General features: G+C 36.1%; 11 protein-coding genes and 3 long non-coding RNA genes across 26 annotated transcripts in view; 4 read left to right on the top strand and 10 right to left on the bottom strand.

Moving 5' to 3' along the window:
• Nucleotides 1–24,149, top strand: part of mybpc2b (myosin binding protein Cb) — a 27,957-nt gene extending 3,808 nt beyond the window's left edge. Inside the window, exons 2-29 of one of the 2 annotated variants that reach the window (XM_051882154.1) lie at nucleotides 6,018–6,032; nucleotides 6,148–6,165; nucleotides 6,727–6,786; nucleotides 6,895–7,043; nucleotides 8,446–8,563; nucleotides 8,680–8,728; nucleotides 9,092–9,151; nucleotides 9,232–9,398; nucleotides 9,483–9,615; nucleotides 9,914–10,038; nucleotides 10,641–10,746; nucleotides 10,994–11,163; nucleotides 11,275–11,440; nucleotides 11,531–11,637; nucleotides 11,728–11,757; nucleotides 11,843–11,985; nucleotides 13,501–13,660; nucleotides 13,961–14,065; nucleotides 14,264–14,452; nucleotides 14,536–14,670; nucleotides 15,973–16,140; nucleotides 16,226–16,314; nucleotides 16,388–16,583; nucleotides 17,560–17,699; nucleotides 17,961–18,120; nucleotides 19,189–19,325; nucleotides 21,534–21,723; nucleotides 23,570–24,149. In XM_051882154.1, coding sequence (XP_051738114.1) covers nucleotides 6,018–6,032; nucleotides 6,148–6,165; nucleotides 6,727–6,786; nucleotides 6,895–7,043; nucleotides 8,446–8,563; nucleotides 8,680–8,728; nucleotides 9,092–9,151; nucleotides 9,232–9,398; nucleotides 9,483–9,615; nucleotides 9,914–10,038; nucleotides 10,641–10,746; nucleotides 10,994–11,163; nucleotides 11,275–11,440; nucleotides 11,531–11,637; nucleotides 11,728–11,757; nucleotides 11,843–11,985; nucleotides 13,501–13,660; nucleotides 13,961–14,065; nucleotides 14,264–14,452; nucleotides 14,536–14,670; nucleotides 15,973–16,140; nucleotides 16,226–16,314; nucleotides 16,388–16,583; nucleotides 17,560–17,699; nucleotides 17,961–18,120; nucleotides 19,189–19,325; nucleotides 21,534–21,723; nucleotides 23,570–23,595 — 3,311 coding nt within the window. In that variant the 3' untranslated portion in view covers nucleotides 23,596–24,149. The remainder of the gene's footprint in view (nucleotides 1–6,017; nucleotides 6,033–6,147; nucleotides 6,166–6,726; nucleotides 6,787–6,894; nucleotides 7,044–8,445; nucleotides 8,564–8,679; nucleotides 8,729–9,091; nucleotides 9,152–9,231; nucleotides 9,399–9,482; nucleotides 9,616–9,913; nucleotides 10,039–10,640; nucleotides 10,747–10,993; nucleotides 11,164–11,274; nucleotides 11,441–11,530; nucleotides 11,638–11,727; nucleotides 11,758–11,842; nucleotides 11,986–13,500; nucleotides 13,661–13,960; nucleotides 14,066–14,263; nucleotides 14,453–14,535; nucleotides 14,671–15,972; nucleotides 16,141–16,225; nucleotides 16,315–16,387; nucleotides 16,584–17,559; nucleotides 17,700–17,960; nucleotides 18,121–19,188; nucleotides 19,326–21,533; nucleotides 21,724–23,569) is intronic. The other variant, XM_051882155.1, reaches the window with a different exon arrangement.
• A 5,561-nt stretch (nucleotides 24,150–29,710) lies between these two features.
• On the bottom strand, nucleotides 29,711–37,422 carry lrrc4bb (leucine rich repeat containing 4Bb). Of its 3 annotated transcripts, none has more exons than XM_051882160.1 (5): nucleotides 37,017–37,422; nucleotides 36,843–36,913; nucleotides 34,556–34,679; nucleotides 34,124–34,394; nucleotides 29,711–33,372 (listed from the first exon to the last, which is right to left on the bottom strand). In XM_051882160.1, exons 4-5 carry the CDS (start codon nucleotides 34,364–34,366, stop codon nucleotides 31,441–31,443), a joined length of 2,175 nt encoding a protein of 724 aa, XP_051738120.1. In that variant the 5' UTR covers nucleotides 34,367–34,394; nucleotides 34,556–34,679; nucleotides 36,843–36,913; nucleotides 37,017–37,422; the 3' UTR covers nucleotides 29,711–31,440. The 3 variants fall into 3 exon arrangements, with proteins under 3 accessions (XP_051738120.1, XP_051738119.1, XP_051738118.1); XM_051882159.1 differs by having other exon boundaries at nucleotides 34,540–34,679; nucleotides 37,017–37,421; XM_051882158.1 differs by having other exon boundaries at nucleotides 34,549–34,679; nucleotides 37,017–37,420.
• Nucleotides 37,423–44,333: 6,911 nt separating this feature from the next.
• Nucleotides 44,334–58,957, bottom strand: zgc:91999 (uncharacterized protein LOC445104 homolog). The gene is made up of 10 exons (XM_051882194.1): nucleotides 58,786–58,957; nucleotides 54,949–55,017; nucleotides 52,966–53,122; nucleotides 52,339–52,574; nucleotides 50,887–51,042; nucleotides 50,622–50,797; nucleotides 50,304–50,424; nucleotides 50,049–50,122; nucleotides 46,003–46,082; nucleotides 44,334–44,826 (listed from the first exon to the last, which is right to left on the bottom strand). Exons 2-10 carry the CDS (start codon nucleotides 55,003–55,005, stop codon nucleotides 44,714–44,716), a joined length of 1,170 nt encoding a protein of 389 aa, XP_051738154.1. The 5' UTR covers nucleotides 55,006–55,017; nucleotides 58,786–58,957; the 3' UTR covers nucleotides 44,334–44,713.
• Nucleotides 58,958–60,446: 1,489 nt separating this feature from the next.
• LOC127506041 (SH3 and multiple ankyrin repeat domains protein 1-like) lies at nucleotides 60,447–65,514 on the bottom strand. Its single transcript, XM_051882157.1, has 3 exons — nucleotides 64,201–65,514; nucleotides 62,716–63,819; nucleotides 60,447–61,751 (listed from the first exon to the last, which is right to left on the bottom strand). The coding sequence occupies exons 1-3, from the start codon at nucleotides 65,295–65,297 to the stop codon at nucleotides 61,670–61,672; spliced, it is 2,283 nt and encodes a 760-aa protein (XP_051738117.1). The 5' UTR covers nucleotides 65,298–65,514; the 3' UTR covers nucleotides 60,447–61,669.
• Nucleotides 65,515–69,997: 4,483 nt separating this feature from the next.
• LOC127506040 (SH3 and multiple ankyrin repeat domains protein 1) lies at nucleotides 69,998–117,215 on the bottom strand. Its single transcript, XM_051882156.1, has 21 exons — nucleotides 116,965–117,215; nucleotides 112,599–113,239; nucleotides 98,831–99,346; nucleotides 96,562–96,765; nucleotides 95,324–95,395; nucleotides 95,057–95,165; nucleotides 94,265–94,416; nucleotides 93,293–93,460; nucleotides 89,000–89,116; nucleotides 88,331–88,408; nucleotides 88,029–88,095; nucleotides 86,788–86,969; nucleotides 86,568–86,698; nucleotides 82,333–82,457; nucleotides 82,037–82,150; nucleotides 81,022–81,100; nucleotides 72,543–72,625; nucleotides 72,320–72,444; nucleotides 71,137–71,272; nucleotides 70,953–71,033; nucleotides 69,998–70,794 (listed from the first exon to the last, which is right to left on the bottom strand). The coding sequence occupies exons 3-21, from the start codon at nucleotides 99,257–99,259 to the stop codon at nucleotides 70,760–70,762; spliced, it is 2,487 nt and encodes an 828-aa protein (XP_051738116.1). The 5' UTR covers nucleotides 99,260–99,346; nucleotides 112,599–113,239; nucleotides 116,965–117,215; the 3' UTR covers nucleotides 69,998–70,759.
• Nucleotides 117,216–120,532: 3,317 nt separating this feature from the next.
• LOC127506047 (uncharacterized) lies at nucleotides 120,533–131,428 on the top strand. Its single transcript, XM_051882174.1, has 7 exons — nucleotides 120,533–120,713; nucleotides 121,606–121,650; nucleotides 122,492–122,710; nucleotides 122,796–123,068; nucleotides 124,474–124,755; nucleotides 127,505–127,747; nucleotides 128,786–131,428. The coding sequence occupies exons 1-7, from the start codon at nucleotides 120,683–120,685 to the stop codon at nucleotides 129,322–129,324; spliced, it is 1,632 nt and encodes a 543-aa protein (XP_051738134.1). The 5' UTR covers nucleotides 120,533–120,682; the 3' UTR covers nucleotides 129,325–131,428.
• LOC127506100 (uncharacterized) lies at nucleotides 126,681–141,016 on the bottom strand. The gene is made up of 2 exons (XR_007927909.1): nucleotides 140,880–141,016; nucleotides 126,681–127,410 (listed from the first exon to the last, which is right to left on the bottom strand). It is a non-coding gene; the product is annotated as an uncharacterized LOC127506100 (long non-coding RNA).
• LOC127506052 (uncharacterized) lies at nucleotides 132,030–144,448 on the top strand. 4 transcript variants are annotated; one of them, XM_051882184.1, is made up of 8 exons: nucleotides 132,030–132,411; nucleotides 134,193–134,241; nucleotides 135,461–135,505; nucleotides 136,680–136,898; nucleotides 136,986–137,258; nucleotides 138,658–138,939; nucleotides 140,974–141,216; nucleotides 142,123–144,448. In XM_051882184.1, the coding sequence occupies exons 2-8, from the start codon at nucleotides 134,208–134,210 to the stop codon at nucleotides 142,581–142,583; spliced, it is 1,557 nt and encodes a 518-aa protein (XP_051738144.1). In that variant the 5' UTR covers nucleotides 132,030–132,411; nucleotides 134,193–134,207; the 3' UTR covers nucleotides 142,584–144,448. The 4 variants fall into 4 exon arrangements, with proteins under 4 accessions (XP_051738144.1, XP_051738147.1, XP_051738146.1 ...); XM_051882187.1 differs by lacking the exon at nucleotides 132,030–132,411 and adding an exon at nucleotides 132,531–132,546; XM_051882186.1 differs by lacking the exon at nucleotides 132,030–132,411 and adding an exon at nucleotides 133,019–133,482.
• A 5,308-nt stretch (nucleotides 144,449–149,756) lies between these two features.
• On the bottom strand, nucleotides 149,757–157,687 carry LOC127506099 (uncharacterized). 2 transcript variants are annotated; one of them, XR_007927907.1, is made up of 6 exons: nucleotides 157,210–157,687; nucleotides 156,899–157,004; nucleotides 154,826–154,951; nucleotides 150,335–150,466; nucleotides 150,000–150,068; nucleotides 149,757–149,909 (listed from the first exon to the last, which is right to left on the bottom strand). It is a non-coding gene; the product is annotated as an uncharacterized LOC127506099 (long non-coding RNA). The 2 variants fall into 2 exon arrangements; XR_007927908.1 differs by having other exon boundaries at nucleotides 157,506–157,687.
• Nucleotides 157,688–160,573: 2,886 nt separating this feature from the next.
• Nucleotides 160,574–177,435, bottom strand: slc17a7b (solute carrier family 17 member 7b). Of its 2 annotated transcripts, XM_051882175.1 has the most exons (13): nucleotides 177,093–177,435; nucleotides 170,794–171,046; nucleotides 168,446–168,564; nucleotides 168,253–168,367; nucleotides 167,923–168,010; nucleotides 166,683–166,769; nucleotides 166,410–166,552; nucleotides 166,181–166,330; nucleotides 165,079–165,211; nucleotides 164,822–164,932; nucleotides 164,255–164,382; nucleotides 163,779–163,848; nucleotides 160,574–163,014 (listed from the first exon to the last, which is right to left on the bottom strand). In XM_051882175.1, exons 1-13 carry the CDS (start codon nucleotides 177,152–177,154, stop codon nucleotides 162,710–162,712), a joined length of 1,764 nt encoding a protein of 587 aa, XP_051738135.1. In that variant the 5' UTR covers nucleotides 177,155–177,435; the 3' UTR covers nucleotides 160,574–162,709. The 2 variants fall into 2 exon arrangements, with proteins under 2 accessions (XP_051738135.1, XP_051738136.1); XM_051882176.1 differs by lacking the exon at nucleotides 163,779–163,848 and having other exon boundaries at nucleotides 162,835–163,014.
• Nucleotides 177,436–179,276: 1,841 nt separating this feature from the next.
• On the bottom strand, nucleotides 179,277–183,802 carry LOC127506069 (uncharacterized). Its single transcript, XM_051882208.1, has 4 exons — nucleotides 183,530–183,802; nucleotides 182,128–182,258; nucleotides 181,028–181,174; nucleotides 179,277–180,583 (listed from the first exon to the last, which is right to left on the bottom strand). The coding sequence occupies exons 1-4, from the start codon at nucleotides 183,706–183,708 to the stop codon at nucleotides 180,333–180,335; spliced, it is 708 nt and encodes a 235-aa protein (XP_051738168.1). The 5' UTR covers nucleotides 183,709–183,802; the 3' UTR covers nucleotides 179,277–180,332.
• Nucleotides 183,803–184,132: 330 nt separating this feature from the next.
• slc6a16b (solute carrier family 6 member 16b) lies at nucleotides 184,133–195,542 on the bottom strand. Of its 2 annotated transcripts, none has more exons than XM_051882162.1 (12): nucleotides 195,270–195,542; nucleotides 193,065–193,269; nucleotides 192,817–192,974; nucleotides 191,336–191,456; nucleotides 191,022–191,203; nucleotides 190,419–190,529; nucleotides 189,645–189,886; nucleotides 189,244–189,415; nucleotides 188,157–188,358; nucleotides 187,875–188,034; nucleotides 187,628–187,790; nucleotides 184,133–186,210 (listed from the first exon to the last, which is right to left on the bottom strand). In XM_051882162.1, exons 2-12 carry the CDS (start codon nucleotides 193,267–193,269, stop codon nucleotides 185,932–185,934), a joined length of 1,995 nt encoding a protein of 664 aa, XP_051738122.1. In that variant the 5' UTR covers nucleotides 195,270–195,542; the 3' UTR covers nucleotides 184,133–185,931. The 2 variants fall into 2 exon arrangements, with proteins under 2 accessions (XP_051738122.1, XP_051738121.1); XM_051882161.1 differs by lacking the exon at nucleotides 195,270–195,542 and adding an exon at nucleotides 194,334–194,613.
• A 1,083-nt stretch (nucleotides 195,543–196,625) lies between these two features.
• On the top strand, nucleotides 196,626–212,646 carry eps8l1b (eps8 like 1b). Of its 4 annotated transcripts, none has more exons than XM_051882165.1 (20): nucleotides 196,626–196,756; nucleotides 198,179–198,299; nucleotides 199,215–199,267; nucleotides 200,906–201,064; nucleotides 201,480–201,629; nucleotides 201,746–201,807; nucleotides 202,785–202,891; nucleotides 202,966–203,024; nucleotides 204,206–204,335; nucleotides 204,739–204,827; nucleotides 206,200–206,274; nucleotides 206,460–206,608; nucleotides 206,690–206,822; nucleotides 207,543–207,601; nucleotides 208,075–208,183; nucleotides 210,427–210,552; nucleotides 210,627–210,747; nucleotides 210,918–211,080; nucleotides 211,517–211,649; nucleotides 212,298–212,646. In XM_051882165.1, the coding sequence occupies exons 3-20, from the start codon at nucleotides 199,238–199,240 to the stop codon at nucleotides 212,382–212,384; spliced, it is 1,941 nt and encodes a 646-aa protein (XP_051738125.1). In that variant the 5' UTR covers nucleotides 196,626–196,756; nucleotides 198,179–198,299; nucleotides 199,215–199,237; the 3' UTR covers nucleotides 212,385–212,646. The 4 variants fall into 4 exon arrangements, with proteins under 4 accessions (XP_051738125.1, XP_051738127.1, XP_051738126.1 ...); XM_051882167.1 differs by having other exon boundaries at nucleotides 196,627–196,756; nucleotides 208,075–208,171; XM_051882166.1 differs by having other exon boundaries at nucleotides 196,627–196,756; nucleotides 206,690–206,828; nucleotides 208,075–208,171.
• On the bottom strand, nucleotides 200,637–206,773 carry LOC127506098 (uncharacterized). The gene is made up of 4 exons (XR_007927906.1): nucleotides 206,629–206,773; nucleotides 206,438–206,549; nucleotides 201,470–201,613; nucleotides 200,637–201,043 (listed from the first exon to the last, which is right to left on the bottom strand). It is a non-coding gene; the product is annotated as an uncharacterized LOC127506098 (long non-coding RNA).
• Nucleotides 212,647–214,672: the final 2,026 nt, after the last annotated feature.

The raw sequence follows: 214,672 nt of genomic DNA, 5'->3' as shown, positions 1-214,672 counted from the left end.
TTTAAGATATAAATCAACAAAATGCAAATAAAAAGTACTTGACGCTTGCTAGAAACATTAGAACAGTTTGCATTTGCCAACAGTCTAAGACTGAGATACTGTATCACCTATTCAGTTATTTATTATGACCCTGCAGCTGCCAAAACATGATACAATCTGCCTTACACATCAAAGTCCATTGCATAAAGAAGCACCTCATAAGCATTTTATATCATGTAAGATCTTGTAAAGGTCTAATGTAAGGAAACTTGTAATGGACAGCTGTGAAAAAAAACAATGCTAAGTGCAAATAATAAAATGCATGCAAAATGGTAGCAAAATCAAATTTAAAGTGGGATAATTATGTCTAATCAATCCAAATTTTATCATAAATTAAACTGAACTAAAAAATATGTTCCATAAATGTTTTGCTAACATTCCCATTAAGTTATATAAAAAAACTTATTTCTGAACATTTTTCTTGCTTATATGAACGTTAAGGGAAGATTCCATTTTGTCATTTTGCAAATATTAGGCCTATGGAAACGTTACTTTTGAATGTTCTGAAACAAGTAGTAACATTTAAAAAACGTGTGACAAATGTCCTAAAACATTTCACCAAAAAAATCATTCCATTAATGATGTAAAATAATGTTTTTGTGCTAACATGATTAAAAACTAGATAACTTTGAACGAACATTATATTAACACTACTGCAGGAATGTTTGTTCATAACTTTGAAAGAACCTTGCCAGAAAGTTCTGAGAACGTTCCCTGTTTGCTGGGAATCTGTTACTTGATAGAAGATAATCATTGCGACGACGTGCTCTCTTAAAAGTAAACAGTTAACCTTGCTACTTGATATCCACATAAAAAGTCTGATAAATGCATATAAATATGAATTTGTCCTGAAGTATAATCAGTTGTGAACCAGCACACTTATTGCATTCCCATAGAGTAACCTGGGATCAAGTGCTTTGCTCAGGGGCACAATGCTGACAGATTGTGCCTCAGACCTGGAAACTGAGCTCACAACGCCACATCAGCTGTCTACGTGCACAAATATAGACAGCCGACCTCGGAACCATTTCATTACGTGGTGCATTATTTGCCACCCAGATTTGTTGATTTGGTAAAGTGTGACCAGATGCTTTTATAACATAATTTGAATAACATCTCAATTGGCCTAGTGATAGATAGAGCTTTAGCAGCTCTACTGGGAGCAGCCATTTGTGTGCTTGTGTGTGGAATTGTGCTAAGACAGGAGCTTACCGTCCTATGTGCTAAATCCACTGTAGTACACTGTGTTGAGTATCTACTCAATCCTTCTGAAACACAAACATTCATTTGAGGTCAATCATGAAGACCAAGTTTCTTACTAGTGAGGTGTTTATACTTAAAATAAAGTATAAACCACAAACACAGTAAATATAAAACACTTCTCTATGGAGTTATTTACTTATATTTGTAGTGGCTAATGCACCCAAAGGTGATACAGAATGAAGTGTACTTGGTCAAATCAGTACATGAATCAATTATGGCAAATACTGAAAATTATTATATGATATTACAATTTATAGTGAAGGTGAAATGTGTAATTTGTGTGGCACTAGTGGCTTAAATTGGAATTGCAGCCTGTCTTTTTTGATTTGGAGCAGGATTAGAAGATTGGATTATTTTAATTCGGATCTTTTAATCTCATTAACTTTTTTATTTAAGTCATTTGGACAATAAACCCTGCCCCTGAGAATATGCAACACAGGAGGCCATGTTGGGCTGCTTTAGAGAAGAGGAAGAGTTGTTGTAGTAGAGTGTTGTTGCCGTCATTTTACGCCGGACTGCTTCACAAACGAGGGTCGATTCAATGCTGGATTTGCACAAAAGATTAACATGACGGCACATGCTAGTCGATGAGTTGAATCAACTCCACAGCAACTACATAAATTTATCCACTAACCGTTCAGAAACGTCTAAAAGTTGTAACTTCTTCCTGAGTCTCTCCATCAGTGTCCGACTCCGGTTTGAACAATGTAAGGCTGAACACCGTTACTGACAATCCTCATTTTGGCTGCGTGAGATTCTGCAGCTTTGTTGTTGTTGAGCAACTGAAGCGCGAGCTGTTAAAGCTCCGCCCTCTTCTGGAAAGGGTGCCGGGAGCAGCAGCTCATTTGCATTTAAAGGGACACACACAAAAACTGCGTGTTTTTGCTCACACCCAAATAGCGGCAAATTTGACAAGCTATAATAAATGAACTGTGGGGTATTGTGAGCTGAAACTTTCTGGGGACATCAGAGAGGCATTATAGGTCCCCTTTAAACACAATAAATCCAAGCAGCATACATTTAAATAAATAAATAAAATAAATGCTTATAAATACTGAAATATATAAAAGCAAATTATAACATAAATTAAACTTAAGGGTGGGTTAATCAATATATATATATATATATATATATATATTGCAAGTAATTTAGAGAGTTTTAAGGAAAGCAACTTCAACAAATCTACATTTACGTGACTGTGTTTCTGCATTTAAGGTGTTACAGTTTAAAGTTATAGTTTGTGAGCACTTACAACTTTACTATTTTAACTTGTATGTGGTTTGAAATGTGATACGGTGCTTTAAAAAAGAGGCCGGGGAAGACAGACAAATGACTTCATGGGTTGGGGTTCATATTTTATCGAGACCTAAAAGTGTAACAACATCCATCCAAAGGAAGCAGGGCTGTACTGATCCATCCTACTTTCTTTTTAAAAGATTGTGGGCAGTGAACGAATTTAATTGAGCTGGAATGAGTCGCCTAGTTTTTGTAAAATCAATTAAATGTGGAAACGTAAACATCCTGTGTGGCACATCCTCTTAGTTAACATAAAATAAATTACTGCATATCTGTGGTTACAGTTCATTATACTTTGAGGTCAGTAATTTTTGACAGTTATTTGCCTGACCATAAGAGTCTGACCGCGCTATTTGATACCGGCGTGGTCGCTCGTTAGATTCCTGGCCTGACATAAGAGAGGTTAAGTGTTATCATGGCCTTTTAACAAGCGCCATGGCAACAACTTGCCCTCCTGAGAATGAGGCGGGTGGATGTTAGGCATGCGGCTATTTCAGACCACATGATCACAGAGAGTTTCTCATCATCAGAAACATCTTGATGAAGTTGCATCAACACCTCAATCGCCAAAACAAGAAATTAGCAGTAGCACTCGATATGTTTTTTTTCAACCGCAGATGCTGAGATATGGTAACACTTCACAATAAGGTTCATTAGTTACATTAGTTAACTATATTAGTTAACATGAACTAATAATGAACTGCACTTCTACAACATTTATTAATTTTTGTTAATGTTAATTTCAACATTTACTAATACATTATTAAAATCTTGTTAACATTAGTTAATGCACTGTGAACTAACATGAACAAACAATGAACAATTGTATTTTCATTAACTAATGTTAAGAAAGATTAGTAAATACAGTAACAAATGTATTGCTCATGGTTAGTTCATTTTAGTTAATACATTAACTAATGTTTAACTAATGAACCTTATCGTAAAGTGTTACCAGCTCATTTTTTAGATATCAACTTGTAGCATAACTTGTTTAGATTTATGGCTTTGATTTTCTCAAAGTTTTAGACTAAAACATGTTTTGGAAAATATAGGTTTCATATAAAATGTTTCATAATAATACATTTAAACTTCTATAAAAAAAGTTTCCCTTTTTTAACTTCAGCAACAATCTGTCAAGTATCGACTTTAAAAAGAGACCAAACTTAATGTGCTCCAAAGCATTCAAGATTTATGAGAGTTTAAGTTTTCATATTCAGCTCAAAAACGTGGTTAACAGGTAATAAATGGATCATAAATATTCCATAAATATAATTTAGTATCATAAAATCCCCTAGAAATACAAAATATAAGTGCGTGTAAAAATATACAGAAGAAGGTCGGTTTATTCCACCTATTTTTCTTGTGTCATATTTATAGGATTGTAGAGCTTCCATGTGGCCGACTGCCTGAGGATTCCTAAAACATATCAGCTTACTAGAGGTCTGGAATATATTTATCATCAGGACAGATGATGTCAGAATGGTTACATAGTAACTTAGCTGGTGGTCATCAGTCATGATTCACTAAAGCATTTGGTCATCAGGTCCAAAGATTGAACATTTGATTGAATTAATTTATTGCAGGAATATATTTAAAAACATGCCTTTTGTCGGGTCATTGAAACATTAATATAAATATATTGCTATACACTGTAAAACAAGTTCACGTTTAATTCAATGAGTTATTTAGGATTGAGCAGGACCAAATGTATAGGCTAATAATTTAAGAATTAAAGGGTTAGTTCACCCAAAAATGAAAATAATGTCATTTATTACTCACCCATTTCACACCCGTAAGACCTTCGTTCATCTTCGGAACACAAATTAAGATATTTTTGATGAAATCTGATGGCTCAGTGAGGCCTGCATAGCCAGAAATGACATTTCCTCTCTCAAGATCCATTAATGTACTAAAAACATATTTAAATCAGTTCATGTGAGTACAGTGGTTCAATATTAATATTACAAAGCTACGAGAATATTTTTGGTGCGCCAAAAAAAAACAAAATAACGTGTAGTGATGACCGATTTCAAAACACTGCTTCAGGAAGCTTCGGAGCGTTATGAATCTTTTGTGTTGAATCATGATTCGGATCGCGTGTCAAACCGCCAAACTGCTGAAATCACGTGAATTTGGCGCTCCGAACCGCTGATTCGACACAAAAGATTATTAACACTCCGAAGCTTCATGAAGCAGTGTTTTGAAATCGGCCATAACTATATAAGTCGTTATTTTGTTTTTTTGGTGCACCAAAAATATTCTCATCGCTTTATAATATTAATATTGAATCACTGTACTCACATGAACTGATTTAAATATGTTTTTAGTACATTAATGGATCTTGAGAGAGGAAATGTCATTGCTGGCTATGCAGGCCTCACTGAGCCATCGGATTTCAACAAAAATATCTTAATTTGCATTCTGAAGATTAAAGAAGGTCTTACGGGTGTGGAACGGCATGAGGGTGAGTAACATTATTTTTATTTTTGGGTGAACTAACTCTTTAACCATTAAAAAAAACATATCAATCAACCATTAATCCTAATAGTGGGGCACTCATTTGTGCATATACGCGCACAGAACTCACTGAGCTTGCATTTATGTAGGCTATATCAAAGTCTATAGTCTTTGGCTATATTATACTACCAAATAAATGTGAAATGACCAAAATAGTTTAAATATTTTTATTTCTAATTTGAATACATTTGAACTTTATAGGCTACCCGGTTTACAGATTAATACATGAAAATGTCACTTAGTTACAATATTTATTTTACCAACGTTTGTGTGACCTTATTAATATTCATGAGTTAAGTCACGAGGTCACATAATACGTAACTAGTCAAAAGTCGCAAAAAGCTGTTGTGGAGAAACGAGATAATAATCAAAAGCATTAATTTTAAGAACGTTTAAAAGAACGTCTCAGCTTTCAAATTATGTTAATGTTATTACGAAATTCAAACAATAAATGGCGCTTTGAAGCCAGTGTGGCGAGACAGATCGCTTTAACCGCCTCGTCAGTTCAAAATGGCTGCGTGGAGCGCGAGTGAATCAATCTTCCTCAATATTAATTATAGCACGAATTAAATATGAATTAACATCAGAAGGTATGTTGAAATATAAAGTACTAAACTTACTGAAATGTATCATGTCTCATGTAATCACAAGATCGGTATTTCGACAGCTGAAAGACGTCAATAAATCAGCGCTTACAAACAACATGTCACGTGACGTTACATTTACCTCAGAAAAGTCGATGTTCACCCATCGCTAGTTAGTTAGCTAGAAATGAGAATTTTACAGAAGAGTACATCGGTAAAACCGTACATAGTTGAAAATGTATAATATATAAACTATATCATTAATTATATTTTTACTTAACCCTGTCTAATGTCACTTTTTTTCATTTCTTCCAACAGAGGTAAATACTCAGGGTAAGTGACAACATTAGCTTGCATTCCAAATGAGAAGAGTATTTAACCATTTAAAAAATACAACGCTATGCATACAGTAGGTTTCTTTAGTTTAATGTTGTTCTTTCGTCTGCAGAAGCTTCAGGAGAGTATGGTAATAAATCTGAATGGTTATAAAAACCCCTAGCAGCTTCCTTATATTGTATAATCCTTATTTAAACCACATACTAACTATATAAATGAGTCACTTAGAACTTCTTTTAGAGTTCTAAGCCAGTTTGCATGACATGACTCTGTATAATTTGCAACAATTCCAATTATATTTACGTTGAGGTGTATGTATTGTAATTATAATTGGCTTGCCCTAATATGGAAATACATTTTAAATTAAAATGAATGCAAAAAATGTGAGAAGAGGAAAGAATTGTTGACTCTTACCTTGTGCATGAAGCTCACCCAGAATTAAGTTATTTCAGTGATACTATCATTAACGTAGTTGATTGTTAATTTTAGACCACAACCAATTGTATAATTGTTTTATGTTTGAAATTAATATATGTTTTAAATATTTGCAAGAAATATTTAAAATGGAAACAGAGTGTGCTTCTTGTTGCCAGGACTTATTTACAGGATCCCTACTTGTGAATATCCAAGTCTGTCTGCATGTGTGTGTATATTTTTGTATTTATATAACAAACTTGTTCCATACTTGCAGAACGAACCGAGCTGACAGGACTTTTTGTGGAGAAGCCAGAAAGTGTGGTAGCCATCGCAGGTATAAAAACACAGACACACACACATTATTAAAGCATCATAACAAAGCAACCATCACTGGGCATTACAGGATGAATGTTGTGTTAAGATATTGATGTTTTCTACACAGGTAAAGATGTATCATTTGTGGTTAAGGTGGACTCCACCAACCTCACACGTAAACCCACCATGAAGTGGTTAAAGGGGAAGTGGATGGACCTCGGCAGCAAAGCAGGAAAACACATCCAGTTAAAAGAGACCTATGACAGAAACACTAAGGTGTGTAAGGGAGTGTGTTGTCACTTATAATATTAATATTCCATATAATATAAAAAATATGCACCATGACAGGATTTCTAAATTCAGTTGTATAAACATAACCGCTAAATCAAGACTGTGCGGGAACGCACCAAGCCGACAGTCCGGCAGTCTGTGAGCGTCAGTCGGGATAGTTTTTGTGGTGTGTTCCGCACGTCGGCTTTGAACAGGTGTCCTGACATTTTATCCTATCCGTCAGATTGTCCTACCGGGGCTTACTGCGCATGCGCACATCAATATTGCGTCATTTTTGTCACACTCAATAAGGTATTTTGCACTGTAAAATCATCTTACCTGTTTATTTTATACCGGTAGGACAATCTGATAAGGTATTTTTGCGCATATATTTGGATTACTAGTTCACGTTCCCTTTTTTGAATCAGAAGTATACTACTGTCTCTGCATTTGTGGACAGTTATCTCTCACACAGGCACCGAACATACATGCTAGTTGACCGTCAGCTATAGATTTCCGGTGTGTTGAACGTTTTTGCCCAGACGCAGCCGACGTGAGCCAACACCACCAGCGGCTTTTATCGCCGCTAGTTCTTTGACGTCAGTTTAGTGTACTAGCCTTTAAGAATTAGTCTGACCAGCTAGCACTTAGTTAGTGTCATACTTTTCAGATTCAAATGAGACCAATCTACCTTTTTATGTAGCTGATTTAAAAAAGACATGACCGGCTTAAAGAAAAAATATGACGACTAACTTGTAGGACAATTCTAAGCAGTTTATGCAACAGGCCACTTATTTGATAAATAAGTGGTGTATTGATCTTAGTAGAGCATTTGTTTATTTTTTAAAGTCAAAACTGTAATGTTAACTTTGTGATTAGTAACCTTAAAGGTGCATTGTGAAATTTTAGGAGGATCTATTGACAGAAATGCAATATAATATACATAACTATGTTTTCAGTGTATAAACCCTTACATAATGAACCGTTATGTTTTTATTTCCTTAGAATGAGCCATTTCTATCTACATACACCGCGGGTCCCCTTACACGTTAAGTCGCCATTTTGCGCCAGCATGTTTCTACAGTAGCCCTAAATGGACAAACTGCTCTATAAAGCGTGTTTGATTGACTAGTTACTCTCTGCTGTCTCAGACGACAACATATTTGTCCTGTGTTGGCCACTGTAGCTTCTCTATAATGCAATTCACAACCTCACTGCTAGATGCCGCTAAAATTTATACACTGCACCTTTAAATTCTTTAAATAATTTTAATAGTACTATACATTGAATGGCCTTTTGTCAACACAATAGAATATAGACTGATCAAATTAAATGGATTCATGACGTGATTTATTAGACATCATCCTTAAATGTGGCACATTTCTTTCACTCGCACGTTCTCTCCCAGATCTACACATACGAGATGAAGATCGTCAAGGTGGTCCCAGGAGACGCAGGTGGATACAGGTGTGAAGTGACTGCCAAAGACAAATGTGACAGCTGCACCTTTGAGATCAGTGTGGAGGGTTAGTGTGTCTTTCACACGCAATCAAACTCAACAAAAATAACACTTACACGCTTTATCTCTTAGTATAAATCTGTAAATGACTGTTCTATATTTATCATTCTTCCTTTTCTGTAGCTGCTGAACAAGAGGAGCAAGCAGATATTTTGTCTGCCTTCAAAAGAGCGTAAGTCTGTGTAGACAGACAGATGTGACAGAATATATTTCTCACAAATTATGAGTGAACAGGAGGAAATGCAATAATTGAATCAACTATTAAAGAACATATTGGTTAACAGTTAATCTAAGTCTAATTTAAATGTGCGTATATGATAACAACGACTGATGAAAATTGTTCTTTTCCCTCAAATCGGGTGCACAAATGAATGCACACTTGTGAATCACACAATATACATACATAGTATGTATGTATATTGTGTTTTATATACATGTATATACATTAAACTCATAAATTGTTCTTTTTACAAGTACGTACAGCATATTGCGCAAAATTGCTTGTTTTGTAAATTCAACACGTGCTCTTGTACAGTGATGCTGGGGAGGACGAAGGAGAGCTGGACTTCAGTGCTCTTCTCAAAGCTGCTAAAAAGTAAGTGTTTACACTGTCCTTTAAAACCACACTCCATCTCCTCTAACCGCTAACTTTTATTGTTCACGTCACATTCACAGGAAGAAGAAGCCAGAGCCTGAGCTGGAGATCGACGTTTGGGAGCTTCTGAAAAACGCTCATCCCAGCGAGTATGAGAAGATTGCATTTAAGTACGGCATCACTGACCTGCGTGGAATGTTGAAACGACTCAAGAAGATGAAGGTTGTGGAGCCCAAAGCTAGCGAGGGTACGAGAAAGAGAGATCAATAAAAAATCAAATCTCTGAGCTGCTGTTTGTGATTGTGTGATCGTGTGTGGGTTGTTTCCGCAGCATTCCTTAGACGACTGGAGTCGGCGTACTCCGTTAATAAGGGAAAGAAGATTGTTCTGTCTGTGGAGGTGACTGACCCTAATGCTGAGATCAAATGGCTCAAGAACGGCCAAGAGATCAAAACTTCTGCCAAGTGAGAAGCCAGAAAATAAACAGACATACATTCAATTTTAATTTTTCATCCTTATTTTAACTAAAGCATTGCTAAGATTATTTAAGGTCATGATCCAGTTTTTAATATTTTGAACTTTAAAAGTGAACGGTGTCATTCATGCACCAAACAAAATGGCAAGATATTTATCCAGATAAAGAGGCCATGAGAAGCCTGGAGATCCCAACTTATTTTATGGCCTCTGTCAGCTTCTGTCATGTTTAAAATTATAAGGAGTTGTCACATATTTATGTGATTTAACCATCTCTTTGTGTGGCAGATACATCATAGAGGCCGATGGAAACATTCGAACCCTCACGATTAACAAATGCAGTCTGGCAGATGATGCAGCGTATGAATGTGTGGTCGGGACTGATAAATGCTTCACTGAAGTCTTTGTTAAAGGTGTGTGCAAATCAATTACACAAAAATAAATAAATAAATTCCAGTAACTTATCAGTAACAATTTACTTTTTAATATTAATATTAAAACTTGCCTGCTTTTGGCCTGTTCCCACCTTTTTATATAAAAAAGCCATTTATTTTTTTTAGCTTTTAGTTAAAAATATTACTACAAAGACTAGGATTATGCATCAACCCTATTACCATAATAGTTTTCCCTTTTTAAAATATTTAACTATTTAATAAAATAAAAAAAACATGGTAATAATGGTCAAATTATCCTTTAAAGAAGTCAAGAAAATGCAGAGTCTCTTCTGTTCTATCAGTTAATCTCATATTTTGTCAGTAGGGGGCGACCTTAAAATATCAGCTCAGATAATTGTGAAGTGAAATCTAATTAGAATAAAATTCTCCTTCTAAGAAGCACATTGCAGTTCCATGACATGAACTAATGTCAAAGTAAACTAAAACTGTCCACCTTTTTAGCATTCTGAATTCTTATATTTAAATGTATTTTATCTTGAGATAGTACAAGGCAATGTAATAACACTTTCTTTATCTGGTACAATGTTTAAACGTCACCGTATCAAATTTGTGCATTGCAGAGCCACCGATCACCATCACTAAACTGCTGGACGACTATCAAGTTGTGGTTGGAGAAAGAGTGGAGTTTGAGATAGAAGTGTCTGAGGAGGGAGCACACGTCATTTGGTAAAAACACACATAATCAGACTTCAAACAGGCAGTAGTTTGCAACATTTTTTAAGATGGTTAAATGTCAAAAATGATTGCTTTCAATTGTACTATAAAGTCGAATTGCTCAACATTTAAAGATTTAAATGGCTCATTGTTTGCTGTAAGCTAAGAGAGTTGTCATGATTGAAATTACATATAAATTGTATAATATGATATATTAACTATGTAATATGTGTTGCATTAAATGTTCGTGTAATTGTAGGATGTTTGAAGATGTGGAGCTGTCTCGAGATGATAAAAGTCCGAAGTATCGATTTAAAAAGGATGGGAAACGCCACTGTCTTATTATTCAAGAGGCGACACTAGAGGACAATGGAATGTACTATGTTTACACCAATGGAGGCCAATCGAAGGGAGAGCTCATCGTTGAGGGTAACATCTGATCTCTCCGTACAACCATCCTTTTATTTACAGACCGTGGTTTTGCAGACCGAAGTTGAAAACTCAATCTTTTTTTCTTGTCTTTGTCAAATTCAACCCCAGAGAAGGAACTGGAGGTGTTGCAAAGTATTGCAGATCTTACAGTCAAATCGGCAGAGCAAGCTATGTTCAAGTGTGAGGTGTCTGACGAGAAGGTCACAGGGAAATGGTTTAAGGATGGTGTGGAAGTTAAGCCCAGCGACCGTATCAAGATTGCCCATATCGGCAGGTCAGCATTCAGACTCATGCACATGTGTTCGCTTCACTCTTAGGTGTAATTATACATGTTTTAAGTATGGTGCATGTTCATCAATTCCAGGATTCATCGTTTAACAATTGATGACGTCAAGCCAGGGGATGCTGGAGATTACACGTTTATCCCAGATGGTTATGCGCTCTCACTCTCCGCTAAACTCAACTTCCTGGGTGAGAAGGAAACTCTATAGTGAGCAAAACTATCTCAGATTTGTTGATCTGTTGTGACAGTACATAATCAGATCATGCTTTTTCTTACAGAAATCAAGATCGACTATGTTCCCAGACAAGGTAGGACCTGTGTTATTTTAGTTTTATTATAGTTTTATTTAGCGCACTTGCTTGCATCCGTTTACTTTGTCTTGCTCCTTTTAAGATCCCCCTAAGATCCATTTGGATGTGGCTGGTAATCTGGTTTCTCAAAACACCATCATTGTTGTTGCTGGTAACAAGCTGCGTCTGGATGTGGAGATCACAGGAGAGCCCGCTCCCACCGTCTGCTGGATGAAGGGAGAGAAGGTACACATACACTCACATAACTTTTATGACAATTACTACATGTGTAAATAATTAATAAATACTCTAATACAGTGATTGGCAACCTTATGGTTTGTTGGATCTGTTTGCTAGCACAGGTTAAAATCTCACACTCAAACTTGCAAACAGAGGTGCTATAAATACTATAAGGCCCGGTTTCACAGACAAGGCTTAAGCTAGTCCCAGACTAAAATGCATGTTTAAGCTGTTTTAACTGAAAGTAACTTGCACTAACATGTCTTAAAATATGTCAGTGCCATTGTTTTGTCTCAAGATGAACACCAATAATGTTTTTTTAAAGGCATGTTTATAAAAGCTACTTAAATGTCCTAATTGTACTAAGGCCTAATTCTCGCTTAGTCTAAGCCCTGTCTGTGAAACCAGGCCTTAGTAGTATTTATAGCACCTCTGTATGCAAGTTCAAGGGACTTTATTTAAATTAAATACACACACCTCTTTAGCTATTGTCACGTGCCATTGATTATACTTCCATAGGTTGCTGACTCTCTATTATATTACATAATTTTAAATAATTCATAAAATATTTGTTATTTATTTGTTACTTAATAAGTTACTTATTTGAGACATGGCCTAGTGGTTAATGAACATGCTTCAACTAGGGATACACTGATACTAGGGATACACTGATATCAAGGACAACTGCAGAAAAAAAATAAGTAGGCAGACTGTGAACTATTGGAATACAGAAATTACACATGCTTATTGCCAGGTTTTATATATATAAGTTAAATGGTATGGATCCCCACACATGACATACAGACAAAAATATAAATATCTTGGCTATGAAATAAGAATTAGTTTTGTCATTTTAGTAAATCGTGGTGACAATTTACTAATTTGTACACTTGTTTTAATTAAATTGTGGCCACAAATTAAGAATTTGTTCCCACGTTTTATTAATTTGTTCATTTTAGTAAATCATGGCCATGTTGAACTGATTTGTTCTTTTGTTTTGATTTAACTTAAACAACGGAACAAATTATTATATCGTGCACATGATTTATTTAAAACAAGGGAACGAATTAGCAAAAAGTCATGGGAACTAAGTATAAATTCGTGGCCAAGATATACATATTTTATGCACAGGGCTCCGTAAAAAATTGAAATATAATTTGTTATTATCAATATTGTTATTAAAAAATGTGTGTGCACATGAAAAAAAACAGAAAATAATAGGTCTCATGCTATAATTTTCATATAAATTAAATTTATGTATAGGAGCAGCAAATCAGCATATTAGAATGATTGACACTGATCATGTGACACTAAAGACTACAGTAATGATGCTAAAATTCAGCTTTGAATCACAGGAATAAATTACATTTGAATATATAGGCACATAGAACATTTTTTTAAATTGTAATAATATTTCTGTTTTTACTGATCAAAAAAATGTAGTGAACATAAGAGACAATGCAAAATAATGTTTAATATTTTGCTAAACAAATAAATAAAACTGCTGTCTGTGTATTACAGACGTTGACAGAATCAGAGGGACGTGTGCGCGTGGAAACCAGGAAAGATCTAAGCTCTTTGGTCATTGAAGGAGCAGAGCGAGAAGATGAAGGGAACTACACCATCACTGTCACCAACCCTGCAGGCGAGGACAAAGCCACCCTCTTCATCAAAATCGTAGGTGCGTTTCTGGGACTGCCTCTTTCTCCCTGCAGATGGCACTGTGATTATGGTACACTGAAGCAAATTTCAAGTAGTTTAACATCTACTAGCTACAAACACTACACAGCCTCTAATGATTGAATCATTGTTAGTGTGCATGCACTTTTAGGGTCTAAATGATAATTTATGCATTTGGCAAATGCCTTTATCCAAAGCAACTTACTTTGTGTTCAAGGTAAGCATCTTGTCAGTTCATGCATTCCCTGAGAATCAAACCCATGCCATTGTAGATGTTCCTAAAGTCTCTCCACTTTTGCAGATGTTCCTGATCCTCCTGAAAACGTGAAGTGTACTGGAGTAGGAGAAGATTGTGCCACTATTATCTGGGAGCCTCCAAAGTATGATGGAGGAGCACCTTTAAAGGGTAACACACACTTGTAATTACCTGTTACAGGTAATTCAGCCCTACCTACTTAGATACCAAGACATTATGGCCACATTCACACAGCAGAAGAATACAGTTGTCAGTCCTGTATTTAAATACAGTTAACAGTGTACGTAGCCTATTTAACTCACTTGGAAGAAGTCACAACAGGAAACTATTCTGCTTCTGTTTTCCTAGGCTATCTGATGGAGAGGAAGAAGAAAGGATCTTCTAGATGGACGAAACTTAACTTTGATGTTTATGAGAAAACAACATACGAGGCCAAGCGCATGATTGAAGGCATTCTGTATGAGATGAGAGTTTTCGCGGTCAATGGAATTGGAATCTCGGCTCCCAGTCTCAACTCCAAACCATTCATGCCAATCGGTGAGAACATTTTGCTATTTTCTTGTTGTGTAATTTTGACGTCTTCTGTTTTAACTCTTGTTTTTCCTTTCTCTTTCTCTCAGCCCCCACCAGTGAGCCCACAAAGTTGACCGTTGAGGACGTCACGGACACTACGTGCTCACTGAAGTGGTTGGCTCCGGAGAAGATCGGAGCTGGAGGGCTGGATGGGTACCTCATCGAATACTGCAAGGAAGGAGGTGAGTCATCATACACAGGGCTAGTGGAAGCATAGTAGAACCAAGTTCACTACTGTGCACTTGGGCAAGGTTTCTACAAGAATATTATCACACTATACATGGATAAATAGATACTGTAACACCTGCTAAATAATAGGGCTGGGTGATATAACAAAATATATATTTTATTTTCAGCCTGTTGATTCAGGGTTATCATCATTAAATAAAGCGAAATTATATATATATAATTAGATAATTTGCAAGGCAACATTTCCCATTTTGTTTAATTTAATTTGAAGTACTAAAATAACTAAAACTAAAACAAAAATTAATAAAAAACATATAGACATATTTTAAACAAAAACAAGTAAAAATGACAAAAAACTTTTTCAGCTATTTTCCAAGGCAACATTTCTCATTTTTGTTTAATTTAATATGAAGTACTAAAATAACTAAAATTAATAAAATAAATATATATAATATATATTTGTCAAAAAAAAAAAAACTAATAAAAATGACAAAAACGCTCAACAAATGTACTAAAAATGTAACTAAAATTAAAATAAAAAAATGAATAAAAACTATAATAGTATTTCAATTATATTAAAACAAGACTTTTTGAGTATATTTAATATGTCTTGATATTTATGCTCTAAAATGGTTTAAAAGGTTATTTAAATTGTTACTTACAATATGATTTAAATTTTAATCATAGGAATCATCATTTGTATCTGCTAGCTGTTGTTTGCAAGTAGATTTAAAATGTTTAATGCAGTAAGTATAACAATAAAAATCTATTGTTTTTCACTAAATGAACACTTCATTAATACTGTATTAAATATGCCATCATTTTCATATAACTACATAAAAGGATCTAGTAATAAACAGCAATATTTACCTATATATATTTTAACTAAAACATTAAAATGCCACAGAAGTCCTTCTGAGTGATAATGTGAGCAAATCATTGAATCATTCAGTGTCATTGAATCAGACTTAGTGTTCTTGCTTAGTGCTTAATTTTCTTTTGCATGTGAAATCATTGCAAATATATGCTGAATATTCAATATATCATCCAGCCCAATCATGTGTCCCAATCCTTTTTCAATTAAATTAATGATAAAATGTATTTATTTTAACAATAAAATATTTCAACTTTTTTCAAAATGTTTTTTATTTTAGTTCTCATTTTACAATTATTTTAATTATTTTAATTTGACATCTATATGATTTAATTATTGTTAATTCAGTTTCGTATTTTACATTTTGCATTTAACTACTATTAATAATCCTTTTTTTCTCTTCATTGTCTCTCTGTGTCAGAAACGGAGTGGCATCCTGCTAACACGGATCTCGTTGGGCGTCAGAGTTTCACGGTGAAAAACCTTCCCACTGGAGAGAAGGTGAATTTCCGTGTGGTTGCAGTAAACATTGCAGGCCAGAGCCCTCCTGCATTGCTCGAGCAACCAGTCACTGTCAGAGAGATTATGGGTAAGGACAAAGTAAGATTCATGAAACATGAGGTGTGTCTCTAGCAAACCTGTTCCTTCACAGTGATGTTCTCTACTCGCTTCAGAGCATCCTAAGATCCGTCTGCCTCGTGAACTCAGAACTAAATACATCAGGAAAGTTGGAGAGAAAATCAACCTTGTCATCCCCTTCCAGGTGTGTATGTTATAAAACAAATAAACCAAATCCACGTCGTTTCACAAATTAACAAGTATACGTGTGATTTTAGGGCAAACCTCGTCCTGCTGCTACATGGCTGAAGGACGGGCAGCCAGTGGATGAAAAGAAAGTGAATATCAGGAACTCAAACGTGGACTCCATCCTTTTCATTCGTTCTGCTGAGAGAGATCACTCTGGAAAATACACACTTGTCTTGAAAATTGAAAACATGGAGGACACAGCCACCATAGACATCCGAATTGTAGGTAAGACAAAAAAGACGTGTAGATACTGTTTTATCCAACATGCATTACTTACTTATGAATATCATTAAAACTAATGGTCGACCAATGAAGATTTTTCAGAGGTTGACACCGATACTAATATATAAAGAGCATGGTGGTGAAATAATAGCCATATAATGCAATTTAATAATAACAAATAACTAATAAAGTTATTTTTTAACACAATATTTACAGTTTTTTTTTTTTATTCAGTACTCTTTTAAAATAAAATATTAACTTACCCCTGAGATTTTAAGTTAATATTTTAATTTAATAACAGATTTGCATGTTCACGGTTCTCTGATTTCGGTTACATGATATGCAGGTAATCAAATAAATATATTTATTTTAAATGGTTTTATTTTAAAATAATTTTTTATTGTAATTTGACATTTTAATGATTTAATTATTATTAATTAATATATGTAATTAGCTATGTAAATAAAATAAATTATAGAAGAATTTACATGTAATATTTGGATTGAATTATTAGTAATTTAATTATTAAATAATTAATAATAAGTTTTTTAATTAATTTATTATGTATGTAAATATAAATAATTTTAAAGTTATTTTAATTAGATATTTTATAATTTAATTACTACTAATGTAATTATGTACATATAAATAATTTTAAAATTATATATTTATTATTTATTTGATTTATTTTTTTTAATTTTATCATTTATCAACTGATTAAATTATTTATGTAAATACAATCATTTTAAAATTGTTTAATTTTACACTTTATAATTTATTTATTTATTTATTTATGATTAATTATTAGCTCCCAACTCCCAAACCCTCTCCATTTCCCTCACGAAAAAAAGGGAAATTCTGTTTTAAACTGACAGCCCTAAAATCTCTCTCTGTCTTATCACTCACACTGAGCGCCGATTTTTTTTACTCCAGAGACACTCATCAAGTTTAGTCCCTGACACTCCAACTCTTTTCCCAGATAAACCCGGCCCTCCGACTCAAGTGCATGTGACCGATGTCTGGGGTTTCAATGCAGCGCTGGAGTGGAAACCACCCAAAGATGACGGCAACTGTGAGATCACTGGGTACACGATCCAGAAAGCAGACAAGAAAACCAAGGTGAGAGATCTGGTTTCCATTTATCCACCAATACACTCATTAAAGGTATCGTTCATCCAAAAATGAACATTCTGTCATCATTTACTCACCTTCATGTCTTTCCAAACCTTAATTTCTTCCATGGAACATTTGGGTCAAGTCATGGGCTACTGTTATGGTGATACATGAGGGCGAAGAATTGATGGCAGAACTTTTATTTTTGGGTGAACGACTCCCTTTATCGATCAATCCATCATTTGTAATCCTCTTCTCACTCTCTAGGAGTGGTTTACGGTGTATGAGCACAATCGCCGCGCCAACTGCACCGTCTCTGACCTCGTCATCGGGAACGAGTACTTGTTCCGCGTCTACAGCGAGAACCTCTGCGGTCTCAGTGAAGATCCCTGTCTGAGCAAGAACACCGCCGTCATTGCCAAGACTGGTCAGTGTGGGGATTGGAATAAATGTCAGGAAAGTTTCACAATAAAAATGAAGCTTAGTTATTTGACTGCAAAAACTGGTCACTCTTGTGGATCAGCTAGCTAATTAGGGCTGCAGGATTCAGGGAAAAAATGTTTTTGATTAACAAAAAATGTGATTGTGCTTTAAAAATCCAGATTTACTGGGCTTGTTTGTAGGGCTGCACAATTTGGCCACATTTTTGTGATTATATATCAATATAATAATAAAAATAAAGCTATTTTATATGATTAATTTATTACTATTATTACCACAACTAAATAAAAATATAAAAATAAAAATAAAATATTACTCTTCATTGAAAAATAAAAAATCAAGTATTTAAGAAATATAATAATTTATGAAAAATAATTTTATTTTACATTACAACTGTAAAATTTCAATACTAATATTTATGGATGTCTGACTTTCTTGATGTGTGCCGTGCTTCAAATTTAAATCACAGTCTTTGTGATTTGAAAATAGACCTTGTATTTATAAATAAATAAATATATTATAAATAAATGTATTTATAATTCAGAATGCACATTTGGAAGGGAACATTTCAGCAGGTTGAAGATATGAGATGTAAAAAATCAGTTTGGAAATGCATAGGCCTACTACACACAAACATACTCCCACGTCCACGTATTTTAAAAGAAGGACCTTCATCCTGCCGTATCAGTCTCACCCTTGCTTTCCTCAATTCTTGTTGTGTCGGGAAATCATGAAATCTAAGGTAAGGGTGTCATTGTTTAAAATTAGAGCCGCCGGATCGCTGCCGTAACACCGACGAGAGGATTCAGCCATTAGTTTTGAATGCGTTGCAATGGGACCAGAAGTAGCGATATAGGAAGTGTGATAAAGGTCTATTGCAAAGTCATATTGCAATTTCAGTTTTATTTCCACTAATCGTGCAGCCCTTTAACTAATACAGTAATATATTCAAACGAACATGTTACTTTGTCAGAATTGTGTAATTTTAGCGCACCAATAGATTTTGTGGAGTTCATAGATTTTGATGTCAATTTTCTCAATGTCACTCTGTCAGATTTGGCAAGTAAACATCCTCCTTACAAGGAAAAGGATATGACATCTCCTCCCAAGTTCACCGCACCCCTCGTCAATAGATCTGTAACTATAGGCTACAGCACCGCCATCAGCTGCGCAGTCAGGGGCTTCCCTAAGGTAAGACACAATGCTTATCAATAACATACATACTGTCAACATACTCCAGTGCTTCCCACAGGTTCGAAATATACTTGCGGTGGTAGCCGGGTGGAAAATCCTCCTGTTATCCATGGCACAAAAATGGTCTACTACATGTGACAAACAACAAATACTGTGTGATTTTTAACAATATTTAATATTTATTGAAATGAATTTTAATTACATAGGGTACTATTACATTTATTTAAATACTAATATTATGCATTGTAAATTATGCAAAAATACAGCATTTAAATGGTAGAGTTCTCCTTGCTTTGTCATATAGTGTCTCTCTCAATGAATGGGACACAGATCTTACTGATACTAGTAAAATGTATATATTAAATAAAATGTGTCAAATAATATTATTTTCTTCCTGTGAGCATCCCATCTAGAGACTACAATAGTTTACTATGAATTAAATGGAAATCAAATTAAATACAATTTATTTTGTAACCAAAATAATAAATAATGCCCAGAAGAAGAAAAAGACACTTAGCATGTGACTTAATTATAAACAAGCCCAAAATACACCAGGACTCTTATTTTGAAATGCCTATACTGATACTACGGGCTGATCCGTCAGAGGAGAGAGATAAAATATGCATTCTTACGACCGACTAAAACATATTATATAAAGGCCATAACGTAGACATTGTCATAATTCATCAGCTCTAGTTCATTAGCAATCGCTTGGCATAAACGTGCGCTATTCATTGATTGAGAATGCGCAACAGCGCCGCCTTGTGACTTTGCATTTAAATGAAATAATAGCCTTTTGAAGTTTAATAATCAATAGGCTGTATTGTGATTTATGTTTTTCCATCTCCAAAATATGAGACGTCTTAAAAGGATCATTAAGACGTTTTTTTTACCATTTAATGTATTGAAGAACTTTTATGACATTAAATTTAAGAAAATTCACCCGGAGGGATTTTGCTTTATTCGGACACGTGCTCCTAAATACATTTTACAGTTCGCACACAGTTAAGGTACTTTCACGCTGAATGTGAAATTCGGCGCGAAAGTTCGCCACGATGACGTTCTTGAATCGAAACAATAGATCCCTATGAGGCTATTCACACCGGCTGCGAACATTCGCAACACGAAAAAGCGAGGATTTTTTTTTTCGACCTGTGTGTCGATTTTTTTCCCCCCGTCGCTCCGCGATGAAACGGGCCGTCCAATTAGAGTTGCACCTTAGATCACGTGCCGGAGCAGCTGCTGTTGCACAGAAGGGCCAGAGTGGTGGCGCTGTTTCGAAAACTAGTGTAAACAAACACCAAAAAGAATATCCAGGAGGAGATTATCATTGGTATCTGAGAGCAGATTTATTATTACATGTTCTTTATACAGAATATAATTTATATTCCATTTTCCACTGTATTATGTAATCACTGTCCATTTTCTTCCATGTGCACGAGTGTTATGATAATGAGAGCGTGTTTTAGATCAGTCAGTCATGTAATCATATCTATTGCTCTTCCGTATATAAAAAATGAAACATTTTTCTACAGAAAAAATATAAGGCAAGTAGACATGTGATTATGACGATATGTTTTCTTTGTGTTTTTATGCAGCTAATGGTATTTTTATAACAATAAAGGATATTTATGACAAATGATAAGCAGATGTAGCATTCAATCCATTATAAAACGTACAAAGAATGCATGTCTGCCCATTATCGAATCAAAACCCACTTTAGGTCATATCAGAAGTTATTACAATAACTCGATGATGGTTTGAAGTGAGATTTGAGCAAAGATTCTTGTAAGCATTATAGATAGTTTGTGTTTCTAATGTAGTACCAAACTTTATTCATCTTAATTTAACGCTGTATATTATGCAGCGGACGATGTTAAAGCAATAAATGAGACACATACATGAGGACAAATGCATTGTTGATCGACGCCACCTTGCATGAATTAGCAGAAGATGATCAGTTGTTTCGCGTTCAGTGTTAAAGGTCCGTTCTTCCGCGATTCGCCTCGCTTTTTTGCGTTGTGTTCAGTGTGAAAGGTCGATCGCAGATGGTTTCATTATCTCGGGCGGTTACAGTATAAGAGGCCTGCCCAAGTAAAGTCTGTGTGTGGGAAGCACTGTACTCAATTATTTAGTTAATAAATAATTATTAAACTTCAATTCTGAGTATATATTAGAGCTTGACCTCTTTGTGTTTCTGTCCAGCCCAAGATTATCTGGATGAAGAACAAGATGATAATAGGTGACGATCCAAAGTACCTGATGCAGAATAACCAGGGAGTTTTGACACTCAACATCCGCAAACCCAGCACCTTTGATAGTGGAAAGTATTCTTGCAAGGCTGTAAATGAGCTCGGAGAAGATGAGGTGGAGTGCAAATTGGAGGTGGTCAGAGGTAATATACGTATTGTTGTCTTAGAATAAACAAATAAACATACTAAATAATGCCTTAATAGAAATATAAAAGGTTTATAGGTAGGGTAAGGTGCTAGAAAATATTATTAGCTCAGTATAAAACCCATATAATTCAATGAAAAGTCCCCAGCATGATAAACAGACCTGTGATTGTTTTAAAAGCAGTACCTCAGAATTTCACTAGAGGGCGCATGTAGTATGGGGAGCCTTCAATGCTTCCTTAATTAAACTGCTGTGTCATGTTTTCTGACATGCTTGTGTCACCAGTTAAACACTATTACTGGGAAAACCTCTGTAAAACATCAGAATATGTCATCAGACAACATTCAGCTGGAAAGTTACATGACACAGACAAAGAATATAAACAAACAATGAAGCTACGCAAGCTAACGTCTCTCAGGCAATTCAGATTTCAAGTCATTGCCGGAGGATGATGAATACATTTAAGGTGATTTAATGCATATGTGTCATACTGACTGCACACAGGATTCAAACAAGCTGCAGGAAACAACTGGATGCTTTTTGGATTTCCTCCTGCGCAACATGTTACAGAAAGATAATTAAAGCGGGAAAGTCATACTTAATTTCACATGTCTCTTTTTAGTAATGCCACTGGCTGGCGTAATGTGGAACATTCAAAACAGCACATTATCATAGTGCAACATTTGAATTCAGTATGCAGAACACATAAACAAGATATTATGCACATTTCCTGCTCATTCCATCCACTAATCATCACAATTTACAGTTAGATGATAATTCATAGGCCGTTAACTTATTCATATTTTCCACAATATTCTAGATCCGTTAAGCAGTTTATAATATAAATAGTATACCCAAATTAAAAAAGGGCAATTAATAGCATTAATTAGATAAATTAAAATACATTAATTTACCTGCTTTAAGACGTGTATTAAAATGTGATGGGAAAATGAGAATTTTGTCACTTAGTATTAATTGGAATGTTTTTTTTTTTGTTTTTTTTTTGACAGATATTGTTGAGGTCCAGGTCATATTTATTCTCCAAAATAAAAGGAAAATATATATTCAAAAAATACAAAAATATATAAAAATGTATATTATTAATAATATTAATATTATTTTCATGACAATTAAATAAATTTAAGTTTAAATGTATGAAAAATATAAAAAATTTCATTTAAATATATTCAGTATTCAATTTCTCATTACTGTAATGCAAAAACAAAAAATCATTACATTCTTATTCTAATTAGTCTATAAAATCAGACACATTTGTTTTCTTAAAATCAGCATAAATTAAATTCAGTGTAACAGATGATGTATACTTTTGATTTACACTCAGTTTAAATAGTATATCATTGTTTTATGAGTGTTAAAAATGAGATTTCTTCCGTATAATTGGTTGAGAGGTATATTAATAGGAAGAATAAATTTTTGTATATATATATATATATAAAACAGTTTTTAATGTTTTTGTAATATATATGTATAAATAATTTAAAAAATATAAAAAGTAAGTTATATAAACTTAATTACAGTGTATATATATACATTTTTTTATAATTAAGTTTATATATATATATATATATGTAACTGTTTTTAATGCTTTTATCATTTTATATATATATATATATATATATATATATATGCATAAGTATAAATAATTACAAAAAATATAAAAAGTTTTTTATATAAAATACATTACAAAAAATTATATATGTAACATTATAATAGAGATTTTAATGTTTTTGTTGCAAGGTTTTGGGTGACGGCATATCATATATCTTCTCACACAAATACTTTCTCTCTCTCTCTCTCTCTCTCTCTCTTTCTCTCTCTCTCAGCCACACCGACAGAGAAGAAGGACTAGGACAAACAGAAGCAGCATCAACAACAGAGATTAAATGGATTGGAGATGACATCGACTGAGTATGATCGGCCCTAAACTTATGTTTTAAAGTCATTCGTGTTTGCCAGGCTCCCCGTGTGAATGGAATGACTAACGGCGGCTCACGTGTTCTTAAACTCTCGCTCTGGTTTTGTAGCTTTGAATAAACGCTCGGTTGACTGCATTAAGCCCCAGTGAGAAGTATTTTTATCAAAACTATAGCAACCGGTGACGTTGTGCAATTATGCATGTTCAAAAACTATGGCTTTAATAGGGACTGAAAACACAGAACCTTCCTTTCAACATGTATCCTCTTGAATGATTTTAGGTTAAAACAGGTGATCGATTAGCCTGGTCTTGCAGATCTAAGTTATTATTGAGAGCGGTTACATACCTTAATGCTGTCTGAAATGAATTACATCTAATGGAATTGTGCTTTCATTTTGCTACAATATCTGCACTCAAAACTCACTGTTACGTGTATCTGCATTTGTTGTGTTGCAGAAGAGAAAATAAACTGTTTTATGACAACTGCACCATCACCGATTTCACAACACGTCTGCAGAGTAAGATCAAGCACACACCCAAACATATCAAGTACATATTATGCACATATTTTTAAAGCTTGTTCATATTTTTCACAGTATTATAGAGCCATTCATCAGTTTATGTTATAAATAGTTTACCCAAATTTAAAAAAAGGCCATTAATGGCACTGAATATATAAATTACAAAACATAAATTGACATGTTTTGATGGCCAAGACAACATGTTAAAATGCAAACAGGATTTTATCACCCAGTGTTGATTGGGATGTTTTTCAAATAATGTTGAATCTCAAAGTTATATATATTTAAATAATTAAACATTTTAAATAAAATATATATATAACAGTTTTAATGTTTTTGTAATTATATACATACATACATATATATATATATATATATATAAAATTAAGTACAAAACATATATATATATAATTGTGTGTGTGTATATATATATATATATATATATATATATATATATATTATAGATGACTTTTATATGTATAAATACAGAAAAATATAAAAAGTTGTTTATATAAAATTAATTACAAAAATGATGTAACATTTATACATAAAAAATATATAAAAATAGATGAATTTTTAATGTTTTTGTGTGTGTATATAATTATATATATGTATATGTCTAATTACAAGAAATTAAAAAAAATATCTATATAAAATTACAAAAATTATATATGTATTTATATATATATATAAAACAGTTTTTAATGTTATTGTTATTATATATATATATATATATATATATATATATATATATATATATATATATAATAAATATGACCATTGATATATATCAACTATTAATTGTAACCAAATATTGACAACAAAAATAACCATAATGCAAACAACACATTGTCATTTTAGTTTGACTTGGGCAATTTACTGTATTAATTTGCATAAATCATTGCATGCAGTTGTGCTCAGCCACTTGGTGCTGCTGAAGCAATGCTGTAAGACCCGTCACCATAGTTTCTACAGGTTTCCATGGCAACTGAGCCACTATATATCTGCCGAGATGGAGGGGAGAACAGCGGAGGAGAGGAGGGGAGCAGAGAGGTGAGCTTTGGAAAGCAAAGGGGAGGGGAAAGCCAATGAGGGGAGCGGAGGGGAGAGTCAGACAGCAGGGAAAAGGAGGGAAAAAAAACACTGGCATGTCTTCAGAGACAATAAATACATGCATGTTAGAAAGAGAGAGAGAGCGGGCTATTTTCAGCCCGTGGTTGTCATGGAAACAGAGGCCTCGCTACTGATGCAGACGTTCAGTGCTCACAGATGCTCGGCACTTGAATCTGATTAACAACAACTGGCGATAACTATCCGATATATATCAAATATAACAAGCCAACATAAACCCTGTGACCTTAACCAGCACAGACCTTTAGAAACCAATGACAGCTGCTCAACTGCAGTCACCCAAACATCTCAGGTTGAATAAAGCATATCAGAGATGCATTTTGCACTGATGTAGACGTAGTCAAAAAGCATCTGTCTCTTGGAAATACGACAGTGGAGAAATACAGTAAAGCGTACAGTCAGTCAGCGAGCGAGCGGCATCGCTGCAGATGATTTCCACGAGTGAAAACACTATATGCTGATGCTCCATCACTGTTTTCAGTCTCTTGATTACCAGCACCCCCTCACTCCTCTCTGAAGGACAGAGGGTTTCCCACATTTCACAGTTGCTATGGAAACACTGCAACGAGAGCAGGGAGTGTATGCAGGAAGTGTGTGGCGTATAGGTGAGGCCGCGGGAAGACTGGGGCGAACGGCAGCGACGTGGATACTGATCCAGTTCTCAGGAATATTCAGTAGCTTTTCTGGTCAAAAGTTTGGAATAATTACGAAGACTCTTCGAATATGATGATTTGATGCTCAAAAAACATTTCTGAAAAACAGTCAAATTTATTATGCATTAAATTGATCAAAGGGACATTAAAGACATTTATAATGTTACAAAAGATTTCTATGCTGTTTTTTTTTAACTTTTTATTCATTATAGAATCCTGAAAACCAAAAAGTTTCACAGTTTCCACAAAAATATGAAGCAGCACAACAGTTTTCAATACTGATAATAATAAGAAATTGAGCAGCAAATCATCATATTAGAATGATTTCTGAAGGATCATGTGACACTGAAGACTGGAGTAATGATGCTGAAAATTCAGCTTTGCATGATAGAAATAAATTGTTACAGAAATTGTTAAAATATATTCAAATAAAAAAAAAAAGGTTATTTTAAAATGTAAAAATATTTCACATTTTTACTGTATTTTCGATCAAATAAATGCAGCGTTGGTGAGCATAAAATAATCATAATTATTTCAAACTTTCTAAATGTCATATTCTAAATTTCTTGGTTTTTTTTTTTTGGTTTTTTTTTATCAATCAGCATTCTGCTGTCAAATATTCTTGTATAATGATGCTACATTACACTTATCAGTAGTTCATATAGATTTATTTAGTAGCCGTGTAATAAGTGGGATCATTTTTGCAGTGTTTTTTGTGATCTTTTATGTTTTATGTAACATACGATGTGTGTGATGTGGTTCCCAACTGGTGGGTCGCAAGGTCAAGGTAACATTTGTTAAATGCAAATAATAAAATGCAACTAACTATAAACATGCATAGTTGGGATAGCAAAATAAGCATAATGCAATGAGGTTAAACATGGTTTGTACACAATGTGTTTTGTGCTGGCCAAAGCATGAAACTGTTGAAATTCAAGAGAAGCCAGACACAATAAAGACATAATAAAGTCAATTTTGTTATTCAGCCTGTGCTTAACAATTTTTCCAATATTATTAGGCCTGTGCATTTCATGGAAATATTAATACATTTCAGATTTTGGTTTTAACCACATTTTTGTATGATACATAATTGTCCTGTGTTGGGTCTTGAATAAAAACCAGTTGAGAACCACTGATTTAATCATCTAGAAAGAAATAATTAAAGAAAGAACTAGTGCTGTAAGCAATCTGACCATGTCTCTAACGTACACCAGACTGCTGTTGAATCAGACCACGCCCTCTCTCCAAAACCCCGCCCTCCAAAGACATGAGTCACATCCAGACAGCATTGCTGATTGGCTAAAAAAAAAAAGAAGCACAAGCCACTCCCCTTTCTTTTGCTGTAGGCAACACTTTCAAAAATGTCTCTGTTTATGGATTGTTTACAGCACCTTTAATCAAAGTTGAGCATAAAGACACACAGTCAGAGATCTAAAGCCAAAATGTCCATGTTTTATTGGTAAAGAGCGTCTGTGTAGCGGATGGCATAGTGCAGAGGCTCACACGCACAGTTAAGCATTTGCCACAACCTTTGACCCGGAACTGATGGCCAATCAACTATAGCTCTCCACAGCCGAACCACACAGCATCAACATAGAGAAGAAACCAAATGAACTAAAAATACTCAGTACAAATAAATAGGTAAACAGATGAAGAACAGAGCTAAATGGAACACAGCCGATATCAGCGGAATTGTATTTTTTTTAAATGCAAAAAAGATTAATTTTAAGTTTTTTTTTTTCTTTTTTCTTGAGGAGTGTGTTGTTCTAAAGACAGAATAAGAGAGAAATATATGAGTGAATCTCACAAAACCTGCTAAGAACTGGTTTCGGGTCAAATTTCACCCCAAAAACTTGTTTAATATTAGTAAAAATAAAACTCATTATTAGTTTTTTGCAATGTGACATTTTCATAACAAAAAAAAAAAAAAATCAATTCTGCAACAATTTCTCAGAAAACAAATCTCAACATTGCTAAAAAGGTTGTAGTAATTTATATTTTTAATTTTTTTAAAAATTTTTATGTATTACATTAATGAGAACACAGAGGAAATTAGGAATTAACAAACAAAATATCCAGATGTTACAGCAGTAATAATTTGAGATAAAATGAGTTTAGAAATGTCACAAAGCAAAAAACAGCGTAATTTTTCTGTAAGCACCATCTAATTTTGCTCATTTGATACTGTGGTGAAATATGACCTGTTTTCATGAGATTCACCCATAAATAGGAGAGAGAAATGCAGATAGTTTCCAAAAAGCTTCATTCTGTTTCAAATCCTGAAGAACGCATGTTCTGCTAATGGTAAGTCAAAAAATAGAGAATATTTACATCTTTAGGTTATATACATGGCATTATATGAACACATGGTCAGTGTGAGAACGTGAGAGACGGAGAGAGAGAAAGACCCACCACATCAAGAGTCTACAGTGATGAAACTGCTTCATAATACAATCTTTCTGTGCTGATTCAGAAACAGCTTCCGTGCCTTGTCTTAAAATACACTGCAACATGGGTCTCAGCCTCAGTGTCTTCATCTCACAGCCAGTCAAATCAGCTTAGAGCAGCTTTCTGAAATGGGGAAAGGTTTATAGATGAATTGTCTCTCAGTAGCCGTAAGGGTAATGTGATTTTGCTGGCCGCAGAGAGGATGCATAGAGGAGAAGAACAACCTGCTACAGGACAACACACACATCTGAACTCTGACACACTGGTCTGGGGCAGGTGAGGGTTTAGCCGTTTTGCATTTCACAAGTTTGTGTGATAAAATAGAGGTATGGAAAGGTTAAAGGTGAGGTTTGCTGGCTGTAACGCCTGTCTGTGACTCTTGACTTGAGCAAAGACACTTTTAGTTGATGTATGTTCGCTATATGCTGGTGTACTCCTAAAAAATCTCCAAAATGATCATATGCATTTAAAATGTACAGACTATGACTTGATGACTCATCTTGCACTCAATTTTATGACCAAAAATGCTTCCTAGAATTAGAATCTTTCTCACCCAGTATGGCTAAAGGTTCAATTGTGAAACTGGCTGTTTATGTTGCGCTTGGAATCTTTCAATAGGCTAAAAAAGTTTAAATCTGATATACAAATGTTGGATCCGTGATAAACGCAAACACGCCGGCCTCAAACTGCACGTGTATGAGATCCTCTTATATCTTTCCGAGCTCAATGTGCACGTTTCAATTTCATCTGGCAGATTTTTGTTTGTTTTTTTTGGTGTCAAGGACACACAGCGAGGCAGAGCCCACACGTTCCTCACATTAACTAACCTTTTACTTATGTGATACTGACGTAATTCTGATCTACCTATGTTCTGCATCAGCCGACGAGGGTCAGGTGCTACAATAAGCTTTTAAGAGCATTTCCTGGCAATGATGTTGTTGCTAAGCAACCCCACTGGATATTCAAACACAATCAGCTTTCATACTGTAGGGAGAAATATGGAAAGCAATAAAAGAAACAGAAAAAAAAATAGAGTTTGTCCTATAATTCCATTATGAAGAATAGCAGGGAGACATTTGAGAGACCGGTGGGTTAATATCGAGGGATATAATGTCCTCAGGTTGCTGAGCTATGTATAGCACTTCAACAAAAATTAAATATGTCGAACTAGATTCAGTGGAGAAAACAATTGCCCAATTTGTCAAATTAAGTCCAGCTTGATTAATAAAAGTTCCCAGCATTTGCAAAAAGGATGAATCAGTTTTAACAACAACAATTTGATAAAAAGATGATGAATTGGAAATTAAAAACCGAATAAAGTTTAATGCAGCAATTACAATAATACACGCATGTGTACTCTACTCCAGTTAATGGCACATTGCACATTGTTATTATACAACTTCAAAGCCATTCAAGAATGAGGAACTTGATCAATAGATCGCTTCATGTAGTCAGCAGTTGTCGTATGGCTCCCACGAAGGACTGGTCAAATCCCTTCAAAGAAAATACTCTCTGAAAGTGAGGCATACAAGTTTCGCCAACTGGATGGCTAACGTTTAATCTGAAGTGGCCCAAGAGCAGTTTTCCCATTCCCTGAACCCTGACGCTTAACCAGCCCCTTGAACCCAAACCCACTGATTTGGTCTATAAACAGTATACTTGAAAATCTTTACATTAGATTACATGTCATATTGCAAAATCTTTCATCAGAAAAATCTGGACATTTTCACAATGTCTTTCATTCTCTCTCTGTTAAAAATCTAAAATTTTCAAGTCGGTGAAATTCTTCTGTGCTGCGTATCCCAGTATATTTCAAAGCTTTAATACAGCTTGTTTTAAAGTCAACGTGAACTCAAAATGGACACTATTTACTTTCCTAACACACATTCCTGGCCTTATTGTGCACGATTCAACTGTGCACGTTATGCCAAGTCAAAAAAAAAAAAAAAAAATCTTCAGAATCTTTTATCAAAATGTAACCTGCTCCGCCTCTGAAACGACTTTCCATCCCTCCTGGCTCCATTCTGGTACACCCACTTTTCACGATCCAATCAATTCCTGATGAATAAAGTCAAGTCCCGCCCTGCATCCATGAAACACTACAGAAGTTAAATGGGTTGCAAATGGCGTTTCATGTCGGCCTTAAGTCCAGATACGTTCTGCGCACATCAAAAACAACCAATGCCAGTGAAATAGCCCTTACACACTGCTGTTACTCTTCATTTCAGCGCTGACAGGCGAAAAGACAAACATATGACACTCAAGATCTCTTCAAACGTAGAAATGCACAGAGAGTTTGCACTATGGCGGCTTGATGGGAGGTACTATGGTACCTTTGCTGAGGACAGCAGCCAAGTACTCTTATTGTTCACATGGAAAGGCTTCTTCTCTCTGCCCTCTCCTCTAGGTATGACGTATGTCACCCTGAAACTGGTGTCTTTTAGAGTTCAGATTTCTGAGCTTATGAACTGATCCTCACTTGTGCTAGATTCAGAATGTCATCATGAAGCAGAGTTCTGGATCACAGCAGTTTAAGTCTTTATTTCTGAATTAGTCTCAGTTAATACTGTCCCTTACACACACACACACATACACACACACACACACACACACACAGGTACACTACCTACCGAGGTGAGTACGATGAATAATGATGTCAACCTCCGGGAAGTGTAAATGTGTGTATGCTTTTATACAGGTCTGTTAGCTGCTGTACATCGGTGTGTGTACTCGGTGTCGCTGGACTGTGGCAAACCAACACTTAAGTAATTACACTACTTTAATATAGACTATATTTTTTATACGCGGACACAACTCAAAAAGAACTGCAAAAAAGACGCTTGCTTTGGCACATGTGTACTCAATAGCGCCATGTCCAGTAAAAGCCTGTCTCTGTTCACTGAACGGAATATTCCATAGAATCTGTCGGAAAGGGATGGAGTTCCATAATGTCAAAGACTTGACAGTCGCACTGGTGTAAAAACCAGTCTACTTCCCTTCCTGCATGTGCACGTGTATGTAAGTAATCAGATCTGGGTCTCCTGAACGCTCTCCTTGGAGCCATTCGATAGCAACAGTGGCTCAGTCTGCACATTGGGAACGTGACTAAGGCCTTTCAGAGTTCCGTGGAAAGTCATCGACATTGGGATGGGAATTGGCAGGGGAGGTGAGGTCGAGCCAGGGTTGGAGGGGTCACCGGAAGTCCCTATTTTCATGGTCGAAGCCTGGTTTTGGGAGGAAGGATTGGGTTTGTTGTTGAGCATTCCAGTGGCCATGTTTAAGCTTAGCACGTTGTTGTTATAGTGGTGCGCTTTGTAGTAGTGGTTCAGGTGATCCGCTTGCCCAACGCTTGGCAGGGTCATGATCTCAGGGTCATGAATCCTTGGACTCTGCCCGCTTCCTCCACCAGATCCTGCTCCGGTGTGGACAGTGCCCCCTCCTGTGATGCCACTAGCTCCTCCCGCAGATCCAATCTCATCTTCCACATTGATGATCTCAATGGCACGTGCCGGGCCGTGGTGTTTGTGCAGTTGGTGCTGCTTGCGAAGCTTGTAGAAGACGACCAGCATCACGGCCGCCATGAAGGTGATGGCCACAAAGCAGCCGATGATAATCTTGGTCGTCTTCATTACGTCCTCAAGACCCGACAGGTTGGCGACGTCCGTGATGGAGACCGTGAACGGGCGATCGGGTGCACGCGTAGCTCGTGGTGACAAGGAGGACAGCATCGAACCAGTGGGACCTGCTGGTGCAGATGCAGCCGTCGGTCCTGGAAAGCTAATAAACGTCTCGTTGACGAACTGCCGAGCTGAATCGTGTCCATCTTGCCCCGTCTCTACAGTTTCGACAGTAACAGTTGTGAAGTAGCTGTATCCATTGCCTGGGTCGGGTGCAGAGACGTTCAACACAGCAGTTGCTGTGGTGTTGCCAGCAGAGTTGGTGACCATACAGGTGTATGGTCCAGTGTCTTGCATGGTCACGTTGGTGAAATTCAAGGTTCCATCATGCAGGACAGAGATCCGGACCTTGTACGCTCCATGTGTCATCAAGGTCCCATTGGGGGTCAACCAATTAACAGAAGTCATGGATGTCCCGGTGCGGCATTTCAGCTCCGCTGCCATTCCCTCTGTCACGTTCAGGTCCGTTGGTGGCTCCACAATCACAGGCGCGTAGCAGGTGAAGTCTCTCTGGTCAAGGTCACCAATGTACCTGCCCTTAGTACCTGGTGGGGCATGGCAACGTGCACAACAAGTGGAGTTATCAGGAACGGTTTCTTTAAGCCACCAGCTCAACCACAGAACGTCACAGTTGCAAACCCAAGGATTGTGGTTCAGATGGACACGCTCTAACTGCTGCAGTGGAGTGAAGAGATCATGGGGCAATGAATGCAGAGAGTTATGGGACAGATTGAGCTCCTCCAGGTTCTTGAGGTCATCAAAGGCATTCCTCTCAATGACAGAGATCCGAGAGTGCATGAGCCACAGTTTGTGTAGAGACACCAGGCCTTGGAACGATCCAGGACGCACCACGCCCAGCTGGTTTCCTGACAGCTCCAGTTCCTCTAGTCGCACGAGAGGCGTCAAGTTGGGTACATCCTTAAGCCCGCACATGCCCAGATTCAGGAAACGAAGGTTCAGCAGCCCTTCGAATGCGGCCTCCGAGATGAAACTGAGTTTGCGCAACTCGCCGAGGTCTAACCGCCGCAGTGACGGCACGCGGTGGAAGGCGTACGCTGGGAGTGTCTCTATGGGGTTGTTCCTTAGCCAGAGTTCACGCAGCTTACTCAGGTACTCAAATGCCTGTGATGGTACCAGTGGGAGTCTGTTGTCAAAAAGCTCCAGAGTGATAAGATTGGGAAGGCCATTGAACGCTCCCACTTCTATCTGACGAATCTGGTTCTTAGACAACTGTAAAATTTCCAGATGATTTAGGTGCTTGAAGGTGTCTGACCTGATCACCTGCAAAATAAGAACAGAGGACAAGAATATAGTTAGTTATAACAGCCGAAATATTGGGAACTGGGTTACTGCATCTTCTGAATCTATGTTGTTAAAGTTTAGCCTGTTCTGCAGAAGTTTGAGTGACAGATCAACGTATGCATTTGTGTTAGTATGCATACCCACGAAAGTGGGATCTTTATTATTTTGTTCTATTTCAGTATGTGCGTATGCGTGACCATCTGTCACTCTGTGACTGGAGATGACTGATTTCCAATGCCTGCCGGTTGTAGCATTGGAAGGTCTAACTAACAGAGCTTGTAAACAAATTCTAACCAAGTATCTTTAGCACTAAGGCTCAGCAAGAAATCCATCAATTTCTCCAAAAATTCATGTGCCTGTGCATGTTATTTGTGTTTCATTTTGAATGGAATCAGCAATATGGCTTTAATTACATTCAGTTCAATGAATATCTTCGATATTTGGGTACTTGCACAATCCCCACTGGTTGATTTTGCTTGATAGATAAGTTTTAGGAGCAGCACATCAATGAAAGTGTTAATGTTCTGCAGTAACTTCTGAGCAACAAGTGTTTTTTGGGACACCTGAAATAAACTGACCCTATCATTGATTCTTATTTGATTAGAATCTTGACCATTTCTCCCTTTTCTAACAATTAAGTGCTGGTGAGGTCCGATATAGCATGGTTGTTTTCATTTCGGCATGCAGATCTCATGGTGAAAACGTACATTTAGGGTATCAAGGAGGTTACCTGTATGGAGTTCTCCTGGAGGTTGAGGTATCGTGTATTGGAGGAGATACTCTGTGGAACTTCATTTAAGCCTTTTCTGGTACAGATCACTCGACTGGCTTGATTGGAACAGCTACAAGGAGCAGGACAGGCAGGACTGGCTTCAGCCAATCTAGGTCCAAGGAGGTGTGGCCACAACAACAGTTGGACCAACCAGATAAGGGGGGAGGGGCTGAAAAGGCCTGTTACGATAGCAGCCTGCATGGCAACTGAATCATGTCCTGCCCCTTTCCTAAAAAAAAAAAAAAAGGCAAAAAGTGAGCACCAAAAACCCTCAAAACTTCTTAAACGTTCATTTGATGAAAAATAATAAAAAATAATAAATATGGAAGTGTATTTCGAATAACAACATCCACAAAACAAGAAGGAGAATTAACTTTTTTTACGATTAACTTGTGGAATCAGGTATCTTGTGGCATCAAAGTGTAATCCACACAGTTGTCAACAGCACTGGATGCTGCTACGGGAGTCTTTTGCTTGCCATCACAATCATCACAGTCAGCACTGGCCTTGCTTACTGGAAGAAAAAACACGGGACGGGGAACGAGAGAGAGGACAAGGTCAAAAACTGCATATATGTACAGCTTATCGTATTTCATATAGCTAAGGGTGTGAGGGTCAGTACATCAGCAAATAAAAACTGTGACCTGTGCAACTAAATGCTTTGACCTCTAGACCAGCCAAAGCAGAATTGTAATTTCAATTATTTTCCAATTATTCTTTCAATATTTTTAAATATTGAGCTGCCACAACTGTAGCCAATAACACAAAGTCTTTCTTTTTCAACCTTCCAGACTTGGATGGTGTGGCCTTGACTGAAAAATTTTGAGGTTTAAAATTTAATTTGACTGGTCGAACGCAACAGGTTGTCCGGTCAGAACGATGTCTAGCTCTAAAATTATATTTGCAAATTAGTATTCTTTTTTAAATGTGCATAGACGTGTGGTTCTGTAAACATAAATAGAATAAAGAGAAACAAGTACAATAATACAATATTCACATGATTACTTATGTAAATGAAAACACAGACATCACTGTACAAAGAAATGTGTGTGTGCATACGAGCTCTACAACTGAAGAGGTAAACAACTCATGTCTGAACACTGATGTTTACAATGAATAAATAGAGAATAATGCTGATATTAAATGACCCATGACGAATGTTGGATGACAGTAATGCAATAGCAGCGTGTTTGTATATGTCTGTATAGACAGCTTTACAACTAAACATTTAGGCAGCAGAATGGTGAAAAAACACTGAAAATATGCAAGAATGTCTGCTTATATTTAAACAAATTCTTCTCACTTTTTTATTCAATTCTAAAAAAAAGTTCAAAAACAGTATTAATTTAGCTTTAAGATGTAAGATGGAGTGTTGAAAGTCATTGACACCAGCAAGTTTACATGATATTTGAAATTACTGACAGACAATTTTTGAAACACCAGTAAAAGCTTTTAAATGCAAAGCAAAATTGGGTTAATATGGGCAACAAAAATAATCACTTTAAACTGTGACATTTACCCAATAAAACACAACATTTTAAGGTGCTTACATGAACTTACACATTTATTAGAGACATAATCAGTGTAAGATCATGCATTTATTAAAAACTATCAAAAATCATCCAGTACAAACCCAAGGCACAAGAAAAACATGTTTGCGTGAGATTTGAAATGATCAAGTTTTTATCCAATTTGACATCAGACATGCGCAGAACACATGCGCACATTGAGTAAGCGCCAAAGCACCGGTGAGGGTATTTACATGTAGAGCAAAATTAGAAACTAATGGCAATCGGGGGTGTTTCGAAAGTCTGATAACTGATAACAGAACATGTTTGTGAATTTTTAAATAAAAAAAAAGAGTAAGATTGTGCATATAAACACACTCATTGTCTTACATCAGGAATAACACTTTAAATTCATCCAAAGACTCTTACAAAATGCGAAATACAATATAACATTTTGTTCTAATATGCCTCTAACATCTTTGTCCATCACACGCAGGCGCATCTCTTCTGTGCGTGCGTGCGTGTGTGTGTGTGTGTGTGTGTGTGTGTCACAGGTGCGGTGGTGCAGCTTCACTGTAACCATGACAACGCTAAATTGATTTGCAGATGCTGGATGTCGGAATCCGGTTGGGTGGCGGCGCTCTGTTTGCACTACGGCTTCGTTAAAACCAGCCACAGGCCAAAAAACGAGTCGAATACATAAATTAAACATCTATTTCATAAGCCATTATATTGATCATTAATTAACCTTCATAAGACATCAGATGCAGTGATCTGCATCATGACAGAGACTGCAGTGGGTCTGATGCTCTTATGTGAGAGAAAATCGGTGCATCTGAATGCGTTAGTGACTGCGGCGTCTTAACGGAGACCGCCGTACGCGCGTGAAATACACAAGTGAGGCCCCGACACACACGCGCGCGCGCCCGCGCGCTCCCTCGCTCGCTCGAAGACGCGCAACAAAATGGCACACGGGTGTCTGTGTAATTCACGGATAATGAGAAAGAAAAATGCAAATCAAGCCAAGCCATCATTTACATCGCCAACGGCGAAATCATCACAACTCCAATGGTCACATTCAGTCCTATAAATAAATATTTAAATAAATAAACTGAATAGCTAAATAAATAAATAAATTTAAAAAACGAATGCTGAATGAAAGATCTTACCGTTCTCCTCTCATACATCCATCACATCCTCCGGATCCTCGTCTAAAGAATCATGGTAACCATGAGGAAACCTATTAAATCAAATCAGTTCCCGTCAATCCCACAGCATGAATCATACCCAAACCTACAGATCAGTTATTCGAGATCATTCATCTGATCAAATGCATGTTGTACCTTTTCCTTTCTCCTCGCGCCGACTCGACGAATCTTCTTCTAATGATTTTCCCCCCGTTGATTCGGTGTCTCTCACAGATCCGGAGCGCGCCAGTGCGCGCGGACACGGTGAATAACGGTGAATATATAGTTAACAGATCATACCACCGCTGAAGAAAAAAAAACGACGCAATCGCTCGCTGTAAAGTGTAAAAATCGAATGTAATTTGATTATCCGGGGTATGAGGCGTACAAACCTACTGGCGCATTTTTGTAAGTGTATGCAGGCAGCTCGTGCGCGTCGTGGCCGTACAGAGGGACGGATGCTGCACCCAGCGCAACATCTTACGTAAAGTCCGTAGCGACGGTCCTGAATACAGCGACCAACTGAAGAACGGACCACTGAGACATGCACAAAACACACCTGCTGTAGCCTGTTTCCATACATCCATGCATGCACACATCATTCTATGCATTCATGCATCCATCCACTGTTTAATATGCAGGGACGAATGTGTAGGATGAATGTCAGGTCATTTCAGCTCTGAGATTGTAATTATATACATCTACTGCTTAAAATAGATATTTAAAATGGCAAAGCTGTTTTGTCTAAAGCTGTGGTTCTGAGCTGCCTTTGCTTCAGTTCAAATACATAAAATCTCTCTTGCAAAAGGAAATAAAACATTGAAATGTGTTAGTATTACCTTGAACTGCATAAGCCCAAAAATATGCAAAATTAGTAACATGATAGGAAAACTGACAATATTGTTTTTTGGATTTTGTTGGTTTATGCTCACAGCTAGTGAACTTCTATTTAATGTCATCTGGGTCATATTGTCTTGTTCCTTGAGTAGTTTTGTTGATGCTTTCTGAGGATGAAGGTGTCACAAATCTTGACATCAAACGTGACTCGCTTCTACCAAATGACAGATAAATCTTCACCAATATAGAGTTGGATTGGATACACGACAAGTGTTTTCTCTTCTTATGCACGTTTACTGGTTTATATTTACTGATTATATAGGGGTGAGTTTAGGTTGATTGCATAAATGTAAAGTACAAAAAAAAATAAAAAAAATGCTGGGTTAAAAACAACCCAAGTTGGGTTGAAAATAGACAAACCCAGCGACAGGGTTGTTTTAACCCAGCGGTTGGGTTAAATGTTTGCCCAGCGTGCTGGGCAGTTTTATTTAACTCAACTATTGTTTAAAAATGACTATATGTCTGGCTTAAAATGAACCGAAAATATGTTGGAAATTAAAAATCAGATACATAATTACTAGAGGCAACAATAATGTTCAAAAGGTGAACATTTATTAATAAGCAATTTAACATAAATGTAATGTTTATAATAAACATTAATAAATGTTCATTTCCAACATATTTTGGCTTCATTTTAAGCAAGCAATACAGTCATTTTTAAACAATAGTTGAGTTAAATAAAACTACCCAGCAGGTTGGGCAAACATTTAACCCAATCGCTGGGCTAAAACAACCCAATTGCTGGGGTTGTCCATATTCAACCTAACTAGGGTTGTTTTTAACCCAGCATATTTTAGTGTAAAATGTAACATAACCATAGTGTCGCGGACATGAATGTAAAAACAGTTCTAACTACGAAAGTAAACAGGGGGTATGCTTTTCCCCCGTCATCTCATTGGCAAAAAGCATACCCCCTATTTACTTTCGTAGTTAGAATCGTTTTTACATTCATGTCCGCGACACTATCAGAACATTACATTTCACTTTACATTTATGCATTTGGCAGATGCTTTTATCCAAAGCCACTTACATTGCATTTTGAGGGATTTTTCACACATTCCCTGGGAGTCGAACCCATGACGCTACTGTTTGTTAGAACAGCCATGCAATCTATTAATGGGGTGCCAAGTGTGACCTGGCTATTTAATGGACAAAATTAGTTTCATGATTGTTGGCGAAATAAATATCACATTCACAGAATTAATATTTTGTTCACAAAATGGCTTTTGTCTTTCTTGTGAATTATAGTTTTGGCATGAAAATTCAAATTAATTTTGTCCACAAAATCAATCAGGTCACACTCGGCACCTCGATCCACCATTTGAAAAGCTCTTATCTGAATGATGTTTGTATTGTAACTTGAGGTATATATATATATATATATATATAAACTAAATGTATATTTGGTATATTTGTTAACTGTCACCATTGTTGAGGGTTGATATCTGTGTATGTAACAGATAACTCACACTAAATGTTTTCCAGAGATGACAATCATGAAGCAATAAGACATTTAAGTTCTTCCACATTGTAAAAAATTATTTCCATGATTTGTTATCACAGCATTTTTTCTTTTCTCAAATCAACTTAGATAATTAACGTGGTTCAGATAATATAATATTTTGAGTTTCTGTTGATTAAACCAATCGCCTTCATTGTATTAAAGGATTAGTCCACTTTCAAATAAAAATTTTCTGATAATTTACTCACCCCCATGTCATCCAAGATGTCCATATCCTTCTATCTTCAGTCGAAAAGAAATTGAAGGTTTTTGATGAAAACATTCCAGGATTTTTCTCCTTATAGTGGACTTCAATTGGCCCCAAACGGCTGAAGGTCAAAATTAGAGTTTTTAGTGCAGCTTCAAAGGGCTTTAAATGATACCAGACGAGGAATAAGGGTCTTATCGGTCATTTTCTAAAAACAAATAAAAAATTATATATGTTTTAACCATAGACGCTCATCTTGAACTAGCTCTCTTCTTCTTCTTCTCTATTAGAATTCCGGCAGTGTAGATGCTGCTGGAATTCTAATAGAGAAGAAGAAGAAGAGAGCTAGTTCAAGACGAGCGTCTATGGTTAAAACGTATATAATTTTTTATTTGTTTTTAGAAAATGGCCGATTGTTTTGCTAGATAAGACCCTTATTCCTCGTCTGGGATTGTGTAGAGCCATTTGAAGCTGCACTGAAACTGTAATTTTGACCTTCAACTGTTTGGGGTCTATTAAAGTATACTATATGGAGAAAAATCCTGGAATGTTTTCATCAAAAACCTTAATTTCTTTTCGACTGAAGAAAGAAGGACATGGACATCTTGGATGACATGGGGGTGAGTGAATTATCAGGACATTTTTATTTGAAAGTGGACTAATCCTTTAACTCCAATTTTTAATTTTAATGAACTCAATTTTAATGTTTTTGAAGTTAAACCAACATTTTTTTTTACAGCGTAGTTTCAGCTTCATGGTTTGGTCCATGAAGATCCTGCCTGTGGACAGTCATAAAAACATTTTTTTTTTTTTTGTCCTATATATTTATATAGGACATGTATATACAAAATGTATTTCTAAACATGCCACATTAAACACTTGCACTCTTTAAAATAAATATTCCAAAAGCAGGTTTTCGAAGTGATGCCATAGAAGATGTTCCCCAAAGAACCTTTCAGTGAATCTCTTCATAAAAGAAAAATTTTTCCTAGTATAATGAACATTATAATAATCTGAAGAACTTCTTTTCACTATAAAGAACATTTTGTGCAATCTTTGTGGAACCATCGATGGCAATAATGAACCTTTATTTTTAAGAGCACAATATATGTTCAACTTATTTTTAAAATATAACCAGGAAAGCAGTTCTCGCCATTTTTGTGTGCAAAATGCATCAGATGAATTCACAGGCGGGCCCAAAACATACACTCTGATAAATGCAGGGTTAAAAACAACCCAAGTTGGGTTGAAAATGGACAAACCCAGCGGTTGCGTTAAATGTTTGTCCAACCTGCTGGGTAGTTTTATTTAACTCAACTATTGTTTAAAAATGACTGTATTGCTTGCTTAAAATGAACCCAAAATATGTGGGAAATGAACATTTATTAAGTTTAATGAATGAAAATTAAACTATAAACATTTATTAAATTGCTCATTAATAAATGTTCACCTTTTGATTATTATTGTTGCCTTATGTGTCTGATTTTTAATTTCCAACCTATTTTGGGTTAATTTTAAGCCAGCCATATAGTCATTTTTAAACAATAGCAGGGTTAAATAAAACTGCCCAGCACATGGGTAAACATTTAACCCAACCGCTGGGTTAAAACAACCCAATCACTGTCCATTTTCAACCCAACTTGGGTTGTTTTTAACCCAGCATTTTGAGTGTACTTTTACGCTGATGCTTAGCTATGCAAGCTCGGTTTCAGTGGCAATTTTATTTCATAATTTGTCAACATGCAATTTCAGCTTAAACATTTTTTCTTTTTTATTATATTCGCAGGCCCTGGTAAATGCTGATGGCCACTAAAAATGCTGATTCTCTCTGTAAAAGGAATAAATGAATAAACAGGGCGTCTTGACCAGATCTAGCTGTCGTAATGGTGCTTGGCCTGCATGTTGAACATGCTTGTGGTAGTTAGTTCACATTAGCGGCCCTGTTTGATCTCTCCTGTGGTTCTGTGTTGAACTCTGTCTGCGTCCCACACACTTGTGTCCTCCAGTATGTATTATGACTTAATGATAAGCCATCTACCTCCCTCTCTCTCTCTCTTTCTCCATCCCCCCTCCCATTAAGAATCCAGTCACACAGTGGTGCAGTGGATATTCTGCCTCCCCTCACCTCACTCCGTTCCGTACAACACGCACAGACGCGAGCGCACACAAATATAAACAAACAAACAATAAACAACTCCCCGGTTTGGCGGCATCTATATCACTCCCTCTCGTTTAAGCTCGAGCTGTGTCATCAGTTTTGTTGATGTCTTGAACGCAGCTGTCGTGCGGTAGGTTTCTGCCCTCACAATGTCACGGTGCACGGCTGCGCGTATATGATCAGTCTTCCTGCGCGTTCATTTTTCTTCCAGTGCATATGTGCCTCAACATCTTGTGGCGTATTATTGTGTATGTAAGGGTTTTCATGTATGTATGTGTGTGTGAGCGTGCATGTGGAGGACTGTGTTTGTGTGTGAATGAGTTCTCTGTATCTGCCTCACTGACACGCTATGTGCTTCTGTTACTAATACTGACGCTATGGCCTGCTACATATGGACTGGACACTTTATATGCAAGATATTGATACTATTAACCATTATAATCTCAAAAATTGCGCTGTATCCCGTTTCAGTTGCTACATGTCCTAAATAGTAGCCTATGCAAGATTGGAATATGTTGAAAATAATATATCTAAATGTACTATTTCTGGTTTTAAATGGTTCTGAAGAAATTTAATCGCATGAATTAATTGTAATGTAATGGATTTAGCTATAGATGCTTATGCTGACATCCAAACGAAAACTGTGCATGACGAGGGGGGGTTGAAAATGGACAGTGATTGGGTTGTTTTAACCCAGCGGTTGGGTTAAATGTTTGATCAATGTGCTGAACAGCTTTATTAAACTCAAATGTTGTTTAAAAATGACTATATGGCTGACTTAAAATGAACTCAAAATAGGTTGGAAATTAAAAATCAGACACATAATTACTAGAGGCAACAATAATAATCAAAAGATGAACATTTATCAATAAGGAATTTGATAAATGTTTATTGTTTAATTATTATTCATTAAGCTTATTAATAAATGCTCATTTCCAACATACTTTGGGTTCATTTTAAGCGAGCAATACAGTCATTTTTAAACAATAGTTGAGTTAAATAAAACTGTTCAGCACGTTGGGCAAACATTTAAACCAACTGCTGGGTTAAAATAACCCAATCACTGTCCATTTTCAACCCAACTTGGGTTGTTTTTATCCCAGCATTTTTTAGAGTGTAGTTAGATTATGAACTTTTAGGCTGTAGTATAAGGCCAGACACATAATCGTATGTAAGCGCAGACACGAATGCTGGGTGTTAGAAAGGATGTGTTTTGCTTTCTTTTCCTGTTTTTAAGTTCTCTTTTTCTGTTTTTAATCTGTTGTAGTCACACGCACCTGTGATAAATGTCTTATTTCCTATAGGAGCCACACTGTTCCATTTAACGCTCCAGACTTTGCTATAGAAGTTACAGTGAGCTCAAACTTTGGCTTTGAATAAACAGCACTTCCTGTGTTTGTGTCATTCTTCGCCAGCCTTCTACTCAACATTTGACTTTATTGCTGAGGTCCATAATTTTATCTAACAATTGGTCAGTTTATTGTTGTGTTTGTGGGCAGTTCTGGGCCTGAATAAATTAAAAAGTGGCACCAACTTGCTACACAAGAGACTAATAAATGATTTGCAATTAAAAACAGTTTGTCTGTTAGTGAACTAAAGATGCTTCAAAATTGTGGATTTTTTTAAGTTTGTGTTCACAGATTTAATTATTTATTTATATGCTAAGAAAAGGCAGGCACAAATTGATGCGGTTATGAAATAACATTTTCAAACAAAAATTTGGGGTCAGTAAATTTTTTTTTTTTTAAATAATTCAATACTTTTATTCAGCATTGACGCATTAAAGCGACAGTGAATACATTTATAATGTTAAAAAGAATTTCTGAATGTTTCCACAAAAATTTTATGCAACTGTTTTCAACAATGTTTTTTTTTTTTGAGCAGCAAATTAGAATGATTTCTGAAGGATCATGTGACACTGAAGACTGGAGTAATGATGCTGAAAATTCAGCTTTGATCACAGGAATAAATTACATTTTAAAATATATTCAAATAGAAAACAGTTATTTTAAATCATAAAAATATATATTAATATTACTGTATTTTTGATCAAATAAATGCAACCTTACAAGAGCATAAGAGACTTCTTTCAAAAACATTTAAACTGCATTTATAATGATTCATATGCACAAAATAATACTCAGATTAACACTCCATACAAACAGTAAAACAGACAAGCTTTGAACCTTAACTTCTCTCCTGGCTGTGGAAACAACATTAAAACAGATGGAGAAATGTGATTTCAGATCGACCACCAGAGGTCCCTGTCATTCCAGGATTAATGACTGGTTGCTATAGTTACGCACCTGTGCCTTGATGTTTATCCAGATACCTGTTAAAATCCCTCCTTTGCTCGTTCGGTCCTGGAGTGTGTCAGAGCTGATAGTCAAGCGTTCAGTGCACAGAAATGTTAGTTTTATTCCTTCCACTTTGTCAGGTGTGAATGCCTGTAGGTGAAATATAATATGGATTTGGCTCTGATGATAATGGAGGCTTTTTCTCCAGTGCACCGTAATCTTTCTAACAAGCTCCTACTGGTTTTTGTACAACCCCTCATTAAGCAATATATAAATTACAAAGAGGCCGTTTCTTGACTCTGCTTGAATCGTTTGCAGGTCTCTGGCACTCTTGGAGGTTTTCCAAAAGCAGAAATGTGTTAATTAAAATTAATGACATCCCATATTATTAAATAAAGAGGTAAAGGTTCCATTCATGAAAGAGAATTAATATTTTATTTTCATTTTGGTCTGTAGAGAAACACTGGTTGTAGTTGTTTTCCGATGAACACACAACTTAATTCTTTGCCATTCAAACGGTGGAAGTATTTGGACACTTAAAAATATCTGAATGTCACTGCATTAGATGAAACATCAAACTAAGTAGCAGTTCATTTACAGAAAAAAAAAATCTCAAAGACTTTAAGACGGTTTTACATGACAAAACAATAGATATAGTGTTAAAAAAGTCTAAAAGAAAAGTTAGTTGTAATGTAATGATATTCAGACATTTATATACTTTTTGATGGCCACCATATCAATGTGTTCTGTAACTAAATAAGCATAGTTGTGCCTCAGCTATGATTCCTGTAGTCATTTCACAGGCAACACGTAATTGGCCGGATAAAATCCTTCGACTCCGCCCTCCTTCACCCCCCAGCACCAGCCCTGATCATCCTCTTCCTCAACCTTGAGGAACTCTTCACCTGTGAGACAGAGCGACAGCAGTCACACCGACAGCACCTCAAGCCCTGTTCACACCTGGTATTAAGATCACAAGTAGATGAGAGAGGACACATTCCCGTTCACACCTGGTGTTTTAATCCATCTCTTTTGTCCAATTTCAAGCACTTCGGTCCTGATTTCTTCGAGGGGAGGGTCTATGGGCGGGTAAATGTATGTGGCTTTTTCAGATCTTTCCATCTAACTGACAAAATACGCTTGTGCAATTTACATATGAATGTGATCGGAGATGAAGGAAACATACAGTTTCTGCTCTGACAGCCGCAAGACCACACCGAACGCGGTGAGTGTGTGTTAGATATCAGGAATGGTGAGAGAACAAACCAAACTTAGGTCTAAATTCCGACAAAAAGTTTAAATCCCGTCTGGCTAGCGCGCTTCCCATTATGCATTAGGTCAGTAGGCGGAGAGCAGGCGGTCTATAGTGGCTGTTCGAACACAATCCGGTCGAATGCGTTTTCGACTACCTCTGGAAGTGGTCGAAAGTGGACAAGCTCAAAACGTTTTAAGGTACGTTTACACAACAATGATGTATTAAAAATGGAAAAGTTTTTTCTTTGTACAGATGAAAACGTTATCAAAACTATCCCTGTTCATACGGATCCGCGAAAATGACTAAAAACGCTGTATTATGCATGCCAGACAAGTAGTTGGCGATGTCACTTTGTAAAGAAAGAATGCGCATACGCATTTTTACAGTTTACTGGACTGTGATATTCCCCTATAGCGGATAATAAATCGGAAGTCTCGCTCATTCACAGAAAACACCTTACCTTTGCGTTGAAAAATAAGGTGGATAGACTAAACTCATAATACACGTGCATGCCATCATCGTTTTCACAGATTCACGTTTTTGCAGTTTACAAGGAGATGACAAAGGTATCGTTTTAAAAAACTTGCACTTTGAAGCCCGTTTTCAAAAGTTTGCGTTTTCAGGCCACCAAAACGCCGCTGTCGTGTAAATGAACGGCCAAAATGCATAAAAAAAGTTTCCGTTTTTAGTTGAAAATGTTGGTAAACATTCCCATTTACACCTGTATTTAGTGTCCTCAACTTGTGATCTGATTGACCAAAACGCATCTTAATACCAGGGCCTAAGTGAGATTCACAGTTTAACTGCAGAAGGGTCAGAGGATCACCTGCTCTGAAGGACAGTTCATCAGGTTCCTCTCCGGTGTAGTTGTACAGCGCTCGCACACGCACGCCTCCGATCATGACCCTGCGGGAGAAGATGGGAGAGAGATCTGAGCAGTTTCAATTTCACTTCAACTCCTGAGGCGTCCCAAACGATTTGGAAGCTACAGTGCTATTTCAGTATTATATTTAGTGTATACTATTATATTATATGCAGTGTGATCCAAACAGATGGAAATGTTATATGCAATTCAAATGCATGAATCTTACTTGCTTCTAAATGCCTCGAAACAACACTAAATGCCTCCTCGCCAACACTGATTAGTTCTTCCCCAAAAACATCCATTCAAGCCACTAAACACAACTTACAGCCATTAACATTGAATATACCTTAAAGCACACTGAACACCATCATTAAAAAGGTGACATTCACAAGTGTGAATCTGCCCAGGACTGGCTGCCCTCCAAAGCAATGTGTCCGCAGCAAAAGAGAGGCTGTTTTAAGGGAGACAATTATGCCTAAAGGAGTTACAGTCCTCATGGTAGAAAAAATGCACCAGACAACCGTTCACAAAAATAAGAGCTCAGCCAAAAGCACACCGGAGGAAGATGACAAAACCAACTTTTGAGCCTTCATGCTTAAGTGCTACAGATTGTCAGCATATCACAACGAACACACAGCGTCCCTACAGTCAAACATTAGTGACAGCAGCATGTTTTATAGATGCGTTTCTGAGGAAGGGACTACAAAACTCATAAAGGAGCGGAACACACACAAAGTCTTGGAGGAAAAGTCACATTGCAATACACAAAGCACCTGATTGACTGCCCCTATTACGTTTTTTTCGAATATTACATTTCATGCAGTGTATAATATAGCTGTTTGAGAATGTAAAATGCCTACAAATTTGCATAATGCCAGCCTATGGTCTTCATTGGCTGCCTTCGAACAACATCTCCTTTGCCCCGCCCTCAAACGCTGTAGCAGGGGTTTAAAGAGACTGAACGTTCGGACAAACTTTGATGCTGCAATGTATATGATGAGAAAATTATAATGTTTTCTGACCTTTGATGCTTGTAAAACTATTGTAGGACACTCCAAAACAAAATTAGTAACATTTTAAATAGCATAATAGGGACACTTTAAAATATTATGTCCTGCAGCAGGACAATGACCTGATACCTGATACACAATACAGAAAGTAAATTATAGAGGTTTGAAATCAAAACATGGTGTGATAACAAAGGTAATGTTACCTTAAAGAGCTATTTCTACCTGATTTAACCCATAAAAATGAGTTTTGTTGGTATAAATGTATGTATTTAGGTCGATTCGGTGATGTTCAATAATATTTTTGACTTGAATAAAACCAGGCAATTTAAATGTTACCATTTTCAGGTTACTATTTAGAAATTCTATGACATTCCATTCTATATACATCATTATTTTTGAACATCTTAAAAGAAAAAAGAATGGAATGTTCACAGACTGTTTACTGCATATTGCATGCACTACATACTATTTTTAAAAGTATTTAAGTATGCATTGTGCAACAATGAGCATTTTTAAAAGTAGTATGCTACACTGGTGTCACATGACCTCATGTTTAATTTGGTGAATGCCGCCCCAATATCATGCTAGAAACAAAAAATTGCATTTTTAATGCATTTTGTGTAAAAAGTAAAAACATTACTTCACTCTTTTGAAGGCTGATCGGATGATCAGATGAAATCAGCTCCAGTTCATTCATCAAGGTGAAGCTGAGCGCCCTGCATCACACACCACAGTAATGCACACAGTATACTGCACATTTTGGCAAATGACACACTTCACCTTTGTGACTGCAGTTCACAATCAGTCCTCATCCAGCCCGAATCAGTTTAGCCCGGAAGGATTTGAAACGCTGACAGAAGGAAACCCAAAGAGACTCGCCGCTCTAATTGCTGCGCTGCTCAATACTCACGCATTTCATTTCGTAATCTGATTCATTTTCTAATTAACTTGATTTAATTAATATTACCTTTGACATTATAATGGAGCATGTTGCGTGCAAAAACTCTCAGTTAAGGCAAGAGCTTACAGGTAAATGTAGACTAATAAATATCACCATACTTTCCCTAGTTGATTAATCACACTACATCAAGAAAACTGTTATTTATTACAAGTTTTTTTGAAATATTATGTTTAAATATTTAAATAAAGCATTATCTAATTAAATATGCACTAATTTGCATGTATTTCCAGAACACAAATGTGAACACTGGATAAAGCCAGGTTGCTTCATTTTGTTGACATATTAGAGCTAAAGTTTTTTACAGAGAGCATTTTGAATATCTCTTTTTATCACTCCATGAATCAGAAAACACTGTCAACAGCCAGAAAAACGTTTGGTGTATGTAAGTGATACTGAAGTTTATTCCAAATGTCAGTTTCAGTGCAGCTTCAAAGGGCTCTACATGATCCCAGACGAGGAATAACACCGGTTTCACACCGCAAGCGTGAGCAGATTTAAATTATGAGTGAGTATTCACACTGGAAGCGTTTGCACAGCGTCACAGCAGCGGCTCCAAGCTACATTTAAGTGAGCATTTCTTTACAAAGTTGGTCATTTATAAACTTCATAGTCTTGAAAGTTTGTTAACATGGGGAGGTGTACAACAGTCTCATGTAAACGTAAATAACAAATAAACGAACAAGCAAGAAGCCTCGTGTCTGCACATGAATGAGGTAAACTTTGTTTTTACATCATCTGCCGTGTGTACATGTTTACAAGACAGCAATCTCTTCAAAAAAAGACCACAAACTCGGGTTTGATTCGGGTATTGCTGCCTATATACCCTACCTGTCCCTGTAATAACTAAAACAATGTTTATATATCATATTTTCTGGCTAGTTTACTTTAGTTGTTTATAATACACCATACTTTCAGCCAAACTGAATAATTAAAAACAAGTTAAATGGGTAAACCTTCTATAAGTATTTTTTAATCTTAATTTTCTTTTCTGACATACTCCAAATTCTTGTTAAAACACGCCAGATATGCTTATTCTGTGCATTTTGAGCACTTTTTCTGTGAAATCATACTTATTTTGACCATCAAAAGTGTTATTTCACTTAAAATGAGCGTTAGCAGTGCAGCAAAAATAGGCCCAGCGCCGAAATGATCGCGGCACTGCTGCTTCTGCTCCTTCTACGTGTTGCCGCGCAGCCTCTGCGTGCGGTGTGAATGCTCTCATCTGTTACCATGGGCGCCGAAAAAAAATACGCGCTGCTTACGCTCTGCTGACACGTGCGGTGTGAAACCGGCCTGAGGGTCTTATCTAGCGAAACGATCGTCATTTTCTAAAAAAGTAAAAATTTATATACTTTTTAACCACAAACGCTCATCTTACACTGCTCTGCGATGCGCCACGCATTACGTAATCACGTTGGAAAGGTCACGAGTGACGTAGGCACAAGTACCATGCAAAGCGAATGTGCAAAGACTAAGTCAAACGGCCTTTACAAAAAAAGGCAAAACAACGAAGTCGGACGATTTTGAAGTTGGAGAAAAAAATGAGATGAAGTTTTTCACCCTACCGCAGTACTTCTGCCTACATCACGCGTGACCTTTCCAACGTGATTACGTAACGCGTGGTGCAAAACAAGCAGTTGTGGTTAAAAAGTGTATACATTTTTACTTTTTTAGAAAATGACCGATTGTTTCTCTAGATAAGACTCTTATTCCTCGTCTGGGATCCTGTAGAGCTCTTTGAAGCTGCACTGAAACTGACATTTGGACCTTCAACCCGTTGAACCCCAGTGAAGTCCATTATATGGAGAAAAATCCTGGAATGTTTTCCTCAAAAACCTTCATTTCTTTTTGACTGAAGAAAGAAAGACACAAACATCTTGGATGACATGGGGGTGAGTAAATTATCAGGAAATTTTAATTCTGAAGTGAATTGATTCTTTAAATATACACTTATAGACATTTTCTTTTGTGTGTGTGTGTGTGTGTGGTGTGTGTGTGTGTGTGTGTGTGTGTGTGTGTGTGTGTAGTGAGCTTACGCTTTCTCCTCAGTTCCTCTGTGTACTTTTGGTTTCTTTCCTGGTTTTTGCTTTTTAATCGGAGGATTCCATTCCTGCACCCAAAACACACAGAAAAAACAACAACACAAAGCCAACAATAAGAAAGTAGAATCATATGGGTCCTGTAGTCATTTTAAAACTCAGAGAGCCGTGAAACACTAGATTACAAGTGTTTTTGACATAAGAATAAATATTTAATAGTTTCCCTCATAATATGCACATGACGACACACACCTCTAGTTTGGGCCAGTCAGTAGGCATGCCCGGCCCATGGTTGTTCTTCCACCAGCGGAGATCATCAGGTTCACTGATGGACATGAGCGAGTGATGTAGTTCACCATACACTGCTTTTATACTGAAACACACCCAATACACATATAAAAACTCTCAGGCTTTATGACATGACAATGAACATCACTGCAGCCAACAGGTTTTATATTTAATGAAGCACATACAAAAGACATGAACGGGAAGCAATGCAACCTGTTTTACAGAATACGGAAACCAAACCCTTCTTAACATTTTAACCAAATGCGTGTTGCCGTTTTAAACCTCTCATTGTTGGTAATGTCGAGGTGTCTGTGAATGGACAGGAAGGTTTGTTTCAGGAAGCTGATCCTCTTCCTCTCCTCCTCCTGTGATTGGTCGAACACAGACTCCATTTCCTCCATGTATCGTGGTGCAAAGCCAGTGACATCCTCTAGAACCTTCTCATAATGATCACGTGCCTGCCAAAACAGCCGTAAATGATTCATACATAATAGTTTTTAACTGCAATATTGCAATATTTGTGTAGAAAGTCTCATTGCTCAGTGACCTTGCTGCGTTCCTGTGTGGCTTTCTCTCTCGTCTGCTGAATCTTGGACAGTTTGCTCTCGCTCAGGTTGGTGTTGTGTTTGGCTTGATTCTCTTTTTCCTGAGCGATCTGCTCCCTCTGACATGACTTATGATACGCCGCACGGGCCTTTTCCAGCTAATGGATACACAAAAACTTATTATTAGCATCATGTAGTGCTTTTCAAGTTATATTAAGCTCTAACTTATGCTATTAAATGCATTGGGAATACAACTATCTCATCTTCTCTCTCTAACTGTGATGTTTTCAATGACAAGTAATATTTTTTTCCTCACTAAAAGCTGAATATAAAAGGAAATAAATACAGACAATATATATATAAAATATATATCATTACACTTTCCTTAGTTAATTAATCACATTACATTAAGACAATTGTTTTGAATGACAAGTTTCTTGTAATGTTATGTTTAAATATGCTGTGAGGCATTATCTAATTAAATGTGCACATACATTTCCAGAACTGAAATCTGAAAAATTAATTTTATTGATATATTAGAGTTTTTACAGAGGGGATTTTGGATATCTATTTTTATCACTCCATGAACTAAAAAATACTGTCAACAGACAGAAAAAAAAATATTTATAGAAATAAATTATTGTATAAAATCAGGCAAATAATATATGAACAAACCTCTCTATAAAAACCTTCAGAATATAGATAGGAATAAAACTGTAAAATTTGGTGTATGTAATTAATACTGAAGTGGAGAAAAAACTCCTTTAATGATATGTATTGTAATTGAAATCTAAGCAAATAGATAAAGTGTAATAAATGTGTATTTTGGATGTTTTGCTTCCACTAGTCTGAAAGAAGACATGTTATTGAAGCAAAATAGCCTGAAATCTCCAAACTGACCCTGGTTTTTCTTGTACTATCTTGCTTTAATACACTGAAATACTGAGTGGGATTTTGAACCAAAAGGTTCAGTTGGTTAACACATGAGTTAGTTCACCCAAAAATGAAAATTTTGTCATTAATTACTCACCCTCATGTTGTTCCAAACCTATAAGACCTTCGTTCATCTTCAGAACACAAATTAAGATATTTTTGATGAAATACGAGAGGTTTGTTTTGTTTTTGTGCACAAAAAGTATTCTCGTCTCTTCATAACATTAATGTTGAACCACTGTAGTCACGTTGACTATTTTAACAATGTCTTTACTACTTTTCTGGATCTTGAATGTGGTAATTTCGTTGCTTTCTGTGGGGGATAAAAAAACCTCTCGGATTTCATCAAAAATATCTCAATTTGTGTTCTGAACATGAACAAAGGTCTTACAGGTGTGGAACAACATGAGAGTGAGTAATTAATGACAGAAATTTCATTTTTGGGTGAACTAACCCTTTAATTTGAAATAGTTGGCGACCTCCCGCGATTATATCATCGTCAGTACATGTCGTATTATCACCTTCTTTAATCTTTTCACCCAGGGTTTCTGAGCACGTGAGAAAGCCGTCCCAAGGTCATGTGACTCCCTGAAGCCGCAAAACATTTTCCGCGGGAACGTCTCCTTCTGCCACGAACGAATGCGCTCTCCATCTTCTGAAACCAGAGACTGGGAGATTGACGTGTGAAGGGCAGACAGACGCTCGGTGGACGAGAAAAAGCACTGCCATGCCCGCAAGAGGGACCCGTACAGCGGCCCTGAGTGAGAGAGAGAGAGCGACACACATCAGCTCAAGTAATGGAAAAGTTTTTTAAATGGTTTTAGTTAACTATAATAACCCTGATATGTACAAGAGCAACAAAATAAGGGTGCGTAGATAATCTTCAGATTAAAGCAAATAATAAGGGTGTAAACTGTCTGACAAAGATATCAAATACAAAAACTCATAAATTCCATTAAAAACATTACAAAAGTTTGTGCAAAGATTCCCTAAGGCTACGGCAGTTTCAGTGGGTGTGACGCTTCTGAAAATAGTGCAATGTGGAGCAGGATTTTGGACCAATGAGATTTCACTGTGACCGGAGCTACTCTGTGTTAAAAACCAATGACTTATTGACGATAAGTGACAGGTCAGACCGTAGCACTCACGAGTCTCAGTGATTGATTTCCATTTGCTGCTCCATTCAGTCAGCTGACGGGCGTACTGTCGCTCTACATGAGCCCGGTCCTTCATACATGCTATGATGTCTTTACAAGCTTGGTACGACTCTGGTGTCCTCTGCACTGTCCGCACATAATTTCCTGGCTAAGAGACGAGAACAGAAGGAAATAGATGATGTATTTTTGTAGGCCGAAACCCAGAAACAAGTTAGCATTTTAGCACTTCCGGTTCCATCATCCAAAAGTCAACGGGTGTTTTTTTTAATGGGTTTTTGTTAAATGCCCGAAATAAGGTCTGTGGTGAAAGCTCAAGACACTTTTGTTTTATTCTGTGACAAAATACAGCAGTAAAATCCCCTTGTGATTTTTCAAAGCTTTTACTTTTCTTGAAAAGGTGGTCGCTAGCAACAGAGGCATTAAAGGTGAGGGTGAGTAAATGATGACAAAATTTAAATTTTGAGGTGAACTACCCCCTTTAAATGTCATCACACTGAACAGGAAAACTCATCTACTCAAGTAATGAAAATGTTTTTATTAATGGTCTATCTATAATAATCTTAGCATGTAAAAGAGCAATGTTTACAAAATAAGGGAGGGTAGATGACAGTATCTTCAGATTAAAGCAAATGATCTTGATTGGACTGACCAAATTTAGATATGTTAACTCTTTCCCCACCATTGACTCGAATTTTTGGGCTTTCAGTGTTTTCACTGTTATACAGTAGGGGGCGCTATTATGCATCTTCTGAAAGAGTACTGAATCTCCTGATCAAAACACATGCGAAAAAGAAGCAGAAACAAGCATATGTAATCAGATGCATATGTAAAATAACGCGATCCTCAACATTAAACAGCATATATCGAAACTGCTTAACATTACTGAATGAAATGTCGACACAGGACAAGCTATGACTGCAAGCTTTAGGGGGGTTGACGGACTCGATCTTCTCCATCCGTGTTTTGATCATCGTTGTGAATCCGATCCAGATGTAGTCTTTGACAAAAACACAATTTTCTCAGCTTTTTAATAAAACTTACCCACATTCAAATGTTGATAAAAAAAATTAAAAAAAAATGCATGAAGCTAGAATAAAACTTTTTTTTTTTAATCAGAGGGACTGTTCTTTCTTTTGATATATTGCATGTTCAGACATTCATACAACAAAATATTCTGGGAGCCATTAAACTTTTGTGAAAATAATAAAAAAAAATGCTGGAGCTGGCTGGCTACTTTTTTCAAAAATGCTGGCAGGGAAAGGGTTAATGAGTGATTTTTGCCCTAAAATATTTGTGCAAATTAGGTGACAAAGACACAAAGATATTAAATACAAATAAATCATTTCCCAAATGGGGGTTTGGGAACGCAATGTGCGCAAGGTTTACTTTAACACATTTGCATAATATCCAACAATAAAACTAGCAATAGGTTTTTTTTAGATGAATTAGGGAGAATATATTGAATTAATATTTAATAGTAAAAATTGGGATTTTTTTCTTCTTCAATATTTGTGTGCTACACTTTTAAAAATAAAGGTTCCAAAAGTTTGGTTCCCCAAATAAGCTTTCAGTAAACAGTTTTTATAAGAACCAGTTTTTTTTTCTTAGTAAGAAGAATATTTTAATAATCTGAAGAACCTTTTTAACTCTTTTTAACTCTTTCCACTATAAACAACTTTTTGTGCAATTTAAAGGTTACATTGATGTTGAAGGTTCTTCATAGAAAGATAGATGGTGAATAAAAAAATCTTTATTTTAAGAGTAAATGTGTATTTAGAGATATTAGAGTATTGCATTGTTAGCTTAGAAACATCTGAATCAATTATGAATTGAGTCTCTCATGAGAAGCGCTATTTTGTGAGGCACATCCTATGTAGTGTGATCCAAATCAGTCACTTCTGAGGTTCCGTCCCAGCTATAATGCTACCCATGTAGGGACTAGACAGCAAGGCAGCTCACTAACGTTTTTCTTACCATCCAGAAGCTGATTTTGTTGAGATCCTCAGGTGGGCCTGCTGGAGGGTCTGCCATGGTCGCAGCTGGCTGCAAGACACAGTTAAATGATTACATGCGTGAATCTGCATGCTTCATGTTATGGAGTTTAAATGCAGTACACCAATATTAGTCCTAAGTTGTCTTTTTACAGTTTCCTGCTTGTTGCACCAGCCTCAAAGCGGCTGTTGCCCTACTTTTGCTGTTACCCCTGAACTATCAGAACCCGCCTTGACAAATCAGGTGGTATTTATTCAGGGGCATCTGGGTTTGTTTACCCATTTGTTTCCACAATCCTCCAACAGGCTTCATTGCAAACAGACGGCCGCTCGGCTGCAGCGTCTCAGAAGCGTTTGAACCTTCGGCACATTTGCATTCCCCGGGCCTGCTGTTTCATCGGATGTTTTCATCTTCATGTTTTGACATATTGCAAAATGAGTTACATGCAGCAGTTTAAAAGTGTTTGTTCAGAACACTATGAGTAATAGTAATAGTGATGCTTGACTTGCAAACGTCACTAACTAATACAGATGCACTTGAAAAAATAAAACGTCACCTTTGCACGGTCAGGTTGTTCCTTTTACATTATGCAATATAACAATAGCCAACATTTTAGTCATGTTAATAAGAAAGGAGTCTAAACAGATACATATTGTTATGATATACATTTAAAATATACTAAATTGTAACTTTAATAACTTTAAAATACCGAACAACACACTAAAATTATAATCAAGTACTTTGTGCTTTAGTATGTATGTTAGTCAACACATGTACTTTAAAGCACAGCAAATTATCATTAAAACATAATTTAAATGAACTTTAAAGTAAAAGTTAATCTGACATTATTATAAAATGCACTTTAAAGGTGTTAAGAAATGGTCATGAAAGTCTACTCTCTTTAAATGGCCTTTTATTTCATTAATATCATATTATCTGCAAGTAAAGCTTTTTAAAAATATACTTTTAAGATTTGAAGTACACTACAAGTGCATATTAAATACAATTAAGTGCACTTCTTTTTCACAAGAGTAACAAAGACTAAAATTACATCCGCTGTGGTTTAGGGTCTAAAAACACACAGCAACAAGACGCAAAATAGTAAATTACAAGAGCAAAAAGTCCTGCGGCCTGCTTGATAAAAATACTTCATGGTCTGTAGAGCAGTGGCTCTCAATCTGTTGTCTACAAATCATTGTGACTTGATTGGATAATTAAAATAAAAAAAGATCTGAATAGTCTTGCAAATTTATGCACTGGTAAAAGTGAGGCCATTTCAAATGAAAAAAGTGTGAGATCCACTGCTACAGAACACTAATGAAGATTTATGGGTGAAACTTTACAATAAGCTTTCATTTGTTAAAAATTAAAAATGAACTAAAAATGAACAATACTTCTACAGTAATCATCTTTCAACATTTAATAATGCATTTTTTGAATTAAAAGTTGTATCTGTTAACATTACTTGATGCACTGTGAACTACATGAACAAAAAATTAACGTTATTGATTTGTATTTTTATTAAAGGATAAGTTAGAATTCAAATTTCCTGACAATTTACTCACCCCCATGTCATCCAAGGTGTTTATGTCTTTCTTTCTTCAGTTGAAAATAAATTAAGGTTTTTGAGGAAAACATTCCAGGATTTTTTCTCTATATAGTGGACACGCAATTAAGTTGGAAAGGTCACACATGACGTAGACAGAAGTACCGATCCAGTGTTTACAAAGCGAACGTGCAAAGACTAAGTCAAACGGCCTTTACAAAAAAAGGTAAAACAACGATGTCGGACAATTTTGAAGTTGGAGGAGAAAATGAGATGGAGTTTTTCTCCCTAACGCGGTACTTCCACCTACGTCAAGCGTGACCTTTCCAACGTGATTACGTAATGTGTGGCGCGTCGCAGAGCACTGCAAGACGAGCGTTTGTGGTTAAAAAGTATATAATGGTTTATTTTTTTTAGAAAATGACAGATCGTTTCGCTAGATAAGACCCTTATTCCTTTTCTGGGATTGTGTAGAGCTCTTTGAAGCTGAACTGAAACTGACATTTGGACCTTCAATTCGTTGAACCCCAGTGAAGTCCATTATATGGATCCTGGAATGTTTTCCTCAAAAACCTTCATTTCTTTTCAACTGAAGAAAGAAAGACATAAACATCTTGGATGACATGGGGGTGATTAAATTCTGAAGTAAACTAATCCTTTAACTAACATTAACAAAGATGAATAAATGCTGTAAAAAAAAAATTGCACTGCTCATTATTAGTAAATGTGAGGTAATGTTAACAAATGAGACCTTATTGTAAAGTGTCAGCAATGCATGTATTTGCACTGCTCAATAAAGTCCATCTGTTAAAAAATGTCCTGGGTGAGTTTCTGGCCGTCATCCAGAGCATGCAACTGTCCATGTGAATCACTCTGGGGACTCGCTGCATACGAGACTGCAACTGGATACATTTGTGATGATAAACATCTCTGAAATGTGCGGTCAATTTAACATGATTAAAACTGACAAGATAAAATCACAAAATCACACAAACTAGCCAAATTAAAGAACGGCAAAATAATTAATGGACATAACTGCATCTGCATGTATTAATACATGTGTTTATGAGCATGGGCGTGTGTGTGTGTGTGTGTGTGTGTGTTGCTATTGGAATCTGGGATCAGAAATAGAATTCTCCCCCACCCTGGAATTCCATCCACCAGCCGAGTGAACTCCAAATAAACAAGAGCTGGTAGGTCATCTTACACACGCTTCATAACACACACACACACACACACACACACACACACACACACACACACACACACACACACACACACACACACACACAAACACACTGCAAAATACATTGATAACAGAGTCACAAAAAGGGGCAATATTTGCCCCCCTGGAGGTGATTTTCTGTTCTAACACAATGCACATTGTGTCAAATACATTAAATAATTTAATTAAAATGATCACTACAGAGACTACACCCATAATTAGAACCTAGAATAAAATATTGTCAAATATTTCCATTATTAGATAACAGTAACATAATAAAATGCCCCCAAATTGAGGGATTTCCCTAAAGCCATGTCTAATTTCTGACCGTGATGGTCAAATGCAAACTCTATAAACTGTTGCTGTCATTTATACTCATGCAGAACAGTTTAAACTTCAATCTGTTACTGTACATACATAAACAGGGAGATCACAATCATATCTCTAATATGAAAGAATTGCATGGGAAAAAACACTTGTATACGTAAGTACACATATAGAAGAAAAGCATCATATCAAAATTAAATCACATCTTCAAATAAACTCATAAAGCCCAAAAAACTAGCATTTTTGTTATTGCACATAAAAATCAATGGTTAATAAAGTATGAAAACATAACAGAAGCATTTCAACAGGCTATTTCAGCACTGATCTATTGATCAAGCTCTGTGTGTGAGCTAAATATACACACTTCAACACTATCAAAAGCTATTTTTTGCAGTAATTCACATGCAACACTATTCAATAAATCAGTGTGTTTAACACTCTTTTTACACTATATGGGTAGTTGTGACATGCACCTGAACAGATTTTGTATGATTATTATGCATGCAGATTTTGAGCTCATATTAACTGAGAGAATGAGCTAAGTGTACTTAAAAAAAGAGGTGCACAAAGATTTTATCAGTTGCAGCACCTAAAATAAAAGCTTTCATGTCAATTTTAGCTTAAAATCTTAATGTTGAAAAAACAAAAAACATGCACGTATAATTTGTCAACTACCCATAAACTTAAGTCAAACTGAATAGAAAAAAAGAGCAAATCTGACCTCTCACTTCAAGGCTTTTTACTTCCAGTCGTTGGCTTGTTCTGCCCTCCTTCACTTTCCTTCACTTCTCTCCCATGTCTGTCTGTCTGTCTGTCGTTCACTCCAGTGTCTGCGCAGTCAGTCAGCTGTCTCCGAGGTGCATATGTACATGCAAGTGTATGTTCTCCTCCTCTCTCTCTCTCTCTCTCTCACACACACACACACACACACACGCACACACACATAGACTGACACACACATTCTCTCTCATCTCAGTGTAAATGAGTTGTCAGGTGTGAAATTTAAGTGTGTTGTAGAATGTGAGAGTTATTCCAGCTCTCTGCCAACCACAGCTCAGAGCGAAAAACCGCCAACATGTGAAGCAATTAGTATGTATCAGTGTGTTTACAGAGGAAGTTCATGAGTTCAAAAGCAAAGAACACAGTACATTTCATATAATGCAATTTCTATATCAAAGCATTTAAAGTTATAAAGTGCTTAGCATAGTAACACTGGTCGAGTGAATGTTGATGATTGTTTATTATCAGAGTTCATCACCTCGGCAACAGGAACGGTAGAACCTGCAGTGGTCATGTGATCTCTACTGCATCATACACAGTCAATCGTGGCCTGTGGGAAGTTAAATAAAACTACCAAGTCGTTGGGCAAACATTTAACCCAACCGCTGGGTTAAAACAACCCATTCCTGGGTTAAAACAACCCATTCCTGGGTTGAAAATGGACAAACCCAACAACTGAGTTGCTTTAACCCAGTGGTTGGGTTAAACGTGCTGAGCAGTTTTATTTAACCCAATTATTGTTTAAAAATGACTATATGGCTGGCTTAAAATTAACCCAAAATATGTTGGAAATTAAAAATCAGACACATAATTACTAGAGGCAACAATAACAACAATAATCATCATTTATTAATAAGCAATTTAATAAATGTTCATTTATTAAACATATTAATAAATGTTCATTTCCAACATATTTGGGTTCATTTTAAGCAAGCAATACAGTCATTTTTAAACAATAGTTGATTTAAATAAAACTACCCAGCAGGTTGGGCAAACATTTAACCCAACTGCTGGGTTAAAACACTGGGTTTGTCCCTTTTCAACTGAACTTGGGTTCTTTTTAACCCAGCATATTTTAGAGTGTAATATAAAAAATGACATTTTTATTTACTCACCCTTATGGTTGTGTCTTCCATGGATCAATGTTCAAGCATACCGTTAATAAAGAACACAGCAAAAATAGGCTGTTAAAGGGATAGTTCACCCAAAAATTAAAATTTTGTCACCACTTACTCAACCTCAAGTTGTTCCAAACCTGTATGAGTTTCTTTCTTCTATTGAACGCAAAAGAAGATATTTTAAAGAATGTTGGTAATCAAAAAGTTGACGGTAGCCATTAACTTCCATAGTAGGAAAAAAAAATACTATGGAAGTCAATGGCTACCATCAACTGTCTGGTTACCAACATTCTTTAAAATATCTTCTTTTGTGTTCAGAAAGGGTTAGAATGAAGAAAGAAACTCATACGGGTTTGGAACAACTTGAGGGTGAGTAAGGGTGAGTAGGGTGAGTATCGTTTTAAGCTGCAAAAAAAAACAAAATGGCTAAAAAGTGGAATCACTTATGTTTTGCGTACAATTATTTGTCAAGAAGAGATGAGAATAAATTCAACGAGAATAATTTATTCAAACCTCTTAAGCAGAGCTTATGTATCATCATATTCATCAATTATTGTACAGAACAATAGAAATATCTGATATTTATATATATATATATATATATATATATATATAGATATATATATATATACTTTAATTCTGCATACATTTCCATACACACACGCACACATACATATATATATTTCCTTTGTTCCTATTTCCTTAAATATATTTTCAAATGAAATGGAGTTATGCTTTACTCCTATAAAACAACCACAACCGCTATCACAAAAAACACACACATACACACACAGTCCGTGTTAGTGTGCATGTGTGTGTGTTTGTGTAGGTTAAGAAGAGCGCACTTAAGCAATATAAACGATGGGTTCTTTCATTGTGTTCTGATCTTTGGAAGACTGATTCTGCTTATGGTATTAAAACGCTAACATACTTAATCCTTATATGGTTATTATTGGCATTATGATGACTTTTTTTTAGAGCTTTTACTGCTTAAAGTCAACACGAAACAGTTTGCAACCCATTTTTCTTTCATAATCCAACATATTTTCCAATTTAAAAAAGGACTCAATGATAATAATGTAAGGCAAAGCTTGATTTTATCTATCGCAAACTGATTGGATGGTGAAAAGTGACTCTACATAACTGATGGTTAAAAATAAGAGAGCCTGATGATCAGCCAAAAAAGAAAATTACATTTGATACAGTAGGCATTTTTTGTTTTCTTTGGAATAATGTGCACTGGAAATGTGTATTAAAAAAGTAAATGGGGTCCATTCTGATTTCATGTTGACCTTAATCATCATATTATCAGATGAATCAAAGCCTGTACGTAATGATGCTAAAATATATGCACAGTAGCCTCTTTTTTATCAATATAATAATATCATATTACTAAAATTCATTACACCTTTTGATATCTTCATCCCAAAAAACAATGAAAGAAGTACATTCTCTGTGTGTCTCTGATTGGCTGAAGAAGTTTGCCCATCTGGCTTCAGCTGGGATGACAAACATTTGCTCAGAACGACGGAGATGATGACTTTAGCTTTCACTCTGCGAGAGTGTTCGAGTATTTCATAGCGCTTCTCCTTTGCAATCATCCCCATCTCTGTCCTTCAGTAGAAGTCTTTCCCTTTCATCCCAAGTGCTTTTTGTCTAACCACAATCTTTCTTTCTATCCTCTAACTAGTTCTCTCTAATTCTCCTCTAGCTCTGAGTCGCCTCATCTCTCATGCGTTCGTTCTGCCCTTCAGAAGAAACAGTGGAGACAGAGAAAGCAGAGGAGAGCCTAGAAAACATGGAAGGGGGAAAGGAAAAGAAAGGAGGCAGAGCATGAGGTAAGAAACGAAAGTGCTTGATCATCTATAGACTAAGATGAAGAATTTGGCATTCAAAAAGCAATTAAAGTTACATAAGTGTGCCGTATGTAATTATAGGGCATGTGTCAGTTGTGCAATTTCAAATAAATGCCATCTTTAACAAAAGGAATGATATAATTCTATTGATTGGATGTTTTTTTTTTTTTTGTGTGTGGACTTAAATGGAATATGAAAAATCATAACTCAATGCATTTATAATATACACTCCCAGTCAAAGGTTTAGAGACACTTGACTGAATTTATGTTTATAATGACCTTTTGATCAAAGGCTTCTGTCTATGTTTAAATAAAAAAATAAATAAATATAAACTGCACATTTAGTTTTAGTGCATGAAAATATACACATGAAAACTTCAATAGTGTTTAAAAAGCATCCCAGGATTCACCTTATTAAATTGTCTGGGATTTAACATTATTTAGTCACTATATTAAAGAAATATTTCCATTTGTATTATTTCATAGTTTTCATACTTTCCTATAACTCTAAAATTAGGAAAATGTACATAATGAAGAATGAGGAGATGTGCAAACCTTTGACTGGTAGTGCAAAATAAAACATGTATACATGAAGGTCACAGTCTTAAGAAATGGGTCTTCCTTACTTAACTAAACTTCATCTTAAGCATACAAAAACATTGAGGGCAGACTATTTATTTATTGTCGAGTAAAGCTGCAGGCAGAATTATCCATGCAGAGCTAAGTTTTATGAAATGGTGGACCATTTTTAGAAAAACAAATGTAAAAGGCTTTTTTTTCCAGTTTCGAAAAAACTAAATATTTTTCCCCTCACTACTTCTGTCTAATGTTCTTTTGCTTGTTCATCAGGTCCTCATCTAAAACTACCCTTCATTTCCTCTCATCTTCCTATCTCACCTGTCCGTAAGTCTCTTAAGCGCACGCTCAATGTTCATGCGATGTCCGACCCGACTCACACCCAGATCCAGGAAGTCCTCTTTTGTCAGAGATGGCAGGTGGGATCCATCAATCTCGTTGTCAAGAAAACGTTCCCGGTGCTCTGCCAGATTCAGGTAAGTCAGCCAATCAGCAACATCATATTTGCTCCAGTAGGGGAGGGGCTTAGACACAAATGGCTGATTGGGTGGAGGCGGTGTTAAGGGTGGGTAGCCCATACAAGATGGGGAGGAGCCTCCAGACAGGAAGTTGGTAGGGGAGAGAGAGCTAGAGACCAGCGCAGGGTTAGGAGGAGCAACAGAAGATGGGAGCGGGAAGAGAGGAGAAGTTTGGGGGAAAAACTGGTCTGAATATTGATGGGCGACTCCCAGTGGGGGTGTTAAAGGGGGCTGCATTTCATACAGAGAGCTGTAAAGTGGCGCAGATGGAAAGAGAGGGAGCGAGGACGGACGTGGAGGTCCAGGTTGAGGGTGGTCCGAGCAGGAGATGAGGGGACTGGGTGCTCGGCGACGTTGAGCATACGAATGAGATTCGGAACGCCGCAGCTCTGGCCCGGAGAATTGAAACTCGGAAACTTTCCCACGATACTTAGAGCGATGTTTTGGAGACAAGGGATAGGGGGAATAGGATGGAGAGAGTGGTGGATGAGAGACAGAAGAAGGAGAAAGAGGCGCATGAGAGAGAGATATTGGAGAAATGGGAGGATGAGGTAATGATGGAGGAGAGAGGGGTGCATGAGCCAGGGAAAGAGGAGAGAGGGGGGCATGGGGCAGCGACGGAGGGGACAAAATACCGTGAGGAAAAGAAATAGGAGAATTAGATGGTGTCCAGTCTTTGAGAGGGGCTGGAGCTGGGGTTGGGGTTAGAGGTAATGGGGTAGGGGTTAAGGCTGGGGTTAAAGCTGTTACAGGAAGAGGAGACGAAGGTACAGGGTTAGGGTTCAGAGCCACAGTGGGGCAGTTAGATGCTAAAGAGTTAGGGGGCAGGTTTGGAGAGAAGGAGCGTTGGAGAGACTGCACAGAACCTGGGAGGAGAGGGGCACAGCCAGAGGGATCACCTGGAAACCTGAGAAAGAGAAAATAAAAGTGTGTGGACCAGAAAAACAGCAGTATGCCAATTTAGTTCAGACAAAGTTAGCAATAAAATGCATGCAAGTGGAAAAAATGCACCACAACAATGTTAAGGTGTTGTGGGTGGTTGCCAAAGATTGCAATATGGTTGCTAAAGAGTACTGAGAGTTTTTACCTTGTTGGGTTACTATGATTTATCATTCATGTCTATAGCACAAACAGGATAAGTTCTGGGATTTGTTCAAATTGTTTATTTGAAAAATACAACTGGTTGTATTTGTCTATAATTGGGATTTCATTAACAATGCAGAAATTCAGGTAATTTCAAATGTAAGAATGTGTGTTTTTGTGTGATTGTTTTCACAGGATGTCTCACCTATGATTTGGTGGTTGTTCCTGACCCTGCCAGCCACCAAGCTGTTGTAGTTTACTGCTGAGTTCATTTATGATGCTGGCCTTAACATTGGAGAGAGGAGAGTTCAGACGACGATCCATAAATGCTGGAATCTTCACTGCAGCATCACCTCCTCTTCCCAGTTCGTGCTCTTCCTCTTCCCTTGACCTGTACATGTTGGGAGCAGTGCTAGCCTGCCGCTGTAGCGGTGGTCCGGTTCGCCCATTCTGTGTGTGTACGTGGTATTTTGACATATTTTGAGTGTGTGTTTTTGCTAGTGGCTGGTTTGGAGGTTTGGATTTATGTATGTGCGGTTTATGTGGTTTTTGAGCAAATTTATCGGTTTGAGAAAGAGACGAATCCAGGGACACTCTTCGGTCTCCTTTGAAACCATCCCCTACTATCCCGCTCTCCATGCTTTCTCTCCGTCTTCCTTCGCTCTCCTTCTCTCGGCCTCCTTCTTGCTCCCTTCTTTCTGTGAAGTTTTCCAAGTGGTGATCACTGCTGCTGTGACTATCCAGTTCCTCAATCCCAGAATCAACCACAGCCTCCGACCAATCACGCCCCTTAAGTGCCTGAGGAACTGATGTACTTTCCAAAGGCATTGCTGTGGTGACAGTCATTACAGTTGCAGTTGCAGCCATGGTGGAATACGACAGAGAAACATTAGTGTGGCCTTGGTGCGGGTAGAAAAGTGGAAGAGGTCGATGCAATGACAGAGGGTCAGATGAGGAGCCTGGGGCGGAAGGGGAACTCGAAGGAGGAAAAATCTGAGGAGAAGGAAGAGATGGGGAGAGAGCTGACTGAGTCAGATTGGCCACCTCACTGTCATAGGATGTAAGACTAGAAGTGGCAGAGTCTCCTGCTTGTGGCGAGGGTAAAGGTTGGGGTTGGCCGGTGTTTGGGTGCTGGGAATAACCAGAGGGTTGAGATTGGGGAGGGTTTGCGGGAGGTATTTTAGGACACAGTTGTGGAGGGGGGATTAGAGGAGATGGTGGGAAAAGATATGGATGTACCACAGCAGAAGGATGGACGGGTGTCTGCTGTGAGTCAGCATTCATGTTGTCTGGTAGGGACATGGCATCTTGCGGGGGATTGGAAAGCGTTTGCAGGGACTGTTGGTCTTTGAGTGGCTGAGATCCTGACAGCTCCTTCTGTTGTTGTTGCTGTTGATTATATTCTGTTGTTCCATGGGTGTCTATTTCTATTCCGTTTGCAAACTGTATAGGGGGAGGTAGGGGCTCTGCAAACACAAACTCATCATCCACATCCACAGATGGAGCAGGAGGTGGAAGCATCATCACATCACCACCCTCTCCAACCCCTAGGTTTCCCCCTCTCTTTACATCCTTCTCTCCCTCCTTTTCCATCCCACTCTCTCCCATCTTCTGTCCTCCCCTGTCATCCTGGGAATTACTGGTGGGACTTTTGCCAGCTGTGCCGAGTTCACTCTCCTTATCTATGTAGGATAGCCTGCGGGGAGGAGGCTTGGGCGGTATCCTCTTGTGCCCTTCTCTCTCTCTTTCCCGCAGGTAAGTGTGGTACTGATTGGCTCTGTTGTCTCTATCCTGAAGGTGAGACTGGTACTGACTGGCTTGATTATCTGTAAACCGCACCTTTGGTGCCCCTCTTTCCTCTCTATCCATAAGGTTCTGTTCATTCCATTCCAAGCTCCCCGTCCCACCACCTGTCAATCGCAGCATCCGAGGAGACTGGGGGCGACTCTGTGGGACTGGCCCACCTGTTGTTGGAGAGGCACCACTAAGGTAGAGTGAGGTGTGTGATTGGTAGATGTAGAACGGAGGAACAGGCTTTTGGTTTGGAGGGGAGACCGCAGGAGGAAAAGCTCCAGTGCTGGACAGCTGGCGTCCGAAGTGCCTTTCCTCTCTACGTGTACGGTGGTCGTCTTTCAGCGCTCGCTCACGTGCTGCCAGTGCGAGCCCAAGAGGGCTTGTTGGGTCTAGAACTTTCCCTGTCAATGGGTGGATGAAGGTGGTGGCTTGATGAGGTGTAGCTGATGCGTACTGCGGCAACCCAAACGCAGGCGGCATGCTTAAGGCATCACCAGAGATCAATCCCTCATCGATAGATTTGGAAGGGCGCAGACGAGTGGAGGTGCTGCCCTCCAGTGGAGTTTGAGCAGACTCATGTTCATCTAACATGTCCTCCTCAGAGGAGTAGTAGAATGAGGCGCTTCTCCGGCGGGAATCACGGAAGCGTTCACGTTCCCTCTGTGCTGTGCTCTTTCCCAGTGTTTCCATTTTTGATGGGATATTAGGTGGCGGAGGTGGAGTGGGCGTAGGAGCCATGACTGGATTTTGAGGCTTTCCCTCTTCCTGCTCTTCATTAATCTCAGGAGACGGTTCTGTATCCTCACTGCTCGCACGGCTACTGTGCCCAGAGCTGCTGGTAGATGGCGCTTTAACAATAATTGTTGGGATTGAAATGGAACTTTTCTCCAATTTTTCTCTGCCTGATGTCTCCTCCACCTTGCGCTGCTTCACCAACAGCCCCTTCCCCCCTTGCCGACCTGCAATCTTGGCCACCGCTGGCGCTTGGTTCCGCTGTGTGGTGGACTGTTTGCCGCCCACATCAGAGGGAGGTGTGGCGTTGCTATAGCCACGCCTCAGTCCACCCATTCTTGCTCCTCCCATCTTGCTGGTATCAGTTTCAGCCTGTAAAACACAATATTTATAAGATTTAATACTCTTTATTGTGGAAATATATGTCCAGGAAAAGACAAGAAAGAACAAAGCATATGACCAATGCCACTTCTTGGGACCTTTGACCTATGATATCAAACTCTTACCCTACGGTTGGGCGGGACCCTGTGCTGTGTCTGGCTGTGAGGCAAGTGGTGTGATGGAGGCAGAGGAGGGACAGCAAAAAAATGTGTTGGTGCTGCTCTCCTGTCTGTGTGGCCACCGGCAGACAGGGGCGGCTCAGGCGCTGAGGTGTCGGGTGGAGGGGGAATGTCCTCTGGTCCAGGCACAGAAAGACTACGAGACAGCTTCATAGTAGGAGGATGGAGATGTACCCTCTCCTCCTCTGTAACACCTTTAGACAGAAGACATGCAGAACACAGTTAAATAAAGTGCACTAAGAATTACAGTGCAATTGGACAATTGGACCTGCTGCATTTAAACTTACCCATGGATTTCTGACGCATCATCATAGCACGCTGAGTTGAATGGCCTGATGAAAACTGGGCTTGGTTATAACCATACCCAGAGCCTGATGACATCATGCCAACACCTGATTGTTCAAAAGTTTGCTGTAAAGGGAAGAGACTGATGGGATTGAATATTTAGCACATTTCCTTGCTGTCTCAGTGAAATACGGATTACAGCACTATATCCACACATTGGACCTCATTTATCAAATGATCGTACGCAAGAAAACTGTGCGTACGCTCGTTTCCACGCAAAATTTGGCATTTATCAATATGAACGTGAGCGGTGGCTACAATCAAATCTCACGTCAGGTCTACGCACGTGTACGCATGTTTTTGAGTCAGCGGGAACTTGCGTGCAGCATAGTAAATCTGGTAGAGAATTGTTATGAGAACATGTAGATTATTTTCCTCACTAATCGATCATTAACCATTAAACGACACAATTAAAATGTCAAATTAAAATTAGAATAGATGCATGTCTTCTTTCCAGGGATTTCGCTTTGAATGCGCAAATGGCAACATCAACAGAACATTAGGATTCACACATCTCGCACCTGCAATCCAGAGAAAAACAGAATAATATAGCCTACAAGGAATAAAAAAAATAGGACTACATGAAATATATTTCACTGAAATAATTAACAGATTAGCAAAGCAAAAGAGAAAAACTGTGCATCAAGTAGGGCTTAGTACAGCCTATGCTCGCTTTGTATTCGTTTTCTTTATTTTATTAAAATATTTATCTTTATTTTATTAAATCCAATTGATCGCGCAGGCGCCTCACTCACACACGCAGACGCAACATATCAGTTCTAGCGTTGCTAACTTTACATTTTAGCCATTTATCAGCAAACTAAATGCAGAGCAAGTTAACACTGCTCAGTTTAAATGGTCCGCTATCCATCTGTTCCAGTCGGCGTGCGCAACGCCCAACCAAACACATTTTTGCGCATGTGAAGGATGTTTTACGTGGATATTGAAACAAGAGTGAAATAGAACGCAACAGTAGATCAGCAAGCAATAAATGTTACATCGCGGATGTTGAAACGTTTGGATTCTTCCCGAATGAGAGAGGTAGGCCATGTGAGCCCAATTCAGTTTTGCTTTAAATAAATGCATTTCTGCTTTATAATGAATGCCACTATAGCCTAATTTGTGCAACGGAATTGGCCGCATACGAAAGTTTAATGAATCACATGTGAGCGTTGTCGTAAGCTGATTTTTTCATTTGGATGTACGCTGGTTTCTACGTTCATTTGATAAATGAGGGCCATTAACTGCTTGTAAATGTACTTTTTTTCAGCACCTGCAGTACAGAAGTTGTTGCACTCTTACACTTATTACCAGGTGAAAAGCCTTACTAACACAGCTGTGCAACACCTAAGATCAGGCTAGCAAACGTAAATGGTCGTTTGTAGCAATATACTACAAAGAACCCCTTTCTTCAACCAAAACTACCAAGTTTCAAAGCTGTGTTTATAACTCTTTTGAAGCTTTTCTTGTAGCTGCTTTTTCCAACGAGTAGTGATGGTTTTTGATGTCATATGTTACTGTGCACACAACTCTACAGCAGAGTGAACTGATGCAATAATCAAACATGCTTTCTCAAACATCTCTCTCATGTGTAATGTTAGAAAAACCTATTCATTCTAGTGAATTGTTTTGTTCAGATGGCTCACAGATTTGTGTCTCTGCACAGCATTTTAGCTCTTCTTTTTAATGCCAAAATATGCTGCTGTTCATTACAATGTTTTTAAAGTTGTTTGTTAAAGTTTATGCTGGTGATAAATGACAAAATATATCATCAGTAGCTTTACCTTTAAGTAGCTTGACTGTAGTTTAAATTATGAGCTTGTAACTTGACAAACTAGCTTCAAAAGTAGCTTCCTCAACACTGTCGAATCACTGTTAATCAGTACAGAGATAATGAAACAAAGATGTTACCTCATTAGCGTTAAAGCCCTTGTTTCGTTCCTTCTTGCCCCCATGACCTCTGTGACCCTGAGAGTCTGATGTGCTAATTGTCTGCTGAGCAGCAGCTAAAATCTCGTCCAGCTTATCTGGAAAACGAAAGGATGCTATAAATCATGAAAACATATTCATTGCCTTTTGGTCTTTTTATTTAAACAGACTGTCAGACTGGAGGTGAAGCCATGTACATATCATAATATACATTAAAATGTGATATTTAAAAAGAAATGTATAGCAGGAGATGTCAAAGATGTCATAATGAAAAGGAAGGTTTCTTACTAAGGGCCATTTGATAGACGCTCTTCTTCTTTTCTGGAGCTTGAGAGCTCTCTGTGTGGTCTGAGCATAGAGAAAAATCACATACAAAAAATTTGCAACTGTACACACAAATACACAGACATGTTCCTAATAAACAGCTTTCAATGCACATTCATACATACCAGAGAAGCTTGTGGGATTTCATGAATTGCTCTTAAGTGCCTCAAATATGATAATCGTACTAACTGGAGGCAGTCACAGTACACATTTCATCACCGCCATGCATTTGATAACTGACATCCACATACCCATAAATGCGAAAACAAAAGAAAAATCAAATCACCTGGTTTCTTCCATGGTGAGGCAGCTGTAACAGAAAGTGAATAATGTTACATATGCAATAACTTTTCACAAGTGCACATTTTACTGGACACTATGGTGACAATGTAATATTTTCATATTTAGTTATTTTTGTATCATTATTTTAAATGATTCCCTTGTAACAGTATTAACACTCATTAACCAGCATTTTCCTCAAGTTTGCAATCTATTTTGAGTTGTCATGAGAAGACTGACAGCCAACAAACATTATAACATGTTTTCATTGTCGCTGACAAGAAACATTTTATAACTAATAAATGTAAATCACATACTGCTGTTCATTGTTGAATATCTAAGATATAATTCATCCTTAAATCAGAAGAAATAATAAATTATATTTTGCTTAATAAAAATGAAGCCTGTTTTAAGTTTTTGTTTTGTTTTTTCATTGTGACACCATTTTCAAGGCAAAAATATGTATAATTTATTTTTTAATAGTAAAGTATTTATACATTATAGTTGTGAAATACAAATATTGTAAAAAAAAAAAAAAAAAAACATTAATGAGAATCTAATGAATCTAATGAAAGTAACTGATGAGAATAGCATTGAGAAACATTGTGAATGAATGAAATTTCCAAAAAAACAAATGAGCTTGATTGCCACAAAAAAATACATATATACACATACATACATATACAGAATATATATATATATATATATATATATATATATATATATATATACACATACACACACACATACAAAAGTCATTGGATAGCTTTTAGTTCACTCATTCTAAAATAACATAATAGTTTAAAAATAACAAGAGATAGACAGACCTTTCTCCACTGTGTGCAAAGAAGAGAGAAAAACAAGCACATTATCAGTCAAAAAAGATGACTGAATGCGTGATATGTAAGTTTTAGGATAAAACTGCTTAATATACTAACGTATTTCATGCGTGTATATGTATGTAAGGTGAGTATATGAGTTTGTAAGATTGTACCCATCTCCTCCAGTTCTGAAGTCATGGATTTGGAGCGCAGAGCTATAGCCGGAGGGGTCAGCCGCTTACTTTGCTGAGGAACTAAAGGTAAGGAGAGAGTGCTGGTAAATCAAATCAAAAACTGGCTGCAATGCCATCCATTCATACTCCCACAGACAAATCCACAGTAAAAACAGACCCTGACCTTTCTTCTTAGGCATTTCCTCCATCTCAGGATTTCGCGCAACCATGACGACCTTCACCATCAGGCTGTTCCCGCCCTGGCGAATCATGTTCACCACCTGCCTGTGACCCACCTTCACCACATTGATTCCATTCACCTATGAGAAAACAGCGATAATGACTGTCACTGTGCTTTGAATCAATAGTAACTCAAGATATATTGCAAGATATACAACTGTTCGTAAGTTTGGGGTCGGTAAGTTGTTTTTTTAAAGAAATTAATACTTTTATTCAGCAAGGATGCTTTAAAACAATAAAAAAAAAACTGTAAAGACATTTATAATGTTTATATTTATATTTATCAAAGAATCCTGTCACGGTTTCCACAAAAATATAATTGATAATACAATTATAATATAGCATTGATAAAAATCAGAAATATTTCTTGAGCAGCAAATCAGCATATTAGAATGATTTCTGAAGGATCATGTGACACTGAAGACTGGAGTAATGATGCTGAAAATTCAGCTTTGATCACAGGAATAAATTATATTTTAAAATATATTCAAATAGAAAACTGTTAATTTTAATATTTCTGTTTTTGCTGTATTTTTGATCAAATAAATATAGCCTCGGTGAGCATAAGAGATTTCTTTTAAAAAACATTAAAAAAATCTTACCGACCCCAAACTTTCTAATACATTATTCAGTTCAAGTGACTTTCAATGTACATATAGTTTTACAAAGATTGTTTTTAAATAAAATTATATTTGAAAATTATATAAGAAAGGAAATTTGATTTGCAGTTTAGAGAGAGAGAAACACAAGTGGGCGTCTTAAGCATTATCATCAGACTTGTTTCAAAATGATTCAACATGATTCACACTTCAAATTAACCAGCCGGGAACCGTGAGGTGAAGGTGTTTGCTAACAGGCCGAAGCGTCTGGAGATGCATCAATAAAAATATATCTTTTGCAATACCAAACAGTCAAGATGGCATATACAGAGAACACAAGATGCACGTCACCTTCTCTTGCAGAATCAAATTTAAGTCAGTAACACAAGTATCACAGTGAGGCTTATCACCTCAGTGTAGGTGTTAAGATTTGTTCAATGTAGGGTTTAACACCTCACAGACAGGAGACTATACAGCTAAACCAGTTTTCAGTCTGGTTGCATCTAAGGACACAACCTCTTTGCTAACCTCGATCAGGAAGTCGCCCATCCGCAGGCCGGACCGCCACGCGACGCCCCCCTCATCGACAGACTCGAGGTACTGCAGAGCAGGAAAGGCTGGAGTCGGGCTGAACTCCTCGACAGGAGTCTGGGCTAGAGATCATAGATCACAATCACAGATGAGATCCGTCTATGTCATGCTGTGCTCTGTTATCAAACCAGAAAAGAGCTCGCTGATGTCCACCACTCACCTTTGGCCCCTCTGAGCACAAAACCGAAGCCCTCATTGTCTTTTTTCTGCAGAAGTACAGTTTTCTCCTTTATGATGTAGTCACTGTCAGAGAGGAAAGACAGAGGTGTTTTGAAGCTCATATGAAAGACGTGCAGAAGCTCATTTTATCAAAATGATGGGTTGTTTCAACCCAAATTTGGACAAACACAACCATCGGGTTAAATTTTTAAAGTAAAATTTTAACCCAACGGTTGGTTTTGTCCATATTTGACCCAATTTTGGGTTGAAACAACCCAGCATTTTTTAGTGTATATGCAAAATTTGAGAATATCACTCAGAGTCTGGGTTATGATCGTTAACTAAAACTGAAACCAAAAGCATAAAAAAACTAGTGCTGTCAACGTTAACGTGTTAATGCATGCGATTCATTTTTTTTTCAGTTTATCGCATTATTGGCTAGCGTTACATTATATGATCACGCTCTTATTCATGCAAATGCGCACCAATATCGAGTTCTCTTTCGCACTTGAATGAACAATAACACACACAATTATGCCAAAATGTCAATTTTGTCCAGTATACTCACAAAAGCAGTCTTATATGAGTTACATAAAGTCTTAAATGAATATAAAGAGGTGAGAAAATAATGCGTCATTTGCAGCAGCGGCAGATCTTAAAGTGACAGCAGCCACTAATGTTGTGATGTTAATCAAAGAACAAAGGTAACAGAGAAAATTACTCACTGCTCTTGACTAAAGTACTAGCTTTAATAAGGATTAATGTATATTTAATTTATAATTTATGCAGTGATAACTTTATTCAATTTCTGTAGTATATTTCCTAACTGTTAGACAGGGTTTATGTGAAGTTGTTACATTTTTAGAAGCCTAATAAATGTTCAAATTAATAGCTTTCAATTACATTTTAATGTTGAATGGCTATAATTAATGTTTAAAATTGAAAAAAATGAGACATCAGTATTATTAGCATCAGTGATGCTGGCCTTCATTCATAAAAAGATGCCATTAAACAAGTATATAAAATATACTGTCGTTATGTTGTTTCTACATTAATTTGGAGCTTCACTGTGAAATTATTACATTATCAAATTAAAAACAAAAAAACGTATATTAAAAAATTTAACGTGATTAATCACAGAAAAAAATGTGTGATTAATTAGTTATCGATTGACAGCACTAAAAAACATTTGTTACTTGACATAAAAAAATGTTACTGAAATAAAATGAAATTTAAAACATATTTTAATTCAGCAACATTACTAATTTTTGTACTGAAATAAAATTAATAAAAATTACTAAATTAATTTACTTAAATTACCAAAACTTTAAAAAAAAAAAATTGAATCATTTAAAAAATTAAAATGTAATTAATTTTAAAACTTAATGAAAATAGAATATATAACAATAAAAACAATAATAACGATAAAAAAAATCAAAATATTATTAATACAAACTACACTAGCATATTAATGATACAAAAAAACACTGTTCTGAATTCACAGGAAAATGTAGCTGTTTTGGAACATAATATCCAAGTTTTTAACTATTTCAAGCATGTAGATGATCTTGGATCAGCAGCAAACGAGCTACAGCATACAGCAGTGGTCAAGCTGTGGCTGGTAAACCAGTTAAAATCCAGCTTTCGTTAGCTATTGACCAGCTTGGACCAGTTAGAAACCAGCTACCATGTTCCAAAACACAGCTACTAGACTAAGCTCAAAAATAGAAATGACAAAGATTCTGAAATGTCATATATGTTGGATTTACAGTAGCAACGATAACGTTAGTAACTATGGTATTTTGGCGGACACTTTGGTTACCATGGTGAACGTATGGGGGTTTGTAGAAGTGTGCAGTTAGTTCAGAGCAAAGACAATGACAGTTACAGACTAGCATTGTGTTTTGTCAGCTCAGCTCTATTATTTGGACATTGTATGTTCTGACTGCGATATCAATGCAAAATATCTTTGTTCCGATGCTTAAATGCAGCTAGCTGAATTAACACTACAAAGGCAGGCGCAACGTAAAGCCAGTGAAACAATTAACACATGGATCAGCTGCAACAAATTTAGATTCTAAAAATGTTTCCCAAACATTCCATTTTGTTTGTGAGAATGTTACAATGTACAGTTTGCCTAATGCAAGTAGAATGTCATTTAAGGTCAGGATGTTAGACTAGGAACGTTTTCTCCTAACATTGTTAGAACATTTATCAAACATCAACTTTACATAATGTTATCCATGTGAAACATTCTCCATTATTAGCTTTACGTCAGCCTGTGTTGATTAAAATGGTTCTCAATTTACTAAATCAACAAAAAAGGACTTTATTGTGCCTGTAAGCGCTTTCCATTAGCTAAAACTGTAGTGATATTACAGTCTCCTTTATCTTCTTCCACAAGCATATAGATAAGATCCCCATAATCCTGGAGATCCATTATGGATACAGCACAGTTTGTGTCAAATTTAGCAATTTAAAATCCGCATGTTTATCCCACCTTTGTTCAATCAAGGAGCATCACAACATGCAAACTAATTAATATGCAGATTATCAGTGTTGGAAAACTAAAAGTTCAGTTTCTGTAACTGAGTAAAATGACAATTTAACACCTTTATCTTGAGCAGAACATTTTTTTATTACTGAAATCATGATTTTCAATTACAAAATGCTCTCTACTCATTTTTTAGAAGTTGACAGCAGCATTTTCCAACTTTAACATCGTTCTGAATGGTATCATCCATCATGGATCCAGCACACGACCCACAGAATTGGCAAACACAAGGTTTATCACCATCTAACAACAAACATATCAGATGCACCTGAACGACAGCGATATGTTAACAAGAGTTTGGACAGAGCAACCATCCATTTAAATGCATGCATACGCATCACTATACTGTACTGAGGTAACACATGGTTACACACTTTAGACTTCTTATATATATTCTTATATAAAGATAATTATAAACACTAATGACGAACCCAAGCCAAAACCCTACTACAAATGGAAAACCGTACAATTTTAGATTTAAAAATCAGATTTTTCCAACCAACGACAATCCCAACATTTTTAAATCCACATATTTATGCCACACTTGTTAAATCCAGGAGCATCACAAGATGCAAATGAAATAACATCCAGATTATCAGCATTGGAAAACTAAAATAAGTTCAGTTTCTGTAACTGAAGCAGATTACAATTTAACGTTTTTTATTATTATTGAAATTGTGATTTTCAAATACAAAATCCTCTCACGTGACAAGTTCACTCATATTCTAGAAGTTGATCCGCCTCGAATTTTAGCATCATTTTCCTACGTTAACACCGTTCTGAACAGCATCATCATATCGCATCTGTGTAGGAATGACAGCGGGAAAGATTGTGATGCATAGATGACGATACGCCAGCGAGACTCACACACATTTGATCGACCCCGAAGGATCGCAACTTTCTATGATGCACACTTTCACAAATATATACACCCATAGTGACTCATACCCTTTTAAGTGATTCAAAAACACACATACATGTCACATGAACTCATTTACAACACACAAACAGCAGGAAAACGTTTTCTGACGTGTTCTTCCTCCATCGCATGTACAATGACAGCCACATTCACGACTCGTATGCACACGTATAAACACATACACACAGCGAAAGAGGGATCTGATTACGATAAACGACCAGACACACACACACACAGATGATATATACTGTATATGAAAACATTGATTCTGCTCAACAGTCTGTCTGCTACCTCTTCAGAGCATCCATCTGCCTCTCTCGCTTTCTCCTGCTCTACCTCTCTCTCCGCAGCGACAATAAAAGAATGGAGCAGCCGATACCTGTAAATGAACCAGACGCTGCGGTTCTGGGGACCGAGCGAGGGCCATGAGGATGAGAGGGAGAGAGGGAGAGACAGGTCTTTCTCTCCGTATCCCCCCATTGCCATGTCCCCCCCTCCTCTGAGTCCTCCTCCTCCTCTCCGGCCCCTCGTCTCTCAGTGCGCACACAGCCAGAGGAGGAGAGAGAGAGAGAGAGAGAGAGAGAGAGAGAGAGAGAGAGAGACAGAGCAACCTACATGCTTAAGAACGAGAGAGGAGGAGGGAGAGAAAGGGAGGGTTTAACAGAGCTCACATTCAGTCACTGCGACATTCAGAGAGAGACAGAACGAGGAGGGGTTGTGTGAAAAAAGAGGAGGGAGAGAACGAAAGAAACCAGTGTGGGAGAGAAACATGCTTTAAAGGAATAGTTCACTCAAAAACTAAAATCCTGCACTCGTTTCTAACCTGTTTGATTCTCTTTCTGTCGTGTTACGTGAAAGGAGATGTTTAGCTGAGCGTTCACGCTGCTCTTTTTCATATAATGAAAGCATATAGTGAGATCTCAAAGTGTCTCACATGACAAATACTGTGGCCTCCTGAAGTCATAAGATTGCACTTTTGCATGAGAAACAGATGGAAATGTAATATTTACATTTATGCACTTAGCAGATGCTTTCACCCAAATTGACTTACTTTGCATTCATGGTACAGATTTTTATACTGACTATATAAAATATAGTCAATATAAAAGATACTTTCATGGTGCATGGCAAAAACAGACCAAAAAACATAAAAGTAGTGCAAATGCTGTTGAATGTAGTGCATTTTTCACTAGCTGCGTTTACATGGACCATAATAGCACAGTCTAGGGATGTCAATTTACACAAATTCCCATGATCGATTGTCTTTAAATTAACAATCAATTAACTGATTAATCGTTAGCCTTAATACTGCAATATGCGTCTACTGCAGTGGCTTATAGTCAACAGCATGACCAGATGTGCAAATGCTGCTCAAAACGCCATGTTCCTCACCAAATGAATGAGAAGGGTTTTAATCTAAATAAAGGGCTAGTAGGATTGTAAAATGAGTTGATGTGATTGATCATTTATTAAATTACTTATTTAATAATCAATTATAACGACTAACACGTGTCACCAACGCCGCCTCAGATGCGTGCTTGTCAGAATGTGTACTCCTATTGTAGACGCACTCTTCCTGGAACAACTCAACTAAACCCTATGAATCCACAACGATTTATTAAAATAGTGTTCTCATTGATGTTATGACAGTCCCAATCATAGTTATTATTAGTCGTGCATTGCTATTTGAATGAATGAACACCGGTAAACTGGAGCACTTTGCTAGCGCGTTATTTAACTCAAAGAAACGCATCGTATATGAGATTAATCAGATATATACAAAATAAACATAGTATTACAAATTATATCTGCACAAAATGATGCAAATGTACAAGTGCTATTTAGTGCTATTCAGAATGAATCATGTTGTGGACGCGCTCTTCCTGGAGCAATGCGATGAAACAACTAAACGGCAACTAAACCCAAATAATTCACAATGTTTTATTACAATATTGTTCTTTATAAAGTTACATAATATGACAGTCCCAATCACAGTCATTATTAGTTGTGCATTGCTGTTTGAGCTGCATGCGCTGAAACTGCAGCGTTTATTCTTAACCAAATGCATCCTATATGAGATAAATCAGATATAGTTAGGCCTACACTAAATAAACACAATATTACAACTTACATTTGCACTAAACAAAAGGCTGCAAATGCACACGCTAACTTAGTCATGATGAAGATGTAAAATGGTCCCTAACGTAACTGCGGCACGCTCGCTTAATTTTTCTGCTTCACGTTTCGCGGTTGAGCAACACATGCTTAATGGATGACCGATAAGTTTTAACGATTAAATGTATTATTGACAATTATTTGATTGTCGATTAATCGTTAACATCCCTAGCACAGTCGGAATAAAAAAGTCACATGTAACCACGTTAATCGGAATGAACTGGCTAAATCAGATTAAAATTTCTTTTGGATTGTAAGGGGTGGTTTAAACCATTTCTAATACGAGTGAGAGGACTGATTATGTTTACTTAAAACCGAAACTGACAAGTACTGCGCATGTGCAATGACGTAGAAATGGCGTATGACGTGTGGAACAAGCTGTTGTTGTTGAATGAAGTGTCATAAATGACTGTTGTGTCATTCTAAAAAAAATTTTCTACTCATCGACTGAAGTGGAGCAGGACAACGTCCCACCAGTCCTCGTTTCGGACTCGCATCCACAGTTGTTTTGGATGCAGGAAGGGCCGTTTTTAATGCTTGATAAATATTAAGCAGCACGACAACAACAGTTCATGTCCTCGTCATCACCTTAATTAGGACCCGAAATGTTTCTTGAGCAGCAAATCATCATATTAGAATGATTTCTGAAGGATCATGTGACACTGAAGACTGGAGTAATGATGCTGAAAATTCAGCTTTGATCACAGGAATAAATTATATTTTACAATATTTTGAAAGAGAAAACAGTTATTTTAAATTATAATAATATTTCACAATATTAATGTTACTGTTTGATCAAATAAATGCAGCCTTGGTGAGTAAAAGAGATTTTTTTCAAAAACATTAAAAAAACTTTCTTAAAATTTCTTTGGGTTACTAAGAGCTGCATTGAGATTCTTCACAAATTGTCCTGTTTGGGCAAATAAAAAATAACAGCGTACCAGTTTGGAACGACATTAGAGTGAGTAAATAATGACAGATTTTTCATTTTTGGGTGAGCTATTCCTTTCATACAGTACTGGAGATAAATTGTGGGATTTTGATGAGTGGGTGAGAGAGATGCGAGCGGATACTGGTATTCATCACACACGGCCTGCATGGCAACAGATGATCAAGACAGCTTATATGTGCACGGACACGCACACACACACACACCCAGGCATACATACACAATCAGTTGCATATAACAAACTATGCACACAATTTTACATATTCACTGGAAACCAGCCCTTTTCAGCTGATGCACCGAGAGAGAGAGAGAGACAGATCTGAGCAGAGAGACAGCAGCGGCTCACACCGCATGTGTTAATATTCCACATGAGAGCCACAGATCCAAACATTGTTGTGTAATTTTTTGAAAGTGGCTGTGACATTTGCATACCCGTCTAGTGGAGGCAGAGACTCGCTTTTTGCACCTGCCAGCAAACGTTTAAAACAGGAAGCAGCCGCTAATCTTTCTTATGGTGAATCCATTTGACAATAACCCATCAACAGATTTTACTGGATCAGCATCTACAGTTTAGTTTATACTTGCACACACACACAAACACACACACACGTTTGTTTCACTACAGTATATTAGTGAGGACATTGCATAGATTTCATATCAGGTTAATGATAGTTTCTGTGGACTAACCCAACCACAGGAAGTGTCCTCATAAACTATGTTAATGTTGTAATACCCATGTCATTATACATTTGTGTCCTCATAAACCATGTATACATGAAGACACACACACACACACACACACACACACACACAAAGTAAAACCACATTAGGTTTAACATGATTTTAGTTCAGTTTTTAACTTGTATATTATATTAACAAGGATTGATCACTGTACCTACAGTATTAGAAATGATGAAACATTAACTAATATAAGTTTGGGGTCAGTAATTTTTATTTTGAAAAAAAGAAATTAATACTCTTATTCAGTGAGGATGCATTAAATTGATCAAACGTGTCAGAAAAAGTGGTTTACTATTATTGTAATATTAAATGTAAATAATATTTAATAATATTATATTTAATATTTTAAAATAATTATATTTAAATTAAATAATTTGTTATATATATATATATATTTTATATAAATATTTTAAATGGTGTATGTATATATATATATATATATATATATATATATATATATATATATATATATCAGGTTAATGATAGTTTCTGTGGACTAACCCAACCACAGGAAGTGTCCTCATAAACTATATATAGTCAAACCAAAAGTTATTCAAACACTAGATATAATTTTTTATATATTTTTACTAGTGTGTGCAGGACACTATAGTTCATTTATGTAAGTGAGGATAGCAAAATAAAGTAAACTGTGACATATTATACCCAAAAATTCTTCATACAGTGGACTACCAGTAAAACTGATAAAAATTTGGGACCAAAAATTATTCAGACACTTTGACCTGACCATGTTTTGATGAAGTGTTATCTGACATAATTAAATTAATACATTTTTTCTGACACAGTTTAACTCTGAGATCTTGTCATATTTTATTACCATTTTTTTAACTATAGTGAATAAACTGTATTAATGAATGAAATGTTCAGAATGTCTGAATACATTTTGGTTTGACTGTATATATATATATATATATGTGTGTGTATATATATATATATATATAACAAATTATTTAATTTAAATATAATTTTTAAAATATTAAATATAATATTATTAAATATTATTCACATTTAATATTACAATAATAGTAAACCAGATAAATGTCTATTTAATTCAAACAGGAAAATTCATATTCAATTGCTCTTAACATTGGAACAAGTGAATTCAGATTTTGTTCTGTTCCCACCTGGGCACTTCGAGGCCATCGTACGTTCCTACTGTGTAATGACGAAACAGTTTCCTCTTCGCCTTCTCACTGCGGCTCTCTGAAACACACACACACACACACACACTCCGACTGTTAGCACATGTAGGCGTGTACATCTCTGTGAGTGGAAGTGTGATGTATTCAAATTGATGTGATTTTGCATATTCGTGTGCTGCGTGCATGAAGATTATGTGAGTAGGCAAATCACCACAGGGAAAAGCTCTTGGGGACGTCCTCAAAAAAGAGTGTTTTAGGATTACGGTTACAAAGTCACTCCAGCGGGAGTTACTCTCTATATCAGTGTCTCTGTTTCTGAACTCCCTGAAACGCCTACATTGTAGTCTTGAGTTTTCTTCCGGGTACGAACACGTCACAATATTCCTCATTTAAATAATTCCCGCCCAAAGCATATGCAAAATAAAGGGACGGGGCCTGGTTGAGTTAGTAGTGTGCGGTTATGGTAAGGAACAGGAACTAAACTATAGAGACAGGAACTAAACAGAGTGTTACTGACAGACTGGAAAGAAAGGAGCTGCAACAATGGAGAATATGAGGAAAATAATGTGTTTAGCATGAAAACCTGTTCTAGTAGAGCTCAAACACAAAATCAAGATGTTGTAAAAGGACATAATATGGCCTGTGTACTTCAAGTACAACAGAAGTCAAAATTTAGATAGGTAAGCAGAGGAATATTATTGCTCAGATGTTTATTTTTCATAGGACAGGAGAACTAGCGTTCACAGTTTTGCTTCAACTTTGTCTCAGATGTTTCTCCTACTCCTTCTGTTTGTCTTGAGAGAATTTGATGAGAAACGTTTGAGCTCATATTGAGATCTTTTCATTCTAGACTATGTCACCTCTATAAACCTGTGCAATGTTTGAGACCCTGTTGAGACCCCAAAGAAAAGTCTAATTTATTTCCACTTTATCTCTTTGTTGTCTAGACACAATTGAGATATTAAAGAGAGCTCAGGTGTGTGTTTGTATACACTACCTGTGTGCTGCTCCTGGTTTTGGGGCAGCACCTCTTCTACACATTCAGATGGAAACCAGCCTGTGCGGCCCTTCACTGTGCCTTCCCAGAATCCTCCTTCACCTACACTCAACACTGAGAGTGAGAAGAGTTCAACATCACTTTAGTAGACTTACATATTCAAAGTTAACATTAATTGGCATTCGCAACTTGCAGTTGAAACTGAATATTCAACAATTAGAAAATTGATTTTGTCATTTTTTATTTTATTTTATATTGACTTGAAGAGAATGACATAATGAGAAAGATCATCTGACCTTTGACCTTGTCTCCTTTGCTGAGGCTGATCTCACGCTCACCGTGAGCCGAGTGAGAGCGTGTTGCCACAAACACGCGGCCTGGAACGGCGCTGTAGAGCCTTTTCCTCTGACCTCCGCCCCCTCTACAACAGACACACAAATACACAGACAGATAACAGCTCTGATATTGTTAACTAAATCTTAAAACTATTAACTTGTTAACCGTCATCTCCCTTTTTCAACACGGATCTGAACTTAAATGGTTGTAGTTCATGAATGCTTTGGAATACAGACCTAAGGTCAGTCTCTTTTTAAAGAAGAAACTTAGCAGATTATTGCAGAAGTGAAAGCAGTTTCAAAAAAAGAAAGTGTAAAAATGTTATTGAAATTTAATTTTACTGTAAAGCAAATAAACTAAAACATTGCTAGAAAATCAAATCCAATTGTCTTACCCAGTTGTGTTACAAATTAGAAGTTGATATGACAAAAATTGAGGCCACTAAAAGGTTTTAAAGTACTGTTTTCGTTAGTAATGTTTCTCCCTTTGCATACCGCTGTAATAGTATAAAAAAGGACAACATATACTGCACATTTGTGGTCTGTTCTCCCGATATAATTTACAATATATCCCATTAATAATTCACTGGAATGCACGAAGAATCTCTTGTTTTTCTCCTCAAAGCCTCACGTCTCTTTCCATGTTTGTTTTCACAGGTAAATACAATTCAGCCTATTATCTGTAAAAATGATGGAAATCACTTTGAAATAGTATCACGCAATGCTGAAGTTCATGAACATTTTTTATTAAGTCAACGTATATTATAATACAGATATATATCACTATAGTTATTTTACCCGTCCGTTATTGCTGTGGAAAGAATCACGCTTTTTCATGGCTTGTTTAAAGTACGTTGTTGATGCTTTTACACTTTTAAATGTCCTTTTAATGTTCGATTGTTGAAGGGTGAGTAGAATAATGTCGTCTCATTGTACCCAGTTAAAAAAAAAAACGTATTATTGTGTTCATAGAGCGAGCCTTTCACTGACTGTTTACAGCTTAACGGAAGTTACACCCATAATTCGCGCAAAGCGTCATGGGGCGCAGGAATAAGGTGGATATAGAAATATAAAAAAATGAATAAAAATGACAAAAATACAAACTTAAACTTAAAAACTTAAACGCTAATTAAAAATGTCACCTTGCCAACACAGTTGAAAGAATGAAAATGAAATAAAATGAATCTGATATAATTGATAATATATAATTAATAGTTAATTAATCTGATAAAATCGACAAAAACATAAAAGGGTAACACTTTACAATAAGATTCATTAGTTAACATTAGCTAACATGAACTAATAATGAACTGCACTTCTACAGCATTTATTAATCATTGTTAATGTTAATTTCAACATTTACTAATACATTATTAAAATCTTGTTAACATTAGTTAATGCACCGTGAACTAACATGAACAAACAATGAACAATTGTATTTTCATTAACTAACATTAACGAAGATTAGTAAATACAGTAACAAATGTATTGCTCATGGTTAGTTCATGTTAGTTAATACATTAACTAATGTTTGACTAATGAACCTTATTGTAAAGTGTTACCAAAAACTACTAAAACTAAAATTAAAATGAGTCTGGAAATATAAAAATAAAAGTTAACAATACAATAGTAAACAATACTAAAACAACACTGGACAGATAGAGGAATACAGAACACAATAATGTGAACACACAGGGATAAAGTTGTATCCTATCCAAAGTAATAAAAATTGTTGTAGGCGGGTGACTTTGTGCATTAAAGCCAATGAATAATGTTGGCTTGGCTTTATTTTATAGAGTAAGTTTCCAAGGATTTGGTGCAGGAATGTGATTGTAAGAACTCCTTAATATTTGGATCTCATCCATTATTGAACACCGTGGGACCAAACCCCCATACAAAAAGATTATTATTTTTTTAGGATGGAACCAAATATTCAAGACTGGCTGGACCAAATGTAAAAGTATCCTAGTCTAGTCTGAATATATTCTAGGTGTTCTACTGTACAGACTCCATAGCCTGATGATTGATTCTTTTACACAGTAGATAGTGTTTGTTTCTAACCCACTGAGTAAGAATTAACTCAGTATGGCAGCGGAGCTTTGGCCAGAAGCCTAACAGTGCAAAATAGTGAGTCAGAGCTTCTGTAATGGTACCAACAGAAATCAATGCTGACAGTTAACATGTAAAAGAAAACACACACAATGATAGAGGTAAGGGTTTAAACATGTATTAACACTTGAAATGTGATGTTTATGCACTACTGAACAGCAAATGTTGAGTGAAACCATCTCAAATGCTATAAACTCAGCTCTTAATCTATGGGTGAATATAAATGGACAGGTCACATTTCAGCAAGAAATAAGAAATGACAATTTGCTTAAAATAACATGGGGGAAAAAATGAAAATGAAGCTATTTTTAGGTCCATTAAAAATTTCATAACAATTAAGCCCATTTTCCCTTCTCATTACTGTAATGCATCCAGACGTTTTACTTTTTCATTATTATTATTTTTTTTTTTTTCCTGTAATTTCCATTATTCTCAATGGTGATTATTTTTAAATCATCATTATCATGTTTCGTTTTGTTAAAAAAAAACATAAATCAGCATAAATTAAAGCCAATTAAAGGGCCTAAAGGTTGATTAAAAGCTAATAATTAAATGTAAAATAAAAAAGTGAACATGCAAATATGTTGTTAAATTATTGAATTTATTGAATTATTTAAATATTACATTAAAATCTCAGTGGGTTTGGGAATCCCTACATTACAGTAAGAAAACTGGGAGCAAAAATGTGCTCATGAATATAATGTTGTGATGTAAAACAAATATTAAAACTGGACTTAATTTGCTTAAAGTAAAATATATATTTTTTTGATTTTGGTTTGAAATATGACCCGGAAGAGTTCTTGACAGGCTGAGATTGTTTAGTCACCAAAGGGACGTTTACCAGCATGGAAATCAAACGACGGGGTAAATTGAGAGAAAACAAATGTAATTACAACCCAGAGGCATCCTGGGAAATTCATTTATTAATTTATGATGCCCTAAGGTGATTCTCATTTCCATCGTTTTGAACTTGGCTTAAAAAACAGCTCATCCTAGCAGGAGTCACTCTTGTTATGTGTGCTTCAGGCCTGCTGAGAGGCTGATGATTGATTTTGCGGCACAGGCTGAAGCTGAAATGTTCTTCCCAGTCAGAAAGATTTGAGCTGTTTGTCATGATTTACAGTGAGTTTTACACAGCGCTGGTAAGTAACTAACTAGCGGCGCTACTAGTGTTTACATTTTTTACTGTAGCTTTTCCAGAAATGAGCAACTATAATCAAACTTCACTAAAAAGACTCTCGTCAAGCATTACAAAATCTGATTAACTGAAAAGAATCTGAATAAAAATAAATAAATAAAAAAAATATTAGATGAAAAACTTAAACTAAATTAAAAAAAAAAATAACAAATACATTTAAGCTGAAGCACTAAAATTACTAACTGGAAATAAATAAAAACTAAAACTGAACTGAACTGAAATAAAAAAAAAAATAAACCTAAATAGTAATATTTTTATTAAAAAAAAAAAAAACTAATAAAATGACAAAAGCACACAACAAAATTACAAAAAAATTAAATGAAAATGAAAAGAGAAAATATAAAAATTAAAGTTAAATCAAAACATTAATAAAAACTATAATAGTAAAATATTACTTGGAAAATATTAAATTAGAAAAATATTATTTTTCTACTCACTAGTCACTATAGTATTGCACTGTTAGCAGTTTTATTTTATTTATTTAAATCTTTTTTTTAATTTTTTTTGTCACTTGTATTTATTTATTTTAAATATTATTTTAATTAAAATAATTGTATTAAAATTAATTTTAATCTATTTTATTTTTTTCTATTTTTATTTATTTATTTATTTATTTTATATTATATATAATATTACCCACTGATCCATTTCAATTATTTATTGAGACTCAATTATATATATATATATATATATAGCTGTATTTAGTGTACTTTTATTTAGTGTTGTTGGATGAATAAGATGCACCAACAAACCCAGGGAACCTGCCAAATCTGGCCAAAAAAAAAAACCTCTTCACAGGAATTTAACAGGATCAGCTTTTGAAAATCATTGCTGCAATGGCCAAAAACAACCACCATAGACATTTTTTATGTATCTACAGTATACTCACCCCTGCCTCCCTCGCTGTTTTTGCTGCTTTTCCTCCTTCTCTCCTCCCTCTCTCCCACGAGACGGGGAACGGGTTCGGGCTCCACGGGGACTGCTGGAGCTCCTCAAAGCGAAAGAGGCCCTGCGTTGTGTCTGATTGAAACGAGAGAAAACGAATGATTTAGCGACTGATGTCTCTGCTCGTGTGTTCCCTTGATGGCCAGCAGGAGGTTAAGGGCTACCTGAGCAGGTGGCATGCTGGCAGCAGCGGTGGGCATCACTACGGGATCCATGAGCGTCGTCACTGTGTTCTCACTCTTGGCGCGGAGCAGCGGGTAAGGATGCTGAAGGCCAGCTGAGATGGGTTGATTCAACATACCATCCATAAAGTGAGGAACATATTTTGGAGTTTCCAAAAAAGGAACTGATGGGAAAGAATAGAAGATTAAAGAAGAAGAGATTACATAGAGATGGGCTCTGTTCCAAAACTCAGTGAGCTGCCTTGATGTCTACTGTCTACATAGGAAGCTGCCTTCTAAGGAACTTCAAAAGCAAGCAATTTGGAAAGAGTACATCGACAGAAACTCTGAAAATGAAGTACATGCAAAACAACTCATAATTAATTCAAACAGAGCTTGACTTTAGCATGTTCCCAACAGTGTTATTTTAGTTTTTTATTATATACTATTATAGTATATTTTCATTTTAAAATGTAGTAATTTTGTTATGTGCTTTTGTTTTTTGTTTTTGTAAATTTCTATTTAACCTTAATTAATTAAGTTTTAGCTTTAGTAATTTTAGTTTAGTAATTTTAACTTATATCAGTTAATTCATTTCTCATTTTTGTTCAAGATTTTTATTGTTTTTCATCTAATATTTATGTTATTTTATTTAACAATTAAAAAAAGTTTTAGCTAATGATAACAGTGGTTCCTAAACTAATGATGCAATACTCTAAGAATAAAAATGAATTAAAAATACACAACAAGTTGAGTAAAAATATTGAGTAAAATGGCCCATTTTAAAGGTGCAGTGTGTAAATTTTAGCGGCATCTAGCAGTGAGGTTGCGAATTGCAATATAGAGAAGCTACGGTGGCCAACACAGGACAAAGATGTAGTCATCTGAGACGGCAGAGAGTAGCCAGACAAGCAAACGCGCTCTGTAGAGTGTTTGTCCGTTTAGGGCTACTGTAGAAACATGCCGCCGCAAAATGGCGACTTAACATGTAAGGGGACCCATGGTGTATGAGATAGAAATGGATCATTCTAAGGTAATAAAAACATTAGAGCTTTGTCACAATGCATTATGAGTTTTGGCTTCTCTGTAAAGAATACATGAAACTCTGCCTTAGAATTTGACCAAAACAAGGTACCGTTGTAGAAAACAAAATCACACCATGAGTAGCCTACATATAGGCTAAATTTTGGAAGATCGCTATGGTATACTTATCATTTCTTTCTGTCATAAAGATGCACACTCACCAACATCTGCATCATTGTGATTTTTGATGATTTCTCCAAGTTCAAAATGGCCCGACATCACAGCAACCTGTGAAAACAGCATTTCAATGTACTTTGCAACAATGCAGTCTCTAATTTGAGGATATGAGGACAACCATCGCAATCTACATTCTAAGAAAAATTCGCTTGCACATGTTTATTTGCGCACTTAATGTTGGGACTTGCGACTTTAATGTCGCAACTTTAATGTTTAGTACAGAGGAGAAACACCCCACATGCATTTATAGTAAATCATGTGATTAGGACTGATAACACACAGTTACCTGGAAGGGGGTTTGACCGTGTTTGTTCTTTATCTCCTTATTGGCTCCTCGGTAAAGAAGGACCCGGACACAACTCTCCTGAATGGACAGAGGAGATGTCAATCATTAGTCATTAAACTAAACTAAAACCATTTAAACATGTTATTAATTGAAATAAAATAAAATAAATACTGGATAAAGAACTTCAGAAGAAATTAGAAATGTTGCATTGACAACTAATGAACTAAAACTGAAATAAAAATAAATTAAGCCTAAAATGTAATCTATTAAATAAATAAATAAATAAAAATTACATAAGCACCTAACAAAATTACAAAAAAATAAAATAAAAATAAACTCAAAATATAAAAATTAAAGCTAATTCAAAATATTAATAACAACAATTAAACATTTTGTTAATTGAAAAAAAAATATATATAAACAAAATAAAACAACTAAAATGAAATAAAATAAATTAAACCTAAATTGTAATATTTTTTAAAAAATAACAAAATTACTAAAAATTAAACTGAAATTAAAATAAACAGAAAATATAAAAATTAAAGCTTATTCAAAATATGAAAAGTAGATACATAAAACTACAATAACACTAAACTAAACCATGATAAATAAGATAAAACCAGCAGTGTCACGTCTGCAATGGTGGATTACTGCCAGATTGTTGATTACCTTGTTGTAAAGGGCACATATGTGGAGGGCAGTGTTTCCTGATGCATTCTGGGAAGTGGTGTCTGCACCATAGAACAGAAGGTGTTCTAAGTGTTGGGCAAATCCATGCTGGCACGCCTACAGTTGAGTGAACAAAACACAGAGGTTAAAGAAATAAGAGGACATCTGACCTATAATTGGGAAAAAGTCTGAAGAACAGGGAAAAACTAGAGGAACAACCTAAAGAGGGTAGTAAAGACAGCATAGTGTTACAGTCATTGCTAGATTAGAAGCTGGGACATCTCAAGAAACAGGGTTGGATGTCTTCCTTTTGTGGTTTATTATTGAAAGTAATATGGCATCTTCTTGTTATACCTATTATTGTACTCTCAAATGAACTGCTTAAAAATTTAACATTTTGATATGATTACTTAATTAGGTTAATGTGATGCATCCTGTATAATTTAAAAGACAATAACTGGCATTTAAATGGTTAAAACTCCTATCATCATAATGTGCATACAATACACAAAACAACTTCTTTCAGCCAATGCAAGTGCTTTGGGGTCTAAGTGAAGGTCCGACTGAATCTTGCACGACACTGTAAATGTTAGAGCGAGTGACAAATCTTGGCCAGTTAACAGACGTGGCAGTTCCTCCTTGAGTATAATTTGTAAAAAAAGATCTAAATATATGAATAAAGTGTGCCACACGCATCCTGAAAAGAAGCCAAAGCATTGCCCTCTCCATGTAATCAACTAAAAAATCCAATTTCACTTCAGATCATTTTTTTCCAAAGATGGTTTCTGTCATTTCAGGTAGTTTTCGTCAAGCAGACGTATCTAGTTTGGTTTTAGTTAGTTATTTGATGCTATTCGGTTGTTAAGTCTGACGTCATGCGGCAGCGCTTCCAGGTCCAAACGCCGGGTCTCATACCACAAGAAAACAACAAACAGTGCTAATATACACACACGATGTGGTGTAATACTACCAAAAAATACTCTATCTCTATATTAAAATCCCAGATGGACAGACAGCGATTCATCTTTTATAAATCATTAAAATATTAATGTCTGTGACGCTGTGAGCACGGAGAGGGTTGTGTAGACTGTAAGTATTTTAAATGTTTAACTTTTTAAAATGTTAAATGTTTAATATGAATAAATAGCGCTCATAAACCGCCGTCGAGACGGCATTCTCAAGTGAAACGAGTCGAGGCTTGGACCCAGAAACGGCGTTCCTTACGTCACGGATAAAAAAGGGGTGTAACATCATGATTGACAGCTGTGCTACTGAATGTGGGCGGGACTTTGATATCCACCTCTGGATCACTACTGTGCAAACTAGAGCTCCAAATGACATCATCAGGAAAGACCATTTCTGGAATATTTTGGCTTCATTTTTGTACAGTGGAAGGAAGCGGAGACGCATCGGCCATCTTTTTTTACAGTCTATGATCTGAATTATATCCACTACTCTGCCTCAATGTTATTTTAGTATCATCAAGTTATAGTTTTTATTACTATTTTGACTTAGCCTTTTAATTTGATATTTTCCATTATCATTACAATCATTTAAATATTTTTTTATATGCGTCTATTTCGTTTTTATTCATTTTTAAGTTATAGTTATACATTTATATGTATGTGTGTGTGTGTGTGTGTGTATATATATATATATATATATATATATATATATTTATAGTCAACATTTATTATATTTCAAGTAACATTTTTTTATATATATATATATATATATATATATATATATATATACACATATATAATGGTTTTAGTTTACCACAATAACCCTGCTCTGCTCTCTAGATATTCAGTACTGGTCATTAAAAAGCCCATATTGTTTGTTTGAACTTCATTCAATTTCTTCTTATGGGCCAGAAGCTCAGAATTAAATCTCTGCCTTAATTCAAGAGATATATATAATCACTGGGCTCTCAGGGTGTTGTGGGAGTCGTATCATGGTGTGTGGGTAACTGGCAGGTAGGTGGTTGTGAATTGGGGAAAAGAAACTGTATTCGTATATTTGTGCACAAAGAGGTTCAGAAAAGAGAGGAGAGAATTAAAAAGGGAACCTTCTGTTTAATATCAAGCAAGGACAGACATTAGAAGACGATGAATGAAATGAGAGATGAGAGATGGGTACCTGTGAACTTCAACCTCTCCAAACGTCTCTTCATGTCTGATCTATGGAGAGAGACACAAAGAGAGAGAGACAGGGGAAGACTATGGACAGTGTCTGATAGCTGATTCAAAAGCACCTAGACATTGTTCTCCATTTGTTGAAGGCTTAACCATGATTGAGTGGTGGAGATTCATGTAATTTCAGGTGCACATTGCATAGAAACATCTGTGAGTCTCATGACATTGGTGGTGTAGTGGTTATATCTCAGGGATGATGCGCTAGAAGGTTGCTAGCAGTGAACTATCACTGTTGTGCCTTGAAGCAAAGCACTTAACTCCAGGTTGCTCCAGGGGGACACGAACTGTACTGTAGTAAGTACTGGAAGATGTTTCGGATAAAAACATCTGCTAAATCAGAGGTTCTCACAGGATTTTACATTATACAGTATGTACAACCTGACACAACATATTTTCACACTACATTCGGCAGCAGTGTTGTTTTAGTATTATTCATGTACTATTATAGATGTTTTGAATTAGCTCTTATTTTTATATTTTCAGTTTTCATTTTAATTTGAGTTTGCTTTAGTAATTTTGTTGTTTGCCTATGTCATTTCTCTCTCTATTTTTTAAAGGGGTTAATTTTTGTATATGTTCCTTGAGGTTCTGCATAATGTTAATAAAGTATTTTTGCACAAATATATGCAGAAAAATGATTAATATCAACCTACATTCTGACCCTCTGTCTGAAATAATTGTAATGTCAGTAAACGGCCTCTGTTATGATTGGTTAATGTCATTGCCTAGGAAACAATATCAATGCCCACTCGCTATTGCATGTGAGTAAGTGTTTTGAAAACAATATCCATATAAAACCATCATTTACAGGCCAGTGTGGACATCATCAGTGATTATAATGGCTTCTATTTGCTTTTAGATGCTCACATCCAGTGTAGGCAAATGTCAGTTGTTAAGTGACTGAACGCCAATGGGCGGGGCCTATGGTGTGATGATGCATAACTATTCATCAAAGTCTTGCTCTGTAGGTGGTCATATGCAAATGTATTTGCAAGTGTGATGTCACAGATCCCACAATATCAAAACGAGCCGTTTTTGGAGCTTGATAAAATAAATGCTTTGTTATTAATGAGAAGGACGTTTGAAGCTATGAAACTTGCAGGATGTTTTAATGGTACAAAGACTTTATATGTCAAAAGATCAAGGCACAACCCCTTTAATATTCCTAATTAACTTTAATTTATTTTAATTGTCTAGGTGCTTTTTTGTACTTTAACTTAGTTAGCTGCCAAGTTAACATTTCAATTACCAAAAATGATTTTTTTAATAGTTTTAGTATACAAAAACGACTCTTCTTGGCGGCCGATAATTCACTAGTACTTTGCTACTGTACTGTACTGAGTTTATACTGTAGATTTTGATCAGAAGCATGTCAACAACAAACAATAGCAAGAAGCATTTCTCCAGTATTTCAAAAACTGACAAAAGCCTAATTAATTTCATACGTTTAGTTGCATTTTACTGTTGGCATTTAGCATTATTTCCCTCATTTTAGTTTTGACATTTTGGTGTGTAATAAGGTTAAAGGATAAAGGTTGAGGAATCCCACCATTTGACACCTGATGATTGGGGAAAAACATCTTCAACACAGGATAAACAGAGTTTAGCTGCTTATGAATACAGACACTCAGTGATGACCAGGATGAAACGCACAAGTATGTGCAGGTGTTTAGAATCACAAGGGCAAAGAGCACGAGAGACTGATGGGAAATAGCTCAAATGTCATTATTCAAGCACTATTTGAATTTTTAAAAATTCAAACATTTAAAAATTCCACATTTGAATGCTTAAGGCTACTATTTCTAGTCATCTAAAGTAGCAAAACACATTTTTCTATTATAAATTTTAATGTGGGCCATCAAAGATGTGCAACAGGCCTTGGAAACAGAAATGCAGGGATGCTGACTGATTTAAAGTGGAAATTTAGCAGCCACATAGAGAGATGAAAAGAAAACCAAAAAAAGAGAGAATGATGTGTGAATATAAACCAAAACCAACTGAAACGGACACATGCATGCACACATATACACAAAGAATCCATAATCTTAGATATTCATTATTCCCTTGTGTTTAAGACTGTAAACGTGACGCACACCTGGTGTGACTCGTCCCAGCCGTTCTCATCTCTGACTCCTAGTCGTGCTCCATAGTACAGCAGAGTTTCACAACAGGACGTGTCGCCCCCTGTCAGCACCGAGTGGTACAGCGGCGTCAGACCACAGCGGTCTCGATAATCCGGAGAAGCACCCAAAGTCAGCAGAGCCTGAAAGATGGGATGGAATGGAAATGAAGAGTTATGCACATTAAGATTTACAAACAAACCCCATTACAGATGCACAAATCAATATTTTGCATTTGTCACCATACATTTCTTCTGCAAATGAAAGGTTATGGAGATAAAACCAAGTATTTAGCTGGTCATGATCTTGAACCTATGTATTTTTGTGATAAATCTGCATAATGCCAGCCTATGGTCTTAATTGGCTGCCCACGAACAACGTCTACTTTGCCCCGCCCTCAAACACTGTAGCTGTAGTTGAGAAGAGTTTGGTTCGTGTTGTTGACATGTTGAGAAGATGCTGTTTTCTCCACTATGAAAGAAAATCCACTTTGATGCACTTCCAAAGGATGAGGACTCACGCTGGAATTGATACGGTAAAACCGACGCCATCGTTACTGTTAATATCACTGTGTATCAAGTGCTGAGGAAGAGCTGAAATTCAGATATGGTAATGAGCGTTTGGTTTCCAACATGCGCTTTAAGCGGTTGACCAGTCACAACAGACTGTGACAACTGACCAATCAGAGCAGAGCAGACTCTAGGAAAGGAGGGGTTTAGAGACCAAATCCTTGATCAAACTGATTTAGACACTGTGGCAAAAAAATATTATGAGAAAATTAAAGTGTTTTTGACCTTGGATGCATGTAAACCTATTGTAGGAGACTCCAAAACAAAATTAGGAACTTTAAAATAGCATAATAGGGGCATTTTAAGAGAGAAAAAACTACTTGGTGCACCTCAAAATATTGAAATGCATTTTGTTCAATGAACTGCACGTGTTTGTACCATCAGTGCGGATTGGTTGTGCGCTCTGACTGCTTTGTGGAGGGGTGTGAGTCCATCTCTGGATCTGAAATCCACATGAGCGCCGTTCAGCACCAGAACACGAATCCCTTCCACAGTCAGACTCCCCTGAACCGCCAGAGTCAGAGGCGTCTCTGAGAGACAGATGAAAACATTACACAGCAACAGAACAACAGCATTATTTAAGAATAACAGACATACTAAATGTTAAAATGGCAAACATGAAAGGATTGTCTCGGTTAGAAGTGGCCAATGAGCTGCAGCGTTACTGTGACATCATACCGCCTGTGAGCGAGATACTGAACTCTTGCTTATTCTAAGCGTCAGTGCAATTAGTGCGCTGAACGTCACATCAAATAAAAAGCATCCGTTCAATGAAAAAGCACGACAGATGATGAAAATAGACTCAGAGGAGCATAATGAGTGTTGAGTTTAAGGTCAATGAAATGAGACGATTCTGACACAATGATGCTCATCAGAACTGAAAATGTCAAAGCTTTAAACATTCTCCATGTAATCTACATCTACTACATCATATATGCAATCTGGATCAAAAACAGATCTAACCTCCAGGATCACATTGACTGTCCAAATAAAATTATTGCACTTTTTTTTCTCATTTGAAATTTCATACTCAGGAGTTTATATAATTAAAGCACTACAAAAAAATCTGCAAGCTGCATTTAAGGGTTTGTTTTGGCATATTTTCAAAATGACCATTTGGAGACTCCTAAAGGATTCATGACCCTTCACATAGTTTAAGTTGCGTCTCACCTCCACTCTCAGTGTCGTGGTAGTTCGGATCCAGTCCTTTATCCAGAGCTTTACTCAATTTCTCCACAGCTCCACCGTGAACATAATCCAGGAACTTCTTCAGATTGGCCTGTAGAGGGAGACACACACAGACACTTCACCTCCTTCCTTTAGTGTGTTCATCCACAACACATCCGTCTCTACTGGACATTTCATTTTTGCTGGCCGTTTCTACAATTACACAAGATGTGTTTTTGGTGGATGTTAATATTTTCGTCCTGTATTTACCTTGGTGTGCAGCTTCGCTAGTTGTTTCTCATCCAGGTTTGTCTGTTTGTAGACCCGTGTCTTATATCTGAACTGTGAGTTAAAGAGACCAGGAAGAGAGGGAGGAATAGAGAGAAACTGGTTAAAGCTTGTTCAGTTTACTGAAGTGATTTATGAGAAACAAGAACTAAATGAGCCATAAATAGATGGTCGGTCCGAACTGTGCACAACAAACAAATGCTCCACTTCTGGAGTCTTGAATTTTCAATTTCACAGCCAAATGTACAAAATAAAATAATAAAATAAAATAATTGTTTGTTTTTTTTGTTAAAAATGACATAAAAAATATAAAATAAAAGACAGGAAAAATAAAATACAAATAAACAAAAACTAATAATTAATGAACTTCTTCCTAATACATCTAAAAAAGTCTGATTAACAAAGAATAAATAATTAAAATCTAAAAACTATAATAAAAATTGCCATATTAAGACAAGAGTCAACTATATAATGTAGATTTTAATCATTTGAAAGATTAAACCATTTTCTCTAGATGTGAATTTTTCATAAATGTGAAAAAAGTGTTTTACCTTAATATGTGTTTTTTATATTTTATATTCATTAAACTTTAATGTATTGTTTCTGACAGTCATAACAAAAGTTTGATAGTTTAGTCCATTTTTTATACTGTAACTATTTTAATATTTAAATTGTGCTGAAATGCCATTAAAAAAAACCTTTAATATAGTTTAAAAACAATTAATTATCTTTTTTTATCATTTCATTATTTTTCATAAAGGTGTTCCATCACACTTTACAATAAGTTCCCAGTAGTTAATGTTAATTAATGCATTAACTAATATTAACTATAAATGAGCAATACATTTGTTACATTATTCATTAAGCTTAGTAACATTAATTAAAATAGCATTAATCAAAATACAATTATTCATTGATGGTTTGTATTAGCTCAACTCCATGAAATAATATTAATATATACAGCTTTTGAATTTTAATAATTTATTAGTAAATGCTGAAATGAATATGCTTTTAAAGTATTGTTAGTTTATGTTAACAGCAGATTACTGTTGTGACAACTTGCCCCTATAGGCTCAACATGAGTTAAATGACCTGTACCATTTTTTACAGGCCATTAACGATTGAAATGTTCCAGCTTTTTTGCAGCCAAGACATTAAGGTTATTCTGGGTGATGTTGTCTAGTGTTTGTGAGCCTGTGATCTAATATTCGCTACAGCACCTCCAGGTAGGGCACTCCCTTCTCCAGGGACTGGGAAAACTCTCGAAGCAAGCGCTCCTCCTCCAGGAACTTGGCATCTCGTCCGTCTCCAGCTGGCTGGAAGAGGCCGTAATTGTAAACGTCCCACAACGACTCGCTGAGAGAACAAATAATCTGCTGCTTCGCACTCCAAACGCTTGAGTCGGGATCAAACCGCAAACACTTCTACAGACGGCGAGAGAGAAAACAGGTTTGAGAGAGAGTAAGAACAACAGATTGAACTGGATTTAAGGTTCAAAACAACTTCAGATTTATCGACAGCATCTGTGACGTGCTGTGGTTCACCACAGACCTTCATTTCAACACCTCATACAAAAGTCATGTTTACAGTAATGCACTTACAATGGATGTCTATGGGAAAGACATTTTGGAGGGTTTACATGCAAAGTGTGCAACCTGAAGGACAAGCTGCAATCATTTTCTGTGGTACACAACAAAGATTGAGGATTTTGTATGCTTTAAAATACTGACACCTGTTGAAAATGAATTTAAAACGACACAAAAGAGCTCATGTTTTGTTTGCATTTGACAAGCCCTTTTTGTACAAGCCCTTTCAAAAGCTTTAAAACAAACATCTGACATACTGCAAACAATGAACCATCCTGCATATTAAAATCCAACAGCAAAACTTCAGCACTGTGAAGAGTGAGTGCTAGCATGCTGCTTTATCTGGGGATTGTTAATGTGCCGCGATTGAGCATGTTAAGTGAGCTGCTAATTGAGTCAGGAGTTTAGATGAGAGTGATTTTGACATTAAATCAGGTCGGAGCTCCCACACAAATCATGAGAGGAAACTCAAGCTCAGTGTGTGTGTGTGTTTATTTAAAATTTCCCCAGAATAGCTTCACACACACTAATATACAAATGCACTAAATATTCTTTCATTAAGGATTCCCATGTTCCCCCTTTTCTCCCCATGAATTAACTTATTTTTTTAATTTTCTTTTAATGTCTCAATCCCTCCCACGATAACCTTGGGAGACACAATAGATCCAGAGTATATTAAAGTGTGTGTGTGTGTGTGTGTTTCTTTGACACTCATTAGGAACATTTACTGTTGTACAGTTTGTGTGTGTGTGTTTATGACTGAAAAGTGAACATCAGACATTAATTTAGCAAAGGAGACAGCAACATTTCATAAATATTTATAATGAGATCTTTGAATTTTGATTACAGATTTTAGCGTCTGAGACATTATTTCTGAAACTCTAGAGGAGACATGTGAGATTACTGGAGTATTACATAATAATAATAATAAAACTGATGACAATAATAACTAGAAAAATCATATACCACTATAAAAATAAAATATTATCATTATTATTAATAATAGAATTTTATATTGTATTTTTATAATAATAATAATAATAATAATACATATTTATAAGAATAATAACCTTAATAACAAAAACAACAAAAATCTACATTACAGCTATAAAAATAAAATATTAATTATGAATATGTATATTAACTATAATAATAAAAATAATAATAATACTGATAAAAACTAAAAAATCATATATAAACACAACTATACAAATAAAAAATATAAAATAAAATATTATTATTATCATTATTATTAATAATATAATTTTATATTATATTTTTTATAATAATAATACATATTAATAAGAATAATAACCTTAATAATAACAAAAATGACAAAAATCTACATTACAGCTATAAAAATAAAACATTAATTATGAATATGTATAATAACCGTAATAATAATAATGCTAATGATAATAATAACTAAACAAACATATACAACTATAAAAATAAAATATTATTATCATTATTATTAAAAATAGAATTTTATATTAGATTTTTATAATATAAACATAATTAAAATATAATTTATATTACACTATTATTTTATAATAGAATTTTAAATTATTTTATTTTACTTTATTTGACAACAATAACTAAAAAACAAATATAAAAATAAAATAATTGTGAATATTTATATTATTATTAACAACAAAAATAGACATTACACAGCAATAAAATGAAATATTAATTATAAATAATATTATGAATAATAATAAGTCATATTTGCAGTATTATTATTATTATTATTATTATTGGTAGACATGAATCTCTGTACGCAAAATTGAATACGTCGAAAAGTAGTCAAAATGATTATCGGCCACTCTCTAGTAGAGTTTGTATGTCTGAATGTGTGTGAATGTGTGTATGTCTGAATGTGTGTGAACAGAAATGCACAGACCGTTTGTTTGATATCAGGTATGCCGATGCGGAAGACGATCACAGCGAGGTGCGAGTCTTCTACAGGCGTGACCGTGGTCATGCTCCGCTCCATCATACGCCGCCGGGCCTGCTGATTGGTCAAGACCGGGTGATACAGCGGCTGATTGGTTGTCTGATGATAAAGCGTCGGCTGACTGGGCAAATGTGGGATTCCTCTTTGGCCCGAATTGCCAGCCCTCGGTTGTCTCTCTCCTCTCTGCCATCCAATCACAACGGCTGCCGGTTTGGATCCGTCCGCCTTGCGTCCACCCCGGGTCTGGTGTTCTTTGTCTACCATTTCGATCATCCCATTTTGTTTCGCTCTCTTCAATCTCTCCTCCTCATCCTCCTCATCCTCACCCTCTTTGTCCTCGGCGCTGCCAAAAAAACGCTTGGTATTTCCTAGCATCCTTTGCAGCACCGTGTCAGCAAGAAGTGTTGATGTTATGCTGTTGGGTCATGGTGCTTATCGACGTCCACCTTAATGTTAGACAGACTAAAGAGGAAAAGAATAATCATTAGAGGGGTGATGCATTTAATTTTTTCATCTTAAAATAAATTCCAGGTTAATATACAGAGTCAATATAATGCCACACCTAGAAATCAGGATATCTTTTAACTTAGACCAGTAATAAACCAGCTTAGCTAATGTGTAGCAACACCCTGGAAACAACACTGCTGTATAGCCTGCAAATCTATAATAAATAACAGTACGTTTAAGTAAAAAAAGCTTTGGAACCTTTTATTTAACAAAGATCTGCAAGCTAATACAGTATGTGGATCTTTCTCCACATCTTATTTCTAAAAATAACTAACTCCAGCTCTATCTCCAGGGCTAACAGACTGGATTCAATTTGCGGAAGACTGAAAGTTGAATTTGGGTTAAATTACAGTATGATTTAGTTATTCTCTGTGAATCTCTATGTGCTGGTGGCATCCATGTGCATCTCCAAGATGATGTTATTGCTCTTAGCTTGTTACTGTTATCAGGGTTCCCACTCTAAGCCATATGTCAAATTCCATGACTTTTCCCTGACTAAAAAGCTGAATTTCCATGACCTGTAATGAACGGAAAAACAGGCCGCTGTTGTGCTGAGCACTGAGCAAAAATCAGCCACAGACAGTATTTTAAATACATCCATTTGCAAGCTTTATTTACTTGTTCACAGACGTTTTTAGTACAAAACTAAGTTAAACACTCATACACACTACTTTTTTGCGCTTTTACCCGTTAAATGCACTTTGATATTTTTCTGTACTATTTCTACAGAAATTAATTTATAGTTTTTATGCTTTCAGGGGTTAAACGCTTTACAGGATTTTCTGTTTCTCATCAAGTTCATCATTCAGTCTTTTGATTTCTACACATTTAGTTTTTGCAGACCGTATAAGACTGTTCATTTTTATTTATTCTACCATGGCGAAATGTGAAAATCGTGCAGTGAAAAGGCGGCTTACCGCGTCCTTTTTTTTCTTTAGCTTACCGTGTCCTAACCAGACTTGACAAAGCTACAAGACGACAAAATCAATCATAAATCACAGCCAATCATAACAGCGTGTTGGCGGGCAGCTAAACACGAAAACCAAATTAAATTAAACTAAACAAAATTAAACCATAAAACATTATTCAAAATACATACTCAGTGACTGATACAATCTTTGTCATGAAATACACTTGTTTGAGCTTTGCTTAATATTAAAATGGTTTGAGCTTGAATATCATTTTGCATGACTTTAATAGCCACTATGAGAGCAACAATGGATAATTTACCTCAGAGTTTGAGATAAAAGAGATAAAAGGAAACAAGAACGTTCAAACTGTAAGTATTAAGTAATAAATACTTTTCTTTGTGCATTTATGTCCTTGTTCCCTCTCTATGACCTGAACTATTAGCTGCAAATTCCAAGAAATACAGAAACCATTTCAAAAATAGAATCCTTTGTCGTGTCGCGGCTGGTTAGGTCTTTGAAGTGGTCATTTTGTAGCCATAGCTCTTGAAATTTACATTTTCCTGGCATGTCTGCCTTAGTTAACAGGTACAGGTGACTGCATTTGACTTAAGTTGACGAGTAGGAAGGGAATAAAATGCCACTGAAAAACAGCTTAACAATACACAAAACACGCGAAACAACGCAATAAAAAAATGCGGTATAGAAAAATTACATTTTGATAAATGGAAACTAAAATTTAAAGCGACAAACAAAAATCCCTGATATTCCATGACTTCGACAAAAAAAAAAAAAAAAAAAAAAAAAAAATAGAATTCCCTGACTTTCAATGTCTGGAATAGACCTTTTAAAATTCCATGATATTCCAGAAATTCCATGACCCGTGGGAACCCTGTGTTACTCTTCACCACCCATTTGTGTGCCTGAAAAGATTATCAATATAAAATAGAAGCATAACTCCTTTGCGCTACTGGAATAACTATGGTTCTCTTGTGAAAGAAGATACGTGAGGAAGAAAAATAGTTAGAAAGTTATGACGCTCAAAGTTCAATGCAAAGGGAGATATTTTCTTTTACAGAATTCTCTGTTTAAGGACTACAACAAACGGATGGTAGGGACTACAACGAGCTTCTTCCCGGGTTAGTGACATCACTAACCCTAAAATTTACATAACCCCCCCCCCCCCTCAACTCCACAGCAACTACATAAATTTATCCACTAACCATTCAGAAACGTCTAAAAGTTGTAACTTCTTCCTGAGTCTCTCCATCAGTGTCCGACTCCGGTTTGAACAATGTAAGGCTGAACACCGTTACTGACAATCCTCATTTTGGCTGCGTGAGATTCTCCAGCTCTGTTGTTGTTGAGCAACCGAAGCGTGAGCTGTTAAAGCTCTGCCCTCTTCTGGAAAGGACGCCGGGAGCAGCAGCTCATTTGCATTTAAAGGGACACACACAAAAACAGTGTGTTTTTGCTCACACCCAAATAAGGGCAAATTTGACAAGCTATAATAAATGATCTGTGGGGTATTTTGAGCTGAAACTTCACAGACACATTCTGGAGACACCAGAGACTTATATTACATCTTGTAAAAAGGGGCATTATAGGTCTCCTTTAAAGCAAAACTTTGAGTGGGACCTACATTATAATTATATAAAATAGGTTAATTCCTGTTCCCCAATAATATATTGATCAGCAATGAAAAACAGTCCTAGATACATCAGTGAAATAATGTTCTTAAAGTCTCAATTTTTCAATTTAATCAGCTTTTATTTCTTAAATGTTGCAACTGCTCCAATCTCATGGCCATTGTAAAATCTTTTGTGTCATATGGTCTGTCATGCATATTAACTTTTACCCACAAACACTTTTTTTTTTTTATCTTAAATTTAAATTCAAACACGCCAAAACTTTAGACAGCAAAAAAGTAAACTACTGGACATTCAAAAAAATTATGATTTGGTTAAACTTGTTTTTCTTTACCGAGCATGTGCTGAATAAGTGTCATCAGTGATGGAAGACATGTAGCACTTTGTAAAATGTGCTATACAAATAAATTGACTTGACTTACAGATTACATTGGTTGCATTAAGCGTGTGATTGGGGTCATTGTCCTGTAGCTGTGAAGCATCAGCCCGCAGTATTTCTGCTGATTATACTGTTGTTTAATTGCACACAAGAGGGAAACTGACTCGCTGAATTTATTTATTAGCTTTCAGTCAGCATGATTTATCTCCGCTTTATTTTACACACTTAAAGAACATAACTGCACAGACACAAGACATCTGCACCTCTCCTCAATGCCTGTCATCTGTACATTAAATACTGTAAATGACGTCCACATTAAGAAACTGTCCTGTAAACCTCCAGAGATCTTCGTCACCTCATTACTGACGGCTCGTGGTGACTGATTCACCTGTTCACAGCTTTAGATGGTTATTTACCTTAAATATCACAACCTGTTTGTGGTTCATCAAGTGCACATTCCCCCACTGTAAATACTGCAGTAACTCCCATTATTATTGGAATACTATTTATAAATCATATGACCTTTCTATTTGCAATGAGCATTTTACCAATGCTTTAATTATTACTGTATTTGGGTTTTTAATAATTTGGTTTTGGACTGTTTGATTAATCTATAATATTTTATTGATCGTTTCTGGCTATGAAAATCTATCTCTGTATTCAAAGATGATAAACACACCACATGCTTCCTTCTTTGTAAATGCATGAGTTTTCAGTTCCCTCATGATAAAGTAAAATAGATTTTTAATGTGTGATTTATCTGAAATAGACAACCACAATAATAGACTGGTTTGGAACCATAAATTATGCCTTGGCAGTTTCTGTGAACAGAATACAAAAAAACACTACAAAATAAACAATAAGCTGAATATCTTATAAAGATTTGATGCCACTAACCAGGTAAAATTTGGCAAATCCAGTGATAATTCATCCTCAAAAGCACCCATTGAATCAACCCAGGAACTTGTAAACACAACTTTGTTTCTGATGGGAAAAAAAAGCCCAATCAGATTGATTAAGAAAGTTTACCTCCCATCTTTATATGCAATATACATCAGACAGTCAGCAAGAGATTGTGGCGTCTGACTTTGAGTCTTATCAACTGTTTAAAACAGGCTGTTAGGAAACCTGACTGGTTACACGGGTGCCAATTCAAGGGTGAATCAGGCCAATTAGACACAGATGGTCTCGTTCACAAACCATCCAAATCAATTGCGCATTCCATTTATAAAAATACACTGATGTCAAAATAGAGTTTCTAATACAGGCTTCCATTGGGGTGGATGGATGGATAGATGGATATACAGTCAAACCAAAATGTATTCAGACACCCTTGAACATTTCATTCATTAATACAGTTTATTCGCTATAGTTTAAAAAATACGACAAGATCTCAGAGTTAAACTGTGTCAGAAAAAAAGAATCTTAATTATGTCAGATAACACTTAAGCAAAACATGGTCAGGTCAAAGTGTCTGAATAATTTTTGGTTCAAAATTTTTATTAATTTTACTAGTAGTCCAGTATGCAAGGGCTTAAGAAAATACTAACAATGTTTATAGAATATAAAAAAAATCTAGAAATTATGGAAGCTAGTTGCTGTCTCTCATTGTAAGATTAAAAGTTGTAGTAGTGCGAAAATAAATGACAAGAAATAAAATTGAGTTAAAAAAGTAATTGTGACTATTTCTCACAACTGCATCTTTATAGCACACAATTTGGCTCTTATTTTAAAAATGCATACAGGTTTCGAAAGAAAAAATATTGACTAAAGGAAACTAAAGATATTATAGGTATTTTTTGTCAAATCACAAAAACTATGACTAAACAAAATGAACACTACTGCAGCATCCAAAACAACATGCCGGTCTTTTCAGCAGCGTTTGCCTTTAATGCAAGTATAAATCCAGCCGTGCTTTGCTGTATTGGACTATTTTGCACTTGTATAAAGTTTGTTGAAAATTCTTCAACCATATGACATGTAAAGGCTCGTTCACACCAAGAACAATAACCATAACAATAACTATATTAGCATCCACACCAACGAACGATAATGTGCTGTTTATTCTAAGCACGCAATGCAGTTTTTCATCTTTCGCTTTAAATGCTTGATCAGATTCTGATTGGCTGTCAATGTTTTTATCGTTCATCAGCTGGAAAAAAAGTTCTGAAAGTGATTCCAACAATATACAGCAGTTCCTCTGTGCCATTATCGCTACAGTTGTGGCTTTCTTTTACATTTAGAACAATTTTCAGAACTATATTCATCTATGCATGAATCCCCTCATATTAAACGGCTAATAAAACAGGACCAATGAGAATGCAGATAAGTGTTTCTCCCTCGCCTGATTAGCTCTCAGCTGTATAATTGGCAGTTGACTGGGGCAGGTGGGGAAAAATAGAGCACTGGCCTCATTTCATTCTCTAGAGACGATTCAGAGAGAGTAACGCAGGCGCCACACAGAAACCAGCAGCCCAAGGACAAAGCGGGAAGAGCGTTGATACGAGACCAGGTCATGAAAACAGCAAAGAGACTGCAGAAACCAGTCTGTCAGGACACCGGACACAAGACAAGGGCTGTGAAATAATACTATACCACCATGAAACAAATGCAATTTAGTTAGTAGTCCAGTATTGGGTCACATAAATAACTAAAGGCTAACTACAAGGCTTTTCCCACTCGCACTTAACGCATCACGTCCGAGTGTCCATTCAGCTTGCTCAGTTTTTTGCGAGAAGAAACCCTTTTACACACACCTCCTATCGTATTGTACTTCATTCTCTCACATACACAGCGCACCACCCCCTCCTATGTAGGACAGGGTGAATATAGATATATTTCCAGTGAATTGGTCCCCAGAAACTTTAATTGGAGAACTGCCATGGAACAGACTGTCCCACTTTTATAACCCGTTAAAAAGAAGTGGAGCAACCAGGTCCGGCATTGGTCTCTTCCTTTCGCTCACGCTCTTTGTGTCTCTCACCGGCCATCACTCCATTAGAAAAGAATGACAGCGCAGATAACGGACAATTAAACCGTGTGTTGGTGTTTTTTTCTGCACTCTTTCCCTGGAGCTCAAAGTGAGATTGAGCCATTGAGAAAAGCACAAAACCACTTTCTGTTTCTATAATGAACCTGCTAGTGTTCATGGTGCAATGATGTTTTAAACCCCAGGGATCATGAATGAGTGAAATGACTGACGTCCCCTCATCTGTACACTTGTTTGCAGGTGAAAAGAAGTGTTACGTGGGAGGCCTGAAGATCATAAGAGATTTATTATGAATAACAGTCAAATGCAGGCAACAACCTAATAATATACATTCCAATCAAAAGTTTGAAAGAAGTCTCTTCTGCTCACCAAGGCTGCATTTATTTAATCTACAGTAAAAACATTAATATTGTGAAATGTTATTTCAATTTAAAATAAAATGTAATTTACTCCTGTGATCAAAGCTGAATTTTCAGCATCATTACTCCAGTCTTCAGTGTCACATGATCCTTCAGAAATCATTCTGATATGATGATTTGCTGCTCAAGAAACATTTATGATTATTATCAATGTTGAAAACAGTTCATGTGTTTGTGGAAGAGAAAGTTCAAAAGAACAGCATTTATTTGAGATAAAAATCTTTTGTAATATTTTAAATGGTAGTGCTATAAAATCGATTAATTGTAATTAATTGTATCTAACATAAAAGTAATACATATGTATATATATATATATATATATATATATATATACACATATACATACACATACATATATATTACAAACTTTTATGTTAGATACGAATAAAGGATTAGTTCACTTTCATATTAAAATTTCCTGATAATTCACTCATCCCCATGTCATCCAAGATGTCCATGTCCTTCTTTCTTCAGTCGAAAAGAAATTAAGGTTTTTGATGAAAACATTCCAGGATTATTCTCCATATATTGGACTTCAATAGATCCCAAACGGTTGAAGGTCAAAATTAGTCTCAGTGCAGCTTCAAAGAGCTTTAAACGATACCAGACAAGGAAGGGTCTTATCTAGCGAAATGATCAGTAATTTTCTAAAAAAAAGTAAAAATGTATATGCTTTATAAACACAAATGATCGCTTCGCAAGTGCTTCTGCCAGATCGCCTTCCGTATTCTTCAAAAAGTTTATGCTGTATGTCCTACACCTTCCCTATTCAACTTACGGAAAAAACGTAACTGGAACCGCGTTCGTTCCGTAATTTGAAAAAAAAAAAAGAAGGACATGGAAATCTTGGATGACATGGGGGTGAGTAAATTATCAGGAAATTTTAATATGAAAGTGAACTGATCATTTAATTGCAATTAATCGATTTTACACTTTTTTTAATTTCACTTTAATTAAATTAATCACTTTGATTAATTTAATGCATCCTTGCTGAATGAAAAGTATTATTTCTTCAAAAAAAAAAAAAAAAAAATTATTACTGACTCCAAACTCTTGAACAGTAGTGTATATACTATATCGTAATTTACATAATAAGGAAAGACCTTAGAGGTAAACAGATCTATTTAAACTAGGAGTTTATATTTCCACTTATTCTGTTTTCATTTAAATGCATACATTTAATCATAAGTCTGAAGACTTGTTAAAAGTTAAAGCAAACCTCCATCTGTTCAAAAAAGCCAAACATTCTTAATAAACCAAGTCACATCCAGAAACAGCCCTTTACTGAGCATGTGACGTTGCAGAATCGTTATCAACCATCATCTTACATCAATTTAGTGTCAGATATCTCCTGCTGCTATTACAAAAGTCAGACTTTAAATTTGTCAAAACAGATGCGAGGACGCATATCAGAAAAATACAGGTGCATGTTACAGTATTTATCAACATGAACAGTAAGGCACCAAAGAGACCAGTGTTGCTAAAATTAACACACCATGTTGTCCTACAAAAACCACACTAGCACATGTGAAGCAGATAGATCTCCTGCAGTGAACAAATGGAGAAAAATGAGCTGAAAAGAAATACGCTAAAAAGTGGAGATTCAAAAATGCACAACTTCCTTGAATACTAATGCACAACCTACATGCGCTACTGTATATAAGAGGATAATCATAAAGAGGGTTTTCCAAGTTAAAGGCCACTTTTGACCCTGGCTTATGAAGCTCTGATTCAGAGCTAGTTAGCCCTCCTTTTCTTGTGCCAAAGATAAAGAGTATTCAAGCAACATACAGCCAAATATAAATCATTAATGCTTACTGAATTTTTGCTTATGATGTAAAATATTTATGCACTGTTTAATTTCAGCATCATAAAACAGTTTAAAAATAATGGTTAACACTCCAGCATGCATTTTCTTCTATTTTTTGTGATACATTTTAGAGAACTAAGATAACTAGAGTGGATTTACATGCCAAAATGTATACAAACATTTAAAACTACTATAACATGCTTGTCATATACTTAAAGCTGCAGTCCGTAACTTTTTTTGGTTAAAAATTATCCAAAATCAATTTTTTGAGCAAGTATATAACTAGCCAGTGTTCAAAACTATCTCCTTACATTAGCCCAATTCACAACGGTAAGATTGTAATAATGTTTTCTAATCTGAATGGTACTGGTGGGTTTTTGCGGGAAATTTGTGCTGCTGTTCATCTTTGCGTCATTACGTCACGTCTGTTACCTAAAGAAGGAGTCCCAGCTAGAAGGCTATATATCATGTAAGGATTCTGAAGGTGGCGGATCATTTATAGCCTTTTCTCACAGCAGCTGGAATAATTAATTTTATCATTTTGATGGCGGATTGTATGGTATGACACATTAACTTTAGAGATTAGACTGTGCAGAAATTGAAATCTACAAGTAACGCTAATACACACTAAATACACATAGCGCGATTTATTGTCATGCTTTTTTTTTCCTCAGTTGGTCAGATCAAAAGTGGCAGATTTGTCACTTACTCAGATGACATTTTCTAGGGAAAAATCTTATTTTGGCCATACTTTCAAGACTACAATCTGTGATTCAGAAGTACAGTATCCACATCAATGCGGTGACTGACAGCAAACATTAGATTCATCCGTGCGGAGGAGCCGTGCCGAGGCACAACCCATGTAAAGATGATAATTCCACAAATAACTACAATTGCAGGTTTCAAACAGAGATGGTGACAAAGAGTCAAAACTTACGGACTGCAGTGTAATGTAGGGCTGGGTGATTTTTCCGATTTTTTCAATTAATTCGAATTTAATGTTTTGCATAAAAATGAATAAAAATGTTAGCAAGCGTTACAACTGGACATGTTGACAATACAGCAATGATAACCGTATTAGAAGAAGAAAATGATCCGACCTCATGATGGCGCCGGCGCGCCTGATTTACCGCTCTCATGTGACGCTCTATGAATGTAGAACACATCACTAATCTTATAAGCGGCTGTTCATTCAGAAATGCGTTATTGCGTTATAAAAATAAGACACAGGCAGTGGAATGAGAAAAAAAGGCAAAGTTATTAAACGCGAGTTGAGCTTTTTTTTTACTTGACCGCCGTGTTTTTAAAATGCCGTTTCATGGGTAAGACGCTGCAAAACGCGAGACACAAGTGCAACACCTAAACATGTCCGCCAAACATAAAAACAATAGGAAAAATAGTGCAATGGAATGCAAAAACCTGTAAACCTGTTTGATATTTCATGTTTACATGATGGTGACAGGCTGAAAGCTGCTGTTGTTTTCTGTTTTTACAAAGCATTTGCTGTTAATAGCCTATTACTGGTGTTATTTATTGCTATTACTTTTTGGCTAAGAAATATTTAGCATTTTCTTATTTTATATTATTTCTGAGTATATAGGATGTGTTTAAGATAAGTTTGTACAACATTTGCCTTCATATTTCAGGCATATTTCTGCAAAGATATTTAACAAATTGTTTTACATTTACACCATGATGATCACTTCATGTGTGGTGCACTTGGAATGGAACTTTTTTTAACCAGATTGTTAATAAAGAGAATGTTACTTAAATCATATTGTAGTTAAGTTTTTAAGTTGACTAGTTAAACAGTAAAAAAAAAAAAAAAAAAAAAAATCGAAATCGTGAATCGGTCAATCGTTCCGAAAAAAATCGAGATTTTATTTTTTTGCCATATCGCCCAGCCCTACTTTAATGGTTTGATCAATAATCCTAAATAAGCAAGAAATAATAGTAATAATAATATTAAGTGTAAAACCTCAAAACTGGCAATTATTAACCCAGATTACTGAATGAACAGTGTGAAACTGGTACAAGATAACCCAGGTGATGTTAACACAGGAAATCACGTGTGAACAGCCCAAATAATTAGCAAAAGCTTTATGGAAGGAACCAAACGAGGAGGAAACCCACAGCCGTGACCTCCTTCAACAACATTCTGGAGGTCAGCGCTCTAGAAGAGAGGAGGAATGCGAGAGAAAACTGGGACGAGGAGAGACAGAACGCAAATGATGCTGAGATCGAGCTCAGGGCACGAGAATGAGTGTAAGTGCTGGAGAAAAAAAAAACACCAAACCAAGAAAAATTAGAACACAACAATCAGTCTGTCCACACCTCACAAACGTCACACACTGACGATGCTGCTCTCATACAGAAAGCACAACAAATCCCTGCTACTATGTTCAAGAATATCAAAAAGATGAAGAGAAACTAGACAGAACGAACAAACGAAATATCGAATGAACAAAAAATTGATAGGGTGTGATAGATAACGAATGATAGATAAATAGAACGAATGAACAAAAAGTAGAACAAACGACAGATAGAATGAATGACCAAATGACTGAACAAACGAAAGAATGAACAAAAAAAGAATGAACAAAAAAAGAATGAACGAACAATAGATAGGTAGAACAAACGAATGACAAATAGATAGAACGAACAAATGATAAGTAGACGCACAAATGAGATAGAACAAATGAACAAACGACTGAACAAACAAAAGAATGAATAAATGATAGATAAAATGAACAAACAAATGAACGAACAAACGAACTATAGAACGAACAAATGACAGATAGAACGAGCGAATGACAGTGGTAGAACAAATGATAAGTAGAACAAACAATAGACAGAACGAATGAACAAACAAATGAACAAACGACTGAACAAATGAAAGAATGAGCAAACGATAGATAGAATGAACAAACGACAGACATAGAACGAACGATAGATAGAACAAACGAACGACAGAAAACAAACGACAGAACGAACAAATGATAAGTAGAACAAAAAAACGATAGATAGAACGAATGAACAAACGACTAAAAAACGAAAGAATGAACAAACAATAGGACGAACAAACAAACAAACGAACTACAGAACAAACGATAGAAAGATAGAACGAACGATAGATAAAACGAACAAACGACAGAATGGTAGAACAAACGATAGATAGAATGAATGAACAAATGAAAGAAAGAACAAACAAACGGTAGGTAGAATGAACAAACAAACGAACGACAGAACAAATTAAACAAATGAACGACAGAACGAATGAAAGAACAAACAAACGAACTATAGAACAAACCAATGATAGATAGATAGATAGATAGATAGATGGATAGATAGATGGATAGATAGACAGATGGATGGATGGATGGATGGAATAAACGGACAGACCGACAGATGTGCTGTTTTATGACCATGTGATAAAGCGGGAACTATAGAACGAACAAATGATAGATAGAACGAGCGAATGACAGAATGGTAGAACAAATGATAAGTAGAACAAACAAATAATAGACTGAACAAACGAAAGAATGAGCAAACGATAGATAGAATGAACAAACAAACGACAGAACGAACAAACTATAGAATGAACAAACGACAGACATAGAACGAACGATAGATAGAACAAGCGAAAGACAGATAGAACGAACAAACGATAAGTAGAACAAACGATAGATAGAACGAATGAACAAACGACTGAACAAACGAAAGAATGAGCAAACGATAGATAGAATGAACAAACAAACGACAGAACAAACGACACAACGAACAAACTAGAATGAACAAACGGCAGACATAGAACGAACGATAGATAGAACGAACAAACGATAATTAGAACAAACGAACGATAGAACGAATGAACATACGACTGAAAAAATGAAAAAACAAACAATAGATAGAATGAACAAACAAACAAACGAACTATAGAATGAACAAAAGATAGAACGAACGATAGAACGAACAAACGACAGAATGGTAGAACGAACGATAAGTAGAACAAATGATAGATAGAATGAATGAACAAATGAAAGAAAGAACAAACAAACGGTAGGTAGAATGAACAAACAAACGAACGACAGAACGAATGAACAAACAAACAAACGACAGAACGAATGAAAGAATGAACAAACGAACTATAAAACAAACAAATGATAGATAGATAGACAGATGTGTGGATAGATGGATGGATGGAATAAATGGACAGACAGATTTTTTGTTTCATGTTTTATGACCATGTGATAAAGCGGGATGATCTTTCAAAATGAAAGATAACCAGGTTTTGACCATAAAAAGTATCATAAAAATGTCTTCACAATATAATACACCTTGTGCACAACTTCCATTTGACTTCTGAAGTAATGATGCTTTGTGAGAGAAACAGACCAGACAGCTCTGAAAACACGTTCACATTTCTGCATTGCATTTGGTTACAAAAAAGTTCCATAAACATAAATCTGGCACAACTATGAGCATATGTTTGAATATTTACATTTCGACAGTCCCTGCTTTTTTAAAAACTAAATCATCAAGATAAATCACAGCAAGAATGCATGTCATACACAGCTTAAGATCACAATGCACAGTGTGCTCATACAAAACATAGTTTGAGTGCAATTAGCTGTTCGATTTAACTGTTTAAACACACACAGATGAACAGTTCACATTACTCTCTCGCTATATAGATTTCCTAGATAAGTGTTTGAGTGCATAATTATGCTCTCTGCGTGCAGTGACCTACCTTTGGTCTCAGCAGGCCTCTCACACCAGGAAAAACAGCACACACACATACTCACCCACTCACCATCAGCACAATTTAGAGCAAAACACACACTGAAGTCAAAAGCACTGCATATGCAACTACTGCAGTTCACAGTTTTGCTAAAGCACACCAGCACAAAGTACGCAAAGCAACACTTTCTCAAAAGTCATCTATCAAGCATCTCGGGAGTCACATCCATGCAATAGTTTTTCTTGCAAGCGCTATTATATCTGCTCCATCTAAGCATCATAACGGATGCATTATCCATGTGGGAATTCATACCTGAATGTCCAGCCTGAGCTTCCTCATTCCAGCACAGAAGACGTGGTCAGAACAGGGTCCAGAGAAAAACAAACAGTCATAGAAACGCCAGTAAACGTGCACATCCAGGCGTTGCGTCCACGCAGGATCACCTCCAGCACTGGAACAATCTCTCTTCTGAGATCTCTCTCATCCCGCTGTCATGCACTCAAACACTCCTCCCTCCAGCCTCGCTCTCCACACACATACACACACACGGCCTCTCGGATGCTAGATCAAACTGGCTCGCATCTGAGGCTTGGGTTTCATCCGGATCTTCTGTGGCTTTGTGGGAAGAACTCATCTGTTACGCTCGGAAACCAATGAAACCACGGAGGAAAACATACAGTTTCACATGTATAATGCAAGACATGCATGCATGCATTTGTGTGAGCATGTGTACATGTCTTTTTTCTGAGCTAATAACATACTGTGACACTCACACACACTCTTGAACACAAGTGGGTCATGGACAGAAAAATTAGAGGAGAAATTAGCCTGACTGCGAGTGTTCATGTGGCGAATTAGAGAACGGCTGCAGAAATCATCACCTGTCCTCATCACGCTGAGATCAACCACCGTCTCTCACCCACAAGGTTTGTACGAGGACACTCGAGAAAAACCTAGACACAAAGCAGTTAGACAGAATGACTGGCCTTCATCAGATAGAGACAGAATAATACATTCCCTGCTTCAAAAGAGCCTGTCTGCACTTCCTTCACTTTTAAATCAGGCCTGTTTGGCATTTCTTTCTTAGTAGTGGCTTTTACTAAGTTAAGCATCACTAGTACTAGTGCTCATAGTGATGTGATGAAACCTCTTCCACTATGATAGTGTCCTGCAGACTTTGTGCTCCTATTACTATTTTAATATTATTTATAGACTATAATAGTATTTATTAATATTTAGAATTAGCTTTTGTTTTTATAATTTTAATTTTAGTAATTTGATGTGCTTTTGTCTTTCTTATTTCTATACAGCTTTTATTCATTTTTTAGTTTCAGTAACTGTAGTAGTACTTCCAGTGGTGGACGAAGTACACAAATCAAGTACTTGAGTAGAAGTACAGATACGTATCATAAAATATTACTCAAGTGAAAGTATTTAGTGCTCCTTTTCAATTTTACTTGAGTGAAAGTACAAAAGTACTTGATTTTTAATGTACTTAAGTAAAAAAGTACTGATTGATGAATGTTTATTTTGTAGTTTTATATAGGCCACTTATATAATTTAATTTTATATTATATATTTTATATAATCCTATTGCTCAAAATAATTATGAATGATTATGAATTGTCAAATAGCCAGCACTAGTCAGTATGGATGGAAGATTAGTGGATGCAGATACATAGGCTAATATGTAATGTGTGTTGACAAACAATATAAAAACCGACGAAACATATAGGGCTCAATACATAACATTTTAAAAAATTGCTGCAGCAGCGCGGAAGATGAACGTGCATGTGTTATTTTAATTTGTGTTAGAGTTGCACGATTCTGGATAAAATGAGAATCAAGATTTTTATTTGTTTCTTTCAAATAGAAATCATGATTCTCCCATGATTCTGAATAGACAACTAAACAAAATTGCGTATAATTATTTACTAGAGGACAAAATATTAATTGCTGCAGTCTATTTAAAAATATTTAATTAATTAATTTAAAAAAATGGGTTTGAATGAATGATTTAATGACTCACTCATAACTATTTCACTTGTTTCATTACTGGATGAATCAATGTTTTTGAACAAATCTTTTGAATGAATCATTCAATGTCAAATACATTTTAACAGTCACTTGTCGCCTCCTGGTGCCATAATGATGTAATAATCGATATACCGTTATTTGAAGCGGCAAGTTAGTTTTACAGTTAGTTACAATAATTCATCCTTAAATTCAACATTAGTAGGCTAACTTACTTTTCACCATCAGTCGTGCGCGCACTCAGATAAAGTGTGAGTGAATCCCCCAGATTTGGTACTTGTGACTCACAAGCTACCTGGTGTGAGCACGAAACCTGTGAGAATTAGTAAAATTATGTGCAATACAAGCCCTATTTAACCTGAGCGAATGAGATGAGTGACTGAGAGGAGGTGGGTGCGTGTCACTTCGGCATCGGAGAGAAGAGAGCTAGAATGCATAGCTGACGTTATTGCCTGTGCCGGTGGTAACAAAACGGACCGACTCGGAATCGGAAAGACGTGAGACTGACCGGCCGGTCATCGGGCCAATCATTCGATCGGTGCATCTCTACAAAGAACTGCTTCATACGAGTTATTTGTCCAGGAACCTGACCATACTGCGTGCAATATATCAGACACTGTTGTCACCTGCTGGACCATAAAAACATTTAAAAAAAGATGCACAAAAATCATAAAAAAAAAAAAAAAAGTGAACTTGAAAAAAAAAAAAAGATGCACAATAAAGGAAGGACCTGAAACACATCTACAGACCATAAGATGACCTAGAAACCACATAGTAACACCCTGGCAACCACCTACTATAATATCAGTTACACATAAGCCACAAGCAAAAATTTCCCACACAACTGTTTTCATGTACAAATTTGCAAACATCAAAAATATGCCTACATCCTTAATCCAGCATATATTAGCTCATAGATCTAAAATGAACACTTGTTTTTACAAATGCAACAATTAAACCAGCAATGGTCTGTGTATCTTTGTCTACCCATCTGTCCATCTATCTAACTGCCTACATCTATCTACTGTATCTATCTACTGATCTGTCTGTCTGTCTATCTCTCTCCCTCACTTTCTCTTTGGACATGTATAGTTTTGGTGAATTGAGGCAGTGGTTTTCTAGTTGTTGAGTCCTCAAGTGTGGGTTTTCTCTGTACCTCTCTATTTTCAGGCATTAGTAAGTAGATCTGACACAGTGTTGGAGTGAAATACCAACAGTCCTACTACCTAATTACTAATAAATGTTTTTCTTCAGTCACTCCCTTCAAAACGGAACTGAACGTGGCCTGTTTGTACCCAGAGTAAGGCTATGTCGCTTCCCACTGCTGTCCTGTTTTCTGACCTTTCAAAATGGACCTAAGTCCCACCCCATCCTCTCACTATAACATCAAAGCTCAGCGTCCTTAAATTAGAATGAAGCAGATAAACACTTCAGTTACTAGTTAATGCATTAACATCTTCACAGAGCAGTTTTTAAACAAATAACATCAATTTGATTTACTAGACAAAGACAGTAGATGCGAAACCACTTATATACTGGTTTTGTTTGATTAGCAGGCATTTATCTTGTGCTACCAAAACAGCAACATCTTGAGTATAAATTAATCACATTATCCATAAGGATACATAACTTATTCAAGTAATTCTCAAAGCTGTATTGAGCCACATTTTATATTATACATTTTATTTTTTCATTTCTAAAGAAAACTCACTACGCCTTGATGCTTGATTCAATGCAAATCTGTGGGATTTAATGCAAGTCACCCATTTTATTGTACAAGAGGAATAAAATCATAACCAATATGCCGCAAGAAGACACATGATTTGAGGAATTATTCATATCTGGAGCACAAGCGCTGCAGGATGATGGGAATAGTGATACTTAATTTAGTAAATACCACTAATTAAGCCTACTGGTCAGTAAAAACAAAATCCGCCTACTTCTGTTTCTATACTAAGCATTTTAAAAATGTTTGGACTGTTTTAACGTTAAAATATAACTACTGGAATGATGAAGCATATGATGACTTGCAGAGAACATGAACTCCGTTCCTCTAAGAGAATGCAAATAAAATCCCCGACATGTCTGAAGCCACATCACTGACTCACAGACAGTAATGTACTGCATTAATCATTCATTAGATATTAGTCAATCATGGCATTGACTAATAAGCCACAAGCAAAAATTTCCCACACAACTGTTTTCATGTACAAATTTGCAAACATCAAAAATATGCCTACATCCTTAATCCAGCATATATTAGCTCATAGATCTAAAATGAACACTTGTTTTTACAAATGCAACAATTAAACCAGCAATGGTCTGTGTATCTTTGTCTACCCATCTGTCCATCTATCTAACTGCCTACATCTATCTACTGTATCTATCTACTGATCTGTCTGTCTGTCTATCTCTCTCCCTCACTTTCTCTTTGGACATGTATAGTTTTGGTGAATTGAGGCAGTGGTTTTTATTCCAAGGCTGATACTCTGTAAAAAGCAACATTAAAAAAAACACTTGAGACATGTCTCAACTGACGTCCAGTTATGTCCAAATAAAATAAAACCAAAAGCAAAAGAAAATCCCACACACTATCACAGCTTACAAAAGTATTACAATGACAATAATGTAATTTATTACTCACCCTCATGCTGTTTCACACCCGTAAGACCTTCGTTAATCTTCGGAACACAAATTAAGATATTTTTGTTGAAATCCGATGGCTCAGTGAGGCCTCCATAGCCAGCAATGACATTTCCTCTCTCAAGATCCATTAATGTACTAAAAACATATTTAAATCAGTTCATGTGAGTACAGTGGTTCAATATTAATATTATAAAGCGACAAGAGTATTTTGGTGCGCCAAAAAATAAATAAATAAATAACGACTTATATAGTGATGACCGATTTCAAAACACTGCTTCATTAAGCTTCAGAGCGTTATGAATCAGCGTGTCGAAACATGATTTGGGTCGCGTGTCAAACTGCCAAACTGCTGAAATCACGTGACTTTGGCGCTCCGAACCGCTGATTTGACACGCTGATTCATAACACTCCGAAGCTTCCTGAAGGCATTTCAACAAAAATATCTTAATTTGCGTTCCGAAGATTAACGAAGGTCTTACGGGTGTGGAACGCCATGAGGGTGAGTAATAAATGACATTATTCTCATTTTTGGGTGAACTAATCCTTTAAAAAATACACTTAACTTGACAGCAAACCCACATGCCTTAAAAAAAATCACTAACATTTACTTCTATCAAAACAACAACAAACAGCTCATTTCAAATTCTAAGAGTCAGAGTGAGTGGAAAATAAAATGTTTACAAATAAAATAAAAATGATGTTGCCTGGGTCAACATCCTTATTGGTCCTGGAATACAACGTTTACTGTACGACTACCAACATCACTAGGTTAGGCCCTCTAGTTTACGGGTTAGGTTATGGTTAGAGCTTTTTTTTTTCCAGACAGGGCTGTTGTTACAGGAAAACAGTTTTCTCTGCAAAACCAGGATGTGCGTCAAGTCACCATTACTTTACCACAGACGTCGAAATCTCTCTTTCACAACACAACTATTAAAAGGCAAGGGCTCAAAGTTTACTGCGTCTAGATTTCACAATTTGGCAGATATTCTGTCTCACTCAAAAGATCATAGGATAATCAATTTGGCAACACCATCTCTGAAGCATCCATACTGTATATAATGCATTATAAAGATATTCATAATGAATTATTTAAACAGCTAATTAAAATTAAGCTATGTCAAGACCAAAAGCTTAAAGGATTATAATGCATAATGTCTTATATTATTAGATGTGTTACTGAAACATTGTGTGTTATGTGAACAGATCTGTGACAAATTGCTTTGTAAGTCACTTTGGATAAAAAATGTAAATGTAAATGTAAATGTAAATACGATTAAAAGATTATAACAGAATTATTTATGAAAAAATGTGTATAATAGAGCACTGTAAAATAATTACAGTATAATGCATCATTATGCAGGTTTCATAGAAAGTGCTGCTATAAAATTCATATGTGGCCAAAACGACTATGTTATTTTACCAAAAGCATCATCTTTTCATTTCTGAACTTCTTTCTGTACATGTGAAAATGTTCTTATACGTGTCTAAAAAACATTGTGAGTATGCATTGTGAACTGTACCAACAACCAACCAACATATTTAACGTACATTTGGTGAATGCAAAATCTATTTAATCAAAAATAAAAAGAATTAACAAAGGGCTGATTAATAGGCATGTTTCTGTTCATAAATAACACCAGCATTGGGTATTCTGGGAAATGCACAGGAAGGTAACACACACACACACACACACACACACACAGTAAAGCTGTGTTCCTGTTCCTGTTGCACAAATAATATAAAGGATTAGGATTACATCTTGACCAAAAGAAATAAAGCATACAACAGAATACAACAGAAACAGATTATGAAAGCTTAAGTCAGAAGTATGAAGACACACTGTGACACTGAACTGAAAGCAGAAGATATGAAATGGAGGGCAGTATTAAAAAAATAATAATTTCCTGTCACTAAAGTGCATGTCACTTTACAGTGGTGGAAACAATGGAAACAAAATATATCTTAAATATTTTTTAGTCTGTTTTGCAATAGAATTTTGTGTGTCTGATATTCATTTGTCACATTGCCGAGTGTGAGGTGTAAAGCATTTTCTCAAACTTACCAATAAGGGTTTGAGATCTGTGGTCAGATATTATTTTTGCTCTCCTGTGGACACACTGGCCTGTGGGACCTCCTGACAGAAATGAATTCATTTGAATCATAGTAAAATCAATATCAAGATCACATTGCAAGATGGCCCGAATGACTCAATGAATGTCCATTTTACAACATTTATCTGCTTTTATCCACTACTGCACTTTAAGTAATACAACAAGTTTCAGAGCTTCTGCACTCTGCACTAAAAACATCGCTCACTAAACACCAGAGTGTGGTTCAGTGTGGTTAATGTTGTTAATCCAGCAGACACGGAAAATTGCTTTGCCCACACTGAAAATACAGAAACCTCAAGAGTTAAAAGAGGACATGAGAACAGGCGATGTTGTTCTGTGTAGAAGCTTAAAATGACCCAAGGTCATTTCAGGTTAACTAACAAACAGTACAAATATTTTATAATTTCACTAAATTAAACTGATTAAATTAATCAGTTAATTAAATTAACAGGTCAGCACACAGATATTTGTGCTGGGGAAGAGGGTTTTGCATCGCTTCTCTCGTAAAAAAAAAAATTTTCATTGTATGAAAAATTGTTTAATATACAAGTTAAGTAAACAATGAACCATTTAATAAACCTTACTATTATATATTATTACTAAAATCACTAATAGTCAATGTCATTGAAATTTGCTCATGCTGTTTATTTACAAGCGTAACTGCAACATTTAGCACATATGTGTTGTTGTGCATGATATGCAATTAGTTATAACTTTCCCAAGCAATACTTACATTTTCTTATATTTTATGCAAAAGCTAGATGACCTGAAATATATACTTGGCATGCTAAACTCCATCTAAAACAGCCTTTATTAACTGAGTGATAACATGGAATAATTGCACTTTCTAAAAATTACTTGTCATACCACGTGAGCTTTTAACATGAACATATGAATGCAAAAATGGATAAAAATGCTAAATAAGACAAGAAAGTACCCAAGTTATAGATTCATATGATTTTTAACCTGAATTTTTGACGTTGATAAAAACAATATTCTGCAATATCCTAAATATTCTCTGTGGGCAGAAACAGAATTGTTGATAAACTAAAAATGAATGCACAATCTTAAGTGAATAGTTGTTTTACAATCTATAGACTAATTAGACAAAGTGTACTTATCTTAATTAGAAAAAAATATATCTTAAAACTTAAAAAACGAAATGAGTCATGCATCTATCTTTCACACTTATTTTGTGATTGAGCCTCCCAGTTGTTCTTCATCACTGACCATCTACATGACCATGACTTCACACGTTCTGTAAATAGCAATGCCTGATAACCAAACTGCACATTGATAGCAACACTGCATGCTTGAACACAAACACTCAGCTGAAATGAGCTGTTAAAAACACTGCTGACTCAGTGTGACTGAAAGGTGTGGCAGACACTTCTCTAATCATCATAAGAGAAAAAAAAAAAACTAAAACAATTGAACTGTGCACACACATACATGCACACATACTCAGCTGAGCTTGAATGCAGTATAGCTGATAAGCCACTTTTTCTCCACTTCCTCAAATTTCTACATGCGGTTCATCTTTCTGTCCATCAGACAGTCATACTTCTCATTCTGACAGACGGACAGCATATCTCGGTACGACTGATGGACATGAGGTCTCTGCTGACACTGACAGGTAAAAACACAAGAGATTATGCAGCATCATCTTATTATCTGATTCTGTGTAATGGGATGATTTGACTAATTCTTGACGTAAAATGTTGAAGTCTAATTCAAATCAGCCAGTTTGCAGTTTTCATGCAACAGATAAGAGGCAAATTATTTAATGAGCATTGTTTGTCTGGTAAATATATTAACATTAAATGATGATAAATGTTAACAATTATCCAAAAATGATCAAATTTCATTGCAAACTTATATTATTTTTGGTTATGTTTGCACTAATATAATAATTTTGTAACACAGATTTGCATTACACCACCACAAACAACTTTTTACAAAGATATTTTGAAAGATATGCAAAAACTACTTTCAAAACTACTTTTGTAATGAATGTTTTGCTTAATTTATGATGCACAATATCAGCATATAATTTCAAAATGAGAAATGAAAGTTTGAGGGTATTAAATAGCAATGTATGATTTAAAATGTATTCAAAAGTCAAAGAATATTAGTGAAAATGCTTTTTTCATTCTTTTCTAATGTAATATTTCTTATAAATTACAAATTAATTATTTATACTTAAAATATGTATTTTGTCAATTGATTAATGCCTAATTTTTTATATTTATGTGTAATATATATATATATATATATATATATATTACACAATGTGTCCTGATGTACAGAAATACATCTTAAATGACATCATGGTGTGCTCATGGATTATCTGGATTTTGGGCACGAACACTGATAACACAACAGGCCAGCGACTCTTGAGTCACGATTAACCCAAAACTGACTGTGTGCAGCCGTCTCATTTCAATGTCAATGAAGCTGCAAATTAAAATTAAAGATGTAGATTTTTAGTTATTATTAATAATCTGATTTATCTTTCCATGTCACAGTGTTGTTGGCTCTCATAAGAGAAGACAACGGACAAAATCTAACAGGTAAATACACATTTTCATTGCACACAAGACCAGAGCAACTTAACATACTATCAAATCTATTATAAGCATCACTTCACCCAAACCAGTATCCTGATGTTTCTAGCATCAGTACATGTTTACACGTCTAGCGTGTATGAAGTACCACAACTGTGGGTCATTTATAATGAAGCTCCAACCTGATCCAGAGTAGTTTCTGTTGTAGTTCCCCGAGAAGGTCCAAGTAAACGCTGCAGGGTGTGTCCGCTAAAGACCGAACAGCCTGACTCCTAATTAATAATAAAACGCATCAGATCATTTTGTAAGATATGCAGATCCTCCGAAGGAATCTGAATGTTAGAAACCAGCAGCTCAAGTTTATTTTTAACAAGATTTCCTGATCACATTTCACATCGATTAGACAGTCAAAAACTACACTGAACTCGACAGAAAAACTGAAGCCCTTAAATAAAAAACAGCAAAAAAAAAAAAGTTAAAAAACAGGGTGAAAATGGTGAAAAGCTACATCATGCCATTTTAAATAAAGCAAAGAAATCTGATGAAAAGGTATATTTTTCCAAATAAATGCATAAATAAGAGCATAAATTATTTATTTATGCATTTATAAACGCATAAATAAATAAATGTGTAAATGTATAAATAAATTAATAAATAAATGCACCTTTTACAGTCCATTTCAAATGTTTCCAATTATTATATTTGTTGAGCACACAGCACTAAATCACCATGGTTTTAAATTATTTCAATTTTAGTTACTGTAATCATATTTCACAACAGTAAAGTAGTCAGACAACCTGGCGTTACAGAAGACGCGTCTCTTAAGTGTCTGTTTTCTTTCTCTCAGTGTCTTCCCTGCCGAGGTTCCCAGATGTGTTTGTTGGAGATGACGTCACTCTGATCTGTAAAGGAGGGGCTGGAACGATAAAATGGTTCATTAATGGTGTAGAACAATCACATCAGGATTCTTTAATGCTTCTTACAGCAGTGACATCAAAAAACAGCGGGGAGTACGAATGTGAGCAGGGCGGATCAAAGAGCAGCAAGTACAAACTCACTGTCCTGGGTATGAACACCATCCTAAACGACACCAAACGTTCCCTCACGATCATATGTTCCTCCTGCTGTTTCTCATAATCTCTCTCTCTCAGAGCTGGAGCCTCACGCTCAGCTCTCTCCATCTATAGGTGGCGCTGTGATGACCAAAGGCGATGGAAGAAACCTGGTGCTGCAGGTGGACGATGATCCGAAGGGCTGGGTGTGTTTTGTGTTGCGGGGAGAGAGCGGCTTCAAAATAGTACCCACTGTTGATGAGAAGATGAAGAGGGCTGTTATATTTGCAGAATTAAATGAGGCAAAACGAGCCACTTTCTGGTGCAAGAAGGGTACACAACGAAGTAATGCGGTGACGCTGAAAATGACAGGTGACTACTCCTTCTTTCTCCTGTTGTATTTCAGATCACCTGTGTAGTTAAAGGGATAGTTCACCCAAAAATGAAAATTCTGTGATCTCAAGTTGTTTTAAACCGGTTTGAATTTCTTTCTTCTGCTGAACACAAAAGAAGACATTTTGAAGAATATGGGTAACCAAACAATTGATGGGCTCCATTGACTTCCATAGTATGCGAACAAAAATACTATATGGAAGTCAAAGGGGCCTATCAACTGTTTAGTTACCCATATTCTTCAAAATATCATCTTTTGTGTTCAACAGAGGAAAGAAATTCACACAGGTTTGGAAAAATTTGAGGCTGAATAAATGATGACGGAATTTTAATTTTTTGATGAACTATCCCTTTAAATATTCACTTTCATGTAGTTCCAAAACTGTATGATTTTCTTTCTTCTGTGGAAAACAGGAGATATTTTTACTTTTTGTGTCCATGCAATGAAAGCCATTGGGGTCCAAAACAACACCAGACTCTGCTGACTATAACTGTATGGACAAATAAACTTTGAGACATTTTTTAAAACAAACATATAAAAGAAATTCACATTATCATACGATTATCATAAAATCATTAATTCTGGTAAAACTAAGTCAAACACATTTACAAAAGAAGGGACTGCATTAATATTACACACAGTGATCGCACATCTTATGTTGCATTTGTAATCCACTTTTCAATGCAAACTGCTGTCTTTCCTGGAAAACTCTTTCTGACCACAAGTTGTCAGCTAGTTCCCATCAGACTTGCATGTTAATAAACATGTTAAGAAAGTGATGTTAGAGTACACTGAATTTGTTCGTCAAGATTAAACTCACAGAGATAAACAGCTAAATATACAAAGTCCACAATCTTATTTTCACAATAATTAATTTCTGACTCCTCAATTCTGGTCCTCATTTTAAATTTTTTTTTACAAACAATATCTTCAAAATATCAATGGCTCATAAACAGCCATGAGACTAAATTGCAGAGCAAATGGAAATTGATTCTCAGATGTTGAGAAAAGGACACCTCACATCCCTTTTTCTTCAACAGCCAATAGCTTGTAGTTTATTTCAGTAACACTATGATTTGATACTTGGTTCTCATTCTAGAGAGCATTTGATTAGACAGAAATTTTAATACGCCTGTGAGTGCAACATGACGTCATCAGTATATTTTGGTCTGTTTTCCCAGAACAAAAAGACTGTAACTTTAAATCTGCTAAAAGTTTGTCAGGTTTCACTTGTGCATTAGCATATAGATGAGTTCAAAGCTAATAGACATGAATTCAAAGCTATCTTTAATTTGATGGGATGTTTAAATGAAGCATCAGTTCCTCGCAGCATTAGATGATGGATGTGTCGTCTGACCTGTGTTCTGTCTCTGTGTCTCTCAGAGCTCAGGGTGATGTTGGAGCCTCCGGCCGTTCCTGCACTGATGGGGGAGAGAGTGGATCTCAGGTGTGCAGTCTGGGGTGGAGGGAAAGTGGAAAATGCCGTGTTCTATAAGGATAATAAGACAATCCCAAACAAAATGAAAGACACGTACATCATCACCAAAGCCACAGAAGATCATACCGGCAAGTACAGCTGCCACGCCACCTACAGGTACAGCCACATCAGTGCAGATGCTGCCCGGCAGGAAGGAGATTCTGATGCCCAGGAGTTAAAAGTTATAGGTAAACACTACAAGAACTGCATTACCTCACGCCTTCATTTATACACAACTACTAATATTGCATGTACTAACAAAAAAAAAAAAAATAGTACTAGAAAGTATTATGGACATGGTACCATAGCATTCCTTAATATATGTAAGGGTGCCATGCAGTACTTTATATAATAATGAAAAATATAACTGCAAGCAGCCATTAAGGGGCCAAGCACAAAGTAGCAAGAAAGAAGTAAAATCATCAGTAAAATATAGCATTTTATTACATATACTTTATTGTAGTTAGTGGCAATTTAATATTTTGTTGTTATAGCACCACCAACAGGTGCAATCCCAACACTTTTTTTTATGTGTCCTCAGAGTGTGATCATAAATGTGTCAAATTTGGTGAAAAATCTCATTTCATTTAGGAGTTATAGACATGTATATGGTTGAGTACATAAAAAATGACCCTTGCATGACTTTGATTGCAATTTTTGCCAATTACTATCAACATTTTGGCATTTGGGCTTTACCGTGTAGACAATGAACTATGTTTCCAAATTTCCTATGGTTATTTAGTCTCGATTAGACTAACAGTTTCGAAGATATTCACAAACTTTGTTTTAATGCTAAATCACAACATTGCACAAACCATAAGGCAAAACCTGGCATGTTATGTAATGTTGGACTCGGCAAGGATTAAGGAATCTAAGGAGATGAAAATAAGTCAACCACATCAAAAGTTATGAGCATATGAATATTTGACTTCACCACTAGGTGGCGCTGTCTCGAAACTTCTCTGTCTCCTTCAGGGCATTGTGCTGATGACCCATACCGAGTTTTGTAATGATACGCTAATGCGTTCAAAAAATACAGCATTTTGCTACAAAATGCAAAATGGTCGACGCCCAAAATGGCCGATATGGTAAAGTTGGATATCATTCAACTCGGCACGCTGCCCTGAATCTAACAAGACCAGTTTTATAATTTTTGGCCAAACCGTTCGGAAGTATTTTTGCTATTTCCAGACCAGTAGGTGGCGCTGTGTCGAAACAGAGCATGTAGCCTCAGGTCATGCTTGTGATGACATGTACCAAGTTTGGTCAGATTACGCTAAAGTGATGTGGAGATATAGCCTTGCGTCCAATTTGGCATGCTCTTCTTTGAATTTGTTTGCGCGTTATTCGAGAATGGTTGGGTTTATCAAAAATCTTTTGATAACTTTTTGCCAGCATAAGATTATCTGATTTGATTTTCATTAAAATTGGAGGAACCATCAAAGAAAAAAAAAATTGGCAGGAAAAGTTTCATGGTGGAAAATGACGTCATAGGGTGCATTCAAAAAATTGTTTCTAACCCTTATGGTTCAAAAGTTTATAACAGACACAAGTCTGTTATGGTTTTCTACTACGCACCAAAAGGGGGCGCTAGTATACTCAAGTATGAGGTTTTAAATCCAGGTACGTAGTAGAGGAAGACAGATTTGTTTGAGCGGAGGGAAGCATGGCTTGCCTGCTGCACCGTCTCAAGTCAAGATGTCCTGATTGAGAAACTTTTGGTTTCCTGCTCAATCGAAAAGGACTTCTTGAACATTTTATGTGAATTATGGTGTAATTCATTGGAAGCAGAGATCAAGTGGATTTCTGTTCTATCCTGAACTTTGTTGGCATCACTTGTGGATCCTGTGGGATTTTGCACGCAAGGATTAAAATCAACTTCTTTCTATGTGATTTTTTGATAGATTTTTGGGGGTTCTTTTTCTTCTTGGATTTTTCTACATGCACGGATTTTTGCTTTACCTCAACTACAAGGGACAATTTCATCAACTGACAATCTTTAACAAATTGTCTTGCAGTCATCATACTCCCAATATAACTCCTTATCTGAATTAATTCTTCATTTCTATTTGATTCAAAGATTTGGTATTTTTTTGTTTTTTTGTTTGTTCAGTTGTTGGTTTTTGGTGCTATACTTTCATATGATATATAAACTATTCATGATACTTAATTGCTTGGTTTCAAACTGTCTAATTTATGTTTATGGTTAGTTATTGAGTCCACCCAAATTTCAGATTTATAACAGCCTCTTACCCAGAGTAGTTGGAGTTTTGTTATAAGTTATTAGCGTAAACATGAGTGAAATTTTGGACAAGTGGCACTAGAAAGTTTGATCTAGAGACACCAAATTTGCTGTAGTTAATGACGGGACTGTCTTCTATTATTGTGCCAAATTTTGTAACTTTCCCGCAGGCGGTTCTATGGGCTGCCATAGACTCCCAGAGCAGAAGAAGAAGAAGAACGCCAATGGATACAACAGGTGCCATCCCACCTTTGGTGCTTGGCCCCTAAATATAACAATATATTTAAGCAAAAATTTTATAAACAATACACATTATATGGGTATAATGATGATAATTTGATATTTGCAAGTAAGATGAAGCAAGCTAAAATAAATAAAAATACTAAAAGCAACCCATCACATCCTTCTCTTTTGTTATTTTCAGCAAAAGCAAGCATAAGCTTCACCGGCATAGCCATTATGAGTCAATTCTTTTAATGAATGAGTCAGAACGACTCTAATTTAAAGAATTTCTCACTGAATCTGTCAGAGCAGTTACATTTATGCATTTGTTAAATGTTTTTATCCTAATCCAGATACATATGGGAATTTAACCCATGACCTTAGCTAACATTGCTGTCCGTTTGCTACCAACTGAGTTAGAGGAACAACCACTGAATCAATTCTTTTGTAAGTCATATTTGTGTGTGGTACAGGTGGACCTCCTGCTACTACGGTGGATTCAGTATCCAGTACGAGACTGCAGTGTTCCTGCAATGGCTGTCCTGACGAATGCAGAACTTACCGCTGGTATCGCACACTCTTTGATGACTCATTCGCACGCCAACATCTATCTGAAAATGGCCAGCATTTTGAGATGGACAAAGAAGGACTGTACAGCTGCCGGATGTACTGCGGGAAAGGTTTCTCCCGCTTCAGCAACGTTTACCGCTACGGAGGTACTCAAACACACACACACACACACACACACACACACACCTTAGACTTCATGTCCATAAGCCAGTGTTTAGTGTGATTAAAATTCTGTTACAGTTTTTTTATTACTATTTTAAAGGGTTAGTTCACCCAAAAATGAAAATATTGTAATTTATTCCTCACCCTCATGTCGTCCTACACCCGTAAGACCTTCGTTCATCTTCGGAACACAAATTAAGATATTTTTGATGAAATCCAATGGCTCAGTGAGGCATCTATTGCCAGCAATGCCACTGAACTTCTCAAGGTCCAGAAAGGAACTCAAAACATATTTAAAACTGTTCATGTGACTACATAATATAATATTAAGGTTGAACCACTGTAGTCACATGAACAGTTTTAAATATGTTTTGAGTTCCTTTCTGGACCTTGAGAAGTTCAGTGGCATTGCTGGCAATAGATGCCTCACTGAGCATTAAATGATATAGTATTTATGATATGAGTATAGATATGAGTATTTAATGATATAATTTTCATTTTTGGGTGAACTAATCCTTTAAATTTGTTTTTAGGTTTACATTTTGTTTTCATTTCAATTTTAAAGTTTTAGCAATTTTGTAGTGTTTTTGTCATTTTTATTAGTTTTTATGTAATTAGTTAGAAATGTTGCTTTGGCAACTTATTGAAATAAAATAGCAAGTTTAATTTTTAATTCCAGTTAACATTTATTTTATTTCAAGTTAATTATTTTTAATGTTTTTCAATAATAACCCTGCTAAATCACATTTGTTTGTTTAATGTAAGCTGAGGGACGAGTCTAAATTATTTTCTGTGGTAATCGACTGCAGAAACGGTTCTAAAAGTGTCTGCGACACCTAAAAGTTTCATGCCAAAACACATGCACACAGAGCTGTATGAACGCTTTTGTTTTCCCTGCATATTCATGTTGACTGCACTGATGTATAAATGCACTACAGACACTTTCACTTCACGATTTTACAAGCACACCACTTCTCATTTTAATTTTTAGCATGAAAACGCATCCTCTCTCTTTCTCATAGCTCCACCAACTGTAAATGTGCTGCCCATCATGGTGGCTGCAATTCTGATGTTTCTTGGGGTGTTGATCGTGGTGCTGGTCGCACTGAAGTGCAGAAGACGTGGAGGAAGCAGTGTTCAGACGACCGATCAGGATAAAGACAAGAAGACAGGTGGAGACTATGAGGCAATTAAACTCACCGATCAGGCGGTTTACCACACACTAGGCGAGAGCACAGATAAGGACAAGGGCGAGGGTGGTTACGAAGCTCTACAAAAGAAGCAGGAGGAGACAGTGTACCACACACTAGGACCTGGAGAAGGTCAAAGTCAGGGTGAAGGTCAAGGTGGGTACGAGGCTCTTAAGAACGTGAAAGCCGAGGTGTACCAGACACTGAGTTCAGCTGAATCAAAAACACCAGCAGGAGAATCAGAGGGAGGGTATGAGCAGCTTCCTCAGAAAGCCAAAGATTATGAGACCGTGACAGTGGAAGATAATCCATATGAAGAACTGAAGGCCGGACAACAGGATAAGAAACAGACAAGCAAAGATAAAGAATGAAGGAACCTGGAAGAAAAAGCATCAGATTAATGTTAACCAATAGCCAAACAGCTAATTATGCTGCCTTCACGTGCTATCAGAATTATCGTAAATACAAGTTTCCTAGGTAAAAATAGCACATGAACGCCCTCCCCTTTCGAAACTTAAACGCGATTAGCTCGTAACTTCAGAAGTGGGAATTATCAAATATCCGATAGCACGTGAGGGCAGCATTAGTCAATAAAGGTAAAAAACTTTGCAAATAGTTAATACAGTTAATTGAGTGCAGGATACTCGACCCCAAAATTAAAATTCTCTCATCGTTTACTCACCCTCATGCTGTCCCAGATGTATGACTTTCTTTCTTTAGATGAACATGAAGATTTTAAGAAAATAATCTCTGTGAGTCCATATAATGCATGTAGCCTTTACCGGGACTCAGAAGATGACGCTTCAAAAACCACACAAAGTGAACTCAACGGTATTCCAAACGATCCCAGCTGATGAATCAATGTCTTCTGAAGCTAAAAGATATGTGTGAGAGAGAAATACTAATATTTAAACTTTTAAACTAATATTTTAACTTTAGACCATAGCTTCCAGCCAACTGTCACACGATTCACTCTTGAGGTAAACGTCAGTGCAAAGTGAAATGCGTGCAAGACATGCCACGAAAACACAGCAGACCGTTACTTCTTCATTATAGATATAGATCTGGGACGGCATAAACCATGAGAGATTTTTCTTTTTTTGGGTGGGGTATCCCTTTAATATAATGAAGGTTACAATAATAATATGAAATCAATTTTCATATCCTCATCTCTGGGATACATAGAGATGCTCTGGAGAGTGAACATGACTTTTAACCTCCATTTTCTGGTCAAAAACCTCCTCAAAAGTGTGTGCGCCGGCGGTGTTTCATAAGATCCCAGACAATCCACTGCAAACTCACATTCAGACCAGAATCCGTTAAGATCGGAAACGCCACTTTAGCTCGATTGACTTTACAGACTCAATCTACAGTGAGTTTGGTCCAGGCGTTAGTGGCGAAAAATAACGCACTTCACCTTCAAAGAAAGAGATTGATACTAGGCCTAAGTAAAGAAAGAAATGAAATAAATATGTAATATGAAAACATAAGCATACAAATATATACAATTAACACAACAAACAAGTTCACAAAATTACAGTTACATATCCACATTCACAGGTTTAGACATTTTCTTGCAGTTATGAGAATTCAGATAGGCCTACAATTATATAACAAAAGGAAAGTTAGTTTTGTGCAATAAAGCTGAATGATGGAAAGCACAGAAATCTCAAGGCTATGAATGTATACTATTAGCATCACGCATAAATAAGCATCAAACACACACAACATATAGATTCACCTTAGGCAATTAAACACACATAAATACACAGAATCAGTTATTGTGAATGTCTGCGTGAAGTTATAGTTATTGATTGTACAGTTTATGCTATTAAAGTGTATCTGTGGGGCTGAAGAGCATTAACACATCATTAGTAAATGTACTAATTTCTGAGCTTTTTAATAATTACACTGGTTTAACAATACATTTATTATATAAGCAATGATTTTCCAAGTAGTGTCATTCTCAGCCTCATCCAGCTTCATGTAAATGCATTTGGATTCTTGTTTATTTTTTATACTATTTCATTCTTTCATAATGTTTGTTGTCAGAGCTTAATTATAGTTATAGTGTTTTTATTACAGGTTGAAATAATTTTATATATGCACGTTGTTTTATAACCTATTTTGTTTTAATAAAGGATTTTTAAGACTACAAAAAGCAATGCATTTTCTGTTTGTTTAATTGAAGATGTAGCCTATATCAAAATAATCACAGCTTTATAACGGAATGCAATATTGTAATGCAACTGTAGTTCAGTCTTTCTCCACTAAAGGGCAAACTGGAGCTCATCATCAAACCCGCTCCTGTCGAAGTTCACCACTAGAGGTCACTGCAGGATTGATTTTGGTTCCTAGTTTCACTCACTGGTTAGTCATTTTGCTTTTGCCAGTGATTATACACTGTTAATTCCTGTTCCTTGTATAGTATCTTTTGTAATTCCAAGTGTTCAAATTAAATTGTGTATAAATTAAGCCGTGGTCAGTTTTGTCTGGTGTAACCTGATACGGATTCATTTTTCCTGACAACGTACGTCTGCATTTTTAGTTTGACCATCATTTATGGATTGCAGAATCAGACCCCTTCAAACAGATCCTAACTCCATGCATCACAATAATACACCGTAAATTATTAATGTGGATCCTAAATGTAGCTTAAGAACTCCCAGAATACTTACTATTGTAAATATACACACACACACACAAAATGAATTATTTAATAACTATTAACTATTAAATGCATAGAAATTAATTTCTATTATAAACAATGATATAGCAGTAGTTTTAGTATGTGTACAATGAAATCAGGATTTTGACCTTTTGACCTATTTGAACAGCTGCAGCAATTATAATAATAATCAATAATAAATTTAGTGGTTTAGAGATGTAGGGAATGTTTAGGTAAATTCACACCACTATTTTTTTATTTAGTTTAAAGTTGCTTTATCACATTTTTATATACATTCACATTTCACAACATAGAACAAATGCGAAGGAATCAAACCTCAAGAAACAAAGAGAAACAAAAAGAAAAATTGCAGTGATGCGTTACAGGAATGTCCTACAGATAGATGGGATTAGATGGGATAGAAGTGACTAGATTATCTTCATTTATTCAGAGAGACTCCATATGGAATCTGCTTGATTTATATTACACTAAAATGTAAATTCTTTCATCATTAGCTCAGTTGAAAGTCTACAAAATCAAGGTTTGACCGTAATGGTAGCTGGTTTTAATTTGTTGGGATTTAAGTCTTCATGATCGATGGACTGAACTGGATCATATTGGAGACTACTGGACAAGTTGGCTGACCTGCAGGAGGAAATAGCGAGTTGCACTTCAGAGGAAAAAATAGCCTACTTTTTTTTCTTCTTTTTTTTCCCACGGAGGGAACAAGCTTCCATAGTTTGTGGAGTATCACTGTGGATTGCTGCTGAATATAGGAGAGCTGCATAAGGTAAGGAGTAGCACAAAAGCACAAAGACGTCTCTATTTCTTTATTAACGGACTGCACAAGCGGTGGAACATTAAGGAATATTGCGACAACATTGTGAAGCTCGACCTGACAAACTTACACAGCTATTTAAAAAAGGTGCGCACACTCTTTAAAAAAAAAAGGGAATTGTTATGATTTATCTTGTTCATGTTCGAATGTGTGGCAATGTCTGTTAAGCTTGTGTTTATGTATATGATGTAGACAAGCAGTAGAAAGTGTTTATTGAAGCCTAAAAATAACAGATGAAAATGAAACTCATGGTTCCAAGCGAACTAAAAAGCGCTGTTGCTTAAACTTGATATGTTGCAAAAACTGAGAAAGTCCTAGTTTGAAAAAGCGTCACATCTTAAAAAGATAATGATCTCAAGATTAGCATAGACTTTGAAAGTGAGGTTAAAAGCACCTTCGAGAAGTTCAAAACCCTCTGCAAAGAAGCAAAAGAATCCATAGTTTTATTATCCAAAGAAGAGAGAAAACCATGAAACATGGTTTAAAGCCAAATCGCTGTGGGTAGAGTTTCCTGCTATTGTCAATGAGTGGCTGAAACAACAAAGGAAATCAACCCTATAGCATTACTAACACTGAAACTCGGTGTACAGTTACAGACACAGGTCTGGCTCTACTAAATCCAAATCATCTTCCCAATGAGTGTGAGCAGTCATGTGGAGGTGGAAAGAGATCCACTTGATGCCAATTCAGAATCTTAAAAAAAAAAAAAAAAAAAATCAAGGAAACAAAGGAACAATTGGAAAGGAGGTGCTGGTAAGGTTTGGTACGTTCCCCATCATTAGGGTACCACCCCTCTAATGGTAAGTTCGGTGGAGCAGAATTCAAAGGAACTTCTTTAAACAGTCAGTCAACTCAAGGTTTAGACCAGTTTAGAGCCAGTTGCCTCTGATGAAGATAAAGACTTTCTGTGTTTCCTGTGGTGGCCCAATGGTGATGTAACACAATGTTATTTATTTGGAGCAGCTTCAAAACCAAACTGTGCATGCTTTGCTCTATGGAATACTGCACAGTTTTGATGTAGAGGTAATCAACAATGTTTACAAGAATTTTACTCTATGGACTGGCTGCTCTTTGTTGTCACAAAGGTAGTTTCCATCTGACACAGTGGGACAGAAACAGATGTGAGGTCTGACAATCCATTCCAGAGCAAGGCAGATCAAATAATATCAGTGGGCTTAACTTGGTCTGAGTTTAACTGCTGATGGGAAGGGCTCTAGGTGTGTGCAGACAGACACTTTCAGTTTCAAGACTGTCTGTAAAGAGCGAATGCATAGTAGACGTGACCGTGGGATTTTGTCGTTGATCAGCTTAGTCTAGGATTCTTTAGGGTACCTTCCTGTCAAACTCATTTTACAGGAATCATGCAGAACAAGTTACAGCTGGGATGATGAGATTCCTCCAGTTCTTAACCAACAATGGATTGAATGGGATATTGATCTGGATCAAATTAATGCTTTTACAGTTGACTAACTGAATTTTTTGATTGTTTTGTTTGTTGTTTGAAGCCACATGACAATCTGTCATTTGGACAATTTGTTCAAAGAAATATGGCTCTGTGACTTAAATTAGATTACAGAATAGTCAAAGTTCATGTCACAATCATGTTTTTGGACAGTTTTGAATTTGTAAACACCTGAAATATAATTACCTATTGAATTTTTTTTATTATTTTTTTTATTTTGTTTATTGTTAAACTCCACTTCCACAAATTTCTCTTTCTGACGGACGGACAGCGTGGCTCGGTTCGGATGATGGACATGAGGTCTCTGCTGACACTATCAGGTAAAAACACGAGTTTATGCAAATCATCTTATTTTCTGATTCTGTGCAACGGGTTTCTGTTGATATTTGCTACATTCATGCTGAAGTTTAATTAAAATCAACCAGTTTGCAGTTTTCATGCAACAGAAGAAGCAAATCATTGAATGAGCTTTGTTTGTCTGGTTAATATACTGACATTAAATGATGAATGATTTTCCAAAAATGATCCAACTTCATAGCAAACTTCACAGAAATTCAAATTATATTATTTTGGGTGATATTTGCACTAATATGATAATTTTGTTACACAGATTTGCGTAACACTGCCAATTTTTTACAAAGATATTTCTGAAAGGCTTATTATCAAATAGTTGTTGTATTTATAGCCAATATTTTGCACAATTTATGATGCACAATATCAGCACATCATTTCAAAATATGAAATGAAAGTTTGACAGAAGCCAGAAAAAGTATTAAATAGCAGTAAATTAATGTTATGCATTAAAATGTATTCAAAATGCTTCTATGTTGCATTCTTTTTAAATATATGTATTAAACAATCAAAATATGAGGAAAATATTTTATTAAAAAAATTAAATGTGAAGGAAAAACAAAACTCATTAAAGGGATAGTTCACCAAAAATGAAAATTCTGTCATTAATTACTCATGTCGTTCCAAATCCGTAGACTTTTGTTCATCTTCGGAACACAAATGAAGATCTTTTTGATGAAATCTGAGAGCTTTCTGTCCCTCCATAGACAGCTACCCGACTACCACACTGACGCTTTAAAAAGTTAATCAAGAGATTTTCGAGGGAGACTCGATTACTTATATGATAAACAGATTTAATTTAGGCTTGCAACCTACAGCTGCAGGTTTTATTTTACTATGCCGATAGTGGTCTCAGACCCAAAAAGTTTATACAGCATGTTCTGGTCAATATTCAGAAATATTTTACCAACGAATGTTGCAATTGACAAATAAGAATCAAGACTTACGGAACAAGTTGTAATGAAAGACAAATTTACTGGAATACATCTTAAATGGTGTGGTCATGGATTATCTGGATTTTGGACACGAACACTGAAAACACAACAGGCCAGCGACTCTTGAGTCACGATTAACCCAAAACTGACTGTGTGCAGCAGTCTCATTTCATTGTCAATGAAGCTGCAAATTAAAATTAAAGATGTAGATTCTCAGTCCAGAAATAATCTGATTTATCTTTCCATGTCACAGTGTTGTTGGCTCTCATAAGAGAAGACAACGGACAAAATCCAACAGGTAAATACACACATTTTCATTGTGCACAAGACCAGAGCAACTGAAATGTTACATCAGCCTGATCCTTAAAACAACAAAACATCATAATTAAGATTATATCAAATCTATTATAAGCACAGCATTAAGCAAAAACAAATGCAGATCTGCAGTTCTTTAATGCAGAAGACCTCATCACTTCACCCAAACCAGTATCCTGATGTTTCTAGCGTCAGTACGTTTACATGTCTAGCGTGTATGAAGTACCTCAACTGAGGGTCATTTATAATGAAGCTCCGACCTGGTCCAAAGTAGCTGTTGTGGTTCCTCAAGAATGTCCAAGTAAACAACGCAGGGTGTGTCCGCTGAAGACCAAATCAGATCATTTTGTAAGATATGCAGATCCTCCGAAGGAATCTGAATGTTAGAAACCAGCAGCTCAAGTTTATTTTTAACAAGATTCCCTGATCACATTTCACATCGATTAGACAGTCAAAAACTACACTGAACTCGACAGAAAAACTGAAGCCCTTAAATAAAAAACAGAAAAAAGAAAACAGCTAATTTATTTAAAAGGGTGGAAATGAAGTTATATTGTGACTTTTTAAATCAAGCAAAAAAAAAAAAAAAAACTCATTTAATTCTAAAGGTGATGCTACACAGGGCAACTTTTTGAGCAATGTTGCCGGGCAATTTTGCAGAGCAATGTTGTTTGGACACTATTGAAAATGGGCAAATTTCTATCTGGATACTTTAAATCGAAATTTTTTGCCCATTCTCAATGGGAAAGTGCCCAAGCAACATCGCTCGGCAAAACTGCCTAGCAACACTGCTCAAAAAGTTGCCCCGTGTTTGCCCCGTGTTTATTTTTATTTTCATCCCCTCTCAGACTCTTAAGGTGATGAAGCACGGGCCGTGTATCATCACCTTAAGAGTCTGAGAGAGGACGAAAATAAAAAGCTATATTATAACTTTTTTAATAAATGTATAAATACACCTTTTAAATGTCCATTCCAGTAAGAAAACTTTTCCAATTACTCCAAATATATTTTTTGTTGAGTACACAGCAATAAATCACTGAGGTTTTTAATTATTGTCAATCAATCAATCAATCAATCAATCATATTTCACAACAGTAGTCAGACAACCTGGCGTTACAGAAGACGCGTCTCTTAAGTGTCTGTTTTCTTTCTCTCAGTGTCTTCCCTGCCGAGGTTCCCAGATGTGTTTGTTGGAGATGACGTCACTCTGATCTGTAAAGGATGGGCTGGAACGATAAAATGGTTCATTAATGGTGTAAAACATTCACATCAGGATCCTTTAATGCTTCTTACAGCAGTGACATCAAAAAACAGCGGGGAGTACGAATGTGAGCAGGGCGGATCAAAGAGCAGCAAGTACAATCTCACTGTCCTGGGTATGAACACCATCCTAAATGACACTAAACGTTCCCTCACGATCATATGTTCCTCCTGCTGTTTCTCATAATCTCTCTCTCTTTCAGAGCTGGAGCCTCACGCTCAGCTCTCTCCATCTATAGGTGGCGCTGTGATGACCAAAGGCGATGGAAGAAACCTGGTGCTGCAGGTGGACGATGATCCGAAGGACTGGGTGTGTTTTGTGTTGCGGGGAGAGAGCGGCTTCAAAATAGTACCCACTGTTGATGAGAAGATGAAGAGGGCTGTTATATTTGCAGAATTAAAAGAGGCAAAACGAGCCACTTTCTGGTGCAAGAAGGGTACACAACGAAGCAATGCAGTGACGCTGAAAATGACAGGTGACTACTCCTTCTTTCTCCTGTTGTATTTCAGATCACCTGTGTAGTTAAAGGGATAGTTCACCCAAAAATGAAAATTCTGTGATCTCAAGTTGTTTTAAACCTGTTTGAATTTCTTTCTTCTGCTGAACACAAAAGAAGACATTTTGAAGAATATGGGTAACCAAACAATTGATGGGCCCCATTGACTTCCATAGTATGGGAACAATAATACTATATGGAAGTCAAAGGGGCCTATCAACTGTTTAGTTACCCATATTCTTCAAAATATCATCTTTTGTGTTCAACAGAGGAAAGAAATTCATACAGGTTTGGAACAATTTGAGGCTGAATAAATGATGACGGAATTTTAATTTTTTGATGAACTATCCCTTTAAATATTCACTTTCATGTAGTTCCAAAACTGTATGATTTTCTTTCTTCTGTGGAAAACAGGAGATATTTTTTACTTTTTGTGTCCATGCAATGAAAGCCATTGGGGTCCAAAACAACACCAGACTCTGCTGACTATAACTGTATGGACAAATAAACTTTGAGACATTTTTTAAAACAAACATATAAAAGAAATTCACATTATCATACGATTATCATAAAATCATTAATTCTGGTAAAACTAAGTCAAACACATTTACAAAAGAAGGGACTGCATTAATATTACACACAGTGATCGCACATCTTATGTTGCATTTGTAATCCACTTTTCAATGCAAACTGCTGTCTTTCCTGGAAAACTCTTTCTGACCACAAGTTGTCAGCTAGTTCCCATCAGACTTGCATGCTAATAAACATGTTAAGAAAGTGATGTTAGAGTACACTGAATTTGTTCGTCAAGATTAAACTCACAGAGATAAACAGCTAAATATACAAAGTCCACAATCTTATTTTCACAATAATTAATTTCTGACTCCTCAATTCTGGTCCTCATTTTAAAACATTTTTTACAAACAATATCTTCAAAATATCAATGGCTCATAAACAGCCATGAGACTAAATTGCAGAGCAAATGGAAATTGATTCTCAGATGTTGAGAAAAGGACACCTCACATCCCTTTTTCTTCAACAGCCAATAGCTTATTTCAGTAACACTATGATTTGATACTTGGTTCTCATTCTAGAGAGCATTTGATTAGACAGAAATTTTAATACGCCTGTGAGTGCAACATGACGTCATCAGTATATTTTGGTCTGTTTTCCCAGAACAAAAAGACTGTAACTTTAAATCTGCTAAAAGTTTGTCAGGTTTCACTTGTGCATTAGCATATAGATGAGTTCAAAGCTAATAGACATGAATTCAAAGCTATCTTTAATTTGATGGGATGTTTAAATGAAGCATCAGTTCCTCGCAGCATTAGATGATGGATGTGTCGTCTGACCTGTGTTCTGTCTCTGTGTCTCTCAGAGCTCAGGGTGATGTTGGAGCCTCCGGCCGTTCCTGCACTGATGGGGGAGAGAGTGGATCTCAGGTGTGCAGTCTGGGGTGGAGGAAAGGTGGAAAATGTCGTGTTCTATAAGGATAATAAGACAATCCCAAACGAAATGAAAGACACGTACATCATCACCAAAGCCACAGAAGATCATACCGGCAAGTACAGCTGCCACGCCACCTACAGGTACAGCCACATCAGTGCAGATGCTGCCCGGCAGGAAGGAGATTCTGATGCCCAGGAGTTAAAAGTTATAGGTAAACACTACAATAATTGCATTACCTCACGCCTTCGTTTATACACAACTACTAATATTGCATGTACTAACAAAACAAAAAAAAAAGTACTAGAAAGTATTTCTGGACATGGTACCATAGCATTCCTTAATATATGTAAGGGTGCCATGCAGTACTTTATATAATAATGAAAAATATAACTGCAAGCAGCCATTAAGGGGCCAAGCACAAAGAAGCAAGAAAGAAGTAAAATCATCAGAATATACTGCATTTTATTGCATATACTTTATTGTAGTTAGTGGCGATTTAATATTTTGTTGTTATCGCGCCACCAACAGGCGCAATCCCAACACATTTTTCAAATGTCCTCAGAGAGTGCCAGTAAATAAGTGTGTACAATTTGGTTAAAATATCTCATTTTGTTTAGGAGTTATAGACATGTATATGTATGAGTACAAAAAAATGACCCATTCATGACAAAATTTTGCCATTTGGGCTTTACCATGTAGACAATGACCTATGTTTCCGAATTTCCAATCGTGGTTTTGTCTCGATCTGACTAATAGTTTTGAAGATATTCGCAAATGTTGTTTTAATGTTAAATCGCAACTTTGCACAAACCATAAGGCAAAACCTGGCATGTTATGTATCGTTGGACTCGGCAAGGATTAAGGAATCTAAGGAGATGAAAATAAGTCAACCACATCAAAAGTTATGAGCATATGAATATTTGACTTCACCACTAGGCGGCACTGTCTCGAAACTTTTCTGTCTCCTTCAGGGCATTGTGCTGATGACCCATACCGAGTTTTGTAATGATACACTAATGCAATCAAAAAATACAACATTTTGCTACAAAATGCAAAATGGCCAATATGGTAAAATTGAATATCATTCAACTCGGCATGCTGCCCTGAATCTAACAAGACCAGTTTTATAATTTTTGGCCAAACCTTTCGGAAGTATTTTTTCTATCTCCAGACCAGTAGGTGGGGCTGTGCTGAAACAGAGCATGTAGTCTCAGGTCATGCTTGTGATGACATGTACCAAGTTTGGTCAGATTACGCTAAAATGATGCGGAGATATAGCCTTGCGTCCAATTTGGCATGCTTTTCTTCGAATTTGTTTGCGCGTTATTCGAGAATGGTTGGGTTTATCAAAAGCTTTTGATAACTTTTTGCCAGCATAAGATGATCTGATTTGATTTTCACTAAAATCGCAGCAACCGTCTAAGTAGGAGGAGTTCGAAAAAGTATTTTTTTGGGTGGGAAAATTTGGCAGGGAAAGTTTCATGGCAGAAAATGATGTCATAGGGTGCATTCGAATTGTATTGAGCCTAAGAATCAGAGGAAAAACGTTTCTAACCCTTATGGTTCAAAAGTTATTAGTGTAAACATGAGTGAAACTTTGGACAAGTGGTAGCGCTAGAAAGTTTGATCTAGAGACACCAAATTTGTTGTAGTTAATGACGGGACTGTCTTCTATCATTGTGCCAAATTTCATAACTTTCCCGCAGGCGGTTCTATGGGCTGCCATAGACTCCCAGAGCAGAAGAAGAAGAAGAAGAAAAAGAAGGCCAACAGATACAACAGGTGCCATCCCACCTTTGGTGCTTGGCCCCTAAATATAACAAGACAATATATTTAAGCAAAAATTTTATAAACAATACACATTATATGGGTATAATGATGATAATTTGATATTTGCAAGTAAGATAAAGCAAGCTAAAATAAATAAAAATACTAAAAGCAACCCATCACATCCTTCTCTTTTGTTATTTTCAGCAAAAGCAAGCATAAGCTTCACCGGCATAACCATTATGAGTCAATTCTTTTAATGAATGAGTCAGAACGACTCTAATCTAACGAATTACTCACTGAATCTGTCAGAGCAGTTACATTTATGCATTTGTTAAATGTTTTTATCCTAATCCGGATACATATGGGAATTTAACCTATGACCTTAGCTAACATTGCTGTCCATTTGCTACCAACTGAGTTAGAGGAACAACCACTGAATCAATTCTTTTGTAAGTCATATTTGTGTGTGGTACAGGTGGACCTCCTGCTACTACGGTGGATTCAGTATCCAGTACGAGACTGCAGTGTTCCTGCAATGGCTGTCCTGACGAATGCAGAACTTACCGCTGGTATCGCACACTCTTTGATGACTCATTCGCACGCCAACATCTATCTGAAAATGGCCAGCATTTTGAGATGGACAAAGAAGGACTGTACAGCTGCCGGATGTACTGCGGGAAAGGTTTCTCCCGCTTCAGCAACGTTTACCGCTACGGAGGTACTCAAACACATACACACATACACCTTAGACTTCATGTCCATAAGCCAGTGTTAGTGTGATTAAAATTCTGTTGTAGTTTTTTTATTACTATTTTAAAGGGTTAGTTCACCCAAAAATGAAAATATTTTTGATGAAATCCGATGGCTCAGTGAGGCATCTACTGCCAGCAATGTCACCAAACTTCTCAAGAACTTCTAGAAAGGAACTCAAAACATATTTAAAACAGTTCATGTGACTACAGTGGTTCAACCTTAATATTATAAAGCGACGAGAATACTTTTTGTGCACTAAAAAAACAAACTAATGACTTTTCAACAATATCTAGTGATGGCCGATTTCAAAACACTGCTTCGAATCTTTTGTTTCAAATCAGTGATTCGGATCTCGTATCAAAATGCCAAACTGCTGAAATCACGTGACTTTGGCACTCCAAACAACACATTCGAAACAAATGATTCAAAGCAGTGTTTTGAAATCGGCCATCACTAGATATTGTTAAAAAGTCGTTATTTTGTTCTTTTGGTGCACAAAAAGTATTCTCGTCGCTTTATAATATTAATAATTATTATTTCAAGTTAATTATTTTTTAATTGTTTCTTTCAATGATAATAACCCTGCTAAATCACATTTGTTTGTTTAATGTAAGCTGAGGGACGAGTCTAAATTATTTTCTGTGGTAATCGACTGCAGAAACGGTTCTAAAAGTGTCTGCGACACCTAAAAGTTTCATGCCAAAACACATGCACACAGAGCTGTATGAACGCTTTTGTTTTCCCTGCATATTCATGTTGACTGCACTGATGTATAAATGCACTACAGACACTTTCACTTCACGATTTTACAAGCACACCACTTCTCATTTTAATTTTTAGCATGAAAACGCATCCTCTCTCTTTCTCATAGCTCCACCAACTGTAAATGTGCTGCCCATCATAGTGGCTATAATTCTTTTTCTTGGGGTGTTGATCGTGGTGGTGCTGGTCGCACTGAAGTGCAGAAGACGTGGAGGAAGCAGTGTTCAGACGACCGATCAGGATAAAGACAAGAAGACAGGTGGAGACTATGAGGCAATTAAACTCACCGATCAGGCGGTTTACCACACACTAGGCGAGAGCACAGATAAGGACAAGGGCGAGGGTGGTTACGAAGCTCTACAAAAGAAGCAGGAGGAGACAGTGTACCACACACTAGGACCTGGAGAAGGTCAAAGTCAGGGTGAAGGTCAAGGTGGGTTCGAGGTTCTTAAGAACGTGAAAGCCGAGGTGTACCAGACACCAGTTCAGCTGAATCAAAAACACCAGCAGGAGAATCAGGGGGAGGGTATGAGCAGCTTCCTCAGAAAGCCAAAGATTATGAGACCGTGACAATAGAAGATAATCCATATGAAGAACTGAAGGCCGGACAACAGAATAAGAAACAGACAAGCAAAGATAAAGAATGAAGGAACCTGGAAGAAAAAGCATCAGATTAATGTTAACCAATAGCCAAACAGCTAATTATGCTGCCTTCACGTGCTATCAGAATTATCGTAAATACAAGTTTCCTAGGTAAAAATAGCACAGGAACGCCCTCCCCTTTCGAAACTTAAACGCGATTAGCTTGTAACTTCAGAAGTGGGAATTATCAAATATCCGATAGCACGTGAGGGCAGCATTAGTCAATAAAGGTAAAAAACTTTGCAAATAGTTAATACAGTTAATTGAGTGCAGGATACTCAACCCCAAAATTAAAATTCTCTCATCGTTTACTCACCCTCATGCTGTCCCAGATGTATGACTTTCTTTCTTTAGATGAACATGAAGATTTTAAGAAAATAATCTCTGAGTCCATATAATGCATGTAGCCTTTACCGGGACTCAGAAGATGATGCTTCAAAAACCACACAAAGTGAACTCGACGGTATTCCAAACGATCCCAGCTGATGAATCAATGTCTTCTGAAGCTAAACGATATGTGTGAGAGAGAAATACTAATATTTAAACTTTTAAACTAATATTTTAACTTTAGACCATAGCTTCCAGCCAACTGTCACACGATTCACTCTTGAGGTAAACGTCAGTGCAAAGTGAAATGCGTGCGAGACATGCCACGAAAACACAGCGGACCGTTACTTCTTCATTATAGATATAGATCTGGGACGGCATAAACCATGAGAGATTTTTCTTTTTTTGGGTGGGGTATCCCTTTAATATAATGAAGGTTACAATAATAATATGAAATCAATTTTCATATCCTCATCTCTGGGATACATAGAGATGCTCTGGAGAGTGAACATGACTTTTAACCTCCATTTTCTGGTCAAAAACCTCCTCAAAAGTGTGTGCGCCGGCGGTGTTTCATAAGATCCCAGACAATCCACTGCAAACTCACATTCAGACCAGAATCCGTTAAGATCGGAAACGCCACTTTAGCTCGATTGACTTTACAGACTCAATCTACAGTGAGTTTGGTCCAGGCGTTAGTGGCGAAAAATAACGCACTTCACCTTCAAAGAAAGAGATTGATACTAGGCCTAAGTAAAGAAAGAAATGAAATAAATATGTAATATGAAAACATAAGCATACAAATATATACAATTAACACAACAAACAAGTTCACAAAATTACAGTTACATATCCACATTCACAGGTTTAGACATTTTCTTGCAGTTATGAGAATTCAGATAGGCCTACAATTATATAACAAAAGGAAAGTTAGTTTTGTGCAATAAAGCTGAATGATGGAAAGCACAGAAATCTCAAGGCTATGAATGTATACTATTAGCATCACGCATAAATAAGCATCAAACACACACAACATATAGATTCACCTTAGGCAATTAAACACACATAAATACACAGAATCAGTTATTGTGAATGTCTGCGTGAAGTTATAGTTATTGATTGTACAGTTTATGATATTAAAGTGTATCTGTGGGGCTGAAGAGCATTAACACATCATTAGTAAATGTACTAATTTCTGAGCTTTTTAATAATTACACTGGTTTAACAATACATTTATTATATAAGCAATGATTTTCCAAGTAGTGTCATTCTCAGCCTCATCCAGCTTCATGTAAATGCATTTGGATTCTTGTTTATTTTTTATACTATTTCATTCTTTCATAATGTTTGTTGTCAGAGCTTAATTATAGTTATAGTGTTTTTATTACAGGTTGAAATAATTTTATATATGCACGTTGTTTTGTAACCTATGTTGTGTTAATAAAGGATTTTTAAGACTACAAAAAGCAATGCATTTTCTGTTTGTTTAATTGAAGATGTAGCCTATATCACAATAAACAGCTTTATAACGGAATGCAATATTGCAATGCAACTGTAGTTCAGTCTTTCTCCACTAAAGGGCAAACTGGAGCTCATCATCAAACCCGCTCCTGTCGAAGTTCACCACTAGAGGTCACTGCAGCATTGATTTGGGTTCCTAGTTTCACTCATTGGTTAGTCATTTTGCTTTTGCCAGTGATTATACACTGTTAATTCCTGTTCCTTGTATAGTATCTTTTGTAATTCCAAGTGTTCAAATTAAATTGTGTATAAATTAAGCCGTGGTCAGTTTTGTCTGGTGTAACCTGATACGGATTCATTGCTTTTTCCTGACAACGTACGTCTGCATTTTTAGTTTGACCATCATTTATGGATTGCAGAATCAGACCCCTTCAAACAGATCCTAACTCCATGCATCACAATAATACACCGTAAATTATTAATGTGGATCCTAAATGTAGCTTAAGAACTCCCAGAATACTACTATTATAAATATACACACACACACACAAAATGAATTATTTAATAACTATTAACTATTAAATGCATAGAAATTAATTTCTATTATAAACAATGATATAGCAGTAGTTTTAGTATGTGTACAATGAAATCAGGATTTTGACGTTTTTGAACAGCTGCTGCAATTATAATAATAATCAATAATAAATAAGTTGCTTTATCACATTTTTATATACATTCACATTTCACAACATAGAACAAATGCGAAGGAATCAAACCTCAAGAAACAAAGAAAAACAAAAAGAAAAATTGCAGTGATGCGTTACAGGAATGTCCTACAGATAGATGGGATTAGATGGGATAGAAGTGACTAGATTATCTTAATTTATTCAGAGAGACTCCATATGGAATCTGCTTGATTTATATTACACTAAAATGTAAATACTTTCATCATTAGTTCGATTGAAAGTCTACAAAATCAAAAGGTTTGACCGTAATGGTAGCTGGTTTTAATTTGTTGGGATTTAAGTCTTCATGATCGATGGACTGAACTGGATCATATTGGAGACTACTGGACAAGTTGGCTGACCTGCAGGAGGAAATTGCGAGTTGCACTTCAGAGGAAAAAATAGCCTACTTTTTTTTCTTCTTTTTTTTCCCATGGAGGGAACAAGCTTCTATAGTTTGTGGAGTATCACTGTGGATTGCTGCTGAATATAGGAGAGCTGCATAAGGTAAGGAGTAGCACAAAAGCACAAAGACGTCGCTATTTCTTCATTAACGGACTGCACAAGCGGTGGAACATTAAGGGATATTGCGACAACATTATGAAGCTCAACCTGACAAACTTACACAGCTACTTTTTAAAACTCTTTAAAAAAGGAGAATTGTTATGATTTATCTTGTTCATGTTCGAATGTGTGGCAATGTCTGTTAAGCTTGTGTTTATGTATATGATGTAGACAAGCAGTAGAAAGTGTTTATTGAAGCCTAAAAATAACAGATGAAAGTGAAACTCATGGTTCCAAGCGAACTAAAAAGCGGTTACGTATGTAACCCTCGTTTCCTGAAGGAGGGAACGGAGACGTACATCAGTAGTGACCAACGAATTGGGATATCGCTAGAGAGCCCTATCAGCTTCGAGTGAACTACAACAGGCCAATGGAGTTGGCGTGCGATATTTGCATAATGCGCACCGCCCGCGCCAGGTGGTATAAATAGGGGAGCAGATGTCATCGCACTCTGTTTTTTGCTGAGGAGACAACCTAGTCCGCACTACAGCAAGGGTACAGCAACTGTGGCGATGGGATGCAGCTCTACAGATATCTGTCAGCGAGGTGCCATGCGCCAGCGCACAGGAAGAGGCCACTCCTCTGGTGGAGTGGGCTCTCAACCCGAGCGAACAAGGCACGCACTGGGATTCATAAGCCAGGGCGATGGCGTCCACTATCCAGTGGGCCATCCTCTGCTTGGAGACAGCCTTTGCCTTCTGCTGGCCTCCGTAACAGACAAAGAGCTGATCTGAGGTCCCGAAGCTTCGCGTTCTGTCCACGTACAGGCGCAGAGCGCGGACGGGACAGAGCAAAGCTAGGGCTGGGTCTGCCTACTCCGAAGGCAGCGCTTGCAGGTTCACTACCTGATCTTGAAAGGGAGTGGTAGGAACCTTGGGCACATATCCAGGCCGGGTTCTCAGGATAACGTGAGAGTCACCGGGCCCGAATTCCAGGCACGATTCGTCAACCGAAAATGCGTGCGAGGCCAATGCAACCAGGAGGATGGTCTTTAGGGACAGTACTTTTAACTCAGCTGATTGCAAAGGCTCAAAGGGACGACCCCGGAGAGATGTAAGAACCAGGGTCAGATCCGAAGAGGGTACAGAGGGGGGCCGGGGAGGATTCAGTCTCCTCGCCCCCCTCAAGAACCTGATGATCAGATCGTGCTTCCCTAGCGATTTACTATCAACTGCATAGTGATGTGCGGTGATAGCGGCAACATACACCTTGAGGGTGGAGGGACAGCCTTCGCTCCAGGCCCTCTTGCAGAAAGGAAAGCACGGCTCTGACCGAACATGATCGGGGGTCCTCTCGGTGAGAGGAGCACCATTTGACGAACAGGTTCCACTTCAACGCATAGAGGTTCCTCGTAGAAGGAGCTCTAGCGGAAGTGATAGTGTCTGCGACCGCTTGCGGGAGATCACTCAGAACCTCCTGCTCCTCGTCCTCCCTGACTTTGCACAGGAGCTGTGCGAGAAGGCTCACTGGGGGAAACACATATTTGCGTAGGCCCCGGGGCCAGCTGAGTGCCAGGGTATCCGTGCCGAGCGTGCCACCGGTCAGGGAATAGAACCACTGGCAGTGGGCAGTCTCCAGGGAGGCGAACAGAACTATCTGTGCCTCGCTGAAGCGCTGCCAGATCAGCTGGACCACCTGGGGATGGAGTCTCCATTCGCCCGGAAGCGGAGGCTGCCGTGAGAGCTTGTCGGCTGCACGGTTGAGCACGCCTGGGACATGAATGGCACGAAGCGACCTCAGATGCTTCTGACTCCATAGCATGAGATGGCGGGCGAGTTTCGACATACGGCGGGAGAGTAGACCACCCTGATGGTTGATGTACGCAATGGCCGCAGTGCTGTCCGAGCGGACCAGTACGTGCTTGTCTGTCAAAAGCTCCTGGAAGCGGCCCAGTGCAAGACGTACTGCTAGCAACTCGAGGTAATTGATATGCCAATGCAGTTGGGGCCCCGTCCACAGACCCGATGCTGCATGCCCGTTGTACGTGGCCCCCCACCCCATGGCAGAGGCATCTGTGTGGACCACAGCATGCCTGGACACTTGTTCGAGGGGAACTCCAGCCCGCAGGAATGAGGGGTCCGACCACTTGGTGAAGGTGCGACGGCAGTTCGGTGTCACGGGGACATGGAACGCACCGCACTGTCACGCCCATCTCGGGACCCGGCCGCGGAGCCAGTGTTGAAGCGGCCTCATATGAAGCAATCCGAGCGGCGTGACTGCGGCTGCGGATGCCATATGCCCCAGGGGCCTCTGAAAGAGTTTCAGTGGGGCGTCCATTTCAGTGGGGCCGCTGTCCTGCGCTTGAGCATACTCAGGCAGGTCAACACTGACTGAGTATGCTCGATTCGGGCGACCGAATCCAGTTCCATACCGAGATAAGAGATCCTCTGCCCGGGGGAGAGTTTGCTCTTGTCCCAGTTGACCCGAAGACCCAACTGGCTGAGGTGAGCTAACACCATGTCCCTGTGTTCGCACAACTGCTCCCGTGAGCTGGCCAGGATGTGCCAGTCGTCGAGGTAGTTGAGGATGTGAACGCCCTGTTCCTTGAGTGGAACAATGGCTGCCTCCGCAACCTTCGTAAAGACACGGGGCGACAGGGCCAGCCCGAAGGGTAGGACTTTGCACTGATATGCCCGACCCTCGAACGCAAACCGTAGAAGGGGTCTGTGACGAGGCAGAATCGAGACATGAAAGTACGCGTCCTTCAGGTCGATCGCTGCAAACCAATCTTGGGGACGGATGCATTCGAAAATGAAGATCTTTTTGATGAAATCTGAGAGCTTTCTGTCCCTCCATAGACAGCTACCCGACTACCACACTGACGCTTTAAAAAGTTAATTAAGAGATTTTCGAGGGAGACTCGATTACTTATATGATAAACAGATTTAATTTAGGCTTGCAACCTACAGCTGCAGGTTTTATTTTACTATGCCGATAGTGGTCTCAGACCCAAAAAGTTTATACAGCATGTTCTGGTCAATATTCAGAAATATTTTACCAACGAATGTTGCAATTGACAAATAAGAATCAAGACTTACGGAACAAGTTGTAATGAAAGACAAATTTACTGGAATACATCTTAAATGAAATCCTGGTGTGGTCATGGATTATCTGGATTTTGGACACGAACACTGAAAACACAACAGGCCAGCGACTCTTGTCCAGTCCAGAAATAATCTGATTTATCTTTCCATGTCACAGTGTTGTTGGCTTACATAAGAGAAGACAACGGACAAAATCTAACAGGTAAATACACATTTTCATTGTGCACAAGACCAGAGCAACTGAAATGTTACATCAGCCTGATCCTTAAAACAACAAAACATCATAATTAAGATTATATCAAATCTATTATAAGCACAGCATTAAGCAAAAACAAATGTAGATCTGCAGTTCTTTAATGCAGAAGACCTCATCACTTCACCCAAACCAGTATCCTGATGTTTCTAGCGTCAGTACGTTTACATGTCTAGCGTGTATGAAGTACCTCAACTGAGGGTCATTTATAATGAAGCTCCGACCTGGTCCAAAATAGCTGTTGTGGTTCCTCAAGAATGTCCAAGTAAACAACGCAGGGTGTGTCCGCTGAAGACCAAACAGCCTGACCCCTACATAATCAAAACACATCAGATCATTTTGTAAGATCTGCAGATCCTCTCAAGGAATCTGAATGTTAGAAACCAGCAGCTCAAGCTTATTTTTAACAAGATTCCCTGATCACTTGTGGCACATTTCAAATCGATGTGACACATTTAGACAGTCAAAAACTACACTGAACTCGACAGAAAAACTGAAGCCCTTAAATAAAAAACAGCAAAAAAGAAAACAGCTAATTTAATTAAAAGGGTGAAAATGAAAAGTGCTCTGCAAAATTGCCCGGCAACACTGCTCAAAAAGTTGCCCCGTGTTTGCCCCGTGTTTAATTCACCGTCCTGGGTATGAACACCATCCTAAACGACACCAAACGTTCCCTCGTGATTATCATATGTTCCTCCTGCTGTTTCTCATAATCTCTCTCTTTCAGAGCTGGAGCCTCACGCTCAGCTCTCACCATCTGTAGGTGGCGCTGTGATGACCAAAGGCGATGGAAGAAACCTGGTGCTGCAGGTGGACGATGATCCGAAGGACTGGGTGTGTTTTGTGTTGCGGGGAGAGAGCGGCTTCAAAATAGTACCCACTGTTGATGAGAAGATGAAGAGGGCTGTTATATTTGCAGAATTAAAAAAGCTAAAAAGAGCCACTTTCTGGTGCAAGAAGGGTACACAACGAAGCAATGCAGTGACGCTGAAAATGACAGATGAGTCCTTCCTCCTTCTCCTGTTGTATTTCAGATCACCTGTGTAGTTAAAGGGAAATAAAAATAAAAATAAAAAATTCTGTCATTACTCATGTCGTTCCACACATGTATGACTTTCTTCTGTGAAAGACAAAAGGAGATGGAGGATGTTTTGACTGAAATTCAGTGGGGTTCAAAACAACACTGGATTCCACTGTTAGTGCAACATGATGTCATCAGTATATGAATTCAAAGCTATCTTTGATGGGATGTTTAAATGAAGCATCAGTTCCTCGCAGCATTAGATGATGGATGTGTTGTCTGACCTGTGTTCTGTCTCTGTGTCTCTCAGAGCTCAGGGTGATGTTGGAGCCTCCGGCCGTTCCTGCACTGGTGGGGGAGAGAGTGGATCTCAGGTGTGCAGTCTGGGGTGGAGGGAAAGTGGAAAATGCCGTGTTCTATAAGGATAAAAACCAAAATCACAAACAAAACGGAAGACACATACATCATCACCAACGCCACACAAGATCATACAGGCAAGTACAGCTGCCACGCCACCTACAGGTACAAGTACATCAGTACAGATGCCCAGAGAGAAGGAGACTCTGATGCCCAGGAGTTAAAAGTTATAGGTAAACACTACAAGAACTGCTTTACCTCACCCCTTCATTTATACACAACCATTAATACTATGGTTGTGTCTAAATGTAAAACTATTTTTTTTAATATATGCTTTAAAAAAAAAAAAAAAAAAAAAAGTAGTAGAAAGTATTTTTTGGACATGGTACCACGGCATTCCTTAAACATGTAAGAGCATCACGCAGTACTGTATATATAATAATAAGAATAAAATATTACTAGGAATAAAAATATTTTAAAATAAGCTAAAATAAAAAAAATAAAAATCTCTTTCTCTTTTATTGTTTTCACTGGCTGCATTGCAAAAGCAAAGCATACGCTTCACCAGCATAGCCCGATTCATGAATAAATGACTCTTATGAATCAATTCTTTTAGTGAATCAGTCAGAAACAATCACTTACAAGTTATCAGTTTGAAGTAGTCCTTCTGTTATGCACATAAGTCTGCAAGTTTTGTGAAATTACATTTTTATTAGATATTCAAAGACTTTAAATGATAAAAATGCATTTTTGCTGAATGCTGAGAGTAGATGAAAAAGTATTATATTGTTTGCCGGTAACACTTTACAATAAGGTTCATTAGTTAAACATTAGTTAATGTATTAACTAACACGAACTAACCATGAGCAATACATTTGTTACTGTATTTACTCATCTTCGTTAACGTTAGTTAATGAAAATACAATTGTTCAATGTTCATGTCAGCTCACAGTGCATAAACTAATGTTAACAAGATTTTAATAATGTATTAATAAATGTTGAAATTAACATTAACAAAGATTAATAAATGCTGTATAAGTGCAGTTCATTATTACTTCATGTTAACTAATGTAGTTAACTAATGTTAACTAATGAACCTTATTGTAAAGTGTTACCTGATTGCCTTTCTATTACTGATAATATAAAAGCAAATGTTATAATACTTTTTCATATACCATTTAGTTTCTTTGTTTAACAGCTATTTGATAACATATTTGACAGAACTGTTAAACAGAGACCGTAATCTAATGAAGATGGAGAATGTGAGCACTGTAGTGTCTGCAAGTAATCGCGCTATGGGCTGCAGCGAAGACAGACTTGAGCTGTGTGCCATCAAAATAAAAGTCCCACTTTCGACACATTGGCCAAACAGAAAAACATATTGGCCAATGCCGATATTTTAAAAATGCCAAATATCGGTCGACCACTTATTTAAGCCATGACAATAGCCAATGTTGCTAACTCCATATGCAGTTGAGTTACAGGAATGACCACTGAATTATTAAGTCATATTTGTGTGTGGTACAGATGGGCCTCCTCGTACTACAGTGAATTCAGCATCTCCTAAGAGACTGCAGTGTTCCTGCAATGGCTGTCATGCCGACTGCAGATCTTACCGCTGGTATCGCACACTCTTTAATGATTCATTCCCACGCCAAAATCTATCTGAAAATGGCCAATATATTGACATGGAGGAAGAAGGACTGTACAGCTGCCGGATGGACTGCGGGAAAGGTTTCTCCCGTTTCAGCAACGTTTACAGCTACGAAGGTACCCAAACACACACACACACACATGCCACTTAGTCTTCATGTCCATAAGCCAGTGTTATATGATTAATATTCTGTTATAGTTTTTATTAATATTTTAAAGTAGTTTTGTTTTATAGTTACTGTTTCATTTCAATTTTAAAGTTTTACTCATTTTGTTGTTGTCACAGAGTCAGTCATGTCTTCAGAACCAGACGTCTCTGCTCCACCCACTCATAAAACCTGCACCAGCTCATCACGGACTCACTACTTAAGCAGTCACCTCTCAGTTCACCATTGTCTGGTCTTGTTGTTCCTATCAAACTACTTACCTGACTCCTTACCTGCTGTTCTTACCTGTGCCGTTCCAATCTGCAATCCTCTTCAGTCACCAGCCTGTTAGCTTGCACCAGTCGGCACATGCAAAAGAGAAACTAGGGCTGCGTTTACACTGGCACAAAAAAAAATCGGATCTTTTGCTCACATCTGACACAGATCGGAATTAGTTGCACACGTGTAAACACAAAAATCCACACGGAATCCGATTTTTTCGCATCTGATCTGAGCCACTTCCAAATGTGGTTTTAAATCCGATACATATCCGATCTCTGGACATGCGACCTACGTCTAAACACGCATATCTGATTTCCATTGGAATTCCAAGCCATCACAAGGCGAGGGCGGCACTTTTGCTCACTAAAATGTAGCTTTAATGTTGTATTATGAAGCAGACGTGCTTGTATGCACTCGCACTAAAAATTCGCAGCTTTATTATTGAGCTGGGAACTTTATATGTCTAACGTTATCTATTTTTCTAGAAAGAAATTGCGCACACACACATACATTCAGCAGCTGAATTTCAACCTTTGCCCGGTTAATTTAAGAGACCACCGTGTTGATTTTTTATATGCTGTTGTCAAAGATTACAGGTTTTCCTGTCCCTTTTATACTCTCTAATCTCCAAGGTTGAAACTCTATTCTCTCCCCATATTAGGCACATAACCAGGAAAAACCTCTGCCACCTGTCACGTGACAATCATAACCCTCTTACATTGCAAATTACCTTTATTTTCCAGTCTACAGTCGTTCAGTCAGAATTCACGCTGCAATACATCCATGACACTGACAGCTGTTAACTTATCCATTCTGACAGGAAATCATGGCCACTCGACATGAAATATATAAATAATTTTAATAGCACGGCCATTCAAAACCCGAGGGTCTACTATGTGCACGTAAAACTATCAATGACAATCATTTTGGGGCAGGAAGTAATGTAAACAGATATCGGATACCAGTCGCGTTTAAAGTGAATGTAAACACACTGGCCAAAAAAAATCGGATATGGTCAAAAGATCAGATCTGTGCATTAAGACTTGCAGTGTAAATGCAGCCTAGTTTGATACCGATCTATGAACTTAGTAACTTATCTACTTGCATCATTTGTTTTTTTGCTCTTACCTGCAAATAAAACACCATTTTGTGGAAGTTACCTGTTTTGTCTCCTTCTGTTTGTTGACAGTTGTGTGTTTTTGTCAATTTTAATTTTTTTTTTAAAAGCCCGAAAAACTATTTTTAGTTTTAGTAATTTTAGTACTTCAACAGAAACTCAATGAAAATTAGAAATGTTGCTTTACCTTAATTGGCAACCAATTGAAATAAAAAATATATATATAATTTATTTTATTTCAGCTAACATTTAGTTCATTTTAAGTAACAATTTTTTTATGGTTTTAGTTTAATGATAACAACCAGCCAAAAAAAACAAACATTTGTTTGTTATTGTAAGCTGAGAGACGAGTCCAAATTATTTTCTGTGGTAATCAACAGCAGAAACGGTTCTTAAAAGGGGCTTTTGCACCGGAGGAACCTTTTCATAGTTCCTAGTACTATTGTCTGAAGTACCCGGATTTTGGCGTGTTTGCACCGTAGGAGCTAGGAACTAAATTTGCTCCTACTTTAGAGTAGGGTCTAAACCAGAACTATAGGAATTATCAGTGACATAAGTGTACGTCGTCGATCGGCCAAACGCATGTCAAACACCAACACCCAGCATTTTTAAAAAGCCGTGTAAACATATTGGAAAACAGCGATAACGGCATTTACCTGTTGTCTGCAGGGTTGTGTTCTTTTTTTCCCGCCTAGGTGATATGGAATACTGAAAGTTGTCATAGGAAATTTCATCTCTTAGCCCCACTTCTTGCTCTTTCAGTCGCATAAATTATGCTTTTACAATCCATCTTCGTTATCTCAAAACCCATGACACACAACAAACACAGCTCCGATCACGGCATCCTCCATCCACTGGTTTTTAGCGTTTGTAAATGCTGCGCTTAAAGACGCCGCAATCGACCGCTTCAGAGTTCCTATTCCCGGTGCAAATTCGGTGCGAAATTCCTGAATTCCTGTACATTTGTCAGCAAAAACCCACGAGATGATGCAAAATGCGCAATTCTGCTGACTTTTGACAACTCCAAGGCTTTCATGAAAACTACAGTTTGTACTTCTGTATTTTTGTATCCCTGCCTATGGACAGTTTGATCGACAGAGGGTTATTAACAAAACCGTTATTGTAAGAGTAGGTTTATGACTGAAAGTTGTATCATACTTTTTCTATTCTTTAAACAGCATTATGGTAAAAATGGAACACTATGGCAACAGCCTTCTTACCTTTATGTGACTGTGTTTTGCTTTGGGGAGATAGGCAGACGTTGGTCCCCGACCGTTCCTCTTCTTCCAAATTAACTGATGGAACAGCAACTTCTTTCAGTTTTTACCCTCCATTTGTCCTAAAAGCTGGCAGGAAATCAGAAGGAGAGTATGAGCAGCTTCCTCAGAAAGCCAGAGATTATGAGGCCGTGACAGTAGAGGAAATTCCATATTAAGAACTGAATGCCGGTTTACGCCAAATTGTGTGACCCATCGAATTAGAGAACGTGCTAACTGCAGAGCCAATGGGTGGAGCTAGACAGTCCAACCACACCCTAACCCTACCCATATCGCTTAACATAACTCCACCCATTAACATAACTCCACCCATGAGGTGGAGCTGGACTAGGTCAAGCTCCACACATTACGCCCAGAGAGCCGGGGGGGGGGGACGTCACTTGGCTCTGGACTGGGAAGCACTTGTCGAATTATGTGACCACATGTATAGTAGGTAGAGGTCAACCGATATATCGATATTTGTCTTTTTTTAATATATCGGCATCGGCCGATATCCGTGTTTAGTAGCGCCGATTTAAAGCCAGGCACGTCCGCGGGCTGCTGCCGCATCTGAATTGAAACTTTTGGAAGATTCAACAACAGTCCTGGGAGATAAAGGTAGCCTAAGGCTTAAATTCTGATATTTCAAAGTCCTATGGCCATATATTTACTATATATTACTAGTAAACTATGAAGTGTTGCTTCACTTAGCGAAAGAAACAACGGATAGCATAGAACCGTCGGGAACTGGCATAATGCTACAGCTGGTTGAAGGTTCGCTTACTTGTAGTTAACTTTAAGGACTGTAATCCAAAACTACCAGCAGCTTGCTTGCTAACATATTAGCCCCAATGTTATAAGTTCTGTTTTATTTTTCATGTATCAGAGTCGGAGAATTTCACTCTGTGCTTGGGGCAGCTCTGACAAACACTGCAGCGTGATTGAGAGCTACGTTACTCCGACAAATATTGTCAATATTAAGAGGATTTGGCATTTCCAATTAATGTAAGCCTGTTACATTCTTCTAGTCTATTATTATTACTATTAGGTAAGCTACTTTTATTATTAAATTCATATTATAATAAATTTGCCCCGCAATAATTTCACAGCGCATAACTGACGTGCTGTAAGGATAATAAAAGATTAGGCCATCAGCTCCTCTTTGAAAATGTTTTAAACATTTTTTAGGTCTATTATACAATGAATTAGACCTATAATTAAAATTATTAACAGTCTATAACTGTTAATAATTTGCGCTGCGCCACTGCGCAGAAGTGTATGACATTTGTTCGGAAGCATGGTTTGATGCAGATAATAGCCGGGTTTCCATCCAACTTTGCATTAATGAAAATTCAGCTCAAGAATATGCGCATCTGCGTGTTTCCATCAACTGTGTAATGCGAATAAAAATGGACATCAGCCTAATAAAGTGATGTGTTCCGACCAATGACTATATATATATGTCGCAGTTATTATCCTCACTAAACCTGTCTAACGTTGACCGTCAAGAATGTCAGGAATCACTAAGAGTTTAGCACTGTTCTTGCATACAAGGCTGTGCAACATGACAAAGTTTTTAATTGATTTTTATTTATAAAGTTGTATGTATTTTATTTAAATGTATATTTAAGTTTACATTTATGTTCCAACAAACTTGAAAAATTCAGCTTGATAAATGCTCTAAAACTTTTATGTAAATCAAGTCAGTGTTCAATAAATGATGTTAAGTTCAGAAATGTTGGGCATCCACTTATTATTAGTGTGACATTTTAGCATGCAAATGAAGAGGAAAACTTCAAGATATCGGCCCTAAAAATCGGCAGCACATATCGGCCATCGGCTGACCCTGACCTCTAAACATCGGAATCGGCATCGGTTATAGAAAAACCTATATCGGTCGATCTCTAGTGATGGTAGGAATAGGCTACGGTGGCAACGCCTACTATGGTCACATTATCCAATGGGTCACAGAATTTGGTTTAACACCAGAACACAACAGAAGAAACAAACAAGAACCTGGAAGAAAAAACTACTAACCAATAATCGATTCTCATTTTGATGAACCGATATCGATTCACAAATCCCAAGAATCAATCTTTTAGTTGTGTCGAAGTCTGTTCCCCCAACCCTACCAGTAACCTAGCTAAGGGGAAACATCGGAAACATCATCTCTCTTTACTACTAGTTATAGCATAAACATGAATAAACATCAGTATGTTAAAAGATACAGTACAACAACTTGCTGAAATGCATGATCATTTCTCATGCAATCGCTCAATTAGTATTTTAAGTGAGGAAAGACCAAAATAAAGCAGCTTGCAATATGTCAAAGAAACATTACATTTTACCTCAAGAAGTCATTCAGTGTCCATACAGTAGCTCGTTAGCTAGAAAAAAATTTACACTAGAAAGGAGAATTTTGCTAAATATATGCAATATATTTGCAATTCATTTTTACTCAACGTGTTCTTCAATATTTAGCCTGTTTGAATAAAGCAAGTTATAGCCTCCGTCTAATCGTTTATATTTCAAAAAAAATTCTCTCCAAATTCTCTCATCATTTTCTCATTCTCAAGCTGTCCCAGATGTATGACTTTCTTCAGATGTACATAAACGAAGATTTGTTTTAGATCGGAGTACATACAATGCATGGACCTCTGAAGTTGAGCTTCAAAAACCACACAAAGTGAACACGACGGTAATCCAAACGACCCAAGCTGACGAATCAATGTCTTCTGAAGCTAAATGATAGGTGTATGAGAGAAAAATGGGAATATTTAAACTTTCAAACTACTATTTATTTTACTAGAAAACCATCTTTACCGACCAACGGTCATACCCGGGTTAATGAGTTCACGCTTGAGGTAAATGTCAGAATGTTATGAAACTCTCGCGAGAAGTGCGAAAGCGCGCTGGGACGGCATAATTCATTAGAGAATTTACATTTCATCCCTTTAAAATAATGAAAGTTAACTTACGACAATAATATCAAATAGCTTATGAAATGTGTCACCTTTGAGAAACGTGGAGATGCTCTGGAGAGTGAAACGCCACTTTCAGACAGGGACTTTGATGTATATGAATTTACGTATGTTATTTTTTATAAAGGAACTTGTCCAGAATATTAAAAAAGCAATGCATTTCTGCTTGTTTAATTGATTGTGTATATCAAAAGTAGTTGCGTTTTTCTCCACTAAAAGGCTGGAGCCCATCATCAACCCGCACCTGTCGAAGTTCACCACTAGAGGTCACTGCAGGATTGATTTGGTTTTCCTGGTCATTTTGATTTTGCCAATGATTATACACGGTTTATTGTTGTTCCTTGTATACATAATATGTATTTATACAGTAATTATGGGTGTTCAAATGAAATTGTGTATAATGAAATGTTTTCTCTGGTGTACCTGATACGAATTCATTGCTTTTTTCCTGACTACTTACTGACATCTGCATCTTTAGTTTGATCATTTATGGATCGCAGAATCAGATCCCTTCAAACGGATCCTAACTCCACCTCTGATGCATTATCATCACATTAATAGGTACACCATAAATTATTAATGTAGATCCTAAATGTAGCTAAGAACTCCCAGAATGCCTACTACTGTAAATGTACACACACTAAAAATATTATATTAAGTATCTAATAACTATTAACTATTAAATATAAACGAATAATATTATATGTATAAATAAATACATATGTAGAAATACAATTGCATTACAAACAATGATATAGCAGTAGTTTTAGTAGCTATGCTGTAAACTGAAATCAGGATTTTGACCTTAAGTCTCTATGTTTGCACAACTACAGCAATGATAATAATCACAATAATAAAGTTTAATCGTGTAAGTTGCTTTATCACAATTTTTTTTATACATTCACATTTCACAACATAGAACAAATACGTAGGAAACAAACCCCAAGAAACAAAAAGAAAGGAAAAGACACAAACCGCAGTGATGTGTTACAAGAATGTCCTTCTACAGAGAGATTTCATCATAAGTGACTAGATTATCTTAATTAGACCCACAGAAATATCACTTCATTTCTATGGGATCTGCTTCATTTATATTAGAGGAACAGTTCACCCAAAAATGCAAATTCTTTTATCATTTATTCACCCTCATGTCGATCCAAACCTGAATGATTTACTTTCTTCTGTGAATTACAAAAGACGGTCTTTTAAATACATACAGTTATAATGAATCAGGACCGAAGCTCTCCAGCTTAGAAAGCACCATAAAGCTTCATAACAGCAGTTCATATGACTCACACGCCATATTCAGTCTTATGATGTCATATGAAGATTTTGAAGAATCCACATTCACTTAATTTCATCATAATTGCAATGATATTTCCAATATGTATTAGGAGTATATACAGTTGCAAGAAAAAGTATGTGAACCACTTGCAGAATCTGTGAAAATGTGCAAACTTTTAACAAAATAAGAGAGATCATACAAAATGCATGTTATTTTTTATTTAGTACTGAGTAAGATATTTTACATAAAAGATGTTTACATATAATCCACAAGACAAAAAAATAGATGAATTTATTAAAATGACCCAGTTCAAAAGTTTGTGAACCAGTGATTCTTAATACTGTGTGTGGTTATCTGGATGATCTACAACTGTTTTTTTGTTTTGTGATGGTTGTTCATGAGTCCCTTGTTTGTTCTGAGCAGTTAAACTGAGCTCTGTTCTTCAGAGAAAATCTCCAGGTCCCAAAAATTCTTCAGTTTTCCAGCATCTTTTGCATATTTGAACCTTTTCCAGCAGTGACTGAATGATTTTGAGATCCGTCTTTTCACACTGAGGACAACTGAGGGACTCAAACACAACTATTAAAAAAGGTTCAAACATTCACTGATGCTCCAGAAGGAAACACGATGCATTAAGAGTCGGGGATGAAAACTTTTGAACAGGATGAAGAGGTCCAAATTTTTCTTATTTCGCTTGAATATCATTTTTTTTCATTTAGTACTGCCCTTCGGAAGCAACAGAAGATACTTACATGTTTCCCGGAAGACAAATTAAATACAATTTACCTTGATCTTCAAATTCCAAATGTTTTCACCTCCCGTCTATTAATGCAGCATGTTTTTTTCCTGGAGCATCAGTGAATGTTTGAACCTTTTTTAATAGTTGTGTTTGAGTCCCTCAGTTGTCCTCAGTGTGAAAAGACGGATCTCAGAATCATTCAGTCACTGCTGGAAAGGGTTCAAATATGCAAAAGATGCTGGAAAACTGAAGAATCTGCAGGACCTGGAGGATTTTCTCTAAAGAACAGAGCTCAGTTTAACTGCTCAGAACAAACAAGAGACTCATGAACAACCATCACACAACAAAAAAACAGTCGTAGATCATCCAGGTAACCACACACAGTATTAAGAATCAGTGGTTCACATACTTATGAATGGGGTTATTTTAATAAATTCAGCTATTTTTTTTTTGTCTTGTGGATTATATGTAAACATCTTTTATGTAAAATATCTTACTCAGGACAGTACTAAATAAAAAAATAACATGCATTTTGTATTATCTCCCTTATTTTGTTAACATTTTTAACATTTTCACAGATTCTGCAAGTGGTTCACATACTTTTTCTTGCAACTGTACAAACAAACGTAAAATATATTAATAAAATTCATTAAAAAAAATATTAAAATGATATGTGTACAGCATGGTAGGAATTAATTTATGCTGATTTTAATTTAAAAAAATGATGACAGAATGATTTTTATTACTGATAAAAATGTCAATGCAAAAATATCTAATAAATTAATCAAATGAAAAAATATATTAACAAAATATTTTGTCTAAATATTTTTTATTATTTTTCAATTTCATTTTCTTAAATTAATAAAGATATTTTTATGAATGCAAAATTAAATGTTCTGATTTTTTTGTTGTTGTTGTTTTTGTTTTTTGGGGATGGAAATAAATGATCCACTTTGTCATGAGATTCACCCTTTTATCCAGAGTGCCAAATACTCCTCCACAGAAGAAATGAATTCATTTAGGTTTGGGACGACATAATGAGGGTCAGTAAATGATGACGAAACTTTAATTTTGGGTGAACTTTCCCTTTAATTTGTTGATGTGCGATTAAATAAGAGTATACTGAAAATGTCAAGTGCCATGCTGGAGAGAAAGAGAGGAAGTGCCAATATAACATCTGACTTTAATTTCAGGTAAACTGTGTTATTTTTTTTCAACCGTACTCTAACTAACCTGCAGGGTCATCTCATCTTCTCTACTACCATTTTCTGGTCCGTCTCTCGTCTATTTGTGCAATCTTTCAATAGCATGTTGTTCATGTTGCTGAGTGGACGCCCTCCACGCAAACGGTCAGCGCTTGGCATCGTTTTTGTCCGACTTAGAACAAAAAAGTAAAGGCTGAACATGATGTTTTAATTAAACAAATTAGAAATTAAAGGAATGTTTTTGTTTCAATAAAATAAAGCTCTATTGACAACATTTGTGGGATAATGTCAATTACCACAGAAAAATAATTCTGTCACTCAATTTGACCGTTAGCAAAGACCCGCCCCCTCTATTTACTGTTGCTATATCCGCTCTTGCGCAGTGAAAAATACATCGCGGAGCAAAGAGGACACTAACAACGACGACAGATAAGACAGAGCAGGTTAGTTTGGATATGAAGCAAATGTTGTAATTTGTAAAGAAATTTGAACAGTAAATACCTCTTTGTGGCTCTTTAATGTGTGGTGACAGATCGCTGTAGCGCCTCAGTTTAAGCGGCGATCATCTCCTCGTACTAGTTAATTTATAGCATCAAATAAACATGAATGAACATCAAAAGGAATGTTGTTTCAACCGCGGAAAGACGTCAGTACACACCATTTTTCAAGTTCAAGTCTACCGACGTTAATCTACTAACTCCCCTGACTGCTTTGTCGACGTAACGGCGGATTCGGCGTTTTGATTGGTTAGATTGCCTGTCAATCAAACTCCCAGGCGAATTTTTAGTCTTTTAATTTATAGTCTTTGTTATTATGCCATAAACGCTGTTGGTAGAGATGAACTTTTATTGAATGCTTAATATTCCTTCAATAGAATAAATGAATACAATTTAACTATGGCTACAGATTAAATACATAAAAAAATAAAAATTAAAGATCAAAAAAATCAATCGTTAAAGAGAATTAGCTATCAAAAACAAAATATGTCAACACTCCTATAAGTTTATCCAAATAGTTCATATCACTAGCCTTTAAATGTGTATTTGTCTACATGAGACTCGTTGAAAAGGGACCAATACTAAACACACCTCACAGTATTGGCACATGAGATCAATTCTCTAAATCTTGTTTTTTTTAATTGGAATTATACTTTAGTTGTTCTGCAAATGTGGATTGAACATCTATTTCATGTGTGAGTATCACCATTTACACACATTTTCATGATTGTCACAATTTAGGCAGAATGGCAGGAATATCTCATAACAGTAATACTGTCAAAACCTTGATGATCACTTTAAATGCTAAAACACATGACCACAAAGAATGGACACATTTGACTGAATAAATGTAGTGAATGTCCATACGTTTGATTGGTCATGTAGATTAGCCTATTTTAGGCTTTCATACCCCACATGCACTCAAACTGATACACACACACTCTCACACACACTTCTGCTGAATCTATGTGATATCACTAGAGAGGTTTGATGTTAATTATGATGTTTTGTTTTTTTTTAGTTTGGGACAAAACCACTTCCTCCGTCCCAGTCAGTTTCTGCACGGGAGGAATATTCAGTCCTTGTTTTCCACCCACCCGTCCTCTTCCAGCTTGATCTCTGAGCCCAGAATCCCTCAAAATCATTCGGTCAGTCCCCTGTCCTCCTCTCCTCCGTACAGGAAGCTATTCGTGCCGACAGGTTGGACGTATTCCTCTGTTTTGTCCCAGTCTGAGACCCAGCTTCCTCCGGCTCCACCCCCTCCAGTCCCCGCCCCATTGGGGTCACCTGATTGGATAGTTGCTCCATAGCCGCCGCCGCCGCCCGTTGTGCGGTACAGCTCTTCCGTTTCATCCGCCAGCTCATCTTCTCCCAATATACCACATTTCTCCTCACTCATGTTCTCTGGCTCCGCCCACGGCTGCTTCTCTCCCGATGCAAAAATACCTGAAATGCATGAGCAATGACATCATCACTATGATTTATGTTGACATTTATTCATTTAGGATGAATCTCACAAAAATAGTCATGAAATGTTTAATAATAACAATAACAATTCCCACCCCAAAATCCTAAGAAATAATTGTCTAAATGTCTATTTTTTAGGAGTGCACAAATATTTTTAATGTCATAATTTTTTTAATATTTTTTTTTAATAATAAATCCTATAATTTTAATAAATGCATTAATGAATTTATATATAAATTTGAATATATATATATATATATATATATATATTTTTTATATATATATTTATTTATATATATATATATATATTTGTATTAATGAATGTATATATATATATATATATATATATATATATAATTCATTAATACAATTATTAAAATTACATTTGTTAAATTTATGCTAGTTTAAATAAAATTAAACGGGGGGATTTTTATTACTGAATAAATAACAGAAAAAATTTACAATAAATTTAATCAAATAAAACATATTAATAATAAAATATTTTTATTTTTAGAAAATATTTTTATACCTTTTCTTTATGCAAAATTAAATTGTTTTTTTGTTTTTTTGTGTGTGAAAAATGACCCAGACATTTTGTCATGAGATTCAGCCTTTTAACCAAAGTGCCACAGATACTACACATATAATTACACACCAAAATTCATTCTGAACAATAACTAAGAAATATTACATATGCAAGATTAGACAGAGATGGATGGAAGGAAATGGACAGAAATATTCACCGTAGAAGATAACTCCACCATAATGAACAAGTGAAGCAATGAGAAACACATATTGCCACTCCTCCCGCGTCTACAGAGAGAAATACACAGGACAAAAATGTATGTTTATGTGTGTGTAGAGTCTGTATAGAGATATCTATGTATTTCAGTGCATGTGTCACCATAACATTTCAGATAATGTATGTGCAAGTGTATATTCAGATAATATGTGCCACCTAACCCTAATGAGAGAGAAATAAAGGCAAGGGACGATGTGCATGATCAAAATGTGATGCCCAGGAACAGAAAAGAGAAGAAAATGAGAAAAGGAGCTGTTATATAATGACTGGAAACCAGAGAGATGGGAAAATGACACATGATCTGTGTCAATGTTATAAGAAAAAGCATGAGCTGTAAACACAATCAGGAACAGACCGTCAGCACATCCAGCACAACAAACACTCTTTTCCTCTGTGTCTATAGTTTAAGGTCAATACCTTGTTTTTGGTCATGGCACCAACAATCAGAGGGCACACCATGCCAGAGAGCGTGCCCACACCGTTAGAGATGCCCATCAGAATACTGGCGTAGCGAGGAGCGATGTCCAAATGATTTACATTGAACCCTGAAGGTTGAAAAGAAAAGAGTAAAAACTTGGGGTTAGGAAGATTTTTAAATCTTCTGCTCACCAAGGCTGCATTTATTTGATCAAAAATACAGTTAAAAAATGTGAAATATTATTACAATTTAAAATAACTGTTTTCTATCTGAATATATTCTAAAATATAATTTATTTCTGTGATCAAAGCTGAATTTTCATCATCATTACTCCAGTCTTCAGTGTCACATGATCCTTAATAAAAAAAAATAAAAATTCTGATTGTTATCAATGTTGAAAACAGTTGTGCTGCTTCATATTTTTATGGAAACTGTGGTGCAAAGTTCAAAAGAACAGCATTTATTTAGAACAGAAATCTTTTTTAACATAATAAATGTCTTTATTGTCACTTTTGCTCAATTTAATGCATCTTTCCTCGTTTTTGAAAGGCAATGTATGTTCTTACCTGAAATGGCAAAACCACTAAATCCAACAGCAAGGACAAGAAACGAGATGGCGACACCCTTAGTGTGAGAGAAACCCACCACCAGAAGAAACGTGGCCTCCAGCCCGAAACCTAAACACACACAGAACATTAGATGCTTCCGTCAGCCAATCAGAGGCTCCAGAGTGATCAGTCACATGGCATCGCAGCATCCAGACTGTGTACTTTTTTCATTGAAAAGATTAATTAAAGCAACTAAATGAATGCGAAGGCTTTACCTCCACAGTTCATGAGTTTCCTGACGTTTGTGGTGGTCATGATGTTGCGACTCCTCAGGTAGTCGGCCAGCTGTCCTCCGATCGGCACAACGATGGTCATCACCAGATGAGGAAGAGCAGAGATTATGCCAACCTAAAGACAGAGAAGAGGGACGTGTTTCATGTATGAACCGTCTCAGATGTTTCAGATGTTTCTTTAGAGGTATGAATTGATTTGTAGAGCAGCTCAGATTATTGGACGAGAAATGTTTCAGTTCATATAACAACAACAACAATATTATTATTATTATTATTATCGTATAACCAACACTGACTAATCAAATTATTATTTATGTTATTATTATTATTAAATGATCATAAACATAAAATAATTATTGTTGTTATCATATTATTATTATTATTATTAATAATAATGATAATCAATATTATTATTATTATGAACATTGAATAACACTGACTAATCAAAACATTATTATTATTCATTATTATTACATATTATTATTCAATGTTCATAAAAATATATTGTTGCTATATTATTATTATCATCATCATCATCACAATATAACCGAAACTGACTAATCATTATTATTATTATTATTATTATTAAATTTATTAAATGGTCATTAAATAAAAATAATTATTGTTTTTATCAATACTATTTATAATTATGAATTATTATTATTATTAATAATCATAACAATGATTATAATAATTATTATTATTATTATAACCCACACCAAGCAATAATAATATAACTATTTTTATTATTATGAACACTGAATAACCAACACTGACTAATCAAAATATTATTATTATTCAATGTTCATAAAAAATGAAAATATTAATTGTTGTTATATTATTAATTATTGTTATTAAGAATAACAATAACATGTATTATTATTATTATTATTATCATTATGAACACTGACTAATCAAAATATTATTATTATACACTATTATTATGATTTAAGCACAGGTATTGTGATCTCTTGTGAAACTCTTCTCAGGAGAATCATCTGATCAGGACACTTCAACAAACATCTGCATTTGCTCTCCATTTAGTCTGATAGGAGAAACATTTGATTTGCGTCTGCTCTCTCACCTTGCTGATCTCAAACTTAAACACCTCCTCAAAATACGCAGGTTGACTGATGAGCAGCAGGTAAAAGGTCCAGCTCCTGCAGAAATTGGCCACGATGATGGCATAAACGGGCATCGATGTGAAAAACCGACGCCATGGAGTGTTAAATTTCTGCATGAGAGGTGAAGAGAGGAGAGAGCCCTTCATTTCTAGAATCAGTATTTAAACATGCACACGCGTGTGTTCGTACCGTCACTGGGTTCATGAGTCCAGCCGTTTCCCCAATGGCATCTTCAATGTATTTCCTTTCCTCCGGGGTGATGGTGGGATGAGCCGCCGGACTCTCGTATGACACCAGAATCCAGAACAAATACCAGCAGACCCCAAAGCTACCTACAGCCAGAGAGACGGAGAGAAAACAGAAGACATGAACACATGTACAACACCATTAGATGACCATCATGCATCAGTCATTAGTGTGCGTGTGTGTGTGTGTGTGTGTGTGCGTCCTGGTGTCTCTCACCATATACGTAGAATACTGAGGACCAGCCTGAGTACTGAACCAGAACTCCAGCTAACGGCATGGCGATCACAGCTCCCGCATATGAGCCTGAGAAACAACAAATCAGATTCACTCTACAGACATGTATGCAAACTACATTTACATCTAAAAATATATTAATAAATATAAAAATATTAAATGAATGCTATAATTAAAATAAAACAAGAATAATGATATTAAAGATAATAACAATGATATTACTCATAATAATGATAAATTATATTTATCACTTATTTATTTATTTATTTATTATAATGAACACTGAACCAGCACTGACAAATCAAAATAATAATTACATCATTATTATTATTAACAATCATTATAATTACTATGACTATACTACTACTATTATTATTATTATTATTATATTCCATGTTAATAATAATAATTGTTGTTTTTGTGTTATCATAATAGTTATTATTATTAACAATAATTATTATTACTATGGTTATGATGCTATTATTATTAATATTAATGATTATGAACCCTGAATAATAATTATGTTAATTATTATTAATAACAATAATTTAATTACTGTGACTGTAATACTATTATTGTTATTATTATTATATTCGGTGTTAATAATATTAATAATAATAATAGTTATTAATATTATTGTTTTTGTTTATCATCATATTAATTGTTATTAGTATATATATAATTATAATACTATTAATATTAATATTATGAACACTGAATAATTATTACCACTACTATTATGTTAATTATTATTATTAATAACAATAATGTAATTACTATGAGTGTAATACTATTATTATTATTATTATTATTATTATATTCAGTGTTAATAACAATAATAATAGTAATAACAATTATTGTTGTTGTTATTAATATTATTACTGTTTTTGTTTATCATATTAATTATTATTAATAACAATAATTATAATTACTATGATTATAATACTATTAAAATTATGAACACTGAATAATTATTACCACCACTATTATTATTATTATTATATTCAATGTTAATTATTATTATTGTTGATTTTATGTTATCATATTAAATATTATTAATAAAAATTGTAATTACTATGATTAGAATTATGTTATTATTATGATTACTTCACTCAATAATCATATGAAAAAGTAAAACCCAGCCAGCAATAATTAACATGATTAAAGGTTTCTGACAATTTTCCACAGATATGAAACTGCTCAGCAAAAATAATGACCTCACCACAGAACGCTGTTGTGGCCAATCGGCTTCTTTCTAGCGGCGGGGCCCATTTAGCCCAGATCCCGTGGCATGCTGGGTAAGACACACCCTGAGCAGAAGTGACAATGACAGTAGGTGAAGTCATAGACTATAATCAGAGCACTGCTGTGCTTTAGTCACAGAAAACCCAGATGACCTACTGTACTGTCAAAACATGCAGAAGAGAGCATTACTGTGCAGCATGAAACACTGTAGGGGATGTTACTTTTAAAAGTAACACATAATATTGTGGTACTCATGGAAAAAATAAGTTATGTAATATATATATATATATATTTATATTGTGTTTACCTCCACCAGCCCCTGTAGTATCCTTACTAAAATCACACAGCTGAAGTGAATCCGTGCTGCTGTGGGAATCATCATATTCAGGACAGACGTGGCCACGACTGCAAAGCCAAAAACTCTGAGAAACAGAGAGAGAGAAACATCAACAGTGTTTTATTCATTCTGTTCAGTGTGATATAATGACTGGATCACTGACCTGTTGGCGGCAAATTTCTGACAGATAAAGCCTCCAGGAATCTGAGTGACGATATATCCCCAAAAAAATGATCCATGAATCATTCCTACAGTCTCTGGATCCCAGGTGAACTGAGCTTTCTGAAACACAGACACTTTCTTCACTCAGTTTAACGAACAAATTAAAATATAAAACAAAAACAATACTGAAACTGCCTTAAATTGTAATATTGCTATTATTAATGAAATGCACTAAATAAATTAAATGTGTATTCAGCAAAAATAAAAATAAAATACAAACTAATTAGTTGAGTCGTGACAATATTGTAGCTTAACACATGCATCATAACGTTTCATATACTACTTTAGTATGCAATGAGTAAATATTGTACAGTATGCAGCACTGTTGGGAAATGTTACTTTTAAAAGTAACACATTATAAATGCATTACTCATGGCAAATAAGTCATGTTACATTGCTGCAAATAACAAGCACAGTTGTTTTTTTCGTTTACCAGAAGTTTTTGCATTGCCTCAAGTATGCTTCAATTGTAATATGTTAATTTTAATAACAAAATGGATCAAATAAATCAATGCACACCACATTAAGCAAAATAAAATATATGCCAGCAACATTTTGAAGTTTTTGCAGTGACTTACGTACGCTTCAATTGTAATAAAATGCATCAAAAAAATCAATGTGCTCTGTATTAAAGGATTAGTTCACTTTCAAATGAAAATTACCCCAAGATTTACTCATCCTCAAGCCATCCTAGGTGTATATGACTTTCTTCTTTCTGATGAACACAATCAGAGTTATATTAATAAATATCCTGACGCATCTTCTGAAGTGAAGCGATGCGTTTGTGTAAAAAAAAAAAAATTCATATTTAACAAGTTATGAAGTAAAATATCTAGCTTTCGCCAGACTGCCTTCTGTATTTAATGTACGAAGAAAGTGTAAAACTCTTGCAGTTCAAAAAGCCTATGCTACGTCCTACGCCTTCCCTGTTCAACTTACGGAAACTTACGCCAGTTTACACTTACTTCGTAACTTGAATACGGAAGCTGGACAGGCAGAAGCTAGATATATTACTTCATAACTTGTTAAATATGGATATTATTTTTACACATCGTTTTGCTTCAGAAGGCCTTTATTAACCCCCTGGAGCTGTGTGGAGTACACGTTTATCGCTGATCCCGTTCACTGCCATTATAAAGCGCGGATGCATCAGGAAATGTATTAATATAACTCCGATTGTGTTCATCAGAAAGAAGAAAGTCATATACACCTAGGATGGCTTGAGGGTGAGTAAAGCTTGGGGTAATTTTCATTTGAAAGTGAACTAATCCTTTAATTCTAATTTACGCCACCTTTTGGGCAAATATTGTAAAGTGCACATTGTAAAGCGTAAAGTGTCATTAAAATACAGCCTCTCTTTATGTTTGATGTCAAACGGTTTGTCATACCTAAATATCTTTTAATATCATTTGAGCAGTGTAGTTGCAAAATTATCTGGCACAAAGATCTGATAAACTGAATGGGGAGTTTGAAAATGTATGAAAAATGTAGAAAATCTAGTTGGAAATTGAAAAATTGAAATTGACATGACTCAAGGAAACAGAAATGTTGTATCAATTGAGTTGACAAACTATAAACTAAAACATGAAATCGTAAGCTGACATTAACTATGTTTCCATCCACCTGTTTTTTGCATATTTAGGGATAACTAATAAAAAACGCTGGATGCGCATAAAAAACGTATGCACTTAATTGAGGTGGATACAATTTTTTATCCGATTAAAAGACATGCACATAAACTACGATGGAAACACAGAATAAATCCCTCGATGTGCAACAAAAAACCCATGTGCCTCGACAGAGGATGTGATTGGATAACTGGACTAACCAGCGGACCAATCGCATCACAACATCTCAAATGTTGATTCTGAAATGCCTAATCCAAAGTCTGTCATCAAAATGATTTGATATAAATATGTCCCAAAACTGTTTTGCATGTTTGCGGTCGCAAACACCAGCATCTGAAGCAATTTAATATGGTTTCGTCTCTGAACTCTGAGATGCAAGTGATTTATGATGGAGGAAAAAGATCAATTACAGCAACTTCCATTACTATTACAGATATTTTGCACCAATTTTCTTAGGAAGTGACGATGTTGTTCTCTTGAACACATGGGATGAAAACGCTGCTTTATTCGCAAATGTTTTATGAGATATTCCAGTTTTGCGCATTAAGTTAAATTCGCAACTTTGAATGGAAATCAAGAAGGGTTCAAGAAAAACACCAAATTTGAATGGAAAATCTTGAAAAAGTTGAAGGAGTCCACAGTTCTGAATTTTGAAGCTTACCACAATGTATGGCTTGCCTTCTCTATAGATGGTGTGGTTGTTCACCATGCTAACGACGGCCACACCCAGGTTACAGCGGATACCGAATGAGATACAGAATCCCAGGCCTGACAATATAGCGATGATGTACCGCCGCGGCAGGCCAAAACACGTGCAGTCCACCACCGGAAGCTCCTTCTCCTCCTGGAGCTCTGGACGACCCTCCGCCGACAACTCGATCGTCTCTCCATTCTCCTGACGCTTCTCTAGAACCCTGACAAACACAGACATCAAACACATTTGGGTCTTTAAACTGTTTCATGCACCTCTAAAGCCTTCAGACTTCAGGATCAGCTGCCTGTGGAAAAGAAAACTGAGAAAAATCTCTTTAATATCTCAATTCTTTCTCCCTAGACAGCAATGAGAGAGCTGGAGGCTTCTGCTGAAGACTCTCGATTTTGAGGTTCTCCTGAGATCAACAGATTTATCAAGAAACCAGAGTATGATCTCAAACATTTTTTCCAAGATATACTCTGAGCTGCTACACCCTCAATTATTATGCCTAAATTTAATATTTATGTATTTGAACAGCATATAATATTTCCATCCATTTGGATTACACAGATTCAGCACAAACTAATAAATGTAATGTGATGTGTCAGTCATATATAAATGAAAAGAGTATGAAACAGGTCAGATTTCTGTAATAGTACTAATAAACTGTTAAATATGCAAGAACCGGGTTCATATTATTATTATCGATCATTCAACCCAATCACATACCTTATAACTAACTGAATACTGCTTGTTGCACAGCTATCCATATAATATTAAACACGTTCATATTTATTTAAGTGAATAAATGTAATTATTTTTACCATGAACATGTTTATGCACAATTTGAATAAATGAATGATAAATTATGCAAGTTTTTTAAATGCAGAAATCTTACATGTTTCATTTATGTAAGACTGACGAATATGTATCACAATAAGTTTATTAGTTTGTGTAATCCAAATGGATGGAAATTTTATATTTCTGCTAAGGAGCTTTCGGAGAAACATCTCATACTTAATAATAAAACTAAAAAAACCTCTTATAAGTCTCCTGAGCTCTGAAAGAGCAACTCCTGAGCAGAATTTTCCTCTTAAACTACTGTAGCTTTATAGAGACATTTTATAAGGCATTTTAATGGTGAAAATTCTCAAGTTTTGGATGTTCAACGGAGCTCATGAAACAAAAATAAGACAGAAGTGAAACGCTTCCCAGTTCACATTCATAATGAACCGATGTGTCACATCTAATCCAGATTGAACACACAATAACATGCTATGAGAGCAGCAGTTTCCTGACCACAAACATCACAGAATCACATTGAAGGATTAGTTCACTTCAGAATTCAAATTTCCTGATAATTTACTCACCCCCATGTCATCCAAGATGTTTATGTCTTTCTTTCTTCAGTCAAAAAGAAATGAAGGCTTTTGAGGAAAACATTCCAGGATTTTTCTCCATATAGTGGACTTCACTGGGGTTCAACGGGTTGAAGGTCCAAATGTCAGTTTCAGTGCAGCTTCAAAGGACTCTACACGATCCCAGACGAGGAATAAGGGTCTTATCTAGCACTTTTTAACCACAAATGCTCGTCTTGCACTGCTCTGCGATGCGCCAGGCATTACGTAATCACGTTGGAAAGGTCACGCGTGACGTAGGCGGAAGTACTACGGTAGGGCGAAAAACTCCATCTCAGTTTCTCCTCCAACTTCAAAATTGTCCAACATCGTTGTTTTACCGTTTTTTGTAAAGGTCGTTTGACTTAGTCTTTGCACGTTCGCTTTGTAAACACTGGATCGGTACTTCCGCCTACGTCACGCGTGACCTTTCCAACATGATTACATAATGCGTAGAGCATCACAGAGCAGTGCATTTGTGGTTAAAAAGTATATACATTTGCATTTTTTTAGAAAATGATAGATTGTTTTGCTAGATAAGACCCTTATTCCTCATCTGGGATCATGTAGAGCTCTTTGAAGCTGCACTGAAACTGACATTTGGACCTTCAACCCATTGGTCCCTGTTAAAGTCCACTATATGGAGAAAAATCCTGGAATTTTTTCCTCAAAATCCTTAATTTCTTTTCAACTGAAGAAAGAAAGAAAGACATAAACATGTTATATGACATGGGGATGAGTAAATTATCAGGAAATTTTAATTCTGAAGTGAACTGAGTGAATTTCGTCATTCTGATCCTGAATGATGAAATAACCATATAAAATTCATACACTACATGGTTGAGTATAGTGCAAAAGTACATAGTGTATAAATGCATAATAGTGTGACATTTGGGACACAACTTAAGTGAAGTAACAGCACAATAATTTCCTCTTCAAGACACATGATTTGAGGAATCATTCATGTTTGGAGCACAAACGCACAATCACCGTTAGAGGTTTGAGCACATCAGTAACCCTAATATGAGCAGGAATAATAGCAAAGCTTGACTTAAAGACCACAAAATAAATTGAAATTTCATATCAGATGTGTCATAGATCTGGCTTTTGGTACGAGTAGCTGTAATAAAGTAGTGAACGTCCATCTGAATCTCTCATCAGTAAGTACAGACAGCACAACGCACTCATACCGTCAGGTTACAGCACCACTGCAGCTGTACTTCAGCGCTGATGAAATAATAATGTTCCTCAGAGCCTGAATTATTGATCAAACCTTCTATTTTAGTCTTTTTCTGCCTCTCTTCTCCCTCCCCCTTCATCCATCCATTCTTCCCTTCTGTTCTTCTAAATCAGTTCATCCAGTTCTATTCATCCCATCTACACTGAAAAAAATACTTTTAAACAATTTGCACCCAGAAATTGCTGGTAAATTTCACAAATAATTACAAAGAAATGCCATTGAATTAAGCATGAAATTTTGAAGTAGAAAGAATGAAAGTGTTCACTTGTAAAACACACTCCAATAACTCCGAAAATCATTTCATATCAGTGTGTTTATAGAGGTAAATAGAGATATTGATGTATTTGACTGAGATGATTCAATCAATCATCTCAGTCAAATACATCAAAATGAGATGCATTTAAACATTTACAAACAAAACAATCAGTTTAGGCTTAGTCATTCAGATGTGTAGCAGTACTATGACAGATCAAATAAAATAAAATAAAAGATAAAAAAAAAAATATATATAAGATGAAAAATTAAGCAAAAATTAGAAATGTTACTCAGGCAACAAACTGAAATAAGTTTAAGCTGAGGCACTGCAATGTAAAAAAGAAGTAAGTTACCTGGTTGCCTTAAAATTTTGAGTTCATTAAAATTAAAAATTTGAGTTAATACAATGAAGGCGATTGGTTTAATCAACAGAAACTCAAAATATTATGTTTTTTGAACCAAATTAATTATCTAAGTTGATTTGACAAAAAAAAATGCTGTGGTAACAAATCATGGAAATAATTTTTTACAGTGTAGTCTTATTTTAGTATTATTTATAGTTTTTATTAATATTAATATTTTCAGTTGACTTTTATTTTTATATTTTCAGTGTTCGTTTTAATTTTATAGTATTTTTGTTATGTGCTTTTGTCATTTCTTTGCTATTTAAGTATAATAAAAAAATTTTGTTCAGTTTGTTTTTTGTTTTGCAGAGGAAATATGGAGTATATTTCAATTTGTTCTCTTATTATTTTTCTTATTAATTTTGGATGGACAGAAATTCTCAATTCTTACACATTTCAGCGTTATTTCAGATTTACCTGCCTGTCACAAAAAACAAATCGAACTGTTTCTGGTCACTTTATGCATCAGTCAACCAACGTCAGGGTTTAAATCAGTGGTTCCTGTCCAGAATAAACCTCAAAGTGAACCAGACTTTCTGCTAGCGAGACACTTTTGCCCTTACACTTATTTTGGCTTCGGTCCGCTGCAGTATTGTGAGGTTAAGTGCTTTGCTTAGGGCTCGTACAGCACAAAACATACAAAGAACCATTTTAACCACAATGGTGAAAAGGAAAAGCACAAAAGCCACACACGCACGGCATCATCAAACGACCAGACAAGTTTCTATCGCAGCCGAGGAGAGTGTTTTGGACAATATAATAACCTGTAGATCTCATTTGATCTGATTACAGAGGAATCGATACTCAAGTAAGAGAACTGAGCTTTTAAATGGCCGTTTATACGTAACAACATCCTCACATTGTACAGGAAGAACTAACAGTTTAATGACACTGTCCAGTCCAGTAATAGCAGCCGTGACGTGGACGACCGTGATGACATGTGGGCCTTTCCAGGCGAGAGAGAGAAAGAGAGAGAGAGAGAGAGAGAGAGAGAGAGAGAGAGAGAGAGAGGATTTAACTAGCAGCAGGTTAGTTGGAGATCTATTTCAGGACTGGATTTAGATGTTAAAGACTGCTCAAAATCCAGAGAAACAGACAGAGAGAGAGTGAGATTGTGTTTTTCCCAGTATGCTAATATGACAGTTCAATGAAAGTTGATTTGATCCTTACGAATATAAACACTGATTAAATTAATAAAATATTCATCTGCATATATCATCATTTAAATATGAAGGCTTTTTGCCCTTGGGGATAAAAAAAATAGCAGCGTACTTTACTTCATCAATCTTTAATCACAAGTTTACTGCAATTTTCTGCAGGAAACTATAAAAGCATCAAACGCCTTCAATATTCCTGTAATTATTCCATTGACATTGAAGAGGCGATTATAATATTAAATATTGAATGTCATTAAGTATTAATTGACTTATTAATACTTAACCAGTATTAATTAGAAGACAATATTTAACAATTTACTGCTGAAACAAAGGTCAGAATATTCATTTCGTATTCAGTTCATTATCTTTTTTGTGTTATCTAACAATATCCATGTCACAGTTCACTTTAATAAATCTTTTTCACTGAATTACAGTCTAAAATGCATTATTTAAAGTTCTTTTGCACTACATAATGTTTGGTTTTCCAATTTATAACAGGAACATTGTGAGGGAAGTATATAGGCTATTAATAATTTAAAATCGTTTTATAATTTAATATTCTCAGAAGTAGGTTTAGCTGACAAAAAAATAAGGTACAACAGTGAAAGTGTCAGAAATGCAGAATATCTTAAAAGTGCAGCACAAATAGGTGAAAAATATGTTACCATTACTGTAAATGGTATAATAAAAAATGCCATAGATACTGAAAAAAATGCATTTACATTATACCCTCTAAAAAATCCTGGGTTAAAAACAACCCAGTGATTGGGTTGTTTTAACCCAGCGGTTGGGTTAAATGTTTGCCCAACATGCTGGACAGTTTTATTTAACCCTACTATTGTTTAAAAAATACTATATGTCTGGCTTAAAATGAACCCATAATAGGTTGGAAATTAAAAATCAGACACATAATTACTAGAGGTGACAATAATAATCAAAAGTCTAACATTTATTAATAAGTAATTTAATAAATGTTTATTGTTTATCAAACTTATTAATAAATGTTAATTTCCAACATATTTTAGGTTCATTTTAAGCGAGCAACACAGTCATTTTTGAATAACAGTTGAGTTACCCAGAAGGCTGGGCAAACATTTAACCCAATCGCTGGGTTTGTCCATTTTCAACCCAACTTGGGTTGTTTTTAACCCAGCATTTTAGGCTACATTAAGGTCAGATATATCTATACAATTGAACAGTATTTTACATTATCAGTAGGCTTAAAGTAACATAAACACCCTATCAAGTGTAGGCTATTTTTCAAAATCTGGGCATAGATGATGCATAGATGCATAGATGCCATGATGCAGAACGGAAGTGGTCACCTGACAGGTGAAATGTGACGACACAAACCGGACAAGAGTCGCTATTAATAGAGTCCAGTCGAGTTAATCTGTTCGCGTTAATAAAGACACCCACATGCATACACACTAGACAAACAACTACACAAATGAGGATCTCTACAACTTGTGATGACACTGAAACAAGCACCAAAGCATTGAAAGACTGACTTAAATCATGTCTTTATCTTCTACATGACTATATAGTGTGCTCACGGTCATGTACCGCAGGTCACCTGCTCTAATCCCACCGGCTCCATCTACACGCTTATTTTTACAATATATGTTCTGATAAACAGCAACTATGCCAAATTGTTTTTTTTTTTTGTGTTTTTTAATCGGAATTAGACCTCATTAAGCTCTATTTTAATGCTATAACCATGCAGAATTAGACATTCCACTGTTGATATGAACACATAAACCGCCTTTGGCATTTTTATAAGAGTTTAATGAAGTTTTTTTTTGCCTCTTACCGGTTTATCCTTCCAAGTGTCTTCGCCGCTGCTGCTTTAAATCGCTCAGGTCGGACCTCCATCCTCTACAACTCCACCGCGGGACCGACCGGGACTCTGCGCGCTCCTGCTCTCCTGTGCACAAGCGCTCACCCACCCCCCTTCCACACACACACACACACACACACACACACTAATACTCTCCCTCACACAGACACGCGGGCGCGCATGCACCCATACACACATACATAAACTTCAGATACTTAAATGACGATAACTATAATAGTTTCGAAAGTTTTAACAATTGTTTTAATTCTATGAGAACAATGAAGTACAGAAAGGAATGATATCGTTGGAATCACATTCTTTCCCGCTTATCAACATTGACAGCCAATCAGAATCCATACTGAGCGCGGGCATTTAAAATGGCAGACGACAAAACTACAGCGTGCGCTTATATTAATCAAACCATTATCGTGTGTTGGTGTGGACGCTAAGATAGTTATCGTTCTTGTTCGTACGACAACGATAAAAAATGTAGTTGTAAAAATCGTTCTAAATTTAAAAGAAGAGAGTCTACACCACAACTATAACGATAACTACTCAGGAACGATATCGTTGGAATCACTTTTCCAGCTTATGATCGATAAAAACACTTGCAGCCAATCAGAATCCAATCTGCTTTAAAGCGCTCGAGCATTTAAAGGGATAGTTCACACAAAAATTAAAATTCTGTCATCATTTACTCACCCTCAAGATGTTCCAAACCTGTATAAATTTCTTCATTCTGCTGAACACAAGGAAGATATTTGCAAGAATATCAGTACCCAAACTGATCTCGCCCCCCACTGACTATCATAGTATTCATTAAATGGGGCGTGAGATCAGTTTGGTTACTGACATTCTTCCAAATATCTTATTTTGCATTCAGCAGAACAAAGAAATTCATACAGGTTTGGAACTACTTGAGGGTGAGTAAATGATGACAGAGTTTTCATTTTTGGGTGAACTATCCCTTTAAAGCAACAGACGACAAAACTACAGCACGCTAGTGGGTTGGTGTGGATGTAAATATAGTCATCCTTAAACATAATTCCTGGAATGACACTCCCAAAGGAATAGCGGTGGATCAACTCTTGGAGAAAAGCCAGTATTACAAGTCAATGAAACCAGCATTAGTGAATTTTGCGAGTTGCATCAACGAAATGTCGTTATAGATTCAGAGAAACAGTTTAATTAGATAAGTGGAGTTGTAGACATGCTGTGGTTGTGTTTTGGGGTTGTAATGAACATGGGTGGAGGTCTGGTGTCCATGTGTGTCACTGTCCAAGGTGCTGAAATGAGATTAGAGTAAATCTGCAGGAGTGAAGAGCCGGCGTGCTCACACGACTTAAACCCTCCGTGTGTGTGTGTGTGTGTGTGTGTGTGTGTGTGTGTGAGTGAGATCACACCGATCCCTAACCCTTGCATACACGCACACTAGCTGTCTATTTTTAATCCGTAAGGCAAATAAGATGTGAGACACTTAGTGGACACAATATGCCACTACAAACAACTCAAGAACCCGAGCTATGAATGTGCCAAGTAGGGCTTGATGTTTTGTTGGTCCTGGAACAACATTCCTATCAAACATACTTAGTCATAACCACACTGTAAAAAAGAATTGTTGGTTTAACTTAAAAAAGTAAGTTACTGGTTGCCTTAAAATTTTGAGTTCACTGAAATTAAAAAATTTGAGTTAATACAATGAAGGCGATTGGTTTAATCAACAGAAACTCAATCTGAACCACATTAATTATCCAAGTTGATTTGACAAAAGAAAAAATGTTGTGATAACAAATCACAAAAATATTTTTTTTACAGTGCATTCACTAACCCTGAAAAACAAGACGGATATGGTGAAAATAAACCCAAACAGCAAGTCTAACGTTGTCCCTAAAAATTTGATTGTCTGATAGGAATTTTGATCCTGTGACACATTATTTCTGGTTTAAATATAGTCACTATTGCCTATTTCTGAGCAAACAATGATAATTTTACATTTACTGAACAATTACAAGTAAACAAAACAGGTTTACAAAACTAGAGAACTGATATACTAGGTCGTAATTGAAGCTAAAGGCCTTTTTTTTTTTTTTTAAATTAATAAATAGATTAATTAATAAAACAGCTAGAAAAAGATGATCCATTTTTTTGTAAAGAAAGTGATACTTTTATTCAGAAAGGACACATTAAATTAATGATAAATAACAATTTTGAAAAAATCGTACTGACTCCAAAGTGTTTTATCGTCCACTGATAATTCGTTTATTTCAAAATACATTCATGTTAATGTATTCAGCTTATATTAAATTTTAACCTTCATTAATAAGTGCTGTAAAAGAATTGTTTGCTGTCATTTCATGACGCCTAATGCAATACCTAATGTTAACCAAATGAACCTTATTGTAAAGCGTTACCAAATTTTGTTTACAAGAGCAGATGCAGCTGAGCCAAACTGTGTTCTGTTAAGTTGAACAGTATAGTTTGGATTTTATTTACTTGTTTACTTATTGATTGTGAATTTTAAAATTCCATTCCATTCTGTTCCATTTCATGCTATTCAGTCAATTAAATCCTTAAAGAACAGAATAGAACTTTCCAATCACAACATATTTAAGGAATGTTACATTCTGTACATTAATATGAAAGGAAATGAAAAGAATAGAATAGAAAACAATAAAACAGAAATAAATAGAATATAATAGACTAGAGAGAACATAAGTGAACAATAGAATAGAAAGCAACAGCACAGAAAATAAATGAACAATAGAAAAAAACAGAAGAGAATAGAACAGTGAACATTCTAAACAAAATATTTAAGAAATGTTTCATTTTTCATATTAATAGCAAAGAAAATGCATAAAAAGAGCTAATAGAACACAACAGAACAAAAAAGAAATTAACAGAACATACTAGAGAACAGAAGTAAACAATAGAATAGAATAGAATAGAATAGAATAGAATAGAATAGAGAACATTCATATCATTAAATCTTTAAAGAATGTTACATTCAGCATAATAACAGCAGCCCTGCACTGAAATCTGGAGAGGTTATTGTTTGCAGCAGAGGTTATAAAAGCCGTATAATGTGTCAGAGGTCACGCCACTTTTGCATACAGCTGTAAATTGAACCCTCACACACACACACACACACACACACACACACACACACACACACACACACACACAGGAAGAGTCACAGCGGGTGTGTGGACGGTCTCAGAGGAAGCTCTTCTCCAGATCCTGGGCTGAAATAGTTCTCAGAGGCGGCGGTCTGGACAGAGAGAGCGAGTGAAAGGGAGACGCTCGCTGAGGAGGTGAAAGAGGAGGAGGGAGAGTGATTATTGAAGGAGTGTCAGAGAGAGAGCCGTAACTCCCTCCGCCTTTCTCCATCCTCTGCTGCATCCATCCCTCCATCACATAACCCGAAAACACCGACGAGGACGAGCTGCTCAGATCCAGAGCGATATCTGAGAGAGAACGACACAGATTAGAAAACACGTTGGCAACTCGTCATTATGTGTGTATTATTATGTATTATTAATTATGTGCATTATGTATTATTAATCTACCTGGAACTACTGAAAGAATAGATAATGTATGCAAATAAGCATTAAAAAGCACTTTTAGGTGAAATAATCATTTTTAAATTTGATTAAACTTTTCATCTATACTTTGCAATACAGCATGAATTAAAAGGACATATAGTAATTCTATTTTATAATCAAGTTTTTCAAAGGGCTTGTTGCAAAGCATTCTGGGACTGTGACAGATGAATGCCACTATCTAAAAAGTCAACCTAAAAAATGTTGTCACTAAGATTTGGAACAAAGCATATGTTTTGTAATGTCAGTGTGTGTTATGATTTTTATTTCAGGGATCTAAGTAAGGTGTGTGTGTGTGTGTGTGTGTACCAGATTCATGTAGCTGAGTGTGTGAATAAATGTTTTTGGAGTAGAAATGGTTGTAGATGCAGTAAACCACAGCCATCAGCGTCAGAGTTCCTGCAGCAGCAGCGATGAACACACCCAGTTTGTTGCTGTTCTTCATCAATTGAGCATCTGTCAGAAGAAAACACACAGTGTTTATCTTTAAATGGGACCTATAATGCCCCTGTCACAAGATGTAATATAGTCTCTGGTGTCTCCAGAATGTGTCTGTGATATTTCAGCTCAAAATCCCCCACAGATCATTTATTATAGCTTGTCAAATTTGCCCCTATTTGGGTGTGAGCAAAAACACGCCTTTTTTGTGTGTGTCCCTTTAAATGCAAATGAGCTGCTGCTCCCGGCCCCCTTTCCAGAAGAGGGCGGAGCTTTAACAGCTCACGCTTCGGTCGCTCAACAACAACAAAGCTGGAGAATCTCACGCAGACAAAATGAGGATTGTCAGTAACGGTGTTCAGCCTTACATTGTTCAAACCGGAGTCGACACTGATGGAGAGACTCAGGAAGAAGTTACAACTTTTAGACGTTTCTGAACGGTTAGTGGATAAGTTTATGTAGTTGCTGTGGAGTTGATTCAACTCATCGACTAGCATGTGTCATCATGTTAATCTTTTGTGCAAATCCAGCGTTGAATTGATCATCGTTTGTGAAGCAGTCCGGCGTGGCAACAACACTCTACTACAACAACTCTTCCTCTTCTCTAAAGCAGCCCAACATGGCCTCACCCCCTTTGTTATGTGTTCTCGGGGGTGGGGTTTATGTAAATTATGGGGTTTGTGATGTCACTAACCCGGGAAGAAGTTTGTTGTAGTCCTTAAAAAGAGAATTCTTTAAAAGAAAATATCTCCCTTTGCTTTTAATTTTGAGCGTTGTAACTTTGCAGATGTTGTTTATGATCAAACAGCAACATTACACACTAACTAAAGTTAAAAAAGTGAAATCATAAACACCATCCCTTTAACCAGAAAGTCTTAAAATTAAAGGGGTACAACTAGACTAGAAAGTCATAATGAATCAACAAACATCAGATGATAGTGTGTGTGTGTGTGTGTGTGTGTGTGTCTTACAGGTTTGTTTCAGTGTGATGTGGTCATGATGATCAGAGGTCAGTTCTGTTTCTTCTCCCGGGTTGGTGTTGATGGGATTCTGACCCAGACACACACTCACACACACCAGCACCAGAGTCCACTTGAGCATACTGAAAACACACAGAGAAAAATTATAACAAACAAACACACTTGATTTATAAAGAACTAGATCCTGACACACATGATAATGAAGCACTAATGAGAGAAAAGCTGTTGATCATCCAGAAGACTTCAGTGTCCTCTAGTGGCCATGAGCAGAACAGTGTTCAGTTTTCATCATCCTCCTCTGGGACTCATTTCATCCTGATGAGTTCACGATTTTTTATGCTTCCTTTAGTAGCTCACATAACAATGACTTGGAACTACATATGATTATTTACAACCAGTGTTGTTAATGTTAACTCAAACTTTTGAGATATATATATATATATCATAAAAGTTTTCAGGTTCAGGCAGTGATCTGTGTTTCAGATTTTTCATACAGCACTGAAATTTCTGCATGGCAGGGAGTAATTTGCCTCCAAATATACTAAATACTACTACAAACCAAAACATTACACATTATATTTAAAAAAATAAAATTTTAAACGTTTATTAAACATTATATTTATACATTAATTTAAAAAGTCACTATAATTAAATCTTCCTGGCTAGTTTATGAATTATGCGCATCAATTATTTGTCATTTATGCTATAGACACTTTCTTGTAATTTCTGTTAAAAACAGGCTAAAGTATAGTTTTAGTTTAAATTTCTCCTTGCCAGATTGTTAATATATATATGTGTTCTCTTCTAAATTTCACTTAGAAGGTGTGGTGGGGTAAGTTGTGCCAGTTGATTAGGAAATTAAAAAGCCTCACTGCTGTAGGTTTGTCATCATTATTATTACCTTTGCTAAAACAACAAAGAAATGATTATAAGTCTGTTTGAAAGGCAATGAAGTCGATCCAGATGCGAGAGTCGCCTCTCATGCATGATTTTTCATTCTAGATCTATATTCTTGTATCTTAAAATGAAATTTACATTAAAATATGAAACAATCAGCACTAAATCTGGATCATGTGCAGATCAAAGCATGTTCTTTGTATTAATGACGAATAATTAAATCAGTGCATTAAGTAAACAAGATCCTCTCAGTTGCTGAATTACCACTGAACCTCTGGCCAGATCTGATGTGAATCAAAGGTCATGGATGAGCATAGTGACTTCAGCTGCAGGTTTACATGCTCACAAGTCTCCAGCTGAGAGCATTCTGCATTTATATCCTGATCAACTCAACGAATAAATCCAAACAAATACATGACACTTCTATAATTCAAAGACAGATCTCAGGTACAGCAGGAGCACAACATGCTAAAGATTCCTTTTTTGTTTTACATACCTTCCAATGGCTTTCTGATCTCTGTATTTATGAACTTTTCTCCTCCAGTGATTCATATCTTTCAGCTTTTGAGCATCACTTTGTTTGTGTATCATCTCTTTCCAGGGTGGAGCTTCACACCATGACAACCAAAGTCCCAGGATCATTGAGCTCCCGCACACGTGACGATGAACGCACATGAACGACCATCACCAAAACAGCTAGAGATAGAGAGGACAGCAGATATATCTATATATATATCTATATCTATCTATCTATCTATATATATATATATAGATAGATAGATCTGCTGTCCTCTCTATCTATCTATCTATCTATATTATACATATATATATATATATATATATATATATATAAATAAGATAATATACTTAAAAAAAAAAAAGAAAAAAAAAGTCAACTTCTAAATGGGCAGATCCATTTCACACCAAAAATATTTTTTAGATTATATATATAAATATATATATAAAATATAAATAAATATTTATTATATATATTTAATACAAATATATAATTATTTCTATGTGCAAAATATTTATAAAATAAGAGCTAGATGAGATATTCACCTTTACAGGGGGGAAAAAAAAGAAGAAAAAGCTCATATGAGGTCAAATAACCATTTATACAGTAACAAGATCATCATGCAAATTGTTTCTGACTTTGACAAAGCAAAAGAAAATATACTGTAGCAGGGGATATTTACATCAAAGACAAAAAAAAATACCCTTCTAAAACAGATTTGTCAAGTATTGTAGACAATGAATAGTTAAATTATCATTTCATCATATTTATTATTGCTGACCAGAACAAACTACAAACAAACAGAGCGTTCAAGCTACTGAACAAACACAGAAGACCCATCAAACCCCTGTGAGAGGCAAAGATAACATTACTTCAATGACTACAAGCCATAAAATGTCTGGCCTACGGGTCAGATGTTCGCTTTCAGAAACATGTCTGAGAGAGTTTTTGGAAAAATAAAAAGAGGGGCATAAAAACATCTTACAGGTAAAAACAGACAACAAAAACATTTCTGTACAATGTAAAAAACTAAAATTGTTCTGAAAATTTTGTTGCATGTAAATACTTCATAATAAACCAGAATTGCATTTGTGTCACATGCAAACTACAAGAGGAAATACATAAACTTTTACTACGGCTGTAGTTTGTGCTCAAAAAAGAGCCTAGATTGTTACACAACACACACAAATTTAAATAAATAAAAAAAAAAAAAAAAAAAAAAAAAGATCAAATAGTTGTTTTACCCTCATAAAGACATGTCTGTGTCATATTTTGCATAAATAATTAAGTCTATTTTTAAGACCATTAAGACGAAATATGACCCAGACATTTCTGAAGTGTTGTTCTTGAGATTCACCCAAAACTGATTGTGTAGTTTCAATGGTTCAAAAGCTCTTTTGAACACACAATGCAGCTTTTTAAAGATTTTAAAGCTTTTTACAGACCCACTTAAATAATGACACCGAACACAGAACATATCAGCGTGGATCAATGTTAACATTGATGCTGTGGTTATTAATAACCTTCATGGTTGATGATGACCTTTGACCCTGGCTGTCCTCTTGATTTACCATTGTTTTAAATTAATGACAACAAAGTGTAGATGCACCAAGCACCTCTGGAATATTTAAACATCATTTTGGAATTTTTGGCAATGATTATATTCCTGTTTTGAACTATTTATCTCACTTCCGTGACTCATTCATCAACAGAGACGAAACACTGGCTGCTCCGTTAGTACCACATAGTTTAAATAACACCGATGGCTCACAGCCATCATAAAACACCTTTATGCAAAAATCATCACATTACTAAACCAGCAGGACCATTAGTAACCAAATGATTGGACCGTTGTAACTATAGTGTTACACACTGAGCGTTCACCTGGACCCAGCAAACGCATGTGCGGCTCAGCAGTACCATCATTATACGTCTACTTAAAGCAACAGTTCACTCCAAACAAGAAAACTGTCATCAAAGTCGTTATTCCAGGTGCATATAAACAAAGTTTTCAACGTTTAAACCAGGAAGTAAAAAGGTGGAAGGCAAGATCTTCACATACAGTAATCACTGTATGGCTTCAGTAGACTTTGAATATAACGCACAATCTGTTTTGGAGCTCAAAAGATGTCAATTACTGTTTTACAGAAAAGAGCAACTCGCATCAACTGGCGAGAAGACGATATATTATGATCTGAACGAAATAAGAAGATGACTGAATCATCTTTTTGGGGTGAACTAACCCTTTAAAGTCAGTTATTTTTGTGCCCATCTGTATGCATGTACACATAATGATTGTTGCCAACAGCAAAGGACTACAATAAAATGATCTTGATTGAAATAGATCCATCACAGATGTCAATTTCTTCCCTCCTGTTTTCTCATAATACGCTAGACTCGTGACATTCAATGTGGCCGTTTTGCAAATGTAAATCATGGTTTCCCTCGAGCAGGGGGTGAAAAGTGTCGAGAGGGGTCAGGTCCGTTTCTGTAGTGGCACACGGCTCGTATCTCGCCTCAGTGTCTGTGGGCGCCTTGTCGAGCCGCTCGAGGAGGAGGGAATGCAGATATCCGATCGGAACAGGAAGGAACGCAACAACGATGAGTGTGATCAGGACAGCAAGAGCCCAACCAGGATAAGGGAGAACTTCTTTAGACGCCTGAGAGGAAAGTACAAAAGCAATGTTAACCAAAATCATAGAAATTTTTTTGGGAGCAAATGCTGATATTTATAAGGCTAAAAAGTAAGATAAAATTCTGATTGCTTGTAATGTAAATCAATTAAATTTTACAGTATAGCAGATACTTGCATAAAATGCATATAAATATCAGTCACCACTCTGTATCTGCCAATAATATGTCTTAGTAAGATGATATTTAAATGCTTAGTTTTATGATCAAAGCTCTGTAGTTTTAAAACACATAATGCAATGCAATACAATGATGATTGAGAGACGAACAAATAAACCTTCCTCAAATGCCTGATGGATCATAAGGGGCTTACGCAACGGAGGAACCTTTTCATAGTTCCTAGAACTATTGGCTGAAGTACCCGGATTTTGCCGTGTTCGCACCGCAGGAACTAGGAACGATTTTAATTCTAGGAACTCTAGCTCCTACTTCAGAGTAGGGTCCAAACCAGCACTATAGGAACTAACAGTGACGTGAGTGCACATTGATTGGTCAAATCCAAAGCAGTGGCACCCGGCATTTTTAAAAAGCCATGTAAACATATTTACTTCGCAAACATGGAAAACGGCGATAACAGCATTTACCTGTTGTCTGCAGGGTTGTGTTTTTTTCTCTGCCTCAATAATATGAAATACTGAAAGTTGTCATATGAGATTTCGTCTCTTAGCCCCTCTTTTTGCTCTTTCAGTCATGTAAATTATGCGTTTACATTCCATCGCCATTATCACCCTTGACACACAACAAACACAGCTCCGATCACGCCATCCTCCATCCACCGGTGTTTTAAGCGTTTGTAAATGCCACATTTAAAGACGTCCGCTGTGGGACGCTTCAGAGTTCCTAATCCCGGTGCGAATGCAATTAGGAACATGGCCCGGGGAAGAAATTAGTTCTCGGGGAACTATCCTAGTGGCTGGTTCCTATAACTGAGTTCCTAGAACTATTCAGTGCGAAAGCCCCTATAATTTGAAAGTTACATTTGAACATGATTTTTCTAAAAAATGATAATCAAAGTAACATGATAATCAAGTAAACAAAGTTGCTTCAGTCCTGTAAATGTTCAACTAGAAATATTACTAACACTATAAAAGTTATTCTTATGTTTACTTGATAAAAAAAAAAAAAAAAAAAAATCATAAAGATTTCACAGCAGTAAGACAGTGAAGCATAAGCTAAAGGTGGACGTTTGTACAATTATACTAAAAGGCCGTTTACTTGCTAAAAAGTATAAACTACCATTCAGATGACAGGTTTTTCTACAAAGTTTTGATCATGTTAATAATTTAGAGGCCTTAGAAATGAGCATATTAAATATGTTACAGTAGCTTTAAAAGGTTTAAAGTTTAAGGTAATGGTTTATTTATAAGAGCATACATGTTATTTTACCTTTTCTCTATTCCAGGCGGTGTATGTAGGGCGCTCCAAGACCATCTTTAGCAGACTGGCACCCAAGAGCCCCAGCATAGCAATTGGACACACGTACTTCCACAGGTACTTGTACACCACTGGAACCGGCCGATTCAACATCTGTTTCAGGTCCTCTAAAAACCTGCATTTAAAAAAATACATCTCGGTTATGCATTAAAATCACATAACAAAACACTTCTACTCAAGCACTGAAGGTCTGTGATACCTGTCCGCTCCATAAACCCAGGCGACGCTGATGGTCTGAAAGATGACAACGATGATGAGGGGAAGTGTGGCGGAATAATCATCAAACATCGTCACGAAGTAGTTTCCACAGCGCTGAGTGAACATTAGACCGATCAGAAAACCCACCACACAGCTGCACACTGACAGAGAGAGAAAAAACACAAAATAAAGATTAAACAGAACAATCACATTCAAACTACAACAATACTGATTAAAACAAAAAAAAAACACAACTTAAACAAGAGTCAAAACAGAGACTTACCTGTGAAGAGGAGTTTGTGATTGCGTAGTGTCTTAAAGGTGTCTGTTAGTGGTGTCAGTATTCCGGCCATGGTGCCGAACATGGTGGACAAACCCAGATTGAGCAGCATGAGGAAGAACAGCACAGACCAGAACGGACTCCCGGGAAACAACGTCATGGCTTCCGTGAACGCTATGAACGCTAAACCTGTTCCCTCAACACCCTGAGAGAGAGAACACAAACATCAACTTCAATGTGAGAGTCACTTTAGAAATGAGAATAACCAGAGAAATGGCCTTTTCAGACTTTATTCATTTCCATTACTTTATTTTTAGGCCTGGAAATCATATTTTTGGGGAACACTTTATTTTAAGGTGGCGTAGTTACACGTTACTACATGTGCTTACTATAGTAATAACTGTAAATTGTGCATAATTACAAGTAACTAGAGTTACCCAAACAGTAACTCCAGTGAGTACATGTAGTTAATTATTATTACTCAGTACTTATTTGAGTAGGTATGATTAATGTAACTATGTCACCTTAAAAAAAAAAAAAAAAAAAAGTAACCCATTTTTGATATCCCCTGCCCTAGCAACCCCCCAAAACATTCCAACATTGCCCTAGCAACCCCCAAAACATTCCAGCACTGGCTTAACAATCCCCAAAACATTCCAGCAATGCCGTAGCAACCCCCAAAACATTCCAGCAATGACATAGCAACCCCCCAAACATTCCAACAATGCCCTAGCAACCCCCAAAACATTCCAGCAATACCGTAGCAACCCCCAAAACATTCCAGCAATGGAAGCAACCCCCAAAACATTCCAGCATTGTCCTAGCAACCCCCCAAACATTCCAACATTGTCCTAGCAATCCCCCAATCATTCCAGCATTGCCCTAGCAACCCCCAAAACATTCCAGCACTGCCGCAGCAACCCCCAAAACATTCCAGCACTGCCGTAGCAACCCCCAAAACATTCCAGCACTGCCGTAGCAACCCCCAAAACATTCCAGCAGTGCCCTAGCAACCCTCAAAACATTCAAGCATTGTCCTAGCAACACCCAAAACATCACTCACATTTTCATTCACATATGCATTAAGTACCTGTTTCAATTCATCCTCCAGGCTGCAGGCGGTGATGTTGTAATCAGGGATCTTCAGATGCTGGCCATGAGACCTGTACCACTTTTCATAACCATTCAATGTGATGCTCTTCACATCTGAAGCATTGATGAAGAGGTCAGGAAGAGAAGTGTTGGATATCGCGTCCAGATTACTGCAACATACACAACCATTCAGCCTAAGCATCTTAAAGCTTCATTAAAATATATTTAAAGCATTAAAATAATTTCACCATCGTTAAGCGGTAGGTAACCATTTTAACGCTTTGTAGCAACAATACACAAATCAAATGGTGCATGTTAGCTATTTTACAACACAGTTTATTAAAATATGTTTTAAGATCAAACAATCCCAAATAATTTTTTTGTAACTTGCATACTGACCGTTTGACACACTCGGTGGCGATGGTTTTGGCTCTGAAGCCCAGCACAGCAAACACCACCAGTGTGGCCAGCACAGACGTCATGAAGTTGACGCCGGACACGGTGAACGCGTCACGGTGGCAGTTGTTGTTCCGCGGGTTGTAGGATGAGTACGCGATCACAGAACCGAAACCCAAACCCAGAGCGAAGAAGACCTGAGTCGCCGCCTGACGCCACACCTGAACGTCAGCCCAGATCTCCAGCTGAGAGAAATGAAGTTTGTTTAGACTCACTTGGGGAAATTGATTGTGAACTGCTTCCAAGTTACATTAAGTATGTCACACTTAAATAATAATCATAATAGTAAAGAAAAAAATTAATTTTAAGCAGTGTTTGTCATAGTTTTAGTTAAAAATTAAAACATTTTTGGTAATAGAAAAAGGTTCAATTCAATAAAATATAAATATTTAATGAAAAACTGTTGCCTTGGCAATTAACTGAAATAATTAAGTTTAATCTGAAGTACTAAAATTACAGAACTAAAACTGAATTAAAAAATATATAAAAAAATAATAAAAATGACGAGCTCAGAAAATTACTAACACTAAAATAAAAATTGAATTGAATATAAAAAAGTGTGAATATAAAATACTACTAAAACAATACTGATTTTTAAAAAAACAACATGACAAAACAGAGAAGACATGGTTTTGGTGTGTAATCAATAAATCCTGCCCATATTCTGGAGCTCAACTCAACATAGTGCAGAAAGCAGTCATGTGTTCATCTACATACTCTGGGGTAAAACATGAATTTGATGCCCTCAGATGCTCCATCCAGCGTCACGCCTCTGATCAGGAAACACAGCAGCACCACGTACGGGAACACGGAGGAGAAATACATCACCTGCACACAACCAATACTGATCAATATCACCAATAATCAAATTACAACACACAATAAACACAAAGAAAATTTGATTTAAGAAGCTTGCCATTTTTAAATTAATGTATTTTTAAAAAAAATCAGTCTTTCTTTCTATTCTATTTTTTCTTTCAATTTTTTTAATTAATTATTGCATTTTTTTTAATCAAACTTTCTTTTTTTTAAATAATTATTTTGCATTGAAATAGTAAATTTATATTTTAAAATTATAATGTATTTCTTTAAATACTTATTGCATTACTGAAATAATTAAGTTTAATCTGAAGTACTAAAATTACAGAACTAAAACTGAATTAAAAAATATATATATAAGAAATATATAAAAAAAAATATAAAAAAATAATAAAAATGACGAGCTCAGAAAATTACTAACACTAAAATAAAAATTGAATTGAATATAAAAAGTTTTTTAAATTATAATTCATCCACGACACAAACACACACTCAGAGTACCTTGCCGGTAGATTTGATGCCCTTGTACATGGCCAGACAAACGATGACCCAAGCGGCCAGCAGACATCCAGTGATGATGGGGTTGAACTCTCCCGTTTCATCAATGGAGTCGGTGATGTCCAGAGCTTTACGGTACCAGAAATACGCTGTGGGAGAGCTGGCGTCACATTCCTTCACCTTCACTATGAGTGAAAACAACAAATGCATCTTTAGTTTTCATCTTCACATTTCTGGCATCAGCTCCTTATATCAAATCTCTAAGTGAATATTACTCCAATTTTATCTTGCATAACACACACACTCCTAATCCTTACCAGTGCTGTTGCCTTCTGTTGGACAGTCTTCCCATGGGAGAGAATACCGGAAAGAGTTTCCCAAGTAAAAAATACTCCAACCGATGATGACATTATAATACAGAGCTACAAAGAAACACACCTGGGAAATAAAAAGAGAAAAGGAAAACCATTGTATTAAAGAGTAAATAATCATTCAATTCAATAAGTGTTATGATAATTTTGTGCAAGTCTGTTAATTAAGTTCACAATTCCAGTATTGTATTTTCATCGACGCATTAGGGCTGTGTGATTGATCGTAATTGATTGGCTTCCAATGATTATCGATTATCAAAACAAGATAATCGTAGTAAAACAATTATTGTGCCGCTGCCGCATTCTGTCCAGCGCACCTTCCTTTCCTTTACAGAGGTGCGCTTTCGATCCTCCCTAAAATAAGTGAGTGTTGTAAAATGCAGTCTACTGTTGCTAAACTGCGGAACGTGTTTGATATTAAACAGTGTTATTAAAAGCGCATTAAGCCGCAAAAGAGACACTGTTCGACACATGGCTTTCGGTGCGCACTCCAAGTCGGAGCAAAACAAGGATAAGGAAATGGTCTTCAGATACGCGCCTAAATGCCTTTTTGGAGAGTATTCACGCAAAAACAGTGGGTTATGTATTAAGCGAACGGACAAAGTTGAGAAAGAAAACGCATGTGTAACAGTATATTGGATCCGTGCAGCTCTTAAATTGACAGCAGCCTAATATACCTGCTGCTGTCTGTCATTAATGATAATCAAACAAAAGACAAAAGTAGCTTTAAAGGGTCATGAAACCCTAAACTAAATTTTCTGAGATTTAACAGAGGTATGTGTGTTGAACATCATTGAATACAATGTTAGCATCTGTTAGATTTAATTGTATGGGGAAAGTGGTTAATTTTGAGAATTTTTCCGTTATTTTGGTCTTCCAGGTTTAATATCTACAGGTTGTGACGTGGCGGTGCACTATAATACTTTGATGACGTGTCGGTGTCTCATAATTATTAATGTGACTGAGTTTTCTTATCCTACGAGAAGACACCGTCTCTTAATTATTCAGGACACCACGTGGATTAATCTATATGTAATGTGTACATTAAGACTATGCAGTGTTATTTTACATTTGCTTATTCAATTTTTTATTGTAAGCTATTGCTTATCTGAATACCAATGTTAGTACATCTTCCTAAAAAACTTAAACCTGTTTATTTAATTTGCATTTTTGTTCTGTTGTATTTATTTCTCCATTTTGTTTGTAATTAGTTCATTTGTTCTTATTGAATTGCTGACCATTTACTTGTCTAATAGAATTATTTTGAGGACTTTTTTCTACATTAGTTAACCTAGTATTAGATAATTGTGAAATTTCATTGATATTTAAAATTAACCAAAAATAATCGCGATTACGATTTTTGCCATAATCGAGCAGCCCAATGCACGTACCAGTGCAACTGACCAATAACACTAGAGATTACTCACCACACAGCTGGAGTAGCCAATGCCAACCAGTTTTGGAGAAATGTGTCTCCAGACGCCGATGCTGCCCTGTCTGATGCTCTGACCTGCCGCCAACTCCAGGAAAAACAACGGCACTCCAACCAGCACCATCAACACCACATACAGCAAGATGAACGCTCCTAAAAGACATGAAAATGTTTAAAACAGAATGACTGGATAGTCTTTTCATCCAATATTGGCATAATCAAAATTATCTCCTTCTCACTCACCTCCTCCGTTCTGATGGCAGAGGTATGGGAACCTCCATACGTTTCCCAATCCCACACTGAATCCGACCTGAGCCAGGAAATATTCCACCTTATTGTCCCAGCCATCTCGGGCCGTTTCCAACACGACCTCCTGCTCGACCTCTAAGCCCACTTCAGCCTCGTCCCGCTGGTCGTCTGCAGGTAACGGGGGCTTCTCTGACGTCATCTGAGAGAGAAACACAGACTTGTTTTCCATTCAAACAAACCACACAATAAAGCCACAACGCTGCTCGGAGGAACTGTCTTTGTTATAAAATATGCTGCTATAAAAATCGAACTTATCTTGCCAGTTGAGTCATAAAACTGCTCAATCACGTGTGCCGCTTATTGTCTGATGGCTATTCAAGTTCATTTCCATCTGAGTAATCAGTCCAAACAAATGATGGAGTAAAAACTACACGAGAAGTGTTGATGTGCACACGGTTTGATCAATGAAATTGAGATTACTGGATATGGATTTTAAAAACTGCATATCGGTGCAGTTTGCTTATAACATGCAACATGAAGCACTTCAGATTCAATTTATTTTTGCATTTACAAGTTTACAGGTTACTGTATAAAGACCATGATGACAAAGCTTGATATAGTATCTTTCAATGCGCTTCTTTGAAAATACAAATTACAACATACTACTGTATGTATGTTAATATACTATTAATCAATGTACTATTATTATAAAATTCGTCGTCAACAATTATAAAAAGACCAGTTATTATAATAATAATAATAATAAAGTGGTTTAGTATCCAAAACAAAACAGTGCAAAAAGTAGAATAAAATGAACCTAAATGAGATGAGCCCACTTTCAATGTCAAAATCAGTCTGAATACAAAAACAACAACAACACAATGAACACACTCTTCAAGGCCTGGAAAACATTTTTTAAATTCCCTGACATTTACGTGTTTCCATCACCATGGTAAGCTCGTGTAGGTGTAACGGCGCATGCGCACGCGTCTGATTCTGACAGCAGGAAACATTGCCTAACTGCCACTTTAAAACCACTCTAAAACAAGCATTCAATTGAATATATGCATAAATAAACTCTTCAGTACATGATTAATCAAAACCAAACGCTGTGTAGTGAGATCTAACACTACAGAACCGGTAAAGCATGAAACTAAAATGAAATAATCATCAATATGCGTTCATATTAGCATGTAAATCAGTATAACTTAGTATTAATGTCTATGTATGCATAGTTAATATATACATTAAATAAATTCTCACCGCTGTTTTTCTGTCTTTGATTCTTTCCTCTCAAACGCTCGTACACGTGTAAATGGCGCGAGCTATTGTCACCGGCTCACACGTGGGGCTCAAATCCTCTTTTAAAACATTATTTCACCACTTCCCCAACCGAACCGTACAAATACAAACTATAGAAATAATAATTTGAAGTATCAGGGAAGAGATAAAGACGTTTATTTTGCCCGCGTTTTATTCTGCCGTAGTGATTGTGAGTTCACGGAACCTCAGGAAACACCCTCCCGCGCGCGTCCTAGGCCACACCCACTCACTTGTGAGCGCGCGTGCTTTAGTCTGAAATATCCCCTCATTAGTTTTTAAACGTAGCAAGTCAAAGTATAAAACGTTTTTTTTTTAATGTATAGTTATTAATCTGTATTATACAAAGTTACAGTAAGAAACGCTAAAGATTACTGTTACTCTTCGTTCTTTCTATTTCGTTATTTCTACACATTTTCTCCTATAGAGAACCATGAATTGTTTATTTATTTATATATTTTTTATTATGGTTTTCCATATGTTGAACTGTTGGCATGCTGTTCTGAATTTCCTCTAGAAAGTTTTACTTATGTATGATGCAATCAGGTAAAAAAATTACACTGAGATTGAAGTCACCAGCAGGTGGCGCTGTCAACTTGTGTTATGAAGCGCTTTGCATCTTATTTTACTGTCAAAGTGACCCAACTGACCGGGACACATCTTATAAGTTCTCATATAAGAACTTATTCTCAAACAAGCCTTGCCAGGGTTAATAATTGCCTTAAATCATTTTAAATTGTTCAAAAGATTAATTTATATAAGCAACATAAACTACATCTATTTTTGTTGACCATTTTAAAACTGCGTTTTTCTGCTATGGAAATGTCATCTAATTTAATGAGTGAACCATAATAATCAACAATCTTTGTTATAACCTACCTCTCTTATGACTGACAATGTAGTAGATTCCTCTATGAAAACCTCCTCGTTGTCCTCTTAAGATCAGACATACAAATCAAAGAAATTATCCAAGACTTTCAAAATTCAGCTGAAATGTCAGGACCCAAAAGATCAATAAAGCAATAAAAATGCGTCGGGACTAAACGATCCTATTCATTTTAAACTACAGGTGCTGTTTCAGACCCGAAGAGAAAGTTCATTCCTCTGCAGTTTATTTTGCCACGTTGTTGAATCCTTCCACATTCCAGCTGTCAATCACAAATAAGAACCGCCCACCACACCAAAACACAGTCTGGCCTTGAGAATTCATGCACGGAAAACGCATGTGAAACAAACTGCAGAGGTGGGCAGATATGACCTCAAAGCTAACAAACATAGACTAAAAGCTACAAAACTCAATTTTGATTTCATTGACTTTTCAACTAAAGGGGATATATAGTAAAATGGAGTGTTAGGGGAAGGTACTATTAAAGTAATGCATTAGAATTTTCTGTTACTCCCTAAAATGTAACTGCGTTACTTAGTTACTTTTTATGGAAAGTAATGTTACACGTTACTTTTTGTCTCCTTGTTTGTTTTTAATAACAAAAAAGTTCTATTTTTGGTAGGGTGACTAGATTTCTCATGGTGGAATACAGGACGGGTGAGCAAAGGGTGGGCAATATGACCATGATATTTTATTTCACGATATATATATATATATAAGAAATTTACAAACAATACAAAAAATACGATAGAGAAACAAATTAAATAAACTTGTTTTTCACAAACAGTAGGCTTATTTACCATGTATACATTTATTAATAAATAAAATAAAATATTTTGTTGTTTTATTAACATTAATGACAAATATTTAATTAGGCTACTGTCCCTTTAAGACCGAATCCATGGACCTAATATAGTGATACATATCTTGTTTTCACCCACCTATCGATAACGAAATTGTGATTGGATGGTAATTTTGTTCTACGACGAATTGATTGGGCTGGTCTTGCGTGACAGAACACTGCTGCTACCATAGATATACATAATAAAGGCCTTTATTATGTATATATATAATATATATATATATATGGCTGCTACTACTCGTTCTATGATCACCCAGTTGTAACGAAATTTTAGGAAAGATGAAAGATGATTTTTTCTTAATAAGTCGGGACACTAAAAATAGAGCTTAAATACGGGACTGTCCCGGGAAAAACGGGACGTCTGGTCACCCTAATTTTTGGCCAATGTAAAGGCTCTTTTACACTAAAAGTGAGGGAATAAGCCTCATCAGGGTTGAGGAAATGCAAATTCACTCCTGCACAGTAGAGGGCGCAGCTAAACAAACCTTTCAGCTCTACACAGAAGAATACTTCATCAATAAAAACAACAAAATGAAAAGCAAAAGTGATGTTTATCTAAAGTCATTTTTGCTTATTAGTATGGTTGAATTGGATCATTGAAGGACATCGCTTAATAAAGTAAGATTAAATAAAGTACACTACCAGTCAAAAGTTTGGAAAAATTACTATTTTTAATGTTTTTGAACGAAGTTCATTAAGCAGCCTTACTGAAGTTATGCTCATTAAGGCTGCATTTATTTCATAATAAATACAGAAAAAAACAGTAATATTGTGAAATATTATTACAATTTAAAATTATGGTTTTCTATTTTAATATACTTTCAAATATAATTTATTTCTGTGATGCAAAGTTGAATTTTCAGTATCATTACTCCAGTCTTCAGTGTCACATGATCCTTCAGAAATCATTCTAATATGATGATTTGATACTCAGTTATTATCAATGTTGAAAACAGTTGTGTTGCTTAATATTTTTTTGGAACCTGTGATACTTTTTTCAGGATTCATTGATGAATAAAAGGTTAAAAAGAACAGCATTTATTCAAAATATAAATCTTTTCTAACAATATAAATCTTTACTATCTAACTTTTTTTTTATCAATTTAACACATCCGTGCTGAATAATAGTTTTAATTTCTTTCAAAAAAGAAAGAAAGAAAAAAAATTACTGACCCCAAACTTTTTAATGGTAGTGTATATTGCTACAAAAAGATTTCTATTTTAAATAAATGCTGATATTTTTTTTTACTTTTTATTCATCAAAGAATCCTGAAAAAGTATCACAGGTTATAAAATAATATTAAGCAGCACAACTGTTTCCAACATAGATGATAAATCAGCATATTACAGTGATTTCTGAAGGATCATGTGACACTGAAGACTGGAGTAATGATGCTGAAAATTCAGCTTTGCATCACAGAAATAAATTATATTTTAAAGTATATTAAAATAGAAAACCATAATTTTAAATTGTAATAATATTTCACAATATTATTGTTTTTTCTGTATTTATTATGAAATAAATGCAGCCTTGATGAGCATAAGAGACTTTGTTCAAAAACATTAAAAATAGTAATGTTTCCAAACTTTTGACCGGTAGTGTATATTTGTGTAAATAGGCTATTCTGAGTTTGCATTTCACTGCACTGTTTTTGTGCAAGTGACATGAGTAAATGTAGGCTCACATTTTGTCTAGGTCTACAATAACCGTCATGTTTACACAGCGCACACAACACCTTTGCACTTACTCAAATTTTTCTCAAAATGGTGACAGGAGAGCTGTCAGTCAATAAATGAGAAAACAAAGTAACTTGCATTACTTATTTGAAAAAGTAACTCAGATATTTTGTTGTAAATTTACAAGTAAAGTGTTACTTTACTAGTTACTTGAAAAAAGTAATTAGATTACTTAACTCACGTTACTTGTAATCAGTTACCCCTAACTTAATTAGACTTAATGAGCCATTAATAATGAATAGAAGTTTATAAATAAAGACGGAACAGTCAGATCTCTCACCTAACACATTTTTTGCATCTCAGATTACCTTCATCTCTCCTGTGATATCTGTGAGAAGAATGTCTGGGCGGTTAACACACTATCAAAATGCATCTAGTTTTGAGAATACTAGTCTGAAGACAACCGTCTAGGAATCAGCAGTGAGTGAGTATAAGAGAGAAGATTCTTGTGCGTTTTTAGACATTTTCCTGTACTACATTTGTTTAAAGAATTTTACAGATGAAGGAAATGACATGGTTTGTTTGTCAAATTCTTCAATAGAAACATTCGTGTGTGTCTCATTCATGCCATTCTCATCTGCTTATTTTAAAAATGAAACTTCTGTCATCATTTACTCATACGTGCCTTTCCAAACCTGTATGACTTTCTTCCTCGGAACATAAAAGGAGATTCTGTGAAAAATGTTCATGCTGAAAACATATTTACTTATGATAGCCATTGAAGTTATTGATTTAGGCCTGGTCTTTATGCCTTTAGTTTGGATAGAGGTGGAGGGCGACATTTTTAGCAAATATAATCTTCAGTTTGCGTCTTTTAATCACACAAATCTACGATTGGAATATTGTACATTGACTTTTTTATGGTGCTTTCTGTAATTGAGTGTAAAAGAGCAGCATGAGCTGTTTATGAACATCCTAATCTTCTTTTATCTCCTTTTCTGTTCCGTGGAAGTCATATGGGTTTGGCATAACGTGACAGGATATTCTGAACCGTTCCTTAAATGAGTCAGAGTTTCTGTCTGTTTATTTTTATCTGTCTCAATACTTAAAGAAGTGCTTATTTAGTTGTTTATTTAGCTCATTGTATTTCATTAATTTTCATAATAAAGCTTCTGAGATGAGCTCTCTGTGCATCAATGTAAAAGTGAAGGTCGGTGCTTACAGTGTTTGTAGATTTGAACTGGCAGGAATTCCAGCCTGCAGGCAGTCAGACAGGTCGAACAGGAGGAGAGAGACAGGGAAGGTGTAAATATGACACATTCTGAAGCTATTATGTGTTGAAACGTCATCAGTCACATACATTTGAACGCCCACGTCACATATGCACGTGTTTCCACAGGTGTGTGACAGTCGGTGGTCTTGATGGGGGTGATATCGCAATACCTGCTTACTGTGAGTAACATCAAGAGGTTTCATTCTGCAAGGCGTGAAGAGAGTCCTTCATGCAAAAATTGCCAGTCCAAAAATTTGAGGAACAATTCATGTTTTAGTTTAATACTGAAGTATTACTTAGAAATAAGAATTCGGACTACAACAAACAGCTGGTAGGGACTACAACAAGCTTCTTTCCGGGTTAGTGACATCACAAACCCCAAAATTTACATAAACCCCACCCCTGAGAACATGCAACAAAGGGTGTGAGGCCATGTTGGGCTGCTTTAGAGAAGAGGAAGAGTTGTTGTAGTAGAGTGTTGTTGTTATGCCGTCATTTTATGCCGGACTGCTTCACAAACGAGGGTCAATTCAGCGAAAAAGATTAACATGACGGCACATGCTAGTCGATGAGTTGAATCAACTCCACAGCAACTACATAAATTTATCCACTAACCATTCAGAAACGTCTAAAAGTTGTAACTTCTTCCTGAGTCTCTCCATCAGTGTCGACTCCGGTTTGAACAATGTAAGGCTGAACACCGTTACTGACAATCCTCATTTTGGCTGCGTGAGATTCTCCAGCTTTGTTGTTGTTGAGCAACCAAAGCACGAGCTGTTAAAGCTCCGCCCTCTTCTGGAAAGGGGGCCAGGTGCAGCAGCTCATTTGCATTTAAAGGGACACACACAAAAAAGGCGTGTTTTTGCTCACACCCAAATAGGGGCAAATTTGACAAGCTATAATAAATGATCTGTACGGTATTTTGAGCTGAAACTTCACAGACACATTCTGGGGACACCAGAGACTTATATTACATCTTGTGAAAGGAGCATTATAGCTCCTTTTTAACATTAAGGGTTTGTTTAAATCACTATTACTAAGAATGAGCAACAGCAATGGCAACTTGGCAAAAAATAGGCCCTCTTACTACCATGTCATTTAGCAGTTGCTCTTATCCAGATTGAAATGACATTGATGAAATGAGGTGAACAGATGGCGAACATGCACTACAGAGGGTTATAATGCTGGATAAAGACATAAATCAATACAAATATGCACTACCTAATAGGATTAAACATGTCAATGCAAGACTCTTTCCATGGTTGTTCAAATTCCTTGATAAAGGTGAGTCTTCTCGAGTCAACACCTGTAGTTTGGGAGGTTGTTTTTACATGCATATGAAGTCGATTCTTTCATATGGGCGTAAGGACAGTAAGAGCTTAATGTTTTTGTAGGGGAAACAGGGTGTGTATAGTTGGAATTTGAAGTCAGCATGAAATCTGAATTGACTCTTTTTGTGCAAAAATTCAATCACAACCACTTTGAATTCATTTTATATTTTCTTCATTGAATATGCAGTTTCGGTCAGAAATGCATCATATTACAGAATTAAAATGAATGCCGTTTTATTTCGACTTGCACTAAAAGGTGCTAATTGTATGTGCATAATGTTCCAGAAAGGTCAATTTTCAATTAAAGTTAATTATCTTTATCAAAGCAATTAAATAACTAGAAAAGGAGTAGAAAAGGCAGTTGAAGAGGTGATTCATGCATGCTGCTGATAACTGTGTGTGCGTTGCCATGTTTTTATGTTTATCTTTTTTACAGCCTGATATCAGTGATGTTGATTTTTTGTTTTTGCTCTATTTTTAATCCAGCGGCTGGTGAGTTTTTCTCTGGGAGATGAGGGTGTGGATACTGTCGAAGATGCTCTTTCACAGATCGCGCTTCTTGTTGATTCTCATCGGCTGTCCAGTGCCGAGGTGATGCTAGAGGTCCGGACCAACAAAGTCATCCTGAGAGACAGACGCAAGCAGGTAAGACTACAACAGAGCAACTGCGTGCAATACCATTAAAACTGATGGTCCAAAAGTCTTTAGGGCTTTAGATGTGCATGCATTTATGCAACAGATATTATGTATTAACTTGAATGCAAGGCAATGCAAATTGCTTTAGGTAAAAGCATCAGCCAAATGCATAAATGCAAAATGTTCTTGCAAATCCACTAAAAATCTGCAAACTAAAAGACATCCTGCAGCATTTAAGACACACACATATTGACACTTGATCTAATGCAACAAAATTCCCAGAAGTTTCAAGTGTCACTCAATCACCCAAGGATCACTGTAAATTTGTGAGGCATTGCATAATGTACAGTCTATTTCTTGGATGTATATTTAGTTGCAACTAATGATGAATGTGTTCATTGTTTCATGTCTGACCATTGATGAGGAACTGGAGGAGTTTCTCTTGTCATCTGTTCTCCGCTGTGATTGCATAAATTCCCCATCTCTCCGCGATCCAGCTCTTCTCCTGCTGGTTTGTCAGAGCTGCACCCAGAAGAGGCCGAGTGTGTATTTCTTCAGCTGTGCGTATGTCAAAGTGAGACAACTTTCATTGCAGCTATCAGTACTTGATTCAGGTGATACCGTTGTGTTGCTCCAAGCAGAGCTCCGCCTCTTTGATGACATCACTCTCTACTTGTTTGCATATTTCAGGCAGAGCACATAAGAGATGACATCAAGCAAGTTGTATCGCATTACACAATAAGAGCAAACAGGTACTGATCTTAACAGTCGGGTGATGTTGTGATTTCCACAGTGTGCCCACAACCCAGATAGAGAGAAAAGAACCTGTTAACGAGCAGATAAACCAGTTTAACCAGTTTCTACATAACTTACGAAGGCGTGACTGAGAGTACAGGGAGACAGGGAGGCAGAGAAGCAGAGGGAAATAAGATTCATTCGACCTTGGCTGTTCTTTAGGACTAAATACTTACAACCAGGACTGAAGTCAGGTACAGTGTGTTATCTTTATCCGCTCTATATGTGCTTATCAGCTTCAGAAGATGAGATTGAAACTGCGTGTGTGTGTGTGTATGTGTGTGTTTCACAGCGGGAGACACGTTTAACTAACCTTAAGGCATCTCAATGTCAAACTGAATGCCAAACATATTTTCAAGGATAGGTACTTTTATTTATGAATGAGTGTATGTGGGTTAACTTAGACTCTGTGCACAGAATTGTCGCTATAAGTGAGCGAAATCTGACAAAAGTCCTTTATTATTTTAAAAATGCAGAAGCTTTCCTTTTAGGGTTTGTGTTACTGTGTAATCAATGTAATTATCTTCATATAAAAACAATAGAAAGCTATTGTACGTCATCATTTAATGTACAGCACTTTGCTCTACTTTGTTGAGTTTTAAATAAATTTGACTAACTCATTTTCATAGGTTAGTAAATGAACTTAATTCAAAATAGTGTTGAATTATTGTCTAAGTCTTTATTTAGAAGGTAATGTCTCTTATTTAGAAGATAAAAGCCATGTAAACACTTGTATGGGCGTTATTTTTGTTATCTAACTCAAAAGACGTTTGATGTGTTTGTTGGTGACTCATTATCATTGTTTGGCAGCAATTAAATCACATTTAGATTAAAGAACCATGACGCACTGAAATACTGTACATTTTCCGCTAGACTACAACACATACTTTCATTCTGGATAAAGGGTGTTGTCATGTGAATGTGTGTGTTTCAGGTTCTCTCAGTCCAGTATGGATATTTCTGGAATTCCGAGCCCTCCGTACACACAAGCCCCGAATCCGCCCTCATCCATCCCCCCTCCACCATACCCCGGGATCAGAGGTGTGTGTGAATCAATACTAACTATAGTTTCATTGTAAACAGACACAGATTAACACACTCTTTCTCTTTTCTAGCTAACGGACTGGCAAACGGTCAACCTGATAAGTCATTCCTCAAGGCTCAGATGGAAGTAGTGAGTACATATTAACAAACGCACACACGTTAATACACACACACACACACACACAGAGAGAGAGAGAGAGAGAGAGAGTACAGGTCAAAAGTTTGGAATAATTAACATTTGTTAATATTTTTGAGAGAAGTCTTACCAAGGCTGCATTTATTTGATCAAATCTACAGTAAAAACAGTAATATTGTGAAATGTTATTACAATTTAAAAGAACTGTTTCTATTTGAATATATTTTAAAATGTATCATTGTAACAATGTAATCATTCTAATATGCAGATGTGCTACTCAAAAAATGTTTCTGATTTTTGTCAATGTTGAAAACAGTTGTGCTACTGTGATACATTTTTTTTATTTTAGGATTCTTTGATGAATAGAAAGTTCAAAAGAACACCATTTATTTGAAATAGGAATCTTTTGTAACATTATAAATGACTTTACTGACACTTTTAATCAATTTAATGCGTCCTTGCTGAATAAAAGTATTCCTTTCTTTTTAAATCTTACTCCAAACTGTTAAATGGTCAGGAATCATTTTCCACAAAAATTATTAAGCCTATATATATATATATATATATATATATAGTTACTTTTTTATAGTTTATATCACACAATTCTGACATTTTTTCCTCAGAATTGCGTGTTATAAAGTCAGAATTGCGAGTTATAAAGTCACAACTGATTGATATAAAGTCAGAATTGCGAGTTATTAAAACTCGCAATTGCAAGAAAAAAGTCAGAATTGTGTGATAAAAAGTTACAATTACCTTTTTTATTTTTTTTATTTAGTGGTGGAAACAAGCTTCCATACACACAGGATAAATATATATATTAAATTAAAATAATATTATTAACATTACTGTATAAATCATGTTTAACTTTTAAGACATTTGCAGTTTGTTTTTTTTCTTTTCTGTATTTAACAGGGACATTTTTCAGCCATTTTATCTGAATTTTTTCACCATTTTTGAGTGAATTAGCATGTATTGTTCAGGCGGTGGAGTTTTCTAAGACCGCTGACCTCGAGCGCTCTAGTCGACCTTCAGTTTGACCAGTAGCATGACCAACAACGCCACACTGATATCACTGTTTACATTAACAACAGTTTCAAAGATCAAGAAGAACTAAATCAAAGATCTCTGCACGTCCTTTCATTATTAACCGCCTGGTCTTTCTCTATTTCTAGGACGTGCTTAATCATTGTTTTGATGATATCGAAGCGTTCATCGGAAAGCTGCAGCAGTCAGCAGAGGCTCAGATTATCCTCGACCAGAGAAGCAAAAAGAAGAAGAAAAGTCAGAAGAAAAGTGCAGACGGTATGAGTCCACATATAGGAAAAATTAAACCTGAATGCTTATTAAAATAATGTGAATTCCTTAAAGTGATCCCCCAAAACACAACTGACGTGAACAGTCTGTAAAGAGCATACTGTAGTGCGCTCTTATCAGTGGATGTAGGTTTGTTATCAGTTCCTAGTACAGTCAGCTGATGGGAAAGTGTTGTGTTACAGGCTGTCAGCAGTATTCACTCTTCTTGTGTACTGAATAACGACATACTCTCAATCAGAACAATATTATACCTGCACCATCTTGAACAAATCTGAATCTGTTCCAAGAACATAACGCACCTGGAATCTTCACTCACATCTTCCATTTTATTTTGATAATAGCACACATGATCAGTGTTTCAGAGAGTTTGTTGTGTGTTTCTGTTTTATAGAGGATCTTCTCACAGCTAAAGCCAAACCCCCTTCTGAGAATGAGTTTGTTGACGCTTTCCAGAAATTCAAATACAGCTTCAGCCTGTTGGTGAGTCATTTTAATGTCAGTATAAAATAAGTTAAAATTAATTATTATATATTATATAATAATTCATTTATTATATATTTTAATGATTTTAAATGATGATTTAATGGATCATTTATTCATTTTATATTTAGCATTTATTAAATATTTTTTAATTCATTATGCATAATAATTTATCATTTAATTGTATTTAAAAAATATTATATTTAGTATACATTTATTATATATTACTTACATCTTTAAACTCCTTTTTATTTTTTAAATATGTATTATTTAGTATAATTATTATTGATTTCTTGTATAATAAAAGCATAAAATAAAATATATATTATTTTAATGTCAGTATAAAATAAGTTCAGAATGCTTCGCCGTCTAAATTAATGAATTTATTATATATAATAATTAATTTATTATATATTTTAATGATTTTAAATGACGATTTATTATTTCATTATGCATAATAATAATAATAATTTATAATTTAATTATATTTAAACAAATATATTTAGTATACAATTATTATACATTACTTACATCTTTAAACTCCTTTTTATTTTTTAAATATGTATTATACATTTTATTATAATTATTATTGATTTCTTGTATAAAAGAGAATAAAATAAAATTTGATGTCATTTTAATGTCAGTATAAAATAAGTTCAGAACATGTTTTGCTGTGTAAATTAATTAATTTATTATATAATAATAAATTTATTATATATTTTAATTGTTTTAAATTACGATTGAATGGATAATTTATTATTTTTATATTTAATATTTATTATTTCATTATGCATAATAATAATAATAATAATATTTTATTATATTTAAAAATATTATATTTAGTATACATTTAATTACATCTTTAAACTCCTTTTTCTAAATACGTATTATAAATATTATGTATTATAATTATTGTTGATTTCTTATATAAAAAAAGCATAAAATGAAGTTTTATAAAATTATAAAATGATAAATACACGTCTATAAAGTGAACTGTAAAGCTATGGTGCAGTAAAACTGTTAAATATTAATGATACTATTTCATAATATTAATTAATAAATAATATTAATAATTTACATTATTATTTATTTTATATATATTTACATTTTTATATTTGTATTTTATTTATATATTTACTATTTTATATTTACATTATTAAAATTGTTCATGTAACAGTTAACAACATTATATTATATAGTTATGTATTGCTATCAATATTGTAAATATTTATTATTGTTTTTAATAATACTATTAATTTATATAATTTTCAAGAGTTTAATTCTTAACTTTCGGTTACTCATATGAAGCTGCAATCCGTGCGGTGGCATATTTCTCTGTCAGCTTTATAAAAGAGCACTGTTTGTTTTATAGGCACGGTTAAAATCTACCATCTCCAATCCGACCTCCGAGGAGCTCGTGCATCACGTCTTCAAACCGCTCGAAATGGTGAGTAAGTCAGTCTGACTGCGTGCGTGTGCATTTATATGTTTGCACATATTTCTCCTGAGCAAACAGCAGAGCTTTTAAGGCCTTTGTTTCATCAAAAGGGTTTGTACGCTATTGTGTGGAGAATGGTCACAGTAAAGTGCACTCAAATAGTGTAATTCACCTTCATTTGTGTGTGTTTGTAGATCGTGAAGGCAACAGGAGGTCCTGGTTTTGCTGCGTCCGTGTCTAGCCCGGCTATGACACAAGGGGCCGTGGCTCTGCTCCAGACCAGCCTGACGGCACAGGAGAATGCATTATGGGTCTCTTTAGGGCCTAACTGGACACAACAAAGGTACATGATGCAGCATTTACATTTTTGAAGATCTGTTCCTTTAATATGTGCACATGCTGATGGCTCGTTCTCTTCACGTAGGTCTGCTCAGCGGAGCCCCGTGGCGCCGTACACACTCGTGTTTCAGGACGGCTGGAAGCCTCCGGGGTCAGACGTCGCTGGATGGGTCGATCCTGTGGAGTCTGAACACAAACTGGACGCAGAGCTCTCAAAGGTAGAGGTAATGTGGCCATATTGTCCAATAATGTACAAAAGATTTTTTAGATGTTTTTTCAAAGAAGTCTCTTCTGCTCACCAAGACTGCATTTATTTGATCAAAAAATACAGTAATATTATGATATATTATTATGATTTAAAATAACAGTTTTCTTTTAGAATATCTTTTAAAATGTAATTTATTCCTGTGATCAAAGCTGAATTTTCAGCATCATTACTCCAGTCTTCAGTGTCACATGATCCTTCAGAAATCATTCTAATATGATGATTTGATGCTCAAGAAACATTTCTGATTATTATCAATGTTGAATTTTCTTTTTTTTTTTTTTTTTACAGAATTCTTTAATAGGACAGCATTTATTTGAAATAAGAAAACTTTTGTAACATTATAAACATCATTACTGTCACTTTTGATCAATTTAATGCGCCCTTCCTGAACAAACTATTAAATTAAACCCCAAACTTTTGACTGATAATACAAATACTGGATAGGTTTCTTGGATTACAGTCTCTTTAAATTAAAATTTAATTACTTTATTGGACCCGTTTCATTTATTTATAATTCGTTTATGCTAACCGAACACTCAGATGGTATGATACAATTTAAAAACATAATTAACTGTGAAGAAAAACAAACCAATAAATGTGATTTCCTCATCCATCATTTTGAGTTTGTTATTTGTGATGTTGTTGCTAACGTTGTCTCTGTCACACCCAGCTGACACCGTCTCACGCTTCGGACCGTCACCCTGCTCCTGATCAGACTACAGACGAACCGTAAGTTTGATTCACATCCAACAAACAAAAAGACATATACAGTATTACTTGAATCATTAGTATATACAATGTGACCAATTAGTTTCAATCACCTTTCAGCTGATCATCAGACATGTGACAGGAAATTGTTGTTCTGTAGACAGCCAATCACATTAGACAAAGATCAATTTAGGGGATCAATATAGGCCACACAAATAACAAAAGGTCATTTGTGGTGTCGAGCAGTTTCACTTCAGTGTAAATGAGTGTGTAGTTCAAAGTCATAATGGCTTCACTGTGAAACAAGCCTTCATTCAGTCATTGTTCATTGTCTCTGACAGTATAATGACTCAGTATTACATGACTCAGAGTTTCTGTCCTTTTTTATCTCAGTAATCAAAGGTGGTTATTTTGTAACTGCATTTTAAAAATTGCATTTCATATATAGTTTTTACCGAACACTCTGTGGAAACATCTCTGTCTCTCTTCCTCAGTGACGGCGGTGTGAAAGAGCGCTTGTATCGCTGCAGTTATGATTTTGTTGCGCGGAACAACAGTGAGCTGACTGTGCTTCAAGGAGAGAAGCTAGAGGTCATCAGAGATGTCTGTTGTTGTTATATAAAGCTAATTATAATTAACTACATACTAACCTGATCCATACCCTAAAGAATGCACATTGCATTTTTAGAATTAAAATACATTTTATAATATGAATACATACTTATATTATTATTATTATTATTATTATTATTAGAGACATATGGGGATTTTTATTTTATATATACACATTTATTTTATTTCTTTCTTTCATGCATGACTTGCCAAATAAAGATATATATATATATATATATATATATATATATATATACAGGTGCTGGTCATATAATTAGAATATCATCAAAAAGTTGATTTATTTCACTAATTCCATTCAAAAAGTGAAACTTGTATATTATATTCATTCATTACACACAGACTGATATATTTCAAATGTTTATTTCTTTAATTTTGATGATTATAACTGACAACTAAGGAAAATCCAAAATTCAGTATCTCAGAAAATTAGAATATTGTGAAAAGGTTCAATATTGAAGGCACCTGGTGCCACACTCTAATCAGCTAATTAACTCAAAACACCTGCAAAGCCCTTTAAATGGTCTCTCAGTCTAGTTCTGTAGGCTACACAATCATGGGGAAGACTGCTGACTTGACAGTTGTCCAAAAGACGACCATTGACACCTTGCACAAGGAGGGCAAGACACAAAAGGTCATTGCAAAAGAGGCTGGCTGTTCACAGAGCTCTGTGTCCAAGCACATTAATAGAGAGGCGAAGGAAAGGAAAAGATGTGGTAGAAAAAAGTGTACAAGCAATAGGGATAACCACACCCTGGAGAGGATTGTGAAACAAAACCCATTCAAAAATGTGGAGGAGATTCACAAAGAGTGGACTGCAGCTGGAGTCAGTGCTTCAAGAACCACTATGCACAGACGTATGCAAGACATGGGTTTCAGCTGTCGCATTCCTTGTGTCAAGCCACTCTTGAACAACAGACAGCGTCAGAAGCGTCTCGCCTGGGCTAAAGACGAAAAGGACTGGACTGCTGCTGAGTGGTCCAAAGTTATGTTCTCTGATGAAAGTAAATTTTGCATTTCCTTTGGAAATCAGGGTCCCAGAGTCTGGAGGAAGAGAGGAGAGGCACACAGTCCACGTTGCTTGAGGTCCAGTGTAAAGTTTCCACAGTCAGTGATGGTTTGGGGTGCCATGTCATCTGCTGGTGTTGGTTCACTGTGTTTTCTGAGGTCCAAGGTCAACGCAGCCGTATACCAGGAAGTTTTAGAGCACTTCATGCTTCCTGCTGCTGACCAACTTTATGGAGATGCAAATTTCATTTTCCAACCAGTACCTGGTTTAAGGACCATGGTATCCCTGTTCTTAATTGGCCAGCAAACTCGCCTGACCTTAACCCGATAGAAGATCTATGGGGTATTGTGAAGAGGAAGATGCGATATGCCAGACCCAACAATGCAGAAGAGCTGAAGGCCACTATCAGAGCAACCTGGGCTCTTATAACACCTGAGCAGTGCCACAGACTGATCGACTCCATGCCACGCCACATTGCTGCAGTAATTCAGGCAAAAGGAGCCCCAACTCAGTATTGAGTGCTGTACATGCTCATACTTTTCATGTTCATACTTTTCAGTTGGCCAAGATTTCTAAAAATCCTTTCTTTGTATTGGTCTTAAGTAATATTCTAATTTTCTGAGATACTGAATTTGGGATTTTCCTTAGTTGTCAGTTATAATCATCAAAATTAAAAGAAATAAACATTTGAAATATATCAGTCTGTGTGTAATGAATGAATATAATATACAAGTTTCACTTTTTGAATGGAATTAGTGAAATAATATATCTTCTAATTATATGACCAGCACCTGTATATATTTCTATTTTTTTAAATAATATATTATATATATTTTATTAATATATATATATTATGGATACATCTGGGGATTTTTATACATTCATGTACATTTATTTTATTTTATTATAAATGTACTTATTTTATTTCATGCATGACTTGCCAAAGTCATATATTTACTTAATACTTATATGTATATATATGTAAATATATATATATATATATACATTTATTTATTTATTATGGAGACATCTGGGGATTTTTAGACATTTATTCATGTAGATTTATTTTATTTCATGCATGACTTGCCAAAGAAGCATGAATCCCCATATATATATATATATATATGTGTGTGTGTGTGTGTGTATGTTGTCATACTATACACATCCAAGTATTACAAGTATTTCCTGTTATTTTCCTGTTATCCAGGTGATCGAGTCATCTAAGCGATGGTGGAAGTGTCGTAATAAGTTTAATGAAGTTGGATTCGTGCCGTTTAACATCCTGGAGCCGGTCACACACACTGACAACCCTGTGCTCCATAAAACTCCAAAGGTACAAACTCACATCTGTCACTTCAAAACATCTCTCTTCTTCTCCTCCTTCTGACATTCACATCTCTGTTTCAGCCTCCCGCTGCTCCACCGATATTCAACGCTCTGCCCAGCCCGTCCGCCATGACCTCTGACCCCAGCACCCCTCGGCCCCGCAGCATGATTGTCGGATCATGTCCTGAGGATACAGAGAAAGGTATAAACATACTAACAGGTGACCTCTGGCTGACCAACCTAAACAGCTCACATCTCTTTAATATCAGTATCAATCAGCAGTTTCTCCTGGACAGCAGTGAGATTGCTTTATGACGCTTACAGGCAGCTTGTTCTTCTTGTGCTCATATTGACTCACTCGTTGTGTGTCAGTGATGCAGGTGAATGACGAGTTACTGCACCGCTTGACCAGCGGGAAGAACCTGTCTCCTCGACTGACGATTCACCGTTCGGCAGACACGTCCGTGCCGCTTGATTACAACTCACCACCAGCAGAGGTGGAAAACTGGCTGCGGAAGAAAGGCTTCAGTGAACCGTGAGTCACTTTATGACAGCAATCAGTGAACTATTAATGATAATAATCCACCTGTAACACCTCACATCACTGGCGCTGGAAAAAACGAGATCCCACTTTAATTTTGTATGTCTTTATATTAATCATAGAAACTGTAGTGCTTTGCCTGTGCATTTTTGGTGCATTAGACTTTTGTTTTTTAAGCGAACAAACCCTATATTGGAAAAGTGAAGCTGATCCCTGATTGGTCACATTCTATAGACTAATGATACAAGTATTAATGCATATGTCTGTATGTGTCATTTTTGTAAGAGATCTATCTATCTATTTAGTACAATATATACTAGTTTATTCCATATTTATGTCATCACAGCAGCATGTAATCTCTGTTTTGAGTTATGACACATATAACCGGCTGAGTTTTGTCACTGAATGGCAGTTGTTGATGTGTGTGCAGGACTGTACAGTGTCTGCGGGTTCTGAATGGAGCTCAGCTGTTCTCTCTGAATAAAGAAGAGCTGCGCGCTGTTATTCCTGAAGAGGGCACTAGAGTCTACAGTCAGCTGACCGTACAGAGAGCCCAGATAGAGGTACATCAACACACTTGCATTTACTTCATCTAGGCATCATACACTTCTGTTGTATTATATGAAGCTTTACGGAATGATTCAAACTCTGCTTCTAAATTTAGAATGTTTTTAAATAATAACAATTTTAAAATTTAAATTTAGAATTTTAAAAATTCCTGTCTCTGAATCATTGTTCCAAATGTGCACTAAACATTCTAAAAGGTCACAACACAAAATCCACTCACTCCTGACATACATCCCCTGATGTACAGCATGAAAAGAAGTGAATTTATACTGAATTAGAAGCCTTTGAATTCAAAGTTAAAACATTGGAACTATACCAATAAGTTATAATTGATATTCAAAATCAATGCAATTTTTTAAAATCCATTTAGTGCCACTCCTTTTGCATAAATTACACACCATCCAGCATGAACATTTCTTTCATTGTCTGTATATTGCAGTCGAGATCATATTTAAAACTAGTTTCCAGTATATACTGCACAGTGTGAAGTATTGGCTCACTAGGCAAAGACTTGAACAAAAGAAAAAAATTGCATTACCCACTTGATTAAACATGGTTCATTACAGATGTGTTAGTCTAGTTGTATGTATGAGGACTTAATATGCAATAATCAGACCATTAAACACACGGTCTGTCTCTCTCAGGACGCTCGCAGAGCCACAGAGCTGGAGACGGTGATGGAGAAGCAGAAGATGAAGGTGGATCTGAAACTGGAGAGTGGAACTTTATGAAGATCTACTGAATGTGCACATAGACTAGACTAGTGTTCGCATGTACTCTCTGTCTGTATCATGCATATGTTTGAGCGTACTTGCACAAGATCTTTTACTGTACGTTATTGTAACCTGCTTTATGGCTTGTTTTGTTTTCCTGTTTAGCTTTATGGCATGAAATGAGAATTGTAAATCTGCACAATGATGTACAAACACTAATCTCTGTAATATGGGTTAATAATATATTCTCAATAAATAAATTTAATGCACAAATGTGAAACTGGCAAATCCTTTTTGTCCCCAAGAGGGCGGCAGACACCAGCCTGTGCAAAACAAACTTTACTAAAGTAATCAGTGTCTTGTCCACAGTGATATATAAGATTAATGGATCAGCTCTTCTAGGATTTGAACCTGCAAGCTTTGGGTTACCAGCCAGGCCTTTAACCAGTACTAAAAAACAGAAATGTAATACAACAAAAAGAGTTCAGAAGTAATCAATGTACTAAAGGTCCATCAATCTCAAGAAGTACTTTGACAAGAAGAGCAACAGTAACAGTGATGCTCAACGAAGCAAATACCACTAATAATGAAATTAATACTTACAAACCTAACTAGTTTATATGGGCACATCTAGAAATAATACAAAGTTGTGTTGTTCTGAATCTTGAACTAAAAATCTTTGCCAAAGCAAATTCAAGTATTGCTCCATTGCTTAATCAGCTCTGTCTGTGTGTGTGTGTGTGTGTGTGTGTGTGTGTGTGTGTGTGTGTGTGTGTGTGTGTGTGTGTGTGTGTACAGGTTTATATTACATTCTATTACTATTACTACCAAATGGTCCCCACAAGGATAGTAAAACTTGAGATCACCTACATTGTGGGGACCAGCCATTTTTTTACATTTGAAAATGTAAAAATGCCTAAAGTTTTCTGTTTTGGGTAGGTTTAGGGATAGGGTTAGTGTAGGGGGAGAGAATATACAGTTTGTAAGTATATCAATACGTCTATGGAGAGTCCCTACATAGTGAACCAGACGTGTGTGTGTGTGTGTGTGTGTGTGTGTGTGTGTGTGTGTCTCAACAGCTGCTCGGGTGTCGTGTCAGGTGAGGTGAGGAATGTGTGTTTGCATGTTTGATTAAGACAGCTGCAGGGTTTGTTCGTGAGATTCATTAGCTAATTAAACCCATATTATGATTTCACACACTGAACCTGTATAAACATACATGCACGAGAGTGTGATGTACCTGGAGAGAGCGGTCCGTTAGCATTCGGTCATCTCAATGGCAGTACTGAACTTGTGGGTCATGGGCGCTTGAAGCTTCGAAACATTTGTGAATCTTTTCGAATCAGTGGTTCGGAGATTGTATCGAACTCGCCAAGTCACGTGATTTGAGCAAACGATGCTTCGTTACGTCATACTGTTTCGAACCTTGATTTTGAGATAGACAGATAGATAGATAGATAGATCTGGTGAACCCATGAACAAGTGTCCAATTATGGAGTTTTATAATGTTGGTTCTTTTATAATGACTTTAATTAAACGGTTAGTTCACCCAAAAATGAAAATTCTGTCATTATTTTCTTACCCTCATGTCATTCTATGACCTTCATTCATCTTCGGAACACAAATTAAGATATAGACAGCAAGTTAATTTACACACTCAAATGCCCAGAAAGCTATTAAAACATATTTAAAACAGTTCATTTGACTACAGTGGTTCAACCTTAATGTAATGAAGTGACGAGAATACTTTTTGTGCACCAAAAAAAACAAAAAACAAAATAACGACTTTTTTCAACAATATCTAGTGATGGGCGATTTCAAAACACTGCTTCATGAAGCTTTACGAATCTTTTGTTTCGAATCAGTGGTTCGGAGCGTGTATCAAACTGCCAAAGTCACGTGATTTCAGTAAACGAGGTTTCGTTACGTCATAAGTGTTTAAAAATTTTTAATGGTTCACCACTGGGGGGCGTGACTTTGGCAGTTTGATACACGCTCCGAACCACTGATTCGAAAGAAAAGATTCGTAACGCTTCATGAAGCAGTGTTTTGAAATCGCCCATCACTAGATATTGTTGAATAAAGTCATTATTTTGTTTTTTTGGCGCACAAAAAGTATTCTCGTCGCTTCATAACATAAAGGTTGAACCACTGCAGTCACATTACCTGTTTTAAATACGTCTTTAGTAGCTTTCTGGGCATTGAAAGTGTTAATTGTCTTGCTGTCAATGCAGGCCTCACTGAGCCATCGGATTTTATCAAAAATATCTTAATTTGTGTTCTGAAGATGAATGAAGGTCTTACGG

Source organism: Ctenopharyngodon idella, chromosome 23 (genome assembly GCF_019924925.1).
Source record: "Ctenopharyngodon idella isolate HZGC_01 chromosome 23, HZGC01, whole genome shotgun sequence".
Classification (NCBI taxonomy): domain Eukaryota; kingdom Metazoa; phylum Chordata; class Actinopteri; order Cypriniformes; family Xenocyprididae; genus Ctenopharyngodon; species Ctenopharyngodon idella.
This window is presented reverse-complemented; position numbering and strand designations above follow the sequence as displayed.

Bases quoted from the DNA above. Each gene is read 5' to 3' on its own strand.
- lrrc4bb (XM_051882160.1), bottom strand. From the start codon at position 34,366: ATGCAGGCTGCTATCGTAACAGGCCTTTTCAGCCCCTCCCCCCTTATC. The intron at 33,373-34,123 runs GTAACCTCCTTG...CTTATTTTGCAG, and splicing joins TCCAGGAGAACTCCATACAG to GTGATCAGGTCAGACACCTT.
- zgc:91999 (XM_051882194.1), bottom strand. From the start codon at position 55,005: ATGGCAGACCCTCCAGCAGGCCCACCTGAGGATCTCAACAAAATCAGC. The intron at 52,575-52,965 runs GTGAGTGCTACG...TCTCTCACTCAG, and splicing joins GAAATCAATCACTGAGACTC to GGCCGCTGTACGGGTCCCTC. The intron at 46,083-50,048 runs GTAAGCTCACTA...CTTCTCCCGCAG, and splicing joins AGAGGAACTGAGGAGAAAGC to GGTCATGATCGGAGGCGTGC.
- LOC127506041 (XM_051882157.1), bottom strand. From the start codon at position 65,297: ATGTCCCTACCAGACAACATGAATGCTGACTCACAGCAGACACCCGTC. The intron at 63,820-64,200 runs GTGAGACATCCT...TCTCTTTCTCAG, and splicing joins GAACAACCACCAAATCATAG to GTTTCCAGGTGATCCCTCTG. The intron at 61,752-62,715 runs GTGAGATAGGAA...CATGTTTTCTAG, and splicing joins CTTAAGAGACTTACGGACAG to GCTCTCCTCTGCTTTCTCTG.
- LOC127506040 (XM_051882156.1), bottom strand. From the start codon at position 99,259: ATGCTAGGAAATACCAAGCGTTTTTTTGGCAGCGCCGAGGACAAAGAG. The intron at 96,766-98,830 runs GTCTGTGCATTT...CGCCGTCTGTAG, and splicing joins TACCTGATATCAAACAAACG to AAGTGTTTGCGGTTTGATCC. The intron at 71,273-72,319 runs GTTAGCAAAGAG...GTTTTCTCATAG, and splicing joins TGGGCGACTTCCTGATCGAG to GTGAATGGAATCAATGTGGT.
- LOC127506047 (XM_051882174.1), top strand. From the start codon at position 120,683: ATGGACATGAGGTCTCTGCTGACACTGACAG. The intron at 120,714-121,605 runs GTAAAAACACAA...TCCATGTCACAG, and splicing joins GTCTCTGCTGACACTGACAG to TGTTGTTGGCTCTCATAAGA. The intron at 124,756-127,504 runs GTAAACACTACA...TGTGTGGTACAG, and splicing joins CCAGGAGTTAAAAGTTATAG to GTGGACCTCCTGCTACTACG.
- LOC127506052 (XM_051882184.1), top strand. From the start codon at position 134,208: ATGATGGACATGAGGTCTCTGCTGACACTATCAG. The intron at 134,242-135,460 runs GTAAAAACACGA...TCCATGTCACAG, and splicing joins GTCTCTGCTGACACTATCAG to TGTTGTTGGCTCTCATAAGA. The intron at 138,940-140,973 runs GTAAACACTACA...TGTGTGGTACAG, and splicing joins CCAGGAGTTAAAAGTTATAG to GTGGACCTCCTGCTACTACG.
- slc17a7b (XM_051882175.1), bottom strand. From the start codon at position 177,154: ATGGAGGTCCGACCTGAGCGATTTAAAGCAGCAGCGGCGAAGACACTT. The intron at 166,553-166,682 runs GTGAGAGACACC...CTCTGGCTGTAG, and splicing joins CTCAGTATTCTACGTATATG to GTAGCTTTGGGGTCTGCTGG. The intron at 163,849-164,254 runs GTATTGACCTTA...TTCTCTCTGTAG, and splicing joins GTGCCATGACCAAAAACAAG to ACGCGGGAGGAGTGGCAATA.
- LOC127506069 (XM_051882208.1), bottom strand. From the start codon at position 183,708: ATGTGCGTTCATCGTCACGTGTGCGGGAGCTCAATGATCCTGGGACTT. The intron at 181,175-182,127 runs GTAAGACACACA...TTCTTCTGACAG, and splicing joins CATCACACTGAAACAAACCT to ATGCTCAATTGATGAAGAAC. The intron at 180,584-181,027 runs GTACACACACAC...GTTCTCTCTCAG, and splicing joins CACTCAGCTACATGAATCTG to ATATCGCTCTGGATCTGAGC.
- slc6a16b (XM_051882162.1), bottom strand. From the start codon at position 193,269: ATGACGTCAGAGAAGCCCCCGTTACCTGCAGACGACCAGCGGGACGAG. The intron at 191,457-192,816 runs GTGAGTAATCTC...TTTATTTCCCAG, and splicing joins TTGGCTACTCCAGCTGTGTG to GTGTGTTTCTTTGTAGCTCT. The intron at 186,211-187,627 runs GTAAAATAACAT...CTTTCCTCTCAG, and splicing joins CCGCCTGGAATAGAGAAAAG to GCGTCTAAAGAAGTTCTCCC.
- eps8l1b (XM_051882163.1), top strand. From the start codon at position 199,238: ATGGGGGTGATATCGCAATACCTGCTTACT. The intron at 201,630-201,745 runs GTGAGACAACTT...TGCATATTTCAG, and splicing joins TCAGCTGTGCGTATGTCAAA to GCAGAGCACATAAGAGATGA. The intron at 206,829-207,542 runs GTAATGTGGCCA...TGTCACACCCAG, and splicing joins CAGAGCTCTCAAAGGTAGAG to CTGACACCGTCTCACGCTTC.